This window comes from Vanessa atalanta, chromosome 1 (assembly GCF_905147765.1).
Source record: "Vanessa atalanta chromosome 1, ilVanAtal1.2, whole genome shotgun sequence".
NCBI lineage: Eukaryota > Metazoa > Arthropoda > Insecta > Lepidoptera > Nymphalidae > Vanessa > Vanessa atalanta.
In genome coordinates this window covers 10414792-10639373 of record NC_061871.1, presented here as the reverse complement: position 1 = coordinate 10639373, position 224582 = coordinate 10414792, and the positions used below count along the sequence as shown (strand labels likewise).

Here is a 224582-nt window from a genome sequence, read left to right as displayed (position 1 = left end):
TGTTATCTTTATAAAATAAGGATACTTGATACTAATTTTATCGCTAACTCATATCGCGTACTAATATTATTAATATTATAATTAAAAATTAAAAATCGTCTGTTTGTTTGTTTTATCGGATTGGTGTCATTATCTACAATGACGACGAGATATGTAGGGAATTATATTTTTGTTTTAATATTATTTTTTTATGGATGTAACGCCATGAGTTGGGTATATAAGTAGATTATTTAAAAACTAATTACATTAAAATGTTTTAATTATTTAACAAAAAAAAATAACAAATTTAAATTTAAGTGACAGACATACTGGCGGCAGTGAGACAATATCATAGGTTAATAAGAAATAAAAGATTCTTATGTACATTTAATATATTCATTTTTTTCAATTAATTACCATATTTAAATGTTAACTATTTTAAACAGGCATTTTACCTTAAAACGACTGTATTTTAAAATATGCTCTATTTAGAGCATATTTTTTCTTCCATTTTATTGTTGCAAGCGTATGTCAAAGAGTATAAGCAACGCATACAAAGATAAGGCATTACATTTACTTCTTGTAACATGATTCATATAAAAGTTATAATTCCTAATACCGATACATATATACAAAGGCCGCAAAATAATATTACGTTTGGACATTCTTTCGTTTGGTAGTTCATTAAAAAACTTGACGGAATATTTAGTGTAAAAATGTGATGCAACGACTTATAAATCTTTTACTATGAACTGAAACAAAAATTTAAGTAAATAAAATCGTTATTCGTTATAATATATAATATTTTTAACAAGAAATATTTTCAATGGATGATTAAAATAATTTATACACAAGTAGTCAGGAGCAAAACAAGTGAATAAATATTTATATATGATCTTGTTAATTATCAGTGATCAAGTAACTAAAATAGGTTGAAATATCAGCCAAAGATCTGTATTTTTTAAAAACGATAAAATCATTTAGTTTTTAATGATAAGGAAAAATCTTTTTCTTATCGTTTTACTTAAAATCGATAGCGCTATCGAATTTTAAATTTGATCGCCATACATATAGAAATCATCGTATCAAAAATAAATCGAAAAGGATCATTCGAATTCACAAATTTCACAGTTCTATAACTCATTCCGCTAATCCGTCAATTTAAATTTGTTGGTAATTTTTTAAAATTTTTTGGTGACAATGATTACTTAGACGACTTACGAAAGTAACTCTTAGGTAGACAACGGAAATCGTTAAATCATGAGCAATATTGTGTATTGTATTGGCAAAGACCCCAATGTTTTGCAACAACGATGTTAAGTGGTATACAGAACTGCAAGAAACAAGACAATACCTTAATTATAACTCGTGTCAAAAAGTAATTACAAATCATCTCGACTCGCATTGCTGTTTAGTGTTGGTCTCCGATGTACCATGTGGGTTTTAGGAATCTATTATCTAAAAACGAGGCTTTATTTTCAGCGCTACTTTCAATTCTACTAATATAGGCATTATAAAGGTGCTCAACGTGTACAAATTCAGTACTTCATAGGAGAAATTGTGAATTGATAATTTTATTGTTCTTAAATACTACTTGAGTTGAAACTTTTCATTTTGACATACTTAATATAATTTTAAAATGATGACTGGCAACACCGCACGGCCTAAACCGGCGGATTATTATTAGAATACGGCGAAAATTTTGCTAGTATCTTAAGAAAGGCAGGTGAGAACAAGTAGTATAAGAAGGATTTTTAAAATAAATCCTTTAAATTTATTAATGTCTAATAAAATTATATAGAGAATAAAATCTCGTACCGAAAATCTTCCTTTGTCTTGTAAGAAAAATTGAACAGTTATTTAAGTACCTCTTAATGGGCCAAATGTATATATAATGTATCCTAGAGCTTTTTAAAAAATCTTCTCTCGTGAGGCACAAAATGGGACATGAAAGCTTGTACCTACGGAAATTCGTCATCTTCGAAAGTTAGAAATACGGTATTCTGTATTTAGACTTATTTTTGAGTTAAAGTGATATTTTAAAGCGTTTTTGAAAATTCATCGCCTAAGAGGGTGAAATTAAGGATCAAAGGCTTATTTAATATATAAGGATTATTTAATGTTTGAAATATATAAAATATGTCTTTGGATGAAAGTTAGTATTTGCTGCGTGTTAGTATTTGAGCAGCTTCAGTGGATGCATATGACAAGGTAGACATTATATATAATAAATAAGAAAAACCTTATGAGAACCGAGCTCCAAAAGCCTACATGAACTTCTTTGACAATAAATATTGTGTAAAATTGTGTGTAAAAATGTGTGTGTGTAATATTGTGTATTCTCCTCCTTTTCATGTTGTTATATGTGCTAAAGATTCCAATTGCCACTTCTCAATTTCGGTTATTTTTAAACTTGTGAGTGTTACATTGCTTATTCTGTATATATTTTCTATGGGTTTTATATTCAATTCTATAGAAAATAAAATTACATACAAATCATAATAAAATATTGAAATAATTATAATATATTGGATGTACACACAGTTCATATATAAAAATAAAAACTTTGAGTTTCTTGAAGAACTTGAACTTGAGATTCTTTGAAGTCAGTTCAAAAAATCTTTTTATAGCCGAAAAAGGAAGAGCCGCGCTATATCTGCACTGAGAGACAGCTTACGTCAGCTTATATATATATATATATGTCGGAGAAGCAGGATGCCGAACAGTTGGGTTCGGGGAGCCGACATTTGTAAGACTATGTGGGCGCACAATGGAGATATTCATAAAATAAAAGGTATTTAATATCGTCTAATCACTGTATTCATTGATTCAATAATCGTACACCACAATAATATCAAAAGATTACAATAATTCATCTCGATTAAGAGCAAATGGGTTTGCAAGCAACCATCGCATTCGAGAAGCTTGTCAAAACATAACGACTCGCGTTGCCATGACTCTTACAACTCCATTCGGGGTGACCCGCTCTTATAAGTAAATCAGCCATCAAACATTATTGCCAACTACTCGATTCATTAATATCGCTCCGATATATATATATATATATATATATATATATATATATATATAGGTAGGTAGGTAGGTAATTTTGAAAAAAATAAATTAAAGATTATTAATCGTAATTTAAACCTTTTATTGCCCTTTATAATTACATTAAATAAGTAATAAGTATTTTTTCGGTAAACGATGTAGTTTTGTAGAAATGGCATGAAGTTTCAAATTTAATATTGTGCATTTATCTTGGGTTTCACTTCTCTTTATCTCGAAAATAATAAATCCTATCTGGATCCTATATGGATATATCTACTTTTTTATCAATACATTCTAAAGCAGACGAGTTGCTCGTTTATATTTTGCTTAAACAAACAACTAATTTTTATGGTTAAAACAGCGTTCAAATCTCACTGAATTTTAATTAGTTTTTTATGATGTATGTGGCAAACGAGCGGGGGGCTCACAAGGAAACTACCACCATCCATGGACATCTACAACACAGGGGTTGCAGGTGCATTACTAGCCTTTAAGAAATATGTACGCTTTTTTTTTGAAGGTTCCCAAATCGTATCGTCTTGGAAAAACCACCGGTAAAAGCGGGATGTGTGAGGCGTTTAAAATGCCTTAAAAATCATGCTGATGGAATTATACGCGATGACCTGAGGTGAAATTCAGCAACCGGGATTAATGTAAATAATTCCTCGGAATATTCAGCATGAAAAAAGAAGAAAATTAATGCATAGTGCGGTAGAAAATCCATCATCACTATGTAAAGCCAAAGGATCAAGCAGTTCGATAATTCGAGCTACTTTGCGTTGAATAATACTTTGATAAAGTTATGTGCCTTATTACTCAAAACAAGATAATTATTATTGATTTCTAGGCAGGATATATAAAAAAAAATTGTACTTTACTCTGTGTAATACTCTGTTAGTTAAAATGGTGGAAAAAAATAACTTCCGAGTTTCTTGCCGGTTCTTCTCGGTCGAATCTACTTTCCGAATCGGTCGGTGGTACATTTAATTCAACACTGTACGATTCAAAAGTGCTTTTATGTGCCTATTTGAATAATAAATAGTTTTAATTGACTAATCAATGATAAATGATACTATTTTTATAATGAACATCTTTCTATTTTATTACGAGTTTTTTGAAAACGCAAATTTTGTTATATTAGGAAATCGTTTATTTTAATATATAGTTAGGATAACTGTAAATTTCCGTAAACCTTAACTACTTCTATATGGTGCAATTTTGACTACATAGGATTTGGATTTTTGATGATTATGATTTTTCCTTGCTTAATTGCTCATGTTAAACGTCAAAAAGCTTATTTGCTATTAATTTATTTCAGGCAGTAGTTATTAGTATAGTATTGAATTTCGCTTTACGTAACAATTAGTGTAACATAGTACGGATTAACTAGATTGAGGGGTTGCAGGTGCATTGCTGGCCTTCAAGAAATGTATACGCTCTTTTTTGAAGGTTCCCAAATCGTATCGTCTTGGAAAAACCACCGGTGAAAGCGGGTTCACAGTGTGGTTGTGCGAGGCATTTTAAATACTTCAAAAGTCGTGCCGTTGGAATTTTTACGCGATGTCTAGAGGTGAAATTCAGTAGCCGAGATTAATGTAAATAATTCCACGGAACATAATCTCTATCTATAAAAAAATAATATTATTTGTTACCGTATTCAGTAATTTATATTTGCTTTACATTTATGTCTTACAATACAACGAAGCGTCAATAGCGCAATGGCTTACGAGCCGCCTAACGATGTAAAAAGTCGCAGGATCGATCCTGACCCTTTGGGCTATTGTCGTCCCCACTCCTAACACAAGTGATAAGCTTAAAAGGAGAGGTAAATAGGAATATTAGTAATCCCTTAATTAATTTGAGATATTGCTAAAATTATTTAAAAAAAAATCTATAAAGAAAATATCTTAACAAAAAATACTTATGACTGTAACTATGCGACCTTGAACGGAATGTTCCAACATCCACAGCCAATACCAACATCCACATCCAACATCCAAGTTTTCTTGAATAAAAAACTCCTTATTTCGATTTGAACTCTTCGTATAAAAAAATCTCGCTCTATTTAATTTAAAATGCTAACACATATATGACAGGAAATTAATATCTATTATCCATAAATATATTTGAATTGATTGAAGATAACACGTACTTATCAATTTAAAGTCTTTAGAAAAATCACGACCAGAATCTGTTAATTCTAAATACATATTGATAATCACAAACTAGGGGCAATTCTACTAAGAAATTTACATTTTATCGAAACGTCTTCCTATTCTACTAGTACGATTTGATCGAAGTTGGAATCTAATCGGGAATGTATCGTAACCGTTATAAATCAGCAGAATTAACTAATTACGAACCAGTTGAGGTTTATTTTTCTGAGAAATAGAATCGCGAACGTTTCGTAATCGTTATGAATTAGCAGAATTAACCAGTTACGAATCAACTAAGGTTTCTTTTCTTGAGGAATAGAATCGGAAACGTATAGTTACCGTTATAAGTAGAATTAGCTTTTTGATAATTGCCTTATCGCTTTTTTTATTTAATTGTTCACCCAATAATGTATAAGTATAAATTTTAAGTCATAAAATTTTTAATAAAATTCTTTTTTGTTAATATTTTAAACAATAAAAAACAATTTTAAAAATAATCAAATACGATTTATTAACTTTTATAAACGTTAAAATAATAAAAAAATTAAATGTATGGATTTCATTCATGTTTTAACTTATTTTAAACAACTTTTTGTTATTCTAATCCATTATATCAATTTAATTAAAAAAATCATGTAAAATATGTTTTTTAAATGCTTTAATAATTATAATTATCACCAAACTAACATCTATCATTATAGATACTATAATCTTTGATAAGTATCAAAAAAAGAAAAACAAACAAATTACGATGGTGCTGGTGATATGAACAAGATTATTTTTATAAATCAATTATTGTTTGAAATCGTTTAGTCACTATTATATAAAACTTATAAAGAACTTATAACTTTTTGTAAAGCGCTTATTTCAAACGATATTAGTGGAATTTGAAAAATATATATTTTTTGCTAGCATTTATTGAGAAATGGAACTTAACGCCAATTCTATCAACAAAATGTCGCTTCATCGCATCGAAACGTCATGCTAACTGTTTTCCTATTTTGTTAACGCAACGAACCATTTGCGTTTTGATCGCAGTTGGATCTGAATCAAATCGGGGTGTTATCATAACCGATATAAATAAGTGAAGTTGGTTCTCAATTACAATTAAACTGAGATTTATTGATGTTAGTAATAGTCGAAGTTAAACCCCCATTAACGTTTAAAATAGACGAAAACGCGCAAACAAGCGCTCTCAACAACTCGAGTACTAGACTCCTTATATTAAACCAACCAATACTGTAACAGACTTATTATAGTACACCAACCAATTGATACTCGAGTAGACTTCCGCCCGTTATTATCATTACATAGTATAAAACAAAGTCGCTTACCGCTGTCTGTCTCTGTGTATGCTTACATTACATGTTTCATTAACAGCCTGTAAAAATCCCACTGCTAGGCTAAGGCCTCCTCTCCCTTTGACGAGAAGGTCTTGGAGCAAATTCCACCACGCTACTCCGTACTGCTAGTTTCTGAAGTAATGTTGTAAATAAACACATTTTTGCGCTTACATAGCAAACGCTGGCTGAGCCCTACGAGATAGAACCTACTACAGTAACTATACCATATAAAGTACACCCTATAAAGATCTTCAAAAAAGTGCGCGATGATATACGTCTGTTTCTTAGGGATAACCACAATAACCATTTTTTATCGTTTACTTTTTACGAGAAATAATGGCTTATTCTCGAAGTGATTTTAAGCAATACAGCATTATTCCTTATCCAATTAACTACATAACGACAAAGCGGTTTGTATTGTCTGAAAAACATGACTGAAAAAATGTGACAGACATGACTGAAATCGTTGTAAGACATTCTGTAGTATATTTAGTATCAGCATTGCGCCCGCGCGAAGCCGGGGCGGGTCGCTAGTATGAAACTAAATAAATGAAACGTAATGTTGTACTGCTTTATTTTCTTGGATAAAGATGACATATTATTTTACATTCCAAAAAAGATGATAAATTATTATAATTACATAATAATCTTTTGATAGACTGTCATGTATAAGTGATTTATCAAAAGATTAATTTTATTAAGAACCAACCAAGGAGTGTCATCGTTGATTAATCGTACGATGTGATTTTGATTAATTTACTTACGAAAGAATACCCGTTTTGGTCGTATGTTAAATTTATAACCTAGGGAATATTATATATAATTCATAATTTTGAATCGTACTTTCTAAAAAAGAACATTAAATTATATTTGATGATGATAGTTCTTACATGTATAACAATAAATTATTATTATTTATTCGCATGCTTTATTGCACAAAAATCTCGAATACATCATCATAATAACACAGCATAAAATATGGCAATGACGTCATCACACTAAATGATACCGCTAATAATTATATAGGTATATCGTTGTAAGTCTACACAAAAAACGACCACATCACATAGCCACAGGTTATATTTATTCAATTTATTATTGAACACTATACTAATAAATACTAATAAAAGTATCCGTGATAATGTTTCCTAAATACCAGCAGACCTTACTGCCAAATTAGGTCAAAGCTTTAATAGAGCTTTTGTTATAGTAATCTCTCCTAGACAACCTTTGTCACAAAAACACATATAACATATACATATAACAACCTTAATTCAATCCAATCCTTCCTAGAAATTTTCACTTTAGCAAATTTCTATGATAAGGAAACAAATAATCAATCAAATAAGATAAAATAGAATAGACATTAAATGACGATTATGATAGTTTAGTATATCTTTTTTTATAATGTTCTCTAAGCTGTATGATTTATTGTAAAAAATACTAAAATAGAACCTATCTAGATCTAGAATGTTCTTATCAAAAAACATATTCATACTGGCTGGCTGTTGTATTGATAAAAAAAAAATGTATGTAATTCTAATACGCCTGTCCTGAGTATAAAATGACATTGCAAACTTTTTCGCTTACTCTAATCTCGCGGTTTTTCATGTTGCAGTTGCAGATATGAAAGACATGAGATGTAGTCCTTTTAACTGACACAGTTTGATATTCAAATCGTTGTCAAATTTATTTCCTTGACCTTCGTCTCAAATACGGCACAGCATCTCATTTAAGAAACATATTCGTACATCTTTGAAGTGGAAACATGTATAGATCTCCGCAGTGTTATGCGACAAATTAAGACCATATCTGCATATGGTCTTTTGCGGAACAATAACATTTAAGCACAACGAATATATAAATATAGTATATATATTATTTATAAACATAATTAATTGTCTCAATAACCTTTAATATTTTAAGTGTTAATAAATAAAATGTAAAAAAAAATAGGAAATTTCGTTCGAAAATCGACTTAGAAAATGTTATGCTTTTATTTTTTTGATCTGACACGACCCTTGATATTATAATAAAGCTATACTTACTTTTATGACTTAATCTGTACTTACCTCTGCAACATCAAGTAAAAGAATAGCAATTCTGCTTTTTAAGCATGAAGGTGCTCTTAACATATGCTAGCCACTTAGACAGGGCCGGACCGTGAGTTTAGGGGGTCCTGGGCTAATACTACTTTGGGGCCCTACTTAAGACACACCCGAACGTAGACTTGAATTAAATTAATTGAATGGGTTTGATTAATTGAAGGATTCGCAGGGCTGAAAACTATACGATCTGTTTAATTTAATAAAATGAGGGATTCTTTCGCATTATCGTCTATTTTTGACTTTGACTTGACTTAGCTGGGGCCCCTTAAATCCAAGGGGCCCTGGGCTGAAGCCCAAAAAGCCATACTTTAGATCCGGCCCTGCACTAAGTACCATATAAATATGTTTTAAGGTTGTGTTGACGTGTATTAATTATAATATATAATGATTATTAATTATAATAAAATAAATAGTCAATGAACTTGCGTCTTAAGAGATAAATCATCCAATTACTATGTGTATATACTTATTGTTAAAAATTAAATATAATAATATATAAAAAATACTCAAATAATGTATGTATATATCGCTCATTCATTAATGTGATTTCTATCCTTGGCGAACTATATCGGATTTAAATAACGATAATAAACAATTGTGATAACCGATACAATAAATACGAGGAAATTTCTCCACTTAAGACACCTCAAGACATGAAGCTCTTAACGATTCTTCTCGCTTCGATAACATGTTAGTAAAAATATATATTTTTTTTTTAATTTATACTTAACTTGATTTTAGCTTTGAGCTAGTCTATCTAGTAGGTAGGACTTTATTACTATTTTATTTTTATTTATTCGACCATCAAACAGTAGTACTTTTTTGAAGGATACCCTTGGAGGGATTTTGTAGGATTTTATTGGCGATGTAACCGTTGGAGAAAAAAATAAATAAATAACCTTATGTGTCATAAATATAAAATAAATAACAACATGTATTTTAATAGTGTGTGCTGGAAGCGCCATTCCTTTGGTGCCAGGAGACAACAGCCACTATGTCGAAGGAGTGAGCCGCTACATCTGGATGCCAAATGGCGAGGGTGTCCCTCAGCTGGTAGATCTTCAGGCCCCAGCAGATGAACTGGAGCTATTGAATACAAGAAACGGTGCCAACAACCAGTATTGGCTATTTACCAGGTCAGTTTCAACCAAACGTAATCTTTCTCAATCTGGTATAACTCGTATAACAAATAAACTTATTTGTTTTATATAATTACTTGGTGGTAGGGCTTTGTGCAAGCCCGTCTGGGTAGGTACCACCCAGTCATCAGATATACAAACACAGCAGTACTGTTGGGTTCCGATTTGAAGGGTGAGTGAGCCAGTGTCACTACAGGCCCAAGAGACATAACATCATATTATTCCCATACTCATTTTAGTATAGCTTAGTTCCCAAGGTCGGTAGCGCAATGGTGATGTTAGGAATGGTTAATATTTTTTACAGCGCCATTGGCAGTGGTGACCACTTACCATCAGGTAACCCATGTGCTCGTCCGCCGACCTATGATTTAATACATAGTAATAATAGTAAATCAGCTCACATTGGGTTAGGTCTAATTGAATGTAAAATCCATTAATTCATTTAAAGTATTCGTATGAGTTTGTGACAACTATCTTGTAAGGTATAGATTCTGGTGAAAAATATTCAATTCATTATTTTTTTGTGCTTTTCTTCCAGAATAACTATCAAACGGCGAAACAAAATATTATTAATTTAATATTTTAAACACTTTTTCATTATATTTACTGTATCTTTTAGGCAGAACCCATCAAATCGTCAGATTTTGGTCAATGGAAACATTAATTCCGTACGTAACTCGAACTACCGAGGTAACAGACCTACCAAAGTCGTTGTCCATGGATGGAACAACAATGGCAACAGTGAGATGAACCCGTTGATCACCTCCGCTTTCCTGGCTGTTCAAGACGTCAATGTGATCGTAGTAGACTGGAGGAATCTTGCTAACGGCTTATATACAACGGCAGTGCGCGGTGTACCTGATGTTGGCCGTCATCTTGGAAACTTCTTGACTTGGCTTTTCAATAACGCTGGTGGTAACTGGAATCAACTGCACTTGGTGGGCTTCAGTTTGGGCGCTCATATTGTTGGTAATGCTGGTCGCACTGTCGGGGGTCGAGCTGTCCGTGTCACAGGTACAACTAACTTTACAATTAACTTATACATGTATATTAAGTTCCTGAGAGTGAGAGAGAGAGAGTTAGATGTGTTTTTATTTAAACCAAAACTATTGAAATATAATATTGAATATTATTATTAACTGTGTGCCATAATTTGTAGATTGAATCAGCAGATCTTGAGTTTTTCGGTTTATGGTTTTTTTTTCCTCAGTCAAATTCATAGCTTCAATAAATACTTCAGCAAAATGAAGTTTTGAAAATCTTTGTTGAAAAAGGATTTTGAATTGATTTTCGTTTGCAGAACTATGAGTAAAATATTATAATCGATCCATTATCGACTGATTTCATTCCTCATGAACTCAACGTATGATATGTTATGTTATTATTTAACCAATTGATTTTTTAATTGCAGGTTTGGATCCTGCTGGCCCACAGTGGGGTGGTAACTCAAACGCACTTAATCGCAATTCCGGTGTATACGTTGAATCAATCCACACTGATGGTGGTCTTTTGGGTATTTTCGACCCTATCTCAAATGCTGATTTCTATCCCAATGGTGGCAGAAACCCACAGCCCGGTTGCTCAATAAGCACCTGTTCCCACGGCCGTGCTAATCAACTTTTTGCTGCCAGCATAAGATATAACAACTTTATTGGTAGACAATGTTCTAATCTCAATCAAGCCCAAAATAACAACTGCAGTGGTAATCAACTCCGTATGGGAAATCGTGACTTGGGAAAGAGAGGGTACGTTTTTTTAATGTAATGGTAAAAGTATAAATGTTTATTTAAAGGAAATGAAACGAATCCGTCCTTTAAAGCTTTTCATACCTTATAGGGATGGGAAGTTTTTACGTCGAAATGCCATCAATAATGAATCATGTAATGTCGTAAATTGTAACCAAATCTCCTTTGTCTATAAGTTCAATCTCGTAATTAGACGAAACAGCAATCCGATATAGTCGAAGAGAAAGGAGGCGTAGTGACTACTACTTAATTTATAAATAAATAGACTGTCATACATACTACTAGTCTAAATGACATATTTAATTTTCGAATTCCATCGTGTAGTCATAAACAAACTTAATGGAATACAGCTTATTGTATACAATTATTATTGACTTAAATGCCATATTATTTTTGGTATGTAATTTTTCAAAACCTGTGATTTGCTATAAGGGCAATTATTACCATGACGGTTTTTTATATTATCAGCTTTTAGCCTAAATCTAGCCTAAATAGCCTTTTTTTTTCAAAATATTCATGATTATATATTGTTACAGATCAGGCATCTTCGGATTAAGGACTGGAAACAGGTGGCCTTTTTAAATATAAAACTAAACTGAAACATTAAACTATCTATTAAAGCAATATTAGTGTACATTTAATTTCCTTTCTTGAAAATTTTAATAGTTATTTAACGCATTAACATGACAACAACCATGATTATTCATCTATAGTCTAAAACGAGGTTTGGAGTTTTTTATTGGGTCAAACAAAGTAAATAGGTCCTACCCATGTTTATTTTTTAATGATACACAATTATGTTTCTATTCATTCAAATTAATCTAAATTACGAAATAGGTATAATATCTTGCTAAGCGCCTATACTTATTTTAGGCAATTTCATATAGATTTGTATATGATATAAAAATTGCCTAAAATAAATTCACTGTTTTTTGCTAACCTTGGTAAAAAAACAGCAAATGCTATAAAAGTGAGTAGTGAGGCTGTCGCCCAGGCATGGAATAAACATAGATGTGTTGAACTAGCTTATTGATAAAATCAAAAATCGATCACCGATTCGGAAATAAGCAGCTCGGACCTGAGTAGGACGAGCGAAAGAAACGCAGCGGGATTTTTTTTTAAATGTCATAGATACCTATGACATTTTACAATTAATTTTGTCATACAATAATAATAAATATGTTGTTTATATACTCGTTCCCAAGGTGCGCAAACAAATAATAAAGTCATTAGTGTTGTATAATCCATTAGCAAACAAACGCACTTTAACGATTTTTTAATATTTGAGAACATTCCGTTAGCCGCCACATCTAGTATCGGAATACTTGGCGTCGATATTTCAAGCCTCGCTCAGTTCCGCGGTCAATTGGAAGGCAAAGCCAAATTGGTATCAAAAAAGCTCGGTGGGCTCAGCAAGGCCAGACAGTATGTCACGTCGGCCCATCGTCTAAGACTATACAAGGCGCAAATTCAGCCTCACATGGAGTACTGCTCTCACCTCTAGGCGGGTGCTCCCCAGTACCAGCTCCTTCCATTTGACCGTATCCAACGTAGAGCGGCTCGAATTATCGACGATCAAGCCCTTTCCGATCTATTTAATCCTTTGCTTATTAGCTTTGTGTAGAGATGTTGGATCACTCTGCATCTCCTACCGAATTTCACCTTTGGACATCTCTTCAAAATTCTAAGTTTCACCCGCACCACCTAGATGTCCGAAAATCCACAACAGAGCGATTTTTAAGATATTTTCTGCAACGTACAACCACTCTGTGGAACCAGCTTTTGTCGGCGGTTTTTCCGAATCGATACGACTTGGGAACCTTCAAGAAAAGAGCGTACTTATTCCTAAAAGGCCGGCAACATCTGCTTCCCAGTATTGCAGATGTCCATGGGCGGTGGTAGTTACTTTCCATTAGGTGAGCCTTCAGCTCGTTTGCCACCAATAACATTAAAAAAAAATTGCAATTAAACATTTTTGAACATTTTCTCTGATCCTGTTGTAATAACGTATACATTGCCACAAAAAAGATTTACTAACCCTGTGTAATCAGGTACTTGAAATAACAAGTTTTATTTATCCTAGTATTAATAGTATGTACGTCAATTTCTGGAAACATTATTCATATTTTTACATACATAATATACATAATATAATCAAAAACAAATTGAGAAGCGACAGTCATTATTTTAATTTCTTTAAATTTAAATAAAAGACGTGTATTAGTAATTTGTCATAAATTTTGATAAGGCGTTTAATATATACACCTGTCTGTAAATCCATACCGTAGAATATTAACGGTTTGTAATTAATTATGATAAGGATTTAAGCTAAGTGTCGAATATTTTAACATACAATTACCGGGTACTTTGGTAAGTTAGCGTTAAGAGCGCTAACGAACGAATCATAATAAAATACTGAATTAATTATAATGAATGGGATATACACACAGTTCATATAAAAACTGAGTAAAATATTATAGTCGATCACTCACTAATCGTATCACTCATGGTAACTGTTTCGTTGATTTCGATGTGTTGAGTAATTTTTTTTTTAAATTATGCCCTCAAAACTTGTAGTCTAACTTTTGTATGATAACTGAAATGCAAATTAAATATATATTAATATCCTAACCTTTAAAACATTGACACACTTGATACTGGTTGTCTAATTATAAATTATGAGTTCATAAATAAATAAAATAATTTAAGACACTCATTTTTTTAACTTTAATTAGGTAATAGATAAAAAAAACCAAAGAATGCCTGGTACGGTTCTAAGCTAACAATAATAAAGAAAACAGAATCGAATTGTTAACCCCCCTTTTTTTGGAGTTTAAAATGTATTTTAATTAGAAAAATGGCACAAATTAAAAGGCAATTAATAGATACGACTCTCATCATCTTCAACGTGTAGCAAATGAAATATTTTTTTTTTAAAAAGTATAATGCACAATTACATGAACAATAGCGAATATCTCCATCAGCGAGATAAGGTATCTTTCTTTTATGTTATGGTGATGGTAAATAGTAACAGCTACCAATCGACATTAGTATTAGCATTATTAATTTCTCATATTACAAATGCGCCATCAGCCTTGAGAACTAAGATGTTATCTCGTGCCTGTAGTTTCACTGGCTCGCTTACTCTTCAAACCGGACCCGAACAATATTATACATTGCGGTTTTTCGGTTGAATATATGATAAATGGGTACTGAACCCAAACTGGCATGCACAAATCCCTACCATCAAGTATTATAGTCTATTATCATACGTATAACAGCCGAGATGGCCCAGTGGTTAGAACGCGTGCATCTTAACCGATGATTTCGGGTTCAAACCCAGGCAGGCACCACTGAATTTTCATGTGCTTAATTTGTGTTTATAATTCATCTCGTGTTCGGCGGTGAAGGAAAACATCGTGAGGAAACCTGCATGTGTCTAATTTCAACTAAATTCTGCCACATGTGTATTCCGCCAACCCGCATTGGAGCAGCGTGGTGGAATATGCTCCAAGACCTTCTCCTCAAAGGGAGAGGAAGCCTTTAGCAGCAGTGAGAAATTTACAAGCTGCTAATGCTAATAAAAAAGTCATACGTATATGCTTAGTATGTTGTTTTAATTCACAAAGTTTTTCAAATATTATTTTTTTATATTTTCGTTTACAAGAGTAATTATTTTTTTTATAACGCACTACGACCCTTTAAAGTATCAAAAATAAATCATTCAATGATGTGTATCCAATATATAGAAGTATAAAGTACTTAGATAAAATAATTAGACGCAACCTGTTTTGTCTAGGCATAAATAACGTAGAATTATTCACAACACATATAACTTAAATATTCTCTAATCTTAACGTGATTCAGATAAACGTGAAGAAGACGTGTATTAGTTTATAGTATATTTCTAGTACAACCATAATGTTAATGGCTCCACTTGGCGCTTGTGTGTCGATTGAATCTTAAGAGGGTGGAATACTAGTTGAAGACTTATTATAACAATAATAATCAACAATTAGTTATTATTAGTACTGGAAAGTTTACGTAATTACAAAGATAAACAATATATTGGCTATTAATCAGATATGTTATAACTAAATTACATAATACTTATATAAATATGACTGTAATAATCTTATCACAATCCAAATTATTATGAATGCAGTCAGTTTCGCTAATGGGCAGCAAATTATGATAGTATTTATTAAGAAACGTAATTCTTTTCCTCACCAAATATCAGATAAAACATGCAATCTAAAAGTACTCACAGGGGAACTCTCTATGCCCTCACTTACATAATACGACAGAATGACAATCTGACACAATCGGAGAGGGATGCGTAAGACTAAAATCCTTAAGTGCCTTGCAAACTCACCCACCCTTCAAACTGGAACACAGCTGTTTGGCGGCAGAATATCTAATGCGTTGGTGGTACTCAGACGGGCTAACACAAAACCCTACTACCGAGCAAAGAACAAAGCCTAAGCTTCAAAAATAACTAAAAACTGAATAGGCTTTTCACGATTTAAAGAACCAAATGCTGGAGATTTTAATAAATTTCAAGATCGGGTTGGCTTATACTTCCCCCAAAATATTATGTTTTGGTTACAGTACTTCTGTTCCTACAATCTAAATAGATCTTCAATTAATAATAATGAATGAAAGGCAGCCATAAATAATCAATACATGAAATACCAACTAATGACATGGCAATGGCAAAGGCACGGACGCAATACTGCGTGGCGAAAAAAGAAATAGAAAAAAAAGCTCAATATACCAAACAATCTTATACTACTTAATAGGATTTTAAAATGACTTCTTTTATGAACATAATTTAGGTGGACGGGAAAAAGGGTCACCTGATGGTAAGTAGTCACCACCACCCATTCTATAAACATTGGTGCTGTAAGAAATTTTAATCATTCCTTATGCCAACAATCTTAGGAACTAAGTTGGTAATATATCTTGTACCTGTCGTTACAATGGCTCACTCATCTTTCAAACAGGCACACAACAAGTATTGCTGCTTAGTGGTAGAATATATAATGAGTTGTTGGTACCTACCCAGACGGGCTTCCACAAAGCCCTACCCCGAAACAAATATATGACTGACTGATATGCAACGCACAGCCTAAAAAAGAAACTCTAACAGGTTTCAATTTTGCACAGGAATTACATATAGAAAGCAGGTGAGCACTTACATAGGATTTTCCAAAATGTATCTCCTTCTTTTAAATACACTTATTACAGCGTTTTTAAAAATTAATCACATAAGACACTTGAATTTGGAATAAAAGTTTGTACGAAAATTCTTAAGTTTTTATGTTATATATGGATATGGGTATTTAGGGTATTGCAAATGAGTAAAATCTGTTAAACCTTTTTTAATTATATAAAAGGGTAAAATTGGCTATGAAAGTTTGTATGGAGGTTCATATTTAAAGTATGAAAATCGACCTTTATGCTTCTGTTCATGGGTTAAAAAAATCTACAGTGATTTTGTAGATTTATCCTCTAAAAGTATTCGATTGTGGGTGAAATTCCATATAGAAGTATTATTTATATATAAATTAAAATTGGAATTTCTAAAATCTATAGACTACGCTGATTACACTTAAAGAAATTCTATTGTACTTTATATAATGTTTCCGATGGGATATTATCGGGTTCACAGCTAGTACTGTTTAAAAACTAATAAGATATATTACAGAATTACACTAACCTCACGTGAGAAATAATTTTTTTTTGAAAAAAAAAAAAAAACATTTATCCGAAAACCGTAGTATCGGCTACATCAAGACGGACACCATTTAAAGATATATTATAATTTTGCTTTCTAACATTGGGTAGGGTAAAAACTACACATTTTGGTTTTTGAGTATTCAAACCTAATTATTTACTGTAAACCAATCGTGTATCTGTGATAATGCACCGTTCACATCGTCATAGTCAGTTTTTTTTCCTGTCGACCTTAAAAATCAGCAAACAACACTATATCACAAATACCTTTAACATAGAAAGGAAGATCATTTAAATATACTATAAATAGAAAGGGACCCAAAATTGATCCTTGTGCAACACCAATTTTTAACGTAGATCCAGAAGTCTTTATGCCATTAATGAAAACTTGCTGGACTCTAGACTTAAAGCAGAGACTATCTCGATCTAATATTCCTTTTGTTTCAGCATCAATCAAACTTACTCATATCGTATTTGAATAATAATCTTCTGGAATAAACGTTACAGACATTATTGATTAAGTTTTATCAATAAATTATTTGTAAAAACCCAACCACGAAGAATGACTTTCGATAAATGTCTTGATATTTATCAGTGTATTTATCAAAAACCCAATTACTCTTCTTAATGGACATATTAAAATTAGGCACAATTCATATTAGGCACATATAAGAAAATAATATTTGTGAAACATTGCAAGCATATTTATGATAATAGATTAAAAATGACTTTGTGGTAGGGCTTTGTGCGAGCCTGTATCACCTACTCATCAGATATTCTACCGCCAAGCAGAATTTAACCGTCCGCCTCCCAATGAAAACAGATTACTATTAATAAATGCTAAAATATACACTTTTGATTTTATTACCGTTAACCGTGTGATATGCAAGACATCAGAGACACCATCTAGACACAAGAGTAAAAAGACATCGGAAAACCGTAATCAGCAAAAATAAATATATTATTAAATAAATAGAAAAAAAAGGACACGTTTCAAATTTGTTTATGACTAACTGAACTAATTAAAAAAAATGAATATACATTTTAACCAACGGACGTACAATCATGAAGTTAAATTTATATATTTTTACAACAGCAAATTAAAAATTCTTGTAATGCAATACATTATTTCCAATCAAAATTAATAAGGTGATCCGCGCTTATTGTATCGATCTGATAAGAACAAATTAATCGTTGATTATTTCGAATAAAGCTAAAATAATGGTCTTGCTGCGATTTAATCTGCTAACAACTATACAATTTACGTCGTTAGAAGGATTATCGATTATTTACGTAGTATTTTAATAATGGAAAAAAATTAAAATGTGTCCGAAATTATCAATGGCATATGTGCCAAAAAAAGAAAAAAAATATTATTATCATATACATAGCAACGAAGTATATAGTATGAGATAGATAGATAGAGATAGTGGGAGAGGAGGCATGATATAAGAAAGCGTCTACTATTTGCCGTAACAACATACAAGGGGGTAATTAATACCCTCAAGAAGTGCCAATAAAAGTTTTACATCAATAAATAGGTAAGCTATTCAAGAAGAGCAAGAGATCATTTTCAGCATTATATCATATACATAATCTGAATTAATAACCCTCAAGATTATAAAACATAATCTTATCATCCCTCATACGCATATACGCAAGATAACGCACATGAAATTAGTATGGAAACGATAAAAAAAAATATGTTAAATCAATAGTCTTGCTTACGTAGAGACATAAATATCCTTCCAAAAACACGATTAAACTCTGGGGATCTCAAAACAAGGAGTTTTGTCAACGACTCACATAATTGCGTCAGATTATTTACGATACTTCCAAAGGGGAAGATAATCTATATTAATACTTTCGATCGCAACTACGACAGACTTTTTGTAAATATTTATCTGATACGACTGTATCAACAACGATTGTACCAACAAGCAACTATACTAATTTTATAAATCCTATTAACGATTTTGAGTTGATACCAGCTTGCAAGATATGTTTGCAAACCGTCAAATTACTGGAAAGATCACTGCCTGCTTTTTCGGTGATAATAACGAAATATATCTCATTGTATAATAAGTGCGCACATGTAGAACTAATACTATCCCCCCCCCCCCCCTGAATCCAATGTAGGGTGCCGTCCAGCCAGGTGGATCAATGACTTAAAGAATATGGTAGGATTCAAATGACAGTGAAACTTTACCTCATTGACGATTAGGTGACGATACAGTAAAGATGAAAACTTTTGGAATGAAACTACGCTAATAAAACCATAGAAGTCGCGGTCAGAGCATTAATTTGGTTTCGTTATAGAACATTAAACGCCTTAAATACAATTATACATTGAAACGATTAATTTTATCTCATTTGATAAATTATATAAACAGCCAATAAATAGAATTCTAAACATATTGAAAAACAACAGCAAAAAAACATGCTCAGCAATTTAACTCTGCATTGTTCGGGCCCTGAAGGATCTAGGGAGCATCGGTCGGGAGTAAGTTGAAGCCGACTGATCGTTACCCAAGACCTTACAAATTTATTATTTATATACTTTATTATTTTAAATCTAACATATGTAAATAGATGAGAATTGTATGTATCTTGTGCAAATAAATAAGTTCAAGTCTAAAGTACACGTCACTCTTTTAAGAAAAAAAACGTTTGATCGCAATTTTGACATTTATTATTAAATATCATATAAATGGATATCATATTCTGAAAACTGACAAATATAATTGTTATAACTAATTACACAAATATTGTATTTTTTTCTGTATGGTAAGGTCTACAATCGTAAATATAGCTATCTACGTCAAATAAGCCCTGACGGTTGTTGTGTGCCCCTTAAATGTCAGCTTGCTTTAAAGGCGACTATAGACGATCTGCTTAAGATGAATTTATCTGGGCTAATATACACTCCTTGGATATGGATTTTTTTCAGTCGAATTAACATTTATAATTTGAGTTTCATTATGAATGTTTTTCAACCAGGAGTAATTAGTTATACCAAAAATTATTTTGATTATTATTTTACAAAAAGTTTTTGTAGACCTTTTTAAGGTGTATAATACTGTAGTACATTATTTTGATTTTTATTGTAGGATTCAGCCATCGTTTGCAATGTAAACGCAAAAAATGTGTTCATTTACGACATCACATTAGCATCCTCTTGAATCACTCTAAATATTAAAAGGAACCGCATCAAAATCCGTAGTGTAATTTTAAAGATCAAAGCAGACTGACAGACAGCAGTAAGCGACTTTGTTTTATAACTCAAACTCAAACTCAAATTCCTTTATTCAATACACAATCATTACACTTACTTATTGATTGTCAAATTAAACACTACCACCGGTTCGGAAAAAGGAACACCCTGACCTGAGAAGAACCGGCGAAAGAAACTCAGCGGGGTTTTTTTTGTCAAATTAATTATATACATAATTGTATATGAATAGAAACAGCCAGGAGACGATCGTTTCATTCCCAATGTGTGCTATCAAATATAAACTCACTAATTGTATAGTAACCTTTCGCACACAAGCGTTCCTTAACAATTTTTTTAAAATTTGGTAACAGAAGCATTTTGAACGCTTTCTGGGATCCTGTTGTATAAGCGTATACATTGCTCCACAAAAGAGTTACTGACTCTATACATTCGAGTAACAGGAGTAACAAGATTGTGTTTGTTCCTTGTACCAATGTTATGAGAATCACATTTTCTCATAAAAACATTAATATTTTTCCGTACATACAAAACATTACAGAATATATATTGAGAAGCAACAGTTAATATCTTATTTTCTTAAAATTTATACCTTAATTATTCCTTGGCTCCTAGGTTATAGATTGCGCGAATAGCCCTCTTCTGCAGCACAAATATAGTATGGATAGCGGCTGCGTTACCCCAAAGCATAATAATGTGAAAGTAACTGAAATAAACTAGGCGAGCCGTATCAACATAGGTAAATAATCTAATTTTTTTGATCGCAAATGCCGCAGAACTCAGTCTACCCGCCAATCCGTTTATATGGGGGAGCCACTGTAATTTGGCATCAAGAGTAAGGCCAAAAAATTCAGTTTTTTCAATTGGATCCATCGATACCCCATTGATAAGTACATCGGGTTTTACATTTTGCACGTTTGGTGTGCTAAATTTTACAATTTTAGTTTTTTTATTATTCAGCCTAAGATTTTTTACGCTAAACCAGTGTACTATATCAGACATAGCATTGTTTACATCGTCATACTGTACCTGTTTCCTATTAATTTTAAAAACCAAAGAGGTATCATCAGCAAACTATACTATATCATGTTTGTTCCCAACAAGAAAGGGCAAGTCATTTATGTATATGAGGAATAGAAAAGGTCCAAGAATTGATCCTTGTGGGACCCCCATACCAACTGAGACCTTGTCCCTTTAACGTCAACCCTCTGAATTCTATTGTTAAGATAAGAAGTCAGAAGGTCGAGTGTCTCTAATTCCATAGTGATATAGTTTCCTGACCAGAGTTTCATGTTGTACACAATCAAAGGCTTTGGATAAGTCGCAGAAAATCCCTAAGGCATCCTGCGACCCCTCCCAGGCTTCATAGACATTTCTTATAAGTTCGATACTTGCGTCGGCAGTCGAGTGACCCCTCGTAAATCCAAATTGTTTTCTATGAAGCAGATTGTATCTATTGAAATACGCTAATAATTGATTTAGAATATTTTTTTCAAATATTTTGCTGAGGGTTGGTAGTATTGAGATTGGCCTATAGTTGTTAGGATCTGAAGAGCTACCAGATTTTAATATTGTCATCAGGTCAGGAAATACACAATGTTGAGCACAATCATTGAATATTATTGCAAGATAAGGTTCAATCACGTCAATAATTGAATTAATCACCTTTACAGAAATACCCCATAGATCAGCAGTTTTCTTAATGTCTAATGACTTAAATGTACAAATTATGTCATTGGTGTTTAACATAGTAAAATAGTGCTACAAGTTCCTCGTCGTGTTATCTTAAATTTATACTATTTTACTATTTCCGTCAAATCGGATTAAGCCTAATCAATCAAATTTAATTATTTTTCTTTGATAACCATTGTAATATATACAGTCAAATCTCAAAACGTGCTCAACACCTGAAATCATGAAGCTCTTAACGGTTCTTCTTGCTACTGTAACGTGTAAGTAAAGCCTTCAAAATTCGAAATAAAAATTGATTGCATATGTGCTTAACGTATCCATTTTTCCAGTATGTGCTGGAAGCGCTGTTCCTTTGGTGCCAGGAGACAACAGCCACTATGTTGAAGGAGTAAGCCGCTACATTTGGATGCCAAATGGAGAGAGTGAACCTAAGCTGGTAGATCTTCAGGCCCCAGCAGATCAAATAGAGTTGTTTAATACTAGAAATGGCGCCAACAACGAGTATTGGCTCTATACCAGGTCAGTTTCATCTATAATTGTAATTCTTAATCGTTAGTTGATACGAACTTACACAAACTTATGAAATTTACTACATTAATTAGATTCAAGTATAGATGATATTATTATTATATACATACGTTACTCAATCACGCTTTTTTGGCAACCAACGCTGCCAATAAGCTCTCTTTCACTGATAAGCAGCAGCCCAAACATCGATTTCTATATTTCTCATTTAAAAAATGACTCACTTCTATACAAAATTTGAGCCCTAATTTTATCATCTTAAATTATGTACCCTCAGAAACAGAAGCCTAATCACTGCATTTCGTATTTTTAACATAAAAAATTACCAAGTTTCGTGACAATTAAATCCATTATCTAATAGGATTAATTTTCTAAATCGATTCAACAATTGTTTTTTACTCGTAAGCAGATAAATTTCCTAAATACAGAATACCATGTGTCTAATATCAGATATGACAAATCTCCATATGAAATAAAATTAAAATATTCTGTGTTCAAATATGCTCATAAAATTAAAGGAAAGGATATTTAACGAAAAGTACCAAAAGCAAAACATAATAAATGTTTTTTTTTTGACATGACAAGTAACCTAAACCTAAAATAAATTATACTTCACCACTCTACACACTTTATCGTGCAAATTAAATATTTGTAAATAGAGGAGAAAATTGACAACCTTGTGTTAACTGTAATCTTAAAATTATTATTTCTCTCTTTTGTTTTTTTTATTTTCATAATTTTCTTATAGTTAAAAAGTGCACCTATGATTTGATGTTGTAACTTACAATATGTTGTAATATATTTGTAACAGAAACAACCCAACCAGTCGTCAAGTTTTGGTCCATGGTAACATTAATACCGTACATAGCTCGAACTACCGAGCTAATAGACCTACCAAAGTTATTGTCCACGGGTGGAACAGCAATGGCAACAGTGAAATGAACCCGTTGATCACCTCCGCTTTCCTGGCTGTTCAAGACGTCAATGTGATCGTTTTAGACTGGAACCGTCTTGCTAACAGTTTATATTCAACGGCAGTGCGCGGTGTACCCGATGTTGGAAATCATCTAGGAAACTTCTTAATTTGGCTCTTCAATAACGCCGGTGGTAACTGGAATCAGCTACACTTGGTGGGATTCAGTTTAGGCGCCCATATCGTTGGCAATGCTGGTCGTACTGTCGGAGGTCGTGCTATGCGTATAACAGGTACAACTAACTTTATATTTTACATAGTATATGCTTGAGCATCGAACGTTATTTTACATTGAACTTAAATATATAATTCTATACATTGATTGTATAGTTATGAATGAATATTTTTTCTTTACAATATTTATCGATGAGTCTCTTGCTAGTTTGCCTTGAGTTATGTGATAATATTCTCAAATAACCTTTTTGAAGTCGTTGTTAGCCAAAAAGGGATCAATTTTATTATGATCAGAGAACTAGGGCTGCAAAATGTAATAGAATATACATTTTGCGGCCCTAGTTATATTACACTATACTCTCTTGAGTAATTCTTCTTAAAGTTTAGGTATTCTAAATATTTATGTATTTACAGGTCTAGATCCTGCAGGCCCACAGTGGGGTGGTAACTCCAACGCACTCAATCGTAATTCTGGTATATACGTTGAATCAATCCACACCGATGGTGGTCTTCTGGGTATTTTCGATCCCATCTCTGACGCTGATTTCTATCCCAATGGAGGTAGAAACCCACAACCTGGCTGCCTTATAAGCACCTGTTCCCACAGCCGTGCCCCTCAACTTTTCGCTGCCAGTATAAGATTTAACCACTTTATTGGGAGACAGTGTGCTAATCTTAATGAAGCTCAACTTAACAACTGCGGTGGTAACCAACTTCGTATGGGTAACGCTGACTTAGGAAAACGAGGGTAAGCAATATTATGTACTATTATCGAATACCTCTTGTTGTTTCTTTTTTTTTTTCATTTCGTAAATATTTAATTATTCACATAAAAGGTAAACTTTACATTTTTGAGATTAATATTAAGCATAAAATAATAACAAAAATAAAAACAAACTTTTTGGTTAGTAGTGAGTATATTCCATAAAATAGGATTATTTATTTGATTTAAGGGCTAACATGTTTTATTATATTATTGTTACAGAGCCGGATTCTTCGGTTTGAGAACTGGAAACAACTGGCCTTTCTAAATTGGAAATCAATCTCTGCTTAGTAAATACAATAAATAAAAACTCGAAAATATTAAAATACCTATTACAAACAAAAGATATCGTTTCTTTACCCGAAATTAATATATTTTAGTAATATTGTTATTAAGCAGTTTCTATATTGAATGATATAAAAATATATTATTAGTCACTAAGGTGTTAATTAAGTATTTTAAACTCAAAATAAATTTTAAAAAATAGTAGTCAAAATATTTCATAATTTTTTTATTCACTTTCAACAAAATCACATAACGCTATTACAATACAGTCCAAAATATCAATTGGAAAAAAATGTATACTTTACATGATTGTATAAACAAAGGTAAACCGATTCTTTGCGGTTTTGAATCGAAGCTTAATTTTCGATCTTTCCCACTAATATCAGCAATAGTATCTCACGAATAAGTCGGAACCGTAATAATTGCAGACTTGAAATATGGCAGAGCTGTCTCGTTTATTTCAAAAAAGATAATTACCAACACACCTAATTACAAATTCTAAAAGTTGTTTTGACAAAGATGTTGCTTATATTAAAAGTTTAAAATAATTCAGCTAAAAATTCCGACAATTAATCCCAACTCGACGAATTTCAAGCATGAACTGAACTTCTCCGAATATGATTCTTTTATTTTGGGAATATTTGATATCACTAGGAGCTAAGTGCAGAAAATATGGAAAGATGTAAAGGATGTTACATTATTATTTAAGATATTTCTTTAAGGCTCTCTCCTCGCGTCCAACTCGACTTTAGATGACCAAGGAAAGTCACCACCAAAAATTCCCACAGTGTATGTGTGTGATACCACATTGCTGGAGGTTTAATTCCGACAAAGTGCAGTTCGTAAAGCACTTCTTTCCTTGGACATTCATAAGTCGAGTGGACTTGATGGCATTCCTCAGATGCATGCTACGGACTACTGTTCCCGAGTTGGCACACGTTTTAACGCGTCTTTTCCGGCAATTAAATTTAATTAAATTAGCCCGTCCCCTATAACTGTAAAAGGGGACACTAAAACTGTACAACTCCAAATTCGGCCGCACATGGAATACTGTTTGTACCTCTGGGCGGGTGCTCCCCAGTATCAGCTTATTTCATTTGATCGTATTCAACGCAGAACGCTCGAATAATCGACGATCAAGCCCTTTGCGACCTGCTTGGTTCTTTGGCTTTGTCTAGAGATGTAGGATCACTGTGCATCGTCTAAGGCATTTTCACGGGGAATGTTGCGAGGTATTGTTTGAATTAATCCCAGCTGCTGAATTTCAAGTTCCATCCGAAAATCTAGAAAAAGCAGCTTTCAGCGGTGGTTTTTCGGTGTTGCAGATGTTTATGGGTGGTAGGTGATAGTCACTTTCCATCAGGTGAGCCTTCTGCTCGTTTGGCATCTATAGCATAAAAAAATGTCACCCTTATAATAATTTTAATGTTGATAATTGTCATGAACACAAAGTGAATTTTCAAAACACTGTAAGTGATATTAAAATTTAACCCGACACAAACGTTCATCCTAAATAACAACCCCTTAGGCGATGAATTTCTGAAAAAAAAACATTCACATCTGGCTTTAACTCATGAACATAAGCTTCAAATACTAATCATATTTCTAACATCAGAAACATTCATATATCTAACATCAAAAATAATGAATTTCGACACAATCCTCCATTTAACTACCTGAGGAGATAAATTTCTATAAAAAAAATTTGTGCAAAATTAAAACTTGTTAAAGCCTTGGAGAGAATTTAGCCCAGCGGTAAAAACAACCTACATATTAAATACGTTTGTAACGATGTCCACGTAGCCGGACCAAAATATATTGAACCAACTGACAAAATATATTAGGTACATAAAAACATTGTAGGTATACAATTGTAGATTTAATTGAGTTTGCATATTATAATATTTATTTATAGATAACAAGCTGAACCAACGGCTTCGCGCGTTTAGCTTATTAGCTTATTATTACAGATTACAGATACGAATTAAAACAGATTATAATTTACTAGCGACCCGCTCCGGCTTCGCATGGGTGTAATGCTGATTCTAAATAAATGTACATATATGTCTTACAACGTTCACAGTTTTTCAAATGACATGCTGGAACCATATTGATCTATATTAAATTCACAATGTATTTAAAGTATGTAATTGAATAAGGATTAATGCTGTTTTATGTTTAATTGCTCAAAATAAGCCATTATTTCTCGTAAAAAGTAAAGGATAAAAAATGGTTGTTGTGGGCTATTCCTAAGAGATAGACATATACAAATATGAATTTTTTTGAAGATCTTTTTAGGGTGTACAATATTGTAGTACATTATTTTGATCTATCTCGTAGGGTTCAGCCAGCATTCGCAATGTAAGCTCAGAAAATGTGTTAATTTCGACATCACTTCAGAAACCTGTAAAATTATCAGTTTTTCTCTACTATATTGTGAATGTATTATATATATATATATATATATCCTCTTGAATCAATCTATCTATTAAAAAACCGCATCAAAATCCGTTGTGTAATTTAAAGATCTAAGCATACATAGGGACAGACACCGGTAAGCGACTTTGTTTTATATTAGTAATAAATAATAATGATAATGACGATTATTAAAATAAAAGTAACAGAGTAAAGTATTTGGTCCTTACATGAAATTGGCGTTTTGTACGGGAGGAATATAATTTTTTTTTTTTTTGTAAATATATTTAATTAATCAAAGTATACACCGTTGTTATCTATGCACTTTTGCCCTCTCATAGGTAATTAGCTCATTGAGTCCTTTATGAAAAAACCATGGGGTCGAGAAGCAATAAACTCTTTGAAGGCGGCTTGGACTGCCGCATCGGAGTTGAATTTTTTCCTTGTAAGAATCTGCCGTGAGTCAATTTTCGTTTAGGGCAAGATTTGGGTGGGTCTCCATGGTTCAGCCATTGCGACGAGTGCTTCCAATGATCGTACAGTATCCCCTTTTCATCATAAGTAATGATTCGATTTTTTTTTAAGTTTTTTTTAAGTTCAAGTTTTTTTACTTTCAATATTTGCTTCAAATGAATTAATACAGCCTACAGCTCTCCTTGAAGTGCTTTGTGATAGATCCGCTTCCACAATAACCTTTAATTCTTTATTTTTCACTTTGGTCACCCGCCATCCACGGAGTTGGTTCTGAAGATCGAAATTTCCAGAATGAAAACGTTAAAACTAAAAACGAACCTTTTTTTACTTTTGCGCCACCAACGCCGTACACATAATAAAATTAATCCCTCGAGCTGTTTCTGAAGCACTGATGTCACGGTAGAACTCGTAATCGTAAATATATCGATATTTCATGTTTTCCAATGTGCGGTAAGAATGAGGAAAAAACAAATGAATGACTGTTTTCAAAACTCAAATGTACCAAAATAAAATTATAAATTTGAATTTGGAATTCTTAACTAAAGAGGAGATATTTCAGATCAAAGTACGACAAAATGCTCATTTCATATGTAAGGACATATATATAGTATATTCTTTTGATATCAGTACGAGTGGCTTGTATACATACAATTTTATTGTAACAACCTGGGCGCAACATTATCTCTAACGTAGATTTTTTTCTATTTTCGTCATAAATCGGATTAGACTTAATCAATCACATATAATTGTTTTTTCATTGATAACCGTTATAATAAATACAGAGAGATGTCAATACATAAGACACAGCCACCATGAAACTCCTTACGGTTCTTCTTGCTTCAGTAACATGTTAGTAAAATTTTATATATTATAATAATAAACTGTTCATTTTTTTTGCCTGATGTACTAAATGTTACTTTGTATTATTAGTGTGTGCTGGAGGCGCAATTCCTTCGGTGCCAGGAGACAACAGCCACTATGTCGAAGGAGTGAGCCGCTACATCTGGATGCCAGATGGCGATGGTGTTCCTCATTTGGTAGATCTTCAGGCGCCAGTGGATGAGGCGCAGCTATTGAGCACTAGGAATGGCGCCAACAACCAATATTGGCTCTTTACCAGGTCAGTTTGTATCCACACATAAGTTAACTCTTTGCAATTGATATGACCCGTAAGCTGTATACTGGGCAGCGAAAATACATAAAATATACTATTACTGATTAAAATTAATGCATTGAAAATGTAAATATTTGGGTAAAATGAAAGTTTGGCCTTATAAATATAATGAAAGCTATAAAGATTTTGGCGTTGTATATTAATATATTATTAAAATCGAGCCAGTAGTAAACTATATAGAGTACACTGTTTTATTAGTCTGTCGTATATTTTATGGTTTATTTTATTTGTTTCAGACAAAATCCAACCAGTCGTCAAGTTTTGGTCAATGGTAACATTAATTCTGTACGTAACTCGAACTACCGAGCTAACAGACCCACTAAAGTTATTGTGCACGGATGGAACAACAATGGCAACACCCAAATGAACCCGTTGATCACTTCCGCTTTCCTGGCGGTTCAAGACGTCAATGTGATTGTTGTAGACTGGAACCAACTTGCTAATGGCGCATATACAACGGCAGTGCGCGGTGTGCCTGATGTTGGCAGTCATCTAGGAAACTTTTTGATTTGGCTTTTCAATAACGCTGGTGGTAACTGGAATCAACTACACTTGGTGGGCTTCAGTTTGGGCGCTCATATTGTTGGCAATGCTGGTCGTACTGTCGGAGGTCGAGCTGTCCGTGTCACAGGTACAATTAACTATACATCTTAAGGTCTTGGTAAAAGTAAACGTGAAGATAAGTGCAGATTGATTACGTTGAATATGATCTCTATAAGTTTGAGTATTCTAAAAGGCTGTATATTCACAGGTTTGGATCCTGCTGGCCCACAGTGGGGAGGTAATCCCAACGCACTCAATCGTAATTCAGGCGTATATGTCGAATCTATCCACACCGATGGTCGTCTCCTGGGTATTTTCGATCCTATCTCTAACGCTGATTTCTACCCCAACGGTGGTAGAAACCCACAGCCTGGCTGCCTCATCAGTACCTGTTCCCACGGCCGTGCTACTGAGCTTTTCGCTTCCAGTATAAGGTTTAACCACTTTGTCGGGAGACAATGCAATAATCTTAATGAAGCTCAACTTAGCAGCTGCAATGGTGGACAACTTCGTATGGGTAACGCTGACGTAGGAAAACGAGGGTAAGTGATATAATATTTGAATACCTCTCATTCTTCTTCCCTTTTACGTTGTGGATACGAAATCATTTATTTAAAGTGCTTAATTGAACATTGAAATAAATACATATTAGTAACCAAATGCACATAAAGATCGTTATACACCCGACTAATGAAATCGTGCATGTGTGCTACATTAGCGTCGGTATACTATAGAGTGTACTGTAGAGTACAGAGTAAAGAGTATACTAGAGAGTGGTGCACTAGTTTCTTAATGCTCATCTCGGGATTGTCCCTTCCGCGTATGTTACATGAAATATGGATGCATTTTGAACACGGCTAATAGCGAGTTCAAGCAGTCTAAACTCACCTTAAAATAAAACTATATTTTGAATAGTTATTTAAGTGCATTTTTTTATATTGTTACAGAGCGGGTCTTTTCGGGTTAAGAACTGGAAACAACTGGCCTTTCTAAATAAAGAATTGATACAAACTCTTATAAAAAAACATTAAAATGCCTTTTAAAACAATTTAAATACTTAGTTTTTTTTCACCTTAATTTAAACCTTTACCTTTTTTATAAATACTAGCAAACATTCCCGCTTCCCGCACGAGCTACTTACTAACAAATAAAATTAAGAGTGAGCTTAGCAAGAAGTAGTTATATTAATTTCAAAGCAACTTAACTTTGCGTAAATTATATATTCAGGCGCATTATTCACTCAAATCACGTAACTCTACCGTTATATTCCTTATGTTTTGCTTTTGATGAAAATCATAAAACTTAAGGAATACTAAGATTATCAATAAACCTTTACGCGAAATTATAATCGGTCAAATACAGCTTATAAGCGTAAGTAAAACAGTAGAAAACGCCAAGTTAACTCACTGACTGGATTCCTCTATGGCAACTTGGACTAGTAGTAGACTACAAAGAAGTTAATTTCAACGAAACAATTTCGTGTGCCTCCTCTCCTGTTAGTCCACCACTGCGTGGATAGCAGGATATTTTATTTATAAATATCCAAGTTTGGGGCTCGGCCGATAAAACTAATCTTAAAATACTACAAATAGCAAAAATAATCTTACAAAAACTGTATTTCATTACGGTTTCTATATAATGAAACAATAGTTATGAATATAATAAATAATTATAAATACAACACATGCATTCTAATTCGAAAACCATTATACAAGAAAATACACACAACCATAAGCCTGACTAACAAAAATAAATATTCACAATTAAAACGCTTAAGAAATGCAAATAACATCATTTTACGCTCACCTAGAACTAAATACGGACAAAGAAACATTACATTCGAAGGTGCACAAACTTACACAAACTTCCTAATAATAATAAAGAATGTTAAAACACAAATCATTTAAAAAAAAAAACAACTAAAATTACATATTGTTACCCAATATAAATGAACCACAATCCTATTTTACAAGTCACATCCAGTAACTAATGTTAGCGAGTAACCCTAGTCATGTCATAATTAATTATATCACATTAGGTACACATCAATATTATCATATTACAATCAAAACTATATATTTTACATTATTACGTACTTATAAAATTATTATTGTAATTAGTTGCTTAATAATTGTTAAACTTTAATTAGTACTATTTTATTTGGCATACTATTTAAGACTGCCACAAATACTAATAGCACATACTGTTTTTTTTTAAAAGATTATATTGAGATTATATTTGTTGGAGAATTATTAATAAGTTTGAATTTATTTTGTCATCCTGATCTAATGAAATTACACTAAATATCAATAAATTAACCGTTCATTATGTGACGTATCTCCGTCACTCATTGCGTTGGTATTTATTTGGTTATGGTAGTGCTTCAATTTAAGTAAATTGTTATTCTTAACTACTTTTTATTTTAAAATGTCTTACTGTCAATTGTTGCTATTATTTTATAAAAGGAACTGAATTTTTGTATATGTAAAATTGATTTCTCTGTACGCTTAATATAGATTTAAATTATTATTCATAAGTTAACCAGTTAGTTTGGTTAAGTTAATGTTGTAGCATTATTTTGGAACAATAAACATTTTTAAACTTCTCTCATCGATTATCATCGGTCACAAAATGCAGATCCAATCAAAGACAAAAATCTTTTAATCATTATAGAAATGTTAAACTTGCTTATTTATAGCCAAAAATCTGCCACCGGTTCAGAAATAATTACCTTGCATAGAACAATAAAAAAAAAACGTTAATTGAAACAGCCAAGGGATGATCAGTTATTAATATTCCTATAGAAGATTTTAGACTTGAATATTTTTGAACATTTCCTCAGCGCTATTACGGTTATAGCATAGCATAATATGTTGCTATCAAATATTTGTTGCGGTTTGATGAATGTTGCAGTCGATAAATCAGTATTATGGACCCATGCGGAAGCTGATTTCTATCGATTAATTGCAATGTGAACAAAATGCGAATCAAGGGTTACCTGACAATTTTAAAAAGTTACGTCATTGCTTAAAACGTCAGGCGTAACGGCTAACAATTTAAATTGGTCGTATTATCTTTGTATACAATTGATTGAAATAAACATCGAAATATCAAAATTTGTTTTTATTTCGTTTTTACTATATAATCTGGATGACGAAAGAAATAAATATTAAATTCATTTTTTATCCACAACACTTTGCTTTGCTTTTGATTGCTTCGTAATCATGGTGCCAATACAAAAAGTGTCTAACCGACAACTCGAACTTATACTAGAATCTAATACAAATCTAGCAATAAAGCCTGTATTAATAATCACGATATGAATCTTGTAATCTTATTATAACAAAACCAGCGAAGTACGGTTCCGTAACAATATTATTATTATTTACTTTTTATTAATTTTAAATTTATTATTAAAGTAAGCATACAACTTAGCATTTTGTGAATATTTCAAGTACATATCTGTTACCATTGATATCGAGTAATTCGAGGCGGCTCCCATACAAAAAGTTTTTATTATAGGATCCTGCCTTCAATATTTATTTTATTTTCTTTTTAGTATTTGTTGTTATAGTTGCAACAGAAATATATAATTTGAGATTTTTTTTGTCTAGCTATCGCGGTTCTTGAGATACAGCCTGGTGACAGACAGACGGTCAGACAGCGACGCTTTAGTAATAGGACCCTAATACTAAGGATTTTTACCCTTTCGGTACGGAACCCTATAAACGACACATACCTTCCAAGGAAGGATGTGTAGCTTTGCGAAGTCGGAAACTAGCTGTTTCTAGTTTCCCTTTCCTTCTCCTGTCTTATATTCTATACAAAAAAAATATCTACAAATAATTTAATTTACAAATATATAAACTTACTAGACGTTGAGGGAATAATAGCTCTTACTGTTGCAAAAGGCTTTTCGTATTCAACCTGATGATGGCTACATGAGTGCCATCAATGCACACAATTATCCCCAGAAACCCCAAACGTATCAATGAAGCTGAAAGAAAAAATTAAAGATGAATTAATACATACATCGAAGTAAATGTAACTTCATTAATATTAAAATATTCTATTTACCTCCATTAATAAATAATTGTTAAATTTTTAGTGACTTATATTTAATTTATTTATATTATAAATGTAATATACTAAGTACTGAGAAGAATTTTGGGTATTAATTAATTATTTCCGGGGAATTGAAGGCATTAGTGACATCATCGAGGCAATTAGACTTGCCTGGCTGAGACATGTTATGGAGGTAAGATGAACCTACTCCCCGTTGGTAAGAGCCATTGCTGCAAAAGGCTAGTGGCGCTAGAATCTGAATACAAAAATGGGCAAGACAATATAGGTAGAGAAGCTCAATTTTTTTGCAAAAATATTTGCTATTTGAATAAAAACTAACTTTTAGTTCATTGCGTATTGCAAACGGCCTCTACTCGCTGTATTAAGCTCGTTTATTTAAGTAAGTTACGAGAAAGCATCTTTGCTTAATCGGAATTTTGCAACCCCCACTCTGATCCTGTTATAGAAACGTATAAATTGTCCTAAAAAAGAGTTACTAAGCTTGTGCAAGCGGGTAATTGAAGTAGCAAGTTAATGCTTGTTCCCAGTACTAATATTATGTACGTAACAATTCCTGAAACAATAATTTATGTCTTTGCGAAAATCAACACAAGCGCGCATTTATTGAAAAACATACATATTTTACCTACAGTAATGGCGTTGAAGGTAAATGCACTTTTGATACGTCAACATATTCCAAACAGCTCACTTGCAATGAAGCTTAAAAGCATACAAATCAAAATTAATCAAAACAAGTGTCATCATGATAATAAAATCATTTATTGATACTAAATCAATGATGAATTTGTTATTAAAAATATTTTCGTATGATTAAGTATTAAAATGTTGATTGATATTGATTTCAAAAATATTAACTAATTAAACAATACATAATTACATAGTATAAAACAAAGTCGCTTACCGCTGTCTGTCCCTATGTATACTTAGATCTTTAAAATTACACAACGGATTTTGATGGGATTTTTTTTAATAGATAGATTAATTGATAAGGAAGGTTTATATGTATATTAAATGTACAATATAATAGAGAAATACTGATATTATTAGAAGTTTCTGAAGTGATGTCGCAAATGAACACATTTTTTGCGCTTACATTGCAAACTCTGGCTGAACCCTACGAGATAGATCAAAATAATGTACTACAGTAATGTACACCTTAAAAAGATCTTCAATAAAATCTGCGATTGTATATGTCTGTCTCTTAATGATAACCCACAATAACCATTTCTTATCCTTTATTTTTTACGAGAAATAATGGCTATGGCGAAGCGATTTTAAGCAATACAGCATTAATCCTTTTCCAATTAAGTACCTTAAATAACAGTATGTAATTTAAATGAATATTTTCGAAGATATTACAGATTTAAAGACAAAGCGGTTTGTATTGTCTAATGACTGAAAAACTGTGAACGTTGTAAGACATTCGTTAGTATAATTAGTATCAGCATTGCATCCGTGCGAAGCCGCGGCGGGTCGCTAGTATTAGATAAAAAAAACTACCTTTGTATTTCTAAATATCGCTCAATGACTTGCATTAACAATTTGATTAGATATTATTAGACTTATTTATAATAATTATTTAAAAAAAATTGAACCAAAATTAGAAAAATTTAGTCTTAGGCGATCAGGTTCTATAACAAATTCGTATTACTACAGTTGTAGTAATACTTTATTTATTTTTTTTTTTTTATTCTTTATTGTACAAATAAAACATGTACAGAGGGCGGACTTAACGCTATAACAGCATTTTCTGCCAGCCAACCCAGAATAGTGTAGGAGAGTAGTCAGTAGGGTGTGCACAGAAGTTAAAGAATAATTTTAAAAAATATATACATAGCAATACATGCCTATAAATATATATAATAATAATACAGTACATTTCGATATTATACATAATATACATAAATATGCACAAACATATACATATATAAGTACATATATATATATATATGAATCCAATTATGATAATAGTATTTATGAAAAGACATCACATAGTGTTGACAGACGACAAATAAAATTCTTTTACTTGGCGCTTGAAGGAGTCGCGCGATGGAGCTCTACGAATAGAATCAGGCAAAGTGTTCCAAAGCCGGGCTGCAAAGAGGAAAGAAGAGAAAATTTAGAGGATAAGTAAGTGGGAGCATTAGGGTCGGTAAGAATAGAGTAGAGAAGACATAGAAGCCGAGTATATCTACGTTCCCGTATAGGAATCCAGTGTAACTGTTTCATAAAACGAGAAACGTGGTCGAATTTACGTAAGCTAAAGATAAAGCGAATGCCAGTGTTAAGGAGACGATTAAGTTTATTCAGGTGTTCTTCCGAAAGATCTAGATAACAGGAGTCACCGTAATCAAGAATTGGAACCAAGAGGGTAGTAACAAGCTGGATTTTAGTTTCCATAGGCAAAACATTTTTTAAACGCATTATGGAATGCATAGTGGCGTAAAACCTACGAGAAACTTCTTTAATATGTTCCCCCCAACTGAGTTTACTGTCAATGATAATGCCGAGGTCTTTAACACTACTGCTGAACTCTATTGGTATATTATTATATCGTAAGCTGGGCAGAGTCAGAACATCTAACTTAGCTAACTGTCTCCTGCTGCCTATAATGATGGCTTGACACTTGGATGGATTGACAGTGATACCATATTTAACGGACCAAAGAGAAATGCGGTGGAGATTATCATTTAGGGAGTTAATAGCCGTGGCAAGATCATTGACAGTAGAGTGTTCGTAGAGCTGCAAGTCATCGGCATACAGATGGTAGTGCGAAGTTAAAGTTTTAGTGATGGCGTTTATAAAAACAGAAAATAACAGAGGAGATAATATGCCACCTTGAGGAACGCCGGCACTCACTTCGCACCAATCAGATTGTAGTTGACTAATGCGTGTGGATTGCCGACGCCCTCGAAGATAAGAAGAAAACCATTCAACGGTAGAGTCTGACAAGTTAGCATGGGAAAGAAATGCAAGAAGGAGGTCATGGTCTACTGCACTGAAAGCATTGCTAAAGTCAATTAACACGAGCACTGTGAGTTGCTAGTTTTCCATGGCAATACGAATATCGTCCGTGACCTTTAACAATGCTGTTGTTGTGCTGTGACCTGGGCGAAAGCCCGATTGGAATGGATTGAATAAGTCGCATTTATGAAGGTAGCAAGAGATTTGTTGGTGTGCAATGGACTCCAGGATTTTGGATAAAAAGGAGAGAATTGTTATAGGACGAAAATGAGAAGGTAGCGAAGGATTTGATATTTTAGGGAGTGGGAGAACAAAAGCCTTGCGCCACATCTCAGGAAATGTACTCGTGGTAAAGGAGAATTTTTCGATGTGAGTAATGGAGGGAATTAGAAAATTGAGGATAAGGGTAATCATAATTCGACTTACTCCATCGCAACCAACCGCCTTAGATTTGATCGAAAGAATGGTTTTCTTAACATCATTCTCCGTAATAGGAGAAAAGCTGAAAGGTGGGGAAGTAATTCTAGGCAAGCCATGTATTTCAGAAAGCGTTGAAAGTTTAGTTTGCAAGTCGAGGACTGGAGGTGAAGAGAAGTGAAGATTGAGATTGTTTAAATCCAATTGAGATTGATCAGAGAAAGTTTGAGACTTGCCAATACCGAGGGTATTTAAAAATTTTAAAGCTTCCTCGGGAGAAGATTCACGTATTTTGTCAAAGATATATCGGCGTTTGAGCTTCCTACACAACTGGTTGCAGCGATTCCTTGCAGCTTTATAAGCTGACCAGTTGAGAGCAGAACGGTCCCTCTTATACTTACGGAAGGCTTTGTCCCTCTTGGCTCTCGCTTTTCTTAAATCGTCATTAAACCAAAGGTTTGAAGAATTTTTTATTTTAACAAGTCGTAAAGGCGAGTGTCGGTCGAATAACTCAATTAATTTAGAGCACAGAAAATGCAACTTCTCGTCAATTGACGACAACACCTCTATGTGCGTCCAAGGAATAAGAGTAGCATCGTCCAATAACCTATCGAGATCTAGATTACGGTAGCTTCGCAGCAGCAGCATCTTGGGTTTGGGCTTAGGCGATCTGAATTTAAAGGAGGCGAATATTAGATCGTGGTGTGAGAATTCCGGCGCTGAAAACTGACCAAATTTAGAGACCATGTCGCCATTAGACGTTATAATTAAGTCTAAGAGACTATCAGGACCGACGATTGGGTGGTGTGTTGCAGCGAGCGGTAAAAAAAGCGTTATTGTTGGAGTATCAAAATTAACTTTAAAATAAAAAAGCATAAATAGAACATTACAACTTTAAAACTTATACAAAATTGATTATAATAATTAAATTATGAAACTAAACTTAATTTTTCATTCTTTGTAGGTTAGGTCTAAAGAACAGTCGTGCGCTCCTTAATTTTACTCATTTCCTCAAATCTATGCAGGAGGGACCTGAATACGATTAACAAAGATTAGAATATCCATGATAAAATTGACATTCATAAAAAGATAAAACAATCATTAAAAATTCGGTAATTGTTTTTTTTTTATATATATATTTAGGTTTTCATTCGCATTTTTAATTTAAATTTTCCATGAACACATAATTTCTTAGATCTCGTTGGAGTTTAACAAATTAGAATAGTGAAAAAAAGTATTTAGAAGATGCGTATAAAGCAAGACCGGCTGATGTCGCGGACATCCGTAGAAAGACTTTAGTCCAGCAGTGGATGTCTTCCAGCTGAGATGATGTTGATGATAGAATATACATGTATGATGCTAACTGCTTGCTCTAAATGGGGATACATCAAAGTCAAAAACCTTTATTCAATATAGAAGTGTTACACTTGCTTATTGATAGTCTAAAAACTACCACCGGTGTGGAAATTAAAACCTCAGATCTTAGAAGTACCGGCTAAATAAACTCAGCGTGAGATATTTTTAAATGTAATTTTTTACAACTATTTTTATTTTTCAAACAATAACAATAAATATATTTTCGTTAATTGAAATAGCTGGAGGCGATCATCTCATTCATCTCAGTCACTACAACTGTAGTAAAGCTTATCTACATCATACAGAGCCTTATGTAACTCTTTTGTACTCTTAGTATCCATTCATAATGTTTTCAGTTTTCCTATAGTTAAATAATCTATTTTAAATTGAAATACACGTCATTCACATCTCATAACGGCTTCAAAGGGAAGATTGCTTGTTTCAGTTTCAGTACATATACAAAGTTAGCAAATTCCACTAAAATATATATTTGAATCAACACTATCAACAAAGATTTCATTATTTTTAACAATTAACTCAAAGCTATAAGGTTTATTTAAATTGATTTGTAATGTCTTAGAATTAAACTTGTCCATTATTGCAGCCAAACAATTGTTACTTCATTGTTCATTGTCATTAATTTTATTGACATTAATTAATTATCAAACAGCGTAGTTTTACCAGTAAACAGGATGCAGTCATTTACGATTACATCTGTCATGTCATTGATATAGATAATCAAAAGTTAAGACTAATACTCCACCAAACGTTACTCGAGAACGTTCTAAAGACCGACTACAGTGCATTTAAAAGTAGGATTATTATTTCATCAAGCTAAGAATGTATGAACGTTCATCTATTCTCGCATATCTTCTAAGCTACCTTGATTTGATAGGTAGGTAGCTTATGTAAAAAATTCTGTTAATTTCTTTGCGCAACCTATCCTCTATCAAATCTTCTTACCCCAACGGTTGTTTCAGAGATATCTATAAGCGATAAGACCATCTTTGCACAAGTTTTTTTTTTCTGTTACTCTTAGTTGTCTGTTCTTTTGTTGTGCACTTATATTGAAATAAATATATAAATTCATAATAAGGTATCATCTGAAGCTGGTATTGGTCTCACTAATGAAACTAATGAAATGGCGTATTGGTAAACATGAATGTTTACCAATACGCCATGTTGGGTAAGAAATTCAAGAAGATATATGTATATTAAATTAGAAAGAAAACAACACTTGGATGACAAATAATAGTAAATTAATTAATATGATTTAACCAACCTCACAAAACATCCACTATATCTGTGTTAAATTGAAAAATCAAATAACTTTATTCAAAATTCCACCACTGCTTCGGAAAGAAACACTTCAGGCCTTATAAGAACCGAAGAAATTAATATAAGATATCTACTTATCGTAACTAATATTATAAATTCAAAGGTTTTTTGACGCTTTAATCAGCTAAACTTTTATTATTATAATATGAAATGGCCAACTCATGTTAACTTGTTACCACCGCCCACATTGGCGCTTTAAGACACAGCAATTTCTTGTAAGAAGATATATCTCTTGTACACACTGGCTTACTGACCCTCAAGCCGGAACACAATAAAACTGAGTATTGCCGTTTGAAGTTTAAAGCGGTAAAGTGAAGTGGCGTGAGTAGGTTGTACTTGACCAGACGAGCTTACATGAAACCCTTGGACAAAGTAAACTACTCAACCGATCATCATAAAATTTATCCAACACGTTGTCTGGGGTCCAGAAAAGGACATAGGGCATCTAACTCCCCCCATACGCGGGCGATGCTACGGTTGGAAACTCGTTAGGTTAGGTTCTAAGCTGCCTATAAAAATTTTGATAGTCAGGTCGTTTATTCATTTTAAATATGGTACTAAAACAAAAAAAAATAAACAATATTAAACAAATAGATAGAAAAAAATCTTCATAGATTTTATTTGTTACGCAGACAGCCAATAATATGAAGAAAGATAGAAGAACAAACGAGAAACGAACAAAAACGTTTCACTACGTTTACGTTACCTATTATATAAATCATAACCGTGTAAAGTCGGTATGAGCGACTTATATATCGTATATACATATAATTTAATTGATACAAACTCGTCCCATTATCTTACAGAGACAATTTTCTCTTAGTGACATAAATCGGATTAGATTAAATCAATCAAATATAATTGATTCTTTGTTGATAACCGTTATAATAAATACGGAAAGATGTCAATAGGTAACACAGATACCATGAAACTCTTAACGGTTCTTCTTGCTTCAGTAACATGTTCGTAAAATTTTATTTATATAATAAAGAGAATAAAACTGTTATTTTTTTTGCCTGATGTATTAAATGTATCTGTTTTGATAGTGTGCGCTGGAGGCGCCATTCCTTCGGTGCCAGGAGACAACAGCCACTATGTCGAAGGAGTGAGCCGCTACATCTGGATGCCAGATGGCGAGGGTGTTTCTCATTTGGTAGATCTTCAGGCACCAGTGGATGAGGCGCAGCTATTGAGCACTAGGAATGGTGCCAACAACCAATATTGGCTCTTTACCAGGTCAGTTTGTATCCACACACAAGTGAACTCTTTGCAAGTTATATGGTCCACAAGATAGTGAGTAGCACAAATACATAAAAATTCTACTATTGGTTAAAATCAATGCACTGTCGAGGTAAATATTTGGGTAAAAAGAAGGTTTATAGATATGGAGATTTCGACATTATGAGGAATATAAAGTCATTTTTTTTTTTTGTAAAATTTATTCAATTAATCAAAGAATGCACCGTTGTTGCACTTGCACTTTTACCATCTCATAGGTAGTTCATGATCCCTTTACTAAAAAAACTATATGGTTTGGACCGTATAAAGTTTTATCACTTACCCCGAAGCCAGCAATCTCAAAAGCTACAGCTATCTCTGAAGTGCTTTGTAATGCTTCCATATTAGCAGCCCGTAAATGTCCCACTGCTGGGATAAAGGCCTCCTCTCCCTTTGAGGAGAAGGTTTGGAGCATATTCCACCACGCTGCTCCAATGCGGGTTGGCGGAATACATATGTGGCAGAATTTCGTTAAAATTAGACACATGCAGGTTTCTTCACGATGTTTTCCTTCACCGCCGAGCACGAGATGAATTATAAACACAAATTAAGCACATGAAATTTTCAGTGGTGCCTGCCTGGGTTTGAACCCGAAATCATCGGTTAAGATGCACGCGTTAATTCTTTAATTCTTCTCTTTCCACTTTGGTTTCCGACCGTCCACGGGGTTGATTCTGAAGGTCGAAATTTCCAGAACGAAAACGTTGAAACCAATAACGTACCGTGCCTTTTTTGCGACACCAGCTACGTATACATGAATCCTTCGAGATATTTCGGAAGCACTGGTGCCACGGTACAACTCGTACTTGTAAATATACCGATATTTCATATTTTCCATTGTACGGTAATAAGCGACGCCAAAGAAAAAAATAATAAGGAACAAAGGAATGACTGTTTTCAAAACTCAAATGTGCCAGCTAAATTAATTTATAAATTTGAATTTAGAATTTTTAACCATAGACGAGATATTTCAGATCAAAGTGGCCAGTACGACAAAACACTAATCTCATATGTAAGGACCTAATATTATATAAATCGGTTAGTCTGTCATATTTTTATGGTTTATTTTATTTGTTTCAGGCAAAACCCAACCAGTCGTCAAGTTTTAGTCAATGGTAACATTAATTCTGTACGTAACTCGAACTACCGAGGTAACAGACCCACCAAAGTTATTGTCCATGGTTGGAACAGCAATGGTAACACTCAGATGAACCCGTTGATCACTTCCGCTTTCCTGGCGGTTCAAGACGTCAATGTGATCGTTGTAGACTGGAACCGACTTGCTAACGGCGCATACACAACGGCAGTGCGCGGTGTGCCTGATGTTGGCCTTCATCTAGGAAACTTCTTGATTTGGCTTTTCAATAACGCTGGTGGTAACTGGAATCAACTACACTTGGTTGGCTTCAGTTTAGGGGCCCATGTCGTCGGTAATGCTGGTCGTACTGTCGGAGGTCGAGCTGTCCGTATCACAGGTACAATTAACTTTACATCTTAAAGTCTTTGTAAGAGTTAACGCGAATAAATTGCATATTGATTTGATTGAATACGATTACTAATCTTGATTTCATTCGATATTGTAAAAGTTCGAGTTTTCTAAAAGTTTATATATTCACAGGTTTGGATCCTGCTGGCCCACAATGGGGAGGTAATTCCAACGCACTCAATCGTAATTCAGGTGTATATGTCGAATCTATCCACACCGATGGTCGTCTCCTGGGTATTTTCGACCCTATCTCTAATGCAGATTTTTACCCCAACGGTGGTAGAAACCCACAGCCTGGCTGCCTCATAAGCACCTGTTCCCACACCCGTGCAACTGAACTTTTCGCTGCCAGTGTAAGATTTAATCGCTTTGTTGGGAGACGGTGCAATAATCTTAATGAAGCTCAACTTAGCAGCTGCAATGGTGGCCAACATCGTATGGGTAACGCTGACTTGGGAAAGCGAGGGTAAGTGATATTTCTTCATATCTACGATTACATCTCATCCCATTTAACGCTTAATTGTGCATTGACATAAATAAATATTAGAAACCAAATATACATAAAGATCGTTATACACCCGACTAATGAAATCGCGCATATGTGCTACATTAGCGTCGGTATACTGTAGAGTGTATCCGTGTGTGCACTAGCTTCTTACTGCTCATCTCTGGGTTGTCCCTTCCGCATATGTTAAATGAAATAGCATGCATTTTGAACACAGCTAATAACGAGTTCAAGCAGTCATCGAAGCTCACCTTAAAATAAAATTAAATATTTAAGTGCAATTTTTTATATTGTTACAGAGCGGGTCTTTACGGGTTAAGAACTGGAAACAACTGGCCTTTCTAAATTACGCTTTAGTACAAATTCTTCTTAAAAAACATTAAAATGCCTATTTAAACATTTTATAGAGTTTTTTTTACCTTAATTTAAGCTTTTGTATGAAATATATAATAGGTAGGCGGGCAAATGGGACCTGTTGGTAAGTGGTCACCACCAACCATAGACATGGATGCTGTAAGAAATAATTACCATTCCCTACATTACACCAATGCGCTACCAACCTCGGGAGCTAAGATGTTATGTTCCTTGTGCCTGTAGTTACACTGACTCACTCACCCTTCAAACCGAAACACAACAATATTGTATTGGTGTTTGGCGGTATAATATCTGATGAGTGGGTAGTACATACCCAGACAGGCTTGCACAAAGTCCCGTCCCCAAGAAAATATATACTAGCAACCCATCCCCGCTTCCCACACGTGCTACTTACTAAAAAGAAAATAAAAAGAGCGCTTAGCAAGAAGAAGTTATATTCATTTCAAAGCAACTTAACTTTGCATAAATTATATTTTCAGGCGCATTATTCACTAAAATCACGTAACACTACTGATACATAGAATTAAGATGTAATTAAAATTTCATCTATTATAAATCGACCCACAACAGTGGCGGACTAAGCCCGACAGAGGCCTGGGACGGCAAAGCTGAATGAGGATATGAGAAAAAAAAAATTAATTCACATTTTTAAAGTCTTATTTAGGATTTGATCAGGGGAACGAGGATGCGTTTGGGGGCCCCCAAATACTGAGCCAAATCCGCCCTCCTGTTAGTCCGCCACTTACCCACAATAATATGAAAGTAGGGGTAAGGATGTAAGTTATCCATACCATGGACATGTAACAAAGTTTTCAGAAAAATATCGATTTTCTCAAGTGTCTAACCGACAACTCGATCTCATACTAGAGTTCGCCGAAAATTAACCGGCCATAATTTTGAATCATCACAAAACCTGTGCTCTTGGTCAGCAAGATTCCATGAAAGTATGGTGGGAGTTGGTCAACAAACTGAACGTGATCGGGAATGGAATGATAAAGATCCCAAAAAATTTACAACATGCATCAATTGCATTACTTTATTATAAAAAGTTGTAGTTGTGAATATCGGTTTAATTCATTTGAAGGCACGCTTAAAAAACGAGCATTGTTATAACGACGCCGATTGTTAATGTAACATACATTAACATTTAAAAATAAACTGTTAAGATAACAAATAAAGTTTCTCTAAAATGTGTGTGTTTCATTGTGATGGAAACTGTACCAGTAAACCCGTCAACATCTCCGACATATACATTAAGTTACTAAGCTTGTGCAAACGGGTAATTGAAGTTACAAGTTAACACTTGTTGCGACTTCTTAGTACTAAAACCGTCACACAACACACAACACACACACGTCACAATTTCTGAAAAAAACATTTATGTTTTTGCGTAAATACATAACATTATCAAAAACAATTGAAAATTATTGACTATTGTATAGTAGTGTACGAACTCCTGCAATGTAAAAATTGTATTAATATTGGTTGCATTACTCCTAAAAAAATTATTATATATATTTTATATTTAAATTAAAATGCCATAAGGCACCGTGGAAATAACTAAAATACACTAGGCGAGCCGTGTGAACATCAGTCAATAGTCAATATGTTTAATACGCGAAGGGTGCAAAGCTGAGTCTACTCGCCCATGTGTACATGGGAAACCATTGGAGCTCAGAATATATAGTGATACCAGTGAAATTATAACATCAATGCATCATTTAAAAGTACCTTCATTTTGACACATTTTTATTAACAGTTAACAGCAAGATATTAAAACTGAACCAAGGTACTATTTCAGAGAGAGCATTGTTCACGTCGTCATATAAAAATATTTTTTACAAATTCCAAATTCCGCAGTCTTGAACCTAGACACACAGTAACGTGCCTTCTTAAATTGATCTAATTATTTGAACAGGAGATACACAAGTAACTTTAAAACTGTTTTACTCTTCTACCAACGAACAACCATCATAAGATCATCATAAGAATACACAAAATTCCACTAATTCATTCAAAACGTATTCTTTCGTATTTCTTATGGGCCCAGCCAAAATGATGAATGACCTCCCTGAGCAATAAAATCCAGGAATCTTTAAGGCAAGCGCCGTCCATCTTTGACTCATCAATACTTACTATCAGGTATGATTTATTGAAATTCATAAATATTTTACCTACGGAAATTGCGTTTGGAATATTATATTAATATTATATAAATATTCCAAACAGCTCATTTGCAATGAAACTCTTGTAACTGATATTTACATTGACGTCGAAAAATATGTAACAATCAAAAATAGTCAAAACAAATGTGATCATGATAATAATCTAGCGATACTAAATCGATGATGAATTTGTTATTAAAAATATTTTCGTATGATTAAGTATTAAAATGTTGATTGATGTTGATTTAAAAAAGGAATGACTAATTAAACAATACATATTAGATAGAAAAGAAAAAACATCTACCTTTCTATTTCTAAATATTGCTCAATGATTTGTAATAATAATTTGATTGATATATTTGATATATTACAATTTAATTATAATAATTATGTAAAAAAAAAAATTTAAACCAAAATTAGAATCAGTTAGTCTTACCAGAACACGATACGATATATTATTTACTCAGGCGTTAAGTTTAAATAACATATTCGTATTACCCGGATTGGAGTATCAAAATCTACAATTTAAACATTAGACATAATTAGTTTTATATAAAAATTTTATATAAAATTAATTATAATAATAAATGAAACTAAAATGAAATAATTCTTTTGTAAGTCACTCAACTCTCTAAAACAGTGACCTTCTTAATTTTACTCATTTCCTCAAACCTCCCTCCTGCATACGATTAACAAAGATAAGAATACCCATGATAAAATTCACATTCATAAATAGATAAAACGATCATTAAAAAAAATTCAACGCAGAAATTCGGTAATTGTTTTTTTTATATATTTAGGTTTTCATTCACATATTAATTATAAATAATCTATGAATATATAATTTATTAGATCTCTTTGGAGGTTAGCAAATTAAAATAGTGTAAAAAAGTATTTATAAGGTGCATGGTAGATGCGTATAAAGCAAGACTGGCCGATGGCGCGGACTTCCGTAGGGTAGACTTTAGTCAATAGCCTTTTTCTGTTTGTTTGTTTGCGCTACCTATTCTCTGTCTGAACTTCTTTGAAACCCACGTGATTTTTTTTCTGTTACTCTTAGGTCATCTGTTCTTTCGTTGTCGACTAATATTGAAATTCATAATGACTGCTGTCGTCGGCTGATGTCGATCACTCTAAATTCAGTATGGCACACACTCAAAATCAAAATATACTTTATATATTATTTGCGCATATCAAGTAAAGCTACCACCCGTTCGGAATGCAGATTCTATCGAGAAGAACCGGCAAGAAACTCAGTAGTACACTAAAACACAAGTAGTCATATATTAAAAAATATTCATGTTTAATAATATGCCATGTTGGGTAAAAAATGAAAGAAGATATTTGTATATTAAAGTAGAAAGAAAAACAACACTTTGTAGACTTAATAGTAAATTTATGAGTTTTAAATTTAAAATTAATAAGCAAATAACTTTATTTAAAATTCTGCCACTGATTCAAAGAGAAACACCGCAGGCCTTACATGAACTGAACTTTTTTTTTTATGTACTAGGTAGGCGTACCGGCAAATGGGCCACCTTATGTTAAGTTGTCACTACCGCCCATAGACATTGGCGCTGTTAAAAATATTAACCATCCCTTACTTCGCCACTGCGCCACCAACCTTGGGCACTTAGATGTTATATCCCTCGTGCCTGTAGTTACACTGGCTCACTCACCTCTCAAATCGGGACACAACAATAACAAGTATTGCTGCTCGGCGGCGGAATATCTGATGAATGGGTGGTATGCTACCCAGATGGGTTTGCTCAAAGTCCTACCTCCAAGAACTAATTACAAATCCAAAAATTAATTTTTTGTGACGCTTTAATCAGCTAAACTTTTATTCTTATAATATGAAATGACCACCTCATGGTAAGTTGTTATCAATTTAAGAAGTAGTAATTCCTTGTAAGAAGTTATTTCCTTTTTGCACACTGGCTTAGCCGAACTGAGACTGAGTATTACCGTTTAACGGTAAAGTGAAATGGTGTGAGTGAGTTGTACCTAAGCAGACGAGCTTGAACAAAACTCTACGAAAAATTTAACTACTGAACTGATCATCATTCAATTTTGCCAACACGTTATTTAGGGTCCAGAAAAGGACATAGGGCATAGGGCACATCTAACATATACGCGGGAATGCTGTAATTAATAATTAAACAAATTGATCCGTATTAGTTGATTGAAAAAAATATTCCCACATTTAATTTCTTACGCAGGCAGTCCAGTGATATGAAGAAAGATATAAGAACTTACGAGAAATGAACAAATAGACCTTTTACTACGTTTACCTTACCTAAGTAGTCACCCTTACCTATTGACAATATAAGTAATATAAACGAGTCTTCAAGTCGACGACGCATTGACGCTAGTTATTATAGTATTTAAGATGCTTTTGTTCAACGAATTGCAACACAATGATACAAAATATAAATCATAACTAAAGTCGGGATGATTGACTTGTATCCATATAATTTAATTGATACAAACTCGTCCCATTATCTGACGGAGAAAATTTTCTGTTGGTGGCATAAATCGGATTAGACCTAATCAATCAAATATAATTGATTCTTTCTTGATAACCGTTATAATAAATACGGAAAGATGTCAATAGGTAACACACAGCAACCATGAAACTTCTAACGGTTCTTCTTGCTTCAGTAACGTGTTAGTAAAATTGTATATATAATAAGAGAATAAAACTATTAAAATTTATTGCCTGATGTATTAAATGTATCTGTGTTTTAATAGTGTGCGCTGGAAGCGCAATTCCTTCGGTGCCAGGAGACAACAGCCACTATGTCGAAGGAGTGAGCCGCTACATCTGGATGCCAGATGGCGATGGTGTTCCTCATCTGGTAGATCTTCAGGCCCCAGTGGATGAGGCGCAGCTATTGAGCGCTAGGAATGGCGCCAACAACCAATATTGGCTCTTTACCAGGTCAGTTTGTCTCCACATACAAGTGAACTCTTTGCAAGTTATATGGTCAATATAATACTGGGTAGCACAAATATGTACATATAAATTCTACTATAGGTTAAAATCAATGCATTGTCAATGTAAGTATTTGGGTAAAACGAAGGTTTATAGGTATGGAGATTTCGGTATTATCATTATCATTACATTGTATAAAACAAAGTCGCCTACCGCTGTCTGTCTGTCCCCGTGTATGCTAAGATCTTTAAAATTACACAACGGATTATGATGCGGTTTTTTTTAATAGATAGTGTATACATACATGCACATTATGGTAGAGAAACACTGATATAATTTCAGAGGTTTCTAAAGTGATATAAATAAACACATTTTTTGCGCTTACATTGCAAATGCTGGCTGAACCCTGCGAGATAGATCAAAATAATGTACTACAGTATTGTACACCTTGAAAAAGTTTATTTTATTTGTTTTAGACAAAATCCAACCAGTCGTCAAGTTTTGGTCAATGGTAACATTAATTCTGTACGTAACTCGAACTACCGAGGTAACAGACCCACTAAAGTTATTGTCCACGGATGGAACAACAATGGTAACACTCAGATGAACCCGTTGATCACCTCCGCTTTCCTGGCGGTTCAAGACGCCAATGTAATCGTTGTAGACTGGAACCAACTTGCTAACGGCGCATACACAACGGCAGTGCGCGGAGTTCCTGATGTTGGCCGTCATCTAGGAAACTTCTTGATTTGGCTTTTCAATAACGCTGGTGGTAACTGGAATCAACTGCACTTGGTGGGCTTCAGTTTAGGGGCCCATGTCGTCGGTAATGCTGGTCGTACTGTCGGAGGTCGAGCTGTCCGTATCACAGGTACAATTAATTATACATCTTAAAGTCTTGGTAAGAGTTAACGCGAATAAATTGCATATTGATTTGATTGAATACGATTACTAATCTTGATTTCATTCTTCGATATTCTAAAAGTTCGAGTTTTCTAAAAGTTTATATATTCACAGGTTTGGATCCTGCTGGCCCACAATGGGGAGGTAATTCCAACGCACTCAATCGTAATTCTGGTGTATACGTCGAATCTATCCACACCGATGGTCGTCTCCTGGGTATTTTCGACCCTATCTCTAACGCTGATTTCTACCCCAACGGTGGTAGAAACCCACAGCCTGGCTGCCTCATAAGCACCTGTTCCCACGGCCGTGCTACTGAACTTTTCGCTGCCAGTGTGAGATTTAATCACTTTGTTGGGAGACGGTGCAATAATCTTAATGAAGCTCAACTTAGCAGCTGCAATGGTGCCCAACATCGTATGGGCAACGCTGACTTGGGAAAGCGAGGGTAAGTGATATGTTGTCATATCTACGATTACATCTCATCCTGCCTTCTTTCCTTTATAAAACGAAATTATTCATTTAAGTCTTAATTGTACATTGATATGAATAAATATTAGAAACCAAATACTCGAAAAGATGGTTACACGTTGGTCAGACACTTAAGCTAAGACTGTATTTTGATTCCTCGATTTTTATTAACTTGTAGGCTTTACTTTATTTACATGTTTTTTTTTTTTCATTTTGTTACAGAGCGGGTCTTTTCGGATTACGAACTGGAAGGAACTGGCCATTCTAAATAAGACATCGCACAAACTTTAATTACAAAACATTAAAATATCTCTCAAAAATATATGTGTTTTTTTACGCCTTAGTTTAAGCTTTTTTAAAAACACAAGCGACCCACCCTAGCTTCGCACGAATACAACATAATAAAAAATAATTGGTATTATTATTAAATTTAATTCAATTTTTATTTCTATATAAATTTATGACGTGGATCTGAAAGATACCGTGATAGAGGAATTAAATTTGTCAGGTTTCTTATTTTCATTTTTGCGTTAATATTGTTTTATAATTATTATTAAACTAGTTACTTATTTTGCGTAAATTATATAGCAGGCGCATTGCTCACTATCACATAACTCTGCTGTGCTAAAATTTCTTTAATCTTCTAGAATTATGTTAATAAATTAATTTTAGAAATTAAATTAAAAAGTCTTCCAAAAGATCAATTTTGGCAATTTTTGTGATTATTTTTTTGATTAATATTTACATTAAACTAAGAAAAAATATGTGAACAATAATAGGTTTTATGCATCTAAAACTTTGCGTAAAATATATTTAAGGCATATTACGCTAAAATAACGATATACCCATAATATTTTACACCCTTAGTATAAACGAACCGATATAAAGGTTGTGTCATTTTCAGAACATTACAGTCAACATCATATATAAAGTAACAGATAAGATAACCAAATACATAAACATCACGCTGTATTTAGTGACAAATTCCTATTCGTATTCCATTATACATGTAAACAGATAAAGGAAAAAAAAATCATTTAGTGTACAGTCAGAAAGTAAATGATAAAAAATCGTTATTTATTTAGGAAGACGTTTTTAAGGTGTACAATACTGTAGTACATTATTTTGATCTATCTAAGGTTCAGCCAGCCTTTGCAATGTAAACGCAAAAAATGTGTTTATTTACGATATCACTTTAGAAACCCATAGTTTAGAACTGGATGGACATATATGTCCATCAACAACATGAAATATCGGTAAGGTAGTGTTAAACGTACTTAATCTACTTGGATTCAATCAATATAGTTAAACGGGCATTATTTTTTTTCAGCAACTTAACAATAATTATTTCTAGGAAATGGAGTTTCCGAAAATTTTACAAAATTTCTACAAAATCATATATTTAAGTACTTTTATCATATCATAGTTTCTTATCAACATAGATAAATACGCATAATACATATATGTATATAAATCACTTCAATACCTTTTTCTCCTCTGTTTGTCAAATGTGTTTGTTTTCTTCCTTGAAAAGTATTGACAAACATTTATGTTATCAAAAAAAAAATCTTCTCGAATTTACAATAATGATTATGTACGATAATTCTTATGTAAATAAATATTATTGTCTATTAGAATACCCTATAATATAGTATGTACGTCAAACGTGCTTCATCACCTTTGACAAAACTATAGGTCTTATTGTATCATAAATATCTACACAACACTTCCACGTAGAATTCATATGGTAATCACGCAATTACTTTAGCAAAGAAAAGATTATCTGCATAATAATTTTACGTTTGTTTATCATTAGCAAGATTAGGTATCAATATAAAAAAAATACATGTTTGATTATAAAGTATTATATAATAAAAAAAAAATAAAACAATATGTAGAAATGAATAGACTTTGTCTGGGCTCAACCGTCGTACAAGAATTATCAATATGAAGAACTTGCAGATTCTCATCTTATTCACAATAAGTAAGTTGTAAAACACTATGTTAATTTATATGTACATTTATCTTATTTTATTAATATATAATATTTATTTTTAGCATGTACCTACAATGTTATTGCCTCCACGATAGCTCGTGTTGCTAATGAAGCCGAGGAGGACGAAATAGTGATTGAAGATTTATCACAATACAATAATTTTCAAAACGACGTCAGAGAAAATTTACTCAATGCAAACGATAACAACGCTTATTGGCTATTTACGAGGTGAGATAATAATCTACACTAAAACTTATTGTATCATTCGAAACGATCAAAAGAGCTTTAAATTGAGATTCAGGAATTATTACCATTTCACGTTTATTACAGACAGAATCCGACCACACCCCAAATTATTGTAAGCGGAGACGCAATATCGTTATGGACATCAAATTATGATGGTAACAAGCCTCTTAAAGTTATTGCTCATGGGTGGGGCCGTGACGGTACTTCTCCTGTAAATACTATGATCACGTCAGCCTTTCTAGATGTATCTGACGTTAATGTTATCGTGGTTGACTGGAGTGACAGTGCTAGTGGTAATTACGTCAGTGCTTCTGTAAGAGTACCAGCTGTAGGTCGATTTCTTGGAAACTTCTTGCAATGGCTGATTCGTACTGGTGGAGGGAATTGGGATAATGTACACCTTATCGGTTATAGTCTTGGCGCTCATTTAGTAGGAAATGCTGGAAGGGAAGTAGGAGGTCAACCCATAAGGGTTACTGGTAAGTAACCCGTATTATATGAAAAAATAATGTAATTTTCTTTTGTTTAAATAATAAATGTTAAAATACCCGTCCATTTTCAGGACTCGACCCAGCTGGTCCATTTTGGAGCAATCCTTTTGCATTAAATAAGAATTCTGGCCGATATGTTGAAGCAATTCACACAAACATTCTTTCTCGGGGTATAACCGAACCCATAGCCCATGTTGACTTTTACCCCAATGGTGGTCAAATGCAACCAGGTTGTGATACAAATCAGTGCTCGCATTCTCGTTCTTATCAGCTATTTGCTTCGAGTATTCGAACAAATCACTTTATCGGTAGAGAATGCGCTAATCTCTGGCAAGCTATCATAAACCAATGTAATGGCAGAACTTTTAATATGGGTAATGGAATTTTAAGTAAGAAAGGGTAAGTCAATTATTGAACTATTACACGATTTACTTCGTGGTCCATTTGCTCGTCCGCCTACAGATATCATTAAAAAAAAACGATATTGTAATTATTTTATTTACATATTCATATTTTTCATTTCAGAAATGGTATCTACGCCGTAAATACGAGAAGCAGCTGGCCTTTTTAATTATTAACTACTTACTTCGAGAATAATTCTATAAAAACAATTGAAAATACGCTCCATCTTCAAAAATCTTGCTCTTATTTTCAATAACTTCAATCTTATATATTAAGCAAGAGCAATTGTGTTCCAAAGGAATGAATATGTCTCTAAAATATTTAATTAAGATTAACAAAGTCACTTATAAGCCTTTTCCTCTGCCCTGAGGTTGCCTGTAAGAGACTCTTTATCGACAAGACTGCCTCCTAACATTATATAACGTTTTATTTATAAATTGTAACTGTTTCTTCTTAGTGTCCAATAAAGTGTTTTATTATTAAATTTAATTTAAAATACAATATATATTCTGTTTCATTTGGAATCAATGTCAACTAAAACAAAGCTAGGGGAAATTTAAACCAATTATATCACGAATCCAAAATAACTGATCATCGTTAAACTCCTCAAAATGTTAAAAACATATATATATTTTTTATATCTCGAGTCTATAAGATGGTCAATACTTAGAACGCGAGGATCTGCGGCTGAGAAGGAAAATATCGTGAGGAAACCACCAACACCGACATTGGATTAGTGTGCTGGAATTAGACCCAAAAATTCTCCTCAAGGAGAACCTTAGCCCAGCAATGGGGCATTTACAGGATGCGATTTACTGATTTTTTATTTAATTTCAATATTTATAAAAAAATATTTTGTGTTTTACATGCACATAACATTAGTTGTGTGCATGTAATATTTTTGACGAAGTCAATAGATATCGAATAAGTTATATTAAAAAATCTCTTATCAGAACGTTTTGTTTATGCGCCATAGATACATATTAAATAATAGAGATTAAAAAATAAATAAACAAATTATATTTTTGTATTCTTATATTAATGCAGTTGTACCTACAGACCTTTCTTTCTCGTTTTGTCTCGTCGTAACACGTTTCGCGTTGCGCGTTTTACCTGCATGAAGTGGGGGCGGTATGCGAGATTAGCAGATTCCCGGGACGCCTAGTGCGCCCTAGTATACCAAAATACCTACTAAAAAACCAGCGGTACCCACTTCATCACGGCTAGCGTCACGGGATCGCTTTCGCAACCTACCTTCTCAACCTGTACTGCATAAGATATTTCGACTGTTGTTGAAAATTATGGTACATGGATTCGACTTACATTTCGGTACACACGTGATCGCTTATGCGAATGTCTAGTTTGAAATATCTCCAAAGAAATTAAATATGTCCAAGATTATAGTATATTTTGAGAAAGGAACTCACTGATTGGAGCTTCTTACAATATTTTTCATCATTTTATAGACTTACGTCAGAAATTATCTCTGCGATCACATGTTTTCAATTTTAATATAGGGCAATCGCTACATTTAAGGCATAAAATATTGTTAGTTGTTGTGTCAATGCCTTTGTAAATATAATTTGATATGAATATATTTTATTACAAAAAAAATTTACACGTTGAGTCGCCATTTATTCTTTCAATTGAATATTTTATAAATCAAACATAAATCAATGTTAATATCTTTATTAGATAAAGAATAATAGTATTCTTATTTATTACCTGAATTAAGTTAATTGATTATTACGCAAATAAACATGAGATCTGGATTTATTTATACCAATTTTACTATCGAAGAAAGCGTTTCGCGTCCGCGGTACGCGAAGATATGACAACTCGGGACGATTAACAAAGTCGACGAACACGCGTCAAATGCGTGAACATTGCGAAAACCGTTCACATTCGTGTTCGCGTTGTTTCGCGGGGGTGTTTACGGCGCCAATATTGATCCCACATCAGAGATAAACGGCCATTGTGATAACACGATAAAACTCAATAAAAACAATCCATACGTGTAATCACTCGGGTGTGTCCATGATTATATTATATTTTAAGCAAGAAAGTTACTGATTGTTGTTTCTTACAATAATTTTCCACATTTTATAAAGTAGAATTACGTGAGAACAGAACCCCGAATTAAATAAAAGCCCACCCAGTCTAGTACGATATTAATCATCCTTGACTATTTTATAAAAATCATTATCAAATGAAAGTTCAGGCAGGCTTTTCCGCCACGATTCTCTTAATGATACAATAAAAAGGGCTCTTGCCACCTTCGACGTTCCTGCTCTTACAGAGCCTCGTGGAATTAGTCGTGATGATGGTAAGAGACCTGATGGATTGACATTTGTTCCCTGGGAACTAGGACGGGCCCAAGTGTGGGACGCTACATGCGTTGACACGTTGACCCTGTCTCATATCCGAGAAACAATGTTAAGAGCCGGTGCCGCTGCGGAAAAAGCTGAAGCAAAAAAAAAGATCTAAATATTCGTGTCTTATGTCAAATTACTTTTTTGTTCGATTTGCATTCGAAACACTTGGCCCTTGGAGTAATGGTGCAAAAAGTTTCATCAAAATTATAACGCCTCGCCTTATTGCCTCCACTGGTGACATGAGGGCTATTCGAAAGGGCGGTCAAGATTTATACAGTAACTATTTTTAATTCATATTTGTATACATATTTGCACTTAATGTTATCAATTCTTATATTAATAAATTAAAAAAAATAAATGAAAGTCTCACTGGATATGTATATTTAAATTTCATTAGATAGTAAACTAAAACGTTCTTATGAACACCTTAGTACCTATATATCTTAAAAATCAAATTTTTAAATTATCTATACATTAGATGTTAAGATATAGTCACGTGACAAGCATATTATATATAAACAATTTAATGATGGTACAAAAAAAGAATTAAAAAAAAAATTTTTGGCCCAGGACCCAGGAACTCGATTCTCGGTCCTAATATACACAACCATTTTTTTGTTTTAAAACGTTACTAAGATAATCCATAGTTTACATTTCAATTCAGTTGTAATTATTAAACTGTTATCTCTGGGATTAAAGTTATCCAGATATTTTTAAACGATAACGTATTATGTAAGTGTCCTCCAAATCAATCGAAATTGTGCCAAGTGGCCATTGAAAATAATATTACATTTAAACAACAACACATTTTAGGATTAGTCTGTTTGTAACAATTTGTAAAATTCATAATTTTTAAATAATACGGTTAGTCCAGACCATGGTTTCGCTGAACGTACATTAAACAATTATTTATATTGAGCCAGGTATATATTATGAACATTAATTTACAAGGGGGAATGTACATTATAGAAATATTACTTTTATTACAAAACATATGTAACTGGAGTAAGTCGGGTTATCCCGCCCGTAGATTTCATTGGCACTGCCAGAAATATTCGCAAATGCTTCATCTACGCACGTCATTGTTGGTAAGTCATTAATGCTTCGCGGTTAAAGAATTGATGACTGGTTTGCAGGTTAAATAATATGAAGTCGGGCTACAAATATTTTGAAACATTCTATAAAAATATATGAAATGTATACTTTGGGTCGAGATTTTATTTTTGTATAAAATTGAAGGGACGACCAAATGGGCCACCTGATGGTAAGTGGTCGCAACCGCCCTTAGATATTGGTGCTATAAGAAATATTAACCTTTCCATGCATCGGCAACATACTATCAACTTTAAGAACTAAGATGTTATATCCTTTGTGCCTGTATTACACTGACTCACTTACCGTCACTACATACAACAATACTAATTATTATAGGCGGTAGACTATATGATATGTGGGTGTCACCTAACGCATGCAAAAATCAAGTAATAATTATATGTTTATTTAGCCACTTGCATATTTGTTTGGGAATGTTATTATCGATTGTTTTAGAGACGTCTGTAACGAATAGAACTCTCGTCATCAAAATCGACCATTTAAATTAAAGCGAACTCCGTTAACAATTGTTATTGAACACAATTATTATGATAATGAATGTGAATATGTATATAAATCTTAGAGAATAGCCCCTCTGAACATATAAATACACGCTATGGCAATTTACATGTACTATTGCATAGTTAATATCTCAATAGTTAAACGTTATCTAACCAATTATGAGATACTAAATTGTAGTAGTTGTATTGTCTTTAAATAATACGTCAGTGACAAAGTGTTTTGGAAATATGAAGCAACTTGCATTGTTAGTTTCCATCGTATCAGGTACGATATTAAAATTATTACTTAAATAAATACCGTAACACAATATTTTGATATTTTTTTATATTAAAGTAAGTGTAATACCATTATTAATTGATTGGATTAAATCCACTTTGCTTATTGGCGAAAATTCATCTACCTGATTTTACGGGACCGCTCCATGATAAAGGGGATCTTAGTCTATCATTAAAGTTAAAGTTTTATTGAGAAGTTTTATTATTATAAGTTATTCAAATTTATATACACTAATATTGACAAATACGATGGTAACTTATCTATCTGTCTGTCTATTACTATTTTACAGCTAAGCCTGTTAACCGAATTTAATGTAATTTTTGGAAGGACACAGACATTTTTATACCGAATATCTACACCCCCTTATACACGGGCAAAATCGCGGTTAAATGTTTGACATTTGTTAGAAGATCGCAAGAAGATTTAAATGTAAATTAAATCTACCTCTTAATAACAGTTACTACTACTAACACAAGTGTTAAATTAGAAATGAATCAGAAGTTGGAATTTCTACATGCTTTGATAAACAACTAAAGCCGTTTCGTACGCTTTTTCTTTCTTTGATCATATCGGATAGAAATCCCAACAGACTTTGACAATTAAGTATAAGTATATGTATCTTCTATATTATATTTTTCACTTGATATCGATACTCTGTAATGAAAATGATTTTAGTGAAAGAAATCGGTCCACTTTAAAACATTTCAGTTTGTTCCGCAAGTATTCTCAAAGATCCTAAAGAACGTTATCGCGAGGGCGATCGTTACTTTCTCTTTCCTGGCGATGGAGATGGTCAGCTCCATCTCGTGGATACTAAAGCGCCAATAGAGAATCGCTTTATAAAATCATCCCGAAACTCGAGTTATAACAACTACTGGCTTTTTACCAGGCACGTATACAAATATTTACTTAATTCATTTTACTATTCAATATTTCTTAAGTAGTATATATATAAGTAATCATATAGCTTATTACAATTTACAGTTAGTTTCATTCATTTATGTTTAAGATATCGTCACATAAACCATTGATAGCAATTTGTAATGTATCGGTTTGAACGATAAGTGAGACTACACTTACATTATAAAAAGCACAAGAGAGGTAACATCTTAGATGCCGTGGTAGCCGTTCATTGACTGTGTGAGTAGTGGTTCTCTTTTAACTATCTTCAAGGGACCTATTTAGTTTTCTGCTTTTTAAAAATAAATAACAATCTTGGGAATTAGAACATTACGGACTTGACCAAAGCGTGATGCTTGTCCCGGTTTGACTTCAGAATAATCGGTTAAAATTCACATAATCTAAGCACTAAACCATTACATCTCCTTAGACTATGTATTACGTCAAAACAAAAGATAGTTTTTTAACTAAATAAATATATATCTTATTGTACGTCGATTGGCCGTGTAGACCACTTACAATACAACGTGGTCCATTTACGTCTGCCTATATATGTAGTTTATATAAAACAATAATAATGAATCTGAATAATATATAAAAAAATATACATATCGTCGATAAAATATTAGAAATATTCTTTGTTAATTTATATTAGGAATTGGGCTGTAACTTTTACTGTGAGCTTCACCAATGCTCTTAAATAAAGTTTAACAAATTTCAGATCCCATCCCATAAAAGCGCAGATTCTCGCTTACAATGACGTCAACAGTATACAAAACTCTGATTTTAATATAACAAAAACAACAGTGTTTCTAGTTCACGGCTGGCTGGGAAGTGGAAACAATGAAATGAATAAAAAACTAACAGAAGGTAACTGATTAATGAACAGGATCGTTAACTAACAGTTTATTTGGGAGATTTTACCAAATCTTTACAAATTACCATATTTTGCATTATATTCTTTTTTATTAAGAATATCGTCTATGTGTGCGTATGCATGCCTGTTGTCTCACAAGTGTTAAATTCCAATTTAATGTCACCGAAAACAAATTAACTATGTCGCTTATGAAAATCTGATTATGTTTTTGTCAGTAGTATTTTTAATTTTCTATCACTAACCCCAATGTATATTACATTGGGGTTAGTGATAGAAAATCATTCATTCGTTACAAGTACGATGACCTTTGAGGAACGAAATTTGATACAGGTAATATAAAATAATTGTCTCTTTGCGGCATTATAGCAGCTATACGTAATATGGCATGATAAATAAGGCTAAAATTTCCTATCACTAATTATTAGTCAAACGTAAAAGTGAAAATTTGGAAAGAACTATTCCAAATACAAAATCTTCAAATGTTTTTTACATTATCAGTAAAAATAACAATCGATCTTATTTCAGCGTTTTTAGAAAATGACGATGTCAATGTAATAGTTGTCGATTGGAGCGAACTGGCCGGTCACAATTACGTAACAGCGAAGAATGGCGTTGCCGCTATCGGAGAAGGTCTCGGCAAGTTCATCAATTGGCTCGTATCATTAGGAGCCTCATATGATAGGATGCATGTTGTCGGATTTAGTCTGGGAGCACACATTGTGGGTAACGCTGGACGTTATACAGAATCTCAAGTGAAAAGGATAACAGGTAATTAAGCACTATGTCATTAATAATTCCTAAGTTACGTACACGTTAAACAAATTTATCTCATCGTGGAGTTGTTTTTATTACTTAATCTCTACCTTAGTCTCATTAGTTCCACCTTTTTTGTATCGATACTCGTCTTCTTTTTTTGGTCTTCTTTTGACTTAAATATATTCATCCATATTAATATTTAGCTCATTATTAGATTTGTTTAATATATTACTTTATATCACGAATTCAGGTTCTTGCAGTATTCACTTATTTCTTGTACATTAAAACGATGTTTTTTTTTCAATAAATAAACGATATAATTATTTTTTTACTGCTAATGGAGACATAAATAACATAAACTTAATGCACTTCATTTAGAACAATAACCAGAACGTATGCAAATGGAAGTCCATAACAACAAGCATAGAAAACGTATTAGGAATGTTATTCTTATATGTATAATAAAAATTGTAGTCCATAAAGAATGAAAAAAAGCAAAGCGAACTATTTGATTTGTGGTATATCCTAAATGAAACAAAATTACAATACGTTTCATTATTTAAAAGAGAAAGTAATATGAACGTAACAAAAAGTATAAAATATAAACAATATAGCTATAATTATTGATATTTTTCGTATTCCAATTACTAAAAGAGTAAGAAAATTATGAACTATGACGTACCTATATTAAAAATATTGATTATTCAAGATCTCGTGATATCAATGATATTACGTCAATTCAACATAATAGTACGTTTTAAGGAATTGGTACTATTAATAGCCCATCGCCCTTAGACAATGGCGTTTTATGAAATAATAATCATTCCTTTCATCGCCAATGCGCAACCAACTTTGGAAACTAAGATGTTATATTATCCCTTGTGCCTGTAATTACACTGGCTCACTCACACTTCTAAACGCAAAACAATAATATTAAGTACTGTGATCTGGCGATAGAATATCTGATGAGTGGGTGGTACCTACCCAGACGAGTTTGCACAAAGCCCTACCACCAATTAAAACGCTTACGCTATTAATATAAAGGATTATATATAAAGACAATTTAAATTAAAATTAAATAAAATTTTGCTTTTAAAAATGAAACATTTGATTTTTAATTACAGTTCGTCTTTTATCATAGTCGCAATTTTCAAAATTAATATATGCAATGAGTTTATTTTGCAGCTTTAGACCCCGCCGGTCCACTCTGGAAGGGCGATGCAAAACGTCTGAAAAAAACCGACGCGCGATATGTCGAAGTCATTCACACAAACACCTTAATGTTTGGATATATGGACCCGTTGGGTGATGCTGATTTCTATCCAAATGGGGGTTCTTTTATGCCAGGCTGCTTAATCAGCGTTTGTTCCCATAGCAAAGGATACGAATATATGGCAATTTCAGTGAAACACAACAATCTTAATGCTAATGAATGCAATAGTTTAAACGACGTAAGAGGCAATCGCTGCAACGGAGATCCTTACCCCATGGGCAATAGCGATTTAAATAAGTCACGGTATGTGATATTTGTAACTATTTAAACAGATAATGATGGTTGTAAAAAGTATAATGCCTACTATACTCAAGAAACGTTTCGATTTCCTTATGAATTCTCTAAAAGAAAGTTTCGAAGTCACCTGTGACGTATGATCATTATTGATGTGTGTACAATGACGATTCGTAAATACAGGAGCCGGTCGAAACAAATTATTCGTTATATTGTTGGCTATGATTGAAATGTTGACGACCTCCGTGGTCGAGTAATGTGTACACCGGTTTTCAAGGGTACGCCACTCTGAGGTCTCGGGTTCGATTCCCGGCCGAGTTGATGTAGAAAAAGTTCATTAGTTTTCCATGTTGTCTTGGGTCTGCGTGTTTATGGTACAGTCGTTACTTCTGATTTTCCATAACACAAGTGATTTAGCTACTTTCATTGGGATCAGAGTAATGTATGTGATGTTGTCCAATATTATTATTTTTTATTATTATTAAATTAAATTATTCAGAGTTATTGGTTTTCTTCTAGAATTTTGTGTATCGTCCTTCAAATATTGTAACATCATTCATTAGATAAGTTTGATTGTAGGTCCATAACAACAATCAAATCTATATTTAATCTCTAATTAAAACTATTTTTTTTTTCAGGTCTGGAATTTTTCGGGTCAACACCAAATAAGTATAAGGTTATTTGTAAATTATTGTTAAAATATTGTAAATATTTGCTACTAAAATAAATGTCTTTATAATTATTTCCTGTCTTAGTGCTGAATACCTTATCACCTAAATTACATTAAAAATTATAGAGAGGTACTTATCTGATCATATATTCTTTATTTTTTTATATTTACGCATTACGTGCGATTTGTCAATCATCATCATAGTATAAAACAAAGTCGCTTCCCGCTGTCTGTCTGTCCCCGTGTATGCTTAGATCTTTAAAATTACACAACGGATTTTGATGCGGTTTTTTTTTAAATAGATAGAGCGATTCATGGGGAAGGTTTATGCGTATAATACATGCACAATATAGTAGAGAAACACTTCATTTTAGAGGTTACTAATGTGATGTCGTAAATAAACACATTTTTTGGCGCTTACATTGCAAACGCTGGCTGAACCCTACAATATAGATCAAAATAATGTACTACTGTTTTGTCCACCTTAAAAAGGATTTCAAAAAAGTCCGCCATGGTAAATATGTTTATCTCTTAGAGATAGCCACAATAACCATTTTTTATCCATTACTTTTTACGAGAAATAATGGAATATTTATTTAGGTATTAGGTATAAGGTATTTAATTGGATAGCATTAATCCTTATCCAATTACATAAATACATTGTGCATTTAATTAAGATCTATATGACCTTCTACACTATGTAATTTAATTGAATAATTTCGAAGATATTACAGATATAAAACGCAGGGACATAGCGGTTTGTATTGTCTAATGACAAAAATCCGTGAACTTTGTATATAATTATATTCTGTAGTATATTTAGTATCAGTATTGCACCCGTGGGAAGCCAGGGTGGGTCGCTAGTATGTTATATATACAAAACTATGTGCACGCGGAACTAATTTCACAATCATTAAGTATGATAAATACTATTAGAGAAAACATACCACAAAAACAACAATAAACCTATTATCTAGATAGATTCGTAAGTTTTATATTTATTCTACAGATTCGTACAGCTTACTTAAATTATATTTACACTGACAAACTCAGCCTTGTTTCTTTTATATCTAGATAATTACACCATATTTTGAAGGGCTCTTACTTACAAAACTTACACGCCGTCAAAAGGTCGTTTAAATTTAAATTTACAATTTCATCACAGGACGGTGCCTTTTTAAAAGTTTACATTAAGATTCTTAATTTTTATTAATATAAATTTTGCTCTAAATATAAAAACAAAACTAAATACCAGTAATGCTCTTGTACGATGACGTTACCATACTATAAAATTATATTTTACACTAAGCACTACAACTATGCTTTGCTCCATTCCTTAACTATATACATATTTCCACTTTATATTTCCATCTCATTTAGAGCTAGCTACCCGAGGATATCTCAAATCTTCTATGGCATTGGGCCTATGCTATGTAATTGAGGAGAAAAGTGTCACAGGTTCGTTCGGTGCAACGTCTTGTCCCACAATAATTTATTAGGCGACAGAGCTGCATGCGGAAAAATAAGCCGGAGGTTCTCTAGTATCGCGTTACTTAATATTCCAATGTAAATTTTGACCACTTGACAAAAACTTGTGACCGATAGGCAAAAAAAGTGCAAATTTATTTATAGTATTTCTTATTGTTTTTCAGGAACTGCTATAAATATACTAAAATCAAAAAGACATTTCACGAACATACATACACATATCTATAGTCTTAACAATTACCTGTGGAAAAATTGCAGCATGTGTGTTCGTGATGTATTCGCCGCTCCCTTTGCTTCAAGAAAGCGCATCAGTTGTGTCTCGCTCCCTACTTTTCATTGCCATTTTAATATTATAATCCCTGATCTCACGCGATGCAGTAGTCTCCGCCTTCCAAATGAAATCTAGTCCGTCCTAGGTAAGTCTCAGTTTATTAATATAAACCATAAAATCATAATTAAAGATATAAAAAAATATATGAAACAATAAAAGATTGATATATAAATTGTACAAAAAATTTCGTTGGACATATTTCCGTTACAGAATCACTATCAATGTAAGCAATTTGATAATCTTACTGGTTATCTCAATCATATCGAAGCATCCAAAACTACGCAAACTCTTATTTTGATTAATAATAATGACATGTTAGAGAATTTGATATGGGAAGTTAATCGAATCTGAAATCATTATAATTACATTGATAATATATATGATAATTAAAAGGGAAGAGATAAAAAGTATTATAAATACAGTTGTATCATACAAGTTATTGGTGACAGAAACCTTCATCATGAAGCTCTTGGTGGTCTTGCTTGCCTCAGTAGCATGTTAGTATTTTCCATCGGCACTATATATCTTTACTCACTGTAATAAAATTAATCAGAAAACAATAAATATACAGAAATAATTAAAAAAATATAATTCCATCTTTTAATTTAAGATTTGTTTTTTCCAGTATGCGCTGGTAGTGCAATTCCATTGGTGCCATTAGATAACAGTCATTATGTGGAAGGCGAGAGCCGTTACATTTGGATGCCTGATGGTGAGGGTAACCCCCATCTTGTAGATTTGCAAGCTCCCGTTGATGAAGAGTTTCTTCAATCCAGAAATGGTGCCCGCAATGAGTACTGGCTGTTCACAAGGTAAAATTTGTTCTCATATATTTGCATCCTAAATATAAGAATCGCTTGTTACGATTACTATATTTTACCTATTTTTCACGTTTACAGACGTAATCCTACCAACCGCCAAATTTTGGTGAACGGCAACGCAAACTCAATCCGTAACTCCAACTACAACGGAAACCGCCCCACCAAGGTCATCGTGCATGGATGGAACAGTAACGGAAACACAGCAAATAACCCTCTAATCACAGCCGCTTTCCTTGCGGTCGCAGATGTCAACGTCATAGTCCTAGACTGGAGAAATACTGCCAGTGGACTCTACACCACATCCGTGAGAGCTGTTCCCGATGTTGGCAGACACCTTACGAATTTCCTTAACTTTCTTTTCAATACCGCTGGCGGAAACTGGAACAACCTCCATTTAGTTGGTCACAGCTTGGGCGCTCACGTAGTCGGTAATGCCGGACGCGCTAGTAATAACCGACCAGTCCGAGTAACTGGTATGTACTTTTTTTTTATTTCTTTCTTATTTATAGAAGTGAAACTTGTTATGAAAATTGTTTATTTTTGTTTTTTTTTTTGCCAAGAGGCACGACAAAGTTCTCATAAAGCATTTTTATTTCATCGAGTTTCAAGTCTTAATAATTCTACGTTCTACGTTCACTCCAAAAATCCACATAATTACTATGTTCTATTTTAGGTATGGATCCTGCTGGTCCTCAATGGGGTGGTAACTCAAATGCTCTAAACCGCAACTCTGGAGTATACGTTGAATCTATTCACTCTAACGGTGGTGCTCTCGGTATCATGGACCCTATTTCTGACGCTGACTTCTACCCCAACGGTGGCAGAAATCAACCCGGCTGTGGAGACCCCATGTGCTCTCATTCACGTGCACCACAACTGTTTGCCTCTTCGATCAGAAGCAACCACTTAGTGGGAAGACGTTGCAATAACCTCAGTCAGGCTCAAAATAATCAGTGCACAGGAGCTACTTTAGTCCTTGGTACCAGCAACTTGGGCAAGCGAGGGTATGTTTATACTTCAATTTTATTTTAGATTTTGTTGAACAAAAAGGAAGGTTCATTTATTTCCGTTCAGTTCATAACCTTTACTGACAAATGAGCTGTCGTTAGATTAGCTTAGACACCCGCGTATTATGCAATGTCATATTAAAATCAACATGGTTGATATAACTTGCATAATACACTAAGTGACGAAAACAAAAAATGACAAATTCATGAGTTACCAAATAAATGGCTCTCATTTGATAATATTTCTTGCAATTTTGTTCTTTAAAAAACTATAAAAAACTCTAAAGATTACTCTAAAATGTTCGTGTCGCGCCTGTTTCACTCTACGATATAATAATACGGTCTTCAACCGGATTGTAATGACAAAAATATTTTTTCAGACAAGGATTATATGGACTAAGAACCGGTAACAGCTGGCCTTTCTAAGAACTTGAAAAAAGGAAACTATAGAAGAAATATTGCTCTGTGATGCATGAAATTCCTGTATATATCATCCTAATAAATAATTTTTAAGATACATTTGAGTTTATTCCTTTTTTTCTGTGATTATAAGCATGAAATAACAATATTTATAAAAACATAACGAGACCTTTTCTATGTTTTATCATCTTATCCGGAAAAATCACATGATCGTCTGTAATGACTTCAATTAAATAAGAACATTAGTATCATTAGTATCCTAACTGGCAAGTTCAGAAGGGAGTGAAACGTATTTTTATTTTTCTTCTTCTGTTCTTTCTACGAATACATACAAACTAAACGAAATTGAACGCATAGTAATTAAATAATTATATGGCTGCCAGTATTAATATATTTTATCTGTTTTGACTTCACATTAAACTACTTTCAAGGTTAATTTTAGCCTCCAAATTACGGGTTAAGTTTACTTTTCATGCTATTCTTAGTTGTATAAGTTAAATACCCTGATACAATATTTCCTATTTACCTTCTGTGCTCGATATGCAAGTGTAAAGTCTATATGTTATCTATTTGTAAATCTTCGAAATACATTCATTGATTATTATCAGTTACAGACAAAATAAAGTTTTAACAAAATATGATGTCTTTCTGACCGATTTCAGTCTGTGCAATTTTCAATAGATACTTGTCACACAAGTTCCCAAGTGCACTTGCTGCACCTCATTCAATCAAAGGAAAAAGTTTAGTTGCTAAGTTTGCTTCACCATTTCCAGATTTCGAGCTACAATAGATAATTTCTCGAAAACATATACATATGTTCACATATCGCTATCGAGGCTTAATCGATAAAAATGTTTTTCGTATTATATCTAATAGACTAATGGCGTGATTTATTTAGTTTTGTCAGAGACATTCTATCTGAATTGATTGTCTTTGATAAATCGTATTTTTTTAATCAATCATTCATTTAGATATGAGGGAAAATGTCATATTTTAAGGCATTGATCGAATCGTTTATCGTAAAAAAAGCGGTCATTTATCTTATTATTTTTGTAAAATCTCGTAAAAGTATGTAATAATGAATACGGTAAGATAATCCTATTATGGTTCATTAAGTAGCTCAGAATCTGGAAATGGTAAAGCGGCTAAGTTTGCACATAAATTGTATCAAAACCATTATGTTTGTATTGACCTAAAATTGGTCACCAAAAGATATTCAAGTGCTTTCATTCACAACTCAAATGAAAATATTTATATTATCTAATATAAAATATTGAATACGTAAAGATATTTCTTTTTCTTTCGTTAACTGTAGTATAAAAATATATGGAATATAAAATAAAAATACCTATCTAAAAAAATTTAGTATGAGTAATATTTTTTCTTATTTGAGGTCGTAGTCGATTTACTTGATTATCAAAAGCTGACACATTCCACTTATAGGCCAATACAATTAAAAATTAATTTAACATATGCAAGATTCTGTTTTCCAAGTTCATTTCACATCAGAGTTCATTTGCTAACTGGTGATCTTCTAGTTTACCTGATACATAGGTGGATGGAAACAGTTGAGTCCACGGTGGAGGCATTAGCAGATAATTTGGACAAAGTGAAGATCTTCGATCGCGTATAGCATAAAGCGCTTCATTCGAAGCTTCCTCCTTAGGGGCTTCCCGGGAAATTATGCAAAAAAATGCAAACCAGCTTTTTGGCAAATTGGGGCATCAAAGTCGTATGCAGACGACAGTACCAAAAACACCTTATACAACGGCCGTGCTAATATTTCTCGGGAAAACTTTAACGCCTGTTACAATTTATGAGCAAAAGCGACAGATTTTATATAGAAAATAAAATTAAACGCGTTATGTTCAAATATCACCTAAGGCTCCTACACGTGAGACTCCACATAGTGGTTGTGTGTTCCCCTTTGCACGCAACTGCTTCCGCCTATCTATAGGTAAGGTAAACTAGAAGATCCCCGGCTGAGCGATCCCGACGGAAACCGTACTGGCGGTCAGCTGCTACACCTCTAGGTTCCCTAGGAACTGGCAGTTTATAATGGACTCCATTACCTTGGAGAACAAGAAGTTGATGGCTATAGGCCTATGATTGGACGGGTCTGAGTCGTTGCCTTTTTTAGGGATGCGCCACGGTGGGACACATGCCAATGGAATGCATGACTAATGGGGGAGATCACCACCAACCTCGGTGCCTATGTAGTCTTCTTGAAGGAATGGGCGTCACCCTTCAATTGACCTTTTATATCGTCCCTACTCGTAGCAACAAAAATGGATACCTAAACACAAAAACGAAACACAATAATTACTTCAAAAAAGCATTTTAGTTTGCATGCGCAAGGAGCCATTCTCAATGCGCAAATGCGCAAAGGCTCAAGGAGCAATTTTACTAATTAAAACACCAAAACAAACAAGTCCAATCGATAAGGTGCATAAGGTACATAAAATCAAATACATCTGACAAAAATGACGAACAAGCTAAAAATAATAAACCCTGGCAAAACGATCAGGCGCCTATGAAAACGAAAGCGGAACCTAGTCCTGAATGGACTAAGACAAATAGTAAAGTAAATAAGACAAAATATACAGTAACAACAGAAAACAGTAAACGCCGAAAATGTACTTGAGCATAATTGCTATTTTGTATTTCTTTATTAAATACTAAGTCCGTAGTAATATGACATATTCCATCATTTTTTTGTAACGAGATTAAAATTTATTTCTGTAACATGGGCATTTTAAAAAATCGGAAATATTTATATATATATATATACACGTGTACCTAATATCGTGCATAGCTTAATAATGTTCTTGATTTAAAATTAAAAATTGCAATGCGGATTTATGATAAAAACTTCACACAACTTAGAGCAGAATAAAAAGTAAAATCAAAATCAATCAAAATAATACTCGGAAAAACATAATTACGTAATTACTATCCGACCACTCTCGTTTAGCTTATAATTCAATCAATCATTTTCGAAGGTATATATATGATCAAATTACAAATTGAAGAAAAAAAGATATATTTTTTATTTAATTATTTTTATTTAATCTAATAAAAAATGTTTATTATCAGCTCGGAGTGCTTTTTAAATCCATATGTTCCACCTGCAATAAATGCAATTTATTACTTGATTGCTATTTTATTTTTAAAAATTACAAGTTAATTATAAATAAATAGAAAAAACTTATTACCTCATATTTGTGCGTTAACCAAGACCTCAGAAATGGTGCGAAAAGTCTGGGGTCAATTTTATTTTTCGATGATCTTAAACTAACAAGGCAAGCCACTATTACAGTCACCGAGCAACCAAGACCCGTAAACCATAAGTATGAAATCCTATAAATATATGACACCTCCCTGAAACCAATGTAAGAATTTGTTATACAAACACATAATATAAAATGAGACAATAAACAATAGGTAAATTTACTAACAATACAATTTGCAAAATGATTACGCTTATATTGAAACAGAACCTAAATTGAACAATATCATCACAGAAATAAATGATTATTAGACGAAATAAAAAGAAATTTACCATTACTATACAAGCGAATCTAATTAAATTCCTTTGTTTAATATATACAGTAGCATTACACTTACTTATTGATTGTTAAATTAGAAACAATCACCGGTTCAAAAAATAAAATACCCTGACACGAGAAGGACCGGCGAAATAAACTCAGCTTTGAATATCAGCCTGTATCTCAATGCAACATGGATACGTATAATAAAAGCAAGATAATATATATTATAGCAAGGAACTTACAGTGATACTGCACCCATTTAAAATCATAATACTTACAGTACATCTAATATTTAACAGCTTGACCGACAATATATATTTTTAAATTGTTCTTGATTAATTGTATATTATAAATAAGGCCTTAAAGCCTAAATGAGTAAACGTAGTCTGCACTCTTACCCTTCAGTAATATCTTCGAGAATTGTCATGGGTTCAAAATTATAGGTACAATTGAATGTATGTCTTTCTTTCTCAACGAACGTTAGCAAACCTCTCGCCTGCGCCAATTGTGATTGCGCTGCCACCCACCACGCTGTTATTAAACCAGCAATACCACCAGTCAATGCACCCTAAAAACACTTGCTGTTGAAACACTTGGCCTCCACTGTTAACAGGAGCGCTGGTTCGTTTTTGTTGCCCAGAGGATCTAGCTAGCATTCTTGCCGCTATTCCACACGGTTAAGATTTATGCAGTAACTATTTTTATTTAATATTTGTATATATTTAAGGACAAGGTCTAAAAATAAGTTTTAAAGTAAAAATTAAAATATTATAACTGCAAGTTGTACATGTTTTGTTTTAAGGTTTTAGTACATGTAGATTGTATTATATCATATTGTGTTATACGAGGATACCGACCACTCCATCAATAAAAGGCAAAAATAATCCCATGAGAAATATTCCAGCAAGCGGTCCCATTGATGCCGATGACAGGCTCATGGTAAGTTGTAAGACTGATCCTAACTTCTCTACCACAAACACCAAACCTACAAATAAATTAATTGAATTTGTACATCATATTAAAAAGGAAAATAAATATACTTTAACATCCACCTGACCGATTTCGGCCTTCGCATTTGTACTCTCATATTCCGATGGGACACGCTCAACTCTACAGGAGTGATAAGCTGCAGGCCCAATGACATCACGTAGTTTTCAAGACCAAGGAGCGTACAACTGCGAACTTCATAAATCGGGCTGCTACTGGGAATCTTTTGGCAAAGCAGTCGATTGACTCTACAGAAGCCAGTCCGAGTTAATACCAAATACCCAACATATATTCTACCGCCAAACATTACTAATATTATGTCTCATTTGCTGATCCACCTACCTAAAATAGCTTAAAAAATGTTCTTTTAATAATCAAATGCAATATCTTTCACACGCTTCGTTCGATTTCGTTTGCAAATTTTTTCAGTTTTCTATTTTCAAATAATTTCGAATAGTACGGCCGATTAAGTCAAAAATCTAATGAGATCTATATATCGATGAACCCTACCAAACGCTGTGCCTTGCAAATGTCAATCGATTGATTCGTTCTTGAGATCGTACGACACAAAAAAATATATATACACACACACATACGACCAGGCTGTAACTAGTCAGAATTTTGAGAGATGAGTCTAAACTGAACTCGATTAATACAAAGAATTGATTTGTATCAGTGTTCATGCCTTAGAATTATCGACTTACAAATACAAGAGATTTCAATTATAAGATTGCGATACTCATACAACAACAATAATAATTGACAGCTATTTGTGTAAGGAACGGCTTATTATTCTTATATTATAATCAATGAGAGGTCATTTTGTTCCTTTATTTTCATAATACAAATAAAAAAAAAAATTGTTAAGTTAACATATTACCTACACAAATGCAGCCAAGTACTACAACCACAGATCTCACGAGTATTTGAGTTTGTTTTTGACTGAGTTTATGGAAAAATGGTTTCCAAAAATCTTCAAGTACAACGGCAGCCATTGAATTTAAACCTGTAGAAAGCGAGCTGAAATATTCAATTACATTATATACACATAAAACTAAAGGACGAATTTATTTTGTTACAAATAACCTATATAAATGTGTCAACTTTAATGGTTACAAATGTAAAAAACAATTAAGGCTGCAACTCAGTAATAAGTTTATTATTGTATTGTTATTATTTGACGTTGTAGATTAACATAATTTTTAATTTCCTATTATTTTTATCAGCGGGTGGCTATCCTATAAAGTAAAACTAAGTTCTAAATTATAGTTCTCTAAACTCAGTAGTTTTAGCTGAGCGTTGATTGACAGAATAAACGATTTTGATTATTTTATTTATTACGTCTAAGAATAAAGCTAAAACAAACCTCAAAGCAGCACTGAAAACTCCAGCTACAAATATCCCGGGCATACCCTTCCATTCCGCTAACACGTCCATGACCAACAATGGCAAAAGTTGGTCCTTCGCCAGTACCAATTTTGAATTTAAAGGATCGCATTCATTAAACCTAGCATAAGCTAGAAGGCCGCTATAGCTACAGATGGAAACGATTAAAATTACTCCAGAAAAAAATCCCCACACTGCCCTGAAATAAAAAAATAGCAAATAAAATAGCGACATATAATTACATAATCATGTTATAGAGTAATTTCTAACATGGCGGCGATTTCTAAGATAAACTTGTCTACTGTGGAGAGCGTGCAAGGTAAAACAAAACATGTATTGACGTCATTTTTTTACATATTACATTTGTAAGTGTGCATAAATATTTTTCTTATTATCAATTTTGGAAAAAGTTTTCCACTTCTAGTTTGTCGAGATATAAAATTTATTTATATTTAAGTTTTAAACGTACCTTATTGACATTTTAACATTTGACAAAGCCAGAAATCGCTGCATCATAGACTGATTTACTGCTATGTTGCCGATCCAGTAGAATGTCGATCCTATCGTCACTGACCAAACCGAGTGCCGTTCTGTCAAATCTAAATTGCAACTAAAATCGTATTCAAAACTTATTAAATATTTATATGCGTAGAATATATATGATTGACGGTTGTAAAATCATAAACCTACCTCGGGAATTCTAATCTGTTTGTAGCCCAATTTCTAGAGAATACTTCGTCAACCCCACCAACAATTACAGTTCCTTTAATAATCACTAAAAGCATAGCTCCAATCATAACAACTGTCTGGATAACATCAGTCCAAACAACTGCTTTAAGACCTCCCTGAGAAAAAAAAAAACAAAAAAGAAGTAAAAGCCTAGAAATTGGGCACCGGCTTTAACTCTTTTTGACGAGAATATTTTGTGCTGATTTGCATCACGAAATTTTCCCTTCATTTCATAATTATGCATGTCTTTTTCTAATAGTATCAACAATAACACTTACCACACATGTATAAAATATACAAACAAGGCACACGATTGGAGACACGATGTGTATATTCACACCTGTAACTGTAAATAAGAAACATTCATGAAATGTTTTTGATTGTTATATTCTGTGACCTGGTGCTCGGCTAAAGTAATTTTTGCTTTAAAGTATTTCACACTTTGCCATTGGTCAAATCTATTGAAAGATTATAAAATACAGTATAACTAACGCAAAACTATATTACGTAAGAGGGAAATATATTTATATAACAATATCTGTCCATTGTTATTGGGATATTGGCCCTATTATATAACAGGTCACAGAATTGTGTACTTAAAAACAAAATCTGTAGTACCTTGATTAAATGCAAGAGCAGGAACATAAATTACAATTGGAAGCCAAGCCATCTGCAAACAGAACAGAACAGTTGATATTACTTCCCAAATCTGTGTATATTTCATAAATATAGCAGTTATATTTAAATAGTTATCAATCTCAAGAATAAGACTAATAAAATATTTAACATTAGGTTTACCAATTTTCTCTTGTTTAAATTTCGATTCTTAATGACAGTATAATATAATTAGGTAAAATAAAAACTTGTAAAAATCATGTACTTTACTCAAGTAGGGTTTTAATAGCAGTTTTGAAAAGTCATATAAGATAAATTTAATTTGAACTGTAAGTGCTTCTGAATGTTGCTGAAAACCTACAAGAAACTCAGAAGTTACTCTTTTTCTTCAATCAAATTACATTATATACAAACTCATATTATATTATCGCCGTCTTATTTACCATTGTTTTGTAGATAGACTTTAAATGTAAAATTATGTGTAAACTATAGTATTCTTTGCAGAAAATTACTATAGACATCATACTCTTTGGGCAGGGGAGGATGTACTGACTTGAAGTTAGGTTACTCCTTACTTTTATATTTATTTCTAATATGTAGTAAATATGTATGATAATGTTGTGGTAAATATTTTGTAAAACGACATTTTAATTCCTAACGATTCGCAAGGGTGGTATTTATTAATAAGGAAAAGGTTTTGATATAAATACAAATACTATGTCCTATAGGCTATACCCTATAGGTTAGGAAAACTCAGGAAAAATTGAGCTTGCTGTGAATGATTTTATTTTATTTTGGTTCATTAATTCCATAGATTACAACTAAATACAAACACACAAACTTTATCTCTTTATACTATTAGTATAGATAAGCTGCTAAGCATCGAGATATCATAACTTTAACGTGTCCGTTTTAATAATATTATTCGCTTTAAGCCAATTTCTGTATCAACAACAATAACAGCCTGTAAATTTCCTACTGCTGAGCTAAGGCCACCTCTCCATTTGAGGAGGAGGTTTGAAGCATATTCCACCACGCTGCTCCAAAGCGAGTTGGTGGTTACACATATGGCAGAATTTCGTTGAAATTAGACACATGCAGGTTTCCTTACGATGTTTTCTTTCACCGTCGAGTACGAGATGAATTATAAACACAAATTAAGCATATGAAAATTCAGTGGTGCTTGCCTGGGTTTGAAACCGCAATCATCGACTAAGATGCACGCATTCGAGCCACTGGGCCATCTCTGTATCAGTGATAAATAAACAGTTATTAAGATCGATATGATTATAATTTCCTACCTACTTAAAAAAAAAAAAAATCTATTAATTAACATTTTTACGTCTGATAAAGCATTGACGTCCATGTCAGTCAATTATAAAATTCATCAAGTTTCTTATCTGCTCCTGAGTAGAATCTTTATTACTAAATCAAATAAAGCTTAATTGAGTAGCACTAACTATGAACTAAATTGAATCTTTTCCTATGACGATTCTTTGCTTATAAGATACCATTTTGATAAATTTCATAATATATTTTTAATGTAATAAAATAGTTTCAATTACCAAATATACACTGAATATGATCGATCCAAACACTCTTGTCCTTTTATCGTAGCGTAGTTCTAAGTACTAAAAACATATGTTAAGATATTAAAACACTATTTCCAAAAAGAAACTAATAATCTACTTTAATTAAATCAAATTCTTAGCGAAATTACCTCGTATGCTGATGTCAGTTGTAATTCGTGTAACACGGGAATAAACGTGGTTGTTATAACAATACACATCATAAAGGCTCCGATCATAGTGAAAATATATGAACTACCGTATAAATAAATCTCCGTAGGTATCCCCAATAAAGATATACCTGAAATAAAGCTAGAAAGAATATTTTCTTAATAAATAAATAAAAACCAATATTTATGTGAAGATAACACATGCAGATACCCTAATAGATATTTTCTGCGATAGCCGAGCCCGAAACAAAAGTAAAAATACAAATCAAGCACATGAAAACTCAGTGTTTCTCCTAGGTTTGATCCGGACTTAGATTGAGATACACCCGTTCAATCTAATAGGGTATGTCAGCTCCAATATTATTTACAAATTTTAAGTAAAAGACAACAGTATATTCTTATAATCGGATATATTACGTAACCATAAATATGTCATTATTTTTTTAAAGCAAACATTTCTTACGCACATATTTTATGTAGTGATTTTTAAAAATATATACCTATATATATTTTTAATTATAATAGCTGCACTGTGCCATAAATGTGCAGAATTAAATTGGAAAGAAAAACATTAGTTTAGTGTTGTCAATGGACATATTATTATTTTCAAACTTACCTAGCTACTAGAGAAAAACAAATTGGTACCAATTTCATATTCCTTCCCCCCATCAAATAATCCTTGGTTGATGTTTGCTTCTTAATAAATCCGAAATAAATACCTATTCCACCACACACCCCTAACATTATAACGAATATTGAATAATCTATCCATGAGAAATGTTGGAAGGATAACCTAACTGTGGACACATCACTTTCTGTACCAGACATGAGTGGAGTTTCTACTCCAAAGTTCACGTTTACCCTAACGTCTGACGAATTCCTAAGTGTTAGTGCAGAAGGCAATTTAACAATTGAACCCCACGATTTTCCTTTTGTGCTATTTTCGTCCGTTCCTTTATTAATGCATCCTGTTGGATTAAAATAGATCTTACACCCGTGAGGACAGAAGGTCTTATTGTAAAAGGATGTTAGAGGTGTACTATTACGTTCCGTTGATTCGCATTGTGAAACATGATTTACGCATAACTTCGTCGGTCTTGTTGCTAGCTTATTAAATGTTACTGCATATTCTGACGTTATCCTAGTTTCGGGGTTAAGGGTAATTTAAAATGAAATTGTGTGTTTCCATATTTGATTTGATTTATATTGTTCTCCATAGCAGCTAGAAGTTAATATGTTAGTGCTACGCCATTCCTTGAAAATCCGTACAGTCTGTAACGTCGGATCTTTATCAGGTCATGTTTGGTTACCAATTTGCCATTCATTTTATTATGTTTGCATGCACATAAGATGGCACATATGTCACTGTATATATCACTGACGAAAGTTTGTGAACGGTTATTCAACTAACAATAAACATATAAAATTTCGATAGTACATAATATTTCGGTTAGGTTAGAGTTTATATAATTTAACAGAAATTTATTTCGATAGATTATAAACTACCGAAAAATAATTCGCTAAATTGTAAGTAGTTACCATTAGATCATAATCTATCTCGCAAGATAGCTTATAATCTAACGGTGTTAACAATTTCTCGGTGGCATATATATTCTAAACTCTTAAAAGTTGCCTAGTCCTTGAGAGATATTGTCTACCATGACCTAAATTCCGGAAGGAACACATTATTATTACTTTTGATATTACATTTTTACCTAATGTTCCTTAATCTAAGGAAAAAAGAGAGGTTTGTTGTTACGATATTACAAATATTATAAAACTAAGATTTAACATTTCAGTTTTTTATGACATTTATTATTTAATATTGCATAATTAAGTTAAGTTTATTTGTTTATTTTTATATTCTTTATGTACCTCAACGTGGGATGAAAAATAAAAGGCAAAAGTATTACGAACTATTTATTAAATACGTATTGTCTGTTTGACAGTTATCCCTCAGCTCATCTCGTCGCACTCGGTAATAGGTTTCATATTTATGTTCGTTGAATTAACTTCATTCTGAAATGAAAATTATTTTCTAAGCTTTTATTTAAGTAAATTATCTTACTGAATAAAGTATAAGTAATATTCCGTTATTAGCGTTAAATTTAATTCAACACTGTAACGTAATGATTCAAAGGTGCTTTTATGAGCCCACTTGAATCTATACATATAATTAAATCGGAGTGTCTGTTTGTAATATTAAAATAACACATTTTTACTAAATGCATATGTATGTATACACGGTAATATACCAAAATAACATTTTTTACAATTTTTGTCTGTCTGTCTGTCTGTTTGTTCCGGCTAATCTCTGGAATGGCTGAACGCGGGCACAGCTAGTATAGAATATTTCGATTTGATTTGATACTGGCACTATTGGGCAAAGGCACACTCTTCATTTAGGAAGATGGTGTGGATGGTTTTTTTATAAATTTCGTAGGTGAATCTTATGGCAAGTACGTCATCATTACCCATAACATTGGCACGGTAAAAATTATTAAACATTCGTTACATCCATATCATGCGCCATTTGCCACCAACCTTGAGAACTAAGGTGTTATGTCCCTTGTGCCTATAATTGTACTAGCTCACTCACTCTACATCGGAACCCAACAATACTAACTACATACTATTTCTGTATGGTTGTAGAATTGTGGAAGAAGTTTATTCATTATGAAATATATACGCAGCAGAAATGCATTCGATTTGCAATCTTCTGTAAAATTTTCTTTCACTGCAAAATACGAGATGAATTAATTATAAATACTATGCATAGTGCATTAGACGAGTTGAACTCCTAGGGAAAAAACTCACACCAAATTGTTTAATGTGTGCAACGAGAGATAAGCAAAACGAATCAAGCATAGAAAAAAAATATTTGACCAATGAAAATCACGTGCATTAACCACTTAACGCATAAAGGCTATTTTCTTTGGTAACTCGTGTCGTGGAATGGACTTTAGAGTCCTACAGCGGAGCCGTAGCTTCTGCTCCATGGATACTCCAAGTCATCTACTTAAACAGAAAATAAAATTTACGTTATTAAAACCACTTTACCTTATCACAGCCATATGCCCTAATAAACCGCTCGTCAGTTGGATGCGGTGGATCCCTATAAAGCCTCCGTATTATTGGTGCGAGAAGTTTCGGTGCTGGAGGAACATAGGCTTGACCTCGCCATCTGTTTATTTTAGAGACTGTCACACCGACGATGATCGTCATCACAGCACCGACCAGGGTATACCACATGTATGACACATGTAAAATAGGACTGACTTCTTGACTAAAATAAAAATTATTTAACAAATTAGCATTAGCAGCCCGTAAATGTCCCACTGCTGGGATAAAGGCCTCCTCTCCGTTTGAGGTGAAGGTTTGGAGCATATTCCACCACGCTGCTCCAATGCGGGTTGGCGGAATACACATGTGGCAGAATTTCTTTGAAATTAGACACATGCAGGTTTCCTCACGATGTTTTCCTTCACCGCCGAGCACGAGATGAATTATAAACACAAATTAAGCACATGAAATTTCAGTGGTGCCTGCCTGGTTTGAACCCGAAATCATCGGTTAAGATGCACGCGTTCTAACCACTGGGCCATCTCGGCTCATTATTTAACAAATAATAATTGCAATTTCTTTTTAGATAATGGTGTTGATTTTGGTTGTTTTTTGTAGTACGTACTACATGTTTAAGAGATACTTTCGATTTAATATTTCAAAAGTATGAATATTTTCACGTGATGTTAACTCAAATTCATTAAAAATATAAGTACATTATTGATACAACTTTAAAATTAATTATAAACATTTATTGAGATGAAGATGAAAAGATGATTAAAAACAAAAAAACGCTTATTTGTGTAGCAACCGCACGTTTAACTAAGTATTCTACCAATAAACATTTGACAAGAAAATTAATTTATTTTTGTGATCCAGTGTTATGTTGCGGAATTGAATATGTTATATATAAAAACGATAGATAATAATATAGACTGATAAATATTATCAAAAGATACATACCCCTGTTCGTGACGAAACACTGTTTCGACAAGAGTATAATTATACTGACATCCTTCTGTTGTTAGAGGCTTGTGGGGGTGATAGATTAGGCCATTCGCAATAGCTAATTGTGCTGATAAACACCACCACGCCATCACAGCAAGTCCGGTCATACCACCCACTAACGCTCCCTTTATGACAAATAATAATAATAATAATTAAAAGGCAAGATTTTGTGCGAACCACAATGCTTATGCATATGCATGCAATGTTATTGCTATAATTGGATCCAATGATAGCATTATCCTTTACTCCTCTCTAACCGCCAACACCGCTCGGACCATTGAGAGTAAATATCTCTGTCATATGATATTGAATATTTTATCGGGTATTTTTTTTCGAGCCAAACGGCCAGCGATCAATTTTTTTAAAGCCAAATACTTATGAATGTGTTGTTGTGGAGGATTAAACACAATATTATTTCGAAATCGATAAATTAAATTTACCTCACAAATCGATAAATCATAATTACGTCTGGTCACACCAAAATTCTGATATGTGCGATGCTTTGATTGTGGCTAAATCTGAATCTTCACATAAATTTTATTTCAGTTGTACAGCCGTTTAACAATTTGTAGCTCTAATAATCTTGCTTTGTTCTATTTTGAGGCTTTTTTTCGGTCGGAGTCAGCAATATGTGCGGACGTATAAAATACATTTTAAGGCTTTCATAATAAAACCTTTTATTTAAGAACGAAGTGCACTTACAATTAAGAAATCTACCATCTGATTACCTCTTGTTGTCTTGTCATTATTAGATACAATGTTATACTATGACTTAATTTAATTATAACATTAAGTGAATAAAACTTGGTATTAATATTATTATTTATGTTCATATTACCAAAGCATCCACCCATGGCATTAAGATTCCCATTGAAAAAACACCAAGTTGTGGTCCCATTGTCATAGCTTCAAGCGTCATCGTGAGCTGCAAGATAGTTCCCATCTTTTCAACGATAAATACCAATCCTATAAACAAAAATCATGGAAAAATTTAATTGTTTTAAGAAAAATACTTATTACTATACAAACTTAATTTTATTACTAACGCAAGATACTATTATTTAATTTTAATTACATTGATGATCAATTTATTAACGATTAAATATGGAATTCTGAAAATACCTTCTAAGTATGAGATATGCACTATACAAAAAAAATTGGCCGAAGTTATTTATTACTAACGTAAATGATAAATAATATATTCCATGCAATTTAAATTTTTGTGGCATTTAAAACAAACTTAAACATGAAATTTTAATAGCAATGTTTAGGATTAACACAATTGCTTCAGATATGAGAATGAATTTAACGTGTTAGCGAGCCGTTACAATAAAGCCGTAATAATAACTTAACTTTATACTTCAAATATATCCATTTCTGAATGAAAAGATAAGATCAAATAAGGTAATATCAACTTTATATACTTCTACACAATACGACAATACTGTTACAATAATACTAATAAAAATACGAAAACAGCTAAAATTGAAAGTCATCAATAAAATTAAAACTGTGTAAAAAAATACCAAAAGTATTTTACGCAATAATTACCTAAGCAAAGTATTCCCAGCATTATAACGACACCTTTTAAAAGCCAGTTAGTTTGCCGTTCAGAGAGTTGCCTCTTGTAAAACGGCTTGTAAAAATCTTCCAATACCACCGCTGACATTGAATTCAAACTTGTCGATAAAGAGCTAAACAGAACTTATTAATGCATCATCAGAAATTAAGGTACACAAAAAATTGATGTAAGATGTTACACTGATGATGATACATTTTAACGTGCCATTGCTTATCTTATTGCTCTTTCCAACTTTGGAGAAGGATTAGGAACATGCGTTATTCCAATCTTCAGTAGATATATGCAGTGGCGTAGCTAGGTGGACAAGGGCCCCGTTGCATAGAAAAAGCCCTTTCCAACCCTTCTTTAACTTATATTGCCCTTCAAAATTATAGATAGGAAAAAAAAATCTTGTGAGCAGGGTCGAAGTTTTGTAGATTCGGGAGCTGGTGATTTGGCTGACCCTCTCTTTTCAAAGCTTAGGTTAGAGGGCCCCCTGAGCTCCGAGGCCCTGGTGCAATGCACCACCTGGCCCTAAGATAGCTACACCACTGGATATATGTACTTATTAACCATTTTTGGTCGTATTACTGCCGGTACTGTAAAGCTACGGTTCAGTACTTGAACATTAGGTTAATAGATATTATCTAATAATCTTTACAAAAGATATGTGTATCATTTCGGTTTCATTTCTAATAATAAGTATTATAATAATCATTACTATAGACAACAATAATTTGCTAACGCAGGATACTATTAATATAATGAATCTATTCAAATACCTAAGTGCTGCGCTAAATATTCCAGCAATAAAAACACCAGGTAGACCAGGTATATCACCAAGAACATCCATGACTAGTAGCGGTAGCAACTGATCTTTTGCCTTCGCTAACTGAAAGAAAATAAAGTAATCTAAATTAAATATTTTTAAAAAACATGACCTAAATGTATAACACTATAATGATAAAAAAATTAAATTAACTTAATATATTAAACATACCTTTGTTTGTAATGGATCACAATCATAGAACCGAGCATATATCAGTAATCCACAATACAAGCAGAAACAGTACAGTATTGATATACCAATGCAGAACAGAACAACTGCCCTGTAAATATAATATTACCCACATCATTACCTAATAAAAAATTACGCAAGTTAGTAGGACACATCTCAATTTAAGCCGGAAGCAATGATATTTGTGTTCTTAGTGATTCTTGAGTAGCAAAAACCCGTTTCGAACATGAAATTACTTATAACATATATTTTTTTAATTCCATGCTCATAAACTTGAAGGTCAAGGATGGTATAAAAATATTATACCCATACCATAATTATATTATACCTATTAGCATCAGGATGATCTAAATACTAGTGCTCATTAGTGCTATTTGGCGTCAGGTAAGGAAAGAAAATGAAGCCTTATCTTATTGGCATTTATTTGTTATACAAATGAAATGTCTGTACCATTACCATTTAGCGCCCCGCAAAGTTGGCAGGGCCAAGTAACGCTGCACCATTGTTTGATTTACTGAATTCGCTTGAAGCCAATAAATCAGACCACCAAGAACTAAATTCCAGATAGTGTGACGAGCGGTAGGGCGAGGGTCCCAACTGTATGATTAAATAACTTTTTCAAGGTGATACATTTTTTGTTATAAAAATAAAATTCACATGAATACCAAATAGATTCCTCCTCAAAAATAATCATTAATTAATTAAGAAAACTTATTAAATCGTCTTACTTAGGTGCTTCAATCCGTCCACTTTCCATATTTCTATTCCACACTGTTCCTATACCACCAACATCTATCGTTCCCTTAATAGCTACTAAAGCCATAGCTCCCACCATTGACGTAATTTGAATAACATCTGTCCATACAACAGCTTGCAAGCCACCCTATGACAAAGTACATTGTGATCGTTATATTGACATAAAATCAGAACGTTCAGCTGCCATAGAACCATGTGGTACCACGATACTTACCGCACTTGTGTAAAAAATGCAAACTAAGCAAACAATTGGCGTAATTACATGAATGTCGACACCAGTAACTGAAAACAGTTTTTTTTTTTTTTATTAGAATGTCTTCTATTTTTAAATTGATATTTGTATGTTTATATTCCTATATATATAATCACCTTGATTAAAAGCCAATGCCGGCACATAGATTACTATCGGGAGCCAACCTATCTGGAAAATATTACAAAGTGTCATGATATGCTAAAAAATGCCTAGCACAATGTTAGGCAATTTTTGAGACTGTTGCTTTGCTTTCTTTTTAATTAACTCTACCAGAATCGTTAGATAATAACTCAATGTTATAATTTTTTTTAATAAGTCTTAACAATAGTTGCTCGAAATTAGTATACAAGAATGAATTGAAATATTTATCTCACCAGTGTGAAGGTGAATAGGATTGATCCAAACAATCGAACTCTATTGTCGAACCTCATTGATAAGTACTGTAAAAAAGTAAGAATTACAGTCAGTTCTGGTGATAAACAATGCTCCATAACGTCAACCTTGCTCGTGTGATATAGTTTCTTAAGTCATATCGTACTTGGTAGCGATCCTTAAAATTTCGCTTCAAATTTTTTAAAAAGTGTTTCAGAGAATTTGATAAAGTCGACCGATTAAATAAAAATTATTCAAACCTAATTCCATAAATCTCAATACATTGTGCATCTAAATTTCACAAATAAAAACGTTTGCATTTTTTGGATCCAGACGCGCTAATTTGAATAAATATTACGTGATTATTCAGAACCCTGAATGTCTCTTAATGGTCTTCATTATAAAACGAAACTCACGTTTTATTGCAAATAAACTGTAGGAACACAGGATCAAATTTTCTGATGCGTATTTTAAATACTTTTAAATGAGTTTATCGATACAAATTCATGGCATAAAATTAAAATAGAATTATAATCGATTATTCATATTTTTTTGTTGCCAAATTACAATAATTATTAATTGTATAAAATTATATATATTTTTACCTCATAATTAGACGTAATTTTGAGGTCATGAAATACTGGTAAATAAACCTGAGTCATAATGATTGACATAAGTAATATACCACCCATGATGTAGGCATATTGGGTCCCATACATATATACTTCGGTTGGTGATCCCAGCAACGTAATACCTGAGACGAAACTGAAATGAAATATTTTTTATTTAATTAATTTATAAAATTTTACGATCGCTGGCAAATGCTGGCGATAGTCATCATTGTGAATAGTGTAAAAACCTTTTCCATGATAATAAACATACATAATTGAATACTTCATTACTTTCATGATGATCATTCAGATGAACCTGTAGTCTGTTAATATCAAACAGATATACGAAATTTATATTAATTAAAATAGTTCAAGGAGTATACAACGGGCTTGGATAAATGAATGTGAGTCGAGTCGAAGAGATTTCTATCGACATTCTTTTATGGCCGTGACATAACGAAACATTTTTAGATTTTCCGAAATTTTATCATGTAAATTGTCTAGATCCGCAGATATTTTAAACACATATATCCAGCAATATTAACTAATAAAATTTTGCATCAATTTCCTGCTTAGACTAGGTAACGATTGTCCCAAGATCTTCGAAAATTTTGAACGTTTTTCAGACTTGTTATAAAATGTCATAGTCATTAGAATGATATGGGAGTCTTTCTTCCACTATGTCCATTTTTAAATAAATATTTTAAATGTTATTCCTTATTTTATGGTAGATAGACGAATTAAATAAACTTGTACAATAGGTGTTCTATTAGACCGTAATAGCGAAAACCTCTTCGCTCTACTCTTTCAAGTCATTCTTGACAAACTAAGAGGCAAGCAAGTGTGTCCTCAGGATTTCCGTCATACATTAAGGTTAAAGCACTTCACTTACTACCGAGGATATCGATTAATACCTAAATGAGGTAAATTACGCTATATATTTCGTCTATATAAAAAACGTTCACGTACACCATATTCACTTCATTAATTTAACATAATTTGATTATTTTAGTATTTATGCGTATATTTCATTTGAATGTAATTTTAATATTATAATAAATAATAGTTCTTATATTTTTTACCATTTCATATCATATCAACTTACCTTGCTACCAATGACATAGAAACTGGAATCACCTTCATGTTCCTACCTCCAAGAAGGTAATCATTCTGTGTCGTTTGTTTTTTAAAAAATCCCCAATACACGCCAACGAATGCACTTATTGCCAACATAAACACAAATACAACATAATCAACCCAAGTAAATCTTTGCATCTGATACATCGCGCTTGTGGCCACATTTTCAGATCCACTCATTTTTAAGAATTTAGCAGTGTCATAGATTCTACCATTTGGGTTCCTATGCGCAAATGGCACGTTACTAGATATACAAGTACGCATATGAAGTAGAGATACAAGTTCAATCTGTTACAATGAAACAATTACGATAACTCGCAATTTAAAAGAGGATGTTGCGAGTACCCCTTCAATAGCCACCAGGACCGAATCGGGAACTGACTAATCCATATTTAAATTTCAAGGCAAGCATCCTAATTTTTGGTTTCATATAAACTGTTCCTGTCAATCTACTTTTAAATAAGAATAATACTAATCAGTACCATGACTCTGTTTAGGTAGTTCTATGATTTGGTTTAAATTTGACAAAAAAAAAGTAAAGAATAAAACAAAACAAATAATATTTATCTTTAAAAACTCAGTACTAGTATAAAAAAAATATGTAAGTATTAACAAACTTGAACAATACGGTAATCTATGTAATCTTACATCCTAATCTGTAAGCTACAACATAATAAACTGAACTTAATTTTTTAATATCATATTAGGTAAACTAGTATTTACTATAAATGTCTAATTGTATTTGTGCGATTTTTATAGACAGGACAGCTTGTCAATGACTCTTAAAAACTAAGATCAATAATCAAAATCAAAACATACTTTATTCAAGTAGGCTTTTACAAGCACTTTTGAATCGTCATTTAACAAACTATATTGAGTGAAGCTACCACCGGTTCGGAATGTAGATCCGAGAAGAACCGGCAAAAAACTCAGTAGTTACTCTTTTTCAACATTTAAAAATACAGTCATGTTAGTTAAATACAATTATATATGTAATATATCATGCCTGGAAGTCAACAAGAGCCTACTAAATCGAAAACTTAACAGAAATGTATCCGGCACGGAACGCTTAGCTCCGAAAACCCCATACCAATTGATCTGAATTTTGGTATACATATGTTTTTCCATGCGCTAATGACGATAGGCAATATACCCTCATATTATTGTTCAACGATAATATGAGGGTATATTGCCTATGGTCATATCGAGTAAAAATTATTTTATTCATCTTAAATGTATAGGTCTTAAAAAGTTTTTTTTTTGTTCAATACAAATTTTATATAGAGCATTTTCGAATCGTCGTTTCTCAGAAAATTGCTCAAATAGGTCACAGAAAATTGTTATAGAACCGAATTGTGCAATTTCGACTCCATATAGTAAGTATTCTGCCCTAGAAGGAGATTCGTACAAAAACATATTTAAATAGTGGAATATTTGTATTATTTGTTTTCTTTATAAATATAACGCAGTATAAATAATTAAGGGCAGCAAAATTCATACATTGTTTGTATACTAATGTAGAGTAATAAAAATGGTTAAAAACCTGGTTAAGGTTTTTTGAATAAAAATGACTTCATAGTATTTCCATTAATATTATACAGGACTACACAGTGTAGCACTTCAAATATGGTACTTGCTACAATCATTGTTACTTACGATATAATAAAGTTTAAATCGTAATCGTAAAAATTATAGTATTCATTATAACAAAACGATATTTTTCCTTTTCTAGCGTGTGTAAAACAATCTTCAAGAAATAGTAAACTATCCATGTCATTACAATTTAAAAAGAATAAAAAGACTGTTGACATTAATTTGACAGTTATAATGTCAAAAAATCAAAAATGTTGAATGTTGAACTGTAAATAAACATATCGTGCACGTGCTGTATAAACTTTGCTTTTTAATATTGTGTATTAAATATTATAATAGCCCTGAGCGCGCGCCTATTGCACAATGGCGGGACTTCTGCTCAGCTCGACAGAAAAAATGTATATATTACATGGTGTTCAGGTAGATTCATACTGAAAAACAATGAAATTTAAATCGTCTCCTAATCGAACTTCCAATAAATTGGTTTTCATTAATTTAAGGATGACTACCGTTCAGATGGCAGATCAAATATTGATTATAGACCTATGGAACTTGAAACTGATGTGGTGAGCCATGCCAGTGGGTCAGCAAGGCTCCGGCTTGCTAATACAGACATCCTCGTAGGTGTAAAGACAGAGATAGATGAACCAAAACCTAACAATCCAGGCTTGGGGAAAATAGAGTTTTTTGTCGATTGGTAAGTTTTAACATATTAAAAATTTGTGTCATATAAATACATATTATAATTACATGATATTTTACTTTAATAATGTAACCTAAATCTTGAAATTTATCCTTTAAGATATATCCTATACCCTGACTAAAAATAGTTTTTACGAGTTAAATCCCATATTCCAGATTGTTATAGATAATTGATGTTTGTCAAAATTATAAATTTGCTTAATTTAATAATTTAAACCAAACAATAATTTTATATTATAAATAAATACTTTTAGTTCAGCGAATGCGACTCCAGAATTTGAAGGCCGTGGTGGAGAACAACTTGCCAACATGATATCAAATTTGATGCAGAGAGCTTATCACTCTTCACAAGCATTTGACTTGAAACAGTTGTGTATATTAGAAGGGAAACAGTGCTGGAAACTTTATGTTGATATTTTGGTATTAAATTTTAATTTGTATTTGTCTTACAAATATAACATTATTATGTAAAGCATATTGAAAATTTAAATTGTCATAAGATTTTAGAATGTGGAGGCAATCTATGTGATGCTGTATCCCTCGCTGTTAAAGCTGCTTTGTTTAACACGAGAATACCATTTGTGAAAGCAGCTCTCATGGATGGAGGCAGTGTTGACTTTCAGCTATCAGATGATCCTTATGACTGCAAATTGTTAGAAGTTGGTAATGCACCACTCTTGGTAAGTTAAATATTTTTTAACATAGAAATGGAAAATTCACAAGTTTCTAACATGGAAACTGTTACGAAACATAATTATATGAATATATAAATGCTTTAAATCAGTATTTTATAATAAATGCCAAAGCGCAAGAGAAATTCATAACTGCCTAATATTTCTTTCAAATCTTATCATTTATATTTATTTACCTTCTAGGTGACACTCTGTAAAATTGGTAATAAATGTGTGGTTGATCCATCAGCTGAAGAGGAAAGCTGTAGTGTTATATCTTTGATAGTTGGCATTACTGGCAACCCCAAGTATTACAGTAAAGAATCAAAAGATTCACTAAATGTTGAGTGTAAATGCAGCACAATTGGAATGAATGGTCCAGGAAGTGTGGCCCCTGAGACTTTTAAAGCTGCCATTACCCAGGGAATGTAAGTAAATTAGTGTATAACATCAGTCAAATATTTCTTGAATTTGTTTTTTATTTTCAATTAGCCAAGTCCTTTTTTTTAACAATTACAATTTTTAATTAATTTAGAATATATATAATAATATTATACTGGTAATCAACATTTATTTTTGTCAGTATATTATAAAAGTAATTATGAATTTGTATAAGTAACTGTTAGAAGAAACTGTGTGTGTTTTATAGTCTACAGTACACAACCTCTTTTTCTTAATGATTAATATCAAATTGATACTTTGTATCAATCTACATTATTTTGTTGAGTAGTATTTTACTTTCAAAGATAACTTTAATTGGTAGTAAATAAAATTTTAGGTTTATAAAGAACGAAACAAATGATGAATACATTTTATTTTTGTTAATTCAAATTTATACAAGAAAATATTCTAGTCCTACAAAAAAATTATTTAAATTAACAATTTAATTTTCAATTGTGGGTTTGTGGATTGAGTTTACTTTTATATACATATTCTGAGATCTATACTTTGTTTTTTTTTCTCTTACAATATATTGTGATCTTAAGTTATAAATGTTTAATGAATATATTTTACATACTTTTAATAACATTTTTAGCATTGCAGCTAAGTGCTTAGACGAAGCTTTAGGCAGAACACTTTTACGAGAAAGGCAGGAATGTGGTAGTTACAAGAAAAATTCTTATGGATTCCTGAAATAAAATCTATGAAAAAATAGGAGTTTTATTAAATGAAACAAATTATTAAACCATTATACCTTTATTTAAGAGAATATATATGGCTAATACAATACATTGCCAATGTTGCTTATATCACAATAAAATTATCACAATAGAAAATAATAGTTACCTAGCATCCAAATTTGAATCACGCCCCACTTACAAGGGCCATAACTATATCAACACTTTATTTACTTGCTTTTTAATTGTTTCTTTTTTTCATTTGGAATTTGGAGGAATTTTAAATATATTTTTCTACCGAGTTTGGTTGAAATATCCTCAACTATTAAAACATTATGTAATAAATAACATAATTCTACCTATAGTGTAAATAACAGCACTTCTAAAAAGCCAATTAAAAATTAACGGAATGTTTTTGAATTGGTAAAATGAACAGAATCTATTGAAATAAGTGTAAAATAATCATAATTAAACATAGATGCAGAAAATAGATTAAACCTCTTGCTAACTTTACTGTAATTAGCACAAATAATAATGAGCAAAGTAAAAAATTATAGATGGAGAAAACATTTAAAATAATCAAGCGATGTCTTCAACGAATCATCAATAGTGATCCCTGCACCACAAATACCTAGTAAACCTTTCTTACATAAAACCTACATACTAGTAAATATAGCGTGATGAAGTGGCAAGAAATAATATCAGGAAGTCATATTTATATATAGTTATAACATTTCGAAAGGAAATCCTATACAAGTTTACTTCCTAGTGTTGACCGGAGTAAGGAGATCAAGAACAGCCGCAATATTGCCATTCTTGCTCTCGAGAAGTTGAGTCAGCCACCCACCATCATTGGTGAAACCCATGGCCATCATCTGCTCAATAGCTGCATCAATATGAGGCACTGAAAAATATAATTAGTAAAAATATAAATTTATAATCAATTAATGCCACACATTAATAATAACAATTGTATGTCAATAAATAATATTAAATAAATGTGTACATAGGCACATTAAATGATTAAAATGATAACCTAGATATCATGATGATTCATAAACTTATCAACATGAATATGTAAGCCTATCTTCAATAACATAGTTATTGTAGATAGGCTTATGTATGAAGCATTGCTTTGTTGACATTTATTTGCATTATTTAGTCGAATTTAGTACTAGATAATTTATAAACAAGTCTGATAATTATAACAAGTTCTTTAAAAAGAAAAGTAATCAAAATTTAAGTATATTTAAAATGTTTATTACATGGGTGACGTTTTCGTGGTTGCTCTTTAGGTTTAGCTTCTTGCTTGTCTGCAACGGGAGCGGACGGTGGCTGTTTGTCACCTGAACTTTGAGCCTGACTCGAAGCTGGCTGGGGAGGATCAGCTGCCTTTTCTGGTTCTTTAGGATTCAACGCTAAATGTTAAAAATTTGATCAATGACAATGGGACATGAAATGATCACACAAGAGATGAACAATTATTTTCAAAAGAATTGTCTCAAAACAAATTAAAAATATAATAACCATAAAAAATTCACAAAAAAAAAAATACAATGAATAAAAATAATTATGAGTGTTTTATGTAATTGAAGTAGTTGTGCCTGTATTAAAGACCAACCAGATATACAGTTCTCTGTAGAACCTAATTATTCATTATATCATTGCAAACAATGAATCCAAACCAAATTAACAGACACAGTGTAACTTATACAGTAAATTAATATCCTGTTTCTATATTTAAGATGTTCTAATTGTACATGAGTCAAATTATTTAATTTTTAATTTTAGTCAAATTAGTTTAATTAAAATAAGCCATTTAAATTGTTCCATATGTTTTAATATAATATATGTAGAATTGCAAAAATGAAGCTTGTGAAGTACAAATTATTTCTTGCATATAGTATCTGGGCATTCATGATTGGCTATGGTATGGTCAGATGATGTTTATTTAGAAATAAATATTTACCAGCAGTTGCTATATTGAGAGGAGGATATAGGTTTTGTCCTTCAGAAATTTTCACACGTTCTTGAAACTCCTCTGGAAGGTTGAAGCCAATTGGTGGCTGAGAAGTGCCACTCTTGACATATGTATCCATAAGATCTAAACAATATATTCAATAATTAATTTAAGTTTCATCTCCCTATATTCAAGACTACAATCATAAATAAAAATTATATAAATATGAAAAATATATCAAACATGTTCTGACTGTGATATTTGATTTGGAAATATAATATACTGTGATTACTGAGATTAAATTACTATGAAATTTGGAGTAATGTAGAAACTACAAGATGACTTGGAAATTTAGACTTTATGGGGAAAATATTAACCTTTTTCTTTATTAATGACAGTCCAGTCATCAACCTTGTCTCCTTTTTCTATTTCTGGAGTTTCCTCTCTTTTAGATTCAGCAGTAGTAGTTGATGATACCTCAGACCTGACACTTTCCTTGTCATTTTCTGGAGATTTACGATCGCCTTGACCCATTTCTACATCATTGGTATTGACAGAGTTTTCTTGGGGCTGATTTTGAGAATTTTCAGCATTGTTTGAAGTAGAAGGTTTAGGGTTTAAGCCACCTAAATACAAATTAAGAAGCTTTTGAATATTCTCAATATCCAAATTTTCTACTGCAAAAGGACATTGAGGTTGCTCCCTTTCTGTTGAAGTTGATGCCTCATCTTTAGGAGCTTGTGAAGTATTATCCTTTGTATTTTCTTGTGTTGGCTTTTTCTCAATATCAATGTTCACATCTCCAGCAAGGTTTGCAAATTCATTCATATAGTTTGCAAAGGTTTCTAGCCAACTGGTGCGTGGACGACGATGATGATGTTGTTCACGATCACCACTGTGGCGATGGCCATGACCATGGTGACCATGCCCATGATCACCACGGCGTTTCCTTTCATTGCTCTTTTCACGGCATTGCTTCTTACTATTTTCATCATCAACAGTAAAAGTAACAGACTTCAAGAAATTTCTGGACCTTTTTATTGCTGTTCTGATAACAGTGCGCTACAGACAAATAAAAAAATATATAAGTTTATAAATAATATGCTGTACATAAAGACTACAACAATTATTTCCAGTAAAACTGCCAGTACAATACATCTATTATAACTTAATAGTATGCAAACATTTAATAACCACCTAATGGATAAATATTTTTTATTACACAATAAAAACCAACTACAAGTTTTTGTTAAAACATTAATGTATTATACCTTTTTTTTATAAATACCTTCCAGTTTTTACACTTCAAGAATAAAAGTTATAAATTCAAACTTGATAAAAATTTTAAATTAAATTTAAACCTATTTGATAAACAAATTCATTAATAATGACAAAAAGATACATACAGGCATATTAGGCATGGGCACTCGCACCATGCAATGTTGAGGGTGTAAGCCAGCACCTTCACATTTTGAGCACAGATCATAATCATCACAGTAAGTACACTTGTAACGGAAACCAATCACTGGAGACTCGCATCCATCACAAATTACACCACGATGTGGCATTGTACTGTAGTCTGGAAAAAAATATATATCATACATTAATTTTTGCCCATTGATCATTAGTGTCCTAATAACCTTGTATAATATAAATGTTAGTATAATATAATCATATGATTTATGGCAAAATGAAAAAATGCATGATCATTAATAATTTACCAGCATTGGTGTCAGCAACAGCAGTAAGAACAATATCACACTCATCATCATTCTTAGTCAACTTGTCTTTGCAACTGACATACAATTTCACAATATCCAGATCCTCCATGGCTGATAAGGCAATCATGATTTCATCATCTGAAGATATTGCTACATCATCTCCATCTTCATCTATAATGTAAAAAAATATTTTAATTGTATTCATTCATATGATTATTCATAATAAAAATGACTCTATTATTTTCATTCATAGAAAACATTTTCACCTTTCCATGACACTACATAATACTTGTTTTTTAGACCAGGGAAGACATCTTGAAGTTTAGCATTCAAGTAATGATAACTGGTCACAACACTCTTTTCTACCCCAAATCTCCTTACTTCTGGCTTATCATCTTCATTCCAAAACGTGTAAACTTTAAATGGTACTTGATCTTCCATTTCTGTAAACGATATATTTATTAATATCTTGATCTGTGTTTATATATGTTTGGTGGCCATTTTGTTTACTAAAAGTACACACGGTTTCGTAAGATCGACTTCTACGCAAAAGTAGTTTATTCTAAATTAAATTAAATAGCACATCTGTTATAATATATATGTAATTTTTTTGTTAATATAAACACTTATTTATACGTTTCCAATAACTATATAAAGATTAAAATAAAAACTTTATAAAAACTCTACCTGAGAACAATTTAGCTTGCTTGTTTAACTTGAGAAAAAATACTAATATTCGTTCAACACTCCTACTGCTTCGTAGTAAATATTGTTATTGCGTAGCGTTTCACTATATACGGTGTATTTATATAAGTGTGAAAATGAAATGATTCATCGCTTGTCGAACATTGGAGAAAAACAAAATATTATGGTGCAATACTGTCAAACTTGTTTGTCATTGTCAGTTAGCACTCAGTAATCAGAATTTTAGTTCAGAAATTGAAATAGTCATTCTACCACAGACTGAATAATACTCGCCTACGGCAATACAATTCGATTATCGAATAAGACTTTTCAAAGAGTTCAACGAGTTATTATTATACGGTAAACGCATGTTCAAAATGTACAAGTTCTACAAAAATTTGCTTGTATAAATGTGTTGAATTGTTACCCGACACTTGGAGCGGATGTGTAGCAGAAAAGAAATACAACATAAAATTGATCTTATCTTATTTGTAAGATTAACAGTCTACATTATTTTTAATAAATTTCCAGAACCAAGAATGTTTAACTTCCATGACGAGAGGTTATCCCTTATCGGTACAATGGACACTCGGCCAATGGATAGATGGCGATATTTCGGAAAGTTACACTAATAACTATCAATTTTAAAATATTTGTAATAGTTAGCCGAAGGCACACCGCAAATCATCAAAGTTGGTAGTTTGGTACTACTGCACAATTAACCGGGGTTTCCCTGTCATTGTCGTCGAGTATTGAGCAATCTGACAATATAATACCGTCTTTAATGAGTGGGTGGTACCCACCTAGCAATCTTGCACAAAGCCCTATCACCAAGTAACTGCATAATCAATTATTTTTGTTATCGATTGTGAATCGATATTTTATTATATATCTTTATATATTAATAATAATTGCTACATACAATGATCATCTGAGTTACTAACACTACTTTTAAGTCGAAAACTAATGATAATTTCATTAAAATGATTTGAAATTAAATATAAAGTACTATTTTGTTTTATTGACATTTATGAATCATTTTCATATATGTTAAAATATATTTTGTACAAAAGCTATTGTTTTTTTTTAATATTGGTGTTAATATTTATAACTTATAAAGAATAGAAATCATGAATCTAGAGCATAAGAAGGACAACCTAATGTATCTTGATTAAATTAAAGTCAGATTTTGTATTATTACTATTGTTTTAATTTATGAATTAACAAAATTTAAAGAAATTTTAACATACACTATACATGTAGGTTATATTAATTTTATATTAAATACATCATACAATATCATATAATTGGCTAAATTAATCTTGGTGTTGTTTTTCAAGTGTTGTTTTTGTGATTTCAGAAGAGTAATTCTGTTGATCAGCAAATTTCAGGGGACCTCCGAGTTGTATTGTTTCAGGAATGTTAAGTTCTTCGTTTAATTTCTTTGCTAGGAAGTATATTTCCGCAAGAGCAATGACTAAAGCACACATGACACCTAATAACAATCTGAATCCAAAGTCTAAATTTCCCACCATCCATTCAACACCTCTGAATCCAAAAAGGAAACCAGCAAATATTGATATAATAAACTGCCCAATTGCTATGAGTTGACGATTAAGTTGTTTTACTGTAACAAAAAGGCAATATTAATTAGTAAACACGAAATCTTAAAGATAAATGTTTCTTTAGGAGCATTAAACTACTTATGTTTTATACCGAGTTTAACCTTTCTTTATATTGTGTGGATGGGGCTTAATTTGCTATCATTATTGGACATGTGCAAACAAATATTTTTAGTGTATATATTATAATAATATAGTTATAGATTATGTTAAGTAGATTCAGAATTACTGTAATTTCATTTATATAAATACATATAACAATTTGACATTAAATTGCAAAATAAAAATAAAACTTACATTGATATGAAATGTTGTCTTCAGGAAATCTCATTCGAACATTGTCTACTCCCTTTGTCATTTTCCTGTACTCACGAGCTTCTTGCTGAGCTCTTAATTTTACACATCTTGCTTCTAGAACAGGGTTTCTCTTTATTGTTTCATTTTCTGGCACTTCAATACGGGATCCTTCTAAAAGTGTGTGAAGGTAAGGTATATCTTCCTCACCATTATTTTTTTTAATTTTTAAATAATTATATAACCAATCTATATCAGCTGTTACAAGGAATACATCAGTTGTCATTGTCTTTTCAGGAGTTGTGCTGTGTTTTTCTTTATCTGATTTATTATTTTCATCTTTTTCATCATTTTTACCTTCAACTTTTGTATTGGTGGATTCAGTAACGGGTGGATTTAAAACAGTTTCTTCAGAAACAATATCTGGATGAGTTTCTTTAATCTTTTTTAAATATTCTATGTCAGAACTAGTTAGATGGATGGGTTTTATTTTATCACTACTGTAAGTTTTAAATATAGCCTTATTGCTTTCTGTAACTATTTCACTTATATTATGAGGTAACTCGTCAGAGGGTTTTATTGTTTTTAAGAACTTAATTAGTGTTTCTGTTGGATAAATCTTAAGATTAGTATCAACTAGTGACCCTTTTAGATCCATTCTTTATTTATTAGTTATATTAAGCTTATGATTCAAGTCTGCATATAAATCTCTTAATTCTTCTTCTTTTTCTTCAAATGTATTGTCAATTCTTTGGCATTTAAAGTTCATGTCATCAATAAACTGATCCCATTCCTTCTGTCTTTTCTCACGATTCTCTAACAACTTCTTCTTAGTAACCTAAGAGTAAATACTTATTTGTAACAAGATGTGAAGTTTAATTCAAACAATAAAAATAAGCAATGCATAAAACATTAACTGTACCAAAACCTTTTATAATGTGATAGATCCAAAGGATTATGTTTTATATATTACCTTTTTCAATTCAAGGTAATCTTTTTCAATTTCCTCAGAAAGTTTTAATGCTTGCCCCAATTTTTCTCCTAGTACTGGTAGTGCTGCACATGAGCTTTTGACTATTTTCTCAGCTTGAGTATCTTTGATGTCTGTTAGATTTTCAAGTATAACAAATAAGTTTTCAACTTCTCTGTCACCTCGTTTTACCTTAAAAACAAAATGTAAAAATGCATATATCCTTGTTAACTAATAGAAAAACGACGATTAAAACTTCAATATATAACTTCAAATACTTTTAAACTGAACTAAGAAAATAGTACTTCAGAAATTATGTAATTTAGATTTTTTTGTAAATAAAATTAGGTACCTCAAATTCTTTTAACATAAACTTTATTTCACCATTGAGAAACGGGCGATGGTCAAACAATCTTGACCAAACCTCACTGATTTCTAAAAAAGAATAATTTCGTTTTTAAATAAATAACATTTACTTTTAAAATTTTTATATTTACGGTAAAATATTGTTGCTTCCAACCGACCTACATTTTGACTGAACTAAATTAATTATCTTGTATTTCAATATTAACTATATTTTCTTAGAATAAGTAAGTTACTCTTGTAATCATATCCAATTACTATTTACTATAATTATTATAACATTGGGATAAAAAACTAGAACTGATTACACGTACCTCGTGACAGCTCCGTCATTATCAATTGTTTAAATTTTTGTCTATACTCTATGGATTATCGAATGATTTCGGTCGCCTTTGTTGCTAGTGTCTAGTGAAATGAAAAAGTACTGAAATATGTTTCATTTGTCGAGAAATATTGTTATTTTAGATTAATTATAACAATGCTCATATTTATTTCTAAATTTAGTCCAAAAGAGTTCTTCAGAATCATATAAGTCTTTAAATATTAACAATTACTTTATACATGAAAACAATTCTTAATTTCTAGTTTTTATGAAAAAGTTTTGAATTTAAATTTGAAAACCTTTTAACTATATTTATTTAGTATTCTGTTATCATATTTGCGAAAAAAACCCTCACAGATTGCAGAAAAATGAGAAGAAAGATGTTACAGATCAAATAGGCAAAATAAAATAAAAATTACATGTTTCCTAATTAATATTTTTATAAATTGGTCGTATCCATACATAAGAAATTCCTAATTACTAATTGATTTTTTAAACACGTGTTCAACAAAATTTTTTGATAATGTCTTGGCAAAAACCTTGAAATACGTTAACTATAATTATACGCATGTCAAAATATTAAGAAAGCAGCGATATATTATAAATGTTAAGATGATGAGGTATAAAATATTAGGACGCGGGCTATTTGCACTCAAATCCGAAATTGGATTTTTTCTTTACATACGTATAAAATAGTTTTACTTTATTCTCAAATTCTAAATTCAAGTACTTCAAGGACATTTATAATAGTGGCGCCACCGGTTAGTTAAGTATTAAGCAAGATTGAGTATTGCATTTGCTTTGTCTATGAATTATTCATTCTTTCTGTCAATTTTATTTTATCGTTCATTCTTTTAAGTCGTACATTCAATTCAATTCAATTTCAATTTAGTTTGTTCATTCATGATCGTAGAGATGGATGTGTTCTTTTGCTAAAATCAACGCAAATTGTTTTTATTTGCGCAGAAGTGATTTGTGCCTAACAATATGTGTTCGACTTATTGCGTGTTTCTATTTCGATGAATATAGCCAATAGATCGTGTATATTGTATTAAACGAATGTGATTCAAGACTCAGTTTAAGTGCAGTTTATGTATTGTGGTCATCATGCCGGGTCTTATAGGTATTGGTGAATTTATTGACGAAACTCGAGAGGATTACAGTTCACCAACTACATCGACATTTGTTTCGCGTATGCCACAATGTCGACAGACAATAAACGCTTTGGAAGAGGTGAGTAGTATTGTTTTTTAAAGTATTATTAAATATGACTAAATTTGATATTACTTATGAGAAAAAATACATAATATACAAACAAATTTAATCATAAATATTATTCTGTTATATAAAATTAGGTTTTATTTTTAATTTAATTTTTATTAAAACATAATGAGTTTTATTATTAAAACGTATTAAGTGTCTTAAGGAAATTATTTATATTGTGACTAAATTATAACCAATAACCAATTTATTTTTGTAAGAAATATTGCAATATAATAATCTTAAAGTTCATAAGAACTTAATAAAATCGTTTTACTATCTAAGAAATATCTATAATATCAATTTATATAAAATACTTATAAATTTCTTTACTTGAATAAAATAAGACTAAATTCTCTATGGTTTATTATGTTTAATCAAAATGATCTTGCCTTGATCTACATATATGTAATATTATCTATATGTTTGCTAAACAATAATACAAACAGTATATATTTTTATTTTCATGATTACATAAAAATAGCAATAATTTAAAATCATTTGATTATGTATCTATTAGAATGTACCTATGAGATTATTTTTTTTGCATTCATTATTTAAAGATATATTAAAATACTATTTTGTTGTTGATAACAATCTAAATTTTAATTATATTTTTTAATTTGTATGTAATTTATACTGTTTGTATTATTGTAAGTGGTAGTGCCACACTGCATACCTTCGGGTTGCAGCCGAATGGGCCGGCACGCCCGGGGAAGTACCACTCTCTCACTTAAAATCGGCGTGAAGTGGTAGCTATGTTACCGCGTTTCGTCTGGTATGTGAGAGTCCCGGAGGCCCGATATCCCCCCCCCCCCCCTTAAACATGATGGTTGTGCAGAATTTGGTTACATTACCCCAGGAGGGTACTATCAGCGACTGCGGTGGAGAATCCCTCTCTGGGCATCCATGCTCAGGACATACACCACCTGAGCAGGGATGCCCAGGCTGCCCTCCGAATTCTGGGGGGGGCAATTTTGCGCTCGCCACTGTTCGGGGCAAGCGGAGCAGGCATCATAAGGCAACCCCTACCACCCTCACTGTGGACTTCTGCAACATAAGGGGACTCAACTCGAACTTGAACGCCGTCCACTTTCACCTTGAGACGGCGAAGCCGGCCTTGCTCTTTCTTACCGAGACTCAGATATCTTCTCCTGCCGATACGACTTTTCTTTCCTACCCCGGGTATAAATTGGAACATTCCTTTGTACCACGAGCTGGGGTGTGCGTTTACGTCAGAGATGATATCTGCTCTCGACGCCTCGGCAGCCTTGAAGGACAGGACCTATCAATTATCTGGCTGCGTGTAGATTGTGACGACCATCCGCGAATCTACGCTTGCCTTTATAGGTCCCATAGCGGTAATGCCGAAACCGACCGACTGGTTGAGCACGTCCAAATGGCTACAGATTCCGTACTGCAGCAGATCCCATCCGCAGAGATCGTTATTCTTGGCGATTTTAATGCCCACCATGCCGAATGGCTTGGATCGCGCACTACCGATCATGCGGGTAGATCTGTTCTCGACTTCGCTTTAGCATATGATTTGACACAACTAGTCCCCTCGCCAACGCGAATACCAGACGTGGAGGATCATACACCTTCCCTGTTGGACCTTCTGCTGACTTCCCATCCGGATGGCTACCAGGTTATCGTCGAACCCCCTCTGGGCTCGTCGGACCACTGTCTCGTCCGAAGTACAGTGCCGGTTGCGCGTTACTCACGACCTCGTTTCGTGGGCTGCCGCCGAGTGTGGCACTACAGGTCAGCAGATTGGGATGGGATGCGGTCCTTCTTTGCATCCTACCCATGGGGGCAGGTTTGTTTCTCGCCGGATGATCCGAGTGTTGTTGCTGACTCTGTTGCCGATGTGGTACTTCAGGGTATGGAACTATTCATTCCGTATTCTGCGGTCCCCATCGGTGGCAAGTCCCAGCCCTGGTTTGGTCGTTTCTGCAAAACGGCTTCACGCAGAAAATGGGAACGCTACCAAGACTGGGCTAACGCATCAGCGTCTCGTGATGTAAATACCAGCGCAATCAGAAAGGAATATAACTCTGCCTCTAGGTCCTTCAAAAACGTGATTGCTAAGGCGAAGACGGAGTACATTGGCAGAATTGGCGAGAGACTGGTGCGCCTCCCTTCAGGAACACGTGCGTTCTGGTCTCTCGCCAAGGCTGTCTTAGGGAATTTCTGTCAGCCTTCCTTACCATCTCTGCACAAGGACGGTGAGTCATTGGCCCATACAGCGAAGGAGAAGGCTGATCTTTTAGGCTCTCTCTTCGCAGCGAACTCGACTCTGGATGACCGAGGAAAGTCACCACCAACAATCCCGCGGTGTGATACCACGATGCCGGAGGTTAAATTCCGGCAAAGTGCAGTTCGTAAAGCACTTCTTTCCTTGGATATTCATAAGTCGAGTGGACCCGATGGCATCCCTCCAATCGTGCTACGGACTTGTGCTCCCGAGTTGGCGCCGGTCTTAACGCGTCTTTTCCGGCAATCCTATGCATTCGGCGTCGTCCCGAACTCCTGGAAGACTGCTTTGGTGCATCCGATCCCTAAAAAGGGCAACCGCTCAGACCCGTCCAATTATAGGCCTATAGCCATCACCTCCTTGTTCTCCAAGGTAATGGAGTCCATTATAAACTGCCAGCTCCTGCGGTACCTAGAGGAGTACCAGCTGATTAGCGACCGCCAGTACGGTTTCCGTCGGGGTCGCTCAGCCGGTGATCTTCTAGTTTACCTTACTCATAGATGGGCGGAAGCAGTTGAGAGCAAAGGGGAGGCATTAGCAGCCAGTCTGGACATAGCGAAGGCCTTCGATCGCGTGTGGCACAAAGCGCTTCTTTCGAAGCTTCCTTCCTATGGGCTTCCCGGGAAATTATGCAATTGGATTACCAGTTTTTTGGCAGATCGGAGCATCAAGGTCGTTGTCGACGGTGCATGCTCTGACTTAAAATTCGTCAATGCTGGTGTTCCACAAGGCTGCGTTCTATCACCCACTCTGTTTCTTCTGCATATCAATGACTTGTTGCAAATCAGTAACATTCATTGCTATGCAGACGACAGCACCGTAGACACCTCATACACCGGCCGTGCTAATATTTCTCGGGAAAACGTCGAAGAAAACCGGAACAAACTTGTATCTGAAATCGAGTCTTCGTTAAACAAAGTCTCGAACTGGGGTCGGCTAAACCTAGTTCACTTCAACCCCAAAAAGACGCAAGTTTGCGCGTTAACTGCTAAAAAAACACCATTTGTCGTATCTCCACGATTCGAGAACATTCCGTTAGCCGCTACAGCTAGTATCGGAATACTTGGCGTTGATGTTTCGAGTCTCGTTCAGTTCCGCGGTCAATTGGAAGGCAAAGCCAAATTGGCATCAAAAAAGCTTGGTGTGCTCAGCAAGGCAAGACAGTATTTCACGTCGGCCCATCGTCTAAGACTATACAAGGCGCAAATTCGGCCTCACATGGAATACTGCTCTCACCTCTGGGCGGGTGCTCCCCAGTACCAGCTCCTTCCATTTGACCGTATCCAACGTAGAGCGGCTCGAATTATCGACGATCAAGCCCTTTCCGATCTGCTTGATCCTTTGGCTTTGCGTAGAGATGTTGGATCGCTCTGCATCTTCTACAGAATTTATCACGGGGAATGTTCCGAGGAATTGTTCGAATTAATCCCGGCTGCTGAATTTCACCTTCGGACATCTCGTCAAAATTCCAAATATCACCCGCACCACCTAGATGTCCGAAAATCCACAACAGCGCGATTTTTAAGACATTTTCTGCCTCGCACAACCACTCTGTGGAACCAGCTTTCGCCGGCGGTTTTTCCGAACCGATACGACTTGGGAACCTTCAAGAAAAGAGCGTACTCTTTCCTGAAAGGCCGGCAACGCACCTGCAAGCCCCCCGGTGTTGCAGATGTCCATGGGCGGTGGTAGTCACTTTCCATCAGGTGAGCCTCCTGCTCGTTTGCCACCTTATGACATAAAAAAAAAAAAAAAAAAAAAAAATTTACAGCAAACATTCCCAGATGAAATAAAAAATGATTTATATAATATATACATTTTACTGTAAATTTGGACTAAGAACTATTTTATTAAAAATAAAAAATATCAAGATTTGTGTAATTCACCTTTGGTTTATATTACAACAAAAATATTATTAAGTTATTTTTTTATTGTCTAGGAAATCAGCAGTCAAATCTTATTGCAGATTTTCATTCTCTATGAGATGTATGTAAAACATGCTAAAAATTATAAAAAAAGTGTGTTTTTTAATGTAATTTATAAATAAATTTAAACTTCTATTATAGGTACACTATATGCATTAAAATATATAACCCATATCTATAGAAGAAAAAAGGTAGTATTTATAAAAAAAATATTTTAATTTTTGTTGATTACCAATAAAGCATATATATTTTTTTATTACATGTTTTCTATAACCAATATAATGTAATGAAGTTATGTTATCTAGGTACAACTTAGTCATGTAAAAAAAATTAAATAATGCAATACATCTTTAAATGTACACATGAGCATGTAAAATGAGGAATGTTTCGTCTATTGTACTAAACTGTGATAAAAGTTTTATTGGTTGTGACTCATCTTACATAATTTGATCTTTGGCTCAAGTATGCTTCGATGCACAATTTGTCTTAAGTATGCACATATAATATAACTACATATACCATTTATGCATTGTCAGTATTTATTCTCAAAAGAAGTCTGTTGTGACTGCGATGAGCCTTACAATTATTTATTATTATTTATGAGGAGGGTCAGATAAACCACATGTTTACAGCCTAATGTCTAAGCCCATATTGAATTGATTATTATATTTGATAACAAGCTTATATACTACATGCACTTATTACTAATCATCTTCTTAATATGGAAACTAGAATTTAAACATACACTACAGTTACAAGCTTTTATTCAAGTTCTATTAAATTTGTTGTTAGGTTTAAAGGATTTAGTGTATTCATTATAAACACGTAAATATAAAAATAAATGACAAAATGTATAACTATATAGTATTTATATAATATGTCATATCATGTATTTTTTTAATAAATTATAACAAAACTTTTTTTAAATTAGTATGTCCGAAAAGTCCGAAATAAAAATTAAATGAACGAAAGAAGAAAGTGAGATTTAATATCATATACATTTTTTTTTAAATTATATTATACAAATATCCCCTAATGTTTTTAAATAAATATTATATAAATAGGCTAATAAGTTTAAAGTTGGCGAAGACAGGTAAAAAATACGATTTTAGCCTGCCCATGATAACAACTTCCCATTTGACTCCCGGAATTGATAAAAACGACAAATCTTTCATTCAATAATTCGTAATTTAATTGACTTGCCATTCAGTGTAAACTTATACAGGTGTTTTGTTTATGATACGATGACGTATCCGACGAAATGAATTTGGATTTTAATAGTAGTATCATTAATTATACTTAAGATATTCGAAAACAGTAAACAACCGAAGTTTTAAATGTCGAAATTCGTTAATTAATTTTTTTTAACTTAGTATGCAGGGTTAATATGATTGAACAACCTTTTGAGAAATAAGAATTAATTTAAAATCTACATAAATAACATTGTGTTTCTTATCATTGCATACGAGATAACAATTACACTTTTTTGTTTGCTTAAGGGATTTGACAAATTTACGCTTTCCTGACGCCAATATTCCTTATGAAGTTAGGTATTCTAATTCTAGTTTTAGTTTCACGTTATATTAAAAGGTTGATAAAAACGCTTACGTGCAAGATTTATTGCGATGGATCCGCTTAATAACAACAGAAAAAATCTTTGTCGGCTCTTAAGACTCCTACGAGTTGAAGTAGAGGAAATACTAGTGCGCCGCAACTATGTATATGCTAAAAAAACTTTTTTTTTTTCAAAGATATGATAAGCTTTATCATCAGAGACGTTGGCTTTAAGGTTAGGTTTAAAGTTAACTACATTTTCGGCGAAAGTATTATTCGGACTTTAGTCGTCAACGATATGATCAGAGTTGTATAAACTTTCTCTTTTAATTAGTCAATACTGAGTATGAACATTGCAGCGTTTTTTTTTGTGTCAATCAAATAAGTGTTATTTTTAATCGTTAGTTTACCGTAAATTGAATTTAGTTCACACTTGACTGGGCAAAATTAAAGAACAAATAAAGTATAACACATAATTTAAATGAAATTCAAAAATGTATTTTTTTGTTGAATGTCACATTATAAACTATAAATAACAACAACTGGGGTACAAAATGGTCTACTGTAATAATATGACGGTTTTGTTGATTTGTTCGAACCGAAGATTCCTCGGGGTTCCCAGGCGGAAACTATTAAATGATCTTAAATAAGCAGTGTTTATAATTTATCTCTAGAACTTCGTGAAGAAATCTGTACGTAAAAACCTACCAACCAGATTTGGAGCTGCGGTGTGGAATAAGCTCCTTTTCCTCGAGAGCGAGTTTTCTGGTAAATACAGACTTTAGATACAATGTTTTAGTAATGCTGTAAGAAAAAGGATTTGGCAGATTTAAGCGATGATAGTTAGCTAAAAAGTGTCTGACGTCAACCCCTTTTTGGAAGCGTGATGGTGAATAACGGATAAAAACACCTTAGTAGCTCCCTTAAGACACCTACCGGTTGAGAATTGCTAACTAAACTCTATTAGTAACTAGTAGAGTTTAGTTAGGGCAATTATTAAATATTATTTGTAACTAGCTCATTATACAATAGCAGTTTTCGTTTTTTAGTAACAAACGTCCATACATACAAACTTTAAGGATTAATTAATATATTACACTAATTATATTATTATATGTAACCATAATTCATAATAAGTGCGGTTTTGAGTATTAAATTGTGATAAAAGTAATTGTTTTATTAAAAAAAACCACTGAAATAGTAATAAAAACGAAACTTAAAGCTGTATATTATGCTACGTGTGCCAATTTTCACCCTCTTTAAACTAAAGATCTGAATAACGACATCAAACAGTTTTTTTTATACAAACATGTTGTTGTTTTCAATGAAGTCTTGTTCGATATATGTATAATAAACACAAGTGTTGTACTCTGTAACGTGTAAACGAGTGAAAAAAATATAAACAATAACGTCGATAATGTACCATTCGTTATGGATTATATGCACGGATGAAATGATTCGTGCAATAAATTGATGATGCGCGTATCATGTCTGCCTCTTGAAATTTAATGATTGAATGAACGGTACGACCGAGTGCATGTTTTTAAGTATTCACTAGTGATAGGGGTATGTGAAAGATGATTTATGTAGCTATACTACCTATTCGTATGTTACCGCTAAATGCCAATGCATTTTTTATTAAGTATTTCTTTCGATTTTTGGGCTGGGTGATTTCTACTGTGTCAATGTATTTGGCTCATTAGCTCGACGTGATTTAGACTATTTTTTTCTATATAGATGCAAAGTTTAGAGTTTCTAAAGATAATTTGTATGGTGTCTAAAAATATTTCTCGTATTGAATCTATTTTTTTTTTTCGTAAACAATAATAATCTTTTCCAACTATTTACAAGTCAATTACCAAGTACCTATTACAGGTACCATCACAATTACCTTTAAAAAAGTAGTTCGACTTGTTTTTATTTCAGCGTATCGTAACAAAGGTTTGTTTTCAAACTATTGAATAAAAATAACTAAAGGTGCACTAGCATTCTGTTTATTCACACTTCACAGTTTGATTTTTTTGATTTGTTTATTTGGTCAATGTGCATATATGTATATCAAACATTTTTTATTTTAAAAATCTTTCTGACATCATTCATCTTGTATAATGTTTTAGTTTAATATATGCAAAATCTCACGATAATTTAAGTTAGTTAATATTTATACAAAACTTATTTTATTCGTATATTTAATTCGACGTTCTGTTTACTTCAAATATATGATTTATTATATCATATATTATTGTACATAAAACGGTATATTATAGACCACATGTGAAAGGGCTCTTAGTCACATTTGTGTTTATGTGCCGGCTTGGTCTTATTGGGACCAGTTCGACCCAGATTGAAATCTCGTTTCGAGTTTTCCATTACTTTCTAACAACGTTTCTCTGAAAACAAAAAATATACACTTTTGGTTTATCACAAGGTGCTCAGTATTTTTTTTATAATTATTTTATATAGTATATAATTTTAGGATAACGGACGAACTTCAAAGTTGTATCGCAATAAACCTTTTAAATGTGAAGTGTTACGAGCTATCTTAATTCGTTCGGCTATTAGGATACCGATGTATCGTAATTGCGGAATATACTTACAATTGTGTCTATATAGTCTATGTTACCGCCCGCACTCTCCGTTTTTGTTGCTGAAAGGTGTTTGTACGCAGCCACTCGTGACTAATTTCTGACCGGTCAACTTAGATCGCGCGGATTGTAAACATATACCTCTATCCTCAGTTTTTTAAAGTTTAATGTTAATTAAAAATCTTGTATAAGAGAGACATATTGTTCTGGCACATTCTTTTAAGACCCTCTTAATATTTCCGAAACTTCTGATTCGATTTAAAATTATTAAAGAACATTTTGCTTATTGACTGACATTTTGATAACGGTTAATACAGTCTACGGTATCTACGTACTAACGAGTCAAAATAAGTATAAACAAACTTTAAAGTTCTAGATAGTTAGCTAATTTATAACATCTCATTTGTTTGTGCTGTTTATTATTAACCATCTGCACTAAATATTTTCAAGAGTATATAATACGAATGCGTGATTTTTAATGTTAAACTTGAATATAGAAAATCTCGTTTTGGACTATGAGGCAACTTTAATTCTAGTAATCTCTTAAGGGGTTGCAAACTATTTTATTCCAGTAATTTAATGTATTTAATATATTTAAAAATATTTGTTATATAAAAAACAGATATAAATACTATGATATTACAACATGGTAAAATATATTTGTTAATATTTTCCCTCTTGTCACGATTTTTTGTCCAAGTTCTTACATTCTAATTAGGCACATTACTTTAAATTGATCTATAAAACTAAAGCTCATTTTATTGCTCTTTTAACGTTAAATAGTCTTTACTTACTTTCAATTTACGGCTTTCTGATATGACGCCAGGACGTCAGCGAGAGTAGTACAGGATTCGTAAGGCTTCTTCCTTTTTTGCCACTGTTATTTTATAACGATGATTCTGTTAAATAGTAATGTGATTAAATAAATGTATTGTACACCTGTTAAATCTTGGTGTCTCAGGTGTATACGACTTTTCGTTCGGTCTTGGCATGATGTGTCAAACGCTTTCATTGTTTATGTTACGTTTTATTAGAAAGTACGGCTAATGCTGACAAAAAATGTGCTAAATTTTGCATTTTAAAATGTATTTAAAATTAACGGTAATTTAGCTTTTACATTAGCTAGGAATTAAGATGGGTACGAACTTATGTATGCTGCTGCGGGTATCAATAAAATCCTCTTAAAAGTTTTGGCTGCATATCTTATCAGTTTACTTATTTACTTTTTATGAATTTCTCATTACGCTTAAAATAAATGTACTTGAAAATAAATATATAATATACATTTATTTGCAAGTACAGACAGATTTTAAAATAATGTTGGTTTTTGTTCGTATTCTATGTCTTCGTACATCGTTCATCCGATTAAGTTGAAACTTTTTTACGCTTCGCAGTTATGTGAAGGGTTCTACCATAATACTATCAATGTTCAGGTGGTGCTCGATAAATAAAAGAGTAGAGTAGTAGAGTAAACCGCCAATATTCGGCATCACAACGAGATTCGACTCGTGTGATGTACATCTAAAATATAAATATATATAATACTAGCTGTGCCCACGACTTCCTGTGCGTTTGAATTTATAAAAACAAATATTGTTAAAAAACAGTTATTTTAATATTACAAACAGACCCTCCAATTTTATTATATATATCAAAATATTAATTTATAACAACTTAAATAGCGTGTGTACCACTTTTATGAAAAATATATTTTCATCACAATATAAATTCTAAGATGGAAGCTAAGATAATTTGAAAGTGAAGAATATCGTAAATGTATATGTATATTATACCTACGTAGATAATCTTCTCGTGGTCGTCTTCAAACGTTCAATGACTAGGGTTACAAGGTCAACCGCTTTCGCTATCGATTTTATAAAGTCTCGTACTCATTTCACTTTAATATTTTGCGAGCTCTAAAAAAAACTCGACTCAAGTATAAAGGTCATGGATGCTAGATTCATTAATTTACGTGAACGAGCGCTCACGGTTTTATGATTCATGGCGCTTGCATTGTTTTACATCAACGATCTTTGATAATAGTGTTTGTTTTTATATTTTTATCCTCGTCGTTAATTTCAAATGCACGAGACGTGAATCATGTGTAATTAAAATAAACGACGTCATTAGTTGCTCGCTTAAGGCGATGCTTATCGAAATAATGTTTTATATGTGTTTGATAAGATTTTTATAAATAGTACATATGATCAGTAACGATACAAATGTCCGACTGATGGATAAATTACTCCTTTTCTCTTCATTTCTTTCTCCTTCCTTTTGTATTCTCTTCACTTGAAAGATTTCTTCATTTGATGTGATGCGTGAATTATTCGATATGAAACGCCAAGCTCGAAAAAACGCTTGATCTGATTCTTGGTCGGCTTTGAAACCGCTTGCTTCATCACATCACAGCTGTGATCCATTGTCATGACTTCCATAACATAAAACAATTATCATTAAAAAAAAAGTATTTAATCAATTTTCAATTCAACCTGTCACGTTTATTAACTTTTCAGTTTTGCAGTAATTAGGTACTTGATTTATAGTTATTAGCAAAATCCTAATGTCATTAACTTTAATTGATATTTTAAAGTTAAAACGTATATAAAAAACACGTATACTATGTTCGTCTAATGTTCTTCGTCTCGTTAATCTGGAGTTAAATTGTTATTTGATTTAAAATAAATGATTAAATTCGACCTTGAATTGGCATAAGATAATTGTTCGAGATTTAAAATTAATGGTATGTTAATATGCGTGAATAAGAGCGTATTGAATGTTACCGAAGTTGTTGTTGAAACATTGGAAGCAGAAGTAAAATGGATATAAGAATTTAAGTGGAATAGTGTTGAGTTATAAATAAAGATACATATATCCAAAAGTGTTTGTAGTACATAATATAGCAGAGCTATTAGCAATTCGCATGGAATATGTAAATCCTAAGGTTTGTTTATCTCTTCTTCAGATATTGGAATAGGCTTCTCCATATAGGTAATTTCTATATCAAGAGCCTTTAAGTGCACTTAAGCAATTTTAAGATCATACGTTAATGGTTAAAAAATAACCCTGTCAATATAAGACAAAGTTAAATAAAGACAAAACTAATACGATACGAAATCAGAAATAATAAGTATTCATTTAGAATAGTTTTGATATGTAAGCAGTATACACGAAACAATTATTAAGCTATCAAAATAAATACGTAGGTACTTAGGAACATCTGTTAAACGAACCGTGTTCATCGCCAGCTGTTTCTTGTATCAATAAAAACGTCTATTTAAAGGTCCGCTTATCATGAAATATAGGGTATTCATTTAAAACACACGATTACATGCCAACAGTTCTACAGTCAGTAAAATTATAACGTATAATTAAAAATTGAAACTATTCAACAAGCAAATCAAACAAGAGATGACTTTTGTTTATATTGTATTCATAAACAATGTTCTCCCAAACAAAAGTGTTTTCTAAGTCAGTCTTTAACTATATTATTTAGACCAGTGGGTTTTTATAATTTATTGCTCATTGTGCGGGTACTTTATTGTGCGTAATAATAGTACGCAGTGTGTTCCAGCAGGCAAGTTATTTTTCGGTGATCGGTTCGATTATAAATTACTGGTTGTCCTGCGACTTCGCTCGCATTCTAGGGGTTAGTCGTCAGGTGTTAGGTATAAAAAAGTAGCCTATGTACTACCTTGGAGTTCAAGCTTGCTTCATGCCAAATGTAATCGAGAGATAGATTGACTTCAGTATTAGTATAGATTGTTTTAAACTCAAATTTTTTCAATCTGAATAGCAAAAATCTGTCACGTACTTTGGAATAGTTTTGATATATTCTCTGAGATAATGTATTTATATAGTCTATTCGTGCATAAATGAGGAAGTTTCATATTCACGGTTAACGTAATGTTATTATTATCAAGAATATATTAACGTACTGTTAAAGTTCATAATCTTTTACCAATCAATTTGGTAGGACTTGAGATAAGACCGTTCAAACAAAGAAACAAATACTTAAGCTATATTGTGTAATATTTGTATACGTTGAAAGTAAGTCGTAATATTTTTAAATAATAATAACGTGGCTCAAGTACCCAACATCGTTTACGTGAATTAAGTTAATTCAGGAAATTATGAACCAAAATTAATCGAAATCAGAATGACCTCATTGTCTGAAGCAGTTACCGTAAAAGGCAGCTGTATTCCCTGGAACTGGTAGCATAAAGGAATTCGGAGCGAAGTAACTCGGAGAAACAATTAAGTACTGCAGATTGCGACTCAGGTATTTAGATGGAAGACCTAAGTGGTATGCTTGCATTTAACAAGATGGCGGGCTTTTTGTTGAGCGCTGTGATTGAGTTAAACTAGTTTAATGTCTTAATTAATGCTGAAGTGTTTTAATTTAATACTATTGCGTTTGGGAATTGTACTATTTTCTAGAATATTCTGAAAATATATAAAAGAAGAGAGGTTTAAATACATGTAGTATAAAGTATATATGTAAATGTTTAAATGACATCGATATTACTATCTATATGGTAATCTTAAAAAACTGAATTCGCATTCGAAACACCCTTTATAATGTTCATATTAAAGTTAAATAAATTATAATCATGTGTTTCCCGATAAAATATTATCTGAAATCTAATGCCAACCTAACGAAAAAAAAACAATTATAATCTTGGAATTCAAATAATAGTTGATCAGAAGGAACTATACTATTTTGTTATTTCTTTATAATATAAAATATTGATCTTCTACTACTAAATAATAATCTTTATATTATTACCAATAAACAAACCGTAAGAAAACGATTGAATGTATCTGTTGATATGATGTCAATAAACTAAAAAACAAAGCAAGACTACAAGGTGACTTGACCGGAAATATGTATGTATGTAACGATGAATCAGTAACTTCTTAAATGATTATAAGATACTAACGTGAGTTATTTACGAGGTGACACTCAAAATATAAGTTCATAAATGTTAATACATCTGATTCATCAGGTCTATTCAGGGTTACTGCATTTTTCGGTTCGGTTTATTGCAGTCTAAAATGAAATTTATAGTGCGAAGCTATACAAATTAAAAATGCATTTGACTTGCCAGGTGTTCGAGAACAGGACACTAGCACAAAGACGCAGAACTTGCCTAAAAATTGGGGAAGCGAACAGTATATTTACACTATATTAATATTATAAATGCGAAAGTAACTTAGTGTTCACGTTTAAACCGCTGAACAGATTTAGATTTAACTTTTGTATAGAAATAGTTTAGAGTCTTTGGGACGGATATAGGATACTTTTTTAATTCAGTCTTAGAGGGAACATAATAGGGGGTGACGGGTTTTGTTCTATAGCTTCAGCTTGTTCTAATAAAATGAGTTGCAGTTATCAATATGCTAATCGGTCATTAAACCTGTGATAGTTACCTATTGTTACTCTAGAAACAAAACAAACTTATACTTATACAAATTATATCTTTTATAGGGATAATACTGTTTATAATTTTTCAGTAGACATAATTGTATAACACCAAACCCATTTAATAAATACCGTAATAAAACTGTATTCCAATTTTGTTTAATTGGATATATATATTTTTTTTCTTGACCGGCTTGTAGACTTCCGGTAGATAATAAAAAGGCCACCCCGGAGTGGATGTCGTACGAGACGTCTAAGTGGATTTTGAGAAGTACCCATCAATCGAGCACTTAATCGCTTCAATTACTCATACGATGGCGGGGAACCAACCTATCAGCAAAAGCTTGCCCGAAGAGGGTTGCCGTTAAATATTCGGTCGGTCGTAAAAGTATGCCAAATCGTTTTTAATTGCAGTGTTTATTAAACAAACTGCATTGACACTGAAACAGAAGCAAGTGAATAATGATGAACTAATTATACCCCGCTTGCGTGGAATTCAGTTTATATAGATACATATATTACTAAAAAAAAATATAGACTGAGTTACGTTACTTCCGGATGAAATAGCTTCGATGGTGAAAGAATTATTAAAACCAGTTCAGTAGTTTATGTATTTATCGATAACAAACAAATAAATATATCGTCTTAATAATATTAGTTATGAAGTGAAGTTACAATTGTATTTAGTGATTCATTTTGTAGGCGGACTTATTTCTCTTACGTAACACGTATTACACGTTGTTATCTGCATACTATATTGTTCTGTGTTACAAGCTTGACTAATATAAAGCTATATTTTGTAATGGTAACATTCATTCATATTCTTAAATATACAGGTAATTTGATTACACTATTCATTTTGACCGCTGTGCAACCGTTTTATTTTTTGAAGTTCGAATCCTAGGGGCTTTGATAAATCGTTGTTTGTGCGACAGATGTTCGGAGCTTGCGTCGAATTGTGGATCCTATTGAATACTGTACACGGAGAATGACCCTGTCGCTAAAGAATGGGGTCAGGGACTCGCTTTTAGAAGCAGCTTTAATAGGATTGAATATAATGTTGTTGCAATTATATGCAAGTTTTCACAGTGATATTATTACTTTTTTAAAAAGCGGTGCTTGTATTTATGTACTTATAAAATAAATTAAATGTTTCTTCTTAATTTACTGAAACATAGTTTGAGTTTTGTGATTAATGTAATATTTATATATTATATACACATAATAAAATTGGAGTGTCTTATTTGTGATATTAAAATAACCGTTTTATACTAAATGCATATGTATGTATACACGGTACATATACCATAATAACATTTTTTACAATTTTTGTCCGTCTGTCTGTCTGTTTGTTTGTCTCTAATAATTAATTTCTGGAACGGCTGGATTTTGACGGGTATTTCACTGGCAGAGAGCTGATCAAATAAGGAGTAACGTGGGAAACTTTTATTTTAGAACTATCTGTGCTCGCGACTTCGTATGCGTTTTGTTGTTTAAACTTTCATTAATATATTATCTATATTTTGTTACAGACTCTGGATTTCGACCGCGATGGCCTAACGAAACTCAAGAAGGCGATAAAGGCTATTCATAATTCAGGAAATGGTATGTTAGTAGTTTTTATTTAGTTTTAAAAATCACTTATATTAAGTAAGTAGTTAACTAGTTTGTAGTATTCTGGATGCTGCGTCCACCAACTTACGATGAGGCTATATGTACTATAACAATAACGCTTTGCTTTGTAATGTAATGTGTTTTGCGATTATAATTAAACAATAAATTCTGTCTCTATCATTATCTGTTTATATCCATATCATTAAATCCAATGATTGATGTATTAAAAACTGTTGTATATACGAAACATATAAATATTATTTACAACGTTCCGAACTTTGCGAATGTAATTAGTTTTTATTTTATTAAAAATCATTGTGTAGATATTTATTCTCATTTCCCTTCCAACTTAGTGTTCTAGAAGTTGGTTCTCTAGCCCGAGTTATTAAAAACGAAGCACTGACTTCAGATTGCTAGACGGTTCGGAAACCGTTGGGCTATCGAAACTATGAACAGATAGGCAACTATCAGGTGTCGAGCATCTGCTCCCACAAATCATTGCCTTATCGGTGGTATTCATATAAAAACGTGCCTTAAAATTCATTCGTCTGCATTTCAACTCACTAAATGAATTGATTTTTATCGCTGTGGTATTTGTAAACTAATAGGTGAACAACGCTTCGAATTTTCGTTAATAGTTTTTTATATTTATTGTAAAGGGAGGGGTAACTGTTCCTAAGATAAAGTAAAGTAACCTATTAATGTTTCAATCCTGAGAGCATAGCATGTAATGACTATGAAATATAAATTAAATATATGAAAATCTAGTCTCAGTTTGAACCTGAAACCTATGTTTAACTTCCACGTGCTATAACTATTGAAATTGAAAACTAAGCAAAAAGTAAAACTTAGATTTTTTAGTATAATAAACCTATGAAACGATATAAAGATGGCCGAATTACGAAGAAACTTGATACTTATAAATACTAAAGTTATAAATGGTATTCTTAAAAGTGTTTGAATATGTATATATATATATATATATATATATATATATATATATATCTATACGTAACACGAAGACGACTGTGTCTAAATAATGTTCACGCGTAAGACTTGAATTAACCGGAGATGATCTTAAGTAAGACCGTGTCTAAAGTATGTAAGAAGTCGCTTTACGGTTTATTTTAGTCTTGAATGGTATGTCGAACTAAGTTATTAGGTATGGCACAACGTCGTCGCAGTATTCAAATGCCAGTGGGATAAAAACAGCACTCTCAACGAAACACTTTTAGATATGAATTTAAGGTACATGTTCCGTTTGACGACACGATACTACCCGAAATAGATGCGGAGGATGTGTTATGAATAGACAGAATCTAAAAATATTCGAGGAATTCATGTCTTCGTTGTGGAAAGGTGAAATGTTTTAACATTCATTACAATATTATATTAGATTGTACGAATATATAATGAATCACGCTTGAAACTGTTACTTAACTTAAAACTTAAACTTAAAATATGTGAGTTTGTTGATATAATAATGAAATATTTCAGATTATATGAATTTGAAAAAAAAGTTTGTTAAAAATTGAGACACAAGATGATTATTTTTTGTTTTTAAAGGATTACTAGCAACGCTCCAAATTAATTAAGGATTTACTAAAATTCCTGTAAAAAGAGGGGTCCTTTTAAGCTTATCGCTTGTGTTAGGAGTGGGTACGACAAGAGCCCAAGGGGTCAGGATCGATCCTGTGACTTTTTACATCGCTTGGCGGCCCGAAAACCTATTGACGCTTCAAATTATATTAACTTCTATTCTGCAATGTATGATACATTGCGTATTAGAAATTTTGATGTAAAACATTATTACTTGATGTGTTGTTTGGGGCGGTGTAAGTACTAGTATGCCGTGACGGCAAACGGCATGTCGTCGCCAAGTATGCGTGTCTCGCATACTATATGAATACATTGTTTCTTTATATTATTATTACACTAAGAAAATTATACTAACGAATTTTCTTTAATTATAGATTATTTCAATAATCGATGTTTTCGATGTTTCTCTTCCGGGTCACATTCTACGGCGACATTTATTTATTAGATCTTATTTGTTAAATAATTTAACATTTGCTCAAAATGTTGTGTATGTAGATGATAAAAGTTAGTAAGTCGAAACAATATTGTTTTAAGATATATTACGTGTAAAACGTTTATTTTTTTATGACTAATATACGTATTGGAATTTGTAAAACCATAGATCGACTTTATAACAATTATCCAACATGTGTAATTCAATCAAAGTAGATTCATATTTATACTTAGATATAAATGTAAAACATTTTTCTTACCAATATATGTGGTAAAATACTTTAATGGCAACTTACGTCCTGTTTATTTATAATTTATTTACATCTCTCTCATATATCTCCGTGTATAATCGTGTTCGAGATAATTCCTATATTTTTTTTGATTGCCACTATTTCACAGTTACAATAACAAGCATTTACTATAACTGCAGGTATAAACACTGTGACTTACGTGATTTATAATTTGAACGTTTATAATATAAGCGATAGTTTATCTTTAAAAGTTGTTTGTTGACGAGAATTGTTAACACGCTTTGAATAAGATATTTATTTATCATATTATTCTCATCTTAACAAGAAATATTGTTCGAGGAAAATGATACAAATTTATTTGAACCATTATATTAGTTATGAAGTATGTTTTAAAAGTTGTCCGTATCCTAATTAATGTTATTTTTATTTATTTTATTACATATGTATAAGTAGGAGCCGAGATGACCCAGTGGTTAGAACGCGTGTATCTTAACCGATGATTGCGGGTTGAAACATCTCGTGTTCAGAGCTGAAGGAAAACATCGTGAGGAAACCTGCATGTGTCTAATTTCAACGAAATTCTGCCTCATGTGTATCCAACCAGCATTGAAGCAGCGTGGTGGAATATGCTCCAAACCTCCTCCTCAAACGGAGAGGAGGCCTTACTTAGCCCGGCATTGAGAAAATTTACAGGCTGTTAACGTAATGTATGTATGAAATGTATAAGTAGGTAAGCGGACTTTGAACTGATTGTAAGTGTAGTCATCACTGCCAATAGATATTGGTTCTGTAAGAAATTTAAACATTCACATATTAATACGCCATCAACCTAAGATGTTACGTCCCTTGTGCCTGTATCGTGTATAGTATATTCCAATCGAAGAAGGAATGAAGATAAAACATACCATAGTTTTACGTATTACGATTTGCTAATGTCTCACCTTATATTTCGCGAATCCATAACGAATAGCATAGATTATTCAAACTTTCGATCAATGACATCGCGTGAATTCGATGTCAAATGCTGTTTTTTACACTAATTTATTAACCATTCAAACAAAAAAAAACAACTATATCGAATTGCTATTTGGCAGTAGAATATTTGATGTGGGTTGTGGTAGTAGCTACCAAGACGAGCTTGCAAACCACCACCACCAAGTAAATGAAAGTGAGTTTTTTTTATTTATTTTTACGTCTCAACTATAAAACCGCAATTATATAGATATTCTGTATCTAACAATTTCCTCCAATCACACGCGAGTAGAAACTAGTGTACAATAAGCACGTTCCTTTAACGGACAATTCTTTATCAGATCGAGATTAATTGACGTTAATCAGGACAAAAACCATAGCTTTCCCTTTTACCGATCCAGAGCGCTCAGTTACAGTGTTAAGAGTTTATTGACTTCACAATTCCATCGCGTGCTAGGGTTTGTTTACAGCCTCTGAGCTGAGCTGCGAACTGGTCGTACGGGTTTGGATTGCGCTTAGCCGCAGACGGCAAGGTCGAGCGCACGCGCCTGCAAAAACGACCAAACAGCCTCAGACATTCTTATGTGGTATATTGAGTAGAATGACTATTACGTTAATGTAAAAAAAAACAGCAGCCTTAACTTCCTATTCATGTTATGGTGCCAGTACTGTATCGTTTATAGATCACTCTTGGAATCTCTCCAAGAAGAATTTCCTTCACTTTTATTATAGTTCGGTATAATAATAACAAACACGGTATAATAGATCTGTGATGTGTTTATCGATGAGAACATTGCTATTTTATTCGTGTTGAAAATAGATAAATTACCGATAATAAATTTCTGTCCAACTATTTAGATCGTCGAATGGAATAATTTCTTTTGAATAAAATCGACATAAAAACGTTCTAATTTTTTTGTTGCTGTTACCCAAATATACTTGACGTATTTTTTTAAAACTTTCTTGTTTCATTAATGCCTTTTCGTGTTTACGAAAGGCCCTCAAGTCGTCGTTTTGTCCATACAAAGTGGTAGTGAAATGATTATACGAGCCCAGCGGAGAAATTGAAAGGCGTAAGGCTCAAGTATCGTCATTTAATATTCAGAAAGCGTCGATAAGATAGAGCTAGCAAATGTGGGCCTCGACACGGATCACCGTCTTCATATCTCCTTACCGCCAACGCTACTAACCATTTTATACGTTAAGTGACTAACTGGCATTCCAGTTAAGGTATCTATTAGTGCCATAAGTATCGTTTTGGACTTGTTTTTTGTAAGCAAATTTTTAAATATTTGAACAGTTCGACTGTGTTTTAGATGTGGAAACAATATATCATGTAATTGTTTGAATATCTAAACGAGCAAGCATAATATATAGCCGTATGTAGCTTGGAACATTTTTTTGTTAATCGGAGTTTTATTTTGACGGGTAAAATGTAACGTAAATAAATCTACAAATGTTTTGTAATTACTAAGTTTTAATTGTTATAACAGAGATAATTCTTTATTACAATAATAGTTATAAACTTTTCCTCAGCAGTAATGAAGATAACATTGTATATATATATATACTTATAATAGTAGTCGCCCGTGGCTTCGTTTACGTTTTAGGGGTTGTTTGTCAATTGTTACGTATAAAAAAATACTTTTGAGCGTTCCTTTATATTGATTTAGTATTTTTTTTTTCAGTTAGACATTACAAAAAAGATCGTCTCATTAAATACTTTACAATTTTTTTAATACCAAAGAGTTTTTTTTTTAATTCATGTCATTGTCTAATTAGAATTCTATTTCTAAGTATTCACAGCGCATCACGTTAATCCTCCTAGCGAATTAAATGCGGCACCGGCTATGGAGATCGTCGCTTTATCAAGTTGTGCAAGTTCCCGTGTAAAATGAAACAAAGCCGGTAGCCATTGTAACGAAATCCCGAGCTTAAGTTAAATTCGCTGTACACGATGATAAAAGAAACTCGCCTACAAATGTTGGACTTAAGTTACTGTCTCTCGCTGGGTTACGTTTCATTCTGTTTGTAGGATTAGTTTCTGTTTTGTCCTGAATTTGTAGTTCTGTCACACAATAAAACTTGTGTACTCTATTGAAACCGTAAGAGTAGAAATGCCAAGTAAACAACATTTAACAGCAAATTGACGCGATATGGTCGAGAGCTTGATTAATTTATGATATTCACTATGGATTTGCTAAAAAATTGCTATTTAAATATCGATGAAACTGTTATCAGAATTTTGGAAGTAAAATTAATGTGGATATAAGTAGTTAAATGTAATAGTGTTGTATTATATATAAACATTTATTAATTATAACCTCTTTGAAGTGCTCAATTTAGCTGAGTTACTAGCAAATCGCATAAAATACGTAAATTTAAGGTTTGTTTATCTTTAATCCTACTTTGATTAGAATAGAATACACGTATATGCTGTACCGTCACCTGACAATTGCCTCACTCTGGGCGCCAATTATGTTAACTAATTGTTACTTTATCGCTGTCGAATCAAAACGTGAATGTTGCTGTTCTGCCGTTTTGCGGTTCGGTCGAAGTTACATCGAAATAAAATCGTATTGCAACCGATATAAAAAGAGGAATTAGCCCTCAAATACGATTAAGCTGAGGTTTTTTGTGAGGAAGTCGAAGTTGCACCGGAATCGGGAACGTATCGCTATGACTATATATATGACTACTGTTACCTTCGGACAGAATCTGTATATTGTAAATACATTGTTGTTATGACTGCTCGTCTCCTAAATAGTTCAGGTTTTACACGTGAAGTGTACAAGTAAAAAACACGTTATTCTCAAAACATTATAGTGAAGACGCGCGAATTTATAATATACAAATTTAAGGAAAAAATATGCAAATATCCTGGGCAAAATTACTGGGCTACTGCCTCCTCGCTATTTGAAGCATATTACATTACACACACGTGGCAGATTTTCATGTGATACACTCAGATATCCCCACCACGACCACGATATTAAATATAAACAATATTTAAGCAAAAAAAAACGATCAGTGGCGTTTATTGGGCTTCTAACCTGCAGTCTTCGGTGAAGATTCACGTGTTCTAACTACTGGGCCAGCTCGGCTTTATTTGTTTATATGATAACTTTCATTCATCATTCATAATGCATCATTCATATTAGTAATCTTAATGTCAAAATGTCAAACATATGTCCGTATATCTTCCGTTTGTTTTTATATATTACTAGCTGAACCTACTGTATTTTCTCGCGCGAAATTTGTTAATTAATAAAACCCTGTCCTTCGCCGGTACCCTAAACTATCTCAATACCAAATTTAATCTAAATTGGTTCAGCGGTATACGCGTGAAGATGCGGTTATAGACAAAGTCACATTCTCATTTATAATATCAGAATTGATAATAACGTTTTGATTTCTCTGTATAGCACACGTGGATAATGAAATGTACCTGTCGCGGGCGCTGGAACGGCTGGGGGAGAACGCGCTCAGCAAATACTCGGAGCCCGATATTGGCGCGGCTTTCTTCAAATTTGCCGTCGTCACCAAGGAACTATCTGCGCTCATGAAGACATTGGTTAGTTATTATTTTAGTATATGATCCATCATGTATGCATTAAGTAGGTACAAACAGGTAATATTTATTTGGTTGTAGGGGTTTAGCAAACCCGTTCGGGTAAATAACACCCCGTCTCCGATATTCTACAGCAAAACAACCGTAATGTTTCAGTATTGGTTATATTCATTTAAATAGTAATAATCAAAGGAGAGTTTCACGGACCACAATTTCAGAAGAACAATTTATTAAAAATTTTGCTTGCAAACAGTGAGCCAATTATAGATAGTTATATTAAAACTAAGTTTAATCGAACCCTGACATTTGTTATACTTGTTTAGTTTAGTTTATGCCTCTAGAGTATATCAACTTATATTATATATCACCAATATAAAGCATATTATCGTTTTAAGTTATGTAAAGCCTAGTATACATCAACGTATTAACCTATTTTTATGCGACACATTTCTGTTCGTGTTTATATAATTTAGATTTGCTTTCCAATTTGCATATTAGATATTGCACATGTAATACATTAAAGGCGCAGTTTCGTTTGCACGAAACGTTTACGATTACTGCAGTCATTCCATATTTAAAATTTATGAAATGTTACAACACTGAAAAATTTTAATTCTTTACCTTTCAAGTTAAACTGAAGTAGGTGAGTACTCTTGTATAAAACAGTCTGACGTTTATTACTTAGAAAAAGTGCTAGATCGATCGAGTGAAGTCGTTTGCAAGGATGTTGCAAAGAGGATCTCTCGGTAATGGGAAAATTTATTTCAGCTCAAGTTGGATTTAATAACGATCGTTATGCGATAACGAAGTGCTGACTTTGATTACGTAGCTAATTTAAATAGGTTTTTATTTGTTTTCGAAATTGTTGAATGTTAGAAAAAAGAAAACAATACGAACGTTTGTTTAGTTCACGATTGACCTCGATTATGTCGTTATAGAAAGTAAAGTGGAGTTCGAGAGTGGATCATCAAAAATGCCATGACTGTAAGTTGATACAGTCGACATACGTATATGTTACTGTAAAAGCTCGAACTACGGTAAATCTTAAGATTTTCCAGTAACATAAAATTTACCGATTACGATGGGTAAATGTCCATAAAACTTTGGGATTCGAACTTTTACCATCATTCACTTGGTAAATCTTAGGATTTACATGTTAGGTTAGGTTAGGTTGGAATGGTAAAATTCCTAAAAAGTCGTCCCTTTATAATAAATACTTACATTTACCAACGCATGTCGGTAAATCTTAGGTTTTACTGGAAAATCTTAAGATTTACCTCAGTTCGAGCTTTTACTTTAACATATACACTAAAACGGCATTTTTATAATAAATTAAAGATATCTATTTTTTATAAAATTTATGTAGGTGCTAATATGCAAATATTGGCGCTGTTAGAAATATTGATCATTCTTTACATCGCCAATGGACCGTCAAACTTGGGAACTAAGGCGCTAGGTCCATTCTGGCTGTAATTAAATTATTATAAAATTACAACATATTAAATTATTGAAATAAAGATAACGTACATTCAGAGTGAGAGATAAGAGAAAATAAACCTAAAAGTAACAACTTTGAATTAATCTACCTTTGAAATTTCACTTTCTGTGTATAGTGAATTGAATAAAGCATAAAGTAAAATATATATAAAAATATGAAACAAGATTGACATATACATTTTATAGTTCGTAATTGTTTTTGCATTCTGAACCGATGATATGATAGATTCGTGACATAACATAATTCTAAAGTATTTATGACTGTCTATTTGAATAAAATTTTTAATGTTATTTTTTTTTTCATCCTTGTAGACAATTTACATTTTATTTATTTATAAATAGCAAATTGTCAATATCATTATTTTACCTAAAGTAGATGCAGACAAACGAGTTTTCGAACTGTGTCAAGTTTTAAATAAGTAACTATTTTCGAATTTATCGAACGATACCAAAACAGATATTACTCTGACTGAAACTGTTTTTGCTAAAAACTAGTAGAATAAAATTATTTCAAATATAGAAAGCGGTCATCGTAATTATTATTTTATATTAGGTTTGAACGTATTCATTAATACTTGTAATGGTATTTCAATACCATTTCTCCTAAAATTGTTCGTTTTAAAAATAATTTGATCTTAATAAAAAGTGGTTTGAACGGACTAAGCTAAAAAAAGGACCTCATTAAGTTTGCCAACCATCAATCTATTTGATTAAAGTCGGTTCTCCTTGCTTGAAGTGTTTATGCTATCACTACGTGTTAGTGCACGTGTTGGATATGTGTATGTATGTGTTATTTGATTTCTTTGTTTCAATAAAAAATGTCTGCGAAATATCAATAAATTAGTTCGGTAGCATGATTAATTCTCCACTCTCCACTTGTTTACAAATGCTAAACCATTTTATTGAACTACTACTGACGTATTCATTCAATTCGGTTTTTCATTGAGTTTCAAAATAAAATCGAACAGTGTGAACTTACTTTTATAGTAACTGATAACATTATGATTTACGAAAACTTTTGAAATGTCATACATTACAAACTACTGGCTTATCTCATCAATTGAAGTTGTTAATACGTTCGTGTGAATCTTATTATTTACGATATATTTTTATATAGGATTTGAGCAGACGCGTCTAGGTAGGTACCGTCCTCTCATCATTTATTCTACTGAACATCAATACTTGGCTGTGTTCCAATTTAAAGGGAGTGAGGAAGAGATAGCTAGTGAAGTGTAATTACATTGGCATTAGGGTCATAGTCTTCTCGGTCAGACTAAGATCCAGGTTGGCGGTTCATGCCTTTCAATTTCTTTCAATGCCTTTTGTGACCACATTTTGCAAGTGAACTACTTAAAACAAAAAGCATATTCACAATTCGAAAAAAAAAAAACACTAAATTATATAGCATCAAGCAACTATCTTCCATCTACAATTTTATTAGGTAATTCGTGTCGATTCCAGGCGGAAATTATTTTATTGAGTTTCGCTGAATCTCTTACGGTCTTCCGAAGTCTCGGAGGGATCGTGAAATATACAACTATAAATTTAAAGGAAAGTCAACTACCGCGTTCCTTTGCTTTGAAGTATATTTTTTTTTCTCTATTAAAAATCAATACTGAATTACTCTTTTTCGCATTTTACTATGTTTAAACTTATATGAATACCTCTATTTATTATATATATGTGTATGTTATTTGTCTCGGTTTATTTTATGATTATCGCAACACTTTTATTCGTAGAAACATATTAAATTTAGATGAATCTAAAATCTACTAAAAACTTTATATGTTTACATTAACATCTTAGAAGACTTGGGATATAAAACGATTTAGCAAGTTAAACAGTGATTGACTTGACGCAGACGAGGTGCGTGGGCGCACACAGATTGTGTTAACAAATAGGTCAGGGTAACGATCAGCCGACCCTGTGCTGTTGCCGGGCGTCGTATAAAGGCATCCATTAGATCATCACAGATTTATATCTTCGTTTTCCTCACCTCAATGAAAACTTTTTGTATCACTTACAAATTATATACAAAAAAATCATTTCTTTTTATAGCATTAGCAGCCTGTAAATTTCCCACTGCTGGGCTAGAGGCCTCCTCTCTCTTTGAGGAGAAAGTTTGGAGCATATTCCAGCACGGTGCTCCAATGTGGGTTGGCGGAATACACATGTGGCAGAATTTCGTTGAAATTAGACACATGCAAGTTTCCTCACGATGTTTTCCTTCACCGCCGAGCACGAGATAAATTATAAACACAAATTAAGCACATGAAAATTCAGTGGTGCCTGCCTGGGTTTGAACCCGAAATCATCGGTTAAGATGCACGCGTTCTAACGGGCCATCTCCGCTCATTAATCTTTTCTAATTAAAAAGGTAAAGAGTTGGTTTGAATACTGTAATCTCAGGATCTATCTCAGGATCAGGATCTTGACCGATTTGAAAAGCGTTCCGTTTTGCGTTATTGAGACAGGTTTAATTATATTATAAAGTGACTATATAACGCCACGCTACGTGGGTGGAGCAGTAACGCTTAACGTGGTTTAATAGCGCAGCAACTAGAGACTTGATAAATCATAATTACTTAGTATTGCAAATTACAATACCTCAAACCAATTCAGTTCCACTTTATCAATAAAACAAACAAAATGTTTTGCTGAATACATAAAACGTATGTATTTATAGTAAAATGAAGACTTAACAAGGATCGTTAAATATTATTGTATGTAGTCACTTGCAATGATCCTCAATTAAACATGCCTGAGTTGCCCCATTACTATTGGAGTTTGTTATATTGGTTGACGTTAATTGTTACTTTTCCGCAACTTGGGATCCTATCTTGAAGTTATACAGCCTAAAAAAGATACGGAAATGAATAAATGATTATTCCAATCTGACTAGTATTTTCTGATATTATTTCGACAATACGAACAATCCTAATTAATTATATGAGTATACATATATAGATTAATAAATAGTAAACTAGTTTTCGCCCGTGGCTCCACCTGCGCCATCAGATTTCATCAAATTCGGTTCAGTCGATTATCGTACCATACAGACAAACATATATACTTACGCATTTTTAATAGTAGTATTTTTTGACACTGCAAAAATGCATTTACACTTTGCTATCTAATAACATAACTTTGTGGTTAATTCGTTATCATTCTTATCTGATAAGACATCTCACTTAATTAAAACGTGTTTGTTGATCAGGTTTTTAGTTTGTCTGCGTTCTTACATATCTGATATAATCCATACACTATAGCCTAGTAAATAATTCTTATATGGTTAGACTTCGTACGGGTAAAATTGTACTCATTACCTGTCCTTAAACTTGAAATTTCCAAAAAATCCTTTGTTAGTGTTAGTCTATTCATATTTACATGATGAAAATAAACCTATAACGCGATAATTCAGCTTCTTAATAAGGGCTTCGGTAGTCAGTACTAACGATTCTTTAAGCATAGACAAACACTAGTATTCGATTTTGGTAATGTTTATGAAGTTAAATGTATTATTATTAAATTATTTGTGTGTATTACTCTTAATCGAATAACTGAACAACCTCGTTCCATTTCTGCTCTCCTAGTCTCCCGGGGACTGCGCAGAATCCTCGCCCTGCCCTTGACACGACGCAATCCTTTGTCCTTCTGGCTGTTCATTCTTTAACATCTTTATCGTGCACCGCTGATTTTATATAGCTTTGATAAGAAACTGGCAAAATACATTCCACATACTGTACGGATAAATGTATATTTTTTATTTCAGATTTAAAATATATTTATAAATATTTTTATTTCGATGTAGACATTCGTGTATAAGTTACAAGAAAAGATTTAACAATATTCTTTATTAATAAGAAGTTTAAATGATCAAATTTTCAATTAATCTTATTTAATAAAAACATACACTTTTTATGCTATATATCTTACAAATATGATCATACCTATATTATAAAATTTTTTACACCCTTCGAACGCTAAGTTGTTTCGCTCTATCGTCGATATAAAATTAAAATCGCGACTCAATTAGCTTCAATTATTATTATAATAACGAATGTATTAATTGATCTGAGAGTTGAAAGGGTAACTTAAACTTGTCGTAGCCGTATTACTCAATAGCTTGGCAGTATGTCACGTTTCGCATGAGAGGTCCCTGCGTTTTACGCTCCGTTTCCTTCCTCCATTCTATGTCGACAAGATTATAAAATATACGACTCTTAAGTATTTTTTTAACTAAATTGTTTTAGGAAACCAGACTGGCATTTCAACCACTTGATGGAAAGCGGTTATATTTGCTCTGCAAGAAGTTTATATAGCGTTAATAGCGGACCTTTAGATCTTATGCGTATTTATGTAGTCTAGTGCGATTTAATTTTCACATATAATATTTTCATTTAATCTCCATGGAATAAGAGGCCTTGATTAACGTAATTGCTTTTTTATAGCTCGGGAACATGTAAAAAAAAAAACAATAGTTTAATTCACTCAATGCTCAAAATAGCGGTGGTATAATTGAAAATGTATCACTAGGTGAAAAATAGATTTTGTTTTTTTTTCATTTGTTTTTATTATTATTAATTTGTCATTTAATTATAGTCCTTATGATTATAATGGATTTATATGGTGTATTTTATTTTTCCTTTATCATCTCTTGCGTCACGTATTTACTAATTGTCCTCAAATAATATGATTTTATTGTCATAAAACTTCGTACGTATTTCGCGTTGCATGTCTAGGTCATAACATGCGGAGTCACGCTAATCGTACATCAGAATTATCTAACTATCTGTGTTCTCAAATGTACCGTATTTACATAACTTTTATTGTCTTTCATATTAACATTAAAATAACATTTCACTGTATGGTCTAGTTAATACTGGATTTGTAAAACGTTTCGTGTATTGCAAATAAGCGTTACGTTTATGGATATGCGTAGTATACCCATGTCTGTTTAATTACTTAACTTGTATAGCATGACAGTAGGCATGCCTAAAAATGTTTCGACCTTTCAGTGCTGTGTAAAGTATTTATGTAGCTGGCTCTATATTCAGCCATTTTAGTATTCGATTGCAACGATCGAAGTTCGTTGTGGCATATATATTATTACAAATTAACTGATGTTATTATATTTATATATAAGTTAGTTTTGACAAGATATTCAATATGAAGATTAAGTAATGTATTTTTTCATCGTTGATATTTGTAACAGAATTTTACTATTTGTATTAAAAATAGCCCCGACATATTTGCTTAACGGATTAGATATAAATAGATTAAACTCGAATACATAATGGACAGGTGAAGTTATTTAAGGTTTTATTTAAGCGTGAAAAAATAAAAGACGTACAAGACCGAAACGCAACAGTCACGGACGATAACTCTGTCTTATCGTCTCCCATGGTCTGGCCGATGAAAAGCGAGTTTTAATTCAATGAACAACGGTAATATACGTTTTGTTTCTACATCAGTCATGTAAAGAACTAACAACGATCTCATGACAAGCAATTTGCATACAATAGTCAAGAATAAAGCACGCGCGTGCTCTCAATTAGAGCAACGTTCATTGTTTCATTATCATTATATTATGTGATATACATTCACAGCGTACAAAAAGTAGTAACTACATTCTAGTGTTACAGTTTCTTACATAATTGATTATTATTCTGAACATTCTTATGAATAATGAAAGACGGATCGGACAACGGATACGATTATATAGATGTTAGATAAACTTCGAAATTCACTTTCAATACATTGAGATATGGAGAAGAGTTCGGTACTGTGGTTTTAGAAAGATGTATGTGTGTGTCCGTGAATTAAATACTAGTATTTAGGTTATTTGTATCTCGATTATTTTAAAAATAAATTGCATAACGGACATCTGATTGCGATTTTCCGTGTAACTGCATTATTAATAGTATATATAGTTTCTTATTGTTATTGTTTTTAATGAGTCAGTATGGTCCATAGATATAATACGTAGATCTTAACAGGAGCCCACGGTTTCAATTCCGGACAAAAATGATTGAGTTCTCATGTGCTTAATTTGTGTTTATAGTTTATCTCGTGATCAGCTGTGAAGCAAAACATCGTGAGCTGCATTTATTGTTTGTTGATTTGGATGAAATACTGAGGAGGGAGAATAAGACTGATATTTTATTACTGCATCCAATTTTGTTTTTACTCATTTATTAAAAGCTAATTAGTACAAATGTAACGATGAGGTGTCAGGTAAATTTAGCTTTAAATAATATCAAAGATTACGTAAGATGCAAGGTTTACACTCAATAAAATTTAACTTATATATATATATTTTTTTTTATTAATAGAGCGTGTTTTTGTTATGTTGTGTGAATAGCACGCATGACGCATTTTGTTTAAGATTTTATTAATCGTTGCGCTAGAACAGTTTTGAAATGAATAACTAGGTGATATGTTAAAAATAATCATTATCATTTTCTTGTTAATATCATTAAAAAAATGTATAAAATTTAAGCGTTTCACGTTTGATCTTTATAAGAGATTCATTTCAAGCGAGTTAATTCTAGTGCCAAGCGTTTACGTAACTTTCAATGCTTAACTTAACTAAAGAGAAAAACTTAAGTTCCCATGATCTATAGAATCACTTTAAAACGACCTTAAATAAAAATTGAATTTCATATTCTTTACATACTATTCAAATTTCCAAGTTAAGTAAAAACTTTTTCTCTGAAAGAAAATTTGAATAATTATTTCTTAAACCACTTTGGACAGTGGCCAAGCACTTAGCAGTCGCAGTAGTTTTTTTTTTTACATTTTTTAAGTTGAAGATTTAATTTCAGATGAAGCATTTTAATGTTTTCCTTGTCATATGTCAGGCTTTCCGACATAGATTACATGTATCGCAATGTTTTTGTGTAATAACAATTTTGTAACGCGTTTACCGCTTAACTGTTGTTTGAAAGCATTTTTTTTTGCAATTTAAGTTTTTCCGCTCGTAAGAGCGACCACTTGACATATATTTTCTCGTTCGCTTTTATTTTTTCTATCACAAGTACTTAAGTTGAATTTATTATCTCAGTTTCTTTGTTTTTATTTTTATTTTACATTGTATAATATGTTTTTTCGCTATTTTTGTCTAGAATAATTATTTTGTCATTTCAAATTCTACTTCGTATGTAACACAATTTATTTTTAATGTAAATAGTTACATGATGATGTATATTATCGAGTTAAGAGGATCCTTAGGGAATTTATAGATATTGATGACGATAATGGCTCCTAGGTCGGTCACGGTGGCCATAATCGTCAGAGAACAGCAATCTACACAGGTGTTATTGTACTTACTGAGTGTGTGCCTGAACCCAGATGCACTTGCTATTCCGCCACTCTCATAATCCGTTGAGACGATAATCCGACACGACCTTTACTCGCTTGGCGAGACATGGGAGTGTAAACACTGCTAAATTTCAAAATTCAAAGACTCCTACTAAATATTCTCTCATAAATAAATACCTAGTATTTTTTTGTTGGCCCAATCCGAAGTTTACCAGGTAGGTAGGTACTACACCATCGAGGCAGTTGCAGTCCTACTAATATTATAAATACGACTTTTTTTTTATAGATAGAGCTATCGGTCGATTTGATTTTTAGCAAAGATGTGATTTATGAGGAGGATAACGGAGAGTGATCGTTTTTTATTGTATAGGTAGGCGGACGAGCAAATGAAATACTTGATGGCAAGTGGTCACCACCGCCTATAGACAAAGGCGCTGTAATAAATATTAACCATTCCTTACATCGCCAATGTGCCGCCAACCTTGGTAACTTAGATTTTATGTCCCTTGTGCCTGTAGTTACACTGGCTCACTCACCCTTCAAACCGGAACACAACAATACTGGGTTTGGCGGTAGAATATCTGATCAGTGGGTGGTACCTACCCAGCCGGGCTAGCAAAAAGCCTTACCTTCAAGTAACAGTTAAAAACTTATCAGACGTTAAAACGAAAAGAAAAATATTAATATACAATGTATTCACTTGAAATATTTCGTGCCTCCTTTCACGATATAGAGTCTTATCCTCTATAAACCTTATGGCTCGTAACATTTTCTATTACTTTTAAAACATTCATTCAGCCTTCATACGCGTCTATGAAACTCACGTACTCATTTTATAGGCCACGTTCATTTATTAAAATATTAATACTTACTGCTTTTACTTTGAATAAGCTCTCAAATATTCCTCGTTCAAGACCCTCGTTAAAAAAGGTCAACAAGTTTCAGTTTATATGTTAATATACGGTAAGTTTAATAATAGTAATATAAATTAATTATAGATTAAAAATGCGGGTCAATGTCCTTATTCTTTAATACGATCAGCGATTAGATCAGCCAATCGAAGCGTTTACTGTCGACCTCCCGTTCCGCCATTAGATCAATTTGATGACTATCGACTAAAATATGATGGTACTAATGAGAATACGTCATTCAAATTATATATATTTGTACAGTAATTATTTTTTTTCAAATTAATATGTGTGGAAGTACGTAGATTTTTAAACATACTTACTTTTGCCCGTATATTTGTTTATGAGTGAAAAAAAATCTGCGTGACGTAATATAAAAATGTTTCAAAAATGTTACAAAGACGTTCGATAAGAACACGACTTGTTAGTTACATAAAATTGAATGAAATATAAATGTGGTAAATAGAAATCTAAAATATTTACATCGTATTGCGAATCTGTCTTTAACATACGAAAGTACTTAATGCTAATTCATTATGAAAGTCTATTCAGGTGCCGTGTCAAATGAATTTAAAGTGTAATCGAACAAATCAAACTGCCGGTTTTTAAAGGAGACGGTTTTGGATATTATTCTACCATGTTCCAATGTGGATTGGTGGAAACATGTAAAAGAATTTCATTCGAAAAAATGCTGTAAACGTCACATTCCATACATCAACATAGACCATACATCACCACAGATGAATTTCAAATACAAACGTGTCCGGATTTAAACCTACGACCCTCGATAAAAATACACATGTTCCATTCAATGTTTCTTTGGTATTCGATTATTTTTCAATAAATTAAACTGTAGAGGGGTGCTGTTAACAATGTCCTCATAGCTTATTAATTAGTATCGTGTTCAATGGCCTACGACATTGTTCAGGAAGGGTTTCAATGTGACGAGTGACAACCCTTTCGCCCCTCTGGCTCTCTCATTGTCTGACTGTGGCGCGTTCGCTCCATTGATTACACAATTAACCCTCACTGCAAGGGCTTTAATTTATAGGTTTTTTATTTTATCATGTAATAAATATAATGATAATTTGGAGTTTGTAATGATTTAGATTAATACTTAAATATTTAATATGTTAATTATACGATAATTAATACTTAAAGTTTTTTATTTCTTTGTAACGAGAACGTTAACTGGCTATGGGCCGCTTGATGTTAAGTGGTGACCTGATGAGATGTATAAATCACTTGTATTACCAATACGCTGCCATGCAGGTCTAAAGTAGCACTTCCGTGTCTGTATAACACTGACTCATGAACTTGTATAACTTTCCATACAATTTTTGATGTTTAACGATAGATTTACTAATAAGTGGTACTTTCCCAGACGAGCTCATTCTTGGATTAAAAAAAGGGAAATAATATAAATACTTTTTTTAAATTAAATCATAATTTAAAGTAACATACTATTGTATGTTTTTTTAGATATAGTAAGTAAAAATATTTTCGGGTCACATCGATATGGCTCTATATCATGTACCAAGGCGCCATATGTATGACTACATTAAGGTTGCTCAACAGCCATTGCTATTCAGCACACCGAGTTAGACGCCTATTCGGCCGGTGCATTTGCAACCAGGTGGAACATTCTAACAAAATGTGAAGCAATTGGGTGTATCGTTGTAGTTCGAATTCACGCCGACGTTCGAGACATGCAGATGTTTCGTTAAATCGAATTTAGATAATTTTTTATTGAATCTCACCGGTTCGAATGCGTTTGTCAAATCTTGTAAATGAAAATTTTAAATACGGCTCTTTTGATGGTGAAAATGAAATCTAGAATACTAACTGCCAATTACTCTAACGCTGTTTAATGTCAGTTTATCTTAGTTGGCCCTAAGCAGAACGCTCATTGGTCGCTTATTGCGCAATCAGCTGTCACCGACCAATGTTAGTTAGGATTAAAATCAAATTACTTGATCCGACTTTGAACAGCGTTTCAGGATTTGGTAAAATTAAGGCATGTTTTTAAAAATGTTTTATAATGAAATGAAATGTTTTATTTAGTTGTAATTCTACTAATACTACAAAGAAATTCAAAATTCAACAGTTTTCATTTTCAAAACAAATACTTTCTAATATAATATGTATATATAATAAACATGTGCTTCAAACTGGTTCGTAGAGCAAAATAATGTCCATTAATTTGATACTAAAACTGGTTATTATAAATAGGAACCCCATTTAAGTATAATTGTATAGAAAATTTTGATTAAATTGCTACTGCATTCTTTTGATTGAATTTATTAGCTATCGAAATCATTAACCTAAATGATAATGTTTCTTTATTCAGTGTTCACTTTTATAGAAAAACTTATATTTAATATATAAAAAGTTTTTAATATATATTTTTTTTATATTTATTTCACAGATGCAAAATATAAACAACATTGTGATGTTTCCCGTGGACAGTCTTTTAAAGGGTGATTTGCGGGGAGTTAAAGGCGATCTCAAGAGGCCTTTTGATAAAGCGTCGAAAGACTACGACTCGAAGTACCTGAAAATCGAGAAAGAGAAGAAATCACAAGCGAAGGAAGCTGGTCTCATCCGGAGTGAAGTAACTTCAGCGGAAATAGCCGATGAAATGGAAAAGGAACGAAGATTGTTTCAGTTGCAAATGTGTGAGGTGAGTGACTGTATTTGTATCAATACAAGTATTTCAGACATGGTTCGTTAAAAAATATGCATTAAGAAAATGTGATGAAGTGGCTTTACCTATAAATGTGGTTTAGGTGTTGATTTATTGAGAAATACTATGTCTTCCTTTTTTGAATGTCTAATCAACGATGACAGAAGAAAATACGCCAGTGTTTAACTAACCAAACGCAAAGCAACCGTAAGACAGACCGTACCGTGACACATTTAATTGATCTGTTTATTATTGAAAAGTATTAATATTATTACGTCATCAATACCGGTGAAAAGAAATCCCCTCGCAAATAATAAAAAAAATCATAAAACTATTTTCGAAATACAAAAACAAAATGTTCTTCAGTTTCGTCGGCAATTAAACATTATTAAAGTGGTAGTTTCTTAAAGTCGTCGTGTTTAAACAGTTTTCACGGAGAAATAGGTTATGGCACACAAAGCGCTTTTTGTAACTCGAACACTTTATTACGTTGAAGTCTCTATTATTTCAAAAGACCTTAAGTAGGGTACACTTTGTAATATTAAAAAAGCATCCGAGATAAATTTATTGCAAAACTTTCTAGGATCGTAAATTGTTTGCCTGACGTAATCATGCGGTTGTAGTTATACTTTTATAATTTTAATAAGGTTGTCTCTGTCTGACAAAATTTTGCAACGGAACAAATATACAAAATATTTATGTATCTATTGTATTCGTGTGTGCTATTTTTGTATGTAAAATAGCACACACGAATACAATAATAGTACATAAATACAGAAACATAAACACACATGAGCCGAGATGGCCCAGTGGTTAAAATGCGTGACACCTTAACCGATGATTTCGGGTTCAAACTCAGGCACCACTGAATTTTCATGTGCTTAATTTGTGTTTATAATTCATCTCGTGCTCGGCGGTGAAGGAAAACATCTTGAAGAAACCTGTCTAATTTCAACGAAATTCTGCCACATGTGTATTCCGCCAACCCGCATTGGAGCAGCGTGGTGGAATATGCTCCAAACCTTCTCCTCAAAGGGAGAGGAGGCCTTTATCCCAGCAGTGGGAAAATTTACAGGCTACTAATGTAATGTAAAAAACACACACAATCACACAAATGCAAACAAACACACACATTAAATTTTCTTATAAGCACATTCAATTGCGTTTATCTTATAAATAAAACAGTTGGAATCATATTTATAAACTCCACATTAGATTTTTTTTTATTCCTGCCATAAATATTAAATGAATATCTTTTCATAATGCCTTAACAAAGCCTCTTTGACTTCGCTCTTCATTGTTCGAACTTCATTGGATAGCATTATTAAACACTTTCAATATGAGCCATCGGCTATAATTTACTGGCTTCGATATAATGTTATTTCGTTGAAAATATATTATCTAGGTTTATATTATTTTATTGTGTTTGAAAATCGATTCAAACATTAGTGATTGTTTAGTTCGAGCATATCGTGAACCGAGAGTGTAATGACCGACGTAACACGGGTCAGTCGTCCTTCATGTATCATTGTCCTTTTTAGGGTTACGCACTCGTAGGGTAAAACGGGACCATATTACTAAGACTGTTGTCCGTCTGTCACTAGGCTGTATCTCATGAACCGTGATAGTTAGACGCTTGATTTTTTTTTACAGATAATGTATTTCTGTTGCCGCTATAACAACAAATACTAGAAACAGAATAAAATAAATATTTAAGTGGGGCTCCCATGATAGACGTGATTTTTTTTTGCCGTTTTTAATAGATGGTACGGTACGGTGGTAGAATGGTACGGAACCCTTCGTGCGCGCGTCCGACTCGCTTTTGGCCGGTTTTTTAATATAAACGAGTTAATAATTATGATTCAACATTAAGGGTCTAAAGTTTAGCTTTATCCTGCCATTTTATAGAGTTATCATTATTTGTCAGTGAAACTATACGCACGAGGGTCTTAATGTCTTAGTTCTCAAGGTTAGTGGCGAATTGACGATGTAAGGAATGGTTCGTGAGACTTCTTTCTGAAGTTCTTAAGCCTATGAATTATTTGTTTTGAGCGCACCAGTTCCATAAGCACCGCAGAATAAAGCGATCACTAGTAGAATAATTTCGAGGGTAGCCGATGGGACAGTTCTTGCTTAACCTGTTTCTTGAAGTGTTTATAATAACAACATTGCGATAACCCCGTATAAAAGGGATTAATAATAAGATGTCCAAAAAAGATTCTTCAGATACTTATTTTTATACAAAGAATCCAATGTGATAGTTCAATTTGAAGGTGAAGATGTGGTTGTAATTTTCGCCGTTAAATCCTTAAGTTCGCTCTTACCGTGTCTCTACGTAACAAAACGAAGGCGTCCCTCATCTCTGTTTTATAGTTTAAATGACCCTTATATTCGGGACATTGCCTTTTATATAAAAATATTATATGAAACATAGTTTATATACTCAAACTACATTTTTTTTTTATTAAATTTAATTAATTATAACCACAAAATGTATATTTTTATTTTTATTAAACTTGTATGAAAATACTTTTATAATTCTCATAAAACACATTTGTCTTTCGCGTTAAGAATTATGATATTTTAGTGAGTAATTAAAAAACCCTGGTAATATAACAGCTCGTGATTGCAGTGTATCGTTGTCATCAACCGGACGGGTCATTGTGGTCGCAAATGCCGTTAGTCACATTAAACTTTGTCACACTACAAAACAAATTGTACGATGCTTTACGCGATACGATGGACGCGGTTTGTTCTACTTTGTACAAATTATGATTTATTCTATGGATGCGATTTTGATTGAAAGATAATTTTAAACGCCACTACGTAATAGATACAATTACATCGATTCACATTTAACAGTAATTTAAGTATTGCTCGGCAGACAGGTGTAGAGAATGCTAGAAGTCGTGACAATAACCAACATTAATGCTTGAAAATTTATTTAATGTTGTATAGTCGTAACAATGATCAATTATCAGGGCTGCAATCCGTTGGCACTTTCAAAAACCATGTCGCTCTGGAATGCCAAATGTCTGGCTTATCTAAGGCCGTTAAAGTATGCGTGTATTTAAAACGTTCGTGGGCATATTATTGCACTACTGCCAGCATAAAATTGATTGCACCCACTGTCTCATTAATGCAGTTCGACTTTTATACTGATAACGATCCACTTTATGTGCAAAGCAAATTCGAGATTGAAAAAAATCACGTGTTTTTTTTTGTTTCACTCGAAAACTGAAGCATGAAATTGATTGCTGTTTGATTGCAGCTGAAGTTCGAGAAGAGTTCAATGCTATTGAACGTTCGTATGAGATTTTGATTTGTTAGTTTGTGGTGGATTTATTGAAATCAAAAAAGAAAACATTGACCGTTTCATTTCGCTTAGGTTTTTTTACGTCACTTTTGTTTTGTTTTTGTTTAATTAAAATATTACTTTATTTAATACACTTACATATTTTTTACTACTTAAATAATAAAGTGTTCTTTAATTTAACATTTGCAAATATTCCAAGTTGACATTTCTCGAGTTATTGATGTCATATAAAATTAAACAACACTTATGTTTGTATTTTATATTGAAAGGGAGTCATTCACTATAAGCAGTTAACGGTTGCCTTTTGAACGAACCTGGTGTGACGCTGATGTGCTCCGTTGACTTCATTTCCTGATGAGATTTGATCATATGCGTGTGCACTCGCAACTGTACCCGGATTAAAAATGAAACGTAAAACGTCTGAGTAAAAAAATGCTCTAAAACAAAAAAAAATAAACAAATAGAAAACAATCAGAATAAATATATTTTGATTACGAACAATAATTTAAACAAAATATTATTTAATTTATATCCGGTTACATAATTAACTTAATCGAACAATGCGGTTAGTGCAGTAAATAATAAAAGAAAGGTAGAGGTGCTTTAGCCAGTGCGGTACTGTAGCGTCAGGTCATCGACCGGCCTTGCGCCGCGCAGGGCCGCTGCCGAGCTGTCTTGACCCTAGCTTTGTTCTGTGTTCCACCGCGAACGCACTCCTGGCTTCGATAAACCATACCCAACCCACGCGTCTGCCTTGCCTTCTTTGCTTTTGTATTTATAAAAACTATAGCCCGGCTTTATAAATCATAGTCAGGTTCAAGTAAGTTTATATGAGCGAATTACTTAAATAAATGGCGACAATATAAATATATTGATATAGTATAAATAGCAGGCGAGACGCCAAGACAGTTGTGCAAGGTCGTGTGTTATTATTGCACAACTTCGAAATACAAATCGGGATCTACTATGGTACGATGCGCGTACGCGTGCGTCATCAGATGTAATTTTAGCTGCGGAAGGGCGAATAATTTGCGTGTTTCCACAGTGCGATTCCTACTCGAGTTGATCCCGACGCGTGATGATACCCTGATGCGGTAATAGGCCCACGCGCAGCTTACGGCGTCTCTCTGTCTGTAGTAGGTAAACGCTGGCTTCGTTCCATTTTTAATCATATAGTGGTTTGAAAAATTGTTCCAGTACCTGATAAAGTTCAATGAAATAAAAACAAAGAAGGGAATCGAACTTCTGCAGCACCTGGTGGAGTACTATCACGCACAAACAAATTACTTTCAAGATGGCTTAAAGACTATCGAGCACTTCGGTGTTTACGTTGCGGATCTGAGCGTACAGTTGCAGAAAATAAGGCAACAACAAGACGACGAGCGACGGCGGCTGTTAGAACTGAGAAATATGTTACGAGCAGCGACGCCGCAGGACAGAGAGGTAAGATTAGAGTAAATAATATGCTGTCTAGTAAAACGATTAGACGAAACGGTCTATCTTTCAATAATGCAGTTAGTATTTAAAGAAACTAAAGTAGGTGTCTAAAGGAGATTATTTACGAATCCTTTTAAAGTCTAAGCTAAAATAGCAACGAGCATTAAATGTATTAGTTGTGTTGCGCTTTGCTAATAAAACATTTCAACGATACAAACAATGTTTCATTGTAAGGTTATTGGAGTTTACACTTCATTTAGATATTAAATTTTGACAGGCCGCAGCGGCGGTCGGCGGATATTCGCTTCACCAATTACAAGGTGACAAGCAGCACGGTGTGACTCGAAGTGGGTATCTCCTGAAGAAATCAGAAGGCAAAGTACGCAGGGTCTGGCAGAAGAGAAGATGTAGAGTTACCGCGGAAGGTTTTTTGGACATCTTCCATGCGGACGAGAACAAAACTCCGGCCCGGGTGAACTTGTTGACGTGCCAGATTAAAGTAGCCGCCGAGGATAAGAGAGCATTTGATCTAGTCTCGTGTGAGTATTTATACGTTTATCGTGACATTGTTTTGATACTTTACTAGTATTAATTGTGCTCCAGATATTTTTTGTATGAATATGATACGGATTTTATGTTGGTACAGGTTTTTGACAATTCATAAGTAGTCTTGTGATCATATTTATAAATAACTAGCTGTGCCCCCGACTTCGTGCGCGTTGTTTGAATTTAAGTTATTTGGATATTGTAGCGAGATTTTATTTTTATTCTCTATATTTCTAAAATAAAAGTAGCCTAAGTTACTCCTTATTACATCCGCTATCTGCCAGTGAAAGTCCCGTCGAAAACGGTTCAGCCGTTCCAGAGATTAGCCGGAACAAACAGACAAAAATCGTAAAAAATATTATGTATGTAATGGGTTATTTTAATATTACAAACAGACACTCCAATTTTATTATATGTATAGGTAAGCGTCATCTTGGTACTTACATTGGTACTATTATATATAAACAGAAAAAATAAAGTATGTAAATTATTATCGGATTCTTAATCGATAATTTATAATACATATAAATAAATGTCCTCTCAATATAATTTATCATCGTACCGATATCGATATGTGCATTTTCAACATTTACGTAAAAACTGAACTCATAAAAATATTTTGAATTGAATTGAAATATACTTTATTGTACACCACAAAACAAAACACACAGAAATAAAAGTAAAACAAAATTAGTAAAATAAAAGTAAAAAATAAAAAAAAACGTAAAAACTAAAAAGTGTTATATTTTATTAATGACGTATTCATTTGCTTAACCTATTTAAGTTTTTTCGTTTTAATTTAACTTTTTTTCTTGAATTCACGAGCTTTTTAAAACATTCAGGTCGTAAATATTAAAATGCACAAACGCGAAATGAGCTAAACTCGGACACGGCTTCATGCACTAGGGAAATAGTTGTCTCGTAAAGGAAAAATTTTAAGCGAAATTCTACATGCTTTTGCCCGCATCATCACTCGAAGACATCCCAAAGGAACAACTTCATCGAATACGATCTTTGTTCTGTATCTGTCATTTCATAATACTCGTTCATCGAAACATGGGTAAATAGTTTGAAAATTCAACTTGGAATCATTGACCTGAATACGGGAAATTATCAAGATACGATTATTTCGAATTTCCGTGTTGCAAGCGAATTATGTGAATTGATTATTCGTTAATTGATTTTTATATGAGTGTTTGTAATCATGACAAAGTCTTTGATTATGAACAATTGAACATCAATTAATAACAGTATGAAGACTATGTTAAGCATTGTTTTTGGTTTACATTAATCACTTTGTGAGCTACAGTGTTAACGATGTGAGACAAACAGGAAGAAGCGTAAATAATCGTTAACGAATATTATAGCAACGCTAAAGAACTGATAAGCTCCCATATGGGAGCATTTTCACAGATCATTTAATTTTTTTGTTATAAAACATTATAAAGGTATATTATTGTTGAATATGTTTTAGTAAAGATAGTAAGAAAATTATGATGACGTGATACATTTAATTAGTGACAAGTTTAATCTACATTTCGAACCGGTATTTTAATATTGTTTGTATGTTGGTAAAAAATTAAATTCCATGTGAGAGTCTAGTTGAAAAAAGTATTTTTTGATTTAATTTGTGTCTGAGAGCAAACTTAAAGCTAGTCCACGACAATGTTCAAATAGTAGTATAGGCACAGCAACGTCTTTTTGATAATGAGTGGTAACCCATAGACTGCTGTTAGATATATTAAGCATTCGCTACATCGCCAATGTACCACCATCCTTGGAAACTAAGTTGTTATGTCCCTCGTGCTTGTAGTTACACTGGCTCTGGCTAGGGAGCGACTAGTTTTTATTTTTATTTTCGTTAATTCAATTATAATACTAAAAATATAATATTTATCTAAATAATCTTTAATTTTAAAAGATATACTAAAATGAAGTATATGATGAACTACAGACTGACCCAAATTCTCTTACAACATACTTAAATATAATATATTTGAGAAACAAAAATGCCTCTCAAATATTCGCAGACAAATTTATATTTACTTTCTAAATGGCCTTCAGGCGCTGCTGCCATTCTTCATAAAGAATAATCACCTATGTAGATATTATCAAACCAGCTGGCTATCGCCCCTCTCTCATCACAATAGGTAGGTAATCTGGAGATAGATAAGGCGTCTAACGTGCCTTCCTAAGGAAATCACGGGAGCTAATAACTCGGAGCTGCTACCGAAATGACTTAAAAGAATAACTTTAAAAAATGATTGATAGACCCAATATTCGAATCTACCTTCTCTGTAGTCTGAACCTACCTAATCTGCAGACGTATAAGCTAGTTAATAACTAAATCAATCAGCTAATTAAAATAGCGAAAAGCAAAACGTCGTAAGAATTGCCCACGCTATTTATCTACACGTGGGATCCTCTAGACATCATTTATATTTCATTGACCTTTACGAATTAAAACAAAAAAACATTTAAATAGATATTCACAAATATAGATAAGTTTAAAAAGAAAACAAATCTCCTAGAGCAAATAAGTGCATCGCTCTTGCGACAAGTTTATCACTTGCGCAGTTTTATAGACGATTGTTAAATAATATTTTATCTTTATTTATTTCATCGGTGCGACTGGTACAATGTCACTGATAACCGGTCCGTAGAAGATAAAAAAATGTATGATTTTTTTCAGCATTTCCACTTGGTTTTAGAGATAAGGCGTGCAGGTATGGTGCTAATTACGTAATGTTTTTACGTTTTGAAATCTCATCGTGTTTTGCAGCTAATATATTCGTGCTGATGATGGTAATTGCGCTGTCAATTTCAAATACGTTTGCAACTGACGTGATTACGATGAGCGATATTGCGGCTAAAATTGTAACCCAATAGCGGTTCCCCGTTCGCTTCGTTGAGTCTTATTTAGACTTTAATAATGATTGCGTAAAAAATATAATTATATAAACCAGAACGTAAAATTTAATCAATCTAAAATTATTAAATAAAACTATATTATTAATGGAGGCAAAATCACTTCAGATCTCTGTTGTCTTAAAGTTAGTTTTTATCGCTTTCTAATTTAAATTCTTGGAAATGTATTTAATCTTGATTTTCTTATCTTTTGCTGATTTTTTATATGTACTTTTGTACATTATGTTATTGCATTAATTTTTATATATTTATCTATATCATTACTTGTATATATAGAATGCCGAGATGGCCCAGTGGTTAGAACGCGTGCATCTTAACCGATGATTTCGGATTCAAACCCAGGCAAGCACCGCAGAATTTTCATGTGCTTAATTTGTATTTATAATTCAAATCGTGCTCGGTGGTGAAGGAAAACATCGTGAGGAAACCTGCATGTCTCTAATTTCAAAGAAATTATGCTACATGTGTATTCCACCAACCCGCATTGGAGCAGCGTGGTGGAATATGCTCCGAATCTTCTCTTTAAAGGTAGAGGTGACTTTAGCTCAGCAGTAGGAAATTTACAGGCTGTTAATGTATTAATTTGTTTCATTCTAATGAAAGAAAGAGATAGATCATTTAGATACTTTACCGTTACTCAGATAAAATGGAAATGTAATGAGATGGAAATTTTACAGCTTCAGTTTAAAACATGATCAAAGCGTAGTATATGTCTTTATCTAAACAGAATTAATACGGTTCGGTGAATCTGAATAAGCTGAATACTGAACATGAAACGAAAATTCGCCATCATCAAAACCGACGTACAATAATATTTATGTCAATACTCGCTGGTCCCCGCGACTCTCTGCGTCTGTATCCTATCCGTGATAACCAATATGCCCTAAGGTTTTTATTTAAGTCCAAAAATACGTCCGACCGTGACCAGGTAACAAACAGACGGATAGAGTTACATTCGCATTTGTAATTTTAGCCGGATTAATTGTATGCATTTCTGGCAAAACCATGACACGCATATTACATAATACGGGACAGTCGCGTTTAGAAGAAATAAGTACATAAATTTGATGTGCCGCTAAATATCTATGTTTCAGACAATCGAACATACCATTTTCAAGCTGAAGATGAGAACGAACAGAGGGCGTGGACGTCAGTTCTCGTCAATTGTAAAGAAGGCGCGTTGATGAGGGCGTTCCATCAGCAAGCCGGGGAAAGCAACGATAACGGTCATTCATTGATGGACTTGCAGCGTTCCATAATACGAGCGGTGCGGTCGTTGCCTGGGAACCAAGTGTGCGCCGACTGTAGTTCAACTAATGGTAAGTAACTGTTTCGATATCTGCTAATATTATCTGGTTACAGTTCCGTTTATAATATTCCTGTACTCTTTTTTTTATGATATCGGTAGGCGGACGAGCAAATGGGCCACCCGATGGTAAGTGGTCACCACCGCCCATAGACAATGGCGTTGTAAGAAATATTAACCATTCCTTACATCACCAATGCGCCACCAACCTTGGGTACTAAGATGTTACGTCCCATGCGCCTGTAGTTACACTGGTTCACTCACCCTTCAAACCGGAACACAACAAATCTGAGTACTGCTGTTTGGCGGTAGAATATCTGATGAGTGGGTGGTACCTACCCAGACGGGCTTGCACAAAGCCCTACCACCAATTACACGGTTCCAATTTAGTGTTGTTTGATCTTTTTTCTTAAATTTGCGTAATTTTCTGCAAGTGTTTGCAATTCTTTGGTAAGTCGACAACGATTACCAACATTTTATTATGTTTTGTTAACGTTAGGCTAAAAATTTCTCTTAGAGTTCTGGAGCTTAATTCATCACGCCGACCAATCAGATGATGTATACACGTTTGATAGACAGATTCGACTAATGCAATATGCAAATCAAGTTATTACTAAATTTGCCTTTAAATTTTAATTTTCACAAATCTCGATTGGATTTGTATTATTTATTATCAACTAACATATTTTTTCATAAAATAACAATCTTTATGATGGTATACTAGAATTAAATAACAATTATCAATCTGTTAAAGTAACAATAAAAATAACAATCAAAGTTTACTACAAAGGAAATGTCTTATCGGTCTCTATTACGCTAAATACGAGAGTCATTATAAGTATTTAAATTGTGCTTAAAATGCTGATGGTACATTCGTAACTATGGCAATCATGATTGTTATCTGCAATTAAGCTGTACCTGTGTCAATTACGTAAACGATTCATTGTTTAAAGCCTGTTTAACTGATACAATAAATATTTTCTTTCATTACATGTAATATGGTATTGTTGTCTTTGTGCCAGTTGGTTTGGGGTAGGTTACTTCTATGAATTCATCTGTTATTCTAACGTCAAACAGCGATACAGCGATGCGTTTAGTATGAGTGAGCCAGTAAAATAATAATTATATTTCCAGTTTATAGAATATACATTTTTTAAAACTTAACGTTATTTCTATTTGAAATTCGAACAAATAAGGCATTTTTTCTATTGAATGAAGGAAAATACAATTTAAAATGAGTGGTAACAGCAAAGTCGTCATGCGCGTTGACGCCGACAAATAACTGTTTGTAATAATAATAATAATACAGCTTTATAATTTTCGTAAATTTGGGAGTATTGAAATTTAAAAACTAATAATAAATAAATATTTATAATCTATATAAAATAGAAAATCTAAAATAAGTGTATAAATCATTGTATATGGATGGTACATAATATTAGGTTAGGGGTTTTGTACGGACTCCTTACGGGCAAATGCCTCCTCCAAGGAAAACTATTTTCCTGTCTCTATCTGTCGTTAGCTGGCTTCTATTTGTATATTGTTTTAATATTAATCTTTAATCTAATGTATTAATTATAATTTGTCTGAATGAAATTAACGATTAGTTCAATATTAAGATATCTCATTTACATCGATATTGTATATCATCATGATTTGCTTGCTCCATTTATTTGCGGTCGTCGCTGTGTTTAATATCGCTCCGAGAAAACCGATTTGGCTGACTTTAAGGTCGGCGGCCTGTCTGACGCCAATCCAAACGCTTTTGCTAGTGGCTTTGTTGTCATTAGTGATATCCTATTCTAGCTTTATAATACTGCCGGAAACCACATTGTACCATGTGTATAAACACCTTTTGCAAACTTCAGCTATAAAATCTTCAGCTTCGATTGACATAATCTATAATTGTTTAATTCTAAAATAATTGACACCTTATAGGAGTCATGAATGATGTAGCTTTCTACTACTGAATAGGGATATAAAATTTAAACATTAGTTGCAGAAGCTACCATCTACCCTACAATCTACATAGAAACCTACAAATTGTACCTCTTTAGAATATTAGAATTGATAATCACGTGAAGGAAAAACTTTGTATGTCTTGTAAGCATGTAAATTTTCTAAATGCGTATAATGTTAAAGAAATGATTACAATAAATAAATCTGAGTGATCGTTATAGCTTTATATGCGTTACCTTGGCCTTTGCGTACCTTTTTTTTTCCTTATATTTTGTTCCTGGTAACCTGATGCCATCTGTTCTGTACATGATGTGCAATAAACGATAAATATATATACTTATTTATACTTGGCGGAAAGGATTTGTGCAAGCCTGTCATGTCAGTACCTACTCATCATATATTCTACCGCCAAACAGTAATGCTTGGTTATGATCCGGTTTGGAGGGTGAGTGTGCCAGTGTAACTACAGGCACAAGGGGCGTAACATTTTTGTTCCCATGATAGGTGGCGCACTGATCGGTAAAATTTCATACGGCACCAATGTCTATGAGCAGTGGCGACCACTTCAATTAACAACATCAACAAGTGGCCCGTTTGCCTACCAATGTTATAAAACAAAATACATAATAAAATAAATAGATATATAACTGAACAATCTGTTCATCCAATATGTAAAGGAAATATGCATAAAGTATGTATATGAAAGTAATTTCTATATGTAGGCCACGTATCCGCCATCCACCAGGTTCCGGATCTGTCAACTTCATAACCAGGACGTTATAAACTTTTGTTAAACTGGAAACAAGACTCGACTTGGCTATTGTAAAATTATATATATTTGAAATAAGGTTTTGGCGCTTTATCAAAAATGTACAGTGATTTTTAGAGATGCGCGCGCACAGGATGACATAGTCGCTTGAAATTGACAATTGAAATGCAAACCTTATTTTATTAAAAATTAAGTTGTTTTAGTATTACAGGAGTGGTGAAAAAAGAAGAAATTACATTTGTCTATGTCTATGCAATTGAAGACTATTTTTAATCACGACGAATAAATTGAACTTATCAGGCGCGTACATATAAGGTCAATCTAATTTATAAAATATATAGTCATATAAGATTTAATTATGCATACCTTTCAAATATCATATTTAACGGTTACAAAGAAATGTTAGAATCGAAGAGTAAAAATGAATAAGCCAAGTATTGTGGAAATATTTTTTTTAAAGTTTATCTCAAATTTCTATAACCGGAAAGTACTATGAAAATTACTGTTTTTTTTTTAAAAATTTGAATCGTATCTTCTTTTAAGACCGTCACTAGGTTGCATTGTCGCGTTACCTTTGCCTGTACAAAAGCAGACAAAACAACATAAAAATACTTGGCGGGAAAACTAACAAATTTGAAATGATTACTTTTTCTTTCAATGACTTTCAAAATTTTTCTATTTCATTATATAGAATTTTATTTATCGTCCTATTTTTTTTTTACAAAAGCATTTTACGAAGCCTCTTCAGAAATGGCTGACTTGACATTGAGAAGCGTCGTCAGCGGCACGGACTTAAAATTTTACTCATCCAGCAGCCGCCTTTTTTGCCTCGATGATAATATACTATTAAATTATATTTTAATGTTTAATAAGTGATTGATTAGGTGTCTTTGTATTTAAACAGAAATGAGACATGCGAACGAGATTTTAAAACAAACGTTTTGCGAATTGTAGTGCGAAATGACGCGTCTTTTTTTTAATACGACAAAATTGATATGACTTTAATTATCAATTATTGACGTGTTAACTAATCGTACATACACACTAATTATTACTACACACACTACCGAGAATTTGTATTTCTTTTTACCTTTTTATTCGCTTTTGTTGTTTTACTAAAATCCTCCCCGCGCTCCATGTTGCTAATGTTTATAATCTGAGTATCCGAATGTGTAGTAAAATAAGATTTTATTTTGTGGTCCTCTTTGCGTAGCGATGACTGTGAAATTTCAAGATGTTATTATGTAGCTGCAACCTTTTTATATTGAAACTTTTTTCATGTTCAATTATGTACTAATGTTTTTTTTTTTTACTAAATCGTCGGTTGACAACCAAAGGAGATAAAAGTACTGAACTGTTTTGTCTTTGCCTATTTATTTATAAATCTCTACTACGATACTTGACCGCGCAGACCTTGACAGATGATCGGAATTTCAGTACCAGTAGGAAGTCGACTTCCTCTCACATATCGATAACAGTAATTACTAATTACAACATACATTCATGAAGCTACACTTGTAACGTCAAATTGTCATTGTTTTTGTAGACTATTGAAGGACGAATTTTATGTCTTGTATGAACAAGCATGATAAAGTAAATACGACTGTTGCTGTTAAAGTAAACGCTCCTTAACAAACTTGTTTTCGTGTCATCAGCAGCGTGACGTTCTATGCATAAAAGATAATTAAGTACAAAAAGCAACAAAAACTTCGTACAATTAAAAGGGGGAAATTAGTACTTATGCGCTTGTATGAGTTGCGCGCCATTGTGTATAAAAATGTTCATTATAAATTCAAAACTTAAACTATATTAAATAGATTCATAAATAAAACATTAAGAAAATGTTTTCTTTATTGATCAATAATTAAAAAAATATATATTGTACATATAAATTAACAGTAAGTTCTGAAAATGTCCGGTTTCTGGGCAAAAGCGCTATTGTTAAGGGCAAGGAGCTTATCCTCAATGCGCTTTGAAGGATATCTAGTACAAGAATTTCATTTGTTATTAGGTGGTTTCCTTTTTCGCCGAATACGACATAAATTCCAAAAAAATCGAATAGACATCGATAGTAATACTAAGATAATGTCATCGATCCTAATAAAATATAGTAATATTATGACAATCCATCATATGATCATCAGGGATCAAAATGAAATATTCTCTCATCCAATCTGAAAATAATAAATATTGCTCGACCCGGTTTTCGAACCTGGTATAGATCTATTCACTCGCTTTAAAATATTATCGGAGTGCATCAGTATATGAGTGAGTGACGTTCGTGCTTATAAGACGTCTCAGTGTGCGTGAGCGTATAGACAGCAAAAATACGCAAAATAGATTTCATTTGTTAAGTTTTTTTTTTAATGAAAATGTCGTTAATTTAAATGGGAAGGATACTGATATAGACCAATCCAAGGAAATTATTAAGATTTATATAAATGTATTTGAAAGACGTGTTAGGTACGGTTCGTTTATATAATGATATTTTTTCATATATCTAAAATAAATGTTACCGATTTTTTTTTATAATTTTTTCGAAAAAGCATAATTTTTCTATCCATTGTTATAGTGTTAATTGGTAATGGTGTTAATTGCTCGATAAATGTATATTGTTTCAATGAACACGATACTCACTCGTTGTTGCATAATGCATTCCCATTGTTTTCGCGAAACGTAATGTTTTTGCGACTTCTATTCGTGACCTATAGAACCTTAAACGTTACGAGGACAAGATGTATTTATACAAGACTCATATTATCAACTTTCTAGTTACAGTAATATTTTTCTAAAAAAAAAATTGTCACTTTAAGGAAGAATCTCTTACATCGCTATGCGCCACAAATCTTGGAAGCTAAGATGTTATGTCGCCCTTTCGCCCGGGACTCAAACTATCTCCATACCAAACATCATCTAAATCGGTTCAGCGGCATAAGTTTATTTATAATATTTGTAGATATTATATATTTTTTTACTTTAAGGCGGGTTACATTGTTCCTTTTTTCTTAATAATTTATAACGAAAGAATTATCTTCGTTGTTCTCCTAAAAAATAAAAACAATTAGAAGTAATATAAATATGCAAAATTCGAATTTGAATTTTTATTATTTATAATTTGTTATTTTTTTTTTTTTGTAAGCAGATGTCTTTATTAAAATAAATCACACGAATTTCGTTTTTAATTAAAAGACATACTAAATAGTAAACGTGTGATTGTTTACAATAATTGAATCAATGATATTCTTTACAGATCCCACCTGGCTGTCAACAAATTTCGGTGTGATCGTTTGTATAGAATGTTCTGGAAGTCATAGGGAATTGGGTGTTCATATATCAAGAATACAATCATTAACGTTGGATAGGTTGAGCACGTCTCAGCTTCTACTGGCGAGGCATATGGGAAACCAGCTGTTCAATGAAGTCATGGAAAATACTCTGGACGAGAGAGACAAGTTGACGCCTGAGAGTACCATGTGAGTATTTGTTCATTTGGAGAAATAAGGCAGAGCCTTAGATTTCCTAACAGCACAGCTGTGTTGTCTTACCTCTCTTTATTTACAATACAACATTATTCAACTCAACTAAAAGATGTCTTATTGTGCGTGATACGACTAAGAGTAAAGCCAGCAAAAAAAAACAATTTAGATTACATTTGTTAAGTTTATTTTATTAATCCACTTTAATTTTACTCCCAAAGTTCCTATATTCGTCGGCGTTCAAAACGATATATCATAGATTGTTCAAGCTCTCGACCAATGAAATCGCGTCAATTCGATGTCAAATTTTGTTTATTTGGCTTTTGTTCTCTTCTGATTGGAAAAAACCGACGTTAATAAGAAACAAAACTTTAAAAAAATCTTGACAGACGTTAAGCGTCAGTCTTATGAAAAATGTTTTTATGGTACGGAACACTTAATACGCGTTCTGCCTGCGCTCGTTTGATAAAATTTATATTTAATACTAAAACTATATTTAAATTTACCAAATAGACTATTTGACAATGCGAAAAATAAAGTGTTAATTATTGTAATCAGTATATATTATGAGATTAAAAATTGTTATTTATTAACGAAAGTTGAAAATAATAATTAATTTATTCAAAAATCTATAAATAAAAATGCATTTTTTAAACGTTTGTCACGTTGTCATTTTTTAAACGCTCCTGATTGGTCGGGCTTATGACGTCACTTGCTTGTTAACCTCGTTTGCCTACTGTATGTGGATTATATGTGACACAGATTACAATAGAGGGAAGTGACGTCACCGACCCCATTGCAGCGCCATAATGTCAAAGTAGCGTTTTCGCGCGTTATTTAAATATGGAAATTTTAATTTGATATTTTTCAGCAAATATGTACTAGAATTAAAAAAAAAAAAATACTTTTACTGGGTTCCTTAACCTCTACTAAATAATATAAAATGGATTGTAAAAACTAGTCAAATAGCCTATTATGTAAGTTAAGCGACTCAAGTTCATACAAAATGTGATAATTTAATTAGCGACACTTATTTTATTGGATATTTTTTTCCGGTTGTATTGTACAGTACACTTTACATTGTACTATTATATTGGTTACACGAGTATGTTTTGATTGCAAACTAATGTTACTCGTTACGTAAGGTGCGTTAATTGAAACAAAATTAATAGACACGTAAAAATACTATTTCGAAAACCTTTGATAATATGCATTATGTAAAGTCTAACTTCTACTTAATGTTAGGACAAATTAATTTTGTAAGGTATATTTTGTAATTCACGTAAACAATCAGTAAGTACTTTCGAAATATTAATTCACAACTAGCTGTCCGCTCCGACTTCATACGGAATGTGTAAAATTTATACAAAGTCACCCTTCCCATTTCAACTTGAACTTCAACTAAAAATTTCCAAAAAATATTTCGCGACAAGACAAGACGTCAATCGGAGCTATACTTTCAAAGGTATTGTGATAAGTGGTATTTCGCTTATCTATTCTCTGAAAAATTCCCAAATACAGCACATTTTTCTTCATTTTTATTTCTGTAAGAACCAGTAGGATAAAATATTTGGAGTCGACAATTTTGTTGTTTCGATATATGCTTAATAAAGTATTTGTTATCAGGGAGGAACGATTAAGGTTTATACGAGAGAAGTACGTATATAGAACGTGGGCGGCGCGAACTTGTAGGGATGCAGCTGAACGGCTCTCGGAAGTTGAGCACGCAGTTAACAACGGTCACCTGCAGAACTTGTTGCAAGCGTACGCAGAGGGTGCGGATTTTGGTTCGGCCTTACCTAGTTCGGTGAGTGATGTATGTTTCTTTTGTGAAATGACTGACGATTTTATTTTTTATAATAAATATTAAAGTTCCTATCGTTGGTATAATTTTACCGGAAAATAAGAGTTTTTGGCATTATGTCCGCTATATTATATGTACCATGAACTGGTCGCGGCTCCGATCGCATTTTTTTTTTTTTTTTTTTTTTTTTTTTTTTTTTTTTTTTTTTTTTTTTTTTATGTCATAAGGTGGCAAACGAGCAGGAGGCTCACCTGATGGAAAGTGACTACCACCGCCCATGGACATCTGCAACACCGGGGGGCTTGCAGGTGCGTTGCCGGCCTTTCAGGAAAGAGTACGCTCTTTTCTTGAAGGTTCCCAAGTCGTATCGGTTCGGAAAAACCGCCGGCGAAAGCTGGTTCCACAGAGTGGTTGTGCGAGGCAGAAAATGTCTTAAAAATCGCGCTGTTGTGGATTTTCGGACATCTAGGTGGTGCGGGTGATATTTGGAATTTTGACGAGATGTCCGAAGGTGAAATTCAGCAGCCGGGATTAATTCGAACAATTCCTCGGAACATTCCCCGTGATAAATTCTGTAGAAGATGCAGAGCGATCCAACATCTCTACGCAAAGCCAAAGGATCAAGCAGATCGGAAAGGGCTTGATCGTCGATAATTCGAGCCGCTCTACGTTGGATACGGTCAAATGGAAGGAGCTGGTACTGGGGAGCACCCGCCCAGAGGTGAGAGCAGTATTCCATGTGAGGCCGAATTTGCGCCTTGTATAGTCTTAGACGATGGGCCGACGTGAAATACTGTCTTGCCTTGCTGAGCACACCAAGCTTTTTTGATGCCAATTTGGCTTTGCCTTCCAATTGACCGCGGAACTGAACGAGACTCGAAACATCAACGCCAAGTATTCCGATACTAGCTGTAGCGGCTAACGGAATGTTCTCGAATCGTGGAGATACGACAAATGGTGTTTTTTTAGCGGTTAACGCGCAAACTTGCGTCTTTTTGGGGTTGAAGTGAACTAAGTTTAGCCGACCCCAGTTCGAGACTTTGTTTAACGAAGACTCGATTTCAGATACAAGTTTGTTCCGGTTTTCTTCGACGTTTTCCCGAGAAATATTAGCACGGCCGGTGTATGAGGTGTCTACGGTGCTGTCGTCTGCATAGCAATGAATGTTACTGATTTGCAACAAGTCATTGATATGCAGAAGAAACAGAGTGGGTGATAGAACGCAGCCTTGTGGAACACCAGCATTGACGAATTTTAAGTCAGAGCATGCACCGTCGACAACGACCTTGATGCTCCGATCTGCCAAAAAACTGGTAATCCAATTGCATAATTTTCCGGGAAGCCCATAGGAAGGAAGCTTCGAAAGAAGCGCTTTGTGCCACACGCGATCGAAGGCCTTCGCTATGTCCAGACTGGCTGCTAATGCCTCCCCTTTGCTCTCAACTGCTTCCGCCCATCTATGAGTAAGGTAAACTAGAAGATCACCGGCTGAGCGACCCCGACGGAAACCGTACTGGCGGTCGCTAATCAGCTGGTACTCCTCTAGGTACCGCAGGAGCTGGCAGTTTATAATGGACTCCATTACCTTGGAGAACAAGGAGGTGATGGCTATAGGCCTATAATTGGACGGGTCTGAGCGGTTGCCCTTTTTAGGGATCGGATGCACCAAAGCAGTCTTCCAGGAGTTCGGGACGACGCCGAATGCATAGGATTGCCGGAAAAGACGCGTTAAGACCGGCGCCAACTCGGGAGCACAAGTCCGTAGCACGATTGGAGGGATGCCATCGGGTCCACTCGACTTATGAATATCCAAGGAAAGAAGTGCTTTACGAACTGCACTTTGCCGGAATTTAACCTCCGGCATCGTGGTATCACACCGCGGGATTGTTGGTGGTGACTTTCCTCGGTCATCCAGAGTCGAGTTCGCTGCGAAGAGAGAGCCTAAAAGATCAGCCTTCTCCTTCGCTGTATGGGCCAATGACTCACCGTCCTTGTGCAGAGATGGTAAGGAAGGCTGACAGAAATTCCCTAAGACAGCCTTGGCGAGAGACCAGAACGCACGTGTTCCTGAAGGGAGGCGCACCAGTCTCTCGCCAATTCTGCCAATGTACTCCGTCTTCGCCTTAGCAATCACGTTTTTTAAGGACCTAGAGGCAGAGTTATATTCCTTTCTGATTGCGCTGGTATTTACATCACGAGACGCTGATGCGTTAGCCCAGTCTTGGTAGCGTTCCCATTTTCTGCGTGAAGCCGTTTTGCAGAAACGACCAAACCAGGGCTGGGACTTGCCACCGATGGGGACCGCAGAATACGGAATGAATAGTTCCATACCCTGAAGTACCACATCGGCAACAGAGTCAGCAACAACACTCGGATCATCCGGCGAGAAACAAACCTGCCCCCATGGGTAGGATGCAAAGAAGGACCGCTTCCCATCCCAATCTGCTGACCTGTAGTGCCACACTCGGCGGCAGCCCACGAAACGAGGTCGTGAGTAACGCGCAACCGGCACTGTACTTCGGACGAGACAGTGGTCCGACGAGCCCAGAGGGGGTTCGACGATAACCTGGTAGCCATCCGGATGGGAAGTCAGCAGAAGGTCCAACAGGGAAGGTGTATGATCCTCCACGTCTGGTATTCGCGTTGGCGAGGGGACTAGTTGTGTCAAATCATATGCTAAAGCGAAGTCGAGAACAGATCTACCCGCATGATCGGTAGTGCGCGATCCAAGCCATTCGGCATGGTGGGCATTAAAATCGCCAAGAATAACGATCTCTGCGGATGGGATCTGCTGCAGTACGGAATCTGTAGCCATTTGGACGTGCTCAACCAGTCGGTCGGTTTCGGCATTACCGCTATGGGACCTATAAAGGCAAGCGTAGATTCGCGGATGGTCGTCACAATCTACACGCAGCCAGATAATTGATAGGTCCTGTCCTTCAAGGCTGCCGAGGCGTCGAGAGCAGATATTATTTTATAGAGAGCATTTTATGGGTTGGTAATTTTTTTCAGTTTTAGTTGTTAGCCATAAAAAAGTAGCCTATGTCCATGGAGTTCTAGCTTGCCTCATACTAAATTCCATCAAATTCGATTCAGTGGTTTGACCGTGAAAGAGCAACAGACAGACAGGCTTATTTTTGCGTTTATATTCATTTATGGAAATTAGTGTACAAATTCAAATTTAAAAAATTATAACAAGTGACATGGATACACATGCCTATTATATTCGTCAAGAATACAAAATATAGCACAAAATTCCAACATAATATGGGTATGCCATAAACTATTATAAAAAAGTGTAGTTAAACAAGAAAAATATCACCAATGACAGTGATGTCATAGCAATGTCACACTCGAAGTTGAATTTAAATTTATTTCTTTTTTGAGTGACAGGTGTCAATCGAATGTCAATTACAGCGTATATTTTATGAAATTTTTTATGGAAGAAATGAACAATTGGTCGAATGTATTGTCAGACCTATTGAATTTATTTGGAACGAAATTGCCGTAAATCAATATTCTATGATGTAATTTTATCAAACCGCCAAACAACAATACGTAGTATTGTTTAAGATATTGAAGGGTGACGATGAGTAAGCCATCGTAACTACACTAGTACGGGGATATAACATGTTAGTTCCTAAGGTTGGATTAATATTTCTTTCTAAATCATTTCTATGGGCGGTGGTAACCTTAGTAGGATGGCTTACCATCAGGTGACCCGTTTGCCGATTTACTTATGTTAAATAAAAGAAATAAAAATAAAATAGTGTGTCTCCTTTTCAGGATTGTGGCGAGACAGCTCTTCATCTAGCAATATCGCGTGAACTCGGTGACGGTTCATGTTTGCACATAGTCGATTTTCTAGTCCAAAACGGTGGCTCTCAAGTCCTAGACAAGGCGACGTTGTCTGGTATGACGGCCCTACATCTGTGTGCGGCGATCGATAGGACGGAACCGATGAAACTATTGCTCAAGGCCGGCGCTGACTCGACGCTGAAGGATGCCAACGGGAGGACCGCGTTACAGATTGCCAGGCAACTGGGACATCATGCGTGTCAGGAATTGGTGAGTTACAGCAGTTTTGTACCAAAATATTTTTTCAAATTACAAATTTCAACAATAGTACTAATAATGAGTATTTAATGTATTGATTATTAGTGTACTAGCGACACATCTTGTTGATAGTAGTATAGATATTTCAACGTGTCATACTTGGAGTTACTCGCAAATATGTCGGCGTTTATTTTTCCTGCATTTACCAAGTATTTGGTGAAAACGGATCGGGACATGAGTGTGGATGTAGCATAAGGCTTAAAACACTCGGCTACGTCTCATGAAATGTTGTAATTAATTTTTAGCTCGAAAGTGTGGATAAGAGGGAGAAGAGCATATATGAAAATATAAATATCGATTGGAATCTATCGCACGACGACGGTTCGACGGATTTCTCTGACGACGACACGGTTATCGACGAAAGGGTAAATATCGATATGTTCGTAAAGCGAATACAACGCCTTTGTATATCAAAAACTATAATATGTCGAAATGTTTTCAGTTAAATGTTGGATTGGGATAAGTAATTTATAATTGCAACTTCAGCATACTTTAGTACGTTCGCGTCAAATGGTATAACTCATGTACACGCACGTTACTGTGTCGCGCACGCATGACATTAAACCTCAGTTAAACAAGCTTACCTCATACGGCAATAATAGGCTTTAATATCGAAAATCAAATATATTTTTTAAAATGAACGTAATTTTGAATGGGTGTTACTAAATTTAAATTTATAAAAGAGATATTATTCCAAAATCATTTAGGTGTTATTTAGTCACGAATAAAACGCTGTTTTTAACTTTGAGCTAATTTTGAATTAGTAAATTCGTCCAAGATTCCGCTTTTCCGAGGGTTAAGTATATATATATCAACATCTATATATCGTAACATTTTTTGTTGCATTGCCCATTCGGGTTACATATCGTTGCGGGAGTGTTGCATATTTCCGTTTTGTGTCATATATTTATTAATATTTAATCCGGATAGCCATTTGGGCGTTGGTTTATTCCTCCAAATAAAACAATTAAATGAGTCAAGCAGTTCCTTAATTTTCAGCAAAACGGTAGCGTGACGCCAGAGAAGAAGTGTCCGAGGTCTCGGCCTCCGTCATACGCGGGTACGTGCGGGGGGAGTGGGGTTGGTGGTGGTGGTGGTGGTGGTGATTCCCCAGTGCTTCGCTCCAGGTCTTCCACGTGTGATTCGTTGCATCATGCTCCACCCACGCCGACGACGTTGCCGAGGAAGCCAAATGTTTGTGAGTATGACTATAACGGAAGATATATTTTTCTATGATGATATACCGCTCGACCCTTCCAACTTTATATTATGTATAGTGAATGACTAAGACAGTAAAGTACACCACGAAAGATAAGTATAAAGGGTATATGGTACATGGTAAAATGGTGGTGGGGTGATGAATATTACAAGTGTGTACAAGTTTTGTAACTAAGTCAATGGAGCTTGAAACAATTTCTAGTAAATGTACAGCATACATTGTATATATTATGTATATACTTTTTCAATACAACTACTGGCCAACCTATAAACGAAAAAAAAAATGCGCATGCTTTATTATGAGCATAAAATGTAATTAATGAGCAATTACTACTTTGTAAATAACATCTCACTGACAGAAGTGAAATTGTTCAAATTTATTTGTAAAATAATAATTAGGACCCACTTGATGTTGCCTCAAGATCTCGGCTCCTCTGCGGTCCAGGTTCTCCAGATCTTTAAATCCGGTCATAGGTAGTTGTCATCATATAAGCATGATCTTAATGTCAGCCCCTCAACTGTGCGACATAAAATGCACAAGTAGGTATCCGAGCTGTCAGTAAATATATCGAAACGACGCAAATCGGCCCTGACGTGTCCGCAGACAACATCGGCAGCCTGAAGAAGCGCGCGGCGCCGCTGCCGCCCGCCGCGCACGCGCGCTCCACGCCCTCGCCCTCCGCCGACGCCGCGCGCTCGCTGCACGGTACGCCCCGCCCTCCAGCCTGTGTGGCCACCTCACTAGTAATTTGCGACGGTGGGACAGTGAACACTCATGTTCGCCTGCCGCCGCCATTGATTCGATCGTGTATTTAGTGCGAAGCGTCATTTAAAAAGAAAAGAAAAACCAAAAAATATATAATAATTTGTAGTACAAATAATTATTAATTTATTACGTTTCTATTGTGCGCACTATAAAAAAAAAGATATTTATTACAATGATGAGAAAAAATTCACAATAATTATTTATCTTTTCTCATGTGACAACCCTACTAATAATAATGGCACTTGGATATTTACTTATTTGGGAAAATAGCGAACTTGTTGCGTGTTTTTGCTCGCTTAATGTTTCCTCGGTACCATAAGTCTGGTTGAGTCCTCGAGTGCTAAATATAATTTGGCTCGGCTCGACAGCAGATCGCCTCGTAGACGGGTGGAGACATACTATGTGTATTCGGGGTGTTCTAACGTGCGTCTGACTGGGCAGGCGTACCGGTGGGCGCGGTGAAGCACCGGCCGCAGCAGCCGCCGCCCACGCCGCCGCCCGCCGCGCTGCACAACGGCGCGCACCGCGACGAGCCCACGCCGCCCCCGCGGAAGGTGAGTCTGACGTCACACGCACGCACGGGCCACACAGATGCCACGACTCCTCGTCTGCCCGAATCACAAATACCGAGTGTTCGGCCATGCTCTTGTCAGCGGCTTTGAATGTTACGCATTGACAACTCAATTACCATGGTTGACGGTGCGTTGACGATGTTTAATGGTTTCACACGAAAACAATAATTTAATGTCATTCGATCTAATTACGTAATAACGTACAGCTACCCAATTTTTAATAAATTTGGCAGCTCTAATATTTATTTTTTCAAGTGTTAAGTATTCACTAAATGATCGAAAGGTAGACGTAAACCACAGATCCCTAGGTCCTGGGTACAATCCCCAGGTCAAGCCGATAAGCATTATTGGGGTGTTTCGTTTAAAAATTCGCAATAGCAGCCTAGAGCGTAGAGTCTGTAGTTATAAGTGTGAACACTCCTGAGCCTCGGAAAGCACGTAAAGTCATTGGTCATGCGCCTAAACTCTTTCCCGTCGAGTCGGATTTACCGTCCTATTAGAGTATAAGAGTGAGGGGATAGAGAGTGTATAGGTAATAGACATGTCTTAGCTTAGTTGTCTAGTTAAATCTTGAGATTAGTCGCCATTGCCGAAATTGGTCAGTAGGACATCAACGGTATAACAGACAAGTACGTACTGTTTTCCGGATCCCGAAGAGTAGCCGAATATTCCTTGCCTCCCTAATTAACATTCACTTCTATAGTGAAATTACACGCATACATGTCTGGCAGAAGACGGGCAGATGTGACCACTTACCAGTAAGAATTCGATTTAAACGTTTGCCTCATTTCTTATTTAGTTAAAAAAAGTTTTGTAGTCACGTTTTCCCAATTAATGTATTCTTATACGTTCCACTAAAGAAGAATAAGCTTTAAAATTGAATAATTATTAATATAAAAACATGAATTTGAAGAACATCTCATACATTATTATCACGTTTGGTTTATAAACATAGAGCAAACACTATTTAATATCTAAATTGTATTGAGGTTTATGTCGTGTTCGGTTGTTTCACTGAACCTACACTAAATAAAGTTTGACACGCTACATATTTGACATATTTCATCAGTATCGACAATAATAAATAATTATACAGATAAAAAATACATTATTTAAGTCGTTATTTTAATAGCTGATTTTAAAAATTTCATTCTTCTAAAAATAGGTTTTTATTTGAATATTTTATTATAGAACAAATTCCAGTTTGAATGCTTAATGTAGTTTCCACAAATCATTAATATGCTATATGATTTTTTTCTTACAAGTTTTAATGTATCGTTATTGATAGTCTATAATAACATGAACTGACAATGAAATGACAATTAAATTGTTAATTATGAAAAGTACACCAATTATTATTTACATAGAAGCAAATAAATAATATTTGACATGCAGTACATACAGGTGTATTTGTTTTTGCTTCAGAAGAAAAATAGATTGCACCTGGAAAATGCTGTAAAAGGAAAACTGAAAAGGGTAACGAAAGAATGAGAGAGCTTTGTGTACTTAATCGCTTACCGTTTACGTCCTCTACGTTATATTTTTTTGTGATCCCTCGTGTTTATTGTCAAGAGAACGTCGAAAACTTTTTTTTATTTTCATATTATCAGTGGAAAGGGTAAAGGGCTTATGCGTTGAAATGTTACCACAGGAAAATAAAGTTTGCTAAATTAAAACCTCATTTTTCAAAAATAAATCAATTTTGGCGCGCTTGCTTTTTTTCCTTTCCACTGACAATATATTTTTATCTTCAAATTAAATTAACTAAACTTAAAAAAAAAACTAAGACTTAGACATAAAATTGGCAAGCTTTTAAGTTAACCGTTATTTATTTAAAAAAAAATAATTACCGTTCCTCGTCGTATGTCGAGAAAGGCTAAGGTTAAAAATGAATATTATCATTTATAATATCGATTAACTCTCTTGGCAATAGGTTTTTCTAATTCCTGCTGCATACATTTAAGTGTATGTTTCATTCAGTAATAATTCAACAATTTGCATGAATTCTTAACTGAAAGCTTTTTTTTAGATATAGTTATTAAAACTCTGATGATCTTAGAGTAGAAAAAACATGGTATTTTTCTTTTAATAGCATTTAGTTTTTGATGTATAATTTAGATTCTAGAGAAGAATTAGATGAAGTTAAATTTAATTTGATAATTAATATGCACATCTTCTAACTCTGGTGATTTTTTTTGTACTAACTACACCTTTGAACCGAGTGTTTTGCATGATTTAAAAAAATGTATTGTTCCAAGCGTAAATTGACTATATAAAAATATGACCATAATTGAAGGTAGTTTCATAATATTCTTTATTTATTATATAGAATGCTTACGAAATAAAGCGTCTTTTAATTAATCACCTATTAGGACTGCTTTTTCTTTACAACGCCTAGACTTTAGACATATATACATGCAGATGCTATGATGTGTATCCGAGATTTGAGAATTATTCTCATAGTAAAAATGTCTTTATAGGAATGTTCTAGTCAAGATTCGTCTTTAGAGCTGTGTGATATATCGGACGCTCTAGACGACAGTCGCTTGCAGTCTGCGTTGTCGTGCGACAGTTCAAGGTCAAGGGAACGTACAAGACGCAGCGACAGTCGGTCGCTCGACGTCTCCGACACTTCGAGCGTACACTCAAGATCTCCTTCGACATCTATTACTATGGTAAGATTTATGACACAAAACAACGACGCGGTCGGTTCATCGACCCCTGTCTTGAAAGAAAAAATGTTATTAGCACTTATTCAAAAAGATGACGTTTCGTATATTATCCATTATCATTTTCTTTTGGTCTTCTTTCGTGACCTTTTCCGCAACAATTGGGTATTTACTTTGTTAAATTGCTGTTTAAAGACGTCAGCAGAAAACCAAAATGAAATTATCAAATGGTTGTAGAAGATCCACTTCAATACCATGGAATGGAATTTATCGAAATGATATATTTTGGGATAATTTGCGTTGTAGTCATTGTTCTTCTCTTTAATTTTACCCATTGCGTGGGATTTATACATTGGACTACAAAAACTAAAATTAAAATATATATTATGAAATATTACTTTTTTTGCAAAAAATACTATATTTCAATTATGATAATAATGTTCCTTAGATGGGTGGTGGAATGAGGCGGTGTCGAGCGCTGTACGATTGTTCTGCAGACAACGAAGACGAGCTCTCGTTCCGGGAGGGAGAAGTGATCGTGGTCATCAACGAACGCACTGAGGACGACAACTGGATGGAGGGTCAAGTAGAGGGAACTAGTCGACGTGGCATGTTCCCCGTCTCTTTCGTACACATGTTACCCGACTAACCAGAAAGAGGCGGATATATGATCGCTTAGTTGATATCTTATATCGTAGTCAGTAACGACGTGTTCATAACAACTACCTTGGTGACAAGCTATATGTATAGTTATCACTTTATAGGAAAGTCTTGACTATTACGAAAAAAAAAAAACTTGCAAAATTTGAATAGAGTTCTGATAAAACATTAATATTTCAATAGTCTTTTAGTATACAGTCTTTTAAAAGAGTTATAGATGAGTGAACGTATTGGATAGCTTATTATAATTCATATCGTTTTTTGAAAAAGATAATCTTACAGATAATAATGTTAGTTGATAGAACAAGTGGATTCGGCCATAGCTAAGTGAGACAAATAAATAAAAAAAATAAAATAAATAACCAATGCAATATATTTGGCCTAAAGCTTCAGCGTTCATTTGGAGAGCTATGAGCTTATTTACTCTAGCATTTTATATTCAGTATATGAATATCGACATCTGTTTAAATAATGCACACAGTTTGGTTGTTATATAATGCAAGACGCTTCTCTGGTACACAGGGCCTCGATGTATTTATTACTCTAATGTAATAACATCTGCACAAACATTGTTTTTATACAAGAATTTTAATACTTCGTACATTTTTAATGTGACATTTTGGAATATTTTATTCATCTATTTACACGATTTTAACAATTTTTTCATAGTAATTTTAGTAAACATTTCAAGCGCTCATATATGCTACAAATTTAGATTATCATTAAAATAACTGCTTTAGTATTATTGTCATCGACTTGTAACACCAATATACATAAATAAGTTTTGCCACAAGCAACTCCGTCCTGATACGGATATTAATTTCAATACATAATTAAAGTAACTTTTTTTTTTTTTTTAATTACGTTTGTAACGATTGTAACATACAAACTAATTAATTTAATAAAATCACTTAATGTCATTGATTATTTGTAATTGCTCAAATTAAATAGCAATTGCTATTTTAAATAGAGGAGAAATTTGTCAAAATATGTATAAAATATTTTATTTTAAAATTTCGCGTAGAAAGTCTGTTTTATATATATGTCTAAAGACTTTGTACAGCTCATATAGTGATTTGCCAAAAAATATATGATAAATGTGATCTTGTAGTTGGAATTATATATATATATATATTCAACGACAAACTTTGGACCAGTGACCGTTCGTTGTGTAGTTGTTCTCGTAGTTATTGTCTTAGATTGTTGGTACATGTTGCCTAGAGATTGTGTTCTTTATGATACTGTAGGCTGCTTCATACAAGGGTAAAATATAACACACTAAAATTTACATAAAAAAAAACAAAACACATGATTACTGCTTTTTTCTACCAGCAATTTTCAATTGTAACAAAGGAGTTTCAATTTTTTTTAAAAATGTTACAGTATTGACGTAGCGTACAGTATCCATTAAGACACTAACTTTTGAATCTTGTTATAAATGTTAAATTTTATCAATTCACAGAGAATTAAATATGGGGCGATATTAATTCACGCAAGTTTCATAGTTGTAAAAAAAATTAGCATCGCTATTAATAATAACTTACATGAAAATAATATATATTATTGTGATACATTTTTCAGCGTACCACACATTCCCTTGTAATTAATAATTTAGTACTTTTTTGTATATTAAGTTGGAATCCTATTGTATTCATAGCAGTAAGATACATGTATTTGTATAGTTACCTTCATGAACGCACGCGTTGCCATATAACTAGTATTATAACATTTAAACGATGCGATTTATTTTATTTATAAAAACATCCCTTTGGTTTTTTTTTTATATTCCGTAGTCATCCAGTGTTTTTGTTAAATTGATAGATTTTATTCTTTTTAAGAAAGTAATCATAATTTTATGTAAATAGTGTTTTAGTTAGTTTCCTTTTAAAATTATTTCTTAATTTATTGTATTTTATTTGATTTTGATGAATTTTGCGCGCATTGTCTATAAGCTGTTTCGATATTAATTTCTGTATTTATTAAACCACAAATATTAATGTGATGATATATTTTAATGCCATTTTAGCCTGCCTTGAATTCTATATAGCTTCCTTATGAGTTAGGCTAACTTTGACACGAGTACTAATGTCATGATTAACATGGGAACACCTACGTGAGGTTTAAAAATATGAAACCATGTCAAAATTAGCTTATTTTCTGAAGGGGTCGTTCATAGTAAGGTTTAGTATGTTACTTATTTAAAAAGTTATGTAACCAAATGATGCTATAGCGCGTAAGATGTTTTATTCTATAATGTAGTATATTAAATGGAGTTGTAGTTGATATAGTTTTTTCTATTGTGTATTACCTGAATGAAAATCTGTATGAATTTATTAATACATCATTTCGATGTCACTTTTGTATTTATTTTACAAAACCCATCTAAAAGTTATTTTTAAAATTTGTATATTCCTTGAGTGAAAGGTTACAAGAGGCGCATCACTTTCATCACATATTCTACCTGTTAACAGCAACAATTAGTATCTTTGTGTCGGTTTTAAGGGTGAGTGAGCTTACAATCTATAGACGCAAGGGATATAATATTTTGCGTCCCTTGCGTATTCATCGCCATCAATCTTCATTGGTGTTGTTGATAGTGCAATGAAAGAAATTTATCTAAAATGAAAGATGCTCCGAAAACCCAAAAAATCTCTTTGATTTGATGACAAAATGGCATTTAAAAAAGCCACATTTGTAAAAGCACTTAAAATTAAATTATCATAGAATGAGGATATTCTGAAGTCTTTGTGTAGCTTTTTAAACATATTTATTTAACTTTCCGCACCCTTTAATTTGCCTAATATTTATAGAAATATTAGGCAAATTAAAGCATATAGATGCTATTATTACTCTATGTCACTCTATATTACAGGAATAATAATTATTTAAACTATTTTTTGTCAGTAAAACCCAAACCTATTAATATTATTGAAAATGTACTAAACATAAAAGACAATGTGTTAAATAAATATTAAAACAGTATTTTGGTTTGAAATTTATTTTTTAAAATAGGTATAGTGTATCCATCCAGGTGTATTGTTTATTTTTTTTTTGTTTTGGCTTTTATTTGTGCCAAGAGGGCACAGATTATTTCGCCAATGTCACGTGCGATGGACAAGACGTGATGGATATTGATCGGTGCGATCGAGATTACAGGCTTAATTAAATTTGAAGGCATAATAGTAGTGGACTCTCTGTTAACCCATAACCTAAAACACCTAGATGATTAGTGAATGGCAAACCTATTTTTGAAATATTGACAACTGACACTAGACATTAGACATATGTCAATCGTTATAAAAATATAAATATTATTTTTCGTTTTATGTATTTTATTTAATATTTTATTTTTGTATTACATATCTTAGGTATCTTAAATGTTTTTAATGTCTTCACATTTGAATGTCACTGGGAAAGTATACAAACATTAAACGATAACAAGTAGATAATTTAAAATATGTTTTCGAGGCACTTATCGTGTATTATGTCAATTTATTATCAGTACCTTTGAGCTATAAGTATATAACAGTACGCAATTAGCTAGATACATTAAGTAAATGTGCAATGTCTTAAGATAAACCTACGTTGGGAATTTCGGTGTCAAATTCGTTTAAATTTTCGTTTACTCGTCATGGCTGCCCGTAAAAGAGTATTTGACTTATTAAGAACTATAAACGTTGCTACGTAAGTATTTCGATTTTTATTTTCTATTTATACTTTAGTCATACAAAGTACTAAGACAACTTTTAATGGCATCAAAATTATTCAGACAGAATAATCGTTGGTTAAAAATATACATGTTAAAATATATATTTTTTTAAATGAAGTTATTAGTATTACTACGTATGTGTGTTTGTGTTTTAGGTGTCAATGTCCTGCACACAGCCACACAGGAAATTTTCAAGTTACCCATTCATCATTATCAAAAGATTATGCTTTTGAGGTAATTGAAATGTTGAATAAAATTTTAAGAATTTTTCAATAAATGTTTCAGTGTTTTTTCGCAGTTGTAATTTTTTACAGTGTTAAATTTATTAAAAAGTGATTTTGTTGTAATATGACAAAACAACATCATAATATATTAAATTCATATAAAAGAGTTATAAATACTTATTGGGTTGAGTTCTTTAGTGACATTAACATAGAGAGCTATATTTATAACATCATAATTCAAAACCTCATTTAAAAAGATTACTAATATATACTTATATATTAAGATAATACAAAAAAATTCTTATAAAAATTAAAAAAATATTGTGTGGTTTTATTTGATTTTTTTGCTATCTATTTATATCAGAATAGAAATGAAGTTAATTAAAAATTGATTTTTTCAAATCCATTACTATGAGTTCTGTTACCATTTTTAATTAATTAATTAGATGTTTTCCAAATTTGAAGATTAAATTTATTTTTTTTCAAATTTCAGATAAAATGTTCTACAGTGAGATATGGACTGGGTGTTACAAAGGAAGTTGGTCAAGACCTAGTCAATCTGGGATCAAAAAATGTCTGTGTTATGACTGATTCCAATGTTGTAGCATTAAGTCCTATGAAGGCAGTTCTAGACTCTTTGACAAAAAATGGAGTTAATTATAAAGTGTATGATAAAGTGAAAGTGGAACCTTCTGATTCAAGGTAAATAATGATAATTTTTATTATTTTATTTTAAAGCTGATAACTTGTGTATAAAACTGTTAAAACATAGTCGGAGCATAAGTCCTATACACAAGATGTGCTCATAACTATTTGTTCTTTTTAAAATATGCAAACTGATACATGTAGTTGTCACCATTTATTTTTCTTAGTATTTTTTTTTTAATTTTGTGTTTTTTATATACTGCAAATGTATATAACTTTATACAGTTTGTTATCTTTTATTTTATTGCTGTTATTTTACACTAATACACTCTATCAAAATTTAAGGATAAGATAAGGTTGTTACCAAACAGTTCTTCGACTTTATGTTATTAAAATTTATATCATTTTAGCTTCAAAGACGCTATCAAATTTGCAAAAGAAGGCGAATTTGATAGCTTTGTGGCAATTGGTGGAGGGTCAGTGATGGATACTTGTAAAGCAGCAAATCTCTACTATTGTGACCCTAATGCAGAATTTCTTGACTATGTTAACCAACCAGTGGGTAGAGGAAAGCCGGTTACCGTTCAGCTGAAACCGTTAATTGCGAGTGTGTAGTATTTTTTTTTTATAAGATCAGAAACACCGAACCTTGCATGATACAATATGAGTGAATGGTAACTCTTGCTCATTTTACATTATCAGTAAGTTCTAATATGCCAAGAGTTGCAAGTTTAGGATCTACAGAGCGATATTTATACCACAAGTCAGAATTCTTCAAGTTTCTGCTCCAGCTTAGTTGGCATTATTCAAATATCAATAATAAAACAAATCTTTTTAAATCACTGCCAAAAATATCATTTATTTATTAAATTAATATTTAATGGAAACAATAATATACACAATAAAGTTTTTTTTAACTTTAAACCACAAAATAAGATAACTTTATTACTATTTTTTTAGCATTTCATTTTAACATTAATCAATTTTAAATATGATCTTAAATTAAAATAAAATTAATATATCTGACTATTGTAGTGATTACTTATAAAATGGGTTCTAGGAATAATTATATTATACATTTTTCTTTTTAATTTCTGTTCGAAAATAAAACATAATACATGATTTTTTTTAAGATTATGTATTATGTATACAATAATATTTTTCAGTACCAACAACAAGTGGCACAGGGAGCGAGACCACTGGGATGAGCGTGTTTGATTATGAGGAAATAAATGCCAAGACAGGCATTGCACACTCGGCGTTACGTCCAATTCTAGCCCTTATAGACCCCTTGCACACACTTACAGTACCTCGAAATGTGGCAATATACTCAGGATTCGATATATTCTGCCATGCTCTCGAGAGCTTCACAGCCATACCGTACACAGAAAGGGGACCTGCACCAGAAAATCCAGCACTGCGACCAGTTTATCAAGGAAGCAATCCAATATCAGATGTTTGGTCTCGATTTTGTCTGCAGGTGTGTTTGTCTGTCTATATAAGTATTAGTTGTCTTCCGTAACTTCACTCAAATGTTAGAGATTGGCTGTTAGGTCTTATTTATAAAAAAGTTGCCAACATCCATCCTTTGGATTCAAGCTTGCTTTATACCAAATTTCAAAGATTTCGGTTCAGTAATTTGGCTGTGAATATGTTATAATATAATATTAATATCGATGAAATTCCGGCTACCAATATTGCCAATTACACTTATTTTTTGGTGTTGGCAACATATTTGTAATGTAACACCTATACTAATATTATAAATGCGACAAAAACTCTGTCCGTATATCTGTTTCTCTAACGGATAAATCACTGCTCCGAATTTGATAACATGTAGTATAAAACTTGAACTTGAACAAGGAAGCACTTAGACTGTTTTTTTATGCCTAACAACTCCTGAAATGTGAATAACAACTACTTTTGATAAATTTTTGCAGTATATAAGTTTGAATAAATATTTACTCTTAAAGAACTCGTGGACTTAATATCGAATTAAACTATAACTCTTTGTAGTGTACATTAATAAATTGCAATTTTTTTTTGTAGGCGCTTCATAAATACTTTACGCGTTCGGTGAATAACCCCGATGACATAGAGGCTCGATCAAGCATGCATCTTGCAGCGACGATGGCTGGAGTGGGTATTGGCAATGCTGGTGTTCACCTTTGCCATGGCTTGGCTTATCCTATCGCCGGAAATGTTAAAACTTATGTGCCTGAAGACTACGGGTTCGTAGTTTTATCTTATGTAGCATAAGGTGGCGGGAAAAAGGATTTATTAAAATTCTAGCTGACCCGACAGACGTTGTCTCCTCATAGATATGAATTTAAAAAAAAATTTAATAGTACTATTTAATGAGACTAAACTTTTTTATAGTATTTTTGTTAAATCCCTTATTATTAGGCTCTCAGTTTCTGTTAGAAAACCCGTGTAAGCTGCTAATACGGCTCTTAAGTTTTCTTAAAATTTCTAATTTTTTTTTGTAAGAACCTTCTGCAAAGTATTAGAAAGCTTAAAAAAAACATTAAATCGGTAAAGTCGTTATGTCGTGTCAAAGGGAAATAGGGATTCAGTCATTCATTATCAACATTTATGCAGATTTGTAAACACATTGTAAAGTATTGTCGGTATAATAAAAAATATCGTGACTTAACAGTTTACATATATAATAATTAATTAATTTGTAAAAAATAGTTAAGTCGTTTTTAAACCAAAATATTTGTTTATATTGTTTTTTTTTTAAATTGCTTGTATTATATGTAATTGGTATATACAAATGTTGTAACAAACTCTACAACAAATATATTGTTACTATGTGGAGGCCAGAGACATAGTTTTCATGGTTTTAAATCACTACTAAGTACATACATAGTTTATTTTAATCCCTTGTATTAAAAGGTCTTAATGAATATATCATTACTTAAAAAGGTCATATGTGTATAGTCTTCATAAATATATAAATCATCTGTATGTGTGACTTAACTCTAACGTTTCACCTAGATGATTAGATTGGTTTATGTAGGTGGCGCTGCGGTCGGGAAATTACATAATTAAATTCTTATTTTACCCAGACGAAGTGTTTAACAAAACACCCCAAATAATAAAGGTTTATAATTATAGATATATTCACTCACGAAGAAGAATTTCTCCTCGTCATATTATCCTTGAATTTTAACAAATGTAATCTAATTTGTATTTGGGTTTGCACGCTAACACGAAAGAAGAGGTTGTTAACACGAGCGGCAATAATAATAATTTAATTTAATTTAAAGCTATGAAGAATCGGTCTACAAGAGCGTATATTTATATTTAATAAAAATACAAAAACTTAACTTCCTTGAAGTTTTTCGTTTTAAAGTAATAGTTATGATGTATGGTCGGATATCTACTTTATATTTTTTATATGAACCAATAATAAAAATATATTACTTCACAGCTCTGAACCAATAATACCCCACGGGTTAGCAGTTACCGTGACAGCACCAGCTGTGTTCCGTTTTACTGCTGCAAGTGATCCTGACAAGCACCTCGAAGCAGCACAGCTCCTCGGCACGGATATATCTGCGAAGAAACAGGCGGATGCTGGCAAAGTACTCGCTGATACTATTCTAAGCTATATGGATAAACTGGGCATTGGAAATGGACTGTCAAGCTTGGGCTACAATATAGAGGATATTCCGAAGCTGGTTAAAGGAGCCCTACCTCAGGTAAAACAAATTTATTCATATTCATAAGCAAATGTAGTGGCCTTCACTTCTCAAATTTAAAGTTCCTAGACTTTATAAAGTCTTAAGAAGTATTATTTTTTTAGTAAATTAATTAATTTTGATGGCAAATCTATTTGGATAGCATAGATTATAAAAAAATTACAAATATTGATTTAATTAGTTTCTTCATGATCAATTTAATGCTTTTTGGACTTTAATTGAAGTTATTTTTTTAATGTATGATTATTCAATGATATCTATGCTTCGACAACTTTGTAACGAGTTTGTTAGATACTATAATTGTTTAAAATACATTAAAAATATATCTATTAAATCACACGACTTATTATCGTCTCGTTGAAAAAGCTGTTATCTACTCAACCCATTTGAAATAAGCTAATATAATTAGAATTACATAGATATCATCCAATAAACAAGATGTCTTCATAAATTACAGTATTTACGTTAAATGAATCAATATTTATTGCAAATTTGTTGTTTCAGCATCGCTTGCTAAAAATAGCTCCTGTACCACAATCTGAAGAAGACTTAACGAAACTCCTAGAGGACTCCTTGACTATATACTGATTGTTATTAATAAAACAATTAAAATAATAGTTGTTGTTACTGTTACCAATTTATTCAATGTTATCAATAAAAGAATATAACAATTAAGGTTTAATTTTTATTAATTATAAGTACATAAAATAATACCTATCAACTAATTTGTATAATATATAATTATGTATATCTTACATTAATTTGTTGTAATTTCACTTCCAAGTGTTACTTTCTTCTCTATAATCATAAGACAAGCGCTAGATTTAAAGATTCGGAAGTTTTATTGTTCAGAAAAATCTTGAAGGCACTTAATGCATGCTTAATTTTTGAGATATGTAGATAGTTTTGACTAGCGCTTATATCTATCACTTACTGCTTAAATAAAAGTTAACGCAGTTGTTAATTTAATTGCTTAGAATGATGATAATTTGTACCGTTTTACACCGCCTCAGGAACGATATTGCTGTGGTGGAATGGACTACTTTCATACGACATGTTTGAAGCCTTCACGGCAACGTTGTGTAGGGGCGCGTAGCGGTTCAGTTTTGGCGTGGCTGGACCCGTCAGGTCCTCCGAAAGTTGTTGGTATACTAAGCCACAGTCCTTCTTTGTACGGCCTTGATGGCTCATGGCCGCAATTATGGCACTGTTGTATCTTATTTGCTTGTTCCTCTTACTGCATACGAGCATTACAACTTTACCGATTACGATCAAAAGTAATATCGCTCCCAAAATTGCAATTAGCATTGGCCATAGATAGTCATAGTGGCCATGCTCCTCGTCTTTCACGGACGATTGAACGTATACTTCCGGTTCGAGGTCGTCATACATGTTATCGTTTTCTAGAAGCTTTATGTCTATCTTCATTCGGTCATTTTGTGATTTTTCCGTCGGCTTAGGAGATGTAGATGACGGTTTTTCGATAAGTTTTACTTTGAGATCAACGTTATCATCGTCTTCGTCATAATCTTCACCTGATTCATCTTCATCTTCCTCTTCTTCACCATCTTCGTCTTCGTCATCAGCGTCAGTATTGTCATCGTCATTAACCATTTTTGTATCATCCGCGATCTTACCGTCGTCAAGAGTATCTTTTAGATCAAAGTTGCCATCAGCATCCTTGTCGATTCTTTCCCATATTTCTTCATCTGATACTGACGGCAAGGCTTCAACGGGATGTGGCATTGGAGTACCACAAGTTTTGTGTGTGAGGAACTCCCAACTATAGGTGCCATCCTCCTCTTTAGCGTCTTCAGCTAAGTTTGCAATACTGGCAGTGTTGGCATTGGGTGAAACTTTGTGGTTGCTGAGCCAGGTCATAAGGTTTTCAAATTCACGGCTACAAGCCAATAGGTTGTTACTTACATCAAGAGTACGTAGTTTCTTCAAAGTATCCATTTCTGTTTGTTTAATTTCCACAATGCGGTTGTGTGATACATTTAAGAAACTCAAATTGTTAAGAAGGGTTGACGGTTGGTTCTTTTCTACTTTCCAGAGACTAGTTAATTCCGCGTGACTCATGTCTAACCACGTAAGCATCGGTGTATGAACGAATAATTCAGCTGAAAGTACTTTAAGAGGGTTTCCTTGCAGATTTAACTTGCCAAGATCCTTGTTTTTCTCAAATACTTTACTATCAAGCGTGGTCAAGTAATTATAAGACAAATTAATTTCAATTAATTTTGGGCTTCGAGAGAAAACACGGTTACTAATAGATTTTATTTTGTTTCCAGATAGATTTATTTGTGAAAGCGCTGTAAAGGTTTTAAGCGAATCGTCGTATATCTCTTCTAGGCCACAGTTGGACGCGTCGAAGAAATAAATATTGAATTGTTCAGCAGAGCAGTTGAATCCTTCGACAGGCAAATGCTTAAGGTTTACGTTATTGGAAATTTTGAAAATATCTAATTCAATATTCTCTTTGATGAGAATGCTCGAAATGAAGTCCAAATTATTGTAAGAGAGATCCAGGTAGTTTAACTCAATTAATTTGTGGAAGGCTTGATTGTGAATTTTTTCAATACTGTTTCCGCTAAGATTTAGATTGGCTATGTAAGTCATGCCATTGAACATAGACGGTCCAACGAATTTGATCTCGGTTTGTCCAGCATTTAAAGTAAGTAAGTCCGAAATTTGTAGTCCATAAACTGAGTCGATGGGGTTTCTTTGAATATGAAGGGTGGCAAGTTCTGTATTTTCAGAGAAAATGTCGTCAGGTAGGGATCGAAGCTTATTATCGCTTAAGTCCAATTCTTCTAAGTCAAGTAGTGATTTAAATGTATCGGCCTCCAAAGCAGACAAATGATTTCCGGCTAGGTTTAAGTACATTACACCAGGCATTTTCTTAAAAGTGTTAGCATTAATGTATTGTGCGTAACAATAAGAAACATCAAATTCTTGAACTGAAGAAGCATTTAGAAAGTATTCATCTGAACCAGGTGCGGGAAAGTGAAGTGGATTGTTTGAAAGAGTTAATAGTAATAATTTCTTATTGGTAGCGAACGTCTCTGGGTGTAACCTATAAAGTATATTGTCCGACAAGTTTACCGCGTAAAGTTCGTGCAATCCATGGAAGGCATTAGGTCCAACATATTTAATAGTGCTGTTTACGATTTTGATTGTAGCGATTTGGTGCAGACCAATTTTTTTGAATATAAAGTCCTCCAGTTCGATGGGTGTGTCGGAATTTTCAATTACAAGGTCAGTGATGTCGTCTCCAAATTTCTGTGTGCCCACTTCTAGACGGTTGCACTTCGCTGTTCTGTATCCTTGGGATACAGTACATATGCAATCTCTGGGACACGGCCTGTCTTCATTAAAGAGCACTTCCTGGTCATCTGCGGAGTCGTAATCTTCATATTGGAAAAGGAAATTTTCAGAGTCTTTGTTGTCCTTCTTTCCAGTTTTGTTGACGGACTCTGAGATTGCAAGTGTACACACTGCCAGGAGCAGTACAAACTCCAGGGACCTAGCCCCCATGTCGTAGCGAACTCTGAAAAGAAAACGTAACTGTTATGAATAATCGTAACAATCAAATGCTATATGAATTACAAAACACAGGTAACAGATTACAAGGTAGTTATTGGCAAATTGAACCTATTACGAAACAATAGCGCTTGTTGCTTAGAAAAAATGAAATGTTAGCTATTTTGTATTTTCAAGTACATTATAAAAAATAAACAATTAAACGCAATTATACGGCAATGTAGCTATTAGCACAAGCGCAGTATCAAAGTGTACAAACAGATGTCTCGTCACGTAACGTGAATACCTAAATCGATAGTATATATCAATATACCTATAATTATACTCAAATGGGAGCCAAAACTTGGCTATGCTGTGTGCGTTATTTACGTCGAATAACGTGCTACGAAGACAATTGCACAATTCACATAAAATATATTATTACCGCATAATTTGTAAAGAAATGATAAGTAGTTTTAATTTTATAGTAATATGCAAAGTTTGGATTCCAAACACATGCGACTGAGAACAGATGTCGATCGACGGTTCACGTGAAATCTTATATGAGAATCTTATCTGCAAATATTCCAGTTTTTATAGAACGCTTGAAGTTATTTTTTACGGCTATCTGATTCAGATATAATGTAGAATAATATTATGTACCTACTTATTTTTTAAAAGGTCAAATTTATAATAACCATTCCTTGAATTTACTTTCCTCTTAATTGATTGTCAAAAATCTATCACCGGATTTTATCTATCGGCGATCATTTCATATTACCAGGTACGTCGTACGTCTATAAAGTCGTTAGTTTTAAAATACCATTTACCATTAAACGACTGATAAGAAACATTTTTTTAATTTTTCAAACGATTATATTCTAGGGTCCTGTTATAAAACTGTCCAGGAGTTCCTGATTGAGTAAAATATGTTAATGATAACTTTGTGCTCGTTCCAAAACCTATATATGTCTTTCTTTAAATTTAATTATTAATGTATCTTGTAGTTTCAGGTTACAAATTGTAAAATCTATACTTTCCATTTCCAGGGATACGTTTTGTTAAATTATTTAATCCGATTACTAAAAGTGAGGTCTACTTAACTTGTGAACTATAAGCTATGTTAAGGAATGTATTTGCTTAAAGTCGATGTTTTCAGTTATAGAAGTGGAGATATAAATTATTTACACAATAAATATTTATATTGAGTACTCAAGGAATTGGTATTTTAATGAATAGGTAAGTACATAAATATGTAGTTGGATTTGCAACAGAAACATTTAAAACAAAAAAATACGTTACATAAGCGGCGACGTCGACCATCAAGCGGTTGTATATTTCAATAAGATTAACAATTAAATATAATCATCATATATTAACCAGCCACGGTTACTAAATAAATACTTTTTAATGAAAAATAAATAAACAAAATTCAGCCAAATTAATAGATGCAAAAGTCGGCCTCAACCGTGCGGTCGCTGTTAGACCAACTTGGGCAAAGGAAATGTTCTATGCGTGTACTAGTTTTACACGGTAACGTTCAATGAATGTTTAGATAAAAAAAATTAAGCACACAGATCTTTTAATAAATCAAATAGAAGACTCCTACACTACAACTAGGCCACCCACATTTAGAGAGTCCTTTGGTAAGTTGTTTTATTTATGTTTTCTTAACACTTGTCGAATTTGTAGATAATTAGGATTTGCTTATGAAATATATTTTTTAATTAGACAATAATAATCAATGACAAAGTTTCTGGAACGGATTGTAATCTAATATTGATTTGGTACAACTGTCCGCTATCATAGAAAGTCGTATACTTTCACATCGGGTCGGTCATAATACAGAACTACAAAACAGTTAATTTGTCACCGCGCGAGGAACATTTAATTCGTTGGTATAATTTATTTGTAATAAATAACATTTTAATTTTTTTCAGCGTTGGTTATTTACATGCTCGCGACGTCATGTCTATTTATTGTTTTATTATTGGAATATAATAATATCTTTGAATATTTAAAAAGACTTTTGAACTGTCATTATACAAATATAAATCTGTCAGTTTAACCACAGATTATGAAAAAAATCGGCGACAAGCTTAAAACAGTATTAGTGCTTATTGATAACGACTAAATATACTTTATGAATATCAACTTACATTTATACCATGTTTTATATTCATATCAAAATTGAATATAAATGTGTATGATTTTTTTTATATATTCGAAAACCTTGCCAACGGCTACATTGAATAAGTTTTAATAATACGTTAGTACCTACCTACTAACCAGATATGCCATGTAAAAACTAGCAAATTTGTATTTATTTGATAACGCGCGCACTTGGCTTATTTTGCGAATAAATACTACAAACTGAATACAGTTTGATTGAACATGATTCTTTTTTTATTTGAGGAATTCTGATCGACATTTTAACTTCCATATTGTGTTTATCATTATATGTATAAGCTGCGCGTCCCGGCTTCGTACGTTTAGAATAATGGTCAGGTTAAGCATACAGCGTACCTACTACACACAAAGCATTATACACATATTTCCATTGAATATAAGTTAAACGTATAACTGAACGAACTCTTCGTTCCAGTAATACGTATCATAGAGCTCAAGATAAGATTAGATAACCGGTACTTAGTTATGTACCTACTACCAACTATACAAAAACTATGAAATACATATCCTAAAATGTATAAATAATTTTCGTCGAAGTTATTTTTTTATCCATACAAACAGGATAATTATGTTGAAATGTTTATTGTAAGTTAAATACATACGTCCATCCCATCTCATTTTGTACTTTCCTTAATTAATTTTATTAAGTACCTACTTGTCACACGCGATTTGGTATAAAAAATAGCCTTTGTTCTTTCATAGGCTTCAAACTTGGTTCGTACGAAATTTTATAAGATTCGGTTCAGTGGTTTAGCTGTGAAAGTGTAACAGACAGACAGAGATACTATCGCATTTTTAATATTAGTTGATAATATACTCGTATTGTTTATACTAAATAGTAGGTTAGTATTAGTGTACCTTTAACACTTAACTAATTGTGACATATGGGGAGTTATGTATAAAAAACGTTCGATGTTAAAAAAACTGATTATGTTTCGAATATTTCACGTCTAAAGTTTCCAAGAGTATATGCATGATTATATTCTATGTTACAGAACCTATAATAACAGTCCGAAACATGTGTATTTCGGTAAACATTTAAGATTAAAAAATAAATCACAGAAGAAAAGTATATTTACCACGCAATCTGTCGGTTTCTTAAATATATGATATACTAGTAAGATATTTTTTCCGGAATTAAAAGTAACCTATGTGCTCTTTCAGACTATCAATCAATCTCAATCTGAGTGTCAAATTTCATTCAGATCCGTTCAGCAGTTCAGGCGTGATTCAGGTAACAAACATCCATCCATCCAAACTTTCGCATTAACAATATCAGTAAGAAACTTATTGATTTCATTTTATACACCGATGACTTGCAAATGTTTTCATTTTATTAAATAAGCTGGCGATACGTGTTGTCTGTAAATAATAATATATGTGTATAAATTACGAGCAGGTGTGAGCAAAATGTGGCGAACAGAAGCGTTCACATCTGGATGGTAACATACTTTGAAAACCAGCTGATAGGGGCAAGGTGGGTGAAATAACCAAATCGGGAACTTATTTATAGCATTGCGTTTCCTATTATTGTTTATAAAACAATTGTTTATGTTTCAAAATGTGTTCGAATGACATAGCAAAGGTCTAATTTAACCGTTATTGTGTATATATGTGTCGATATGGTGTGTGTCTTGAGCAACGAAATATTAACAAAAATATATAAGTTCATTTTTAAGGTTCCGTACCCAAAGGGTATAACGGGACTCTGCATGTCTGTCCTTCTGTTACCATGGTAATATCTAGTGTAACAGAAGCTCATGAACCGTGAATGTCAGACAGTTGAAATTGAAATTCACAAATTATGTATTTCTGATGCCTCTATAACAATAAATACTAAAAACCAGAGTAAAATAAATATAGAAGTGGGTTCCCATACAACAAACGTGATTTTTTTGACGTTTTTATCTATAATGGTACGGAACCCCATCGTGTGCGAGTCAACTTCGCGCTTAGCCTGTTTAATTTTAATTCGTTTTCAAAAAGGAATGTTTTATAATGAAATTTTATAGAATAAGTTTTTTATTGCAGGTGAAATTATATGCAATAATAGCACCGGACCGTGTGGAATACTAATCTAGCGATAAAATAAGTGATTAACTTTGCATACAATACGCGGGTCTACATCGAAAGAGCGTGCAAAAATGCATATCGCGATTGCTATTACCGGATAGATGACCGATATAATGCTGTTTATAATCTTTCCGACCTTATTATTAGTGGTGAGCGAATGTTAGGCGCGATTTAAATTTGTTTATATTCATATTTATAGTATACATTCAACGCGTTCCTGTCCGTCTTATTTCGTTATTAATTGATACCTTATACACTGTCCCGAAAAGACTTAATAAAGAAAGTAGTAAATGTGGTCACAAAGAAGCTTCGAGGACTCGCGTGAAATTATATCCAAGGTACATCAAAGGTGCATACTTTAATCTACATTTGCAATTTATCTACCTTAAAAGAACTACAGTACCATACGCACCAATATTAAATGCTGAAATACTAGACTGTCTTCTTAAGATATTAATTTTTGTTTTTAAATTACCGAGTAGTTTTAAAGCCAACGATGTTTTTATACGATATTTATATACAGTGTATAACAATAATCTGTTTGTAATAACGCAACATTAAGCAACTGTTATCAGTTTTCAGTTACAAGTAGAACCTAAGTGGTTCTGACAGTGGGTGTAACACCTACGAGAACAGCATTTCGACTGCAATACATATTTATATTTATCGCGAACAGTAATCGAACTCGCGATTTCAAACTAGTTCATGCAAAGCCACTAAGTATTGAGTAAAACGCATTACTTTTAATAAAAACGACAGACGTATTACCACAGTCATATAACTTGGTACTAAAAGTTTACTATTCATATACACTAGCGAGGTATAAAATATATAGTTATGATGTTACTTACTAGGATACTTTGTGCTTGTAATGCCACTGACTAACCCCTCAAACAAGAATACAGGAATACAAATTATTGTTTGGGTATTGAGGAATAACCGACGAGTGTTATAGAAAAAAAAATAACCAATTAATTTATTTTACGAAAAATAATAAATAATATCCAATAACTGTTCTATAATACACTTGCAGATAACTTACACAGATCCCTACTACCAAGTATTACTTAAAACTTTGTTATATAACTATAAAAACTGACACCATTCATTCTTCACTGTATTGTTACTTCGTAGTCGAATACAATTACAGAAGATTAAAAATAAATACAGATTAAAAAAATAAAATCCATAAAAAATTGTGTTCTTGTGTGCGAAACGAAGAAAGTGTTCTATTTTTGTATATCTGGAGTCATAATTTTTCTGGTTATTAGGCATAATTTGCGACTTTTGCTACAGAATATTTCACTAGCTACCCGATATGCAAAGGTTATTTTAATGACTTAAACACGAATAACAATATCACATTGAGATATGTGATCTTCTCTTTCTTTATACAGCCTACCGAGTGCTACCTCAAATTATAAAGATTGAAACAAATTTGTAATTAAGTTTTTCAATAATTCTTATACGGAACCCAATTTTAGTCGTATGTAAGCATTTGCAGATATATAGTAATTATTCCTACGCATTATTTATAAATCTAGTTTAGACATTATAGTATGCACGAGTTGAGTTTAAATTTTGTATGTACGGACTGAAAATCAACTATTAGCCGAGTCCACGACCAGGGGTTCTTTTTTTAATTCATTCATACTAAGATGTTTTTTTTTCATTTATTGTTCTCATGCTTGGTGAGTAAACAACGCCATCATTGTTATGATAAATTGAGTGTCATAGATAAATCTATGTATTAATAGGGAAAAATTGAAAGAAAAAAAATCAGTACCTTTTTGTCCTCAGTTAACTGATTTGATTTTTTACTTTGTTATCTGTTGACGATTTCAGTGTTGTCAATAACAATAATGTTTTAATATATGGTTTCCTCAAATTTTCAACAATGATTATATTTGAATTTCGAACACTGGGTGAACACTAGTGTTAAATGGTATTCAAATGAGGGAAAACTTAATCTCATATGCTAACATCACAACCAGGAGCATACGTTTTAACCTCGCCTATAAGTGACTTGTTAGCCTCTATTTCCCAACTTGATATTATGACGTCTGTTACATCTGGCATTGCACATATGGAAAGTATTTACGATTGCAATTAATTTGAATATATCACACTTATAACTCAGTAATTTGTTGACTTATGACCGCATCACGTCACTTCTCAGCATTCGTCATGGTGTAAGTCGTAATGATTCTTAGTTATATATTAGAACACAAAATTATCCTTAAAAATTGCAACATAAGGTACATATTCGATTATTACAAAGTCATGAGATGATGTGATATAACGCGATACTGACAATGTTTGCAGAGAAGAGCGTAGGAATTTGAGCATATCTTGTCACGTGATATTAACCTTTATTCGTTTCGTTGAAGGTTTAAAAGGCTTGGGACTCATATAGCTGTAGTATATATACGACGTGCGGTTGGCCACAATATCGGGTGCGTTAACGGCGACTATTTCGTAAGTGTAGTCATGTAATGGTATATCGTGTGCTAAGAGATATAAATTACGGTACTTTTCGGTATTTAAAAGTATTATAACCATCGTTTTTATTTATAAAAACGGATATTATTGACATAGATTAAATTAAAATAAGTGAAAAATATTTTCTTTATTTGTCAATTTATTAATAAAGACACGCGCTTTGAATTATACATAATGCCGTAACAATGGAGCTATTTTTTTAGTTAACGGACAACAGATAAAAAAATAATGTTAGTAAAAAATACGTACCACTGTCCTTGTTCAGCCACTCGTTTACTATTTAATTCGATACCTGGAAAAAGAAAACAATTGCTACTTAATGCTTTCATATTGAGGAAAAAATAAACAATATAGCAAATATACATACAAAAAGGACTTTAACGCCAGATGTTTTTATATAAAAATTTAACAAAAATATTTCGCGGACATTTAAATGTCTTGTAGTTGAAAGTCGTCGTGGGTCACGGTGCATTCAATTTGCAGCGCAAAACGATTTGTCTCGACTGCTCCGATAACGGTGTATCGTATAAATACCGTCTGGAATTTAATGTAGTTGAAGCGTACACGATATCATTTTGAACATCGAATAAAACCGATTCTTAAAACTACGCATCGGTTAGTTCGATAAAAGCGAGCGTATTACGTCAGAGACTATTTTAATAAAAACAGTTGCAAATAATCTAGAAGCTGTTTGAAATAAAAGTGAAACGATTGACTCCGTTGTGGTCGAACAGACGCCTGGGTCAGTGGCCAAGCGATCGCTGTGTCCGTTAAATGTTCTATGTATTCTGCAATCGAATATCGATCATGATCTCAGATTTATCGATCGCCGATGCACCAATACGCCGTGCAATGAAGGCGTGGTTAGTTGCTTGCTAGTATCAAGACTGGTTTCAGTCGAGCCGCCTCGTGTAGCGGTTGAAATTGTGAATGTAAGTAAATAATATTCATTGCGAATATTTACATCATTTTTACTATTACATGTTAGGAAAACGTATTTGGTCACTAGATAAACATATTAACCCACATATGCCCAAAACATTATTCGGCAGTCTGTACTAATGGTAAAGCTAAAATTAGGACCGTAATAGTTATAACGATTAATAGTTTTCAGTCCGGAAGATATATTTTTCACCTAAGGTGTGAAAACCCATGGGCAGGTAAGGATTAAACTCATCTTAGGGACTTTTGGAATATTGGATGAGTTCTCTTGTGTATAATTTTGGTGAGATTGTATGCAGGTTTTATAATTTTTAGCGCCTTATATTTAAAGAACTATGCGTTATAACAACACAGTTATATGACATCAGCGATTATTATAAAGCGTTAAACTAGGATCGCCTTGAATGTAAAAGAAGGTCGTTAATATTATCCGTGATTTGAATAATAATACGGCAGACGTTTTGAGGACTGATGGCTCTTGGGTAATTCGGCTCTTTAACGAGTTGGGTAGCACGTCATCGGATCTTTAATAGTTGCCTATCTAAATTAACAGCCTGTTCATGTCTCCCTGCTGAACTAAGCCCCCCCCCTCTGAGAAGTTGCGTTGGCGTTAATTCCATGCTGCTAAATTGTACGTATAATCGGAACGTGCTCGATGCATTTTATTTTGAACTAGTTTCAGAATCATCTTTTGTAGAAAAATAAATTGTTGTTTTATACAGTAATAATAAAACGAGATGAATGAGGTGAACTCAAAGATGCGTTCCATAAGAAAAACCACGACGGCCTTGTGCTTTATAGGCACCTGAAGCTGCGTTTTTTTTCGTCTCGCTTTGCGCGTCTTTTGTACTGACAACAATAGTTAGGAGCACAAAAGGTGCGGCACTAGAACATGGATGCAAGTACTAAATTACTTAAATCCTATAGTGACTATCTTTTGACGTTCCAAAAGATAAAAAGATTCTTTATTCAAAAAATTTTTAAGAAAAAGATGTAAATATTTTGGACGAGGTTGTATTTAACTACTAACACATGAAAAAAAAAAAAAGTAAGAATATTTTTAGAATACACTACCAATACTAATATGTTATAAATGAAACTAAAACTAAACTAATTATAGAAGCATCTTTCTTGGAGATATTAAAAAAAATGCTATTAGCGCTAAAAATATGTGTAGCATCAAAAAGGTTTATGACAATATTTATTTAACCGTTTATTTAGATTCGTTTTTAATTTAATATAATTAACGTTATCGTCCTAAAAAGAAATGTAGCTCCCGTTGCTATTAAATTCCTATAGACCTAAATGTTTATCAAATAAATATAAGTTCAATAGTACAATCAAGGGGCTTTGTGAAGTGGCATTTTAAATTGCTCGTGATGTTTTCACGTCAGTCAGAGGTGAATGTAATAAACCAATGGAACATTCTACTGATAAATTACATGAACATAAAGATAGATGTAGCGATGTCAAATATTGAGAGAAAACGATTAGATTATTGAGACACAAAGACTCCTTATCAGCTCGTTCACGAGAAAACACTTATTCGAGGAGAAAGGAATAATATTCAACTCACATATTTATCAAGAAGAGCAATAATAATCGGTCAATATCTCGAACATTTTTTTAAGAAAACCAATGACAAATAAATAGCATTTACGTCACTATTCCTTATTTTTAGTTTTTTTTTTTATAATTTTGAATTTGGAATATTGCTTCTAGTGCATATGTGCATTATGTAATGAATATGTGAAAACGCCATTTAATTCTTGACGTGAAACTTCAAATGAAATTTTTTTTATCAATTACTTCAATTACTTGTTTGTTTGCATTTAATTTTGAATACATTAGCAATTGTTCTAGAATTAGTGTTGCCAGCTTAATATTATAAATAATTTAAAAAAATATAAATTATTAAATATTATTTTCACATTGGAAAAAATAAGTACCTATATCGATATTAAATATTTTATTTAGTTATTGATATAAAAAAACGCCATCGGCATTTTCCAAAATACACAAGAAAAGAATATTACGACAATACTAGGCTAGTAAAATGTGAGATTAACCATTAAATGAATTTGCAACAAAAATATTAAAAATAAAAAATATAGGTACATTTAATTTAAATTATTGGGTTTATAATTTGTTAAAAAATATTGCTATTCTATTTTTGGATATAACTATATTTCATAATCACTTGGAACATTATTAAATAATTCACAAGGTTATTTCCTAGATGAGACACGGAATTATGTCCCCACTTCACACAGCTTAAAAGGGAGTTCTTCAAGGACTTGATAAGATAATACCCACTTAAAAGTGTTTTACGGATATTTTGCATAAAATAATCTAAATACTTAAATAGAGAAAACCACGCGGGCATTATAAGAGTACACTTCCTATTTCATAGTTGTACGTTGGGTTTAGTGACCCCAATGTTCTCTGAAACTAAACAAAATTATTGAGATTATTATTATTATGTAGTCGATTATATTTACAGAATTTTTTATCAATTAAGAAGGCGCAGCTTTTGACTGTTATCATTGAGATAATAATGTTTGTATTTGAAAAAAAAATGGTTACACTTTGTTTTAATACTTTGTTTCGGAATCATCTTTTGGTGTTTAACAAAATCTTTACTAATATTATAAATGCGAAAGTAACTCTGTCTGTTTCGCTTTCACGGCGAAACCACTCAACCGAATTTATTGAACTTTCATGTAGCAAGCTTGAACCTCAAGAAAGGATAATTTTTAATATCTATCAACGACTACCATTTAAAATGCGAGCGAAATCGCGGGCGACTAATAGTTAATTTTAGAATAATCCAGAATGTACGCTCTATTGTTTTTCACAGTTTTGTATTTTGTAAAACAAACATGTTATTGTATTTCTTTCCTTGTTGTACTTATTTTAGATGTTTTTTTATTGTTTAGAAATAAATGGAAACTTTGTTTGCGTATACATATTTATTTTTATCCGTCACATTTTATTGTTTTAAGACTATGTTTATACGAATAAATATATTTATAAAACAACCAAATACGAGAGGAAAAACGGTTTAATAATATAAATACAAAAGTAAGCTTTTTCGTTTAAGCGTAACACGATTTAACCACTCAACGTATCATCATGATTTTTTGTAAACACGTTGTCAGGGATACAGAAATGGCATAGGGTACACTTGACCCCTCACCCTAAGGTCATACGCGGATGCAGACACCGCCGAAAACTAGTTTGTATTATATTTTATTAGATCCGTGCACTGTTGCTTAGAGATTGTTTTCTCAGTAGTTTGTGAAATTCGAACAACACGTTACTGGTCGCTCGTGCCACTTCGAAATGTTAAGCGAAATCCCTTTGTTATGAATAAACACGACTATTACAAGTACAATATGACTAAGTATGTACATTATAATACGTAAACAGTTACATTGAAAGATTTTCTATTTTTAGAATACATATAGTTTACAAAAAGAGAACTCTTTTTATGTAACAGGTACAGCATTGTATTTATATTTTGTAAACACATTAAATTTTGTACGCACATAATTGATTTAAAATCTGGCCAAATCTACTTCTAATCTATTTATTGTATTGGATTTCTTTACGTGATCTTGTCGGTGGTGAAACTTGAGGAAACCTGTATATAGTGGTCTTGTAACAATTCTTAATCCAACACGTAGTTGTATGGCATGGTAGGCTGTTGGATTTTATATACTCGTTTATATATGTTTTAGTATGTATGTAAAAACGAAGTTGGCAAAAAACTTACACGTGCGAGGTCCGGACGGTTGCTTGTACAAATATGATATACAACATACTTTTTATCTCTTGAAATGACAGGGCTCCCCATCTAATGGACTCGCATTTAGATGTATTTAAGTTTTTACGATTCCATCAAAACAAGTTTAGCATCCTGACTTAATGTATTCAATATGTGATTCATATACTTTTTAATTCGTACGAACGTCTCGCCGATGGTACTCGTAATGACCGGTTCGATAGGTCTCAGTGCCGCCACAAGGGCTGCCACATCGCATAATTTGATATAAATAGAATTATAATATATACTATATTTATACCTTGGACATAAAAAAGTGTAAACTAATCTAGACTAACGAAATTGATCGCTTCAAATTTACAACAATAAACAAAAATAGTCTTTATCATATTCTACGTAATTAAAAATAAATGAATTTAATTATTATTTCTTATTTAGTACTACTTAGATTTGAAGTTGTATATTTGGTACTGTTTTATTTTAGAGATACGACTGGCAGCCCTGCTCAGTGCCACATTGTTTGAGGTCGCGGAAATGAAAACTGTCAATGCACACTAGACTCCGGTCTAGACTAATCGACCTATATGATATTACTACACAGTACATGAATTTGAAATTGATTAGAATATATCGCTTGTAATTACTTGTATAGAATATATTATAATGTTTTAATATAAATAGCGTTTTTACCTTTAAATGCACTTAACATGTACGTTTTAGCACAGGTGTCTGTGATATATATAGAGTTCTAAGCGATGAGACCTCCTTTGCTCAATTTTTTTGTCGTCAGTCACTTGTTCTTTAAATGATAGCACAAAATTAAAAAATTAAATTATTCAAAATTTCGTAAATGGCAGCATTAATAATGTCATTGTGATTTTTAAGAATGCTACATTTTTTTTTCTACAAATGTCAATGAACTTTCTGGGAACTTTTCTGTTTTTTTCGCAAATATGTAACATATGCCGTTCGAAATATTTTATTAATATTTATATGTTAATAATACGACAGTTAATAATAATTCATGTTAAATGTTTTATTGAACACCTGTTTGCTGTTAATTGTTACTTTTTTTGCGTCTTGAAATATTAAAATGTAGTTTTTCGGCGTTATCATATTACATGACCCACCTGGCGATTCCAAGCGATCTAATAAATTATGTATGTGTTTTTTTTAAGTCAGCGTTGTTTGTTTTGCCTGTAAATAATTTGTTTTAAATAAATTTGAAGTACTATGATAATAAATTTGAATTAAGAATACTTTTATATTATGTTCTAAATTCAAAATCAGTGCAAGAATTGCGAAAAATATTGCAAAAAAACAATATTGGAACTCAAATTTAAAAGTGAACGTCAGTAAATATTTTCCTTGGTTCTTTCCTATTTATTTATAATAATTTTGTTTATTTCCATAAGAGCTAACAATAGTATATATAATCTTTATAAAGTTTAATAGTATTTAATTCTGATTTTTATTTTATTTGTGCCAAGAAGGTCTGAAAATTTAAAGAAATAATGACTCCTTAGGCAGGTAGTGGTTAATATCCTCAGCTGTCACATGTCATTTTTTTTAAATTCTTTTCTTGCTTTCAAGCCAAGAAATATGACATTCACTCTGTTGTTCAAACTTTAAATCAGAACAAATTTTATATAAACTACACGATGAGATAATTGTAGGTAACTTTCCATAACGATCTTGTAAATCAAAAATCGACTTAATTGAAGTAAGCTCGTATAAGCGAAAAAATAAATTCAATATAATGTTGAATGTTAAAGAAATATAAATGTTGCTTCTATTTTGTTATGATGGTGATGTGACTCAAGTGAGATATTTAAAAATTATTATCTGTAACATTTAAGATAATAAGCGCATCTGTGTACTTAAGCCACGACCCACTTAACGCCACCTTGTTCTAAATTTCCATGAAAAATGTACGTAATTAAAATATTTAGAGAAAATATCACTAAAAACGACATGCAGTAGTTCAGGTGGCTGCGTCTGCGCAGGAAAAACCTGTTCCGTGACAGCCTCACACACACACAAATGCACGTGTAACGAGGTCTTATTAATTCTGAAACTTTATTATAACTTGCGTCAAAGAAATCAATGACTCTCGTTTATACGAACGAAATTAGATTTTATGTCTAAATAGCTCATAAGCGAACTGGTCGCGTAAGGATGTGAAAGTTGCAGGATCAGATCCTGATACTTTATGCTTGTTATTTTTTTTTTAATAGGAATGCAGACAGTCTGCAATTCATCACATGGTGCCACTGACCAGACATAATCATAGACATTGACAGTATAAGAAATGTTATATACCGCTAAAGCGAGACAAATGATGCAACATTAGATATTATTTCCCTTGTATGTACACATGCAAACACTAAGTAATCATGTATTACCAGTATATTAAAAAAAAAATAACAATCACAATATAGTTGTTATGACGTTAGAAATTTGAAAAAGGAATTCAATAATCTCACAAATAATTGTTTTTAATATAGTCATTTTATTACTGTTCTATAATTATAAACTCGTAAATGTAGGTTCGAATAATATAATGGATATGCCATTAGTCGTTGATAAAATACTTAATGTGTTTAAGTTTTTAATTTTGTTAGTGGTTGGAAACGACAAACGTATTAAAACACTTTCAAAATTCCGTATTTAACGAGGTTAATATTACGATATACATAGATAATAGACGTTAAAAGTGAAAAACACATTTTGAAACAAATTGCTTTGTATATTTACATGGAATTGCAATCGACATTGAATAAAAAGGGTCGTATGTAACAAATTTTATTATGAATTAAATATTTTAAAGTCGAGTAAGATGAGTCGTAGGTGAAACAAAAATACAACTATTTTAATATATAATAATAAAAAATAGCTAGTATTCCTTATAAATAAGGATAATGAAATAAAAAATATATATAAAACGAATTTACTCTAATGTTAATTCAGGCTTAACCTAACCTTCAAATTAATATTAAGGAAGTAATCTCCCGTCAAAAAACACGTGACGATATAAAGAAAAATATGAATACTATACTTAAAATAAGAAATATCAGTGTTATTCTTTCGTGAAGTACACAATCTTTTAACATACGACCTTTTTACATTAGCAGTGAATTGCAAAACATGTGCGAAACGTGTGCGACTTAATAACTAAGATCTAGATTTTCCAATGTTTATATTATTATTAGCTAAAAATGGAATAGGTCTGAAACTCGTAACCCATATTCCACTGACGAATCTGGAATCGCTTAAATTACTTGTATTTGTAAATTTCGTATCAAACGCATTACAAACTTGTTTTTACAAACAAAATAATGGCAGTGATGTTTAAGTGATTTTTCGTGTGTCTGACAATCCGTATGATTGAAAAGATCGCTAATTGTGAATCAAAATTAATGACTTATTTTCTATAAAAAAGAATATAATTGTAAAGTCGTTTTATTTATATTGTTAAAAAAGTCACCATTAAGGGAAGGGTGGTGAAATAGGAATTAGTCACTTGTTTTCTTTTAAAGGCGCTGACTCATGTGGGCAAAGAATTTACATTACTTACACACATTTAATATATAAAATAATTATAATATCTGAGTACGTAGTTTTTGCGTGAAAGAGTAGCAAATATCGATACAAAATTTTGTCTTTCTAATATTACTAAGGAAAAAAAAAATACATATAAATTCAATTATAATATTTTTTTAAACGAATGCATAGGTAATTGTTTTTATTGTTAAATATATTTAATTATATTTGTTACATCGATATCGACGTTTAATTGTGAATTTACATAAAAAATACTATTTAAGAACTGGGCATAAAGTTTAATTATAATTAGTGTATAATTATAATTAAACATAAAACAGATACGTTTTTAAAATTATGATGTATAATTTAATTTTTCATATTCTGATTACAGTTGTGTATATTCAACAATAATAAGGCCGTGCTCTTAAAAATTATAACAAACATTTTACTTAATGTAAAAGTAGTGAATGGAAACTTTAGATAGTTCTGTCGCTAGGACATGTGACTGCACCGATGATTGCGGTTCAAGGGCGGACAAGCATCACTGCTAGTACTTAATTTGTGATTGTAATTCATCAAGTGCTTCATGAACGAAAACATAACAGGGAAAACCAACCAACCAAAGCATTGAAGCTTAGTAGAAGAAACTTCAAGCTTTCTTAAGAAGATCAATAATAATTAAAAGTAACATCTATATAACTCTGGTTTAAAATACATATGTATTTATAGGGGTAAACTAGGTTCTTCCATTGAGTTCAAGCTTGCATTATACAAAATTTCATCAAAATCGGTACAGTAGCTTGAATGAGAAAGAACAACAGATAAACATACACAGAGGTGCTTTCGCAATTATAATATTATTACTGTACATTCATATCGTACGAAGTTAAAGGAATCACGTATAGAGAATAGATTGGATAATAAAAGAGTAGTAAGTAGAGATCAATAATACGACGACATCACAGCGGCTCCGTAATTGGGTATAGGTGGAAATTCATCGCCATTCGATATTCAAATTCATATCGAGAGAAGAGATCTAGTAATTAACAGGTTTCATTTGTAGTTTTCTTACTATAAAATCTGCTTACGCACACGATACACTTAGACGTCAGCGATTTTCCCGCTATCATTATAGTAGGTGGGTTTTTAAGAATTACCTATCACATACGATTAAAATATATTTTTACCTGTTCGTAACATATAGATTTCCGCCGATTTGCTATAAATGGTTGTAGCCGTACAATGTTATATTATGGCTATAAATGGCATGACACCATAAACCGTGGGGCATGAAGCACATTGTACACCATGGTACCTATAGGTCTTTGTTAAAGGCGAACGGGACATTGACCTAATTCTAATAGGTTAACTGTGAGGCAAATGTTGAATTAGACTTTACGACGCAGGCCTATATTAAACATAAAACGCTAATTTGAAATCAGCTAATCTAAAGTTAGATTATTTTTAACGTTCGAGCATTTATATATTTACATATCTCATACCATTTTATACTAAGAAAATAAACTGTTATTATAAATGTGTATACATGTTTTGTTTACGCGTATTAAATTGATACCCGTTCATGAAGAAATTTTGCATACACATTAAGAGGGATGCAGAAAAAATCATGGAGCATAACACTTGCCCCATTCACGCGGGCGAAGACTCGAGTTCTGAAGTTTTAAGCTATATATTAATGTGACAATGAAACAAAATTATTGTTATGAACGTCGTGAACTGTGGACGTCCTATTGGACAAATGTAAAAGATATCGATTTTCATTCAATAATTATTGTTATAATTATTAGGAAAGTTATAATAACTTTATGAATAAAGGTACCTACTATATAAAAATACCACTTTTAAATCCACTTCAAATAAGGAAGTTATCGATTCGGCTATTTTATTTTTTTATGTTTGGTACCTCAGGACGGACATTCATGGAACGATTTCGAATTTTTTTGGAACATAGTTCGGCGATTTGAGTGGAACCAAACAGAAAGTAGATGCACCCTGCATTTCCGTTGACACACCCGTTTGTTCCCATTTAAATATGAAGTCGGTTTTTTTTATGAAATTCTATACTTATTATTGGTATTACTTAAATTACAATATAATATTTTTAATAAATTATTTATTAATTTTTAAATATGCCAAGGACGAACGAGTAGGCAATGTACTTTTTTAACATTCGTATCGGAGCCATTGTTATACGTTTTGTTCAAGATTACAATCTTAAGGATCATTTTTATGACATCATAATGATTGAAATTTTACCATCCGCGAATACCAGACTAAATTAAATTGAACGTCACTATACAAGCATTTTTTTTTATGTCATTGGCAAAGGTATAAAATATACGACAATGTATAACCAATTACAATGTACAACATACTTAACGTTTAATTTATTTTTAAGAATCACATCACGATTATACCAGTATTTATTTATTGTCTGTGGCGAGGTGTGAAGGATACCGATCAGGCAGAATGACGTATGTGACCTATGTACGTATACTTTATACTGAGAATTGTATATGTTGCTTAATCGTGGTGGGTGGCGCTATTATGGCTACGCGAATCTCTCTTATATTTTTTAGTAAAATCATATTATACACATCTAACAGTTAATTGTATTAGGTGCCTCTCGAACATTTTTTTTTTATTTAAACATGAGTTACACAAAAGTCTTTTTAATAAGGATTTCGTTTTACAATATTCAATTATTCCGTAATAATTCGAAACAATGTTGAATAATAAGTTACAACCCCTTTCGTTTGTTTCGAAGGCTGCATACACAATGAGGGAATTAAAATAAACTTAGCAGGTATTGAAGTTTTTCTTAAAACAGTAAGACCTTGTTCTTTATGACAATACCTATAATTGGTAGTTATTGTAAAATGAATCTTATTGATATAAAATAAGTTACATTTTCAATTATACGATTTAAAAACATTAAGGAAATTAAACTTTTTTTCAAGGTATAACGATTTTCATTGTTTAATAAACGTTTAGTATTGTGGATTTTTAAATGTATAAAATTTTCCATTGATTTTTTTAATATTTACATGGAAACATTCTAGTAGATTTTAATATTATTTTTATTTCAATGTAGATTAAATAAATATTTGATTATAGAGGTTTACCTAAATATTGATAAGTAAAGTTAATGTTTAAATTATTGACACCAAATAAACGATAAAATTATTTAATTATATATAAAATAAACAAAATATATCTTATTTTAATTTTTTTTTAATTTAAACAACAATTACCACAAGATTAAAAGAAATTTGAATGAACATATGAGAAAAATCGTTCCTAAAGTAGACGTGTAGGTACCACGCATATGAGTAGATACACCCCATATTACTAATCTATAATATTATTGAGATATATATTTGTATTTAAATATATACTTATTAAAATACGAATAAACAAATTGATTTTATATTGACTCGTATAAGGAAGATCTCTGTCCATTTTTGGCTCAGGTTGAAGTTGAATGGATTTCATAAGGCTGTACGGAGTCGACACACGTCAAGTGGAATTTATTGCTATGCGACTGTCACAGTGCATATACGGTACGACCTCCGCAGAAGTCAATCAGTCATTTGATAATTTAATGTAAAGGCAATTGGAGTTATACATAATTCCTGAAACGAGATAAGGAAAATATCGTGTTGATAAAATACTTCGTGAAAATAAATTCGCATAATATTTTTAATGTAGGAAGTCTATTTGCAGAAAAAAATGACAAATATTTTTCTTATTGGTAACATTTATTATATCCATACATACAACAGCATTTAAATATTTATATGATTAATAAATACTGACGTTATGTAACATATTTAATGATAAAATAATTAAAAAAAAAAACATCAATATTTAATCGAATATGCAAAGTCCGTAAAAGCAAGGACTCGATTATTTAATATTGAACGTCAACTCTTTGTCGGTGTCAGATTAAAAAAAAAAAAAACACTCAAATCAAACTCGAAGACAAATCGTAAATCTTGGACATGAGGCGAATAGGGAACTACATTAATTTATAGCCGGCAAAGGTTACGAGGCGCTAAATTTGCGCACACAATTTTAATTTTAATGAGTCTCTGTTGATATCCCTGTCATGTTCCAACTAAATGCTGTCTGATTCAATTCAAATTTCGAACAGTTTCAAATTCGAAATGTAGTTATGCTCAAATACGAGACAATTTATTGTGTATTTAATGTCGTTTGTTACAAGCTTTACCGATCCGCCTCATTTACTACGGGTCTGTTATTAATGTATTCATATATCGCCACCTACTGTTAGCGCAAAGGTCGTTTGAAAAAAAAACGTAATTGTAAAATTCCAATGACACTAATTTGTATTCTTTATTTTTCTAATGTTTTTTCGACGTGAAAAAATTAAGCTTAAGAATAAATTTATTAGGTAGCAATGCAATAATAGATATTTTATTTTTAATTTATTTTAGGGAACGAATCACTCACAGATTTTCTAGTTCCTGGTGATCAAGCACCCTTTCACCAACAGACTCTATAGACACTATAAAGTCCGTTGGATGGTTGGTCTGCTGTGCGAAACGACTTATATAAATATATAAGAACTCATCCTTTTAGTCATTCTTTATCAGGATCTTCACGGCGAACTTCCACTAGAAAATGATATGGATATTTTGTGTTTACGCTAAATTGTTTTACGCAACAAGAGCGACAACCCTAATTGGTAGTTTATGATAAGTTTCTAAGACGATAATCCTTGTATATATCTAGTGTCAACAATTCAGAAAACCTTGTAAACAAAGTAATTTAATGCAAATTCTTTGATGCAACCAACATGTTTGCTTCGCTTTGTCAACAGATAAAGATTGTCTTGATGGAAATGACACGACACAGCTTCCACACACATATATACATACACACACATACAAGCTTGATATTCTAAACTATATACTTATTATAGTATAGATACTATAGAACATAGATTACGTAATACCACATGTTTTCGGCCGAAGCGGCCATTCTCAAGGGGGATTGGCCAACTGGGCAGGACATCAATTCTAGAGTGCACTGGTGTTTAAGCCCAAGTCGTCAGAATCTGAATATTGTTTTATATACTAGCTAACAGACGAACGAGACCAATTAGATAAGTTGGTTGACAGGGTTGTCACAAAAAAAAACGCAAATAATTCATTACGAATTAGTGTTTGAAGGCTACAAAAAAGTATTTTATCGATTAGACGAGGAAAAATATTCAATATACATTATTCATTGTAACGATAGCACTAGTATTAAGAACTCATCGAATTGTTCACAATTGGTGTCATCGACAATAATAATTGTATGGACGCACGTTAACAATGTTACTAAGTACGCAGGAAATAACGCTGTACTGAGTATATGGGCTCAGGTCTGATTGTTTAAAAGATACTACCTGCTGTATTATTGACGATATTAAAACAAAAAAGGTTTGTTAAGTTTATTTTTTTATTGCTAAACTTTAATTTCTTAATTATTTAATATATTGTAACGGCTGTATTGAGAGTGGTTCTCTTTTTGAGTAACGTTTACAGTTTATTCGCTTTTCTAGTGGGCAGTGAATACACAGGATTCCTCATATCAGTCACAACAAAGCACCGGGTTTGAACACGCAATCTTTGTGAGATTCACGTGTTTTAACCGTTCGTCTATCTCGGTTCTCAATTATGTGAGTCTAATGACTTAATATTGTATATTATATTAGACAGACCTTTAGTATTTATTTACGAAATATATTTTTGCGCACACAAACAAAAGATACTATACAGTAAATAGCTGATATAAAGCGATTAATGTGGTATTTTCTTGGATCAGGTACGTGTCTAAGGTAAGATAATTTCACACGCACAGTTTATTTTTGTAATTTATTAACAACCTTAAGTAAAATTGATATTCAAACAAAGTTCAAAAGAAACAAGCAACAAAATTACCGTTTGTTAGGGTTCTCGTGAAGCCTACGAGTTACCGTTACTTCGCCTCTTATCTTAAGTATTTTAGCTTCGAACTTATCAACAACACGTTCATTATTTAACAAATGTTGCTGAGAAAGCTGTCTTTGTTCGTATACGAGGAATATAAATAAGCATTTGCGATTTCTAAATATCTCCCTATGTTATCTTGTTTTTGCGCAATGCACATTCACGAAACATTTTATTTTATTTAACATAATATTTTAATTTAAACTAAACAACGGCACTTACCTAGTCAATATTTGATTCATCAATTTTCTTGAGTTTAAATTATATTTTTTTTAGGTTTTGAAATGTAACTTGACAACTAAAACTGGTCAAACATCCTCCATTAGATGCTTAATGTTTACCTTATTACTTATTGCTGCCGACGCGAACAGAAATAAAAACACGCCCACAGCTATACCTCCATTAAAATGAAATTTGGTTCGTACGAATAATGGTAACCCGTAAGTAAGGTCTTTTTAAATTAGTCGTATAATAGGACTGCAGCAGAAGGTGAAACGATGTACTTAGTGATGCATACCAGTTTGTGTATGAATGACTGATCATCCATCTCGTTCTAGTGTATTGATTCGAACGAGATGCATACAAGATTTCGTTTGGACGCTCGATTTCGTGAACAAAGAAATAGGGTATTTTATTATCTTTACGATTGAGAAAGTACAGAATCAGAATACAAACAAGGTACTTACAATGAATGTAGAAAACAGCGGCTAGTACCTGAGTTCGTTTTACGTGTAACCGAGTTATTGAAACGCGATGTTTTTCAACGAATCGACGAGCAGGTTTTATGATTGTCAGATTCCTTGAAGTGTTCAACTGCGGTTCAGTGAGGCAGACGTTTGCTGATTTTAACGATGAAAGGAGCTTCGCGTGACTTACCACTAACAGAATTAAAACTAAAATCGATTCGTTTGAAATTCTCCAATTATAATATGAATCACAAGAAGAGGTAATTAATGCATTTCACCAAACGTGAACGCAAGAGAAATTAAACGTTTCAAAATCTTGTAAAATGTGCGGTGAATGAACAATATCGGATCGCTTGTGTATCTATCTGTTCTCAATTTAAATCAGATGCAGTGATTTCATTCATTCCGCAGTGAAAGAACCTCTTCTCATACTAATGAACGTTGCATCTAAACGTCTTCTTTAGGAGATCTTAGAACGATGCATGCATAAATCTAATGTGATCTATTCCTATTTATAAACGTTGCTGAATTATTGAATTAATGAAATTAATGACTGTAGTTTTTGTTATTGTGAATTATAAAATCACATTACGTCATGAGCTATGTTCTCAATAATTATAAACCGGACAAGAATAATACGGCTGACTTAATAGATACATACAAATAGTTCGAACGTTTGAATGAAAATGAATGAAATGTTGAAAATATAATAATAATAATGCTTTTTTTTGTATTAATACAATATTTTTTGTTTAAAAAATATGTACAGATTAAAATTAAAAAAAAAAAATATCCTGAACGGAATAAGTAACTTTTGCTACACTCCGGTTATAAGCAAAATAAATTATTTTATAAACTTATAAAACTTTACCTATATCAGACAAACCAACAGCATTTGACGTAACCTATATCCTTCCCTGGTACTCAAACTAACTACATACCAAATTTCATCTAAATCGGTTCAAAGGCCTAAAAGTGAAGAGAAAACAGTTCTTTTCGCATTTACAATATTAATATAGATGATATACATTAACAGGAGTTGATGCCTGAAATCTGTCTATATGTACCTCAATCTTATCTCAGACATACTGAGACAGGATAAAAATATCTTATTGTTCTAGAACTTTTTTGTTTGCGTGTCACATTCTCGAGAGATAAGAACTACGAAGAAATATTTAAAGATATCGTTTGAGATGGTCATAAAGGTAATTATAAAATCATTAGATTCATTTATTTTATTTTTATAAAAATTATAGATATATTGTTTATTTGTTTACAAATAAAATAGATGTTTAATAGTTTTTGTCACATAAAAAAATCACTTGACCCACTCTACAGTTTTTACTGAATCGTACAGAAATACATTTAATTCAATAATAAATATTGATGTTTTTTTTTTTAATGTAAATTACACAGCTGTTTAGTATAGTCATACAAGGTTGTTGACTTGTTTTCATTATGGCTTTCTATGATAAATAGAGCAATTGAGGTTATCAGGAAAATGGTATGATAAGGTGAGTGTGCAGACCGGGTTCAGGTATAAACCTCACACAGTTATACATATTAGTCTTAGACATTCCTATTTTATTGAATCACGAGATATGCCTCGCGGTTTTGTATAATAACCACAAATTTGTATGATGTTAGTCATATACCTATTGAGTACAAAGCCGCCTGTATTTCCTTATAAAAGAAATTTGCAAGTATTCTACTCCTTATAAAATAATAATAATCTTTTTTTATTAATAATACAATAATAATAATTATTAGGATAAACGTAATTTCTTCTTCTTTCATCACTATTATAACACTCTATTTAATCATTTACAATTATAATAAAATAAACAACAAAATAAATATTTTACAATGTTTATATTATGTGTTTACTTAAGGTGTTAAGTTGTCCATTTCGAACGACTACGAAGTTGATCCTAAAAATTTACTCTTAATCGTTTGTCACTAAGGCGCCAAAAGAAGAATAACATCAAAATGTACCGAGTTTCTTGTCGATTTGTCTCTAGAGACTAAACTAGAACTAACTAGATAGTCCTGGTTTAATTAATCATTAGCTATAGTCTGGGATATCATTTAATTATTATAAATTTTAAATAATCACAAGTTTTAACATATGTAATAATATCGAATCATATACGTGACGGTTTTAAACATATGAATACAGCCATGTGCTCTCGTTAGCCATATACCAGAACAGTTCGCAGATCGGTTAACGATTATGTTATTGCTCTACAGCGAAGGTCGTAGGGTTAAATGTATACCCTACTAACTGCTCGCAGTTTCATTCTTGTTAAATGCCACTACTGTATTTTATACAGCCTACCTTTATCAAATTAATAATCGATTATGCACTTAAATAATACCCTTTTTTGATCCTTCTTTATTTAATATTGTTTCCTTTTTGAGCTCTAATTTTTTTGTAGCCATTTTAGGCAGTTATTTTTGAGACACCTATCTATAACCTATAGTTCCGTCAGCTCTCTATTTTCATGTATTTGTGTCTGTGTGTTGATTGGTGATCTGATACAAAAACCGTCTAACAATGATAATTATTCAAATCAGGATAGTAGTTCTTAAGATTAGAGCGTAAAAACAAACTTACTTTTCACAACAACGTAAAATAAATGTCTGTATATCGTAAGTATGTAATGCGTAATTTTGTTTATTAATTTTGATCATAAATATGTAATTAAATTTATATAATATGTACTATATATAAGCTATATAATAATTATATTGAGTGTGTAAATAAAATAACACACTCGTACCACTCACTCTATAGTGACAGGAAGTATTTTGTTATAACGACTTATTAGTGTTAACTATTCCCATTAAAAGTATATCTATAGAAATAATAATTTAAAATAAATGTACAGATAAAATCATGTTGCTGATTGTACATAACAGTAAATATACATCTAAAGTATATTACTAATCTAAAAGTATGTTTTAATATTCGTATGTAACATTTCATATAATATATGACCTCTAATGTATTCGTATTATCGTTATATTTGACCCTAATAAAAAACGCAAATAAACTTCATGGCTAAGATTTGACAATATCGTTAACACCTTGCAGAGTAAAGGAAAATTACGCTAAGCTGGGATACAATTCTACAAACAAATTGTCAGTGTCTCGCAAACTTAATCGCTGCGGTATAGTCGTCTTGTTCTACTTTAACAACGATTCAGTTGCAGTTCGTTTAAAGTAGGATTGGAATTAAATCGAGAACGTTTCGATATTCATTAGTAGAATTAACCCCCTGTTCGCATACGAGTATCAAGTTAATTCATTCTTATGTTTAAAACATCGAGTTTTATAACCAGCACTCGCAAAACGAATTACTTAAATATTTTATTTTCTCTTTTACCCAACAGGCGATGAGTCAGACTGTCACAGGCTACTTGATTACTCCAATTCGAGAATATCCGTAATCAACAACACTAAAAACTTTTCCTTATGAATGAATTATTGGTTATTCCAATCACAGAAGTAATGACAAAAATAAACAATTTCGACATTGAAATGGTGTGATGTCATTGGTCGAGATTTTTATAAATCAATCGCATTCGTGGATTATAACGCGAAGTTGTAATTGGAACTTTGGAAGTAAAATTAAATTAGATATATAAACTTTTTCAATGAGAGTAGGAAAAAAGATAAACGAACCTTACATTTACATATTACATGCTATTTGCTAATAGATCTGCGTCATTATGTTCTACAAACTGTTCTTGATTAATACATCTTTATTAATATTTCAACACTTTACGACTTATACTCTATTACTATAACTATATTTCCTCTTCGATTGGTGGCTATGAATAACTATATTAGTTTAAAAATTACATTTCAGTTTAAATGAGGAATAGGATGACCGTTTACTATGTAGAGCAAGCAAAAATAAATTCGAAACTCATCGCAGAACGCGATTGTTTAATATCGAAAAGTGATATGCGACTTTGATTGTAATAATTTCAAATATTTTTCAAGCGGATGCGAAGTGATTTCTTAAAGAATACCACAGCTGGTATCTTATTGCATTAAAAATGAATTAAGTTTCAAATAAAATATTATATAGTTGTGTTAAATGGGTACATATGACGAAGAATATATATTTTACGTTTGGTTAAGAAATATTATGCAATAATACAACAAATATACCAAATAATATCGTCGACAATGGAGTCACTTACGTTTCCTACGTGTCAAGTATGTCATTTGAAATCCATACACGTTGTGAAACATTGTATTGTTGTGAAATAAGAATTATCATGTCGAGATCATTTTATGCATTTCATGTCCTTATTTGGAAATTTCACTCAACTATTTTCGAATATGCAAAGTCAGACTTTTGATAATTTTTTAATTTCTGTATGTGTGTGTATAAATGTACGTTCGTTAGATAATCTTTTAGATTTACGTCACATCTAAGATAAATAATGCTATTGGATCTAAATCAATCCTCTCCAACGCAAAATATGAGTCAATGAACAGCGGCTTGTCTATTTTATACCAATAGTAACTATTATAAAAATAGATATAAGAACTTACGTTGTTTCTAATTGCGATAAATAAGTGTATCTTTATCTTTTTAAGTGACACTCTGCATAAAGTGTATCGTCAAACGTACGTCGTAACTTTAATGAACATTTAAAAGAGAGAGAACTTAACACACAAATGAATAAACATAATTTTAGATATTTAAACGACAGATATGATTATTAATAATATCAGTACCATTAAAACTCTGGTCATATATGGGTAACCTTTTTTCTAAATAATCACTTTGAGGAGAGTATCTTTTCTTAAAACTTTTACTTGATTTAACTTAGTTCAAGGAAGTCTTAAATAAGAGATGGATCAATTATGAAGGCTCGTAAGAGTCGCCGTCAGTAATGCCGATTGGAAGACGATCCTCTGTTTACAGTTCGCTCGGGCGGAAATCATAAGCTATTAGCTATCATCAGATGACTTCCTCAAAATGCAAACAAAACTATTTCGAGCGGCACGAACAATAAAGGTTCGCCGACGTGCGTGCATTTTGCAAAATGTCTGGAATGTTCTCCGGATTCTAAGAACAGCTTGTTTTTACGACAGGGAATGCTGTGTTTGAAATGCTTTTTTTATTATGAAAGTTGATTGTACTATTTGAGTTTAATTAATTCTCAAAATCTAACATATAATTTTATAAGAATCTTGTTGTCTTGAATTGTCTTGTCTTGAATTCATGTAAATATGATGAGCTAGAACCTTTTACTTTTTTTTATAATTGTAACGTGTATTGTTACTTAGATTGAAATGTTATCAATAAATTAAAAATTAGAGAAAAACAGCAATTTCCAAAAAAAAAGCCTTGCCAAGAGAGACATTATTTGTCTTGAGATTTAAGTAGAATTCCTAGCTGAAAGCGTCGATGTTTCGAATACCCAAGCGGCAAACCTTATTAGGCATACAAATATCTGTAAAATTTGTGCATCATAACAAACAACTTGTCAAGAGTAAATTAACATCCTAACAAAAGAGCCTCCTGGGGAGAAGTTTTAGAGCTTATAACCAACATACTTCTCCAATTGCGGGATAAGCATGTGGCAGAATTTAATGCCATGCCATTACGTCATATAACCGTTGAGCATGACAAGAATTATTACATATTAGAGATTCAAAACATTTAATTTATATTTCAACCGTCTGGGTTATTTAAACCTAAATTCTTAACTTTTGGCACAAAGCAAATTAAATTTCTGTCATACTGTGGTAGAACTAATTATTCTGCTTCAAGTTCCTGATAAGTCGACTTCCTCGCATAATAAACGCTTGCCATTTACGTACAAGGTTGCCTTTTCTTTAGATAAATGAATAGCTACGATGAACTCCGATTGTTCCTATTGAGACGTACATTGAGTGATTATTTTACTAGTTAAAACTTAAAGAAAATCCAAAAAAATATATTGTCTAAAATGTATTCATACTGAAGTATTAATCTACCAGTCATTCTAAATGAAATAATTTTAAAAAATGAGCGTTTGTACGTATGCACACATACAAACGTTCATTTGAAATGGAGAACAAAACTCCTAATTTACTCCAATACATCGATATCAATATATATGAACATATAAATAGTTATTGTATTATATCATCACGTTTTAAGATGTTGAATGTCTAGTAGTTGTTTTTTACGTGAAATGTAAGTTTACCAACATTTCTTTCACCTTTAGCCATTTTTTTTGTAACTGATAGAATACTTTATGTTCAATATTAGGATGGAGAGACGGAAAACCAGGCCAGACCTGATGATGTCCTTCTGACCAACTTTGTTTCAGCGGCCTGCATAGGAGATATAATAATGCACAGGCGCAAGCACAGGTGCGCACTAATAATTTCGTGGGACGGCAACTCAACTTGACCGGAAGAAGAAGAAGAAGTCGGGCAATTACTAAGAATTTTTCGATACCGATTAATGGTATTTCTATCTGATATTAATAAAATTTGCTATTGACCGATTGTAAATTTTCTTCTAAAAGTTACTTTTTCACTTCAGAACGTATGATTGTGTTGTGGATAACGAAATGACATTACGAGCAAATGATTTTAGGTATACTTTTTATTAATCATTGATATTTGATAGTTGAATAACGCCGATTTAAAAGACAATAGTTGGACATCAATTAAATCATAAAGTATAGTTCATATTGATGTATATATCAAGTGTTTGGTAGACACATAACTCTAATAGAATTGAGTTCTTCAATAAAGACGAGTATCTCAATGTAATATGAGATTAAATTCAAAGACCTCGAGCGGAATTAATACTTGTTTTTGCGCATCGCTCACTGGACCGTCTCATTGTGCCGATGGATTGCTGTGATCAGCAAACGTCCTAGCCTGATATGATGTCACCGTCATTTTGTGCAAAAAAAAGTACAGGATCAATTATACCCATTGGGAAATCCATTCGTTCTTCTAATTGATTCATTCAATTTTATCTCTTGATTTCAGTTTCAAGATCATTATTAATTGTTTATTCTTCATTGCTTCCTACCGTTGCATAACATTAAAAAATACAAAATAATTTATTTTATAAATATTCAGTGAAATATTACACTGCAAATATTACAATATTTAAAATAAATGATTAGACGTCACGTCAGAACAAAGTGGTTATATACACGTAATTATGAACATTCATTGATGACATGCATTGACTATTTATACGATTGATATTGAACGACACAGCGGCAGTTATTAAGACTATCAAGAATGTTAATTATAATAAATTAAAAAAACCCAATAATAATAAATTACCGGTGATATCAATTCAATGTGAATATTCACAGTTAGTAACATTATTTTTCCCAGAAATAGTTGGCAATTTACATGAAATTTGTATTTGGGGTAGCAATAACGGCAAAATTACCTCCCTAATACATCCGAAGCAGACAGATGGGGTGACTTCGATGCAGGAAGTTGTAAAACAATCGGTATTTATGTGAGAGCGAAACGAATAGAATTCAATACATGAATGGGATCAATTCAATACAGAACTTGTAATACCCGACTCAATATGGAGGTCATTCGATAAATATGTATTGGGGATAATAAAAACTGGAGCATTTGAATCAGCTTTGATGACTTAAGTTGCCAGCCACAAAAAATAATAACAGTAATACGGTACGGTAACATTTTTTTTCAGTTACGTTATTTTACTAGGCATCCTAAATCTAAGGAACGATAACAACTGTATTAGCTGGAAATGTATGTGTGCGTGTGTTTATGACTACACGTGTGTTTGTGATTGCTTGTTGAGGGTAAGTGAATTGAAATATATATCTGAAAAGGACAATCGGAGCGTTTAAATCGATTGTGTAGAACAAGTAGGATACAAAGAAGCTTCGATCTGTCAATCAAGGTTTTGATAATGGTCAGTGAAGTGTAAACAACAGTCGAATGACTGTCACGTATAGGTTAACGAAGGTCGGAGTTTTCAGTGTTACGAACGCATTCTACTATCGTAATATTTGGATATCTTTAATCATTAATGCATTAGTCGTTTCTATATCTATATAGAGATTTTTGTTATTTTGTTGAATTGATATAAAATTTCATGTTCTTAGTTAGTGTTTTTTGTGAAAGTAACAATAATTTAAATAACATTGTTTACATTAACAGAGGACATAAAATGTCGAATAAGTAAAATAGATAAAAGTTAGCATTAGCACGCACAACTAGTAAATTCACTGGTACACGGTTGGATTACCGAGGTTTGCGAGCATAATTGGTGTAACTATTTTGTGATTCGCTCATATGGTCTTATCAAAAGTATTAGTGCTTCAATCTTCACATCATATTTACTATTCATAGTTCGATGGCGTTTTTGGTTAATGATGTAAAAGAAAAAAAATGTTTATATTAACAAAGATAAAATGTCGAGTATAATAGATAAAAGCTAGCACTCGTTTAAAGTATATGACAATGATTAGATAAATTTGAAAACGTCGATAAATTCTTGAAGGTGTGATTTCAATGTTTGCGTGACAAATTGTACATAAGTGAGAACTGTGTATGTATTACTTGTTTCATTTAGCGACGCAACAAATTTGTATTAGTTGAAATTTTTCATACAATGATCTTCGTGTTTCAATACACAAAGAAACATATTGACCACATTTGGACTATAATCATGAGTCATATCGGGGAATAGTAACATAACGGCGTTTCTTTATTTCGTAATCTGCTCTGTCTACGCCCAAATGCTCGTTTTTATTTATACAAACTAAAACTCAAATTGAACGTTGTATCATAATAAATATAATATATTAATATGTTTAATAGAAATGATTACAACTTTGGAAAAGTTAAGTAAAAGTATAAACAAAATTTAGTTTACTCAATTAACAATTTTAATTTTATTTACTGTATGTATAGACGTGACTACAAAGTATTATATATGAGTATGCGCAATAAACATAAGTTTACATTAATAAGAAACTCGTAGAGCAAGATAAGGCACTCAACCTCGACGAGGATTACCTAAGATGTCAATACTGTGCGCCGACGCAAGGAATTAAAACGAAATGTTCTCAACAACACACAAAGGACTAAAGCCAAAAGCGAACTGTATCGCTTCGATCATTGTTGTTACAAGAAACAAAACACAACGCGTCACAGTATGGCACAAAGTCACGAAACACTAAACGAAATGAAATTAACACGTAAATGACTAAATTTGTCACTTTTATGGGTGCCTGCAGGGTGCGCAGGCGACGAAGGCAGCGCCGCTCGCCGCGCCTCGCCTGCGAGCCTCCGTCTCTTATATATGCACACACCGCCTTCGGTTAAATTCTTTGCATAAATAAGCGAGAAAGCTCCTCTGTCCCACAAATAACAATTATTTCGCACTCACTTCAAGAAATTCGACGCACTGCTTCCAAAATAATTTATAAATTCATATTCCTTACCTTGCACTGCGCAGTAATGATGTTCTTACACGATCGATGGAGTTAAAACTAGCGAACAGTACACACACAGATCTCGTTCGTACGAATACGTCGAGAGTAATGGCGCCGGTTCGTTCCAACTTCCAAGCCGAGTGTTACTCACAGAACAGACTCGGAAGGCTAAACCTTGTTTGCTCGGTGACGCGGTACCTCATTCAGTTTTCTTTTTCACGCGTCGCCTTTGGTGTAGGTGTTAAAGAGAGACAGATATGGTAAATTAGTTCCGTATTTTATACCTGAGGTGCAGCAACCTACATCACCGGTGCGCTCAACAATGTCATGTCTCATGTTTGAATGTCTTAAAAATCATGCGAAATATTAAAACAAAATTTACAATATTCTTTTGATGTAAAAATAAATTCTCTAAAATTTTTAAACGAATTTCTAGACGAAAAATAAATATGAAAAAAATGTTTTAATATTCTATAAATGCATTAAAAAATTATAAATGCTTAAACGATTTATTTAGTTTATATAGGTATATAATGAGTAGATTTAAAATAAATAAAAATAGTTGAGTAGAAGTTACAATGATATTTATCTACCAATGATGCAAGTGGCGCCATCTCTGGTCACGTTAAAAAAATACTTTGGACACACAACAACCAATGAACTAATTGCTACTCTACTTTTGGTTTACTTTTTTGTAGAGACTAGAAGCGAAATGTTACGGGGAAATGCAGGTAGATGGCGCAGCAAATTTTAATTTGATTATTATTGTTCTTATATATGAGTCGTCTATGTTCAAAGGCGGCTCTATAATTTATCTCATTTATGGCAATTAAAAAAAAAACTTTTAAGCTGTTCTTCTAATGATCTGTTCTAAACTAATAATATATAAATTATAATATTATCTATGGGTATTTCTCTTACACGGTAACACGCAGATAATATTATTGAGTTCAAAAATAAGTTGATATTAATGATTTTTGCTAGCAATAGCCGTATTTGATATTAACCATCAGCAATGGCCGAATTTGATACTGAATTTCTTCACATACAGCCTTGCTTGATACCGACATGCGAACAAAGATGGCGATTAATCGTAGGGGTGCCCAATAATGTAATAAAAAAAATATATGTTTTATTTATAATGTACCACAATATTATTTAATATAAAACAAAGCAGTCTGCAACACTCGTAGATTAAAACAAAACTAACTAGTATTATACCGAAATATACAAAAGTGAAATCTTTGGAAATCAACAAGAAGAATATTTATATTATAAATCATTGAAATCGTTGATAAAAACTATTATTAAATGAAAAAAAAAAACTTTTCTGAAATGTCTATCAACAATAGTAAATATCATGAAATTGAAGTTTAAATTCGTAAATTTCTTTTATATGTTTTATGATTCGCTTATGCGGCCTTATTAAATGTGTTACAATACTACCATTACTAATACCCGAGTGTGTAACATTCGTAAAATGCTATATTCAAATGTATACATATATAAGCTAAAATTAAAATACATTTTTTTACAAATAATTATACAATACAGGTATTTTATATTGTAAGAAAAAGTTAACACCTGTTTCCTTCGCATTGTATAATTTTAACATTTGCTTATCTCTTTCGATTAAAAAAAAAAACGGGGACAGCATACAGATTATATGAATTGCAATAGGTATAAAAGATTGCTTTGAAGTGCCGACACTGGGTCTATTATTCAAGCTGGCAATAATTCATCAAACTGACTGATGTTAAGAGCTGGTGAAAGTCAAAATCGATTAGACTTTTGATAAAACGTTCGTAAAAAAGATTTAGATTTTTTTGCAGATAAATAAATGCTTTTTTTTTATAATAGCACCTAGATTTTATGCTTAGTTGAATTGATATACTTGTATGTACCTATCGGTAATATCCAGAAATAATAAACGATTTCTAAAAAAAATCACGGGTTACATTTTTCCTGAGTTCGGATATCCGTCCGAAGACGGCGGGTCGCTACTATTATGTAAGAATAGGTCTTTGTTAAAATATACAATAGAGATGAGATGAATATACAATAGAACAGCTTACAAAATTTAAGCAGAAATTTCCTAACGAGACTGAAAAATTCATTGAAAAAAAAAAAAAAACAATTTATAACGTTATAAAAAAACTAAAAGTTTTTTTAAATTATTTTATATACAAGTGTAGGACGTAGGTAATTTAATAATTCTAGAATTGTCGGCGCTTTTTGATAAATAAGTAAAACGGGACATCGATTAATACGAGTAAAGATTAATTAACAGTAAGTCTGAAGCGCTGCCCACTTTCCAATGACCAGTAGTTTATCCATTTACTGCCAATAAATTGATATGAAACTCGCGATCCCATATATCACAGTTGCTGTTTTATGGTTAAGAAGCTATGTTCAGGTTAACAGCTGAATAAGTGTAGAGGTGGCATTATATAATTTTATACTAAATAAACTATAAAATGTAGACCAAAATATCAATTGTTATTTTTAATAGTTTACTTTTTTTTAATTTTCAGATATAGATTAAAAAGAGAACTGTCAAGTAAAATATTATAAGGATTTCCTTAAAATTTTTTGAAGTAGTTTTCAATTCCTATTAAATTTCTTATATTTAGCATTAAATGAAAGTAAATAATAACTAGAATCGTAAACCACAATGGACAAACAACGAATATTATTTCGTGGGAACAAGGAATGCGGTGGCCACTAGCCTGGTTGCAATTGTGCAAGTCCTAATCACGGGTTAATAACCGCGAGAAGGCCGGTCGCCCTGTTAACAGCATACTATTGACATGTGCTTAGATCTTGTACGTTCGATATACATATGAATGATTCAGTAATGGTATTAAAATCGATTCATTAATAATCGAATAAATTTTATTTGATTAAGAATCGATCTCAAATTTTATGATAGTAATAATGAATTCGTGTAGTGAATTCGTTCTTAATTCAATTATTTTAGATCAATTTTGAGAAGTAGTTAACCTATAATGCCTTATCTGTTAGTCAGTACTCAATGTTTTAAGCTCTCAAGGTTTGCTCGGAACCGCTTTCTCTCGCGTTGGGCTCTCATTACTCTACTCTATCTGCTGTCACAATATCTCTACTGGGAGATTTTAATTAGCTCTGCATGCCCACTTCGGATTCCGAACAGTTATTAATATTCGGCAGGCAAACGTTAGCTCAACATTGTTCGCATCGCAATTTTTCTCGCTATATGTTTGAAATGACCTATTCTATAAAGATCGGCCTAGTTTGCATTTGTTTATTCATCATGTACGTGCTTAAAGAGACGTTTGATAAATGTAAGTAATGGGAATTCTTTGAATGTTTACAAGTGTTGTTTTTTTTGGTACAATAGGTTATTTCATAATGATCAAACTACACTTGAAGGATTATAACATGATGTGCAGAGTTTAACAAAATGTAGAGCACAGTTTTTAATATCTATAATATTGAAATTTTAAAACAAATTTATGCTACTTACAAAAGCGAACTCAATATGTAATAAAAACTATAGTTTTAAATTTATTTAACTTATTAAATGTTAAAAAAAAAAGAAATTAAATCGCTTCTAAGAGCCATGTCTGTTAATTTCGCATTATTGCTGGTCGTTATCAAACCGTTAACAGCGATTAACCTCGATGTGAATGTATATTAATCACGTCTAGAGGGCTAAACGTCACATAATTATTAACTACCCAAGCTTTTAACATCGCCCGTCAGGCTATGTAAAGTGATACGATGTTTTGACTGTCTCGAGAAACTCTTCTTTTTGTAGAGCATAAAAATGTTTTAATAAGTATAAACATCGTAATGCGCTTAATTTGGTAACGTGTCTAAAATCAAAGGGTATAGTTTAAGGCCTTTCCCATTAAAACATTTCATGTACCCAACTCCGAATATACATACATTTTTAAGTTGGTGTTACATTAACAATCATGTTAGTATGACTCTATGTTATCTTGATGATTATCAACCACAAATAAATAATTATACTACTAAGTAAACTTATCAATTCTCTCTCTAGCTGTCCTTTTGACAAGTACTATGTAATGGATCTAACATCATAGATACATAGTTTAGCACATTAGCGCGTTTGATAGCTCATATTTTTAGCAGTGGCAGTGTCTTTGGGCAATGATGAAGACCCCGTTATCAATCGCATGCTTGGCATTTAACATAAAGAAAAAAAATTAAAAGATGTACCGTTTACACGCGTTAACGTATTGAAGACGTTATTTTTTCGTTTTAATAGAGATATGTTCTAAAATTTATTGTTAATAATATATTGATCTGGCAACATTCTTTTGGTGGTTTTAATTTATATACCACTATTTTTATTGTTATTTGGAAGCATTCGTGACTTCTTTTAGACAATATTGATTTTAGTAACTATAGGAACTTTTTAAAATGAATAAACACATTTTCTTATTACTTAGTAATGTAATACATCTATGCATTACAAAGACAGCCTGCTATAATTTTGCAAAATATTTTTAGAAGACGTAAAAAAATGCCGGAATTAATTTACAAAATAGGACCTACTCGTGCTTGAGTATCTTTTAAATAGAAGGATCGGAATATAAACTAAAAAAAAAAGTTTAAATTTATTTTCAAAAGATACACAAAAAATATTCGCAGCGAAAATTTGTTTTATCGATTTACGATAGCAATATATAATATTGATGCATACTATTATCATGTTGTTTGAACTCCAAGGAGATTTATGACGATTTCCGTTGCATGATAAATCAAGAGGATTGTGCGTTTTCGATTTCTCTAAGTATTTTATCTTGTATAATATTTCATTTTCGTATACAATAGTAGTGCCTGGGGCCGTGTACTAAGATTACCTGTCATGGTCGAGTACACTAGGCATACGGAAGAGACTTGAATGGCATGGGTATACAGCTTGAGGGTACACTCGAACACCACGCAAAACAGACTCTAGAAAGGAACGAGATTATGTAACCATGAATAAAACATATCCAGCATTCTCTGTAAATCTATTTGCTTATAATAAATATAACGAATACGTTTCTGAACGTATTTTTTATCGAGTAAATACTCTTTGGAAAGATTTGTTTGTGTTTTTTTTTTTTTTCAACTAACATACTAACACACGATGAAACTATTGGATAGATTAACTTAGTATAGTTGTAACTTATAATTTGAATAACTTATCTATTCAAATAATGTAAGAACAGGCGAAGTTATAAAATAAGCTTTTAAATACAAAACACTTTAATTTTGTTCTTTTTCTTGCACTAAATTAACGAGTATTATATTACATTTAGTTTAAAAACGTGTTGTATTTTGTGTAAACTAATAGTCTCCAGCGAATTAGAACAATTAAATATTAGAAATACCGAATCGTTATTATTTACTCGTAAAAACAGTAAATGTAGTCCGCTAATCACAACGTTATACAATGGTCTATGCGAGTACTTTCGCCTATAAAATTCATAAAAAATATTGCCCCAGGAATAAAATCGAGAACTTTCTATTATTTTAAAATATAATGCTTAGTTTAAAGTTCGTCTGTTCCCATTTATCGGAACTATTAAAGATATTTATATTGATAATAGGCATCTAAAATCGTTGTCTTATTTCATTTCAAATAATTGTAAAATCGAAGGAATTCAAGGTGTGTTTCGTGATAGAATGGATGAGTGGTACCCACATTAATGATCCTGCACGAAGCTCTACTTGTTGCACTTGTAAAACAGTCAAGTATGCCATAGAAGATATCAAAATTTGGTGAATTTGGTGTCAACAATAATAAAAAACTAATTAATAATCCGTTTTGATAGCAAATACTTTCATTTCCTGTCAAAACTGTCATGTCATTTTCTGTCTTGTTCTTTAGCAGTGAAAAAATTCAAAGATTGTATTTGGAATATATTCTATACTTTATTAAATTCTATTATTGTCTTTGACTTTGCTCGTATTTTTTTTTTATTATGTTGTAAATTAATGTGATTATTAAGGACTTTCGTGCGGGAGCTTACGGTCGCGGAAGGCGCATGCATCCTGCAGTTTGGTAAATATCAAATGAACTCAGTGACCCTGGCGAATGCCACGTGCTGCACTCCCGATCTTTGTTCTCGGATGTACTTTTAACATAAATGTTTAGTTTACATAACAACTAAAGACTCGTACGAAATGCCGTTAGGCACTAATTATGTATTTTCATTATACATTTATGTTGTTTTATTGTTTCCGATTTATTTATGGTTTCCGATATATTTATTTGGTAAGTAACTCGGAACATAAAAGTTATTAATATTATTACTTTTTATTGCCTGTACGATATTTAATATCGTTCTTAATTCAAATTCAATTTCTTCCTCTTGCTTTATAGTTATTCAGAACTATTATTTGTTATATAATCTATGGGATTTTACATTTTTATTTATTTTGTAGCGGAAACTATATTTCATGTGTTGATTATAACTGTATAACACTATTAGAATTAAATATAATACTTTTTTACTATTGTAATTGTTATTTTAGTTGAGGAATTAAATAATTAGATATATACTAATCAATTATAAATAAGGCAACTAAAAAAAATATCTACGTGTGGAATAATAGTAGAAGCTAGCAGCATTATTTATCCTCGTATTCCAAAAATTAGCATTATAATATTCGCATTATTCCTCCAAGGTAATAATGCGAAATGTAATGTGCTTTAATAATGCAAAATGTAATGTGTTTTAAACACAAACGGAATAGAGGTATAATTAACACAAAATATATCATTAATAAACAAAATAATTAAAACAAAATAATAATTCATGTTCGTTAATATTTCTAGTTTATAAATAAATTAATAATTTGGTTATGTATGATTGTAAATGTTAACAGTTTTTCGAAAATCCAAAATTAAAAGTTTTTTTTTAAATCGCATATTCATGGCAAAGAAGATTGACTTAACGGCCAAAATAATTGTCCGTATGATTAGAAAAAATGCTAAATCAGTTTATTTGACGTTCTTTCTATTAACATTTGCTTAGCACAGTTCGAGAGGTGTAAAAGTGCCGAGTATCTTTAGTGTGTTAGAGAACTGAGAGAAATCATTCTGTATTAGTTGGCGATAAGTACAAATAATTATTAACAAATCTCCATCTAAAAGGTTATTGTAGTATTATTATTACTAATTATTTCGATTAGGTTTTGTCGAACACATATCAATGAATACTTTTTTTTCCAACATTGGTAGGCTTACGGCCAAATGGGCCACCTGATGGTAAGTGGTCACCACAGCCCACAGTTACTCTGGCCCACTCACCCTTCAAACCTAAACTCAACAATTCTGCTGTTATACTGATTGGTGGTATAATATACGATGTGGGGTGATACCTACCCAGACGAGCTCGCACAAAACGCTACCTTGGCGGTAGTAAAACCAATGTTTCGGGAATACCATGGTTCCTATCATCATGTTGTAGCCATAGTTACTAATACGTTATAAACATCGGTTTCTTCGTAATGAGATATTTAATTTACGCTCATTACACTTTTGAATTGATATAAGTATACTTATATGTAATGTCAAAATTATTTCAGCTCAGTGCCGTTGCTCATCTGTCAAGTGATTTTCTCCAATTGTTCGGTTTTTGAATTGTTTGGTTTGACAAGTTGTGTTAACGAAAACAAAATTGGAAAAAGAGTAGAAAAATTAATTCTTCTAGTAAATAGTCAATGAACAATTAATGTGTCGTGGTTTATCCCGTAAGTGGTCCTGTACCATTCATCCGTTTAAAATAATACTTTGATTCGTTCACGATATTTTCTATAACGCACACGAGTTAGTACAACCATAAAACAATATGTAGCGGCTAGTTTTATCCAAATGAAAACCCCGCGAGCAAAGACGCGACTCGCAAGCTACTGTAACACATTTAAAAAAAATGAATCAAGTGAGGTAATAGATAATTCATTAAATACTTTTATATGTCAGTCATATGGCAATTACCTATCTTAGTATAAAATACAATAAATACATAATTATAAATATTCATATTTAAAATACTGACATAAATAAGTTATTAGTGTATTATAGTTAAGCATGGTGTCGTTGACATTAAAATCGGGTCCGTAGTTACTTTAGTAAAAAATAATAATAATAGTATTCTTAGGAGATAAAAAACTATTCATTTCTAAATAATAGTATAATTATGTCTTCTGTTCGATAAGAAGTTAATCCAACGTTATTTGAACCGATCTCATATTTTTTGTGTCCAAGTTTAGTCGTAAATATACAAACAAAGACCACGTCGCTATTAAATTCTTAAGTTTTTTTCATTAATCTGATTAGTGGGTTTGTTATAACAATAGCGGTTATCAGCTCGTGAGGACCACCCGAGGGTTAGACGGGTCAAAACGAATGTTATAAATTGTTTATTTAAAGGGATTGGATTCTGTATATTCGTTTTTAATTTCAGTAGTTCATGTTTATCTAACGGTTATCTTAACTTAATATTATCAATACGTTTTTGTTATTTTGTTTGTTACGCTTTTAGGCCTAAACTACTCATCCGATAATAATGATATTTTGCATACATGTTGTTCGGGTATAGTAATAGAGTAGAGAGTAGAGAGTACATAGGGTACTTAACGGACGGTAACTAGTAAATATATGGCAATTATAGATATGTTTTGGAACATCCGCGATTTATTAAATTTTTTTTTTCTTTTAATTTCTGGTGTCAAAACGTCGGGTAACATAAGGATACATAAAATTATTGTATTTATACATTATATTTTAAATATTTTTGCATTCTCTGCAGTTTCGTTGGTTTTAAGAGAAGGAAGGAAGTTAACATACATTTTATATATAATTGTGTGCTCTTCGTGATAAGTTATTTTAAGCTTTTTGTCGTTTCTACCAATTGTTGCATATTTTAATTAATAAATAACAGATTAACTTATTTAATTATCGATTTAAATTCTTGTTTGATTAATCATTGTGCGTTCAAAATTGTCCCTGTGTAATACATGACGTAGACGACCACACACAGCCACAGCTGACCGTTTATTCGATTATTAACTACCGAACGCGATACTCGATTCGTTTTTAAGAAAACATTACGTCAATGAATATGATTCGATAGTCTCGATTTCGAATTCACAGAAAACAACCGATCATATTACTCGGCGTTCTTTGCACAATGCTTTGTTAAAAAAAAATAAAAAATTCTACAGTTTTACCGGTAAAGCTTATTCGAACATTATCGAAAATAAAAAACATTTAACATTTGGTGAGTATTTCTTGTTAATTTTTTTATATCTTCGGTAGGCAGACTGGTAAATGGGCCACCTGATGGTAAGTGGTAACTGCTGAAAGACATTGGTGCTGCCAATATTAATCATTCCTCGTATAACCAATGTGCTGCTAACCTAGGCAACTATGATGTTATATCTCTCGTAACTGTAATTACACTGGCTCACTCGCCCTTCCGAAACACAAGTATTGCTGTTTGGCGGGAGTCTACCCAGACGGGCTTGCACAAATTCCTACCACAAAGCAATATGAATATTGATTAATTATATTTATATAACAAATTCGTTATTTAAATATTCATTTTGATTTTCGATACTTTTGTGTGTTCATGTTTCGTTAAAGTTCAAGTTGAAAAATAAGTTTACTTCGTTATATAGAACAGGTAATTATTTCATGAATTAAATATTGACAATAAAGGATTATTTTCTTTTTAATATGAATAAAAAACGTGAATTAAGAAACTTATCAAACTCAAAACGCATTGCACTTTAGAGCTACGATAAAGTACGAATGCAAAGAAAATATCCGAAACGAACGCAAATGACACAATCAGTGTAATGGATTGAATAAGAAAAATAACTACATAAATATTTAAGTGTTCGTTTAGTTTCCATAATGTAATAGATTATTGAAATAACATTTGGAGTATACAATTTTATTTTCAACTAGCTGTGCCCGCGACTTCGTGCGCGTTTGAATTTAGTAAAAAAGCATGACTTTATTATTATTTGACATATAATTCTAAAATAAAAGTAGCCTAAGTTACTTGTTAATACATCAGCTATCTGCCAGTGAAAGTCCCGTCAAAATCGGCCCAGCCGTTTCAGAGATTAGTCGGAACAACCAGACCGACATACAGACAAAAATTGTAAAAAAAAATGTTATTTATGTATATGTACCGTGTATACATACATATGCATTTAGTAAAACGCGGTTATTTTAATATTACAAACTGACACTCCAATTTTATTATATGTAACAGATAATAGATACGGATGATTACAGTCAAGTATACATATTTGACGACCTCCGTGGTCGAGTCGTGTGTACACCGGTTTTCATGGGTACGCCAATCCGAGGTCCCGGGTTCGAATCCCGGCCGAGTCGATGTAGATAAAGTTCATTAGTTTTCTATGTTGTCTTGGGTCTGGATGTTTGTAGTACCGTCGTTACTTCTGATTTTCCATAACACAAGTGCTTTGGCTACTTGCATTGGGATCAGACTAATGTATGTGATGTTGTCCAATATTTATTTATATATTTATATTGTTTGTTGACTCAAATCGTCGTTTCGATGTAGTTTTTGGACATCATAAAAAGTTAACGGTCACGCTGACAATGTAAGAGCGCAAGTACTAATTAAATTGACTTGCGGTTTTCCTTGAACAAAAAAAAAACGCATTGAATTGAGTTAATAATTTCCTATATAGAGAAACAGGGTATGATTTAGTCTTGAACGCGTTTAATTAGTACGTTTTCAGGAAGTTTCATAAGTGGTGTTGTGCAGTCATTTAAATTGTACGAACACAACTGTTAGTATTCATTAGCAATCATCGTTAGACGGCTTCCTGTAGATAGTTTTTTCTTTTGTTGCGTTTGAGAGAACAAATGGTCCCACATCCCAGTTTAGAATAATATGTTATCTTTCAATGTTTTCGTTTCGTGATATGATTGTCATATAATTGTTTTTTTTTTATGGCATTTGTTGGCGGACGAGCATGTGGGCCACCTGATGGTAAGTGGTCACTACCGCCCATAGACAAAGGCACTGTAAGAAATATTAACCATTCCTTACATCACCTATGCGCCACCAACCTTGGGAACTAAGATGTTATATCCCTTGTGCCTGTGATTACACTGGCCCACTCACCGGAACACAACAATACAGAGTACTGTTAGTTGGCAGTAGAATATCTGATGAGTGGGTGGTACCTACCCAGACAGGCTTGCACAAAGCCCTACCACCAAGAAGGCAAGGCCGGCAACGCATCTGCAACCCCCCTGGTGTTGCAGATGTCCATGGGCGGTGGTAATCACTTTCCATCAGGTGAGCCTCCTGCTCGTTTGCCCCCTATAACATAAAAAAAAAGAATATAATATGTGCATGCATCATTTGCTTTTAAAAACACAACTTATACGTTAAAACAATATACGTTCAAAGGTTTTTTGTTTAATGTAATTATTATTTATAATAATATATTATTATTTTTTATAATTCATATGTACATTCATAATATTAGTATAGTTATTACTGTTTTGTATAAAAAATTCCATTACTCTCATGTATACTAATATTTTAAATAAGAAATTAAGCTAAAACTGCTAAGCCGGTTACGATGAATTTTGGTATTGAGATAGTAGAGTAACGGGGAAGAACATGGACAAGGACAGGATACTTTTTTAATTCACCCGTCGAGGGTGTAAATTGGTGGGTTTATGTGTTATAGGTAAAGATTTATTAAATTTGCGCGGGTAAAGTCGCAGGTTCAGCTAGGTTTTAGATTTGATTGATTTATTTATTTTTCTAAAAAAGCAACATTACTCCTATAATATATATCTTATATTAATAGTATTCGGTTTTTGCCACGCTTATCCTTGGACTACGAAATATTGATATAAAAATATTTTCGGAGGAGTTAGAATAAGTGAATCTTCACCAAGCACCGCGGGCATCAAACCCAACCAAGCACCAATGAATATCTCTATGTTTAATTTGTTCGTATATGTCGGAGAAGTAGTCGGGTTTACAGCTTCCATCGCAGTGAAACGCAATCAATATAAATAATCTTTATTAGTTCTGTTAACAATTTATTGTCTATTTTAAAAAATGTGTCAATGCAATATGGCGTTGCTATAACAATGCCCGTTTCTAACGCGTCCTTTTCGAATGAATCAAACGGATATTCACAACTACAACTTTTTATTATAAATTAATGCAATTACTGTAAATTCATTCTTAAAATATAGTTTAATATTAAAGATGAATATCTATTTGGTTCTTATTATTAAATATAGCTCTTAATTAATTACAATTGAATTACTTAAAAAATAATATAATATTTTTAATACATAGTCCGTTATGACACATTACAGGTGGCGCTACAAGACGGATCCAAATTAAGTTTTACTTATTAAATAATAGTGTTTTACAAATTTACATAATAAAATATAAACATTAAAATGATAATTGACAATATACTTATAATTATTATTTTATATTATTAATATTTTAAACCATTGCCGATAAATGGCGACTTGCGCCCATATATACTACGATCAATCATGCTTAGTTGTGACGGAACGAGAAATTCTGCCCTAAGTATATCTACTAATCTATATTGTAAGAGAATGGTAGGATAAGTTTCAATCCTCCTCAATTCGTTTAACAATAGGACATTTAGACTATGAACCGTTACTTATTATAATTGCGAAATTATGCGACTGGATGTGGCCTTAATGTTTTAATGGTCGGGATGATTTCTTAGGCATAGAATTCAACTGTATAAGGCCTAAAAAATTCAAGTATCAAGTGAAGTGAGCAGATAGCAGGTAGTTTCAATGTAGACATTATTGTAGCCCTATCATATGACCCTTTCAGTTGTTATCAAGACTACACAGAAGTTTTTATTCGTCTAAAAAAATTCAATTCGGGAAAGTCGCTTCTGATAACGTTATCGCTATGACTAATATCCGCTTCAACTTATGGTCGTTCTTTATAAATTACAGAACAATTGTTGCTTTAAATATTGACTCACGTTGTCATAATATATTTAACGTTTATCCTTTAGTATACCGAGAAATATTTGCGGTTTTTTTGACATTCTTTTATGTCAAATAGAGTCGCGATTCATTCAAGTTCTCAAATGTTTGAAATAAATGTGTTTTGTTAACGGTTTGTATTATTTTTGTTAATTATATGATTAATATCTGTTAGTTATATAAAAAACCATCCAGAATATGTTCTAAATTCAAAATACGTTTTATAAATTTAATATAAATTTCTTTTTCAGAAAAGGATTTAGGGCATGCAGCCCCGTCAGCGGATCACCTAACAGATTTCTAAATAAAAACCCCCCAATTCCGAGGAATAAACACATTTTATATAATATATATGTAGATATACTAAAATACGACTATAGCTCTTGTATTTTACTATATTTACATACTATGTTAAGAATTTATTCTGCAATAAATTAAATTAACTGTAAAAATTGTTAAATTTTTGTATAAACTAAAATAATCATTAATAAACAAAAATAATTCCTTTAGTGGTACATGGTTTCCAGAACTCTAAATATACGGTATTATTATTTTTGTTTTTTATTATGAATGAAAATTTATTGTTTTTTTTTTTAAATAATAATTATTTATAAAGACCCAACATTGAAATTCATGTTTTAGAAACTTTTCATAAAAAATAATTCCATATATTAAATAACGAAATTATATGAATATTTAACAGACCTATTTTAACAAAACATTCAAGAGACAATGATCGTGGGATTCGTTTAAATTGTCCCTTATATTCATGTTCTATAATTATATAATACATAACGTTAATATCTACTTGTATTATGTAGAATTATATAAGTATTCGGTTATGACACGACCGAGGTCATCGATGGTCACGGTAGTCAACGCGGGATAATGGTCATCAAGCGTGGAACGATTGAATGACCTCATTAGGGTTGTCGTATGATAATATAACTTATATTTGAATTGCATATATATTTATATAGTTATTAAGGACATGAACTAAAATATTCTATTAAATAACTATATATATATATATATTTCCCAATATGCCTTAATATATAGAAATATTTAAGGATATGATTTAAAGTATGTTTAACAAGAAATAATTTTAATAACTAATTAAAATATATCTATGTATACATATGCAGAACATGAAAAATATGATGGTGTTTAATGTTGAGTATTGAGCCATGTGCATTATCAACTATAATTTATTATAATATTTATTATTATTGCAGTATAATTTGCCAGATTGATAAATGTTTATTGCGTATTGTTAAGGTTAATAATTCTTCAGATTTATATAAGACGGTTGGACTGTATATTTGTTACCATCGTTAGACAATATGTGTGTAGATTAGGTTAATACAGTGTGGAAAAAAAGTTAATTTCAATTATTTTTTTTTACAGAAAAAAAGGTTAATTAATTTACATGACCATTTCGGACATGTAAGTTAATTTTGGCGTAATAGTTAATTTTTGATTAAGAAGAATTAAGACACTATTTGTATCTGATTACTTTGGTTTTGTTTAAAGCATTTTTATAAATTTTACCTAATTATTTAATAATAAAGTGGCAGCCCTATCAAAATGGCTGGTCAATGAAAATGACAGTGATCGCATTGACACCGGCTTTCCTGTGATGGACACCGACGGGCTACATCGCATAGAATGATTCACATTATGTGGGCATGTGGCTCATTGATAATATTGTTTTGACGCAAACTGACACATACTCAAATAACGATTACTTTGTTGGGAATATAAAAAAATATCATGTAATATAGGTGGCGATAAAAAAGATTGAATAAAAAGAACCGATTGTAATAGGGCCATTGTTTTTAGGGGAATTGACGTTTCCGTCTCTGGAGCTTAAGGATAAAAGTGAGAGGAAAAATGTACACATATGTTTACGAAGACCTTTGTGCATATTAGTATTTCGTGCATTCGGCTTCCCTTTGAGATTGCCGCCGCCATTTCGTAAATTCGGTCAGGCGAACTTAATAATGGTTAATAAACCACTAGATGGACTGTGATACATTTTGACACAGCTCAAAATTAGCAAACTTTATATGAAGTTATTTTAATATTTTTATATAATGTAAAGAGTCCTGCTCCTGGTACTGGCGCTGTGAGAAATGTCAACCATTCCTTGTGTCTCACTGCAGGGCTAAGACCTAATCTCGCTTTGAGGGGGAGGTTCGGAGCTAAATTCAACTTGCTTTTTAAATGCAGCTTGGATCCACAAGTAGTTGAATTTTATTTTTAATTAGACATGTAGTTTTCCCCACATTTTTTTTCACCACCAAGCATGAGATGAGATGTGCTTGCCTGGGTTCGAACTCGGTGCCATCCGTTCATAATGCATTCATTCTTACCACTGGGCCAATCGTCTTTCGAGATAAATAATTATTTCCTTCAAAATGTAATTAGACATTAAAATTTATATTCATTGCCAACTTTAAAAAATAAATCCAATCTGCCGGACAAAACCAAAACAGATGTTTTGATAGAGCAAACCAAACAATACGATACGTTCAGTAACAATAAAAACACAATGCTGACATAAATGTAATGAAATTCCATTGTTAGGTTGATTATATATTATTTAGAAGTAGTCGGTAAATTAATTGGTAGGATTTTTTGTCTAGCGCTAGCTTTAAGATTATTCGATAGACTGAATTTTTTAAAATACTTAACTAAGGATCAATATCAAGATGTTTTTCTAGTATAGTACTGGTTAAATTAGCTAAAATTAAATTTAAAAAATAAAAAAATTAGCTAAACTCCTTATAGTTCTTTCAAAGTAACAAAACAATCTATCTTGCAACAACTCCGTATGAATGACATGATGAAGAGAACCCGCCATGGGCACAAGCCTAAGTAACGTCTCTTATCAATCTCGTTATTCTCGTGATAGCGGCCCTGAAAGAACATAAGACATGGAAACAGTCCACATATTACTAGTCAAAAGACTAATATGGATCTTCAGCACTTGAAAACTATGGTTCCCAAGGTTTGCGGCACATTGGCAACGTAAGGTAAGTAAACTATATATGTCTGTGAGCGGTGGTGATCATTTACCATCGGGTGGTGTCATATGTCAGTCAACCGTACATTATTTAAAAAAAATCCTTTTTTTCTGTCATCACTGGGCTATTAGGACTACTTACAATTGGGAGACAAATTTTAAATCGATCGTCGTATTATTACAACGAAACCATGAGATATATTCAATATTTGTGCTGTGTTCTACAACCTTCAATATTTGTGCTGTGTTTTAGTTAAAACTTTAAGTGAGCTAGTATTATAACAGTCCTACTATCTCAAATGTCTAAAGCTAGCATCATTTTGACTGTTTAATTCAATATCACACTCTTCGGACGATCGTAACTTCTCAGTATAAAACTGCTCCGTTTAACAAACAGCTCTTCCTACAACAATTAAATGAAATAAATATTAGTTCGATATTGAGCAACTTACCAGATCAGTACATTTGGCGAATAATTGTAGGCTCTAGTTTATTCCTTAGTAATTCCTGTGCAAATCATTTCTGTATATTGAACGTTATATTTTAATGTACACCAAAAAAAGTAAATAACATAATTGAGTTATTAAAAAAAATATTGTAACCCATATAAATATATTGACTTATATAATGTTGCAATGTTACAATGTATATAATTATATTGTTATTTTAATATGTATATTTGTGTAAAGATAAGTTGTTAATAAGGTAGAAGTCGGTAAGTAAACAACAATTATCATGCATGATTCTGCATTTTAGACTTTTTTCTCGGACAAAACCGAGATTTTTTTTTAAACGTTTTTGGCAGCCAAAATCAGATTATTGTGTATTATGAATGCATTTCGAATTCCTCGGTCGCTATTACTGACAGTAATCGAAGCATAGTGACAGAATCGTGAAATTATATTGAAATAAATGTACTGTTATTTTATTTGTAGAGCACATAAAAAGCCAGGTAGAGCTGAGGTGCAAGAATCATAACAGAAGGTCGTGACTTCAAATCTGGGCAAGCTCTGTTAAATTTCACTTGTTTAATTTATTTTTATATTTTATTTCATACGACATAATAAATCCTAAAATCTGTTGAATGAGAATCGATCATTTTGGATCAACTAACCCGCATTATACTAACGTACTGCATGCAATAGGTTCCAAAACTCCTTTTCTCATAAGAAGGAAAACAGGAGCCGTTATATACTTTATATATTTCACATTACATAGATTGAATATAATTTAGTATAGGCTATATTGTATATATATGTTGTTAAAATTGTTAACAATAATAATTTTGTGACGCTTTCATTGTTTTGATTGTTTACCTACTGCAGTAGCGATGTCATTTTATTTCTAGATATTCATGCAGATACACAAGGTGAGACAAGGTGAGTATTTCTTTTATTTAATAGCATTTGATACTATAATCCTATTAGATAAAATTCACGTGACGTCTTTTTGTTACTTTTAGACGAGTAAATGTCAAAAATGCTTTAGTACGTAGAGCTATTTTAAGAACTCATTTGAATCTTACGATCGTGAAATGACAGAGAGTGCAAATATGCAACATTTACTTTAATGATAATTAATAATAGTAACAAATAAAGGAAAGCCGCATTAAAAAAAGATGGTTATCAACATTTCACGAGTGAGATACGGAGCGAGTTCTGATAACACGCGTACTTTAGTGTATAATTCTATAACGAATCTTACTTAAATGTATCTATACTTATAAATTTATGTCGTCTGTTTGACCAACCGTTGGCCACTAAGTACACGCACACTAGTAAATTATTATGACGTTTGGTAATTGTCAAACGCAGCTGTCACGCACACCGAGATAGTAAAGTTCACTCGTTTGTTTCAGTTCTTTTGTAACGTAACACTCTATCTACATATAGTACATATATGTAGATAGAGTGTTTTTGATTTTATCAGTTTAGATCTTCTAAATTTGGTAAAACAGCTGCCTTATAACGCTGCAAATACTAATATCCTCAGAACACAAAATGTATTGTATTTTTTTCCAGAAAGTATTAGTAGCAATTCGGAGTTTGGGGGTTGGCACTGTTTAAGCCCCAGTGTCTCGGAAAACACGCAAATCTGTTCTGAACAATCATGAATTTTCTCCGATGATGAATTGTGTTTTCATTGGATTATGACATTGAATAAAATAGAGAGTGCATCTTTGTTTACATGTACACTCGTTCGCTATAATCTTCAATGCGGACGAAATCGGTCATGAGGACGATGCAATTGCGGAACTCGTATGATAAGACTTTATACGTCAAGCAATTATTATCAATGATACCATTTCAATCAAGTTAATACTGCAGTATATTTAAAAAAAAAAATATTCTAAGGCTAACTACTCATGGATAATGTATTTTTCTTCAAAAGCCGTACTCATAAATCTTCCGAGAATAAAGCAAACAGTTTAAATCCCACCACTGTCATAGCTTAAAAAAGTAACATCAAAGAATCCATAAATCAAATTAATTTCAAGTATCAAAATGTCACGCTGCACTGTAGCGTTCAAAATTGTAAAACAAATGTATTAAACTATGTATTTAAGGTATAATAACACTTACGCTTTATAAATTACAGGTCATATTCATGTAACAGAGTTGTTGTAGATAGTTTTATTAAGTTATTTTAAAAGTATTTAAAGTTTTAATGTACCATTAACATTCCTCGACTCGGTATTGAGAGATCGCGATCCTTTCTAATACGGATAAGAATTTAAAGTGTAAACGAAAATATAGATGTTTATAGTGAGATAGATAAATAGATATCCGTTTTAACATCTCTTGGAACTTGCCTCATAATATATTTTTTAATTGCTTACATATCCAATTACTCGTATAAAATTGGTTCGTTGGTCTAGTGGTAGTCTAGTTATAAGGCTTCAGATTCCGAGATTCTGGGTTTGAGCCCCAGGTTGGACCAATTAAAAGTTATTGGGTTTTTTTATTGCCAAAAAATTCTCAGTATCAGCTCGCAGTCTGGAAGTTGAAAGCAAGTAAAGCCGGTCCAGCACCAATTGGATTATGAGGTAAGGGGATTGGGAATGCAGCGTACTGGATTGGTATCCCTTGAGATTGATCACCGTAACCGAAATCGGTCAGGGCGACATCATCATCACTGTGGTCAATGGTGGATGTCTAACTAATACATATTGAAAGCACGGTTATCACTAACGCTCCTTCTCCTTCCACTGGCGCTCCTTCGTGAGTATAATAACATCTATAGAAGGGTGACAAACATAAATGTCACTAAATATACTAACTCCGTATGCATTTTTTTACTCTGTAATTTGATAATCTTTTCTATTCGATTTAAAAATGGAACAATATAAAAACTCAATAATCGACTCAAACTTGATGGTTTACTTACCTAACAATAAGAGATAATATGTCAAAAAATAGTAGTAAAAAATTAAAGTCAATAATCAGATAAACGCACATGTGGTGACAAAAAATAGTAGTGTTGAATCTATGGATGGATTTGACAGGACCAAAATATTGCTATCCCATTCTTACGTATGGGGTTAAAAGGTATAGTAAGTTTTTAGTGGCGTCATCGCTCTGATATATCTTAGTTACAAGTTGAAGTTAATAGGGAACTTCATATATTATTATATAAGCAAAATCAGGTGATCAAAATGTTCTCTGAATCAAAAAGTTTCATTTAAAGTGTCGCATGTGTTCAATATCCGCCTATTTAGTTGGCATGAAATAAGACACTTCTGTAGAAAATGAATAATGTGTTTAATACCGATTTAAAGATAATGAAGTAGTCAGTCTAATAATCGTCTTAAATCGTTTTTATATTTTATCGAACTATAATAAACGAAATTATATCTATTAATTGCATTATTTAAGGTTAATAGTAAGTAGCTGTGGTTGTCATATTTATTTATAGTATACTAGCCGTACCGCGGCTGTGTCCGCGCATAATTTATAAAATAATTTTATCCCCTTACATATTGATTGATTTCTCATACAAACTTCAAGCCCTCTGTTCAGCTGTCTGTAATTAAAGGATTATTTTCGTGAAAAAACTAACCTACATATGTCCTACTCCAGGACTCAAACTATTTCCATACTAAAATCCATTTAAATCGATTCAGCGGTTTTCAGCGGTAAGCGTGAAGAAGTAACAGACTTTTACTTTCGCATTTATAATATTAGTATATATATATATATATATATTTATTGTTTTTGATATCGTCCTAATAAGTAAGATAGCAGCCCTGGTGTTAGGATTAGTCATTTGTATGTCACGGTCGATTTTATAATATTTATGGTAACTTGGAATGGAACTTTACGATAGATACTGGTACTTACTATTTAATAGTTATTTTATATTTTATAATTTCATTAATAATTTCATCCACAGGAAAGATATAAGCGGTACAGACTGGTTATGTGAATAATGAAAAGCTTGATGGGCTGCAGATTTTGAGGTAGAGGAATGAAATCGCTTTGTTGGGCCATTAAAATCTTATTTCGGTCTACTGGCGAGAAATTGCAAGTATGTGCCCGGTGTCAGTAAATGAAGAGTGAGTTCGTAAAGCATGTATAGCCTTTAGTCCTGCGGCTGAACTCTATTCGGTTGTGTCGGATTTGAAGCCACATCATTAATTTAATAAAATAGTTAGGCAGTCTAGTATACGGACCACCTGATCACAGCCTGGTTCATTTACTTGTGGACTCTGCAAAGTCGAACATAACAATCCTAAGTATTACAATTTGCCGGTATAAAAACCTGATAAGCAGTTGGTACCAACCCGGACTCGCACAAAACCTTACCAACGAATGATTTTTTCATTATTACAATATTTTATAGTACAATTTGTTATAAAAAGTTATACAGTTATTGATATTAGTTGTGTTTTCGGTCCAATGGTGATTTATACCATGAAGATGTAATTGAATATTTTCCTCGAAAGTTACGTAAAAAGTTTTTACTGTAGGGACATAAAAACTAAACTATTTGAAGCTACCACGGGTGGTTGAGAAGATGGATGTCTCATAAAAATTTAAGAGCACACGTCGGTGCAGGAGATTTAGTCAAGTGCATAAAAACGCTAAAACTTTTGATTTATTTTATTGTTTTATTCCATGTACTACTAATTTAAAACTAAAAACTATTTATAAGATATCAATAGGAAATAATATTTAATTTTAATTTACCTGTTTTTATCTCCAGGACCAGCGCAAATATGACGATATATTTTTTACTGATTATAATAATTAAGTAGCAAGAGAATTACATATATTA

At 32.5% G+C, this 224582-nt stretch overlaps 17 protein-coding genes across 28 annotated transcripts; 11 read left to right on the top strand and 6 right to left on the bottom strand.

Annotated features, from left to right (window-relative positions):
* Nucleotides 1-9289: 9289 nt before the first annotated feature.
* On the top strand, nucleotides 9290-12103 carry LOC125064840 (pancreatic triacylglycerol lipase-like). The gene is made up of 5 exons (XM_047672102.1): nucleotides 9290-9327; nucleotides 9584-9773; nucleotides 10396-10790; nucleotides 11188-11521; nucleotides 12058-12103. Exons 1-5 carry the CDS (start codon nucleotides 9291-9293, stop codon nucleotides 12101-12103), a joined length of 1002 nt encoding a protein of 333 aa, XP_047528058.1. The 5' UTR covers nucleotide 9290.
* A 10304-nt stretch (nucleotides 12104-22407) lies between these two features.
* On the top strand, nucleotides 22408-24904 carry LOC125065198 (pancreatic lipase-related protein 2-like). The gene is made up of 5 exons (XM_047672702.1): nucleotides 22408-22444; nucleotides 22514-22703; nucleotides 23521-23915; nucleotides 24271-24604; nucleotides 24842-24904. Exons 1-5 carry the CDS (start codon nucleotides 22408-22410, stop codon nucleotides 24885-24887), a joined length of 1002 nt encoding a protein of 333 aa, XP_047528658.1. The 3' UTR covers nucleotides 24888-24904.
* Nucleotides 24905-28575: 3671 nt separating this feature from the next.
* LOC125072831 (pancreatic lipase-related protein 2-like) lies at nucleotides 28576-30564 on the top strand. Its single transcript, XM_047683568.1, has 5 exons — nucleotides 28576-28642; nucleotides 28724-28913; nucleotides 29204-29598; nucleotides 29719-30052; nucleotides 30458-30564. The coding sequence occupies exons 1-5, from the start codon at nucleotides 28606-28608 to the stop codon at nucleotides 30501-30503; spliced, it is 1002 nt and encodes a 333-aa protein (XP_047539524.1). The 5' UTR covers nucleotides 28576-28605; the 3' UTR covers nucleotides 30504-30564.
* A 10031-nt stretch (nucleotides 30565-40595) lies between these two features.
* Nucleotides 40596-43318, top strand: LOC125072956 (pancreatic triacylglycerol lipase-like). The gene is made up of 5 exons (XM_047683628.1): nucleotides 40596-40633; nucleotides 40718-40907; nucleotides 42030-42424; nucleotides 42568-42901; nucleotides 43240-43318. The coding sequence occupies exons 1-5, from the start codon at nucleotides 40597-40599 to the stop codon at nucleotides 43283-43285; spliced, it is 1002 nt and encodes a 333-aa protein (XP_047539584.1). The 5' UTR covers nucleotide 40596; the 3' UTR covers nucleotides 43286-43318.
* A 4792-nt stretch (nucleotides 43319-48110) lies between these two features.
* LOC125073130 (pancreatic triacylglycerol lipase-like) lies at nucleotides 48111-49773 on the top strand. Its single transcript, XM_047683875.1, has 4 exons — nucleotides 48111-48150; nucleotides 48235-48424; nucleotides 48895-49289; nucleotides 49436-49773. Exons 1-4 carry the CDS (start codon nucleotides 48114-48116, stop codon nucleotides 49771-49773), a joined length of 960 nt encoding a protein of 319 aa, XP_047539831.1. The 5' UTR covers nucleotides 48111-48113.
* Nucleotides 49774-51739: 1966 nt separating this feature from the next.
* Nucleotides 51740-53354, top strand: LOC125077682 (pancreatic lipase-related protein 2-like). The gene is made up of 5 exons (XM_047689689.1): nucleotides 51740-51776; nucleotides 51851-52016; nucleotides 52119-52513; nucleotides 52597-52924; nucleotides 53051-53354. Exons 1-5 carry the CDS (start codon nucleotides 51740-51742, stop codon nucleotides 53094-53096), a joined length of 972 nt encoding a protein of 323 aa, XP_047545645.1. The 3' UTR covers nucleotides 53097-53354.
* Nucleotides 53355-57019: 3665 nt separating this feature from the next.
* LOC125073036 (lipase member H-like) lies at nucleotides 57020-61974 on the top strand. Its single transcript, XM_047683754.1, has 6 exons — nucleotides 57020-57180; nucleotides 57901-58081; nucleotides 58814-58962; nucleotides 59495-59737; nucleotides 60911-61241; nucleotides 61871-61974. The coding sequence occupies exons 1-6, from the start codon at nucleotides 57144-57146 to the stop codon at nucleotides 61899-61901; spliced, it is 972 nt and encodes a 323-aa protein (XP_047539710.1). The 5' UTR covers nucleotides 57020-57143; the 3' UTR covers nucleotides 61902-61974.
* Nucleotides 61975-64167: 2193 nt separating this feature from the next.
* Nucleotides 64168-66042, top strand: LOC125077255 (pancreatic triacylglycerol lipase-like). Its single transcript, XM_047689146.1, has 5 exons — nucleotides 64168-64218; nucleotides 64347-64533; nucleotides 64621-65015; nucleotides 65216-65546; nucleotides 65930-66042. The coding sequence occupies exons 1-5, from the start codon at nucleotides 64182-64184 to the stop codon at nucleotides 65973-65975; spliced, it is 996 nt and encodes a 331-aa protein (XP_047545102.1). The 5' UTR covers nucleotides 64168-64181; the 3' UTR covers nucleotides 65976-66042.
* A 3005-nt stretch (nucleotides 66043-69047) lies between these two features.
* Nucleotides 69048-75843, bottom strand: LOC125077424 (sodium-coupled monocarboxylate transporter 1-like). Of its 3 annotated transcripts, none has more exons than XM_047689381.1 (13): nucleotides 75592-75843; nucleotides 74958-75117; nucleotides 74803-74868; nucleotides 73241-73292; nucleotides 72901-72968; nucleotides 72584-72738; nucleotides 72363-72503; nucleotides 71874-72092; nucleotides 71388-71527; nucleotides 70378-70505; nucleotides 69919-70088; nucleotides 69185-69350; nucleotides 69048-69097 (listed from the first exon to the last, which is right to left on the bottom strand). In XM_047689381.1, exons 1-13 carry the CDS (start codon nucleotides 75801-75803, stop codon nucleotides 69062-69064), a joined length of 1713 nt encoding a protein of 570 aa, XP_047545337.1. In that variant the 5' UTR covers nucleotides 75804-75843; the 3' UTR covers nucleotides 69048-69061. The 3 variants fall into 3 exon arrangements, with proteins under 3 accessions (XP_047545337.1, XP_047545356.1, XP_047545347.1); XM_047689400.1 differs by having other exon boundaries at nucleotides 74958-75106; nucleotides 75592-75703; XM_047689391.1 differs by lacking the exon at nucleotides 74803-74868.
* Nucleotides 75844-76888: 1045 nt separating this feature from the next.
* On the bottom strand, nucleotides 76889-84996 carry LOC125077142 (sodium-coupled monocarboxylate transporter 1-like). Its single transcript, XM_047688963.1, has 14 exons — nucleotides 84723-84996; nucleotides 83612-83771; nucleotides 83009-83074; nucleotides 82751-82802; nucleotides 82596-82663; nucleotides 82354-82508; nucleotides 82082-82222; nucleotides 81608-81716; nucleotides 81390-81499; nucleotides 80598-80740; nucleotides 79885-80012; nucleotides 79002-79171; nucleotides 78036-78261; nucleotides 76889-76994 (listed from the first exon to the last, which is right to left on the bottom strand). The coding sequence occupies exons 1-14, from the start codon at nucleotides 84932-84934 to the stop codon at nucleotides 76932-76934; spliced, it is 1803 nt and encodes a 600-aa protein (XP_047544919.1). The 5' UTR covers nucleotides 84935-84996; the 3' UTR covers nucleotides 76889-76931.
* A 1119-nt stretch (nucleotides 84997-86115) lies between these two features.
* Nucleotides 86116-88871, top strand: LOC125075927 (exosome complex component RRP42). The gene is made up of 7 exons (XM_047687828.1): nucleotides 86116-86130; nucleotides 86487-86767; nucleotides 86848-87044; nucleotides 87304-87469; nucleotides 87550-87729; nucleotides 87925-88148; nucleotides 88757-88871. The coding sequence occupies exons 2-7, from the start codon at nucleotides 86711-86713 to the stop codon at nucleotides 88857-88859; spliced, it is 927 nt and encodes a 308-aa protein (XP_047543784.1). The 5' UTR covers nucleotides 86116-86130; nucleotides 86487-86710; the 3' UTR covers nucleotides 88860-88871.
* Nucleotides 88872-88901: 30 nt separating this feature from the next.
* On the bottom strand, nucleotides 88902-93375 carry LOC125075808 (sequestosome-1-like). 2 transcript variants are annotated; one of them, XM_047687710.1, is made up of 8 exons: nucleotides 93207-93375; nucleotides 92786-92962; nucleotides 92520-92690; nucleotides 92205-92377; nucleotides 91176-91860; nucleotides 90808-90942; nucleotides 90104-90241; nucleotides 88902-89742 (listed from the first exon to the last, which is right to left on the bottom strand). In XM_047687710.1, the coding sequence occupies exons 2-8, from the start codon at nucleotides 92958-92960 to the stop codon at nucleotides 89597-89599; spliced, it is 1623 nt and encodes a 540-aa protein (XP_047543666.1). In that variant the 5' UTR covers nucleotides 92961-92962; nucleotides 93207-93375; the 3' UTR covers nucleotides 88902-89596. The 2 variants fall into 2 exon arrangements, with proteins under 2 accessions (XP_047543666.1, XP_047543579.1); XM_047687623.1 differs by having other exon boundaries at nucleotides 90104-90256; nucleotides 93207-93374.
* Nucleotides 93376-94396: 1021 nt separating this feature from the next.
* Nucleotides 94397-95777, bottom strand: LOC125064839. The gene is made up of 2 exons (XM_047672145.1): nucleotides 95123-95777; nucleotides 94397-94830 (listed from the first exon to the last, which is right to left on the bottom strand). Exons 1-2 carry the CDS (start codon nucleotides 95775-95777, stop codon nucleotides 94520-94522), a joined length of 966 nt encoding a protein of 321 aa, XP_047528101.1. The 3' UTR covers nucleotides 94397-94519.
* Nucleotides 95778-95780: 3 nt separating this feature from the next.
* LOC125064916 (biogenesis of lysosome-related organelles complex 1 subunit 5) lies at nucleotides 95781-96848 on the bottom strand. Of its 3 annotated transcripts, none has more exons than XM_047672265.1 (4): nucleotides 96767-96848; nucleotides 96442-96524; nucleotides 96093-96281; nucleotides 95781-95957 (listed from the first exon to the last, which is right to left on the bottom strand). In XM_047672265.1, the coding sequence occupies exons 1-4, from the start codon at nucleotides 96783-96785 to the stop codon at nucleotides 95781-95783; spliced, it is 468 nt and encodes a 155-aa protein (XP_047528221.1). In that variant the 5' UTR covers nucleotides 96786-96848. The 3 variants fall into 3 exon arrangements, with proteins under 3 accessions (XP_047528221.1, XP_047528403.1, XP_047528312.1); XM_047672447.1 differs by lacking the exon at nucleotides 96767-96848 and adding an exon at nucleotides 96618-96745; XM_047672356.1 differs by lacking the exon at nucleotides 96767-96848 and adding an exon at nucleotides 96614-96733.
* Nucleotides 96849-97684: 836 nt separating this feature from the next.
* On the top strand, nucleotides 97685-161968 carry LOC125064449 (arfGAP with SH3 domain, ANK repeat and PH domain-containing protein). Of its 7 annotated transcripts, none has more exons than XM_047672015.1 (17): nucleotides 97685-98007; nucleotides 113313-113385; nucleotides 120074-120222; nucleotides 132376-132630; nucleotides 137147-137392; nucleotides 137664-137925; nucleotides 141955-142179; nucleotides 148145-148367; nucleotides 149997-150177; nucleotides 153961-154242; nucleotides 154536-154655; nucleotides 155290-155350; nucleotides 156113-156214; nucleotides 156716-156828; nucleotides 158272-158322; nucleotides 159327-159521; nucleotides 159964-161968. In XM_047672015.1, the coding sequence occupies exons 1-17, from the start codon at nucleotides 97882-97884 to the stop codon at nucleotides 160162-160164; spliced, it is 2865 nt and encodes a 954-aa protein (XP_047527971.1). In that variant the 5' UTR covers nucleotides 97685-97881; the 3' UTR covers nucleotides 160165-161968. The 7 variants fall into 7 exon arrangements, with proteins under 7 accessions (XP_047527971.1, XP_047527558.1, XP_047527885.1 ...); XM_047671602.1 differs by having other exon boundaries at nucleotides 155290-155488; XM_047671929.1 differs by having other exon boundaries at nucleotides 155275-155350.
* A 1544-nt stretch (nucleotides 161969-163512) lies between these two features.
* Nucleotides 163513-169138, top strand: LOC125067492 (probable hydroxyacid-oxoacid transhydrogenase, mitochondrial). Its single transcript, XM_047676155.1, has 8 exons — nucleotides 163513-163859; nucleotides 164040-164118; nucleotides 164602-164810; nucleotides 165164-165360; nucleotides 165920-166233; nucleotides 166803-166984; nucleotides 168193-168463; nucleotides 168968-169138. The coding sequence occupies exons 1-8, from the start codon at nucleotides 163807-163809 to the stop codon at nucleotides 169049-169051; spliced, it is 1389 nt and encodes a 462-aa protein (XP_047532111.1). The 5' UTR covers nucleotides 163513-163806; the 3' UTR covers nucleotides 169052-169138.
* On the bottom strand, nucleotides 169076-203367 carry LOC125067483 (slit homolog 1 protein). Its single transcript, XM_047676144.1, has 3 exons — nucleotides 203218-203367; nucleotides 179003-179045; nucleotides 169076-172016 (listed from the first exon to the last, which is right to left on the bottom strand). Exon 3 carries the CDS (start codon nucleotides 172001-172003, stop codon nucleotides 169463-169465), a length of 2541 nt encoding a protein of 846 aa, XP_047532100.1. The 5' UTR covers nucleotides 172004-172016; nucleotides 179003-179045; nucleotides 203218-203367; the 3' UTR covers nucleotides 169076-169462.
* Nucleotides 203368-224582: the final 21215 nt, after the last annotated feature.

Coding starts and splice junctions, on each gene's coding strand:
- LOC125064839 (XM_047672145.1), bottom strand. CDS start 95,777: ATGGATCTAAAAGGGTCACTAGTTGATACTAATCTTAAGATTTATCCA. Junction 94,831..95,122: donor AGACAACATTTCATATCAAT/GTAAGTTTTATT, acceptor TTTTTGTTACAG/TAAAACAACTTAATCGTCAA.
- LOC125067483 (XM_047676144.1), bottom strand. CDS start 172,003: ATGGGGGCTAGGTCCCTGGAGTTTGTACTGCTCCTGGCAGTGTGTACA.
- LOC125073036 (XM_047683754.1), top strand. CDS start 57,144: ATGAAGCAACTTGCATTGTTAGTTTCCATCGTATCAG. Junction 57,181..57,900: donor GTTAGTTTCCATCGTATCAG/GTACGATATTAA, acceptor AAAACATTTCAG/TTTGTTCCGCAAGTATTCTC. Junction 61,242..61,870: donor AGCGATTTAAATAAGTCACG/GTATGTGATATT, acceptor TTTTTTTTTCAG/GTCTGGAATTTTTCGGGTCA.
- LOC125072956 (XM_047683628.1), top strand. CDS start 40,597: ATGAAACTCTTAACGGTTCTTCTTGCTTCAGTAACAT. Junction 40,634..40,717: donor TCTTCTTGCTTCAGTAACAT/GTTCGTAAAATT, acceptor CTGTTTTGATAG/TGTGCGCTGGAGGCGCCATT. Junction 42,902..43,239: donor GCTGACTTGGGAAAGCGAGG/GTAAGTGATATT, acceptor ATATTGTTACAG/AGCGGGTCTTTACGGGTTAA.
- LOC125067492 (XM_047676155.1), top strand. CDS start 163,807: ATGGCTGCCCGTAAAAGAGTATTTGACTTATTAAGAACTATAAACGTT. Junction 163,860..164,039: donor AGAACTATAAACGTTGCTAC/GTAAGTATTTCG, acceptor TTTGTGTTTTAG/GTGTCAATGTCCTGCACACA. Junction 168,464..168,967: donor TTAAAGGAGCCCTACCTCAG/GTAAAACAAATT, acceptor TTGTTGTTTCAG/CATCGCTTGCTAAAAATAGC.
- LOC125077682 (XM_047689689.1), top strand. CDS start 51,740: ATGAAGAACTTGCAGATTCTCATCTTATTCACAATAA. Junction 51,777..51,850: donor TCTCATCTTATTCACAATAA/GTAAGTTGTAAA, acceptor ATTTATTTTTAG/CATGTACCTACAATGTTATT. Junction 52,514..52,596: donor TCAACCCATAAGGGTTACTG/GTAAGTAACCCG, acceptor GTCCATTTTCAG/GACTCGACCCAGCTGGTCCA.
- LOC125064840 (XM_047672102.1), top strand. CDS start 9,291: ATGAAGCTCTTAACGATTCTTCTCGCTTCGATAACAT. Junction 9,774..10,395: donor CAGTATTGGCTATTTACCAG/GTCAGTTTCAAC, acceptor TGTATCTTTTAG/GCAGAACCCATCAAATCGTC. Junction 10,791..11,187: donor TCGAGCTGTCCGTGTCACAG/GTACAACTAACT, acceptor TTTTAATTGCAG/GTTTGGATCCTGCTGGCCCA.
- LOC125072831 (XM_047683568.1), top strand. CDS start 28,606: ATGAAACTCCTTACGGTTCTTCTTGCTTCAGTAACAT. Junction 28,643..28,723: donor TCTTCTTGCTTCAGTAACAT/GTTAGTAAAATT, acceptor TTGTATTATTAG/TGTGTGCTGGAGGCGCAATT. Junction 30,053..30,457: donor GCTGACGTAGGAAAACGAGG/GTAAGTGATATA, acceptor ATATTGTTACAG/AGCGGGTCTTTTCGGGTTAA.
- LOC125077255 (XM_047689146.1), top strand. CDS start 64,182: ATGAAGCTCTTGGTGGTCTTGCTTGCCTCAGTAGCAT. Junction 64,219..64,346: donor CTTGCTTGCCTCAGTAGCAT/GTTAGTATTTTC, acceptor TGTTTTTTCCAG/TATGCGCTGGTAGTGCAATT. Junction 65,016..65,215: donor CCGACCAGTCCGAGTAACTG/GTATGTACTTTT, acceptor GTTCTATTTTAG/GTATGGATCCTGCTGGTCCT.
- LOC125077142 (XM_047688963.1), bottom strand. CDS start 84,934: ATGAGTGGATCTGAAAATGTGGCCACAAGCGCGATGTATCAGATGCAA. Junction 82,803..83,008: donor TCCTATTCACCTTCACACTG/GTGAGATAAATA, acceptor AATATTTTCCAG/ATAGGTTGGCTCCCGATAGT. Junction 78,262..79,001: donor GTGTTTCGTCACGAACAGGG/GTATGTATCTTT, acceptor TTTTTATTTTAG/TCAAGAAGTCAGTCCTATTT.
- LOC125064449 (XM_047671516.1), top strand. CDS start 97,882: ATGCCGGGTCTTATAGGTATTGGTGAATTTATTGACGAAACTCGAGAG. Junction 132,631..137,146: donor TTCAGTTGCAAATGTGTGAG/GTGAGTGACTGT, acceptor AAATTGTTCCAG/TACCTGATAAAGTTCAATGA. Junction 148,368..149,996: donor TTGACGCCTGAGAGTACCAT/GTGAGTATTTGT, acceptor ATTTGTTATCAG/GGAGGAACGATTAAGGTTTA.
- LOC125073130 (XM_047683875.1), top strand. CDS start 48,114: ATGAAACTTCTAACGGTTCTTCTTGCTTCAGTAACGT. Junction 48,151..48,234: donor TCTTCTTGCTTCAGTAACGT/GTTAGTAAAATT, acceptor GTGTTTTAATAG/TGTGCGCTGGAAGCGCAATT. Junction 48,425..48,894: donor CAATATTGGCTCTTTACCAG/GTCAGTTTGTCT, acceptor TATTTGTTTTAG/ACAAAATCCAACCAGTCGTC.
- LOC125065198 (XM_047672702.1), top strand. CDS start 22,408: ATGAAGCTCTTAACGGTTCTTCTTGCTACTGTAACGT. Junction 22,704..23,520: donor GAGTATTGGCTCTATACCAG/GTCAGTTTCATC, acceptor TATTTGTAACAG/AAACAACCCAACCAGTCGTC. Junction 24,605..24,841: donor GCTGACTTAGGAAAACGAGG/GTAAGCAATATT, acceptor TTATTGTTACAG/AGCCGGATTCTTCGGTTTGA.
- LOC125077424 (XM_047689381.1), bottom strand. CDS start 75,803: ATGTCTGGTACAGAAAGTGATGTGTCCACAGTTAGGTTATCCTTCCAA. Junction 69,351..69,918: donor CTCGAAGATATTACTGAAGG/GTAAGAGTGCAG, acceptor CATTGGTTTCAG/GGAGGTGTCATATATTTATA. Junction 69,098..69,184: donor GGTTAACGCACAAATATGAG/GTAATAAGTTTT, acceptor CATTTATTGCAG/GTGGAACATATGGATTTAAA.
- LOC125075808 (XM_047687623.1), bottom strand. CDS start 92,960: ATGGAAGATCAAGTACCATTTAAAGTTTACACGTTTTGGAATGAAGAT. Junction 91,861..92,204: donor TGCCCATGCCTAATATGCCT/GTATGTATCTTT, acceptor ATTTGTCTGTAG/CGCACTGTTATCAGAACAGC. Junction 90,943..91,175: donor TGTCATTAATAAAGAAAAAG/GTTAATATTTTC, acceptor TATATTGTTTAG/ATCTTATGGATACATATGTC.
- LOC125075927 (XM_047687828.1), top strand. CDS start 86,711: ATGGCGGGACTTCTGCTCAGCTCGACAGAAAAAATGTATATATTACAT. Junction 87,470..87,549: donor AACTTTATGTTGATATTTTG/GTATTAAATTTT, acceptor AATTGTCATAAG/ATTTTAGAATGTGGAGGCAA. Junction 88,149..88,756: donor GCTGCCATTACCCAGGGAAT/GTAAGTAAATTA, acceptor TAACATTTTTAG/CATTGCAGCTAAGTGCTTAG.
- LOC125064916 (XM_047672265.1), bottom strand. Junction 96,282..96,441: donor TTATGTTAAAAGAATTTGAG/GTACCTAATTTT, acceptor TTTGTTTTTAAG/GTAAAACGAGGTGACAGAGA. Junction 95,958..96,092: donor ATTACCTTGAATTGAAAAAG/GTAATATATAAA, acceptor ATTTACTCTTAG/GTTACTAAGAAGAAGTTGTT.